The sequence below is a fragment of the Eucalyptus grandis genome, chromosome 5 (assembly GCF_016545825.1).
Source record: "Eucalyptus grandis isolate ANBG69807.140 chromosome 5, ASM1654582v1, whole genome shotgun sequence".
NCBI lineage: Eukaryota > Viridiplantae > Streptophyta > Magnoliopsida > Myrtales > Myrtaceae > Eucalyptus > Eucalyptus grandis.
Window position 1 is genome coordinate 61,511,230 of NC_052616.1, and position 279,063 is coordinate 61,790,292.

General features: G+C 39.9%; 34 protein-coding genes, 4 long non-coding RNA genes and 3 pseudogenes across 53 annotated transcripts; 21 read left to right on the forward strand and 20 right to left on the reverse strand.

Moving 5' to 3' along the window:
* Positions 1-4,690: 4,690 nt before the first annotated feature.
* Positions 4,691-7,678, forward strand: LOC104429459. Its single transcript, XR_722342.3, has 2 exons — positions 4,691-4,824; positions 7,103-7,678. It is a non-coding gene; the product is annotated as an uncharacterized LOC104429459 (long non-coding RNA).
* A 2,444-nt stretch (positions 7,679-10,122) lies between these two features.
* On the forward strand, positions 10,123-13,443 carry LOC104445775 (laccase-15). The gene is made up of 7 exons (XM_039312093.1): positions 10,123-10,327; positions 10,867-11,021; positions 11,122-11,363; positions 11,473-11,598; positions 11,826-12,417; positions 12,614-12,963; positions 13,072-13,443. The coding sequence occupies exons 1-7, from the start codon at positions 10,244-10,246 to the stop codon at positions 13,203-13,205; spliced, it is 1,683 nt and encodes a 560-aa protein (XP_039168027.1). The 5' UTR covers positions 10,123-10,243; the 3' UTR covers positions 13,206-13,443.
* A 5,874-nt stretch (positions 13,444-19,317) lies between these two features.
* Positions 19,318-21,064, reverse strand: LOC104447692. Its single transcript, XR_005550726.1, has 2 exons — positions 20,211-21,064; positions 19,318-20,093 (listed from the first exon to the last, which is right to left on the reverse strand). It is a non-coding gene; the product is annotated as an uncharacterized LOC104447692 (long non-coding RNA).
* Positions 21,065-27,094: 6,030 nt separating this feature from the next.
* On the reverse strand, positions 27,095-36,566 carry LOC104447693 (cyclin-D3-3). The gene is made up of 2 exons (XM_039314025.1): positions 36,036-36,566; positions 27,095-27,505 (listed from the first exon to the last, which is right to left on the reverse strand). The coding sequence occupies exons 1-2, from the start codon at positions 36,522-36,524 to the stop codon at positions 27,095-27,097; spliced, it is 900 nt and encodes a 299-aa protein (XP_039169959.1). The 5' UTR covers positions 36,525-36,566.
* Positions 36,567-40,971: 4,405 nt separating this feature from the next.
* LOC104447694 (subtilisin-like protease SBT5.4) lies at positions 40,972-44,545 on the forward strand. The gene is made up of 10 exons (XM_039314026.1): positions 40,972-41,055; positions 41,194-41,303; positions 41,387-41,484; positions 41,596-41,760; positions 41,822-41,930; positions 42,205-42,852; positions 42,958-43,203; positions 43,307-43,421; positions 43,530-43,743; positions 44,004-44,545. The coding sequence occupies exons 1-10, from the start codon at positions 40,972-40,974 to the stop codon at positions 44,543-44,545; spliced, it is 2,331 nt and encodes a 776-aa protein (XP_039169960.1).
* A 3,675-nt stretch (positions 44,546-48,220) lies between these two features.
* Positions 48,221-53,986, forward strand: LOC104445777 (probable galactinol--sucrose galactosyltransferase 2). Of its 3 annotated transcripts, none has more exons than XM_018875098.2 (15): positions 48,221-48,765; positions 48,915-49,156; positions 49,457-49,547; positions 49,748-49,796; positions 49,894-49,985; positions 50,266-50,373; positions 50,461-50,589; positions 50,824-51,234; positions 51,803-51,944; positions 52,036-52,103; positions 52,237-52,302; positions 52,542-52,676; positions 52,762-52,976; positions 53,092-53,180; positions 53,265-53,986. In XM_018875098.2, the coding sequence occupies exons 1-15, from the start codon at positions 48,440-48,442 to the stop codon at positions 53,541-53,543; spliced, it is 2,442 nt and encodes an 813-aa protein (XP_018730643.2). In that variant the 5' UTR covers positions 48,221-48,439; the 3' UTR covers positions 53,544-53,986. The 3 variants fall into 3 exon arrangements, with proteins under 3 accessions (XP_018730643.2, XP_018730644.2, XP_010058002.2); XM_018875099.2 differs by having other exon boundaries at positions 52,240-52,302; XM_010059700.3 differs by lacking the exon at positions 52,237-52,302 and having other exon boundaries at positions 48,225-48,765.
* A 4,791-nt stretch (positions 53,987-58,777) lies between these two features.
* LOC104445778 (ras-related protein RABB1c) lies at positions 58,778-61,402 on the forward strand. Its single transcript, XM_010059701.3, has 6 exons — positions 58,778-59,072; positions 59,455-59,594; positions 59,963-60,045; positions 60,497-60,701; positions 60,816-60,884; positions 61,105-61,402. The coding sequence occupies exons 1-6, from the start codon at positions 59,027-59,029 to the stop codon at positions 61,195-61,197; spliced, it is 636 nt and encodes a 211-aa protein (XP_010058003.1). The 5' UTR covers positions 58,778-59,026; the 3' UTR covers positions 61,198-61,402.
* Positions 61,403-61,923: 521 nt separating this feature from the next.
* LOC104447695 (enhancer of mRNA-decapping protein 4) lies at positions 61,924-73,712 on the forward strand. Its single transcript, XM_039314027.1, has 13 exons — positions 61,924-61,944; positions 64,207-65,115; positions 65,373-65,422; positions 65,503-65,659; positions 65,785-66,003; positions 66,973-67,101; positions 67,278-68,876; positions 70,229-70,588; positions 70,732-70,851; positions 71,693-71,863; positions 72,097-72,261; positions 72,405-72,530; positions 73,120-73,712. Exons 1-13 carry the CDS (start codon positions 61,924-61,926, stop codon positions 73,426-73,428), a joined length of 4,335 nt encoding a protein of 1,444 aa, XP_039169961.1. The 3' UTR covers positions 73,429-73,712.
* Positions 73,713-74,704: 992 nt separating this feature from the next.
* Positions 74,705-78,852, forward strand: LOC104445779 (APO protein 1, chloroplastic). 2 transcript variants are annotated; one of them, XM_010059702.3, is made up of 5 exons: positions 74,705-74,811; positions 75,134-75,227; positions 76,068-76,138; positions 77,027-77,391; positions 77,527-78,852. In XM_010059702.3, exons 2-5 carry the CDS (start codon positions 75,173-75,175, stop codon positions 78,359-78,361), a joined length of 1,326 nt encoding a protein of 441 aa, XP_010058004.1. In that variant the 5' UTR covers positions 74,705-74,811; positions 75,134-75,172; the 3' UTR covers positions 78,362-78,852. The 2 variants fall into 2 exon arrangements, with proteins under 2 accessions (XP_010058004.1, XP_010058005.1); XM_010059703.3 differs by having other exon boundaries at positions 74,805-74,946.
* A 968-nt stretch (positions 78,853-79,820) lies between these two features.
* LOC104445781 (pentatricopeptide repeat-containing protein At4g02750) lies at positions 79,821-82,225 on the forward strand. Its single transcript, XM_010059704.3, is given in 2 exon segments — positions 79,821-81,722; positions 81,725-82,225. Coding segments are annotated over 2 exon segments (1,998 nt in total). The 5' UTR covers positions 79,821-79,993; the 3' UTR covers positions 81,994-82,225.
* A 2,685-nt stretch (positions 82,226-84,910) lies between these two features.
* On the forward strand, positions 84,911-89,900 carry LOC120293510 (annotated as a pseudogene). The gene is made up of 6 exons (XR_005551464.1): positions 84,911-85,129; positions 88,386-88,462; positions 88,550-88,604; positions 88,771-88,840; positions 88,943-89,012; positions 89,250-89,900. The product of XR_005551464.1 is annotated as a protein PHR1-LIKE 2-like (transcript).
* Positions 89,901-91,855: 1,955 nt separating this feature from the next.
* Positions 91,856-97,818, forward strand: LOC104447696 (myb family transcription factor PHL7). Of its 2 annotated transcripts, none has more exons than XM_039313038.1 (7): positions 91,856-92,090; positions 94,090-94,320; positions 95,587-95,663; positions 95,746-95,788; positions 95,908-95,965; positions 96,313-96,382; positions 97,109-97,818. In XM_039313038.1, the coding sequence occupies exons 2-7, from the start codon at positions 94,101-94,103 to the stop codon at positions 97,631-97,633; spliced, it is 993 nt and encodes a 330-aa protein (XP_039168972.1). In that variant the 5' UTR covers positions 91,856-92,090; positions 94,090-94,100; the 3' UTR covers positions 97,634-97,818. The 2 variants fall into 2 exon arrangements, with proteins under 2 accessions (XP_039168972.1, XP_039168973.1); XM_039313039.1 differs by lacking the exon at positions 91,856-92,090 and adding an exon at positions 92,122-92,233.
* Positions 97,819-98,465: 647 nt separating this feature from the next.
* Positions 98,466-104,516, reverse strand: LOC104445782. The gene is made up of 14 exons (XM_039313037.1): positions 104,339-104,516; positions 104,228-104,308; positions 103,290-103,371; positions 103,069-103,172; positions 102,626-102,752; positions 102,381-102,475; positions 102,105-102,228; positions 101,443-101,523; positions 100,652-100,750; positions 100,392-100,577; positions 99,926-100,066; positions 99,801-99,854; positions 99,343-99,471; positions 98,466-98,987 (listed from the first exon to the last, which is right to left on the reverse strand). Exons 2-14 carry the CDS (start codon positions 104,266-104,268, stop codon positions 98,775-98,777), a joined length of 1,476 nt encoding a protein of 491 aa, XP_039168971.1. The 5' UTR covers positions 104,269-104,308; positions 104,339-104,516; the 3' UTR covers positions 98,466-98,774.
* Positions 104,517-112,801: 8,285 nt separating this feature from the next.
* LOC104445783 (uncharacterized WD repeat-containing protein C2A9.03) lies at positions 112,802-118,978 on the forward strand. The gene is made up of 10 exons (XM_010059706.3): positions 112,802-113,025; positions 114,019-114,171; positions 114,393-114,560; positions 114,658-114,744; positions 115,602-115,736; positions 115,843-115,953; positions 116,579-116,670; positions 116,877-116,982; positions 117,888-117,974; positions 118,163-118,978. Exons 2-10 carry the CDS (start codon positions 114,034-114,036, stop codon positions 118,571-118,573), a joined length of 1,335 nt encoding a protein of 444 aa, XP_010058008.1. The 5' UTR covers positions 112,802-113,025; positions 114,019-114,033; the 3' UTR covers positions 118,574-118,978.
* Positions 118,979-122,839: 3,861 nt separating this feature from the next.
* Positions 122,840-125,171, forward strand: LOC104445784 (ubiquitin-conjugating enzyme E2 11). Of its 4 annotated transcripts, none has more exons than XM_039313121.1 (3): positions 122,840-123,099; positions 123,593-123,822; positions 124,621-125,171. In XM_039313121.1, exons 2-3 carry the CDS (start codon positions 123,607-123,609, stop codon positions 124,849-124,851), a joined length of 447 nt encoding a protein of 148 aa, XP_039169055.1. In that variant the 5' UTR covers positions 122,840-123,099; positions 123,593-123,606; the 3' UTR covers positions 124,852-125,171. The 4 variants fall into 4 exon arrangements, with proteins under 4 accessions (XP_039169055.1, XP_039169056.1, XP_039169054.1 ...); XM_039313122.1 differs by having other exon boundaries at positions 123,600-123,822; XM_039313120.1 differs by having other exon boundaries at positions 122,842-123,086.
* Positions 125,172-125,484: 313 nt separating this feature from the next.
* On the reverse strand, positions 125,485-128,528 carry LOC108960154. Its single transcript, XM_018875072.2, has 2 exons — positions 128,286-128,528; positions 125,485-126,894 (listed from the first exon to the last, which is right to left on the reverse strand). Exon 2 carries the CDS (start codon positions 126,830-126,832, stop codon positions 125,648-125,650), a length of 1,185 nt encoding a protein of 394 aa, XP_018730617.2. The 5' UTR covers positions 126,833-126,894; positions 128,286-128,528; the 3' UTR covers positions 125,485-125,647.
* A 1,046-nt stretch (positions 128,529-129,574) lies between these two features.
* LOC104445786 (aspartyl protease family protein At5g10770) lies at positions 129,575-131,857 on the reverse strand. Its single transcript, XM_010059709.3, has 2 exons — positions 131,490-131,857; positions 129,575-131,097 (listed from the first exon to the last, which is right to left on the reverse strand). The coding sequence occupies exons 1-2, from the start codon at positions 131,563-131,565 to the stop codon at positions 129,806-129,808; spliced, it is 1,368 nt and encodes a 455-aa protein (XP_010058011.2). The 5' UTR covers positions 131,566-131,857; the 3' UTR covers positions 129,575-129,805.
* A 1,520-nt stretch (positions 131,858-133,377) lies between these two features.
* Positions 133,378-137,292, reverse strand: LOC104445787 (pre-mRNA-splicing factor CWC25 homolog). The gene is made up of 3 exons (XM_010059710.3): positions 136,956-137,292; positions 135,845-136,151; positions 133,378-134,375 (listed from the first exon to the last, which is right to left on the reverse strand). Exons 1-3 carry the CDS (start codon positions 137,141-137,143, stop codon positions 133,593-133,595), a joined length of 1,278 nt encoding a protein of 425 aa, XP_010058012.2. The 5' UTR covers positions 137,144-137,292; the 3' UTR covers positions 133,378-133,592.
* Positions 137,293-138,144: 852 nt separating this feature from the next.
* LOC104445788 (sodium/hydrogen exchanger 6) lies at positions 138,145-144,410 on the reverse strand. 2 transcript variants are annotated; one of them, XM_039313096.1, is made up of 22 exons: positions 143,994-144,410; positions 143,861-143,912; positions 143,723-143,782; positions 143,591-143,615; positions 143,408-143,493; positions 143,212-143,323; positions 142,704-142,766; positions 142,575-142,594; positions 142,399-142,496; positions 142,277-142,305; positions 142,139-142,170; positions 142,007-142,054; positions 141,848-141,908; positions 141,673-141,770; positions 141,500-141,575; positions 141,355-141,374; positions 141,113-141,210; positions 140,923-141,032; positions 139,898-139,996; positions 139,419-139,540; positions 139,236-139,318; positions 138,145-138,676 (listed from the first exon to the last, which is right to left on the reverse strand). In XM_039313096.1, exons 1-22 carry the CDS (start codon positions 144,208-144,210, stop codon positions 138,633-138,635), a joined length of 1,653 nt encoding a protein of 550 aa, XP_039169030.1. In that variant the 5' UTR covers positions 144,211-144,410; the 3' UTR covers positions 138,145-138,632. The 2 variants fall into 2 exon arrangements, with proteins under 2 accessions (XP_039169030.1, XP_010058013.1); XM_010059711.3 differs by having other exon boundaries at positions 139,913-139,996; positions 143,994-144,408.
* Positions 144,411-145,319: 909 nt separating this feature from the next.
* On the reverse strand, positions 145,320-150,273 carry LOC104445789 (ubiquitin carboxyl-terminal hydrolase 2). The gene is made up of 7 exons (XM_010059713.3): positions 150,126-150,273; positions 148,974-149,012; positions 148,345-148,391; positions 147,130-147,176; positions 146,905-147,007; positions 145,979-146,807; positions 145,320-145,750 (listed from the first exon to the last, which is right to left on the reverse strand). The coding sequence occupies exons 2-6, from the start codon at positions 149,002-149,004 to the stop codon at positions 146,040-146,042; spliced, it is 996 nt and encodes a 331-aa protein (XP_010058015.1). The 5' UTR covers positions 149,005-149,012; positions 150,126-150,273; the 3' UTR covers positions 145,320-145,750; positions 145,979-146,039.
* Positions 150,274-154,193: 3,920 nt separating this feature from the next.
* Positions 154,194-156,926, reverse strand: LOC104447697. The gene is made up of 5 exons (XM_039314028.1): positions 156,813-156,926; positions 156,616-156,702; positions 155,785-155,943; positions 154,854-154,994; positions 154,194-154,583 (listed from the first exon to the last, which is right to left on the reverse strand). The coding sequence occupies exons 1-5, from the start codon at positions 156,924-156,926 to the stop codon at positions 154,194-154,196; spliced, it is 891 nt and encodes a 296-aa protein (XP_039169962.1).
* A 16,614-nt stretch (positions 156,927-173,540) lies between these two features.
* LOC104447699 lies at positions 173,541-176,262 on the reverse strand. Its single transcript, XM_039314029.1, has 6 exons — positions 176,149-176,262; positions 175,951-176,037; positions 175,531-175,740; positions 175,120-175,278; positions 174,871-174,924; positions 173,541-173,927 (listed from the first exon to the last, which is right to left on the reverse strand). Exons 1-6 carry the CDS (start codon positions 176,260-176,262, stop codon positions 173,541-173,543), a joined length of 1,011 nt encoding a protein of 336 aa, XP_039169963.1.
* A 9,183-nt stretch (positions 176,263-185,445) lies between these two features.
* On the reverse strand, positions 185,446-188,456 carry LOC104447700 (cytochrome P450 81Q32). The gene is made up of 3 exons (XM_010061412.3): positions 187,974-188,456; positions 187,170-187,629; positions 185,446-186,367 (listed from the first exon to the last, which is right to left on the reverse strand). Exons 1-3 carry the CDS (start codon positions 188,432-188,434, stop codon positions 185,744-185,746), a joined length of 1,545 nt encoding a protein of 514 aa, XP_010059714.2. The 5' UTR covers positions 188,435-188,456; the 3' UTR covers positions 185,446-185,743.
* A 3,864-nt stretch (positions 188,457-192,320) lies between these two features.
* On the forward strand, positions 192,321-194,783 carry LOC120294102 (transcription factor bHLH91-like). The gene is made up of 3 exons (XM_039314030.1): positions 192,321-193,139; positions 194,134-194,583; positions 194,673-194,783. Exons 1-3 carry the CDS (start codon positions 192,321-192,323, stop codon positions 194,781-194,783), a joined length of 1,380 nt encoding a protein of 459 aa, XP_039169964.1.
* A 3,704-nt stretch (positions 194,784-198,487) lies between these two features.
* LOC104445790 (transcription factor bHLH91) lies at positions 198,488-201,326 on the forward strand. Of its 2 annotated transcripts, XM_039314121.1 has the most exons (4): positions 198,488-198,571; positions 198,728-199,743; positions 200,431-200,847; positions 200,996-201,326. In XM_039314121.1, the coding sequence occupies exons 2-4, from the start codon at positions 198,754-198,756 to the stop codon at positions 201,098-201,100; spliced, it is 1,512 nt and encodes a 503-aa protein (XP_039170055.1). In that variant the 5' UTR covers positions 198,488-198,571; positions 198,728-198,753; the 3' UTR covers positions 201,101-201,326. The 2 variants fall into 2 exon arrangements, with proteins under 2 accessions (XP_039170055.1, XP_010058017.3); XM_010059715.3 differs by lacking the exon at positions 198,488-198,571 and having other exon boundaries at positions 198,687-199,743.
* A 639-nt stretch (positions 201,327-201,965) lies between these two features.
* Positions 201,966-203,389, reverse strand: LOC104445791. The gene is given in 3 exon segments (XM_039312420.1): positions 201,966-202,274; positions 203,115-203,326; positions 203,329-203,389. Coding segments are annotated over 2 exon segments (270 nt in total). The 5' UTR covers positions 203,387-203,389; the 3' UTR covers positions 201,966-202,274.
* Positions 203,390-205,884: 2,495 nt separating this feature from the next.
* LOC104445792 (glycine cleavage system H protein 2, mitochondrial) lies at positions 205,885-208,239 on the forward strand. The gene is made up of 3 exons (XM_010059719.3): positions 205,885-206,145; positions 207,464-207,723; positions 207,957-208,239. The coding sequence occupies exons 1-3, from the start codon at positions 206,067-206,069 to the stop codon at positions 208,083-208,085; spliced, it is 468 nt and encodes a 155-aa protein (XP_010058021.2). The 5' UTR covers positions 205,885-206,066; the 3' UTR covers positions 208,086-208,239.
* A 580-nt stretch (positions 208,240-208,819) lies between these two features.
* Positions 208,820-210,181, reverse strand: LOC104445793 (sulfiredoxin, chloroplastic/mitochondrial). Its single transcript, XM_010059720.3, has 5 exons — positions 210,016-210,181; positions 209,735-209,904; positions 209,313-209,346; positions 209,114-209,207; positions 208,820-209,025 (listed from the first exon to the last, which is right to left on the reverse strand). The coding sequence occupies exons 1-5, from the start codon at positions 210,104-210,106 to the stop codon at positions 209,010-209,012; spliced, it is 405 nt and encodes a 134-aa protein (XP_010058022.2). The 5' UTR covers positions 210,107-210,181; the 3' UTR covers positions 208,820-209,009.
* An 878-nt stretch (positions 210,182-211,059) lies between these two features.
* On the forward strand, positions 211,060-213,754 carry LOC104445794 (14 kDa zinc-binding protein). Its single transcript, XM_018875081.2, has 6 exons — positions 211,060-211,149; positions 211,264-211,371; positions 211,818-211,901; positions 212,012-212,159; positions 213,203-213,320; positions 213,453-213,754. The coding sequence occupies exons 1-6, from the start codon at positions 211,118-211,120 to the stop codon at positions 213,518-213,520; spliced, it is 558 nt and encodes a 185-aa protein (XP_018730626.2). The 5' UTR covers positions 211,060-211,117; the 3' UTR covers positions 213,521-213,754.
* Positions 213,755-214,406: 652 nt separating this feature from the next.
* LOC104445795 (probable arabinosyltransferase ARAD1) lies at positions 214,407-218,145 on the reverse strand. Its single transcript, XM_010059724.3, is given in 3 exon segments — positions 214,407-215,042; positions 215,408-215,773; positions 217,114-218,145. Coding segments are annotated over 3 exon segments (1,464 nt in total). The 5' UTR covers positions 218,023-218,145; the 3' UTR covers positions 214,407-214,853.
* A 2,478-nt stretch (positions 218,146-220,623) lies between these two features.
* LOC108960156 lies at positions 220,624-223,259 on the reverse strand (annotated as a pseudogene).
* Positions 223,260-223,317: 58 nt separating this feature from the next.
* LOC120293269 lies at positions 223,318-225,264 on the reverse strand. The gene is made up of 3 exons (XR_005551016.1): positions 225,191-225,264; positions 223,737-223,874; positions 223,318-223,374 (listed from the first exon to the last, which is right to left on the reverse strand). It is a non-coding gene; the product is annotated as an uncharacterized LOC120293269 (long non-coding RNA).
* Positions 225,265-226,636: 1,372 nt separating this feature from the next.
* Positions 226,637-229,085, reverse strand: LOC104447703. Its single transcript, XM_039314031.1, has 4 exons — positions 228,947-229,085; positions 228,524-228,860; positions 226,883-227,519; positions 226,637-226,716 (listed from the first exon to the last, which is right to left on the reverse strand). The coding sequence occupies exons 1-3, from the start codon at positions 229,083-229,085 to the stop codon at positions 226,952-226,954; spliced, it is 1,044 nt and encodes a 347-aa protein (XP_039169965.1). The 3' UTR covers positions 226,637-226,716; positions 226,883-226,951.
* A 3,333-nt stretch (positions 229,086-232,418) lies between these two features.
* On the reverse strand, positions 232,419-236,767 carry LOC104445796 (protein ACCELERATED CELL DEATH 6). 2 transcript variants are annotated; one of them, XM_010059725.3, is made up of 7 exons: positions 236,238-236,766; positions 235,128-235,607; positions 234,894-235,043; positions 234,660-234,737; positions 234,477-234,524; positions 233,955-234,400; positions 232,419-233,647 (listed from the first exon to the last, which is right to left on the reverse strand). In XM_010059725.3, exons 1-7 carry the CDS (start codon positions 236,653-236,655, stop codon positions 233,030-233,032), a joined length of 2,238 nt encoding a protein of 745 aa, XP_010058027.2. In that variant the 5' UTR covers positions 236,656-236,766; the 3' UTR covers positions 232,419-233,029. The 2 variants fall into 2 exon arrangements, with proteins under 2 accessions (XP_010058027.2, XP_039167981.1); XM_039312047.1 differs by lacking the exon at positions 234,894-235,043 and having other exon boundaries at positions 236,238-236,767.
* Positions 236,768-245,349: 8,582 nt separating this feature from the next.
* On the forward strand, positions 245,350-246,267 carry LOC108958195. The gene has a single exon (XM_018870223.2). The coding sequence runs from the start codon at positions 245,350-245,352 to the stop codon at positions 246,265-246,267; it is 918 nt and encodes a 305-aa protein (XP_018725768.2).
* Positions 246,268-255,701: 9,434 nt separating this feature from the next.
* LOC104447704 (UPF0481 protein At3g47200) lies at positions 255,702-257,168 on the forward strand. Its single transcript, XM_010061415.2, has one exon. The coding sequence runs from the start codon at positions 255,702-255,704 to the stop codon at positions 257,166-257,168; it is 1,467 nt and encodes a 488-aa protein (XP_010059717.2).
* Positions 257,169-259,061: 1,893 nt separating this feature from the next.
* LOC104445798 (glucose-6-phosphate isomerase 1, chloroplastic-like) lies at positions 259,062-263,046 on the forward strand. 4 transcript variants are annotated; one of them, XR_005550843.1, is made up of 4 exons: positions 259,062-259,849; positions 261,290-261,428; positions 261,952-262,220; positions 262,323-263,046. XR_005550843.1 is itself a non-coding variant. In XM_039311960.1 (4 exons), the coding sequence occupies exons 1-4, from the start codon at positions 261,112-261,114 to the stop codon at positions 262,437-262,439; spliced, it is 399 nt and encodes a 132-aa protein (XP_039167894.1). In that variant the 5' UTR covers positions 261,058-261,111; the 3' UTR covers positions 262,440-263,046. The 4 variants fall into 4 exon arrangements, 2 of the variants coding, with proteins under 2 accessions (XP_039167894.1, XP_039167895.1); XR_005550844.1 differs by having other exon boundaries at positions 262,449-263,046; XM_039311960.1 differs by lacking the exon at positions 259,062-259,849 and adding an exon at positions 261,058-261,194 and having other exon boundaries at positions 262,161-262,220.
* A 471-nt stretch (positions 263,047-263,517) lies between these two features.
* On the reverse strand, positions 263,518-265,489 carry LOC120294103 (annotated as a pseudogene).
* Positions 265,490-267,482: 1,993 nt separating this feature from the next.
* Positions 267,483-268,416, forward strand: LOC108956848 (receptor-like protein 14). The gene is made up of 2 exons (XM_018866887.2): positions 267,483-267,880; positions 268,118-268,416. Exons 1-2 carry the CDS (start codon positions 267,529-267,531, stop codon positions 268,225-268,227), a joined length of 462 nt encoding a protein of 153 aa, XP_018722432.2. The 5' UTR covers positions 267,483-267,528; the 3' UTR covers positions 268,228-268,416.
* Positions 268,265-273,860, forward strand: LOC108957027 (receptor-like protein 15). Its single transcript, XM_039313035.1, has 5 exons — positions 268,265-268,276; positions 268,673-268,741; positions 269,461-269,613; positions 270,458-270,610; positions 270,735-273,860. Exons 2-5 carry the CDS (start codon positions 268,690-268,692, stop codon positions 272,969-272,971), a joined length of 2,595 nt encoding a protein of 864 aa, XP_039168969.1. The 5' UTR covers positions 268,265-268,276; positions 268,673-268,689; the 3' UTR covers positions 272,972-273,860.
* A 910-nt stretch (positions 273,861-274,770) lies between these two features.
* LOC104445808 lies at positions 274,771-277,246 on the reverse strand. Of its 2 annotated transcripts, XR_726086.3 has the most exons (3): positions 275,875-277,237; positions 275,291-275,414; positions 274,771-275,168 (listed from the first exon to the last, which is right to left on the reverse strand). It is a non-coding gene; the product is annotated as an uncharacterized LOC104445808 (long non-coding RNA). The 2 variants fall into 2 exon arrangements; XR_005551463.1 differs by having other exon boundaries at positions 274,771-275,414; positions 275,875-277,246.
* Positions 277,247-279,063: the final 1,817 nt, after the last annotated feature.

A 279,063-nucleotide genomic window follows, 5' to 3' on the forward strand; every position in this document is an offset into this window, starting at 1 on the left:
TATGTGAAATTCTAATGTAATCATTTTGGCCAATTTTGTTGAAAATCACTAATATGGTAGTATGCCACATCAGACAACCAACAATAAATAGATTGCCACTTCAGCGATTCATAGCGAAAATTGACTGATTAGACAATTCATCCCTTAATTGGGAATATTGAAAAATTTAGTATTGAATTGGCATATGTATGATAGGTTTAGGATTGATTGAACAAGTATTCGCATATGTTGTCTTGACTATTCCTCAACATTCTCGTCATCTAATGATAAGAAAGCCTACTTCACGTAAGTAAACCCATACAAGTAAAATGTTCCTCTGTCGTTGCACAAGATTAGAGTTCATAAAGAGTAGGAGTTCACAAGTAGAAGGAAGCTTGATTGCCCTATTCCAGTGCAGACTCTATGTAAGAGTCACGTGATATAACAAGTAAAGAAGCCCCAGTGCACAACCTGGTACTCGCAATAATGACTTTGTCTACGTGGGCAATGGTCAAGTGGCATTGATCGTGCATATGGATTATGTGTGTGCACGCTTCAACTAGGGATGTATTGGATACACTATACAAGATGAATTAAGTGAGATGAAGCCGCACAACAAATTGAACTGGTCGAAATCAAGACAAAAAAGCTTACTTGCCAGTCGATAGATATGTGTCAACTCGGGACCTCATATAAGTCAGAGTCGAAGGATATTGAGAACCACGATGTGTCATGATAAAAGCAAGAGTGGAAGAGTGAGAAGATCTTCAGACTTGATTGCATTTAATCATACTGGAAAACGAAGCAGTACATGTACATGCCTTCACAAAAATGGTACTAGAAAGTACTGTGTACTTCCCCTCACCTTCAAATTGGGTCCTCAAGATATTTAATTTAATTCATCTATCATAGTTAGCTTAATAGTCAACGGACCCCAAATTTAGGTTTGTCTTCTAGGTTAACTTAAAGCTGCTTGTTGTTTCAATTTTAGTTATTTCTTTTTCATATATATTCTATGTGAGAAACTATTTTCCCATGGCAATAATTTAGAGAGTGCACAAAACAATCAAATGGAAAGATTGTCAAGAAAGAATCCAAGTCTAAGCCAATCAACACATTTAGTCGGACCTACTTTCATTAGGAAACTTAAGCTAATAAGTTATGGGTCAATTAGGATTTAGTAATTACTCCACACTATTTCAATCCTTTGATGTGAAAGTCTTCTTGACATGATTCACATGTGCATTTCAACATTTAATTTCGTGCAGATTTGTTTTAAATGTGCTTTTCATTTTTCTTTTTGCGGATCTCAATAGTAAGTTAATTATCATTAGCTTATTCACAATGCAGGGAAGTTAAGCATTGTTTCTTGTTGTATGTGGGTGATCACACTCTGCATCATCTGATTAGGATGAGTATGAAGCAAACTAGGGTTCGAACGTGAAGATCTGTCCATCAAACTCAAATATGTAGAAACATTAATGGGCTTTCATCCATATCTACACACGAGAAGACCATACAAGCCCATGCTTATTATATAATTGTTTCACCTTTATCAGCAAGTACATTTATATCAACGCCCCCAGATCATTAGGTGGATCCCCATCAAATACAATCATGCTTATTATATTCTTCTGATCTTGAATTATTCGAAACTATCTCTTGCAATTAATGAGAAATATAGTTTATTTCAGATCTTTGCAATTTAAGATGGTTAACAAGATTTTCCACCCATCTTGTGTATATTGTTTAGAGAATTTTTATGGACCTTTGCCGTGACCTACTTTGTAAAAATAAATTATTGGAAGAACATTTTTCTTTAATTATATCTTTTGAAATAATTAGTCAATTAAAATATTTCAATCATGTCTAAATGTTTTTGTGGAAAATAAAAATCTTTTTCAATCATTTATTTTTGTGACTGAAAAATCATTATTTTTAGAGAAATAATTTTGAAATCATTTATTTGATGTAAAATAGACGTAATTTTTTGTTTAGCCTCATAACCACCGCTTTTGTGGCCTGTGGAGGATACAAATTATAAACAATTGCGATGCCAAAAATATGAAAGTTGAATTCTCACGAACCATATTCCTTGTTCAAACTTCGAACTGATTTATTAATTACGAGGACTTGTCCACTCTCACTTAAATATTACTCTGCAATATTCAATGAAACTCGTACCATTTTCCTGCCCCAGACTGTCCTTTTGCCATCAATTCGATATAATGTTACATCATGAGAATTGATAAATAATTGCTACTGAATTTTTATTAGTTTATACCACGTGCATTATTAAAAAAATATATCTAAAAATATCAGCTGTAGTACCACGCAACGTGGACACACCCAATTAATTGGGACCGCATCAATTTTTACAAAGAAACAAGAGGACTCCCTCGTAATGTATGCCGCTTCCGGAAATAATAAATTAGTTTCCTAACTTTATAAATGCAACGCACGTCATCAATCTAAAAAAAAGGGACCTTATTCTATTTAATTTGTCATCGTCCACGTATATATCCGTGACAGGTATTTAGTACAGTATAATCTGACTTAATTAATTGAGATATTCGCCTTTTACTAAAAAAGTCCACGTCATCTTACCCACGAAAAAAAAAATCTGTAGTAGTTCCATCCAACCATTTATTTAATCGTTGCTGACTAAACATCGCAATTTTGTTTTGGGCCATAAAACATAAACAATAAATTAGATATGGGTGTTTTAATAAACAGATATATGGGCATAAAAATTAGACAATGTTTGCTGACGTCAGTGGAATTAGAGCTAAACAGAGATCAAGGGAGAAATAAATCTAATTTGATTCAAAATCTCAATAAACATTACAGTTTACTAATTGTTAATAATAAGAAATATAATTATAAATTATATCTATGAGATTTTGTTGGACCATTACCAAAGTGATAAGTTTAAAAGGCCAACAATATTATGTTATTCCGCAAATTTCCTATAGATTCTAAGTTAAATCAACTTTCCAAAATTTGTTTCCGAATATAATTATCCAATTCCCATTTCTTTGTCAAAATCTCCTTTTTTATCTTATTTTATGCGCGCACAAACTAATTTGGTGGAACCAACCTCAAGTTCTGATTCTACACACAAAGTGAACTAGCAATAAAAATAACAACAACTAACGTATTTTTGGGAAAAAGAAATTGCAAGCAAGATTTATAAAGGTTCGGCATGAACGTGCATGCTCCTCTGTTCTGACCCTAATAGCCAGGCTGAATTCAAGTAGTACGCCAAGCGTATAAATGCCACCTTGTTACAAGTATAGAACTTGCTATCACAAAAAAAAAAAAAAAAAAAAAAAAACCTGTCCTTTTCGAGCAACCTCACTATAGATTAAGTAACTATTGGAGTCTTGAATAGTTGTTCTTACTACCCAGTACAAAAGATAGTAAATTCTCACTCTGAACCATAAACGACACTTTTAAGTGTTTACCAAGAGTCCATTGCACAATTTCTTATTCACCTAGACAACGGCCTTTTTATGTACAACTTCTCTCATGTCTTTGAAAAATGAGTTTCTCATTTTTACTAATCATAGGAGCAACAATTGAATGGAAATTACAAGCTTATAAAAGAGACAGACTAGAAAAACCTCTTTAAGGTACTCAAATTCTCTTGTTTTTTTGCTCTTGTCAACTATTTATCTTCTGGCCAATTCGGTCCTTTGTATAGAGCTCCAAATTTGAATGTTGTTGTTGAACCTTGTAGCAGTGATATTTGTCTCATCCACTTTGAAAATCTCAACAAAATTCCTTGGAAAACGCAACCCTGCTTTAATTTGGATTGTCAATCATGATCATACCATTTCACCAATCTCTTGAGTGAATTAGCTCATGAGTTTGGAAATGCCTTTTCACACATTCGAACTGTTTTGCAGAATCTAGTTTGGTTCTACACCCTTATACAATTTTTCCAAATATAACAAAATTGGACCCATAGGTTTGCAGAATCTAAACCTACCTTCTACATGGCATTTAAATAAACTCATAAACCATTATACAATTAATGAATTCCAACGTTAGTAATTTAATGTAAAAACTGATAAATTTAAAGCTTTAGTAAGTTATACAAATAAAATTTGATAAGTTAGTTCATAAATTGGTAATTTGAAAATGACATAGAAATTGGTGGTAATTTTCATAAATCTATGGATAAGTTAATGACGAGTTACCTAGAAAAAAAGAGAGTCAGCTATCATTTTTCAATCAACAGTTTGTTGACATTTATCAATACCGATTGAAATATACCAGCACCAAAAAAAAATCTTCTTTTTTTCGCAGGAACAACAAAAATCCATGTAGGAAATATGAGTACTTTTAATATCTCAGCAAATGCTCTACAAATCAGACTTCTCATAAACAAACCGCTCCTCAAGGAGGAAAAGATCTTATTTTCCATGGCAGAATAGTTTCATCTTCAAGAACATATAACAAAAAGAGAAAATTGCTAAAAAGGAAACAACCAGCGGAGGATTATTCTTAAAGTCAACCTAGAAGACGACCCCTAAATTTGAGGTATGTTGACCATTAAGCTAACCATGATCAGTGTACTAAAAGAAAAGATCTTGAGGACCCTTCTTGAAGGTGAGGAAAAAGTACAGTGTACTATCTAGTACGATGTTCCCAAAGGGATGTACATGTACTACTTTGTTTTTCTAATGTGATTAAATGCAATGAAGTGCAGATCTTCTTCAACTCCTCCTGCTTCTATCATGGCACATCATGCTTCTCAGTCACCTCGCACTCTCGTTTATATGAGGTCTCGGGTAGGCACATCTCCATCCACCATTTTGCATCTTATGGCACCAGAAGGTAAGCTCTTCGTCTTGTTTTCCACCGGTTCAATTTCTCGTGCTATCTTATCTCCACTTATCCATGTCGTGTGATTCAATTGATATGTCCTTAACTGATGCGCATCGCCCAAATAGACAAGCCGATAATGCATGTCTCGGAATGCGCACCATGGCTTCTCAACCACATAAGTCTCATATAGAGTCTGCAATGGATTGTGCCTTGGTTATAAATCAGATGCACCCGTACTCATAAATGTCTTATTGTTAAGATATTCATCTTCATCCAAATCGACACGCCAGCAGTATTATTCATTTCGGCATCATTCAAACGGGCTTGATCAATTAATTTATGATTCTCCATTCTTCATTTTCCCCAATTGGATCGACGTCTCGTGCATTTTGAGCAAGTATATTATTTATTCCATTTGCACTTACTTGATTTATAATTTCATATAAGATCACACTTCTTTTGTCAATCCATTATTTCATATCCTCAAACTTTCCTTTTGTCACTCTTCTTGGGCACACCCAAACCTTCATTTTGCTCTGCCCCCATGTATTAAGATCTTAATGCTGCAAACATGCAAAAACATAAGATCAGTAATTGCCCCATCCTTAGCAATCAGCAAGTGCCTTTTATTCCTTCTTCCTAGAGCCCCACGCAAGATATTTTTTTTTTCTTTTCCAAGTGCAATCCCTTTCGGCAGACAAGAAATCAATAATTCACCTCCTGGCTTTTCTGAATTAATAATCGTGCTACATATATACCACATGCGCACATAATAAAGTAGAGGCTGCTAAGCATTTGTCGTGATATCAGCACTTAGTGATTTGGAGGGAAGCAAAAGATGGTCCTTCACCCGCTGATAGCGATGAGATTCTTCTGGGTAGAAAAAAAGAGATTTTTCACAAATTATTTAATCCTTTTTTTTACTTAGTTATTTGTATAACTTTTGCTTTGATCTATACGGGTGGAATAAAGCTAGTTGATGCACGTTCCGAACGTGTTAGCAGTTCAAAGATGAGCAACTTCTAGACATTGGATAACCGTTTGATCTGATGATAAACACCAATGTTTAATGCTTATTTGAGTATTACGTCAGCATCATCATTAGTGATAATGCTAGAGAAGTCATTTCATGCACATTTTTACAAATCATGTAGACCAACATCATCTCAACCATCAATTGTGGAGCCTACATAATCAATGGTAGTGATGGAGTCGGTCTACATTGTCAATATAGAAATCATACAATATTTCACAATGTTAGAGTGTCAAGAGTGGGAATATTTGATCTCTACAGCTCAATTTGAGCAAAACCCTAGTTGTAACTAGAGAGCCGGCTCACCACCAAGTTCCTCCATTTCCTGAACCGGAAGGCTTTTGCTTCTACATTTGATCTGCCCTTCTAGGATTTAGTTCTTTCACGCACGGTTTCTTGTCAAAGTCATATTCTCTTTCACTAATTCACCAATACATTAAAAAAAAAATAATAATTAAACGATAATAAAAACTAGAACTGAAAATCATTGGTACCTCTTTCACCAGCATGATCTGATTTATTCCGGGGCCCGACCGCGTTGTCCAATACCCTAAGATGTGGTCGGGCCCGGAAAATTATAATAAGTTAAAGAACAAGGTCACTGCCATGCATGCGACAAGTTAATCTAGTCCACGATTATAATGATCAACAGGTTGGCCATGTGGCGCTTATCTTCTATTGCCCCCACATTACCTGCTTTAATGATTTAATTGGCGATTAGGCAACATAATTCTACCAAAACAAGATTGACTGATATGACAACGTAACCCCGATTTCAATCTTCTCCACTTTATTTTTGTCTTCGAATTCTTATCGTCATTTGATAGTGGTGTCGGTAAAGTAATTGAGGACGGTGACCCTCACAAAATGCGAGATTGCAACTAAGACAAAAATATAATTCCTCGCAAATGACATAGATACTCGTGGCATTTGCGTGAAAAATTCTATCTCAATCGAACCAATGGAGTGGGCTGCTATTTGAGTATTGGAAGTAAACTCCAGTCTAATAAAGATTTTTTTATAATTACATACACTGATAATAAGCTCCAGTATTTTCTTTTTCTTTTTTGCCATGATGATAAGTTCCACTGGTCTTACGCTACATTTCGAATTCTTTGTGGTAGTGCGTTGACAAATGAATAGCTACACCATCGTTTCCCATTTGTACACTCTAGAACATCGTATGTACCCGAGGAAAATATGAAGTTCTAATCATGGCACTTGAAGTTTGAAATGATGACTTGGGTGGCGCAGGGAACATGGCGATTGATTGGAAAAAAGATTGCTTAAGGAGTGGATTACAGGCCACTGAGATGGTGTCGAAGTACACTAGGAAACTTCCGTAGGGTAGGGATTTTCTCCGGTTGAGAAGGGACACCGTGGGAACAGCATCAGTTTAGGGAAAGTGTCTACACGTCTCAGACGAATTCATTCGGTTTCGTTCTTCCTGTGTTGTTTAGAAGTAGATCTCCAACGAGAGAGATAATTTAATATGTAAAGCAAGACGTTCCTGTCCTCCTAAATTGATAGTTATGTGTCAAAGTCAAGATTGGGAGAGAAAAAGAGAATATATGCAACATATGATGTCGGGCAATCGGGAGTGGAGAGGCCGTGATGACCGGTCTCTAAGAACCATCCTCTCAAGGGGAAAAAATATTTGTTTTCATTTTTGAAAGGCAAAAGAAACAACCCTTTGTTTTGCGTCAAATTTTGAAGTTCTATACATTGAATTTTGAATTTAGTGGTCCCTGTTGAAGCATCAATCATGCGAATCATACAATTTTCGTTTCCTTTCGTCTTTGATGTTAGGTCATGCAATTTTCAGAGTCAGTCGGTAACTGTCCCTTTATGGCCTTTCTTTCTCGGATTAATTTCCTTTAGGACTCTTCACAATTCGTTCATGGACCAAGATTCATACCGAAAATTCACATATCAGGAACAGTTTGTATCCGAGCATTTTAGTCGGAAATTACCACCCAATCGCCATAAAAACGTATTACTTTTTGCGACCGTTCAAAAAATTCATCGGGTACTACAAGTGGGCACCGATGTTCATGTCCTTGATCAACAATGCTCTCCATGTTTTTGGCATGTTTTGTTGAAAAATGTCTCGAGGGGGATCATCCCTTGCTGTAGAAGATCCACTGCCTGTCTTGGGGTCCACTTTCTTATTGTAAAGAAATTTGACCACGACTCTCATACCGGACATATTTTAAATGGGCTTTTCCTCAGTCTTTGATCTCGATCCAAATTCCCTTGCTTTTACGGCAAGAGTGAGATTTAAAAAAAAAAATGCGAAAAAAGAGAAAAAGCCACCAAAAATCCCAAATTTTACTCAATGTAACAAATTTATCTCGGACTTTTCTTTTTTATAACATAAAGAATTATAAATTTTGTCAACTGTGATATATTTACCCCAACTTCATTGTTGAAATGCATTTTCATCTTTAGTTTTTTTTCCTTTTTTATATTTTCCTTTCACCTTTTTTTCCTTTTTTCTTCTTCTCTCTTCCTTCAGCAAGCCAAACTCAAGCGAGGACCACCCTCGCTCCGTCGTCAAGCGAGGGTTGTCCTAGCTTGACCCAAGGGAGGGCCACCCTCGCTCGCCTAGGTGAGGGTGACTCTCGCCAACGTCAGTGAAGATGGCCATTTCCTAAGTCCAACTTCCCTCCACCAAGGTCGGCAAATGGAAGAGAGGAGAAGAAAATAAAGGAAAAGAAAAGCAAAAAGTAAAACATGAAAATGTCCTATAGTTTGGGGTAAATGTCATGCGGATATAAATTTGGAATTTTTTCTATTACAAAAAAAAAAAAAAAAAGCTTGAGGTAAATGCATCACAGTTGACAAAGTTTGGGGTTTTTAATATCACAAAAAAAAATGAGGTAAATTTATCACATTAAGTAAAGTTTGGGATTTTTGATGACTTTTTCCCATGAAAAAATTACTCGATGAATCTTAAACCTATTGCACGAGTGGCAATTCAGTCTAAAATCTTCATAATATTTGCGCAAAATTTCAATGTAGTCATTTTGATTAATTTTCATTAAAACTCGCTGACGTAGCAATCTAATCATCGCCAACCATTCTATATGACACATCATCACGTCAATGATCTCTGCTAAAAATTGTCTGAAAGAACTACTTTGAAATTTCACACAAATTTAAAATTAAATTAACAAAATTTAAAAATTTAAAATTGAAGTAGCATCTAAATAACAAGTTTATAACTTATTGGACATTTCACTTATATTTCGTACACGCTCTTTTTTTGCATAGTAACCAAGGTCGGTTGATCTTAGGTTATATCCTACTTTATAGACCTCACGGAAAGTAGCCACGAGTCCATGACTTTAAGCCATCATTTCATATTGGAAAAGTAACATACAAAATACCCAAATTGGGTTTTTCTTCCTATCTTTTGCATTTTGCATTATCTTCTTCTTTTGAAGAAATCGATTTTCTAATTTTCTTTCTGAGATTTTTATATACAGGAGGATGCTAATTTTTGTGCTTTATTGTTACTTCAATAATCTACACAATCTTTGTGGTAAAAAAAAAAAAAAAAAACATTGTGCTCTTTGAAAGATGGTCATACCAGAGGAGTTTCTTAAAAGGCGGTCACACATTTTGAGGAATGGTCTGACTTCTAAATTTTTTGTTTACACGTCAAAAGTAAACCTACTAAAAAGCTATAAAGTTTCCTTCTTTGATTGCCGGAGCTGACTAAATAGAGAAAAAATTAGCATGCATTAATTGTTTACGCCGCATTACGGGCGACGCCAATAAGATAATTCGCGTGAAATCCGATGATCATTCATTCAACTCAAGGCACAACTTGCCTCCTTTCGACTAGAGCACCTAGAACATTAGCTAAAATTCTGTAGTTATTCTCTTCTATTTCGCAATTGATAAACCATTATAAAGAAAAAAAAAACATTTTCCTCTTGTGCTTTCTTTCTAAATTCAGTTTTCACTGCCGAATATCTCTCGACTTCCAGTGAATTTGTTTACCATGAATTTCGGGGGTAACGTGGGACCAGTGGACTTGGTGTCCACCAGGAAAAAGAAAGAATATATGGCTGAGATCGGGTAACTTTTCTGACGAGCAATCCTTCAAGAAAACGTTAATGCCTATGGGAACACGGAGAAAATGAGCACGCGTTTTTGTGGACAATACGACGAAATTCGTTTTCATGTGGGGCAGACAGGTAGCGTCTAGAGTCTGTACAGAGATCACCGAAACATTGAAAGAATTCTCCTATAAGTAGCCCCCTTCGATGGAAGGTGAAGGTCACAAGAAGAAAGAGACAGAGAGTACAACACAAGTCTCCTTCTTTGTTCTGGATCAAGTGATTGTTACAAGTTCATTTTTCTCTTGTTGAGAGAGAGAGAGAGATGGGAACATTTCTAGGGTTTGTGGTCACCATGACCCTGCTCTTTTGCATGGCTCAAGGCGAAGTCCTCTACTATGATTTCGTGGTGAGTAGGAACATCCCCTTCTTGAGCACTTTAGTTTTGTCCTTTTTTGGGCCATGTAGAACATTTAGTGACTCCGGCACATTCATTACAAGTTTTAGACTCTTTTAGAAGTATTGCAGCTGACCCCGACCTCGTGATTTATAGATATTGTTATATATGGATATTTGATACAAGAATCTCCTTCACATCTAAATCTTCAGCTAGCTAAATCTCAGACTATGCTTGAGGCCGAGCATTACAGCTTTCAAATGCAAATCTACATGACTTTTTCTGAAAATTTGAGCTTCTTGATACTTTAGTAGTAATTCCGCAAAATCTACAGTTGTATGATTTGTTTAATTATTTCTTTGGGTGGTGGTTACCCACCCCATTTGGAGTCTTTATGCCAGAAGAAAGTGCAGGTGCAGGCCTTTGAATAAGTTAATGCCATTTGTAGACAATGACGCGCCAAAGCGGTTTAGCATCAATTTTTTTAAGAGAGATTATTTGAGATGTTTAACGGTCCAAAATTTATGGGATGATTTTTTTATTTGTTGCAGGTGAAGGAGACACCTATTCAGATGTTATGTGGGACAAATCAGACCGTATTGACTGTGAATGGTCTGTTTCCTGGGCCAGAGATTCATGCTCACAAAGGCGACACCATCTACGTTAATGTCACCAACACAGGACCTTATGGAGTCACTATTCATTGGTAAAAATAAAACCATTCCACATCCATCCTCTACACCCCCCACTTTCTTCTCTCCCTCCCTCCCTCCCTCCCTCCCTCCTAATATTATACACACATGCAGGCATGGAGTGAGACAAATAAGATATCCCTGGTCCGACGGCCCGGAGTACATCACACAATGCCCGATCCCTACAAACTCAAGTTTCCTTCAAAAAATCATACTCACTGAAGAAGAGGGCACACTATGGTGGCACGCTCATAGTGACTGGACACGTGCCACTATACACGGCCCTATAATCATTTTGCCTGTCAACGGCACCAACTACCCTTACAAGTTTGACGAACAACACACAATCGTGATATGTATGCTACTTTCAACTAACTTAAATGTCAAAAATAAGTTTTCACTCCTACATGCACAAATAATAGTTAGTATTGTTTTTTCTTAACAAAACTACAATTTGGCATGCAGCTGAATGGTATGCAAGAGATACAAAGGACATAATTGATGAGGCTCTCGCAACCGGAGGTGATCCAGATTTGTCTGTGGCCTATACCATCAATGGTCAACCAGGAGATAGTTATTCATGCTCAAATGGTACCAATTCTATTAAATACGTGAACCTGATATATGCTATTAATATAAAAAAGAAAAGGTCTTATTCATAGGTAATGAAATAAAACCTTACCACTCTACACTAAATGAAATGAGATCTATGCAAAATGATGATGCCTTAAAATTAATTAATGACGATTTTCATATAGGATGAGTAATTTCAGGATTTCCGTCATATACTATTTAATATGGTATTTTTTTTTTTGCAGATTCGACGTACAATTTAACAGCTGTGCAAGGAAAAACTTATCTCCTCCGCATCATCCATTCCGGGTTGAACGAAGAGATGTTTTTCGGCATAGCCGACCACAATATTACCGTGGTCGGAATGGACGGAGCTTATTTAAAGCCGCTTAATACTGAGTACCTCATGATAACTCCCGGTCAAACAATGGATGTTTTGGTCACTGCAAACCAAACCCCCGGTCGCTATTATATGGTTTTTAGTCCGTTCGTCGACACCAATGCCCCGTCCAATGACAATGTCACTAGGGGGATATTCCAATACACCGGCACTTATAACCAATCAGAGACTCCGGTATTACCCGAGCTTCCAGGTTTGACCAATAAGAGTGATGCCGGAAACTTCACCATTCGGTTGAGGAGTTTGAATAGTGCAGAACATCCGTCCACAATTCCGACCAACATCACTAGGAACATTACGATCACGGTGTCCGTGAATCAGCAGCCATGTCCTGCTAATCAAACATGTAACGGTCCAGATGGCTCAATGCATTCAGCAAGCTTGAACAACATTAGTTTTTCGGCTCCCTCAATCAGCATTCTCCAAGCATACTACAAGTAAGTGTTAGACCTAAAAAATTTGATCCTATTTGTTCAGATTGAATATCTTTCTCCAACCGATAAGAGTTCATTCGGGCTGAAACATTCTTCAAATCGAACAAATTTAACTGGTTAAAACCTTCATCGTCTTAAAGCGAAGGCATAATTCAACATCTAAATGTTCTATAACATTATGTTTGTGTGGTGCGTGCAGCAATCTCCAAGGAGTCTACAACAAAACTTTTCCGGATACACCACCTTTCGTGTTCGACTATACCGGGAATGTATCGGCCTTAGGGGAAGCTGCCAATGTGACTACCGAAGTGTTGATGATTAACCATAATGAGGAGGTCGAAATAAGATTCCAAGGGACCAATCTCGGAGCAGCGGAGAATCACCCCATGCATTTGCACGGCTATAGCTTTTATGTCGTCGGGATGGGCGACGGAAATTTCAGCGACTCCTATGTATCGCAGTATAATACAGTTGATCCGCCTTTCGTTAACACCGTCGGACTCCCCAAAAATGGGTGGACAGCAATCAGATTCAAAGCCGATAATCCAGGTACTATGATTTTATCGGTAGAAACGCATAGAAACATATACCTTGCACAGATTTATACTTGTACATAAACACATAATTGACAGACTATTCTGTTACGGGTGCTTGTAGGGGTGTGGTTCATGCACTGTCACTTAGAACGCCATGCGAGCTGGGGAATGGACACAGTCATCGTCGTCAAAGATGGGCCGAACGATGATCAGAAGGTGCTTCCACCGCCCGACGACGTGCCTCCTTGCTCGTAATCAGGATGTTGTTTGCTTCTAGTCCTTAGGACAAAAGCTATTGATATCACACTGGGAATAAACCATCTGAATGTTGTGTCGAAGTTTGCAATGCGGCATCATTCTAATAAGTTTCAATTGTAACACTTGTGTCGGCAAGTAAAAAGTTTTTGTTCGGTCCCACGAGTGACTTGAAATGTATTTTTCCGTTGCCGACAATGAATCCATAAAGTCGATTGATAGGGGTGAAGTTTTCAAAGATATTGACTAAAAGGATAATTTACTACAAGGTTGTCAAACAAAGTCAGCATAGTGAAATATATACAACATGTAAAATAATATATGTATGGAACAAATTCAGCCAAAAATGCGTGCCAACTTGCGATGTTGACATGAAAAGGTCGGTGCAAGCGGAACCATCAATGGCTAGATCTATTATTATATATTGAGAAAATATTATGTAGTCCCGCCCCAACACATCATCGTATTCTCGAGCCACTTAATGATTGATACATGTTTGTCGTGTGTCCAAGTGGGGCCTGACCTTTTACTTTTTTGTCTCTCTTCTTTTGCACCTTGCATTTCACTTCTTCCTTTCATACTCTTTTCTTCCTTTCTTCTTATTGGGGTTTGCTCGTTCTCGTTCTGAATTGGTGAGCAAAATCTTATTCTACTCGAGGGGTTTTAGATGGTTGTGGAATTAAAAGGCGGATTTTGATTCCTTTCTTCATTGGATAGTGATTTCCTCCTCAGCAACACCTCCGACTTGACGTAGTACAGTGTCTCCACCACGCCCTAGCCTCGCCAACAAGCTGATCGCTGACCCGAAGTCGGGGAGCTTTGGTTTGTTGCGCAGGTCGACCAGGACGTTGTCGTGATTCATGTCACGATGGACGACCCGAAGGCGATGGCAGACGGTGGAGAGGAGCTACATGACGAAATGGTAGGCCTCGGGCTGGGAAAGAGGGCATTGGGAGATGAATAAAGGTGGAAAATGGATGGGTTGGGTTAGGTTGGGTTGGATTTGGGTGCATCATAAATGGGTTCAATCGAAATCCACTCATTTAACTCACATTAGCTCATTTATTTACTAAATAATTTACATAGCTCATACCCAATCTAATCTAGACCCAAACCCAAATCTACCTACATAATTCACCCAAAAAGCAGGTGAAAAGGCCTAAGACATCTCTAAATAAAAATAGAAAGAAAAATATGCAAGACAGCTATTGATTTTTCTTTCGAAATCACGGGTCACTCATCATCTCGTCGACGGTGATCCGGGTCTCCGGGTTCATGTCCCGGAGGCATGAAAGGAACCGTCAGAGATCCGGAGATGTCCACTTTGGGCACCGGAACTCGCCTTTGTAGATCTTGCAATACATTGCCATGAGGTTGCGGTCGCTGTAGAAGAGGTAGCCAACGTTGAGGACAAAGATGATGACGCTTCATGACTAGACGTTGACCTCCGCACCGTCGTGAGCCCGCTCGGCGAAGGTCTCCGGCGCGACGGAGACCAGCGTCTTGTGGAGGGTGGAGAGGAGGCTGTCGGCATGGAGCCTGAAATCGGACGCAAAAGAAGGGCCTCTTGTGTTTGGGCCATTTTCTTTGCATTGGGCCATATGGCCTTCTATTCTTTAAATTGTTTAGCAAAAAAATGGGCCAGGGTCAAATTCGAGGTGACTTATATACTACCAATTTCAACAAGTTTGAGTGAATATATATGTTTAAGACTCATTTTAACAGGTCCAGCGATGATGTCGCAGGGGGTGCGACAGTCACGAAGCTCGAAGACAAGGGAGAGAGACCCAAATTTTGAAATATTAAAACAAGAAAGTGAATTTTTGAATATGTTCAATGGGTGCCATATGCCGACCACTGAGTGGACCGAGTGGTAGGACTGCCTAATTTGTATTTATTATCCGCTTCGTAACCCATTTATTATTTTCAAAAAATTCTGCTTTTGATTATTCGAAAATTTCCAAAAAGCCCCTAGAGTGGGACCTGTTTTGCAAAATAAGGTTCGGTATAGTTGGTACCGATTCATAAATTTTCACAACATTACTTCCGCTAATGTAGCCCAAAGATGCATGCGGCCCATCTATAATAAGTCCGGTCCAAACCAATTAACATACTGTATTTCCGACTAACGACATGGTCAAAAAATAAACATTTGGAGGGGAAATGGAGGAGCTGGTTCTAAGGTTTAAATTATAGGGTGACCAAGGTGTGGATAAAGTATTTATGCTCTTGTTTTATAAGAGGGTAGCAGAAAATATTTTGCGAATTGGAGTGGGAGTGGTAGAGTAGTTACTGAAATAGAACCCTTATCCCATCATTAGTTCATATGTACAAAATTCATGTTTTAGAGATGTCAGGGACCTTTGTCTCAACTATGCTGCCACTTCAATGATTTTCGATGAAAATTAACTGAACTAACTACATTGAATTTTCACGCAATGATTTAGGATAAAATTGATAAAATTGAAAAGTTCGAGACTAAATTTATATATATATTCTCCTTGATCTCTAACAACCTTTGGGTAATCCGCATGGACAAGGTCACTATGCTCAATAGCACTAGTGATATTTGTCTGGACACTGGCAATTTAATATGTCGGAAATATGGAGAATAATAAATTTCAAACAAACTTAGGTCCCTTTTTATTGTAGGACATGCGTTGCATTAAAAAAGTTAGGTAACTACTCTACTATTTCCGGAAGCGCATATATTCCAGGGATTCCTCTTTTTTCTTTGATGAACTCAACGCAGTCCAAAATAAATGGGTTTCACTTTGCATAGTACTGCAGCTTATATTTTAGATATATATTAATTAAAAGAATGCGCATGGCATCAACTAATAACTGATAATAACTGATCACTAGAATTAGTGTTCAATTTTCATGAATTGCATACATTCGAGACGCTTAGATGTGCCAAAAATAGTGTGAATATCATTGATTATTAGAGTAATGATAAAATTATAGTAAACAAATCCTTATAATTAGTAAATCGGTTGCTATTTGTTAAGTAGGTTATATTACGTGACACTATCATGAACCCTATTCAAATGTTTTTTTTTAACAAAGGTCCATATAATTTCTCTAAACATTTAGTAGAAGAAGGGTCGGAAATCTCAATAGCCATCTTAAGTTGTAAATACCAGAAATAAACTATAGTTCTTATTAATTGCGAGAGATGATTTGAATAAGTAATTATTTAATGAATATTAAAAGTCAAGTTCACTAATCCCCTCAATGATTTTGTTTTCAGTGGGAGTCCAGTTAACGATTTGTGGATGTTGATGTATATTTGCTAAGATTAGTGAAACAAACTAAGATTAAGCATGGGATTATATGGTCTCATGAGTAATCTATGGGCCAAAGCCCACAAAAGCTAGAGTGAAACCTCGACTAGAGGCCATTTGAGATTGATCGCCACTGTCGACCATGGATCTAGGTATTCAACCTTGATCCCCCCCGGCGCGCGCACGAGATGGTGGCAATCGGCGGTCAAATGGTACTATGATGACTTGGGCAACAATGTGATGGTGGTGGCCATAGGAAGATAGCCGGTGGCTTGATGTTTGCGACCGAGAGAGAGATATGACAACCGGTGCAAGCACGTGCAGGTTACAGTTTTGAATTAGTCTTGTGTGTATAGATAACAGTTATTCATGCGAGAAAACCCCAACAGTAGCATCATCTCTATCATTGTACAACATAACTACTAGGGGTGAGCATGGTCCGGGTTGGTCCGGGCCACCCCCTAACCCTGCACCAACTCCGCCGTGCAAAATGCAGGTGTCGGTCCTCAATTTTAGGGCCGAGGACCGACCCTATTGAGCTGGGACCAAGGACCGGACCGACCCAATGGGTTCGGTCCGGTTCGTGGTCAACCCGGGACCGATCAATAATTTTTTCGTCTTATTTTTTATACTTCCTAAAGCAAACCTACAAATTCAAATTACACATCTATCAACAATACGGTATTGTATAACTAAATTATAAAATACTAATACATATTTAGCAAATTTAAGATGACACAATAATAGGAATTTCATATCCGCTAACCGCTCATCGAGATATGTGACAAGATGTAAAGTTCTTGTAATCATCTATCTTTAATATTTATAACACCATATGCAAAAGCGTTTTCCTGATTATGTAGAGTTCACTCAACCAAAAAATGAGCTTCGCACCACTTGACTAGCATTTGATCATGTAGAATCTACTCAACCAAAAAATGAGCTTTACACCACTTGACTAGCAAATCACCGTAGCAACTGCTAACGATTACTACTCTACTCTTCAAAAACTTCTACCATTTGACACAAATTGAAAAGCAAAGTGCAGCTGAAATTCATTAGTAAAATACAATTAAATCATAAAAAGTTCAAAATACTTAATATAAACCATGAATATATAACTTCACATCTTGTTAATTCACTTGAACTTCTAAACACTTGAAAACAAAACAAACGGCACATAATTAATACTTAAAATTACTATTAGTGCTATTGATAGAACATCTCAATATAATATAATATAATAGACATTTTGTTTAGGTTTGAATATATAAAAGAATTATAAATAATATAATATAATATACGGGGTTGGTCGAGGTTGGACCGACCCAAACTCTTAGGGCCGAGGACCAACCCGCATGCACGGTGTTGGTCCTGGAATTTCGAGACCAAGGACCGACCCGGTCCCCTTGGGAACCGGACCGGGACCGGCGGGGTTGGGCGGTCAGGGGTCCAGGTCGGTCGACCCTAAACCGCTGCTCACCCCTAATAACTACGGGATTCACCCTAGTGACCACCATTCCAACATGGAAGGGGGAGGTAAGGGGTTCAAATCATCACCTTCTCAAGGGGGGATGGGGTGGAGACGCATAAGTTTTAGGAATAGATTTCGACTCCCACGCCCTACAAGAGACATGACAAAAGTCTGAGAGTGAGTATAGAGTAGGCATAGAGTAGGACTGACAAAAAAAATCATTGTACAACATTGTTTCAGATTTACATTTTACTAACAATATGTCTGAATTGCGTTGTTTTATAGAATCGTAGATATTTCAATTGATATTACTCTCCCTCGATTGAAACATGATAGTATTTTTTCCTACCCTTCTCCTTTCTCCAATCCTTCCAAATTTTTATCCGTCCACACAATGTAGGGTATGGATATGCCACCAAAACTAGCATTGTTGGCTTGTTTAACGATAAATAATCAATTCATCATATTATGCATGTTTCAGAAAGGAATGTTGCGTTTCATATGCTAGTAGTAAATTCTCAACTTAATTGAGCCATCAATGGAAGGCAATTCTTACTATAAAATAGTTGTTCTTTTGTCAATTACTCACAATGCTGTAGGAATGAAACTAGATAGACTTTTCTAATCACGCGTGCAAGCAATTAATCATATCGTATTTACATCTTAACCCTAAGACACAGTCAACCTATAAAAAGAAAACAAGCATGTAATCGTAGTCTTTTTAGATTCAATATGGCTAAACTAAGTTTTTTACGTAAGTCAAAACTTAAATATGTGAACTCATGCTAAACATGCTTTAGGGTTTTCAAAACACATGCTTTAGTCAAACTCGGCTGAGGCATTTTATCGAACATTCAGCGGGCGTTGATTGAGGGGATCCCGACAAGCAAACTTGGATTGAGAACAACAAACAAAGGACTGTCATAAGTCGGCTTCAGCATGGGACGACTCATTCGTTCCCAATATAAACATGAAGTTTAGCAAGTTTCGGCCACAAACGAAGAGTACGATCGCGTGTTTAACTCGGACATTTCATCGAGCAGTTAATATGCGCACACTGAGGAGAGAGAAACAGGGCATGAAAACAGGGGAGGTTCGGCTGAGGGTCCCTACCCGGCTCACGGCGTTGGACGGTGGACGAACCCGAAGATTGAGCTACGTCCACCTGCCTCGCGTGCCTCCGAGCCAAGGTCCTCGAGAAGCCGACCCTGAGTTGGCACGACCAACAAAAAAAATCGGAACACAACCTACCGTGGGTTTGGTTCGGGAAGTGGAGAATACTTGCTGGATTTTAAGCTTTTGTATTGGCTATAGTGGAAACGACAACTTATGAAATTGATAAGCTCCTGAATTTGCTCTATATGTAGAGCTAAGCAAGCAACCTAGGTTTGCAGATATATGAAATTTCGATATTACATTCCAATCACTCGGCATATAGATGTACTTGATTACTTAACGAGATGTCAGTATGCAATAAACACATCACGTAAAAATGTATTTACATCATGCAGTAGGATAAGAGGCGTTCATGGCTATGCCGCAGAGGCCTTCCCTTGCTCCAACATCGCACTGCATCCATATGTAACACCCTTCGCTCCATGCCTGGCCCCACGAGTTCTTCACCAGCCAAAATTTGGTGCCATCGTCGCTGGCCCCATATTCGATGGCGGTAACATCGTGGTCCAAATTGGTCCTGCTAGCTCTGGTGAAGACGCTGCTGGAGCAGAACTAGAACTCGAATCCTCCGGCTTCAATGGCCACAGAAACTGGCTGATTGGCGACCGCCTTTCGCAATGCCTTCTTGCTGTTGGCGTGAACGTCTTCATAGCCCTTTATGTTCGTGGTGGGTGCGATGCCGATTCGACATTGCATTCGCCATCCACGCCTGTGTAGGGATAGTTCGTCTTGGTTGTGAGTTCGTGCTTCTCGATGAACTGGAATGCGCTATCCATATAGCCGCCTTCGCATCCTTGGTCCTGGCCACCGACTGTCACAATTGACCAACTCTTGCTCGGAGAGAGAAATCAATTTCGCCATGGTTATTTGGTGAATTCCTTCCACAGCAGCCACCGCTGAAAATTCCCAGCAAGATCCTACGTTTTTGCAACGAAAACAGGAACGACAGTCCTGAATACGATTTTGTAGGACCATTAAGGGTTTTAACAACATATAGGCTCAAAGAGTGTTCAATTGATTAATGAAGGCAAATAATGCTCATTCATGAATTAAATCGCGTCAACTTACCACATTCGCCTTGGTTCTTAATCGGCATCACGGATCCCTTCCTTCTCCAATCCATGCTAGAAGGCGCTGTGGTGACGTTTCTGTACTTGAAAGATGCGGCCTCGTAGGAGCACAGTGGCTGTGGAGGGCATTCACAGAATAACCACTGGAAAATTGATTTCTCTCTCTGAGCAGGAGTTGGTCGACTGCGACATCGGTGGCCAGGACCAAGGATGCGAAGGCGGCTACATGGATAGCGCATTCCAGTTCATCAAGAAGCACAACCTCACAACCGATATGAACTATCCACGCGCAGGTATGGACAGTGAATGCGATGTCGATCGGCATCGCACCCCGCCGCAAACATAAAGAGCTGTGAAGTCAGTCCCGCCAATAGCGAGAAGGCATTGCAAAAGGCAGTCGCAAATCAACCAGTTTCCGTGGCCATCAACGCCGGGGGATTCGAGTTCCAGTTCTACTCCAGCAGCGTCTTCACCAGAGCTTGCGGGACCTATTTGGACCACGGTGTTACTGTCGTCGGATAGAGGGCCACTGGCGATGGCACCAAAACTTGCCCCGCGAGTTTTTTACCAGCCAAACTTTTGTGGCATCGTCGCTGGCCCCCTCTGTGACGAGGTAACACCGGGGTCCAAATCTTGCCCCAAGAGTTCTTCCCCGTCCTTGTAAACGCCCGTTTTGGGCTCGTGCACCTCGTACATGGGATTTTCTCGCTGGAGGGTGCAGCCCACAGCTTGTGAGCTCAAGCTCCCGAAAGGGAGATCACTCTCAGCAGAATGCAGAAACCATGACTTCACCAATGCCAATGTTTACAATGAAGGGTTAGATATAGCCCTCAAAGTGCACATCGAGTGTTTAATGAGAAACGATGCGTGTTGTAGATTTAGGCAGAATCCTTGCTGACCCTAAAACCTTGTCTTTATCACAAGGTTGTCTTCTCACATCCAAATATTCTCTCGATTTGCTTCTACCATCCAATTATTGAGCACAAAAGCGCCTTCCCTTACTTTCCTTTTCTGAACAAAGTTAAGTGCTGAGAAACTTCTCAAGTCTTTCTATTTGAACTCGCTTGGAAGTTTGCCCAGCATACACAACGCAGAGAAAACAAATTGGGTAGCTTCTCCAAGGTCAAATCTACGTGCTTACGAGATGGCGAGTAGTTACCACTAATTTCAATCAAAACACGCGCTCACATTGTCCTAAGAACACTGCTTGTTTCATTTATTAAAAGCATTCACATTCGATGGATTTTCATGCGGTTGTTTGAAATTGCAACGATGCTTAATCAGTAAGGAGCCAAAGAACTGACTGTGAAGCTTGATAGGCACCACCACATCAGATTCACTCACTATGCTGTTTCGAAAAATAGAGGCCTTGGCAGCTGTGATATCTATTCATGGTATCCTGGTCTTCTTTCCCCGTTCTGAATTTGCCCTATAATTGGCAAAGTTCATAAAGCCCCACTTCAGTCGTGGACAGAGGTTGAGAGACACGAAAATTCCGTGGTTAATAAATCTATACTAATAACATTAATAAATTTATTCATAAAAAATTGAAAAGACATTTTTTACTTTAACAAAAGTTATCGTCAAAATAAATTTATATTTTTCAGTAAATTTATCATTATTTAATATCTAGTGAAGTCTATTCATTTATTTTTTAGCTTTATCATGTATTAATAAAGAAAAGGATTTAAATGGGTCACTTTATTTCAGTTTTCTTCCCCAGAGTTGCAACCTATAATCATTTAAAAAACAGCCCAAAGGGCAAAAACCCTAGGCTCGGTTTGACGTCTCCACCTCTCTCGCCGCTGCCTCGCCTCCGTTCTTCCCTTTGCCGTCGAAATTGACTTTATAACCATAAAGTTCAAGGTTAAACTAGGTATGTATGCCTCTGAAATACATAAACAAAGAAAGAGTATTTTCTTATTAATATTGACTAAGCGTTTAAATTTAAAACGAATAAAACAATAAAGGTTTTGTCTGTTAAACAAAGAAAGAGTATTTTCTTATTAATATTGACTAAGGAAAAAAAAATTTTGGGAAATTTTTTTCTCATATTCCAGAATTTGGTTTTCTTAGAAATATGAGTTAATGAAAAATATTTTCCTTCTAACAAAAAACCTCTGTTTAAATTCATGAAAACGAATTCTTCTCTAAAAAATTGAAAATTATTTTCCAAAATATGACTATTTATCAATGTTTGGACCTGGAAACTTTGGGCTTGGTACAAAAATCCACGAGAACTAGCTATTTTTATCAATTTTTGAATGAAACAAAAGGAATGAATGTTTCATCAAGAATAGACAAATAAGAATAGACCCAGAACAAAAAATAGTTTGGTCCGGGAATATTTATAAAATTTTATTATTTTTTTTGTTTCTTTTAATTTTTTAAACAATTTTTATTTTTATTTTTCCTTTCTTTTTATTTTTCTTTTCTTCGGCCGGTCACCGGCCTCCGGCTCCGTGAACAAACGTGGTTGGGCCTCGGCCTCACCTTGGGCCGGGCGAATAGCTAGCCCAAGAAGAAACTTGGGCTCAAGGCTGAAAAAGAAGAAAAAAAGAAGAAAAAGAAGAAGAAGAAGAAGAGAGAGAAGAGTGATTTTGTTCTTTTGTTCCTTCCAAGAAGTGTTTCTTTCGGGAGAAACAACTTTTTTGTTTTAACTTTTTTCTGCTATTTCGTTCAAAAAAAAAAAAACAAAAAAAAGAATAAACATGCCAAACGCGTTTACGCCTTTTTTGGCTGGGCTCTTCACAAGTGTTGTCTCGCCTTTTGCTGTCTTCATGCTAGAAGAAGGGGGCAAATTTTAAATCCTCTTACAATAACAAGATGGGGATAGACTATTCATTCTATGTACTTAGACTCATTTGACCAAAAGTTAGACTCAACATTTTCCGGCAGTTAAAAATGAATACTGGATAGGCCAAGCCGAGTTGGACAAGAATTGCCAAAGCCCGCTAGTAGCAAAAAGCTTACATCTAGAAAGACCAGGCTAATTAAAGTTTTACATTTCAAGCTTGGGCGGGCATGGGTGGATTGAGCCAGCCTTCCACTCGCTGATCGTCTCGACCCGTGAGTGATTTATAATCTGCCAACGCTTGGAACTCTTTTCATGTTCAAATAAATAGGGACAAGTATGATATGGAGTTTCTAGAAAGTGGGCATTAAAATTTCATAGTTTGGTTTCATTGAGAATTTAAATAAAATAAAAAATTAATAAAACCCGAACTTTTTAACTGTACTAGTTGGCCTAGTTTGTAAAAGTAAATCTGAAAAAGTACCCGTCAATTTTAAAGAATGAACATAGCAATAATATGAACTTCAAAACCTCAAATAAAGATTTCATTCCTCTTTAATGTAGTCCTTTTCAACCGTGGATTCTAATGGCTCGAAGATTGAGCTACCTTGAGCCACTTGGACTCGAACCCTGTGTTTACTTTCGCTGAAGTTGTTCTTGATATTTCACGCTGTTTAGCTAGATATTCTGCATTATCGCTTTTATTTGATTTGGAGTTTCGACCGGCGAATCTCTTCCTGCAAAGGTTTGACTCGAGCACATCAAATGTCACCATACTTGCATCAACTCGGTGGATTACATTCAACTAATGCTGCAGCAAATCTGATAAAATCAAGTCATTGGACACTAATCTATGTACAATCAGTGCATCTCCTAGTACACACAGACATAGTTTGCCATTTACGCAGTCAAGACATGCCCAAATTAGCTTTCCGCAGCGATTTCATTCCATTTTGTGTTCTCCGAATCAAGACTCGTTCAGAGTCATCGAATACCTTCAGTTTTCGACTTGGTACAAGGAATGTCATTCCATCTTTTTAATGAATTTTGATACTATAAAAAGGGATTCGGACCGGGTCAAGAGACCCGGACCCTATCGGTCCAGGTTGGATTTTAAAAATGGGCCGCCCTAAAGCCCACTCTGAAATAATTAAATTGTGGCCCATGAAGAACTTTTTTTAAGCAAAGAAAGCCCATCCTAAAGTAAGTGAAGCCCAAGTATCCCCAAAATAGCCTTTCAAGCTCAAGTGTCACAAATGGCCCTAAAATGAATAGGCCTAATCAAGCTCAACGCTCATTCCTTGGTCCATCGCTCGGGGATGAACAGAGATGAGCAATCGTGAAGACGCTCGTCCCCGACCACACCCGATCGCCATACCGCACTGCCGCTCCGACGACCTTCCACGTCAAACCACAAAACCAACTCACCATCCTTTCTGGCGGTTTAACCACAAAAGTCGTCGATCACCGGAGCACCTGCGGACGACCATCAACAGCTAAACTCTCACAAGGCGACAAGCAAGGGGGCATGCAAAGGAAGTAACCGCCATGGCCAAGATCAACGAGAAAAAACCTCACACAAGATAAGCCCGGTGACTAACAGATTCGAATAACGATACACGAGCTTGAGGTAAGGCAAAAACAGTGGCTATCGTCTTTTTATCAAATGGGGTCGCCTAACGGAAGGTTTTATCAAACGTCTAGACCAGACCCACACTAACAAATCAGGAGCTCGGTGGTCACCCGGGCTCGAGAACTGGGATCCTCGGCTCTAAAAAAAAAAAAAAGGAAACGTGACCTGAGGCTCAGACCCACACTTGATACAAATCAGTAATGCAAATGTTGCTAGTGCCTATATAATTTAATGAGAATTTTTGCTAGGGTTTAAATTTAATCCATAATTTTTCATGCAATTAATAAATGATTAATTGGGTCCTCAAAATTTAGATATCAACATTAATTATGAAATTTTCTTATTTTTTACTAGCGTTTATTTGATTTTCTTAATTACACCTTAAAATAACTGATTTTTTTTGTGAAGCTACTTAATTTAGTTTAATTTGTGTATCAATTTGTCTCCAATAACTAACTTGCAATTAGTTGTGAGTTAGTAACTCCTATTTAATCAATTACCAACGTTTATTAGCTTTTCTGAATTTACCAATAAACCTTGTAAATTAATTCAAAATGTTATAAAACCTTAAATAGCACATTTTTAAATTCTTTTTATGGCATTCTACTAAGGGTTATGATGTTTCACGGTTAAAAAATGTCCTAAATAGATAAATATCACTGATAATTTATGACATAATCGTGACAAAATTCAAAACATCATATTTAACTGATATATTTTTGATATTTTACGATGTTTCTTTACAAAGGTTTATCATCTCCCCCCAAAACCCAATGCCAACTGTTGTAATGAAATATTTAAAATTTTATGAGGTTTTACAAAGGCTTATGACCTTTCCATTGTAATGCTCAGCTAAACATTGTGAATATTTATATGATGCGATCTTCAATATCTAAAGGTGCTTTGGAAAGGATTACGCAACATTTTATCATAATGCATTTCAAAATGCCACATTTTTTTAATACTTTGATTTTTATTGATTTACATCTTAAAACGGCGATGAGGATTCGTCATGACCTAATGCACAATGCCGTAAATGTTTAAATAATATGATTTAGAATATTGTCCTCATTTTACTAAGGCTTATGAGTTTTGTCGTAACTCTAAGCAAATTGTTTTGAATATTCTAAACGTCGTGATTATTAAAATACACGTACAATTTAAACATTTGATGACGTCTGTATAAAACTTATGACGTCAACTCTTAAGATATTGTAACGTGCCATAAATATTTAACTTTTTATTATTCTTTTATGATTTACCCATGAACGCAAGATCCTTTATAAGTGGATCCTTCTATGTTCTCTGTTCACCAGGCACAATTAATACGTGCAGTGCTCTCATATTTTGTAGTTTACATACACTTTTTTTTTTTTTGGTCTGTATAGTTTTCATACACTTAGTAAGTGTTTCTTTTTATTTTAGTATTTGCTTACATTTATGATATTTTTGCTAAAACAAATCGATCTGCTAATGTAATAAGCCGAAAATAGTTTACAGTTATCTACATAAGTTAATTTCGCAATTTCTTTTAATTGTGATGCGTAAATGAAAATTGTTTCAACTTGTTAGGGGAGAACACTTAAAGGAAATATATGTGTAAAAAGGAAAGTCAGAGAATCGGGACCCAAAAGTATTTTTAATATATATATTTAAATTAGTTTAAAATGCGAGCTATCATAAGTTTGAATTATAGTCAAAATAATATACCAATTAAACAATCATTCTTGATTATAAATTTCAATTGTCTTCTCGAAAACAACATGAGATTAATGTTTTGGGTTTAGGTTTTATAATATATTGTCACTAGCTGTATTCTCGAGCATCGCCAAACTTTTTCATTAAAAAAAACAGGTATATGAATCCAGAATCTAATGTTATATCTGAGACATTTTAAATTGAATATCTCAAGTGGAGTAATAGACGAAGTGATTAAATAACAAAGATGCTGAAAAGGAGGCAAAGGGAATAATGTGTTCATGAATGTCAACAAAGAGGAGCTGCAACATTGCCAATTAAGCAAGACGACTTAAAAGTGCCGTAAAACCCTAACATTGCTCAAATTTCAACGACTTTGTGTTGATTATGACTCGAAGTTTTGGTTCAATTCGGAATCAATACAAGTTTGTGATCATTAGAACAATCAGAATGTTTGTGAGAACATAAAGACAATGATGGACGACCAAATATGGGAAAGGATGGCCCTCCCAGTGCTTGGACGAACCCCGGCCACCTAGTGGGCGCCGGACAAAGAAGTGGCTGAGCTGCCGGCCAGGTCTGGGCGCCTAAAAATTTCCGGAAGCTAGAGCACTTTCTAGTTTCTAGCGCTTTGGCTGAGCGCCTAGGCCAATTTTGATTGATGCTTGGCTTCTATCGCCAACTCGATTCATATGACTTTTAAACCCTATTTTGAAATCAATGTTGTACACAACTCGTAATTCCATGCCTCTGTTGTCTAATGACAATTCACATGGGCACCTTTAAATTGCAATTCACCTACCAATTCATAACACTCCTCGAACGTCCTTCCAACCTCGCTCCACTTGAGACTATTGCTAAGAGCATTCAGGAAGCAACCGATCTGACTGCCATCATACTGCATCTTCTCCATTGACCGGCAAGTGATGGCTGCTGCGATCACTGAAGGCCGTTGATGGATAAACCTCGAATCGGAGACGAGAGCGAGGAGAGAGAGCTCGAACAAGGTCATGAATCGATCCATTTGCGAGCTGTGGAGCCTTCCAGTGATGTGATTTAGGAAGGAAAATGGAGCGACCGGGTTCATCCTCCACTCGAGCCTAGAGAGCACTAGGAGTTCCATTCTTTGGACCGTCTTAGGCTCAAACATATAGTTTGGTCCCTCAACCTGTAGAAATAACGCGTAGTCTTCAATTATAATCACCGAATCTACTTCTCTAGAATGCAAATTATTGAAAAAATGGAATTTTAGAGGAAGCAGAATGATAAGCAAAAATAAAATAAATTCATAAGATTTCAACTTACTTGAAAAGCAGAAAGAGTTGGAACATGGGTCTCATTAACTTTGGCAGCCAAAGAGAGACAAGCAACAGCCACCAACTGCACCATCCATGGCTTCATCTCCGCAATCCGAATGTTGGCGAAGCCGGTCGAAATAGTCGACCGACAGGATCTCCGTGATGCAAGAAAATGCATAGCGTTGACACACTCGATGCGTCCACTTGATCGCCTCTCGACGAGACCTGTCAAGGACCGAGTCCTCTTGAAGACGATCTCGGTAACTGCAAAATAGTGGATCCGAATGCGCTTGCTCTTCTCTGGACAAGAGGCTTTGAAGCTCAAGCTCATCATCTTCTTCTTCTTCTCCTCCTCCTTCTGCAAGCATCTCTTGTTTCATGAACTGGTAGTGCAGAAACGGTGACGATTCTTGGTCGCTTTGCTCTTTAGTCTGCTCTTCCATGAACCAATGTTGCTCATTGCAATGGAGATTCGGACTATCACACATGAGATTGGTTTCTTCTGATTCGGCTGTGTGTCTTTGGAACCCTTGTCTAGTAGATCTAGCTTTTCTAGTCACCCATGAGATTGGTTTGTTCTGATTCGGCTGTGGGTCTTTGGAACCCTTGTCTAGGAGATCTAGCTTTTCTAGTCAACACTTTCTATGGGTCTTTTTATTAGTAGATATCAATATGTAAACATAAATTAGATAATATTTTTGTAATTATTTGTGTACAGAGAAACTTGTACTTAAGATAACATTAATTAAAGAGTTCGTAATGGTACCGCACACTTGTCAAGAAGGTCCATCGATACACACAGAGATATATGTATCTAATTACTCAAGAATGAGTACTTGCAAATGCAATGTCAAGAATTCATACAATTTAGGACAACTGGTGATAATTAGATTATTATGTTAGCGATTTCCAACGAAAATTGATCCGAAATGAATATATTATAATTTCAATGCAAAGGTTTAGAACTAAAATTAACAAAATTAAAAAATTTAAGAATAAATTGATATTCATACAATAACTTTATGATATATTGGGTAGGGTTGAGCAATTTCAAGTTCAATATAGGTTTCACTTAGTACTTGGAATAAATTTTGTATTTTTAGAATCTAAAACATACCATGCAAATCTTGGAACTTAAAATCTATCATGTCACAAATTCCAAAGTCAGTTCCAGTTCTACCAAGTTCTACATGCATTATTAATTGAATTATTATAATGAATCATCACATGACAATCACTTGCTACTACAATTTATGACCTCAACTTATATTTAAACATATGAATAATATGACATATTAACAAAGTACAAGTCTTGATCATAAAATGAAAACTCGGACTTGTGGTTCTAAATTATACACTTATCATTAGATACCGTGGAATACTGCAGGATCATGTGAAAACATAAAACAAGAAAAGCACAAAAATTTGTTTCAAGTTTCATATTCCAAGTTCTTCCTATCTAGATCTTGGGACCTACCCATTGAAATAAATTCATCAATCTTTGGAACATAAAACCTACTATGCATGCCTTGAAAGTTGAAACCGGACAGTTCCTACCGATCTAGTTCTTTGATTCCTCCAGTTCTTCGGTTCTAGTATCTATATTATTAATTGAACAATCATAGTGAATCATCGCCTTTAATAACTATCACATGTTACTACAATTTGCTAACATCAATTTATATTTAGACACATAAAAAATATAAAACATTAATAAAGTAAAAGTCTCAATCATAAAATGAAAACTCAAACTTGTGATTCTAAATTGTACACTAATCATTGAATACTATGGAATATCGCAAGATTGCGTGAAAACATAAAACAAGAATAAAGAAAAAATTATTTCAGGTTTCAAGTTTTAGGTTCCACCTACCTAAAAGTTGGAACCTACTTGTCAAAACAAGTTCCTTAATTTTTGAAATATAGAATCTACTCTGCATACCTTAGAATTTGAAACCAAATAAGTTCCCACCAATTCGGTTCCTTGATTGTAGGTTCTACCCTAGAATCAAGTTCACCTCTATTATTGGGTAACTTTTCCTAGGAATGTTGAACCTTCAATTTCTATGATGAACTTAGTGTATTTATATAAGCAATCAAATAGGAAAAAAATTATAATTTTGATACACTTCAATTGACATGTCTAATTAAAAAAAAATTGACATGTATAATTAACAAGCACCCTTAAAAGACTCATTAGCATGAACATTATGAGTTTTATTATCGATGGTGTAATAATTCAAATCTGCATCCCTATAAGAAGACTTGATTATCATGAACTTTTGGGCTTTATTGTTGGTAGTGAATGATATATGTATTAAATATGTACGTATGCATGTATAGATTTATGTAATAAAAATTAAGAAAAAGACTATGAAAGGCCCAAAACTTGCGTTGATTGGTTCTTTTATTTATAGAATATTTTTATTGGTTATTTATGTTGGGGTATGTTTCATACTCCTCATCAACAAGAAAGAACAAAAATATTTATAGTTTGATCCCATAATTTATTGTCAATTTGGTTTTGAGTCCATGAATAGTTACTCGGTACATATAATTTCTTTCTCTTGTAATTGAGGATTGTAACAGAGATGTAAGGTGCTAATTATAGTGGAATCCTTTACTGGATGTAGCCCTTTATTAGAATTAGTTTTTCCATTAACTCGCCCAGCCCTCACATGGCGGTCAAAAAGGTCACCACTGCCACGAAGCGAAGGTGGCAAACCTGAGGGGGTGGCACTCCTACCCTCATCCTCCTAGAAAAAGTTGTGTAAAATCTGAAAAAATAATAAAAATTTTCCCCTAAATTTCCCGTTCATGAAAAGCGATGGAGTTGATGGAATGCCAAAAAAGATGTAGATAAATTTGAAAAAAAAAAAACAGAAGATAATTTTCCCCTAAATTTTTAGGACTAACGAGTCACACAAGTGTTCGGATTTCTAATTGCAATTGATCCTAAAAGGTGTGATCTCCTTGGGGAAGAGAGGGAGAAGACCAAGGCATTTAAACGCCAGACTCCGGAATTTGTCTTTTTGTTGCGGCGTCAGCTTCGTTTCCAGTGAAGATTTAAAGCTAAGTACTAAATACTTGTTAAATCACCGGACGGTAAAATTACAAATTTTCATATATTAAAATATAATTTTTTTTTTAAAATGTACTTGTTGAACAATAAATATTCTAAAAACCCTCTCATAAATTCTTTTTTCTTTTTTCCAATTATTGGTTCTTTAGTTCACATGGACGGAGATAAAGAAATAGATTTATTCTTGGGAATCGTGACATCACATTTCCCTTTTGTCTTTATAAATTTTGGGGCATTATTACGTCATATCCATGACGATTTCTCCCCCATTAAACTATGACCTCGGCGTTTACCTTATTTTGAAATCGAATATGTGAAAATTGTCAATGACTTGCTTTCCTTCTATCCAGTGGCAAATATGTGATTTAACGAATAGGATTATTATTATTACATTAATTATATGTTCATCGTATGTATAAAAAAAATTGCCTTGAGAATACATCTAATAAAAAAATCTTAAACAATAAGGGAGGCAAACATCCGGTGAATTTGTGTCGATTTTCTTTAAACGTGTCGATCCTCTTGGCTTCATTGGACCTACAAAAATATAATCCCCTCTCTCTCTCTCCTGCACAAGCACACAAAAATAAATTTACTCGCTAACAGCCCTTATTTATTCGAGGAGAAAATTAGCCTATTAATCTTTAAGTCTATTAATATATTGTAGGGATGCCAATTTAAGTCCTCAATTTTTTCAATTTTGTCAATTTAGTCCCAAATTTTTACATGACATTCCATTGTGATCATTTTGGTTAATTTTCATTAGAAATTGCTAACACGGCAAACCAATCATCATTAGCCATCTAATTTGACACACTGCCACATCATCAATTTCTTACGAAAGTTAGCCTGAATGATTACATTGAAAATCTCATAAAATTTTGAATCAAATTGACAAAATTTGAAAAGTTTAAACATTTAATTGACATCAATGCAATATGTTTAAAACTAATGGGACAATTTCTCCTTTATTTGGTAAACAGAATAAAAGTCACAATATAATAATTATCACGTCCTATGTTTTGTTTATTGTTAAGACAAGAGAATACCCAATAAGAGAGATATAACTTGGAAAATATAATCTCATGGAGGGGTGGGATAAAGTACACTCATCTCTCTTCTCTGTCCCATTTCTATGCACCCACGATCACCAACCGCAGCCTCCCCATCCATAGCCTTCGTCACCACCCATGGCCTTCCACTGAGTTCCATCTTCTTGCCACTAATGAGGCTCATCGTGACAAAGCTCAACTAGATATTGGCCACAAAGGAGTTCCATGGCCAGATCTTGAGCTCTTCCATGCCTAAGCTCGACTTGACCACAGTCACGGAGGAACTCCACGGCCAAATTTGGAGTACCAACCATTATGTCTACATTTAATCCATCTGAATGATCATTCAATCAAGTTTGTATATCCTTATGTTTACCATACATTTTAAAAGACATAATAAATCCCTTATTTATCCAATCTAACATATATCATATCCAATTTTCAATAAAATAATCTAAACAACCAAATGCAGTGTAAGGGTTATTTGTAAGGTAGATAACGAAATTTCCTAGGCTCTTATTTTGTTTAGTTATACATCTTACTTGCTTTGTAAAAAAAATAAAAATTACTTCATGGAAGAAATTTAAATTTATTATCTTAAGATAAAAATAAAATTAAGGTTTATGTTCTCTCTTAAAAAGAGTTATTTATTGAAAGATTGTTGCTACCTTGGGGTTAAGGTTCTTTCTAGACTTCATGGTTTATGGCATCTCTATCATATATCATCTCCTCTTTGATCAGCATATCAATAGCGGGAAAAGTCGTCCTATTTGTTTGTTTAATCATGTTAAGTTGTCCCATACATGCTACGTGCTTCCCAAAAACGAAAAGGAGTAAGAATGTGTTTATTTCACATAAAACGAATAATTTGAAAAAAAAATTAAATAATCACCTAATTTACTTAATAAATGCATGAAAAATGTTTTTATCTTCCATGAAATTATTTAGACATAAATTTTTATCAATAATGAAAACATTTTTCATTAGCTAATTATTTCAAATAATATAAGCAATCATTTTTCAGAAAAATATTTTTAAAATCATTCATATTCCATAAAACAAACTAAGCCTAGCTTCACAAAAAAATGAATGATCTATTTGTAACCGATCATCTGATCATTTTAAAAGATAGATTTTTCAAATCATTCATTTTTTGCAAAACAACACGCCCTAAATAGCATTTCTAGTGTTTTGAGGTAGTGATTTCATTCGAAGTAATTGCCATTTTAATGTGTAAATGATCATTGAAATCTTGAGAGTGTAAACTAGATCATTCATATTCCACAAAATAAATGGAGTCTAGCTTCACAAAAAATGAATGTTCTATTTGTAAGTGGTACAACCAATCATTTTAAGGAAAATATTTTTTCAAATAATTCATATTCTACAAAACAAACGCACACTAAATAACATTTCATGTGTTTTGAGGTAGTGATTTCTCTCGAAATAATCAACCTTTTAAATGCATAAATGATCATAGAAATCTTGAAAGTGTGCATTAGATCATTCATTTATCGCAAAACAAACATAGCCTAGTTTTGCAAAATATGAATGATCTACTTGTAAACGATACAACTAATCATTTTAAGGAAAATATTTTTCAAATCATTCATTTTTTATAAAACAAACACTTACGAGTGTTATTGAGATAGTGATTTCACTCAAAGTAATCACCCTTTAAAGTGCGTAAATGATCACAAAAATCTTGAGGGTGGAAATGGGAAACGAATTGAAGTGATTACAATTATCTTCTCTCTATCTTTTTCACCTACTAAAACCTAATGAGATTTAAACTCAAGCTAAAAAACATAAAAGCCCTTATGTTCTACTAAAAAGAAGAATAAAGCGTTGCCGTTTAACGAAATCGTAATTCAAGAAACTTGGAATTATGTGAGAATTACCATTTACTCCGAGAGTTTAAAATGTTAGAGCCTAATGTGAATAAATAGTATAGATTAAAAACCACGATTAGCGTGCTCCTAAATCCATATAATAAAGTCTATTTCCTAAAACTATTCTAGTTTTCTACAGTTCAACAAACAATAAGCTAAATATTTCTTCTTCTTCTTTTTGTGTACACATTTATTATTTGCTGAACCTGAACACAAGCTACAAGGTTGAGATCACGACCATATCAAAGTAGAGAAGTCAGCTATGTTGCCCCTCTAGATTGCAGAAAACGCGTCATAAGACTGAATTATGGTCAAAATAAATATAAATTTCAATTATCTTCTTGAAAATAACATGATATTAGTGTTTTGGGGTTCGAGGATTAAAATATATCGACGCTAGCTGTATTCTCGAGCATCGCCAAGCTTTTCTATAATAAATAATAAAAAAAGCCAACTATGTAAATCTAGATTTAATACGTAGTATTTGGAGAATCTAATGTATATATTAATATGAGATGATATTTTGGATTGAGTTACATCTTCTATGGAGTTATTTTAAAGGGTTAACACCACCCAAAAAAAAATAATCTCAAATCATGCTTGATGTGACACAAATAATCTGATTTTTTTTTTTTGTGCCAGTCAAAACCTTAGACTTTCCCATTATGATACTAATGCCCCCAAATTGTTTCTAATGTCATTTAAAAAAAAAAAAACTAAACTTATACCAATATGACAAACATATCCTGAATGGAATAAAATAGAGCATACATCACCCATGTATAAATTTGGGTTTTTTATGATATAAAAAAGTTGGGAGTATATGTATCACAATGAGCCAATTTAGTGTTTTTTGTAATAAAAAAAATTAGGTATTTATATCATATTGAGCATGGTTTTGGATTTCTTTTTTTGTGATATTTGTCCTTTATTAAATATTCTTTTGTGTATCTCAAGTAGAGTTACAGACAAACTGATCAAATAAGGAAGAAAAGAAAAGGAAGAAAGGAGAATAATGTGGTCGTGAATGTCAACAAAGAGAAGAGATGCAACATTGCCAATTAAACAAGATGACTAAAAAGTGGTGTGAAATTCTAATATTGCTCAAAGTACAATAATTTTATGTTGACTTTGACTCGAGATTTTCGGTCAATTCAGAATCAACACAAGTTTGTGATCATTGGAACAATCAGAATGTTCATGAGAACATAAAAGACAATAGTGGACGACGGAATATGCGAAATGATGGCCCACCTAGTGCTCGGACAAACTAGCCACCCGGGGGGCACCGGACAAAGAAGTGACCAGGCTGCCGGCCAGGTCCGGGTGCCTGAAAAAATTGCCCAGAAGCTAGAGTGCTTTTCTAGCGCTTTTGGCTGAGCACCCAAGCCTATTTTGATAGAGGCTTGTCTCTGCCCTCGACTCGATCGATTCCTATGACTTTTAAACCGTATTTTGCAAAATCAATGTTGTACACAACTCATAATTCTATGCCTCTATTGTCTAAGGACAATTCACATAGGCACCTTCACATTGCAATTCACCTACTAATTCATAACACTCCTCGAACATCCCCCCGGCCTCGCTCCACTTAAGAGTATCACGAAGAGCATCCCGGTAACATCCGATCTGACTGCCCTCATACCGCATCTTCTCCATCGAACGGCAAGTCATGGCTGCCGCGATCACCGAAGGCCGGTGATGGAGAAACCTCGAATCAGAGATGAGAGAGAGGAGAGAGAGCTCGAACAAGGTCGAGAACTGATCCATTTGTGAGCTGGTGCGAAAGTGAAGCCTTCCAATGATGTGATTTAGGAAGGAAAATGGAGTGATCGGATTCATCCTCCACTCGAGTGTAGAGAGCACCAGGAGTTCCATTCTTTGGACCGTCTTAGGCTCGAACATATAGTTTGGTCCCTCACCTGAGGGGATAACATGTAGTGTTCAATTTTTACCATCACCAAATCTACTTCTCTAGATTGCAAATTATTGAAAAGAAAAATTATTTTTGAGCATCTGGTGATTTCCTTTTTCTTTTTCTTTTTTCAAAATGACGCATCTGTATGTTTATACTTTCTCAACACTAAGATCATCTCTCTTTAAGTCGGATTTATAACATGAATCTTTTAATCACAATCTAGCTCAATTCTACTGCTATATCATGGGTTCAAAAGATTTAAGTCTTCTATGTCATTCTTTATTGTCCTTTTTCTATAGCTTTCCCTGGTTTTATTTTTTATGAGGATCACATCGATTATACACACAAAAACGGTTACATTTGTGGTTGAAACTCTGCTCACACACGCTTGCAAAAACATAAATGTTAAAGCAAGTAGAATGACAAGAAAAAAAAAAAAGCAAGATTTCAACTTACTTGAAGAGCTGAAAGAGTCGGAACATGGATCTCGTTAACTTTCGCAGCCAGAGATAGACAAGCAGTAGCCACCAACTGCACCATCCACGGCTTCATCTCCGCAACCTGAATGTTTGCATGAAGCCGGTCGAAATAGTCGACCGACAGGACCTCCGTGATGCAAGAAAATGCGTAGCGTCGACACACTCGGTGCGTCCACTTTATCGCCTCTCGACGAGCCTGGTCGAGGGCCGGGTCCTCTGGAAGACGATCTCGGTAGCTGCAAAATAGTGGCTCGGAATGCGCTCGCTCTTCTCTGGACAAGAGGCCTTGAAGCTCAAGCTCATCTTCTCCTCCTCCTCCTCCTCCTCCTCCTCCTCCTGCAAGCTTCTCTTGTATCATGAACTGGCAGTGCAGAAACGGTGACGATTCTGGGTCGCTTTGTTCTTTGGTTTGCTCTTCCATGATCCGATGCTGCTCATTGCAATGGAGATTCGGACTATCGCACATGAGATTGGTTGGTTCTGATTCGGCTGTGCGATTCTTTGGAGCTCCTTATCTCTTAGATCTAGCTTTTCAAGTCAACACCTTTTATGGGTCAGCCTTCATTAATAGATGTCAACATGTCAACAAGAAGTAGATAATCTATCTTTTTACTACGTGTATACAGAGAGACCTGGGGTTGAGATACCATTAATTGATGGGTAGATGATGGTACCACACACGTGAAACACAAATAAATTAAACACGTGATGGTCCAGCATCTTATCAAGAGGGGTTACATGTCATAATCACTAAAAATTCTTACATATAGATGAAGTATAATAAAATTTCTTTAACAGGAATGTTAAAGCCTTAAATTTATAAAGCTTTGGATGTCCTTAGTGTATCTACAATAAGCAATCAGATAGGAAAAAGAAATCGTAATTTTCAATACAAGGACCTTTCCATTATATACATATATAATTAACAAGCATCCTTAAAAGACTCAATAGCATGAACTTCCAATGATGTAACAATTGAAATCTATATATAGTAAGTATCGTTAAATTTGTATGTAAGTAAATATGTATGTATGTGTAAAGAGCTTAGAGAGACTCTGATCCACATATAGCTGAAAAAAAAAAAAAAAAAAGAGATTTATGTAATAAGAAAGTAGGATAATGATAGTGGAAGTCCTAAATCTTAGGTCGATCGATCCATCATCATAGCCCTAAAACCATCTTTCTTGGATCATTTAAATTCCAAGACTTATTATTGTCATTTAAATTGGTTTTTTTTTTTGGTCGGTGTCATTTTAATTAGTTAACATCACCTTTCGGTGGCTAAAAATTTGATATTCTTAAAATAAGTAAGAGAGAGAGAGAGAGAGGGGGCAAAGCATGTGGACTCTGGAATATGACCCACATCATATCTAACTACCTATTTTTTGTCTTTTTGTTGCAGCATCGCTTCTGTTCCAAATCACTATTTCATCACTGAAGGACTAACATACTTATTAAATCACCGGACCTTAAAAACTAAAAAAATTCATATAATTTATAATACAAGTAAAATCGAAATTTACTTGTGGAACAATAAATATTCTGAGAACCCTCTCATTAATTCGATCTCTGTCATTTTATATTATATTTTTTCCTGATGAACAAGACCCTTCCAACTATTAGTTCTTGGGTTCAAAAAGAGCGGGAATGGAGAAATAGATTTGTTCTTGGGGATCGCGACCTGACATTTCCCTCTGTCTTCTGAATTTCGAGGCATTATGACGTCATATACGTGACATCTGCGCCCCCATAAGCAATGACAATGACCTAACTTCTCTTCCACACGTGGAAGGGTGCCTTCTTCTCCTTCCGTCCGGTGGCAATCTTGGTAGTTTCACATAAAACAAATAAAATAATATTTTTCCTTACATGACTACTACATAAATATGGGTGTCTCTTAACTTATTCAAATGAAGATAATGAGATGTGAGCTAAACTCCACAATACTCATATATGTGGGTGAGCAATTACTACTTGGCACGCTTGGGCCCTCGCAGATTATAATTAACGTTAATCCTCATTTATTATTATAGTTTTTTTTGTATCAATGATTATTAAGCCTTATTGAATTTTTTTCTTTAAAAAAAAAACAATGCAACCATTTTTCTAATTATCTCTATTTAAGAGTTTCTAGAAATATATTAGAATTGCTATTTGATGTACTCAATCGAAATTGTGTCGTATTTTATTTGCCAGTAACTATTAGTAACATTGTGAGATAAATAATTCCTTGAAAATATGTTATCACGTTTCTAAGTGTAATTCCATTTCTACCCAATCCAAAGCAATTTTCCTAATAGTAAATGTGTAATTTAACTAATAGGATTATTATTAGATTAATTGTGAGTGTCAATGAACTTTTTTTACATGTTCCCCGTTGGAGGGATGAAGGAGGGACGATAGTAGTACAGTATGTGGGACGGAGTAAGGGTCCTTCTTACCTCCTAGGAGTCGTCCAGCACCCCACCCGGGAATGGTCCAACGGATTCATAATTAAGAGTGTTGTAATTGAACCTGAAAACTGAAATGAAATCGAAATAAAACAGAGTTTTCGTAATTTTTGATTTGGATAATGAAAAAATAACCATTTTTTTATGATTCAGATAGTTTCAATTTGGTTCAATAACCAAACCGAGCTGAAAATTACCCATCTTCTTGATATTACAATTTACACAATCTCTCTCCTTTTCAATTAAACCTCTTCTTAATATTTAAAAAAAGAGAACTGAAAAACTAAACCGAACCAAGTCTTCAGTTCCATATGTGAAAAGGTTAATAACTTGACTTATTCTTCTAATGTCCAATGGCAAATGTGTGATTTAAACTAATGGGTTTATTATTAGATTAATTGCGAGTATGAAAGAACTTTTTTACACGTTCATCGTCGGAGAGATGAAGTGGGGAAGATAGTAGTACATTGTGTGGAACAGAGTAAGCATCTCCTAGGAGTGGTCCAACGCCACCCTCGAGAATCGTCTACAGGATTCATAACTTCGTGTGTTAAAATCGAACCAAAAACCAAATTGAAATCATAATCAAGCTGAATTTTCATGCATCTTTGCTTCAGTTCAATTAACCAAACGAAACTAAAAACCTCCAATCTTCTTAATGTCATAATTTACACATCTTTCCTTTTTTTGCTAAACCTCTTCTTAATATTACAAAAAAGAGAACTGAAAAAATGGAACAAAATTGGCCTTCAAGAACTTTTTAGGAATTAAAAATCTCCCTATCATCCCTGATCTTGAATTAATGAAAATATAACATTGAACATTTTCATATAGTCTAAGAAATATACTGAACGTGTTCCAAAAGTTCATTAATCATATTGAACAAATTTAAGATTCATGGACCACATTATATATTGGGGTAAAGTTCATAAATCACATTGAATAATTTAAAAGTTCATGGACAATATCGCATATTGAGTCAAAGTTCAAAGACCATTTATGTTATTATCCCAAAAATTATTGCTATTTTGGGATAAGGTTCTTCTCAGACTTCATGGTTGATGAGATCTCTCTCATATATATAATCTTCCTAGGAAAATTATTTGATCAATCCAAACTTATTTTATGGATGTCAATTTATTTATAAACTTTTCTACTTTACAATTTAGTCATAAACCTCTAATGAAATTCCATGGTAGTCCTTTCGATCAATTTTCACTTTAAAATGGTTGACATAATGATCCAATCATCAACGGCCCTCCTACATGGCATATTGCCATGTCATTAACTCCAACAAATATAAACCTTACATAAAAAATTCATGAAAATATTTAAAATTAAATTAGTGAAATTGAAAATTTTAAAGTTGAATTGGCATGAAATAATAGGTTTAGAACTGACGATTTCCGTGATCTCCCTTTTCATTAGCATATCATTAGCAGGAAAAGACATCCTATTTATTTGTTTAATCATGCTAAGTTGTCCCACACGCTCTACGTGCTTCACCGAGAGAAAAAGATTTAATTAATACTTTTGAGTGTTTTTAGGTAGTGATCTCATTAGAGGTAATCACCCTTTAAAATGTCTAAAATGATCGTAGAAATCTTGAGGGTGTACATTAGGAACAAATTAAGTGATTACAATTATCTTCTCTCTAGCCTTTTCAACTATAGAAACGTAACGAGATATTCAAACTCAAACCACAGTTTATAGGAATCCTTATTTTCTATGGAAAAAGGATGATGAAGCGTTATTGTTGAACGAAATTGTAATTTGAGAAACTCGAAATTATGAGAAAATCTCATTTACTCCAAAGCTTAGAACGTTAGAGCCCGATGTGAAATATATTCTATAGCTTATAAACCATGATCAGCCTAACAATCACATAATCTCCAAAATCCATTTCATAACCTTCAAACTAAGCCTATTTCCGAAAACTATCCTTATCTTCTACATTTCAACAAAAATACACTGACTATGTTATTTTTTTCTACACATTTGTTATTTTTCTCCTCACACTCTCCTTATGACAAAAATAAATAAATATAATTGAGAAAAGCCTCTCGGAAAATCTTGAGTGAATACCAAAAACAATAACAAAAAAATTGTTAGGAAACACAAATTATTGGATAAGCGACAAATCTAAGGAGTGGTATCTCGGTTTTGGTTGCATATCTTGTTTTTGTTGCTCATCCAATTTGATTCTCAGGTGATTCAGAGATCTTTTCGGTGCGAACAAAATCTTGTAAAAGATAAGAGCTTTCGCTTTGAAATTTGCAGAACCTGAACCCAAGCTACAAGGCTGAGATCCTGACCATATCACAGCAGAGAAGTCAGCCATGTTGCTGCCCTAGACTGCAGAAAACCCATCATAGAAACGCCGAAAGAAAAAAGAAGAAAAAAGAAAATCAGGGTCAGATATCTTGCAGCAGAAATTCCTTCAGGCCGAAAAAGAAGATGGCCATGGGGATCCCTCAGCTACCAATTTTGATTTCTGCGTTTGTACTTGTTGCTGTGCTGCAAGCCCCAGTTTTTGCAGCTACGAAGGTACTGTATTGTTTGTTCCTTATGAATTATCAGTATTAGGATCATGTACTTGCTCGAAAGACCTTTTTTTTTTCTTTTTCTTTTTCCGGTTAATCTGATGGAGTTTGTGCTCTTTCTCCTTTGCTCGCGACAAGATAGTCTTATATAGTGTACCTGGGATCGCATGAGCACGGCGAAGAGCTCACGACAGAAGTTTTCGATCGCGTGACCCGGTCTCATCATGAGTTCCTCGGTTCGTTTTTGGGTAGGTAAGTACTCTGATCATACCACGAAACCTCTGTGGATCACATGTCTTTTGTCTCGTTGGCATTATTTTTCTCCTGTTATGCAGTCGTGAGAAGGCAAAGGAAGCCATATTCTACTCCTACACGAGACACATCAATGGTTTCGCGGCCATCCTCGAGGAAGAAGATGCTTTGGAAATTGCGAGTACGTAAATTGCTGAACACAGTGTGCTCGTCAACTTATGCATACAAACATCGAATGAACAGCAATGGATTGAACTGAAACGTGTGAACTAACACGATTGAATGAATGCAGAGCATCCAAGGGTTATTTCGGTGTTTCCGGACCAGGGAAGACATCTGCACACAACCCATTCATGGGACTTCATGTTGCTAGAGAAGGATGGCATGATTCCCCGTAGTTCTTTGTGGGGAAAGGCCAAGCTTGGCGAGAACGTCATCATTGGAAACCTCGACACCGGTACGACTGACTCGCTGTCTCTAGTTTATCTCTCCGGGCGCTAAGTTATGAATTGTTTCAGGTGTTTGGCCCGAATCGCAAAGCTTTAGCGACCATGGTTATGGACCACCCCCATTGAAATGGAAAGGGATTTGCGAGAACGACACTGCTGCCGGCGTGCCTTGCAACGGGTATGCTCTTGTACAAGCCTCGACTACTGATCAGTAATTAAAAGTAATCGAATGATCTGGCCGATAAAGAGAAGCTTCAATTATTCACTCAAAAACTAGTACAATGACATCAGTTTGATTGTGAGTGAATGTAGGCAAGTCTTCATTGTACAGCATCAACTGTTTATTAATGTTATCAGATCCTCAAACTTGCTAACTACTGACGATGAACACAAGATTGTATAGTTTTCCCCTTTTGATTGATTTTGATATGAAATTGTGTTCGTTTCTGCAGGAAGCTCATTGGAGCAAGATACTTCAACAAGGGCTTCGCGGCCTACTCTGGGATCAAAAAACTCAACGCTTCCTATGAGACGGCGCGAGACCTTGAGGGCCACGGGACGCACACCCTGTCGACCGCTGGTGGGAATTTTGTCTATGGAGCCAATATCTTTGGCGTCGCCAATGGGACTGCCAAAGGAGGATCGCCCAGAGCCCGCGTGGCCTCATACAAGGTGTGCTGGACGCCCGTCAACAACAGCGGCGAGTGCTACGACGCGGACATCCTTGCGGCCTTCGACATGGCGATCCACGATGGCGTGGACGTCCTATCCGTGTCCCTGGGAGGGTTCCCAGGTGAATACTTCAAGGATGGCCTCTCCATCGGCTCATTCCACGCGGTGAAGCAAGGGATTGCCGTGGTGTGCTCCGCCGGAAACAGTGGGCCTGTTGCTGGATCCGTCGCAAACGTTTCGCCATGGATCCTCACGGTGGGAGCGAGCACGCTGGACCGTGAGTTCGAAGCCTTTGTCGAGCTCCCGATTGGAGTGCACGGCACACGCCTCAAGGGCACGAGTCTTTCGAAGCCTTTGCCCGAGGACAAGTTCTATCCCCTGATCACTGGCGCACAGGCGAAAGCGGCTAACGCCTCTGTGAATGACTCGTAATAATTATGAAACTAAGTTTTAGAATTGTAATAGACTTGGCTCCCAGGTTTTTAGTGGTACTGACTAACTTTTGTTTGCTTCATTTTCTGCACAATGTCAAGTATGCTGTGTAAGCCTGGGACTTTGGATCCAAAGAAGGGGAAAGGCAAGATCATGGTGTGCCTCCGGGGCGACACGGCGAGAGTCGACAAGGGCCGACAGTCCTTGGAAGCCGGCGCAGTGGGAATGATTCTATGCAACGACGTGCTCAGCGGCAATGAGATCATCGCCGACCCGCATCTCCTTCCTGCATCTCAACTTACTTACAAAGATGGCCTCCAAGTCTTTGCCTACATCAATTCCACTGCGTACTCTCTCTATCGCCTTTATTATGGCTTACAACATGCTCAAAATCCGAATCAAAATCTTACCAATTGCTAGCTTACGCTTTTGTTAATGATTTCGGAACAGCAATCCGGTTGGATTCATCACTGCTCCGACGGCCAAACTGAACACAAAGCCTGCGCCATTCATGGCGGCGTTCTCATCAAGAGGGCCAAACTTGGTTACACCAGAGATCCTCAAGGTTCAGAAAAATACCGTCTCACCTTTAATGTTACAGTAGCATTTCTGATCAAATTTCGGCCGATACAATTCGCTGTTCATTCCTGAAACTTTCTGTTTCTTTGTTCAGCCTGATGTAACTGCTCCAGGCGTCAACATAATAGCTGCATTCAGCGAGGCCGTAAGCCCTACAGATTTGGACTTTGATAATCGCAGGGTTCCTTTTAACACCGAGTCCGGTACATCGATGTCTTGTCCTCACGTTGCGGGAGTCGTCGGCCTTCTCAGGGCGCTCCACCCTGATTGGAGTGTGTCTGCAATTCGATCGGCAATCATGACCACGGGTAATTTACTCATTCCTTCTGCAATTCGTACCGGCAAACTGACAATTACATGAAAAATGATAGAACACCAGTTCAATATATCCAATTCCTAGAACTTCCATACTTCATCAATCGGTACCCCATGCCCAATATTGCTGATTGTATGTGCGATCTCTTCTTGGAGAACTTTTGCTGTTCAAGTACGACCGAACTAACATGATTTCGCCGTTTTAGTAGTCTGAGGAAAGTTATTGCTTTCACATTCTTGTGGTCTTTAACAGCTAGGACAAGGGACAACACTAACGAAGCGATGCTGGACGGGTCAAGCTTCCTCGAGGCGACGCCATTCGACCATGGCTCGGGCCACATGCGCCCGAACCGTGCCATGGACCCCGGCCTAGTCTACGACCTGAGCACTGACAACTACTTCGACTTCCTCTGCGCCTTGGGCTACAACCGAACTCTGATGCGATCCTTTTCCAAGGACCCTTACGAGTGCCCGAAGTCGTTCAGCCTCCTGGACTTCAACTACCCCTCGATCATGGTCCCCAATCTTCACGGCTCAGCCACCATCACCCGCCGAGTGAAAAACGTTGGCTCGCCCGGCACGTATGCAGCACAGGTCATCGAGCCGCCTGGCATTTCGGTCTCGGTCGAGCCAAGGACGCTGACGTTCGACCGGGTCGGTGAGGAGAAGAGCTTCAAGGTGACCCTGAAAGCTAAATCTGCTCGGCATGCGACGGAGTACGTGTTTGGAGGACTGAGATGGTCCGATGGACGCCATTACGTGAGAAGCCCGATTGTCGTTGGTTTTCCTAGTTAAAAAAACATGATAGAATTAGCTCGAATTGTTTCTTAGTTAGGAATCAAATAAAAGTTATAAGGACATTATTTCGATTTTCTTAGCTTTAATTTGGTGCAAATATGCAATTTGAGATAATTCTCCGGGAGTTGCTTGTAATTTTTCATTTATTTCTTCTTAGTGTTGCTTAATCCACAAATTAGATGATTGATGGTTTTCTCTACTTAATCTAATCAGTTCAATCAAGTGATCGGAAGCATGCAGCATGCATTTGGTACGATCAACTTTCTCCACGGGCATCCTCCCCATCAGATACCTCGGTGTCCAACTTGTTATGCAAAAGCTTACAGAAAAGATATTCCAGACATGAATCATATCAGCTATGCAGGAAGACTTCCAATTGGCCAAATCGATATTTTTTTCCAGTTGTACTTACGGTGCGTTTGGTTAAGCCTTTTGGGGAAAATTTTTAGGAAAATGTAAAGGATTTTTAAGTGAAAGGGGTTTTTCAAAATGCAAATGGCGTTTGGAAAATCATAATATGAAAGTCCATTTCAAAATATCTTTGGACAAAATGGTGTTTGGAAGACTTATATTTACAAAGCACATTTATTAATAAAAAAAAAAAAAAAATATTTAGCCGGTAAGGATAGCGACTACCGGCAATATGGGATCACCGCAGCCTATCAAGTGGCCCCTGGAAACCACCGGCGAGGGTCGCCCGAGGTCGGGCAACCACCGACAAGGGTCACGCGACCCCCGGTGAGACCTCGCCTGAGGCCGGGGGACCGTGGTGAGGGCCACGACCTCACCGGCGTGCGACCCCGATCGGCCGTCACCGAGGCTATGCAACCCTCACTCGAGGTCGGGGACCTCGGCGAGGGTGCGCCCGGGTCACACGCAACCTCGGCGAGGATCGCCTGGTCACGCGACCTCGCCGGCGGTCGCGCGACCCCGATCGGCCGTCGCCGAGGCTACGCAACCCTCACCTGAGGTTGCGCGACCTTAGCGAGGGCCGCACCTTGGTCGCATGACCACCGCAACGTGGTCGAGGTCACACCACATCGCTGGGCCACGCGACCCTCACCTGAGGTCACGGCGACTTAGATTTGAGCCTTGAGGACCCAGATCTGGGCGCCACGACTCACCAGGGCGGCCCCTCACCATGGTCGTTGAGTCGCCACAACTCACGAAAGGTCATGCAACGCCACGACTTGCGGAGGTCGCCCGACTCTCCGACGACAATCACCTAGGTTGTTGCGACCACGCCGACATCCCTCTAGCCGTTGCCGGCCCCTCACAGTCAAGAAGAACCAAACCAGCCACCCTCAACCGAGAAGATGAACAATGTCTCCTCACAAGGGCAAAAACGGAAAAACAAAAAGTTCGTAAGGACAATTTCGAAAAAAAAAAAAAAAAAAAAGGAATGAACAGTATCCGCGTGGCATGCCAAGAGCCAAAAGCCCAAGGCAGGACCTGCCTTGGGCTTTCAACCTTCACAAGGATGGCATTCTCCAAATGGGGGTTGAAATTTTTTTGCCAAACACCCCTACATTAGCCCAAAGATCTTTAGGGGCTCAAAGATACTTGGCAAAGTTGTTGTCAAACGCAACCTTAGTGGGTGCAAATGTTTCTCCTCCCAAAGCAAACTATCTACAAGATAGAAAAAAAATTAGATAATTCTTATTGGCAAGAAACGCTTAAACACACAAATCCCATAAAGTTACATGAAAAGTGGTATGCTCACCAAAAAATGAGGGAGGACAAGGCCAGCTCAATCTAAAACTCTAGAATAAATTATTGATGGGCCAACTGCTTTGGAGCCTCATCAATCGTCCATTCTCACCCCTATTGAGTACTTGGGTTCATCACATTAAATGCAAAGGTATTCTCATTACACATCTCGACATAAAGAGCAGTATGACTTGGAGTTAGCGATGTATTCTCAAGCTAAGGCTTACTTAACACCTATTATCTCTAGCCAAACATATTATTGCAAAGAGATATACAAGGAATTCGGATAAGAGGGACCAACCGTAGACTAGTGTCAATTAATTTGGATCAATGGTATTAGCAAGCATAATTTTATCGGCTCGCTTTTTTATAGAGATAGGTTACCGACAGCTCTAACCATGTCACAATGGTTGTCTTTAGTAGATACTAAGTGTAACTTTTGTATGACTAGAATTGAAGATAGAAACCACTTATTCTCTAAGTGCACCTAGACAAATAGTGCGTGGTATAATATTTTGGCACAAAATGGAATTTGACATCCTCCAGAGGGTTACAACTTAGAAGTTCAATAGATGATTGGAGCCACCAAGGGCAAAAACTTGGAGGCGAGGCTCCTCAAGCTATCTTTCATAATGACTATCTATTGCATCTAGATGGAATGCAACCACAGTTTTAAAACAAGTCAATTGAGTCTCATCTTCTATTGGTTAGGATGTGAAAAGTTGTAAGAGATAGGGTGTCACTCTACCAATAATGTAGGCCTTCTCAGGCAAATGTTATTTGCTATCATATGGAGACTTCGCTCATCCATCTTCTCACATAATTAGTCTCTTTGAAATGCTAGGAGATTCACTTAAGCTTTAGTACATCATCTAAGTAATGATATTCACATATTTACATTTACATTTACACACACACAAAACAGAGAGAGAATTAAAGTGAATGAGATCAGGGCGCTTCCGGCCATCTTCCAAGTAGAACCGGTCGCTTTCCATCGAGTGATCGAAAGCACGCATCTGGTATAGTCAAATAGAGTTAGTATTGCGATTGGTGACTTTAAACAGGAAACGGGATCAAGCTGATTCTAACCATCTCTCGAGTAATCAGCTGGTTTTAATTAAAGTTTAGATCTTTTGAGTCTAATGCTTGATTTTAGGGTTTTTCGAGCTTGCAATTCTAACCATCTCCCTGTTATATATATTCATTTAGATGTTATCAATAAATCGAATATCATTGGGAGGTGAAATAGGTCCCAAAATCTGAAGTTAGAATCTGAAATTCTCTATCCTGACCTTTATCTGTTCATGGATTTTTACAAATTTTTGTATTCAAATTAGGAAAAACTTCACTCATGAAAGTTGTAGTTAAGATCTGAGAGTGATTGAAAGCACGCATTTGGTACGGTCAATAGAATTAGTGTCGCAAACTAGTAACTTTAGAAAGGCAACGGGATCAAACAGGTTCAGGGCATAGAATCAGGAGCCAAATTAGTAAAAGCCGGTTTTCAGTTTTCTTTATCCAAGCATTGGGGGTCAGAAAAAAGAGCCGATTCGATCCAGGTTCCGATGGAACCGGCCCGGCTGATTGCTGACATTTGCCAAGGTTATCGAATGCACCCGACCATCTGTCGACAAGTGTCAGCAGCAAAGTCCGCAAGTGTCAGCATCGCGCACGTCACTTTCATTGGAGCACAACCATGGATCCATTGAAAAGACTTCGAAGTTTGATGTCATGGTGATATTTTAGTACTTGTCGACATTCTCTCTCTCTCTGTTCTTGGAGATGGTTGGCGAACCTCGTCTTGGTGGCATCTGCCAGTGGCGGGGGACGAATCTATTTCGCTATCGATGCATGATCCGTCCTCCCTTGGTCCCCCTCCCCCCGTGGAGACTCCATTGAAAGTTCCGAAATTGACTTCTCGAGGTACAGTTTCCATAATGGTTTTTAGTTAATCTCGAGTTCAAAAGCTGTGGACATTAATCAATGGCGGGACGCGAGCGTCATCTCCTTCTTCATCGTCGTATAACAAGTCGCGGAACCACTGGGGTCACACGTTATTTTTTGTCTCTCTGCTTACGGCCCTCGAATGCTTTCGTGGATCGGAAGCAAAGCAACGGGCTGCGCGAGACGTTGTTTTAGCTTCGGCGAGGATAACTCGGGGCTGCGTGGACTGGATTTGTGATGGTTCAGGCAATCGCTGCCTCGTGTTCTCCGCTGAGTTCTCTGCCGCTCAATGCCCGGCTCTCCCCGTTTAGGTGCTCCCATCGTCGGAGCTGGCGGCCCGTCGAAGCTAGCCGGTCGACGTCCACCACGACATGGAAGCATTCGATGTTCATCGGCACGAGGCCTGTGTTGAAAGAGGGGGCTCTGAGCGTCGATGGCAAGGACGTGTTGACGGATGTGCCGGAGAACGTGGTGGTCACGCCGCTGACAAATTCGTCCGCATTCGTTGGAGCTACTTCGAATGTGGAGGGCTCGAGACATGTTTTTACGTTAGGAGTTATTCAGTAAGTGATTTTGCTTCTTTGCCTCTGACCGACATTCAGCTGCGGGTGAAGAAAATTGCTAAATAACTGCATCGGATTCGAGGGATTTCAAGAGAGAATGTAGTAGGGAAGTGATGTGAGTTCTTTTCATTTCATGATTGACGATGCAGGGACATTAGGCTACTGTGCCTTTTTAGATTCAAGATATGGTGGATGATACCTCGAGTTGGTGTTTCGGGAAGTGACATTCCAGTTGAAACTCAGATGTTGCTGCTGGAAGTAAGGGAGGGATCCGATTTGGAACCGTCTGATGAACCCAGTTACATCCTCTTCTTGCCGGTGTTGGACGGCAAGTTTAGAAGCAGCTTGCAGGGGAACATGGCGGATGAACTCGAGCTATGTATAGAAAGCGGTAATTTTTCATCCTCACCGATGAAAGCCATTGTTGCTTTCTGCTTGCAATCCAAAGTAAACTATATTTAGCAATCCATGAACATACTTATATGGATGTATGTATTAACCATTATCACTAAGAAAATACGGAAGAGAATAATGAGACCAGGGAGCAGCCAGTGGGAGCCTCATGTTTCTTCGGTGGTGTACATGCTTTTAAATGATGAACATGAAATGTTTTTCAAGTCGGCAGCTGTTTTAAATCTGAATGTTTGACTCTTTTCACTCTAATAATGTGGGTTGTTACAATTCTTGTTAGGTGACCCAGCAATAGTCACTTCAGAGTCCCGAAAAGCTGTTTTTGTCAATTATGGGGAAAATCCATTCGACCTGATGAAGGAATCAATGAAGTGGGGTTTGCCATCTGAGAAATTTTCTTGTTTGTACTGGGAATTCAAGATTACAATGAGTCTGAATCATAATCCATAAGTTGAACAGTGCATAAATCTTGTAAATGAGAGCCTTTAAGTACTAGGACAGCTAATTTTAATCTGAGTTAGTCATTGCAAATTGGTTCTTGTCGCCCTTACATTACTCACTGCATATTCAGGTTCTTGGAGAAGGAGTTAGGAACATTTGCAGTCCGAGAAAGGAAGCAGGTTGGTCTTTGTTGAGCAACTGCATAGCTATATCAAGCTTGGAAATGGGAAGAGGGTGATCAGCTAACATTGTCTTATGATGGTTTGTATGATGCAGATGCCTGCAATTTTGGATTGGTTTGGTTGGTGCACCTGGGATGCCTTTTACCAAGAGGTTAATCCTAAAGGAATCAGACAGGGGCTTAAAAGGTCAATGATGCAGATGCCTGCAAAATGGATGTTGATTTTTTAGGACTTTAGTTTGCCGCATCGTTTATCTATATGTATATAATTGCACAGGTCCCTCTTGGCTGTGCTTTCGAAATAGAGGCAAATAATGTTCCTTTTAATTTGCTTCTTTGAAAAGCACTTCTACAAAGTTGAATGGCTGTCCCTTTTTTGCCCTTGGGGAATTTAATTCCAGGCAACGAATTTAAGATTTTAACTTGATAAGTTTGAAGAGAACTGACCATTACAAATTTCCTCGCAGTTTATCTGATGGAGGCACCCCTGCAAAATTTATCATAATTGATGATGGGTGGCAAGATACAAGTAATGAGTTCCAAAAAGAAGGAGAGCCATTTGTTGAAGGGTCAGAGTAAGTAGTTGTCCTGTTGTAATGTTGTATGATTAACCGCAAATTAGGAAACTGCAACATGTCTTTCCACTGCTGGTTAATTTGCAGGTTTGGCGGCAGATTAGTCAGCATCAAAGAAAATCAAAAGTTTCGAAGAAGTGAAAATGGATCTCTTAGCGAGGCGCCTACAGATTTAAAGGAATTTGTTTCAGACATTAAGGGAACTTATGGTCTTAAGTATGACTCAAACTGCTTTTTCTGTTCTTTCTCTATATGTACTTAAGCAAACCACAATGGCTAGACTGAAAAATGAAAAGTGAGGAGGTGCCATAAATTGTTTCCGTAATTTAGTTGTTGTACATTTCGCAATTGTGACTTCTCTTTATGGTGACCTTTTCGGTGACAACATAATGTTTGTTGAAACCCGATTAATTGAGAGACTTTACTTGCATATCTTTCAATAAATTTCAGGTATGTCTATGTATGGCATGCTTTGATGGGATACTGGGGAGGCCTTCTTCCTGGAGCAGAAGCTACAAAAAAGTATAATCCAGTTTTAAAGTATCCCATGCAGTCACCAGGAAATTTAGCAAATATGAGGGACCTATCTTTGGATGCTATGGAGAATTATGGCGTAGGTGTAATTGATCCCGCTACAATATCTCAGTTCTATGACGATCTGCACAGCTACCTGGTTTCTCAGGGTGTGGATGGAGTGAAGGTAGATGTGCAGAACATTCTGGAAACAGTAGCAACAGATCTAGGAGGTCGTGTTTCCCTTACCAGACAATTTCAAGAAGCCCTTGAGAATTCCATCACTGTGAATTTCCAGGATAACAGCATCATCAGCTGTATGGGTCAGAGCACAGATTCCATTTACCAGTATATAACTTCATCACTGCTGATTTCCTGTCATATTTTGCTTCAAAATTTGAATACATTGGTTTATATTGGGGCAATGGCTAGGATGCTTATTACTGATTGAACTTTAAACTAAGTCCAGAGGTGTCCTGACTATGAGCTGTTGGATAATCTTTAAGTAAACTCATAGATATAGTCACTAAATCCAATAGGAAGTTTGTACTTTGTTCAAAAAGAAAAGGATTACTGACGTGACGTATGAGAGAAATTGGTTTTTTCTGTATATCGTTAGTAGTTCACTTTTGTTATGCCAGTAGTTCCATCTTTTAGTTAATAATAATGATGACATAATGCCTCATACTCACCATTTATGTCTCGGCAACGGAAGCAAGTGAATTAACAAACCCCTTGATGTCACTGTTTAATGTATACATTACCAGAATCTAGTGATATATGCTCTTGCTCAAATAGATCACTTGTCCAATTTTGTGGCATGGCATGTCTCGTACGCTAGTTTTGAAGTTAGAATAGAAATATAGGTATAAGAAACCTTTAATATCTTATTTCTGCTTCATATTTGTCCATGCAGTTGTCAACAAAGTGCTATAACACGAGCATCTGATGATTATTATCCTCAAAATCCGGCAACCCAGACTCTACACATAGCTGCTGTGGCGTATAATAGCTTATTTCTGGGAGAAGTAGTTGTTCCAGATTGGGACATGTTCTATGTATGATTATCCCATCCCACTTTGCTGCTATAGTACTGTCTAATGCTTTGCCAATATCAACAATATTTATCGACTATTTTTACATCTTCAGAGCCTCCATGATGCAGCTGAGTTCCACGCGGTAGCTCGAGCAGTGGGAGGATGTCCTGTCTATGTAAGGTGTGCCAATATTCTCTTGTAGAGACAGATGTACAAGGCATCAAATCATTGCAAACTCTCTGTTTAAGATGAGAAACTTGGCTCTTTCTGGTCATGCTTAGTACATATTCTGTCTCTTTCGAAATGTATTCAGCAGGAATCCTAGGACCTCTTATTCCATAATGGTTTTGCCCAAGAAGCCATGTCCACCGTATCCAGTGTAAGGAATGTGCATGGCTTTGTGACTCGATGATAGCCCTGATGACCATCCTCATGCATGTGCTAAAAGGTCATGCCCTTTTAATGTATGCATCATGTGTTCAGAAGCCCCCTACTCTCATTTTTTAGGAACTGAAAAGATTACAACTGTTGATATTTGATGGTGTTGCATACTTAACATTGCATGACCCATACTTTTTATAGGTTTTGCTTATTCATGTTGTCACCATTCTATGCCAGTGATAAACCTGGAAATCATGACTTCGAGATACTTAAAAAGCTTGTGCTTCCTGATGGGTCGGTGCTTAGAGCAAAATACCCTGGCAGGCCATCTCGGGATTGCCTATTTATTGACCCAGTTATGGATGGGAAAAGGTATCTTAACATTTTTACTAGTAAGATGGAGCTCATTCTCCATTCATTTTCCAACTGCTTGATGCCTCTTAACTCTGTTCTGCAGTCTTCTGAAGATTTGGAACATGAACAACTGTACTGGTGTTCTTGGCATTTTCAATTGCCAAGGAGCAGGAAGCTGGCCTTGCACAGACAAGAAGGTCATTGAGGATGCTGCTTCCGAGATATCTGCGTCAGTTTCTCCATCTGATGTAGAGTTTTTGGAAGAGGTTACCGGGGGTTCATGGACCGGAGATTGTGCAATCTTTTCCTTCAAGACTGGTATGTTTTGACTCTTATACGCATACAGTAAGAATAACAACTGCACAGATACGTTGATTGGCAATGTCCAATTGCTCATGCTTTGGCCTTATATCAACATGTACAACATGTATAGGCTCTGTACACCGATCGTCAGTGGAAGAGTCAATGAATGTCACCTTGAAGGTTTTAGAGTGCGACGTGTTAACCATTTCTCCTATCAAGGTATCAGTAGTTGCACCTAATTAAAAGTATTTTGGTGGGATCCTCCAGAAAATGCACAATCTAAGATGTGGTCTGATTATCCAGGTGCACAATCAGAAGGTGCAGTTTGCTCCGATCGGATTGATAGACCTGTACAATTCAGGTGGAGCCATTCAAGCAGTTGATATTCGCAGCAAATCTTCCACTTCTGGAATCCACATCAAAGGGAGAGGACCGGGCACATTTGGAGCGTATTCCAGCACAAGACCCAGGTCGTGCACTGTGAACTCAGAGGAGAGAGAGTTCGAATTCAGAGAAGACAAGTTACTGAAAATAAGTATCCCTGCAAGAACTAGCTCATGGGACATTGTCATCTCCTACTGAGGCCTTGCCTTTTGGTCTCACGGTCTAGGAAGCCTCAGAAGTACAGTCATCACAGATTCACACCCATCTCAAATTAGTATATACGGATTCGTGCCAGCAACTAGAAACTTTGAAACAGATGATCGGAATGACAGTCGTGGCGACGGTCCTAATTTACAAAATGAAACTCATGGTGATATGGAGGAGAGGGATTTTGTTTCAGTGAATCAGAAGAAAGTAGATATTGCATATGATGCATTAGTCTATACAGAAGTTAGTAATTTACCTGCTCATTGAATGGAAATGTCCATAGTGAGGTCATGCAAGCATACATCAGTGAGTGCCTTTTTCTTTTTTGGTTAAGATCATATGAATATAGTCATATTATAGTTAATCAAGATGTGATTTTCTCTAGACCCTTTTTATTGACCGATGATTAACTGATGCAAGACCGGATTCTATTATCTTTACCCTTTACTTTTAGTTGATTATTTTTCTAAAATAAATTTATTATTTGATGCTATCAAAAAGACAACTATAAAAGATCACATTTTTATGGGAAAATTCCAAATAAGGGCCCGAGATGCCATTATGTTCTCAAATAAGGACTTGAAATAGACCTTATTTGAAATAAGGGTCTAAAGTGATTATAGTTGTTACAAACAAGGGTTATTGTTGCTAGTTCACTGGCTCTGGCAAATAATTCCAGCCAATTGGGGATATTTTTGTCCATATTCATTTTAAATCTAAATTAAATTAGATTTTAAAAAAAACCAAAAAGGAGGTGGGAGGGTTCCCTCTCGCCTGTGGCCATTGCCCCATCCCTAGTAGGGTAGCGACGATGGCCAACATGGTTGCTGGCGCCTAGGTGAGAGCTGATGACCCTCGCTAACTAGAGTTAAGGGCCAATAGGCCCTCGCTATAGACAAGAGAAGGAGAGGGGCGAGGTCGCCTAGATATGGGCAAGGGTCACCCACCCTCGCCCCGGCTTTGGTGAGGGACATTAGCCTTTATGCAAGCCCGGTGGCCCTCGCCCAACACCCTTGGACCTCATTGCCCAAGTCAAGGGGCATTGGGCGAGGGCATGCAACCCTCACTCAAATCTTGAAAAGTGCTATCGCCCTTTCCCATCTCTCACCAAAGACCCTACTAGCCATCACCATCACCCCACTGGCGATGGAGCAGCGGCCACAAGCAGGAGGGAGCCTCCCTTCTGTGTGTGTTCATCTTTCTTTTTTTTTAATTGTAATTTTTTTGGAAGGAAAAAATTTAAAACAAAAAACAAAAAAAAAAACAAAATTGTCATTCACTAAACATTGAGTTCAAGCCTTTCTCTAAACTAATATGATTATTTCAAGTTTTTATTTGAAATAAGGTTTATTTCAAATATTTATATGAAAATAAAGTTCATTTAATGCTATTATTTGAGAAAATAATGACACTTTAAGCTCTTATTTGAAATAATATCTATTTTAGGCCCTTATTTGAGAAAATGAAGGCACTTTGAATCCTTATTTGAAAATTTTCCTTATCTTCACAATGCTAATTATCATAGTATAAGGAATATATTTCCTCCAAATTATATTCCAATTTTTATTTAATATCCTTTTCAAAATATCTTAAAAAAAAAAAGACAAATTAATCTCCAATTAATTTTTATTTTTTCATTAAACAAAAAAGATACTATTTGAGTGCTGCTAGAATGACTCTCAAGCTTAGATCGAGGCAACTAAGGCTTTGTTTGGCAACGTTTTTATTTTTCACTTTTTTTTTATAAAAATAATAAAAATATGTTTGGTAAAATCAACTGACTTTTCTATTCCTAGGAATAGAAAATTAGCTAGGTAATATATTTGGAACGAAAACAAAAGGTAGAAAAAGTTATTTCTTTTTTTTAAAATAATTTCTAAAATAAGTCTTTTTTTTTTCTTTTCTTCTTCTTCATCTTCTAACCAATCACCGCTCGCCACTTGCATCATAATTGCCGCTTGCTTTGGTACCACCAAATGAGAGATTCCGGTCAAAATGATTACGTGACTTAAGACTGTCTATTGTGGATGGCATAAAACGACGCCGAGATGAAAAGCTAGCCTTTAAGCATTAGACCATGTTATCTCCATCCATCCCCAGCTGTCTTTAGGCACGCCCCGGCCTCCCCTGCCCAGGATAGAAACCTCTATTCCCACCTGGACACTCACAAGCCGGTCTTCCACATCCATCATAGCACATCACCGGCCTCCGCTGCACACAATAGCATGGTCCCCCGCCGTTGGATACCCTGGCGGGTAGCCCATCACCAGCTTTGGCGCCTCTGGAGGTGGCGGCACGGGCACCTGCTGCGGAGCCTTCTGTGGAGCAGGTTTGGGGGCTTTCTGGGGCAGTGCTGGCATCGGCGCAGGAGCAGGCTGCTTGGCGGTTTCTTGCGGTGGCAAATCGAACCAAGAAGACAATGGTGCTGTTGGCAGTAAGTCGATTACTGTCATTGGTTTTAACCTAAAAATAAACTAATATCGGGCAGAAAGTCGATCATTTGCATTTTTCAAAATAAAACATTTGCAACCAAATAAGAAACAATTAGCTTCTTTCCTTTAAATAACTCATAAGGAGTTTTCTCTATAATAAGCCTCCATCAATTGCAGTCGCCACTTACCGCCAGCAATTTCCAATCGCTGCCTACTAATTGGGTAGAGGGGAAAGAAGAAGGGAAAAAAAAAAAAAAGAAAAAACCAAAAATTATTAAAAAATTAAAAGAAATTTTACGTCACAAAAAAAAAAAAAAAAAATTGTGAATCTTGCCAAATGAATTCTTGTTCTTTTTCTACCATAGGAATAGAAATTTTTATAGTTACCAAACATATCTTTTTATTCAAAAATAATTTCAGAAAGTAGAAATAAAAAAATTTATTTCTAAAAAGAAATTATTTCCCAAAACTAAAATATTACCAAACGCACGCTAGCTAGTTGTAATAAGTACAAAAGCATTTATTCATTTTTTTTTTCAAATTCAACCCATGAAAACCAAAGGAAATAGATTGAATTTAAATATTATATGCGTCGGTTAATTGTTCTTATCTAAATATTCGAAAGATCACGTCTTCTGATGCTCATTTTTTTTTTTTTATCTCAGCTGTTTTTTATATAAGGATATTACCATGATCAAATTCGCAATAAGTATTTGTACTTATCATTTGTAAGGAATTATTTTATAAATACTGTATATGAATTATTAATTATGGTAGATATCATGAATACTTTTAGATTTTGATAGTTCGGAGGTCTCACGAAGTCGATTTTATCCTTATGCACTCAATATGTTTTGCATATATTTTGAGAGACAATTACTTAAAAAGTCTTAAACATATTATAATTATACCAATTCAGTTCTAAGCTATTTAGTTTGATCAAATTTAGTTCTAAACTTATTATAATTATGTCAATTCAATTTTAAACCTAATTATAAATATTTTCAAAAATTACTAGAAATCACTATCATGAATGCTAACCGTTCTACATAACTCTGCCAACACTAATATGAACAATTTTTGTATTTTTTTTTTTTTAGATTTTTATTCTCTTTTTTCTCTTTATTTTTTTTTTCCCTTCTTCATTTGCAATCAACCAGCAGGCGAGGGCCAAGGCCAACCTCGCCAACCAAGCGAGGCTTGCCCTTGTAGGGATGAGGTTGCTAAGGCTAGTAAGGGTTGACCTCACCAGCCTCACTAACCTTGAATAAGGCTCGCCTTGCAAGAGGACAATGAGAGTAGCCCTCAAGAGGCTGGCAACTACTAGAGGTGTGCATGGTCCGGGCGGGCGGTTCCCAACCTAGAACCGGGAATCGCCTGCTAAGGACCGATTTGAAAAATTGGAACTAAGATCCACCCGTTTATTGTATGGATCCACCCGGAACCGAACCCCACGTCCGGTCCGGCTCCGGTGAATCCATGGAACCGATCTTGACGCGAAACAATTTTGGTTTTCAATATAGAATAACTATGTGACATCAAAGCAAGCCAAAAAAAGAAAAACCAAATTTAAGTACGTGAAGATGTGGACAACAGGAGAAGTAAACGCGGTGAATTTACAAATACGGTCCGGGCGGTTCCTTGGTATTTTGCACACCTCTAGAAGGGAGTGAGATGAGATCTATGGTTTCTTTTAGCAATTTTTTTTAATATTAAAAATATTCCGGTCCGGTCCGGGTGGGCGAGCGGATCCGCCCATGGAACCGAGAACCGACCGGTACCTACCGGGTTCCTCAAGAACCGCCGGTTCGGCGGTTCCGGTCCGGGCGGCATTCCGGTCCGATTCCGGCGATTCGGATGGTTCCCGGTATTTTGCACACCCCTAGCAACTATGGAGGACAAATGAAAACAAAAATATTATAAAATATCAACAAAATAAAAGTTACAAAAATTTTCCACATTAGCACTAGCAATATCACATAAAACTAATGATTACGTTAGCAATTTCCAATCAAAATTAGAAATTGTCAAATTTTCAAAATGTTTAAAATTAAAATGATCAAATTAAAAGGTTTTTGGTCATTTTTTTTTTTTTAAAGTTTAGGATAAATATGAATAAATTGACACATATTAGGCTAGCAACACGTCATCATAAATTTCCCTGTGTATTGAAGTAGATCGAATGTAGATAGCCTCGTGAAGTCAACCTAATTTCTATGCGCTTCTGTTGACCGTCCTTTTTTTTTCCTCTCGTCCCATTTTAATCTATAAGTAGTGACATAAATGATTCTTAATTATTTATCTAGTAAATAATGTGATTAATAAGTTGTTGAAGAGGTATTCGAGGTGGAGCAAGTACCTCTAGAAAGATCGATTCCTATTAATTGACCTTAACTTTTGGTACATATACAACATAATCTTTTGAACTATATAAAAATGTTTGATGTCAAATATTTTCATATAGTTCAGAGATTACCCTAAACAATTTAAAAGTTAGAGATCACATTACACAATAGATTAAAGTTTAAGAATCGCATTGCACATCAAGCCAAAATTCATGAATTATACGTCATTTCCCTCCTTTTGACCCTTCCCGTGGCCAATGGCGTGATAAATGTTGTTACGCATCATTGCACATGCACAAAAGGAATTAATTTATCAAAGTCAAGTACATAACATTAAATTAAATCCGAATAATCTAAAAAAGGATAGATTTCACGCTGAATTTTTTTTTTTTTTAAGATCTGGACGGTCCAGATCAAATTTAGCAACCGCATATGTTGTTTCCATTCTCTCTCTCTCTCTCTCTCTCTCTGCGCCTTGCCGGGGAAGAGGGGTGGCGGAGAAGCAGGAGACACGACAGCGAGGATCCTCGCTGGCTCCGAAACCTCGTCGAAACCGAAGCGCAGACGACTCTCCCTTGACTCTCTCTCTTCCTTCCTCTCTCTCTCTCTCTCTCTCTCTCTCTAGCTTCTGCTTCTCCGATCGCGCGCGCGGCGGCGTCGTCTCCGTGGAGTCGCGATCCGCTCGGGCTCCTCCGCCATGTCTTACGCTTACCTCTTCAAGTACATCATCATCGGCGACACCGGTAACGCATCGGTTTCAACCCCCCTGTTACATTGCCCGTCGTTTTGGTTAGATAGTCATCGGGTGGTCGCATTTCGCTTTGTCTCGTTTTGGGTTTTCGAGCTCGGCGATTTTCAGTCGTTCTGATTGATGGGTGCTTGCTCTGTGTGTTGTTCGATCGGAGTTTCTCGATACGTTGTGCTGGGGATGGTTTTGGGACTAACCCTTTTGAAAAATTTGAAGTCTTTTCGGCATCTCGGGCGTGTTTGTTTACTTTTTGTTGCCTTTTGTTCTCAATACGTTATGCCGTGGCCTGTTTGAGACTGCCCCTTTTGGAAATTTGAAGCCTTTTCGGCATGTCGCGCGTGTTTGGTCACTTTTCGTTGCCTTGTGTTCTCTGTCAGGAGTGGGGAAATCGTGCCTTCTCCTTCAGTTCACGGACAAACGTTTCCAGCCCGTGCATGACTTGACGATTGGGGTTGAATTCGGGGCCAGGATGATCACTATCGACAACAAGCCGATTAAGCTGCAGATCTGGGATACGGTCAGTTGTCTCTTCTCTATGTATTGTTGTATTTGCACGTGTACCGTGAATGAAACTTCAGATGTAAAAGATCATTTCGAAACTGTGTGGAGAATTTGACGTTTGTGTGGCTGAATGAAGCAACTTCTTCCACTTTAATACAAAGGAGGATGGGTTTGTGAGGAATTCTATTAAGATTTGAGAAATTGCTGGTGTCTTGTATCATTGTTGCTTTCATCAAGTTTCCCAAGTTTTTTGTTAATGGTGTCCCCATGACATAGCATTGATAACGAGATTAAAATGGGAATGCTGGTATTGTCATGATATATATTTCCAGTGTCTAATTCTCATCATGTTATCTCATATGAAAGTTTAAATACTTTTGCCAGGCAGGACAAGAATCATTTAGATCTATCACACGATCTTACTACAGGGGGGCTGCCGGTGCATTGCTAGTCTATGACATCACACGGTACCCTTTTCTTCCTGATCTTGTCTACTTGATTACTACTTCTGTGACCAAACAACTTCTCTGAGGAGAGAGTAATTCCGATTAGCATCTATTTCTAGCTTTAAAATCAAAAGATTGGGAGGGGCAATGGGAAGGAGCACGGAAGGGGTTGCATGATAACTATATCATTCTTTGCTAGTCTAGCTTTTTAGGAGCATTGCATTGATCTTTGAAAGGAATTGAGGGGAAAAGAGGCCCTCTCATCAGTGCTTTTATCTAGTAACTATAAGGAGTGGCGGTAGCTGGGGGGATGCACATCTCGATATATTCTTAGTATGCAAATGCAGTAGGGTAGCTCAGGTTTTTGGTGCTTTTAGTCATACAATGCCCTGTATTTGGTAGGTCATTCATCTTGACATATCATTCAGATCTAGTGTTTGGACTTGACAGTACTGATTATTGTACGGTTCAGGCGAGAGACTTTTAATCACTTGGCTAGTTGGCTGGAGGACGCAAGGCAGCATGCAAATGCTAACATGACGATTATGCTTATCGGTAATAAGTGCGATCTTGCTCACAGAAGAGCTGTAAGCACAGAGGAAGGTGAACAGTTTGCCAAAGAGCATGGTTTGATTTTCATGGAAGCCTCTGCCAAAACTGCTCAAAATGTGGAAGAAGTGAGAAATATCTTGATTTTACATTGTAGAAAGAGAATTTTGTATCCTCATATGTGTACATTCAGTTCAGATGCTTCTTTATGATGACAACTGATTTGAAGGAATTTTGTGTAGGCGTTTATCAAGACTGCCGCGGCAATTTACAAGAAAATCGAGGATGGTGCTTTGGATGTCTCAAATGAGGTAAACTGTCTCCCAAATTTGGGGAAACTTTGGAGGTCTAAGGCTGTGCCTGTGTTTAAAGTAAAACGTCAAAAGAAGTAACCGTGTGCGTTCAGTTCATAGGATGAAGATATCTGCGAGGACCTGGGATTCTTGCATTTACTCTGTCAAAGTGTCTTGAATTTCAATTCATATGCTTTGTTGGTTTGAGCTTATTTTGCTTGTTTGGTCCTTGTTGTAGTCTTATGGAATAAAAGTTGGATACGGTGGAGTCCAAGGACCTCCTGGCGGCAGAGATGGTGCACCAGCTCAAAGCGGAGGTTGTTGCAATTAAACACGTCAATCCGACTTGCACATTTTAGCCTCCTTTTAACTTCAATCTCTTATCTTGAAGTCCTTTGAGGTCATCTGTCATCTGAGAGCTTGACTTGTAAAGTTGCACTAGCTCATTTTCTAATGTCAACTGTAAGATAGTTGAATTAAATATAATAAACACTTCATCCACTGTCCATTCTGTGGCAAATGGATTTTTGGTAATATTTCACGAGGTGTTTTTTGCATTTACTGCAATTAGTTCGGATGGACTATGGCTTCTCTTTTTATTCTCAAAGGTCTATTTTGAGTGGTTTCGGCGGAAGGAGTTTTTAGGGTGTGGTTCTCTATTCAGCTGCCAAAACTGATAGAGCAAGGCCTGATCAATAAGCAAGACCAAGACCGGAACGGTGAGGCCCAGTATTCCTGATTTTAAAGCTCTTGTCCAATTCTATCCATGATTTCTGTAGTGGGCATGAATGGTTCTGTTCTGGTCTGAGTGGGAAGGCTAGGCGGAGAAGAAATTAGTTTGTCCAAATTTACCCATTTGTGTCTCATGTTAGCCGCTCATGATCATCGATTATCATCGCCAAGAACATTAAAATGAAATACATTCAAACCACTGGGATTCGCCCCAGTGGCCACCCTTTCATGGAGAGGTGAGGGGTTCAAATCCCTACATTCTTAGGAGGATAGGGTGGGGACGAGTAAGTTTCAAGAGTGGGTTTCGACTCTCACGCTCTGCAAGATGCAGGACAAAAGGCTGAGGGTAAGTGTAGAGTAGATATAGAGTAGGACTGACTAAAAAAAAAATACATTCAAGACATGCAATAACCCATTGCCATCTCTTGACAGGATTAAACAGGGGAAGTCAGCTCCGCTCCTTTCCAAACACGGTCTAGTCTAGAATAATTTTCTTTGTCTTGCTGGCGTTTCATCGTGTCATCGGAGATTATGACGCATTTGAAAAGCGAGTCCTTCGTTGAGAAGTCATTGAGATTGCCCTTGAACGGGTGTTATTTACTTCCACTTGGAAAGAGGGATGGGAGTTACAGCTAAGCTATTCATGATGATGTTTGCTCCCCGATGAGTTGACAGCATTCTCGTCGCTGTCAATGTGAAGATGTCCCATGTTGATTCGATGCAACAGCTCGAGGTCGTGTCCATATGCGTCGAAGTTCTTTGTGTGGCCTGTTCGTAGTGGTGTCTTGTTGAATCATTCTTTCATCATTCTTTCATCATTCTTTCACTCGTCTCTTGATTTGTCATCAGTCTTGTGATGTTTCAACCCAGCAGCTAATTCTGGCCGGGAACTAATTTACCTAGAGAGAGAAAAGACTAGGAGATTCATAGTTACGGAAAATATCGAAAACGCACAAACTTGAGAATTTTTTGAAGAATAAAAATATATCATTTCCATCGGAAGAAGAACATTATAAGTGTCAAAAGTTGTATATGGCATTTATTTTAATGCCAATTTTTTTTCAAATCATTTAAATGTCACTTTAAAAAAAAATGATTATTTAAATGGAAAGTACGATCTTGATTTTACTTTTTGATTATGTTTCAAATCTATTTTCATAAATAGAAAAACTATTTTTTGTTTCTAGAAACAAAAAAATTATCAGACATATTTTTGTTCTTTTTTTTGCTTTCGAGAACAAAAGAACATAATTAATTGTTCCTGGGAATGTTACTAAACGGGTTCTCTTTGTTCTTGAGAACAACTCTAGAATTAATTCAAAATCAATTTATTTTGTTTCTCTTCCTCTTTTTTTCCTCTAATCAGTTGCTTGCCATGATTATTGGCTAATGATCTCACCGAAGCCTCGCTATGATTGGGTAAGGCTAGGCCTTGCCTTGGCTAGGGGAGGCTCCCAAAGCTAGCAAGGTCGCTAGCCCTCATTTGGTTGATTGCTAGCCATAGCTAAGGCTGGTGGCTAGAAGAAGAAAGAATAATGTAATAAAATTATTAAAAAAAAAAATTAAAAATTCTAATGTAATAAAAATATAAAAAGATTTAAAAATTCTAAATCACAAAGAATTTTGAGGGTCATGTCAAACGCATTATTATTTTTTGAGAATGGAAATTTTATGCAATTACCAAATGCTTTCAAATGCTCAAAAACTTATTTAGGGAGCATAATAAAAAAATATATATATTTCTGAGTTGTAATTATTCTCGAGAATGGAATTTTTCGCCAAAATACTTTAATAATTTTTTTTTACTTTGGTACTTGAGTGAGTTGACGAAAAATTTTGACATTAAAGTTAATGCCATACACAATTTTTTACATTTATAATATTATTCTCTCCCTTTCTCTATCCTCTATAATTGCTCATATTTCATGATGCAAAACGTGCATTTTTCCATATTCAAATTCACAATTGTCAAGGACAACACATCACGAGAACACCAGCGCATATACCATAGAATAAGAAAGAACTCTAAACTCACAACAACATTATAAATACCCATTTTAAATTGCTCCTAAATACGTTCACGGATAATATTACCAAATTCGGCCAAAAAAATACATAACATCACCATCAGCTGATTATAAAAAAAAAAAAAAAGAAGAGAGAAAAGAAAATGATAATATCATAATTGGAACTAACTTCCACATATGATATTCCTATCTCCCTTCATACCTCCCATCCATGTCCCCACCCTCTCCTCCACGTGACATGGCTCCACTCAAACCTCTTACGTCGGCCGGTGCACTCCCCCTCTCCCAATTTCCCCCATTTTTCCACCTCCTCCTCTCCAAACTTCGATCCCAGATTACTCACTCCTCCCCCAATTTTTTTAATTCCCTCTCTCTATCTTAGTGCGTGGCAGATTGGTCACTGGGGTCTGCCCAGGACGAGACGAGAGTGAGTGCCCAAAAAAAAATAAAGAAGGCGTCTCCTCCTCCTCCGCCAATCCCCCCCGATCCCAATCGCCGGATCCATGTCCCCTCCTTGAATCTCACCCACCAGATAGACTACTCTCCTTCTCTTCTCTTTTTTTTTTTTTTTTTTCTCTCAGAGTCATTTCGTCGAACACCTTTCATGGCGTCCCCCGGGAACCCCAACACCGCCGCCACCGCCAACCCGCAGCAGCAATTCGAGCTCCAGAAGCTGTTCCGCCCCTCCTCCTCCGGGCCCATCCTCCCCTCCTCCTCCGCCCCCCTCCCCCTACCCCTCCTCCTCCTCCTCCTACCCTCCCCCCACCGGCCCCTCCCCTTCCACTACCTCCCCTACCCCCTCCCCCTCCCCCACCACCCCCACCACCACCTCCTCCAGCAGCAGCCCCCGCCCCCTCCTCCGCCGCAGCAGCAGCAGCAGCACGACCTCCACTTCTTCCACCACCACCAGCAGCAGCAACAGCAGCACCTCCACCAGCAGCAGCAGCTCCCGCCGCCCTCGCCGCGGGTCCCCATCTCCTCCTACCCGGCCCCGCCCTCCCCCTCCCCGTCCGCCGCCGATTCCAGCGGCGCCCGCCTCATGGCCCTCCTCGGGACCCAGAACCCTAACCCTACCCCCACGATTTCGCCCCCCGCAGCTGTCGTCGCCGCCCTCCTTCGCCCCGTCGCCCTCCCCCCCGCCCGATTTCGGTGTGCACGCCAACCTCGGCTTGACGCCCCTCTCGGCGCCGCCGGTGGGCTTCGGGGCCGTGCAGTGCGCGCCGGTCCGGATGCTCAGCAGTAAGCTGCCCAAAGGTCGGCATTTGATCGGCGATCATTTGGTCTACGACATCGACGTTAGGTTGCCGGGCGAAGTTCAGCCCCAGCTCGAGGTCACTCCGATTACTAAGTACGTGTCCGATCCGGGTTTGGTGTTGGGCCGCCAGATTGCGGTTAACCGGAATTATATATGCTACGGGTTGAAGATGGGCAATATTAGGGTTCTCAATATAAATACGGCGCTGCGGTCCTTGTTGCGAGGTCATACGCAGGTTCGATCTCCATGCTTCCTTGTGTTGGTGTTCAGCTTGTGTGCTCACCTTTATTGTTGAGAGTAGTTGTAAGTTGTCCGAGTTGGGTGATGCCATAAGTTCTGTAATTTTCTCACGGATTGTTTATGCAATGCATCACTCTCCCTCGTGGAATAATACAGGTGGAATGGAAAAGTCAAACTTTATAGTTGTCGCTTCATTTGTGGTCGGATATTGGGTTTTGATTAGGTTATTGTTGTTCTTTTTTTCCAATTCAGAGAGTAACAGATATGGCTTTCTTTGCCGAGGATGTTCACCTTTTGGCAAGGTAATTTTTTGCGACAATCATAATAAAAAAACCGCTTTATTGGGTACATGTTGAAAGGTGCTAAATTTCAATGTTTGCAGTGCGAGCATTGACGGTAGGATCTTCATATGGAAGATTAATGAAGGTGCAGATGAGGAGGAGAAGGCTCAAATCTCGGGGAAAATTGTCATTGCCATTCAGATTGTGGGAGAGGAAGAACCTGTGCATCCACGATTATGTTGGCATCCTCACAAGCAAGTAAGTATTTGGTTATAAGTTCTCCGAGTGTTACCTGCTATCCAGGTCCTGTTCTGTTGGTTTTTGTTTTTTAATCTGTTGACTTGCTAGTTTACTCATAATTTTTTGGTTACTTAAAACCGCAGGAAATTTTGATGGTTGCAATTGGAAACCGTGTGCTGAAGATCGATAGCACAAAAGTTGGTAAAGCAGAATCATTCACTGCTGAGGAACCTCTAAAGTGTCCCATCGACAAGCTAATTGATGGGATCCAGATTGTTGGTAAGCATGATGCAGTAGTAACAGATTTGTCAATGTGCCAATGGATGACTAGCAGACTGGCCTCAGCTTCAGTGGATGGAACGGTTCGTATATTTCTTTACCTCCGAATATGGTTGTGCATTTTGGTATTCTAGTTGTTCTTGTGGTGAGCCTGCTAGCTTTGCGCAGCTTCGGGGACCTTTGGATTTTGAAAGAGGAAGTTTTTGGTCAGGTTTAGAATAAAAAGTTACTTGCTTCATCTAGATTGCTCAGAGGGATTCAACCAAACGATTCTAGCAGTTACCCTGATAAAGTATAAAATATCTTTATGTTGAATGTCCGTTGCGTTTTGACTGATAATGCATCCCTGGTTAATGATGAGGGCTTTGTCCCTCTCTTGCTTATTCTTTAAGTTGTCAAGTTGAGTAATATTTGAAAAGAGTCTTGGGCTCTTGTCTCAACGGATGCTGGTTAGCTGAGGCAGCTAACCCAAAAAAATATAATATATTTGTCCGTCCTTACGTAAATGTATTATCTTGGGCAGGTTTAACCGACGCATATGACTACGAATTATCCTCCACCAATGCTGACACTCAAATTTTTATCCTTGAGAGTCTAGTGGTGATAAAAGTGATGATTTGTAACTATTGTGGTGTGACAGATCCCCATTGTTTCCAAAAGATTTGCAAAAACGATTTGGGATCGATAGAGATAGTAAGATTATCAAAACTTTTGGATCAGAAAGATCAATGTTTTGTGGTGATTGACGAATTGAAACACTCATTCACTTTTTTAGAGAGGGGAGAGGCATTTACATGCTACCTTCGCTGTCTCATAAAGAAAATGTTTTAACAGAATAGTCTTTCTTCAGTAATTTATTGACGGCGGCGCAGTTTGGTTGCATTACCACAGTGTTTTTCTAAGGCTAGAAGGTGATTAAATTGGGCAGGTATTCCATCAATTGAGCCTAATTAATGGGCTTGGCGTTTAGACCCTTATCTGTGGGTCATCAAATCACGTCACAGATTTTTCTTGCAATATGAGATTTGCTTACAGAATCTCTTGATTTACAGGTGAAAATTTGGGAAGACCGTAAGCCATCACCACTTGCAGTTCTGAGGCCTCATGATGGTCATGCTGTCAACTCTGTCACCTTTTTGACTGCACCCCACCGTCCAGATCACATCGTCCTTATCACAGGGGTGAGCTTCTCTTTTATTGATATTATGATCGCTGATTTCATTCTGCCCTCAATTGTTGGTTTCTTTAGATAAGTTCTAGTTTTGTCGGGGTGCGTGGCCCTTCTTAAATCAGAATTCCAAGTTAATGCATCTCCTAAGATTTAATTACATCTCACGCTGATTTATATCATTTGCAGGGCCCATTGAATCGAGAAGTCAAGATATGGACCTCTTCCCTCGAAGAGGGATGGTTGTTGCCTAGCGATTCCGAGTCTTGGCAATGTACTCAGACCCTGGAGTTAAAGGGTTCCAGTGAGGATGCATTCTTTAATCAAGTCGTGGCATTACCTCGTGCAGGGCTTCTTTTACTTGCAAATGCAAAGAAGAATGCTATATATGCAGTGCATATAGATTATGGGCCTCATCCAGCTGCAACCCGCATGGACTATATGGCTGAATTTACAGTTACAATGCCCATTTTGAGTATTACTGGAACTAGCGAGAGTTTACCAGATGGGGAACACATTGTGCAGGTGTATTGTGTTCAAACGCAAGCCATTCAGCAGTATGCATTGGCCTTGTCCCAATGTCTGCCACCACCCTTGGATAACACCGAGTTGGAGAAGACTGAATCTAATGTCTCTCGTGCATTTGATGCTGCCAATCCCGATGGTTTTGCTAACTTGGAAGTTTCTCATGGAATTAAGCATCCTGAGATAACATCAGGTAATGCCACTTTGGTTCCATCTGTGCTTTCGAGCAGTGCCGGTAGTGCCCCTGGAGCAGTGCCTCCTTTGAGAATGCCCTCTTCTCAAATTACTGCCTCGCCTGAGACTGTTTCTTCTGGCTTAGAGACAAAGCTAAGCGCTTTGTCATCTCCAAGAACTGTTGAACAAATCCATACCGCTTCTTCTCCTCTTCCTTTGAGTCCTAGGGTGTCGCGGATGTCCTCTGGCTTCAGAACTCCAGTAGGAAGCTTTGATCCTGGTCCTGCATTCCCCAATCATGCTGGCGATCAGCCAGTTGTTGAATATTCATCTGATAGGAGACCGGAGACCGGTGCTGATGGAGCAGCCCCATGTGATGATTTGAGGAAGGATGACAAAAGTGTCGTGTCAAATGATATCCCAGTGGTTCCAGATCCTCCAATGGTTTTTAAGCATCCAACTCATCTTGTGACTCCATCAGAAATTTTATCCAAGGCTCCATCCTCCTCCGAGACTCAAATTAGTCAAGGTATGAGTGTGGGAGAGGCAAAGGTTCAAGATGTGGTTGTCAATGATGACACGGCAAGCACAGAGGTTGAGGTTAAAGTTGTTGGGGAGACAGGAATTGATCAGAATGATGATTACACCTTCCATAGAGAATCTCAAATAACTATTGCTGAACAAAAAGAGAAGTCTTTCTATTCTCAGGCTTCTGATCTTGGCATTCAGATGGCACGAGACTGTCGTGTAGATAATTACAGCGTGGAAGGAGCTCATCAGACTAATGATGTTGGTGTTAGTGAGTCTCCAGATCAGTTTCCCTCCAACAGCAATGAAGGATTGACAAACAATGCTTTTATGAAGGTTGGCGAATCAGAAACTCCAGCAGCTGCTCCCCAGTCGTTAGCCCCAACCGCTAAAGGCAAAAGACAGAAAGGAAAAACTTCTCAAGTATCTGGCCCTTCTTCTCCATCCCCAAGTCCTTTTAATTCCACAGATTCATCAAATGACCCCGGCAGTAGTTCTGGTGTCCCATCAGCAGATGTTCCATTTTCACAGTTGTTAGCTATGCAGGAGTCCCTTGACCAGGTGATCAATTCTTGTTCTATCCACTTGACTATTCTGAGCTCATCACAATGGGTCCTATGCAACATGGATAGTTACTGCTCGTATGATAAGAACTTCCTGCATTTTTTTATCTCAGTCCTTCTGCTATATTAGTCCATGAAAGATTCATACATTACATTTTTCTGTGGTATTGCAGTGCTTCTCTATTTTTTTGCACTGGCTAGGTTTTGGGATTGATTTTGAATTAGTGCGTTGCTTCTGATGACTTAATATTTATTTTTAATTTGCGTGCTGCTTGTGATGACCTGATATTTATCTGTTGATGATTCTTTGTATCCTTGTAATTCTGTTACATGATTAAGATTGATTTACCTGCCGATGCCTTATGCTCTCTGATATTTCTGTCATCGGTGTGAGCTATCAGTTCCAATATTGTTATGGTGCTAAAAACTGGGATATATTTATTGCTTCAGCTGGAATCAGGCTGTAAGCAAATGCGAGCATATTCAATGGGTTTTCAGTGCCTCAAACATTGCTTCCATGGTTTTTAGTGTATCTTGATGTTGGTGGGACACCTCTGAGTTATTAAATGCCTTGCATTTAACTTCTACATTTCAGCAGAGGCTATTCGCGTTGCTAATACATCTGCCCATATGATATCATTGTGTAACCTTTAGTGATTAAACTTTTAGTAATTCCTTTTAAAGATATGTGCACAACAATTTACCGTCTGCTGTTTTCCACCATTCCTGTTGTAGTACATCATATCTACCCTCCTCTTTCTGGCTTACATCTAGTTGTACATATGATATATCTATGTATAGATCTCTATTTTCCTTTTTCCCAAGTATAAGTCAAAATATTGAGCAAAAGTTCGATGCTACCTCGAAAGCAGATAGAGGAATTCTGCTGATAGTGGAAACAATCTGTTAAAATTAAAATTGATGCATAAGGGAGTCTCTGACTTTGGTTCTAGTAATTGGTTTTCCCTTCAATTTTCCCTAAAGAAGAGTTAGGTGCAAGGGACAAGTTGGATATTAACAAAAAACAGACTTCAGTTGCCGAGCTTTAAAAGTTATGTTGGATCAAAGGGAGCAAGTCCGGACATCAACTAATAATAGACTGCAGTTGCGGAGCTGTACAAATCAGGAATACGAGGCAGAGGAGTCTACTTGATAGACGAATCTTTAGTAGTTTTTGGACTAGCTGAACACTACCAAATTAACATAGATGACATCTCGTCCATATGGATACTATTTTCCACTTTGCTGCTATGAGCATATAAAACCTTGCCAGAGCAACCACCCTTTTTCACACCTAGAAGGATATGTTATTCTAGATGGCTGATTCTGGCTGCTTTTCAATATGAACAGTTAGTAAGCATGCAAAAGGAAATGCAGAAGCAGATGGCATCGGCCGTGTCTGTCCCATTTAACAAAGAGAGTAGAAGACTGGAAACATCACTTGGACGAAATATGGAGAAAGTTGTTAAAGCAAATGCTGATGCTTTGTGGGCTCGTATCCAAGAAGAAAATGCTAAACATGAAAAATTAGAGCGCGACCGAACCCAACAGATTACAAATCTGATCACCAACTCTATGAACAAGGATTTGCCGGCGTTGCTGGAGAAAACTGTAAAGAAGGAAATAACTGCAATTGGATCATCTGTAGCTCGTGCACTCACTCCCATTATTGAGAAGAGCATATCGGTGGCCATAACAGAGTCATTCCAGGTATGAGCATTTTTTTATGTTGCCTGAGGTCATATAGCAAACCTTGCCTTACCTTATGATGTTTATTTTTGTGATGAAAGGTATGGATTTTCACGAAGCATTACTTAGGCCTCTAAATTTGCTTTCTTGTGCTTTTTATTCAGAAGGGAGTGGGAGATAAGACGGTTAACCAGCTGGAGAAGGCGGTCAACTCCAAATTAGAAGCTGTATTGGGGAGGCAAATTCAATCGCAATTTCAGACTTTTGGAAAGCAGGCTCTCCAGGTGATTGCAATTTAAAACTCTTTCAAGAATCTTTTGGCTTGCAAGAACTTTTTTGGCCGTTTATGATTTCTTCAATCTGTAGTTGGCTCTTGCCTATAATTTTCCTTTAAATAAGTCACAATCGGCATGATTTTCTTTTGCTTTAAGTTAAAAATTTATAGGCTAACCATCACTGCAAGAGTAAGGTTCTCAAATGCTGGGTCCAGTTGGGATTTCAACTACCCAAAAGTCATTTTTAACAGTTTGTGTGTGCCAGTGTTTGTAGAATTAGGCCAATATTTATGTTGATGTGAAAGCTGTTTATAATTTTTAGGAGGTTCTATGGGAACTAACTTGATCAATATAACCAAGGCTAGTACATCTCGGTAATGATTACATTTAGTTACCTGGCTTCTGGTGTTAAAAGAATGAGGAATGACCCATGTGGCCTAAAATTGATGGTAGTACTTCGAGTATGGAATATTTTAAGGAGAAATGATTGCTTTAAAAGAAATAATTTCACTGCTCTTTTCTCTCCCCCCAGATGCTGATATGGCTGCAATATATTGTGTGGATTTCTCTGTTGCCTGTTTCTAATGTACCAGAATAGTTTATTTATTTTAATAAATAAATACATTTTGTATGACCTAAAAAGGGTACAGTCTGGATTCAAGATCATATGGATGTTGTATGTGCATTAATTTTCTGAACTTTGATGGTAAATCATTTCTGGCACTGGTATCTATCAATCTGATATCATGGCTTCTGGCTTCGGTTTCTTCTAGAGCTTTGTAATTTATTCTGATTTCCATATTGTCTGCAATAGTATTCTAACTTTGCTAAATGAACTTTATTCTTTCAGGAGTCATTAAGATCCAGCTTGGAAGCATCCATAATACCTGCGTTTGAGTTTTCATGCAAAGCAATGTTTGAGCAAGTTGATGCCACTCTTCAAAAAGGGCTCATGAAACATGTCACTGCCACTCAGCAGCAACTTGAGTCTGCACACTCTCCCCTGGCCATTGCTTTAAGGGTGGGGTATTTTTGCATATTTAATTCGCCATGTTTTCTTTTTCGGTTGTGCATTATAGGAATAATTTTTACTTGTCTTTCTGAAAGTAGCATCATGGAACTTTTCATTGATGCGTAAAGAATTGGTAGGAAAGAAAACATGTTTTGTGGTGCTGTCTTCATGTGGCTAAATTTTTGTTAGTACTTTTATGTTGAATAGCATAACAGTTATAAGTGGTGGGTCTTGTACTGCAGGATGCCATCAGTTCAGCTTCATCGATTACTCAGACATTAAGTGGAGAATTGATTGAGGGCCAGCGCAAGCTCCTAGCTATTGCAACTGCTGGCGCAAGTTCTAATGTTGCAAATCCCTTGGTTTCTCAGCTGAGTAACGGGCCATTGCCCGGTCTGCATGATATTGTATGTTTCCAGAAACCATTCTCTTCTTAAATATGCTCCAAAATGGGTCTTTTGTTATCTGAAACTCATCTATAAAGCATGTGGTGCTTCCGTATCTAAAGTTCCTTTCCTTCCTGACAAATATTTAATCTGTTATGCAACAGGTTGAGGCACCAATTGATCCAACTAAAGAGTTATCCAGATTGATAGCTGAGAACAAGTATGAAGAAGCCTTTACTGCAGCCCTACACAAAAGTGACGTATCAATTGTATCCTGGCTATGTAGTCAGGTATGTTAGTCTCTGCTCTAGTGGGTTGTCTTCAAACTCGTCTTACTTTTTATGCTGTATGTACTCTCAAGAAAGGACTAAAAGCAGCAAACCAATTAGCAGTCACACTGCCACTTCTTTATGTCAATCTTTAATACAGGTGATATTTTATGGATCGTTTGACTCTTACTTCTTTTTCAAGTGATCCCCGTCAGCTTATACAATTTCTAGTATTTTTTATCTTTGCCCGTCAGCCTTTTCAATTACAAAGTCCTCCATGACAGGGCTCTCTTTGCCTGTTCTATAGTTGGTATATATACCTTTTCCTTATCAGTCAAATGTAGTAAGCAAAAGGACTATTGACAGGTTTACATGTTTGGCTTAGAGATACTTGGTTGTCTGGTTTCTGGTGCTCTTTTTGTAATTGGCGCTGGATGTAAAGGGTTTTATTGGGCGTGCCTCATATTTTTCTTATTCCATTGTCACATTATATCGATGGCCCCGAAATAAGGGGCAATGACTATAAATACCTGATTCATATGGTGTTGGTTTGCTAAGAAGATGAGTCAGAAGCTACATTCTATGTTTGACTCTACTTTGTCATTGCCAGGTCGATCTGCAGAAGATCCTGACCATCTCTCCGCTACCATTGAGCCAGGGAGTGCTTCTTGCTCTTCTCCAGCAATTGGCTTGTGATATGAGCAAGGAAACACCGAGGAAGGTGAGTTGGATGACGGAAGTTGCAGTCGTCATCAACCCGGCTGATCCAATGATCGCAATGCACGTGAGACCGATCTTTGAACAGGTGTACCAAATACTAGGACATCATCGGAATCTCCCCACCGTCTCTGCTTCTGAAGCCAACAGCATCCGCCTTCTTATGCACGTGATACACTCCGTGTTAACCAGCTGTAAATGATTTTCCACCTGTGCCGCCATATAGTTTGCCAGGAGGGAGCAATACTTGTAGTTTTGGTTGTATAGAATTAGAAAATTTGGACAGGAGAGACTAGATAGATTTATTTGCCCTTGTGTTCTTGTGCCTGCTTGGAATTATCAAATTTTGTATAACAACTTCAACCCCTTTCCCTTTAAGCCCTGTAATGTCAATTTTGTGCTGTGGATCTGGCCTTTGCCTTTTGGAACTTTGGATGTAAGATTTTTGTTAAATTGGAAGAAAAATCCCTCATACCCTTTTAAATATAACTAAGTGCAGAAACGAAAATAGCTTATATTCATTAAGTTGCATAATTTTCATTCCCTTTGGCCTCTACCAAAAGGGTGCCTATGCAACAAAACTTCTACGTCAACTGTACTTGGTAGGGTCTTTTATAAGGTGTTTGATAGACTCTTCACAGCTGCTGCTGGAAAGCTCTCCCTGTCATGATATTGCATTAATCCCGAGGAAATCCAGATGTGTCCAGGGGAGAACGACAAAGAGCTTAGGTCATTTCATGTCCTTTTGTTCAACAAAGAATGTGTTGCCGTTTCTCCATGGGCGGTTTCTCTATCTATCTTTCCACGATGGTACAGCTGTTCACATAGCTCTTGTCGGAATGTGATTGGTTGCCTCGAAAGTTTGAACTGCACATGAGCTCACAAAATATAGACACGTCGAAACGGGTATCATATTTGAGGGGCCTGAGTTGACGTAAGTTAGTTTTATTCAATAAATTGATTACAAATAGGTTTATAATAGTAAGGTCTAAAATAATATAAATGTTAAATAGGTTCATAACTTAGTTAAATTTAGTCCACCTCTATGACTCTCTTTTCACTCTCGATCTCCTACTCGTTCGCTCCATATTCTCATCTCAGTTTGCATATAAGTTTTTCTAAATTCGATTGTTTTTTGGGTGTGGATCGGTAAATTTGTATCATATGAAAATTACTCAAAACAGATCAAATGGATAAATATGTAGCACGATCATGATATGATTTGGGTCGAGCATAAATAATTAAAATTCGTATTGTATGTAAATTGATCAGAACGGGTTAAATAAATTGATTTGAATCGGACGATTTTCGAACTTGATTCCTCGAAGAATCTAGCAAAGTAGGACTACAAAAAGTCATGAAAAGATGGGCCTGGACTTGGGAATCGAAACGGGGGTTCGTTCGCTGTTCTTGATACTGGAATCATGGCCAGCAAAGACGGCCCTCAAGAGTGCAAGATTGCGAGTATCAAATTCGAGCCCATCAGCAGTCAGTACCGTCTTCTTCACTTCGCTGGTCTCCCATTCCCACCCACAAGAAACCAACGATATTTCTCTCCTGTCTGCTTCAGCTCCGCAAGCAATAGGTACCCTGAAACCTTGTTCTCAATTTCCATCTCCTTCTTTGTTCAGTGCTTCTTTCGTTTGTCTGCGAATTTTCCCGACTTGGGTCTGTCCCAATTTGTTTGGAATGATGGTCTTGCGTTGTCTTGTGGAAAAAGGTTCTTCCTTTAGACCTGTAGTTCGTGTTATGTTTTACGGTTGGGGTCAAAGCTTGATGGGTTTCTTGTGTTTTCTCCCTTTATTCTCACTTGTGCGTTCGTTGTGATCGTCACCCATGTCTTTGGCTCATTGGGTTTGCGGATATTGTGTGTTCTGTGCTTAAAAGTGCTTGATTTTTTTCTTCAGCATTTCAAGAATTGGAGATACTGAAGTTTTTGGATATAAATGCTCCAGCAGTGGGCCTTGACATCCTCGACTTTATGGACTCCATCTCAGGGTGGTGAGTTGCAAATTTAGAGTTCATTTTTCCATCAATGGAAAAGTAGAGCTCTTGTTTTGTTTTTCTTGTGTTTTCTTGCATTTATTCTGTTGGGCGCTCTTTGTCTATTGCTGTGGAATTTTGGAGGATCTCGAATGACCCTATTCCTTTTTTTTCTGCAATAGCAAAAGATTGTTTATAATGTGACTTCTTATTTACCAGCTTGTTGTTGCGTAATTATGCGTTGTTGGGTTTTGTTTTTGCTTATATGAATGAACTGACGCTAGTTTGTTGCTTAGTTTTGGATAAACGGTGCTGCTACTTCACTTCTTGTTGTCTTATAGGTAGTTCGTATAACGAAAATTGTGTGCATACAATCTGTTTGATGCAAATACTGCACTGACAAAAACTGTCCTCCATTTTTTGGTCCACTCCACTATAATTGTAGGGGAGCAATATTTAACGGTTGTTTTTGTTAGCTTCTTGAGTAAGTGAAACAATTATGTTATTTTTCAGACCACATGTGGTGAACGGCTTAGTGATCGCAAACTTCTGTTGTTTCTATTCTTTTTCTAAATGCAACTGTCCAGGGAAGTAAAATATGGAGTGGAAAAGGAATAAGTCTTCCATTTTATAGATGAAAGCTGTGGAATGGCTAATTTATATCCCATGCAGAAATATTTTCTTTGGAATTCATTCCTTCAGCAAAGCAGACATAACAGATGCCTGTCTCTGAAATTGTGCAGTAGGATTTACAAGCCAAGACTTGTGATTGAGCTCACCTGAACAAACATTCCTTTTGACATTGTATTGGTTTTTTATTTCAAACAATAACAAAGAGTAAATGGTTTTCTTATGTAGGTTCCTCGAGTCTGATGGAGCATAGGTGGCTTAATTTGTCAGTATTAAGGTCATATACTCTTGGGTTGAAGGTTTACATTCTTTCTTTGCCATTATTCCATGTTGTGTTTATTTTGCCAATAGTATCTCATCTATGTACTTAGTTTCAGAAAACTCCTTTCCTAATTGCTTAGCTGTTTGCTCTGACTCGAACTATCTATTCCCCATGTTTGGACAATTCCTCTACAAGGGATAGAAGTTTTAGATCTGCTGAATGTGTCTAGGTAAATCACCATGTGCTTGCTTGCTATGATCGGCCGCTGCTGTTACATGTCAATCCTGTGTGATTTAAGCATTTGGCATTTGAAGTGTTATGGCCGCCAGAATATGAGCTGCGTAAGGTCAATGTCATGTATGGAAGATATACTTTTATGCCCAAGTCTTATGACAGAGTATGTTTTAGACTTTAAAAGCTAGTTAACATGAGATAGTTATTCAAGTGTTAGGGAGCCTACCATCTGCATCATCTGTTACAGAAGGATTTCTGGCACTTGTATCATTAAGTTCATGTGGACTTTATAAGTTGAGTTAATATGAGACAGTTTCTGATGATTTTCTGTTCATGCTGAGTGTTGCGATGATGTATGCCAGACTCCCAGGTCTTCCTTAGATTTTTAAGGCCCTTTAGTCTCATTTAATGTGAAAGACAAAATGAGAAATAATATGAAAATGCATAATTGTATTACGAAACATAGGGAGTACCATAGAGATTATTTTGTTAAATCTTCCTTGATGAATGAGCAGTTTAATTCTTCAGTAGAGATAATTGGATTATGAAACATAGGGCTTACCATAGAGATTATTTCATGCTTATTAAGGATGTTTTACCCCGTTCATGAGTTTCAACAGTAACTCTCTTGAATAATCCAATGGAGGCTGACCTCTCATTCTCATATCTAAGTTTCCAACTTGATCTGCAGTTTGAAAATGAGCAACGCCGAGTTTTTGGTCGACGAATCAAGAGAACGTGCCTATGTGCCAGTCAGAGGCCCAGACAAGATTCATCAGCCAAGAAAAAATCGATTCCCCAAAACATCGATCTTCCACCCATACTGCCTAAGAAAAAGAAGAAACCCTTTCCAGTCCCTCTGAAAAAGATCCTGCGGGAATCGAGAATGAACAAAAAGCTTGCTCAAATGGGTATAGAGAAGCCCCTTGAACCTCCGAAAAATGGCTTGCTAGTACCTCGTCTGATTCCAGTGGCTTATGATGTCCTGGATGCCTGGAAAGTTCTAATCAAAGGAGTCGCACAGCTCTTGCATGTTATTCCTGTATATGGTTGCAGGTGGATTTTTTTCTCTTACCCTGTAATTATTATAAAGTTGATTGTCTTCCGGATAAACGATTCATTCACTAAGGAACTCCACTCAAGTAGGTCTTTTATCTTGTGAAACTAATTTTTTTTCCTGTGTTTCAACAGTAAATGCTCGGAAGTTCATGTGGCTGAGACCGGCCATAAAATTCAGGACTGCCTAGGTTCATCTAATGCACAGCGTAGAAGCTTCCATTCATGGGTGCGGGGCTCCATCAATGATGTTCTACTCCCTGTCGAGTCATATCACCTCTATGATCCTTTTGGAAAGCGTGTCAAGCACGAGACTCGTTTTGATTATGATAGAATTCCAGCTGTTGTTGAGCTGTGCATCCAAGCTGGCGTGGATATACCAGAATACCCTTCTCGTCGAAGAACCAAACCGATCAGAATGATTGGAAAGAAAGTTTTCAATCGAGGTGAATATGTGGAAGAGCCTAGGCCATGGCGTACTGCGGATTTGTCTGCACTTGTTGAATTCGACACCCATGGGGCTTGCGAGCGATTCCCTCCTCCTTTGTTGTCAGAGGTACCTAGTATAGCACAAGAGACGATGGATGCATACCGGACTGTCCGATCTGGTGTTAAGAGATTGATGAAGAGCTATACAGTCAAGGCTTGTGGGTACTGCTCAGAGGTTCACGTCGGGCCTTGGGGCCACAATGCGAAGCTCTGTGGGGAATTCAAACACCAATGGAGGGATGGTAAGCATGGCTGGCAAGATGCCACACCAGACGAAGTTTTCCCTCCTAACTACGTGTGGCACGTGCGAGACCCGAAGGGACCTCCACTGACGGGCGCGCTCAAGTCATATTACGGCAAGGCTCCCGCCATTGTAGAAATCTGCATGCAGGCAGGTGCACAGATACCTGAGATATACAAACCCATGATGAGGCTCGACATTATAATACCTGAATCCGATGAGGCTCGCTTAGTTGCATGAGCGAATCAGATGTTGGGAACTCCCGAAATTCAGAGCGAATAGACTCATATGATTGATTGCCGATGCTGTCCATTTCTCCAGTTGATCTCAAGAGGTAGGGAAAACATGATCGATTAAACATGTCGAGCCGTCGAGCCGAGATCCCTGCGTCCCCCTGGCTATGTCGTGAGGATCAATTTGGGACAAGAAGGTGGTGATAAGGATTAACCCAGATTGGAGTGGTGTTCTTTATGGCGACTTTTCAAGGATTTTTCTTCTGTAACTTTCGTGATCGTCGTTGGAAACTATTTGACTTGTAATTACTCTTGGAGGAAGACATCAGTCAAGAGGGCATTCCTTTAGATGTTCATCTCAGACAGCATTAGACTGTGCATGTTTATGTAAAGAAAAGTGCACATTTCTTCTTCCTGTATTCTCAAGCTCTTGGTATGTTGTGCTTCTCATCCTCTATTATAAAGAAAACGGAGCTCCTATTTTTAAGGGTTGCATAATCTCCTCCCAAAATTCCATTCACAATTTAATTACACATTTAGCTGAAGCAATTCATTTAACCCTTCATTGGGATAACATCACAAAAAGCTTCGGTATATCTATGATAAATTTACTTCGAATTAATTTTTTGACTATCAAAAACTCCAAATTGATATATTTATGACAAATTTACTTTCTATTAATTTCCTCTAAATTAGATTAATACTATGAAAATGCCACAAACCGATATACATGTAACAAACGGAAGGTAAAATCCCAAGTCGGTACACTTATCAATTAGTACTCTAACTCGGAAATTGACGCTAAAATTTAAGGGTAACTAACAAAGGGTAAATTTGATATGATTTTTTGTGAAAAAAAATTGGTTTAGGATAAATTTATCATAAATACACTAATTTAATATTTCCGTGGTATTGACTCTTCATTTAATTCATTTATTTATAAATACATAAATAAATTAAAACTAATCATCTCATTAATCACATTTTAAATAAATCATGTCCTTATGGAATGGTCCTAAAGGCTGAAATGGGCATTACATAAAACCGTTGGGAAAGCAGGGAAATAATAGTTACAGAACATAAAATATCCCTAAGAGGCTGGGATGGTAAGACATCCAATTGAAAGGGAGTTTTTGGTTCGACGTGCTTTTGCTATCCAATCGGCGGCTCCAAATTCTTCCCAGGGGCAACCTTCGTCACGTTCCAAGGTGCATCTTCTGGGCCCATTAAGCTCTCCACTACAGTCACGTTGTCACTCTCACAGACGTAAGCTATTGTTTCCTTCTGACTTCCCCACAAGTGAGCCTCTTGGATTTGCTTCAGAAACTCCAGACCTTTTACAGCAGCTAGGGTTTCATTTAATTCATTTATTTATAAATACATAAAAAAAAAAAAAACTAGTAATCTTATTAATCACATTTTAAAAATAAATAAATCATGTGTCCTAATGGACTGAAACGGGCATACATAAAACCGTTGGGAAAGCAGGGAAAAAATAGTTCAGAACCGAACTCCCACTCTGCAAGAAGCCATACGCCCTCTGGCCAGAGCGTCTCCACCGTGCAGAATTCAACACCCTCTCAGGATCGAAGCGGATGATTCAAAGCGTATATGGAACATCACCATCGCCGGCGTCGCCATGCATCCCGTCGGAGCCTGCCCTGTTCGCTGCCGGAGCTTTCTCAACCTTCTTGCCGCAAGTCATTGCATATGCAGGGGGCCCCTGCTTTCTTCCCCGGCGAGGCAGTTCGTCAGGAGGTACACGACCCGGATTCGGATTCCCAGGGCTCTGAGCTCGCTTCCGACACCGACCCGAGATCCCGACATCCGTGACCGCAACGTGATGATCAAGACGCTGGGTCGCGGGGGCAGAGTCCAGGAAGCGAGGAAGGTGTTCGACGATATGCCTCACCGGGACGCTTTCTCTTATTCGTCCATGATCAAGGCGTACCTCAAGGACAATGATCTTCCCAAGGCCGAGCGGCTCTTCCGGGAAATGCCCGGGAGAAATGTGGGAGTCGACTCGGCGATGATAGACGGGTACGCGAAGGCTGGCCGTCTGGGTGATGCCCAGAAGGTTTTCGACGAAATGACGGAGCGGAATGTGTACTCGTGGACTAGTTTGGTTTCCGGGTACTTTAGGAGCGGGCAGGTTGACAAGGGTCTCGCGCTTTTCGAACAAATGCCGGATAGGAATGTGGTCTCTTGGACTACTGTTGTTCAAGGCTATGCTTGCAATGGCTTGATCGATGAAGCTCGTAGAACTTTCGATCTGATGCCTGAGAAGAACGTTGTTGCTTGGACGGTGATGATCAAGTCTTACGTTGAGAATGGTCGATTGGATGATGCGGAGCAGCTCTTCAGGGAAATGCCGCAGAAGAATACATACTCTTGGAATGTCATGATTCAGGGTTTGATGGATGGCAATAGGGTTACTGAAGCCATCCAGATGTTTAATACGATGCCTCAGAGAAATGAGGTTTCTTGGACTATTATGGTCACTGGTCTAGCACGGAATGGAATGACTGAACATGCAAGGGAATATTTCGACAAAATGCCTAATAAAGATATTGCTTCATGGAATGCTATGGTCACGGCGTACATTGATGGAGGGCTTATGCTTGAAGCTAATGAAATTTTCAGCTCAATGCCGCAAAGGAATATAGTCACCTGGAATGCCATGATTGATGGTTACGCAAGACATGGCCCAGAAGGTGAAGCCTTACGCCTCCTCATTCACATGTGGCGGTCTGCATTTAGGCCAAATGAGACGACTATCAGTAGTGCCTTAACCTCATGTGAAGGCACATTAGAAGTCATGCAAGCTCATGCACTAGTTATAAATCTCGGGTTTGAGAATGAAACACCACTTGCTAACGCTCTTGTTACCATGTATTCAAGAAATGGGGATCTTTTCTCTGCTAGGTTAGTCTTCGAGAATCTTGAGTCTAAAGATGTTGTCTCATGGACTGCAATGATATTATCTTATGCAAATCATGGATATGGTCAGCATGCATTGCATGTGTTTGCACGCATGCTAAGGGCAGGAGCCACACCAGACAAGATCACATTTGTAGGGGTTTTATCAGCTTGTAGTCATGCCGGCATGGTCAAGAAAGGTCGGATGCTTTTTAACTCGATGGTCGCTGCATATGCTTTAGAACCAAAAGCGGAGCATTACTGTTGCCTTGTGGATATGCTAGGTCGGGCAGGACAAGTAGAAGAGGCTTTGGAGGTTTTCAGCAATATGCCTCAGTGCGAACAAGACGGTGCTGTCATGGGCGCACTCCTTGGCGCTTGCAGGTTTCATGGATACGATAGTCTAGCAAATCTCCTCGGGGAGAAGCTAATAGAGCTAGAGCCTGATGCCGCGGGGCTTATGTGCTATGGGCTAATGCATTTGCTGCAAGTGGCAAGTGGAGTGAATTCGCACGAGTGAGGAAGAAAATGAAGGAACAGAACGTGAGGAAAGTTCCGGGCTTCAGTCAAATAGAAGTGAATGGGAAAAGCCACGTTTTCTTTGCCGGGGACAGATCACATCCAGAGATGGAGAGAGTCTACAGATTGCTCCAGGATAAGCTCATGCCCCTAATGCTTGAAATGGCTTCCACGAAAGAGAACCGACCCGTGACAGTATAGCTCATAAAGAACCATATACAAGTTATCAATGCATCTGAGTGTGAGACGTTTTTTTGCACAGAGCTTCAGATTCAGTTCATTCGTGTAGGCTGTGGATATTCCGGAGAGCGAAAGGTTTCTCTGTACCCAAATTACAGTCTTTGCAGGGGTAATGTGCAGGTCGAGCGACATGCTTTGAACCCTTTGATTTTTCTGATCAAATCTTACTTGCTGACACCGTGTTTGTCCGGAAGGCTGCATTGCTGTTGATCGTGTACCCCCTTCAGATGAGCAAAAGACAGTGACTTTTTCTCTGGAGTCGGTTGCCTGGTGCAGGATGTGAAAGGGAGACTAGACTAGTCGAGCTCAAGCCACCACCTCGGTATTCGAATGGCTTTGAAAGATTAAGGGATAAGCACGTTAGAGGTCGTAAAACTTATTACAAAGTACAATTTAAACCATTTTTAAAAAGTGCAATTAAATTTTAAAACTTGTTATAAAAGTGCAATTGAGTCCTATAACTTTCAAAAAATGTAATCAATTTCTAAAACTTGTCAAATTGATCAAATCCAGTTTTTCTATTAATGATATTTTTGAAATTTTTAGGATTTAATTGCATTCTTATTACAAATTTTAACACTCAATTGCACTATTTAAAAGTTTTAAGATTAGATTTTATTTTCATAATAAGTTTTAAAACTTACATAGCACTTTTTGAAAAAGTTTTAGGGTACAATTATACTTTCATGATAAGTTTTAAAATTTCTTTTAAACTTTTTCCAAAGATTAACATTCCTCTAGCTGTGTCCGAACATAATCAACATCGTGTTCACAGTAGCTTGGGAATCCAATTCCTATCACATCAGTGGAGCCTTACCCGGTCGAGGCAATTGTGTTCATTCACGGGTTTTTATAGACTCAGGCCTCTTTGAATGATTGAGATAGATAATGTCTTTTAGGCTATAAATATTCCCCATATGAAGAGCAACCGAAAACTATAGTCTATTCAAAGTGGCCTCCCTTGGTCGGCGCACTTGCAATAAAAATCTACTCCAATAACAAGCAAAGCAACAACCTCCCCAATAATTTCAGTCTTAGTTTAGTCTTCAGCTCCAACTGCACCCCCACAAGAGAAAGCAAACAGTTAGTGCCAAAGAATTCATAAATATATCTATCTCTCCCTTTCCATCCCTTTACGTTCATGAATTTTCTAAGAAAGTCATTGACTCTCCCCTGTTCACAAATCTTTCGATCAATTGCATCCGGCATGAAATCCGGGCCAGCCTAGCTGGACATGTCATCATATTAGGACATCATTCGCATCGGTAAAAATTTCCTACGAGGGCATCAATAGACGCGTCCCTATTGATTAAATTTTATTCCACATCGAATCCCCCGAAAATTTAGGACGAACACGTTGGTCGAATTTGGCGGGAAGGACGAATTTAAAAACACATAGAATTGATTTAAAAGATACGTGAAAGTATAAAAGCACAAGGTAAAATCTTTTCCCTCGTAATTCATTATCTTCTTGATATTTCATCTCTATGCCCCGACTAGACGTGCTATATGCCATCATCAATCTTCTCTTCTTAAGATTCTTTTTCCTCACAATTCACTACCATCCTAATGACACGGTCCATGGATAGAGCATGATCTAAGATCGTCCGTGATAGACCGGGTCACACACAAAGGGCTGTTCATGAACAACCCACAACCGACCCACGATCAATCCATGAGTGGTACGAGCAAAGGCCCATGCACAGCCCATGGACGACCCATGAGCAACGTTCGACCAGCCCATGTGCAACCCGTGACTCGTGAGATGGAGTTGCAAATTTGGATCTTGCTTTTGACACACGCTCATAATCTTCCCAAGAGTCTGTCATGTGCAACCATCGAGCAACCTACTATGTAATCTTATAATGATGATACATATTCAAAATGCACCGTTGGATTGGAGGAACAATCAATGACTGACATGCAATCCGCATTTATATAAAGAGGGAATCCCTCTTCATTATTGTAACTAACTAGTTCATTTACAAGTGAATATATACTCTCTTTGCCTCATCCGACTTTTGTATTCGAGCGTGTATGTAAGATTGACTTGGAATTAATAATTCTAAAGCCGCATGATATTTTGATCGATTGAGATCGACCAACCCGTGACATTAACATCTCATACATATATATATATATATATGCCCCGACTAGACCAAAAGCTATCCATAGAAGAATTTCTTCTCCACGAAACTCAAGCAAATCGACGGTCCTATTCAAGGCTTTCCGACAATAACGACCGATTCATCATAGCACCTCATCGTATCGACACGTATCGATAGGGTCGTGCGATGTACATATGAAAGGTCTCTAATCAGAGATGCAGTACCCGATCATGGATTGGGACTCCTGATTGATACAAAGCACGTGAAGGAAGGTGAGCTTGCAAATCAAAAGGTACGAAACCGGGGCGAGAAAAACCAGGCCGTCGTCCTGGCACGAGGCGGAAAAAGCGCAGAAAGCGACGAAAATCTCGACAAAAAAAAAGCAGGGCCAGGCCAGCGCCGCGACCAGTCATCTCCGTACCGACCCCGCCCTCCGGCCCCTACTCCCCTCTCTCTCTCTCTAGACTTTCTCTCTCTAGCTTTGCGCCTTTTCCTTTTCCCATGTGTAAAAAACAAAGAAAATTTGAGGGGGAGAAAAAGGTATGATTTTTACGCCGCGTACAAAAAGCGGTTTCCCGTCATCGTCATATCATCATCATCATCATCATCATTTTCCATTTTCACTCTTTACTGCCCCCACCCCCCACCCACCTCCTCCTCCTCCTCCTCTTCCGCTCTTTCTGCTGCTAGTCCGCCGCGGTTCGCCGGCGGGTCCGAGGTGCTTCCGGTGGTCCGGTCCGGCGGCGGGCGGGTGGGTGGGGTTGGCTTTTTTCGCTTTAGGGTTGATGTTCCCGAGGCTGATCCAGCCCCACGAGGGGCTCATCGGCCACCCCGACGACTTCGTCGGCGGCGGTGGCGGCGGCGGCGGGCCCGGGCACCGGGGGACCCGTGCCTCGTGCTGACCTCCGATCCCAAGCCCCGGCTCCGCTGGACGACCGATCTCCACGAGCGCTTCGTCGACGCCGTCACCCAGCTCGGCGGAGCCAGCAGTGAGTCCCCCTCACCTTTTCTTTTGCCGTACGGTTCGTGCGTCGCGACGCGTGTCGCGTTTGATTGTGGTGTTCTCCGGTGTTACCCTGCTGGAAAGGTTTGACTTTGGTAGCTCGGCTGAGACTGAGAGTGTTTGGTTAGTTCGGTTGTTGTCCTGGGATCCACAATTTGGGCTGCTGTTTGGGGACTTTGCGCAGTGTGAAGTTAGTGAGAGAATGCATGTTGTGTTCGGTACTCCTTAGGGTAGGATTTGACGCGGCGGAATTTGGGTTTCGTCGAAAGACTTTGTTTGGGCTCGAATGAGGTGGCTTTTTTATGTGGATCGGTGAGTTTCCCATCCCGAGCTGCGAGAACTGCTGCAGGTTCCTCTACAAGAAACCGAGGAATTGGGGAAGTCGTGAAAGTCTAGAATTTTGCTTATTTAGGAGGGAATTTAATACTCGCTTAGAATGCCGGTCGCAGAACTGTTGAGGAAGCTCTCGACTGAAAGATGCGAGAAATTTTCTCCCAGCGCTCAACTTAGGCTAGTGTTTGCCTGATGCTGGAGTGATCTATTAGAGTCGAGAGAATGAGGTTGTAGAGCAAAGAGGAATTGTAAGGGCTTATGCTGGAAAGTAGTTGATCTTGGAATCTTGTTTCCATAAGAAATGACAGTCAATCTAACTTAGAAAATCTTAAGCAGTTTGTTCAGTAGGAGGTTCCAGTATGAGTCGGTTGTTTCATTTTATTTTTTCTTTATTTGGCCCAAAAGAATGTTTTGGGTCTACATCCAAGAAAAGATAGCGACCATGAGTATTTCCAAATCACTTGGCCTTGAAATCAGGTACTTTTAGTGATTGACAGGAAGCTTCCAGATCATTTTCCTGTTAAATGAAGTTTTGAAGGGCCAATTTGTGAATTGGTGCTTCTAATCCAATCATTTTTTTTTTTTAAATGGATGACATATGATAGGTAGTTTATGACCAGAAGTCAAGGCCTTGCCCCCTTCCTCATGCAGGAAGAGATCTAGAAATCAACAGGATTCCCTTTTTGGTAGGGCTCCAGCCAACTTGTGTAAGAGGCTTGCATGTTTTATTGCGTGTTAGCTTTGCATGGACTTGATTGATGACTTCCTCGCATTGGCGGACGCGCTTGTGTTTTGTGAGAAGATATGCCACTTGCATTGTTATATTGGTTGCTTCATGACATCAGTGCTCTTTTATCTGATTTGTAACTGAGAGGGATCAATGGAGACATGGCAGAAAATCTCTGGCTTTTGGTTGACTGCTTGAGTAGTTCTCCAATTTTGGTATTTATTTGAAATTTTCTGAGAATTTACTCTTCATTTAGTAACGTTCGAGTTTCGGAAGTGTGCTTCGTACATTAATTGATATTTGTAGCATATGTATTTTAAATGAAACTGAAGAAACAATTGCTTCTCTCTGAATGTTCATTTACATCCCTCATGCTTGAAATAACGGAAAAACACTTGACACTCAACTTCTGGAGAGCTAAAAGCTAGGGTGCTCATTTGTTGCTTTGAATGCAACTTATGTTCTGAATGTTTGTGCTATGGGTGTGAATCTGCAAAACTTGCACATGTGAAGTTTCTCAAGAAAAAAGAGGATAATTGAGCTGTAGGGGCTTTTTCACGCATGCAATCAGATAGAAAAACTGGATAAGACATGGTCTGAGAGTAGCATCTAGCAATGCTTGATACTAACATTGCTTAGTTGCTACCAGTTGAGGTATTGGCATAGATATTTCGTCCAAATGTCTGGTTTTTTTGCTTATTCTATACATGGTTGTGTTTATTGTATTTAATGGTTTTGGCTGATAGGAATTGGGTGTCATTTCGTGATTCCTTGGTAAAACTCATGAGTTGTAGGGGCCTTTTTACACATGCAATCAAATAGAAAAACTGGATAAGACATATTCTGAGAGTACATTGCTAAGTTACTACCAGTTGAGGTATTGCCATAGATATTTTGTCCAAGTGTTGGGTTTTTTTTTTTCTTATTCTATACATGGTTGTATTTATTGTATTTAATGGTTTTGACTGATAAGAATGGGTTATCATTTCATGATTCCTTGGTAAAAATCATGCATTTTTCCTTTTATTTTCTGAGATTTATTCAAATGCCAGCAGCTGACTGGGTTATACAAATATCCTAGCAGGATAAATATATTTTTCCATGGAAGAACCAGCTTTGAATGTTATGTAGAACTTACTTATACATAGAAAAAGGTCGTGAAGATCCTTTATTTACTCTTCATCTTCCACCTAGTAAATCATCCAGGCTCTATAAAGCAGTATAACTAAGAAGTTGGTCAACGCCCATACCAATACCGACAACCGAGCCTTTTACACGAATAACTATGCCATTTTATTTGTAATGGTCTGTAACTCCATACTTAAATAAATTGAAATCTTTCAATGAAAATCCACCTACATAAACAACAATAGTTGAGCCTTTTTTCACTGAGTGGAGTTGGCTACATTAATCTTTTACGTTGTTCCTCTTTATATAATCGTGAGTTTTTGAAGGATCTAGGTTATTCATAAACGTCTCATAAAAACGGTCCAACATTATTTGCGATTTGTTTGTCACCACTTTATATATCAACAAATGAAAGTGAGCTTTTGGCCTTCTCTTTTCAATTCTCCAGTGCTTTTGTTTTTGGTCCAAAAGGAGTTGAGGCTGCTATCATGGACTCTTATTTAGATGCATGTGTGTTGAATCTCACACTCCGGGGAATCACATATAAAATCCTTCTCAAAGTGTTGGAGTTATGAGAACTTTTGTCATCATTTGCATTCAATGCTGCAGATGGCAATCTTGATAGCAATTGTAGGAGAGACACAGATGGCAAAGCAGATGGTCATAGCTTTAGGTTTGCCATCTCTTGGCTTTGATAGTTATGTGACATAGTCCTGTTAACATTGACTTGGGTGAAGCCACATCTTATGGGTTGTATATGGCTTGGAAAGATTTTGACGCAGTGTGTTCTGCTTTTGGTTTGGCTTACCCAGTTTCTCCGCCCAGGCAACACCCTGAATGTACAATTTGGATGTACCGTGAAAATGATTAGGGACTAGAACTGCGGCTGAAGTCTCCCGTCTTTTCTAAATCAGTTTCAATGTTGGTTGTGTTTACTTTGTTTTGGTGCTTACCTGCATGTTTTGAGAGTCACCTAAATTTGATGTATCCTGTGAGTTGGGAGTTCTCCATTACTGTCCCATTAATTTTATGGAGGCATTGATCCAATTTGCAGAAGCTACTCCAAAGGCCATTATGCGGACAATGAATGTGAAAGGGTTGACTCTCTTCCATTTGAAGAGTCACCTCCAGGTTATAGCATGCTAAATCACTAAAATGCCTTATTGAAGATGGAGATCTGGTGATCAACAACTAATTATGGTGTTTCTTTTTATTCAGAAATACAGGCTAGGCAAGCAATCAGGGAAAGAGGGGGCTGATGCACCCAAAGACGGTATTCCATTGCCTTTCATTGATTGATTTATCCTTGACAGAAATATCTTGGGCTGATGAAGAAAAGTCAGATATTATCCTCTATTATAGGATATTTAGATTTTATCCACTCGCAGATTTTCTCTCTTACACATTTTGCTTTTGCCATTTTGTTGTTGGGTTGTCAGGTTCTTACCTTTTAGAAAACCCTGGTAGTGGTAATTCTACCCCAAGCTTACCATCATCTGATCTGAATGAGTAAGGCTGAGTTTGTCCAATCTTCCTTCTCCCTGTGGTTCTTCTTCTTCCAAGTGCTTGCATCTTGAAATTTTAATTTTTGACGATAACCGGCTTTGGCAGAAATTATGAAGTCAAAGAGGCATTAAGAGCACAAATGGAAATGCAAAGCAAATTACATCTTCAAGTTGAGGTGATTGGTTTCCCATATTAAATACATACTGTAGTTTCATTTCTTTTGGGATGTTCAAAGGAAGAGTCTGTGATCTCTTTTGTGATTTTTCTGGTCATCTTCAGAATGTTTGTGCTAATTCCACATTCCGAATTACTAACTGATCGCCGGCCAAGAACAACATAATGTATTCTCAGACTTGACAGGAGATTTAGATCTACTATTATTGAGTTATCTGATCCTCAGTATATTATGTAGGCTGAGAAGCACTTGCAAATACGCCAGGAGGCGGAGAGAAGATACATGGCAATGCTTGAGAGGGCCTGCAAGATGCTTGCCGACCAATTTATCACTAGCGCAATCATTGATAATGAAAACCAAAAATGCCAGGCATATGGGGTTAGGATGCCAAGAAACCCGTCCATTGATCCACTTGGCTTTTACACGCATGAGGTGGCTGCAGTACATGGCACGGAGGATGATTTGCCACCGAGCCTCCATTCCCAGAGGGGTGATTGCTCTACTGAAAGCTGCTTGACCTCACACGAGAGTCCCAGAATTTTAGCTTTGGAAGAATCTCCAGCTGGAGGAAAGAAACGACCGATGGGCATTGACTCAACAAGCGCCCCTCTTATTTGGAGTGAAGCTAAGTTGAAGATCCAGGATGTCGCTGTGCCCCAGGTAAGCCCTCATGGCCTCACTGGCTTTGGGATGTAGGGCTGAATATTCTGTATTCAATTCATCTGGCTAATTGGCCTAGCTCCTAGCCCGCCCTGCAATTTCAAGTGTAAAAAAACGCCAGTTCTCTTTTTGTCCTCTTCGTCATTGGCAGAAACAGTTGAAACAACTGCCTTAAAACCCTGTAAATTATCGACAATTGGAATGCTAAGACTCCTTAGTTTTTGACCTTGGGATCATTCTCCACCAACACGAGATGCTTGGCCAGTAGATTTGATTTCCTTTAGAGATTGTGCACATTAGAGGGATTTTCAAATGATGCATATGTGGCTGATGAAATAATTGTAATCTAGAAAAAAAAAAATAGCTGTAATCTAAGAGCTTTGCATTTATAGTTGCCATGTAAAATGTAATCACGGTGGAATTTAAAGAATGTTGCTTGCAAACTGTTCAAGAGGATAAATTTAGAGAAATAACGTTGTTTAAGTTGGCAATTGTGGATAACGAATTCATTTGTGCTGTTCCTGGAGCTAAAGGTTAGAATATTGCAGGAGGCAATGCTAAGGCTGAGAAACCAATTTACTCCATCTTTACACAGTCAATAGCTCGTAAATCATATATCTCAAGATTGAACTGCCGAATGAAATTGGACATGGTTCTTTGTATGGCTGACTCATGTCGATGCACTAATCACAATGGTTGTGAGTTCTTTGACGACGCTCGTCCATATCTCTTGTATCATGCATCTCATTAGACCATTCCATGAATGTAAATTTCATAGGATGTATCGACACCGATTCAGACAGCGACAGTTGATCGAATCGTGCCCCCTCGAATCTTGGAAATTCTGACTAGAGTCACAAAAGCAATATCTGTTAGCCGGTGGCAGCCGGCTCTGCTATATGGTTAGATAATTTCGATTGGTCGTTTCCGGAGTACAGTTAGGATGGTGGTCAGGACAGCACAGCATACTTTTCTCTAAGAAGCATGCCAATAAAAAACACCAGAAAGTCCAAAATGCATTGCTATCGGGCCAGCCAACAGGAAAGCGATCTCTTTGTTCTGATGGGTGCCGGAATCATATCGATGCTGGCCGGAATATGACCCGTAGATTCCCCCGCCAAAGTGGGGCCGCAGCTTCCAGCAAAACGACACGAGCTTCGGTTGCCCATGTTGTCTCCTTCCTCTTCCCTCAGCGTATCCCTAGTCAGATTTTTCCTCGTCTCTAGATAAATTCTCCATGAATTAGCATTCCTCTTCGGAACTGCCTATGCTTGATGTTCATATCATTTGCTTTTGGGGCTTAGACATGTTAGTCATGCTTGCTTTTGGCTCTGTCCTAACATTGCCGAGATGCGGTGGTCGCATATGGTAGATTTTCACGAGCACATCGAGTTTATTGCGGGTCACAGACAAGTTATTCCATGTCGAAACTAAAAGATTCGCACATAAATGTTCCTCTAAGGAGGTTGGTTTGAGTAAGAATTGAATACAAAATGCAATGCTTCTTAAGATGCTAGATCGCGTCATTTTACCAATTTCGTGAGAATAATATCGTCTATAATGTTTCTTACTTATGATTGAGAAATTTTGTCCTCAAGTAAATTTTATCATGGTGCAAAAAATTATGATTCACGAAATTATTTGTTTAAAAAGTGTTAGTTCATATACGAGTGGGGTTGAAAAATGTTTTTGATATCAGATTCCATAGAAATGGAGCTTGACAAATCGCCATTCATGTTGAGCTTAGAAATGGAGAGCAAAATACGGAAGAGAAAAATATTCTCTAAACACACTATCTTCTAAAGAAAATCATGCAAATGTAAATAAAGAGAAATTAACCTCCAAGGACTTCCCACTTCAAATTATGAAAATTATTACTGCCCATATGCACAATTTCTTTTCTATTTTGTTTTTACCATAACGCTGCATTACCCTTTCTTCTAATTTCGTAATCGAGCTAGAATCACCCAATACATGTCGTCGCTCAATTTGATGAAGCTAGTTTGGATTTTCACTAGTTCTTTCGAGCTATCTGTATCAGTAAGTGGGTGTCTGATTTAACTTTTAATCGTTAACCCTAAATCTTAAAACATTGAAAATGTTATATTCTAAATTTGAAACACAAAAATCATGTACATATTAATATATATACACACACACACAAATGTCGCCATATTAACGACACCCCAAGCAAGAGGACACAAAGCCACTGGAATCTGAACCCAGACATAGAGAGAGAGAGAGAGAGAGAGGGAGGGAGTCTCTTGCAGGCTTCCGACTTCGAAAAAGACGAGTTAAGAAAACGAAGTGCCCGAAAAGGAAAGGTCGGGAGTTTCAACGAAGTCCATCCATCTCCTTCCTCTCTCTCTCTCTCCATCTCCGGCTTTCCCGGGATTCTCTTCGTCGATCTGATTCCGGGTACGTATCATTTCGAGCTGACTCGTCCGTATGTTTCTTTTCTGTTGCTGTTGCTGTTGCTGCTGCTGCTGCTGCTGCTGTTGGTGTTGTTGCCAAATTGGGTCGATCGCAGTTTCCCACGAAGAAAGTTTGTGTTTTTTGAGGTGGGGAGTTTGGCATGTGTCCTAAAGCGCCGGCCTTTATAAAATAAGTCAGTCGCCTTTCGCGGGTCTTCGCGTTTGTTTAGGCTCGGAGGCGAGGGATTAGAGTGGCCATCTTCGGGATTGGCTGGCTTTATGGATTGGTTTATCTGTTATTGGGAACTTGATTGCGTGCTAGATGTGGGTTTTAATTGTTCCGCGGAGAGAGGGGCGAAAGTCAGTAGCTTTTCGCCGTTGTTCTGATTATGTCTGTTGCTTGATAATTCCGGCATTTGCCACTTTTGGAACCCAACATGATACTCTTCGACATATTTGAACGCTTAGATTTTCGAATGATGTTGTGGTAGGCGTTGGCAAATGTTGTGTGTGAATCTTTGGGAGAAGTGGGTGGGTCCTGGATGGAGTGGCTTGGGTGAGAATACTTCATGCAGTAAGAGCATGCTGAGGTTATAATGGGAATGGAGATATCGGTGCACTGGCCTGGGACCCTCCCTTGCACAACTAACTGTCCTTGCAATAGTGTCAATGTCAGTGCTACCTTCGAGTGCTGAATCTGTAAAGGAGCATGTTTTCTTGGTAAAATTTCCTGCAACAGCTATTTTGTCCTGCCTTAGAGACGTCTGTTATGGACTGCATCTAGCATGCTAGCCTAAAGAGTAGACATACAGAAAATCAATAACGCAACGTTGCATGAATAACATGGCAGGAGCAATTGGCCTCAAGAAACTATACCAACCCTACCACTCCTAATCCGACCCCACCCATTATGAAACAAATGGGAAGAGAAAAGCGAAAGAAAGACCCTTGTCCTTGCATTTGATGATTGATGCGATGGCTCTCCTAATTTGTTTAATGCCATGATGACCAAAAAGTAGTGAGAGGCAATCTAAAGGTTTTCTCCCTCAGTTATAAGTGTGAAGGCCATGAATGTATTCACTTACACTTGCCAACACTAGGAAGGCCTTATTAGTATCTGCAGTAACTGCCAAGAACCTCCCAGGAGGAAAACATTCTAGATCTGTTTTGGAAGCATTGACACTTCATTTGACGTGTAACTCCTACCAACTGTTTGATGTGTAGAAAGTTTCTCAACATGAATGTAATAGATTTGGAAATTGACATATGGTTCTTCTCATCAATACAAAAAGAATTGACACTTCGTTTCATGCACACTTTCACAGTTCAAAGGACAAATTTTAGGCGTATACCAATGTTACTTAGATCACGGTATGTTATTGGTCATGGTCATCAGGGGAGGGGGTTGTTGCTTGTTGAGAAAGCTATAGATAAGGGGTGGTCTCTATCATTGATTAATTTGGATCATGGTAAGCATTTGTTGAGATTATTTCTAATATGGGAAAGTTACAGTTTAGTTATTTTTGCTTTCTAATTAGAAGTAAGATGCGACATTGACTTATATTGATCCAATGAAGTACAACACTTCTTGTCTAACTTTGTTTCTGTGGATCCAAAAGCATGAGTTTATTTAAAGAATGCACAATATCATCTTCTAGAATGAGCTGGCACCATTAGTTTTATTTTGGTATCTTTCAATTAAGTGAGTTTTAGGTGGGGTGCCCCTCGGATTTGCCAATTTGGCCATTTGGAACAAAGCATGCCCAAATTTGGAATGTTGTTCCGTGATCATACCTTGCTAGGAGGTGTCACAATCCCAGTAACCATCGTTTACCCATGGTGGTGGGATTGCTAATTCTAGGAGAAGAGAAAGGACATTCCAGCTACAAATTTTCATAACAATTTCATCTAGTAATTTCCAACTGCTCTGCAGCTATACTATAACACATGATACCATTTTCATTTTCAAGGTAGTCTTTGATGAATTTGTCCTCTCTATACAGGTAAAGGGTAAATGTATCAACAGAGAAGTGTCCCTAGCTTGAGTCTAGTTCGCAACAACTCTTTTACTGAAGGTCAGCAGTTGGATTGTGGTGCCGATGCAATGGTACCTATGAATGGAGGAAACAGTCTCAGCAACAACTCTAATCTTGCATCAAAGCAGCGGCTTCGTTGGACTAATGAGCTTCATGAACAATTTGTTGATGCTGTGGCACAACTTGGGGGTCCTGACAGTGAGTTGGCTTATGCTTCTTTTTGTTGCAAAGCTTCATTTTAACACTTTTTCTGTATTTCCTCTTTGTGTAAGCATGAAAATCTATTTTCTTTACAGAATCTTCTGCACCAAAAATTTCCAACATGTGGAAAGTAGATTGCTGCATATAGTTAACTATTACAGTTTTTTCATGTTCCTTAAATGCTGACATTATTTTGTGGACCAACCACTTTTGCATAGAATGAGATGGGACATATGAAAGTGCATTTATGCATTTTCAGATGGGTTAATACATAATTTGAAACCCACCCTAAACAATAGGTGTGCATGTCAGGGCTGGTAAGCCACTAGGTCAGACCCAAGTCACTCCAAAGAAATGGAATACCACGCTAATTTCTTTGATTTTTCTTGATGCTTATAGAGCATAAATCCTGATGCATTAATTCTCAATCAGCACTGTGGAAAGAACTAAATACCATGATACTGCATACTTTTCCTCTCCGTTCCTTTGATGCACAATATTTTCCTGGGCTCTATTATGAGTCTTATGATGTAGTATTGTTCTTGAAGATATACTAGCAATGTGATTTAAGATAGCCAGTCTACAGGGATTGAGGTTATAAGTGTTACAAGTACAGGTTTATAAGTGCTTATCTTGGTGGTTCTCTTCCTCAAAATTTTGTTCGTTGAGGTTCACTGTAAATGATTCTCTCTGTGGATGTTACGTGCATAACCATGGTATGAGATCTACCAGATATTTATCATTAATGAAAATTGATTGTTCATTTTGACATGTTTTTTATCATGCCATGTCATTCTGAGAAATTCAGTAGACACCCTATTAATCTCTCGAATAAGTGGCTGTGTTGAATGCTCCTACTTCATTTTTGTCCCTTCAAGGAGATACTCCCTTATTTTATTTTTTTTGGTAAAAAAGATACTCCCTTATTTTATGTTTCTTGTTACCGCTAATTAATTAAAATTAATTAACTAGTAGTGTGATGTCAGGGAGGAGTTGCAGCAGCAATACCCCATTGATTGCCTGTTGTTTTATCCAAGATAAATGGGCTTCTAGATGCAGTATTTCATTAGTGATACTTTCAAGTCCTTGGCTTGTCACATGAGTCTGAAAGAATGTTTAGTCCTTGATAACTCCTATATAGTGGACATTACAGTTTAAGAGAGCTGGTGATGGAGTTTTTCCTTTTCAGACACTGTGTTGTTGGGTACCTCATATAATCAAATGGGGCTATTCATCGAGAAATTTCTGTTTGTTTCCTTACAGGGGCCACTCCTAAAGGCGTCCTTAGAGTGATGGGAGTTCCAGGTTTAACAATATACCATGTCAAAAGTCACTTGCAGGTTTGTGTAACTTAAGTTTTCTGGTTGATGCTGGTCTGTTCCTCTTGCTTACATTGTTTGGTCCCTTTTGCCCCTAATGCAGAAGTATCGACTAGCAAAATATTTGCCAGACTCTTCTTCTGATGGTAGGTGGTTTTCATATTCATCTTTTCATGTACATGAAATGTAATTAAGTTTATTTGAAAGTTAAACCATGGGAGAAGATACTGAGTAGCTCTTGTGCTTCCTTAATTTTTGTTTGAAGGAAAAAATGCCGAGAAGAAAGATTCAGCAGATATTGCTTCAAATACAGATGGTTCATCGTAAGTAGAATATGCCTAATTTGTCATTTGTGGATATAGTAGATGTTATTGGCGAGAATACAGAACACAGGCATTCGGTCATCTGTGAGACTTCCTTTTGTTTTCTCTCTCTTAGAATATTCAATTTTCTCTGACCTATAAAAAAAATTCATTCTTTGACATGTTTGAATTCATGATTATGCAGTTTTCCTTTCTAATCGACCCTTAGTGTGTCTTCCTCGTAATAAATTCATGTTAATGGATGAGATGAACTTTTAGTGCCACACGTTCCTCAAGTTTTATAATTTATTTCATTTGAGGTCTCCGTAATCATGAAACTGATGAAATTTCTATGTTCACATTTACAGTGGAATGCAAATTACAGAAGCTCTCAAGCTTCAGATGGAGGTGCAAAAAAGACTGCATGAGCAATTAGAGGCACGTTTTCTCTTCACAATGAATAACTAATTTTGTATGCAATTAGGGATTGTTGTTTGGCAAGTCTTGTACATTCTCGCGCATTCAATGAAGAACTTGCTTTAAATGAGGTGCAACTATAGTGACAGTCATACTTACCTTTTACCAAAAAAAAACTATAGTGACAGTCACCCACCCCGCTGTGGACGTGTTGGTTTGGGCATTCCCCCCTCTTCCGGTTGGGGAGAGGTTCAAGTCACCGCGGTTGCATTTGCGTGACTTAAGTGCGGCGCCGTGGGAGGTGGGTCCCTACGTTAGCGTCACCCCGGGTTTACGTCGCTAGTTGCCGGATGTACGGCAGTTCCCAAGTCATCAGGAAAAAAAAAAAAACTATAGTGACAGTCTTTAGAGTTAAGTAGATTGTTCCTTGAGGAAGTCCTGACTATCATGGCTGAAAGCTCTTATATAAGATTCACATGATGAAAGAAAGGCAACTTAATGGACTGAGGAAAGGTTAAGGTTCTGTAATAGCAATGCAAACCTGTGAGACTTTGGACCATGCTTTCTGCATTTGGGTACAGTATTGGTATCTTTCTCGGAAATAATGAATCAACTTTGATTAGTGAGTTCCAGAGACAATCATAGAAAGATTCAGATGAGACCCTAGTATTCCTGAGTCTATAAGCCATATGTAGTAGTATTGTTGGCCAATTACTTGCTGTTTAATTTCTGTGCTCGATTTAACAGGTTCAAAGACAGCTACAGTTACGGATAGAAGCGCAGGGGAAGTACCTGAAGAAGATCATTGAAGAGCAGCAGCGCCTCAGTGGGGTTCTTACAGATGGTTCTGGCTTGGGTGATGATTGCCTGGAATCTGATAAGAAGAGTGACCCAGCAACCCCTGCACCAACTTCCGAGTGCCCACTTCAGGAGAAGGCCTCTGAGGACCATGCCCCAGGAAAGAGCCACTCAATTGATGAATCGCTGTCTTCTCATCATGAACCACAGACCCCCGACTCCGGGTGCCATGTGCGACCTATTGCTGAGAGCCCTGAAGGAGAGAAGCAAGCGAAGAAGCAAAGGCTAACAGAGGATACGGCGTATGCTGCAGAAGAACTGTTTACCCCACATCCGATACTTGACTCAGGCTTGAACTCCTCCTACCAGCAATCGCATCCAGCTTTCCTGACCAGGGAGCAGTTTGATCCCTCGCTGGGGATCTCAATTGCGAATGGTGAACAACCGAGGAAAGTCTCCAGTGGTAGTCTATAATTCTTTTGACGCATGGAATATGCATTTGTAGACCTTTTCTTTCAGCCTTGTATGTGTAACTTATAGGAAGTCTTAAACTTCGTTGAAATAACAAGTTTAGAAGCTTGTCTCGTCTGAGTAGTTCTGGAAGGTGTCTTAATAACTGTTTTGGCAATGAATGACTTATGCTTACATTATCTAGACTATTTCTTTGAACCCATTCGAAGATAAATTAACAGCAGAGTGTAACCCATTGAATGAAAGTATCAGATGAGCTAGCATGCCCATGATTGTGTCTTTCCGATCACCTGTGCCAGAAACAAGTCTAATAACAAAATAGCATGACGATTGCCGTGTGTGAATTTTGCTTTACTCAACTCGATTGTTCTACACAGTAGATAATGCTTCAAGTTCTGAGATTTCTCTTGGGAGAGTAGGACGAGGGAACCTTCGATTCCTTTTGGCAGCATAACAAATGCTTCTCCTGCAAGGTCACGATGCATGAGCATGTGCTTTCTTCTCTCATAAACACATCATTGTCAGTTTCACGGTGGCCGATGCTTTGCACCGTTCCTCCCAGAAATAGATAGGGTAGGTTTACAGATGTCCCCTTGGAGAGTTCATCCCCAAACAAGCACGTAAACAAAACGCCGAACATGCCTTATATCCATCTCCAACGTCAGGACATGATTTGAGTAGCTCCATACGCCTAGCTAATTAACTAGGGTTCAAACATTGGAAAAATCATATGAACACTTCCAAAAGCTTTTAGTATTGTTCTAAGGGAAGCACAAAATGGCATTAACAGTCTTTGTTTCTGATGAAAGACTCAACTTGCACTTAACAGAGATGATTTTGGTTAACACAACAGTCCTGAACATATCACAGTTACATCCATTCTCGTCTGACACATAATGTTTGGTCAGCATAGATTTACCGCATTGTTACATATGCATGCGCCAAATGAAGAGTGGGAGAAAGGGAGAGAATGGCGATAATCGACCTCATTGGTGATGCTCTAAGTTGAAATGCCTACTAGAGGTTAATAAGGAAAAAGGGACAAAAGCTAGAGTACGAAAACCTGCAGACACAAAATTAAGGAACGATAACAATTACATTACTAACAACAACAGTCCAAATAATCTTTACAGCATGGAGGGTGTCACGATGATCGGTGTCTCTGATGGTTGACTCCTTTCAATATGCAAAGGCGCAATCGCTGGCTTAAGGCTTCAAGTTTCTCAAATTTCTCACGCTTAGGCTTTTTCGGAGCTGGCTCTGCTTTCTTTTTCTTCTTTTTCTTTTCGTCTTTCAGGTTCTCTGGAGATCTTCGTTGCGAGCTTCTAAGTGGGGTTGCAAGAGCATTTAGAGTCGTCTAAAAATTAAACAAGAAATTGCCTTAGATTTGTTGCACAAGCAAAGGAAAGAGATGATAGTGAAGTTGGTTAGAAAATGTATAAGAGTTTTTGACTTAGTAAGTCTTAAATTAAACTGTTCATGGTCCATTGACACAGCTACATTTGGCTTCTAATGCCCATTTTGGCTCTAAAGAGATGAAGTTTATTATAAGTCCCAATGAGATAGGTCAGTCATTATTCATCAACAAGGTCAGGGAGAGATTTTATCTGTTTTTTTCACCTGAGACATGAATAAATCCAGCAAAACAAGCTGAAATTGAGAGGTTGGTTTTTCACCAACCATCAGCAGGGGAGAGAGAAAGAGAGAGAGACCTGGTGCCTGTCATTAGCGCATGCAGAAGGTTCATCATCGCTGCCTCCTAGAGATGAGCATCTTCCCCAGCTCTCCCTGTTTGAACTTGTAAATGAACAACATTCTTCATTCTGGCCATTTTCCTTGTCCTGCAAACAGTCCAAAGAAGTCCACCAAATTACAAAAAGAACACTCCACCTTTGCAGAGTCCCACAGTACCCATTAAATACAAGGGTATGTCTAGTGCAAAACAAGGATGCTACCGGTCAAAATGATGAATCCAAAAAAAAAAAAAGATTTTCTAGTGTTCAAAACACAGGGCAGCAGGTGACGAGATGGGCAGCTGTATTACAACTTGCATGTAAAATCACCTATAACAAGTAACAATGAGGCACCCCATGGTCCCTAGTCTATTAGCTTTACAAAAGAGCAAATTTGTTCTTTGTGCTTTCAATTAAATTCAGAGTACTTGAAAGACCTGCACGTGGGCTGGCTCGTCGCTCCCAAATGCATTGCCTTGATGAGTGGAATCCTGCAATATGATACAAACGGAAGTCAAACAACAATTTAAAGGACTAAGCTACACCCAGGTAAGGAGGATACCTCGACCCCGTTAACTGTTGAATTTTCGGAAAGAAGCTCGTCAACAGATCTTGCGGCCGAATTGCTAGGAAGAACTGATGATGAACTCGCAGAATCAGTGCCCATGGAACGAAGACCAGCGATGATGTCGTATAAAAGATTCTAAATGCAAAGCAGGATAAAACATAGCATCAGCAACTTACAGCTAAATTTGAATAGCAATCTTTGTAAGGTCATTACTACACAGGGCAGTGAAAGCACCAAAGATCTCATGATGCATTTAAGAACATAATATGAGATCATCACTCAACTACTTTCGTTTGGCTAGCAAGCTGAACAAACTTAGAAACAAAGTAAATAATGTCAATTTTCTTTGGTTGCTTTTTCATGTTACACATTCATACACCCCTGATCCAAAATCCTAAGAAGGCGCCTATCACCTAGACAAAGCAATAGAGAATCCTCCAAAAGTTCACCCAAACATTACCTCGTCCATGCCTCCACTGATCCTCAGGTTCCCCAAGTCATAATACTTCTCTGCTTTATTTGTATAGGCAGAGGAAACTTGAGGAGGATGAAGTACATTGTAGAAGAAAATGGAAACTGAATCATAATAAAACTGTGGCCGAGAAGAATTGTGATCACCATCAAACTTTATGATGTTTTTGTCTCCCTGGAAAAATAAAAAATGAGTTTGATATGCCTAAGCAAGAATATAGAGGCAGAATTTTCAGGACTGCATCATACTGCATAGGATTTGAAAATGAGGTCAGAGTGGTGGCACTGGATGAATTTGTCCCCACTAGCGTGTCCAAATAAAGCAGGTATGAATGTTTTCGGTGCAACCTGTGCATTTTAAAGAATATCTGTATGTTAACAGTGACATAGAAATAGGACAGCAATAAAAAAATTGCTTAGAGTAAGAGCATATTCATGGTTCTGTGGTGCATGACCTTAAGAATTGTCAAATGACAACTGACTATCAAGTGAAAGAATGAATCCATTGATAATTTCATGATAACAAACCAACAACGGAAAATTTAAAGACATTAAAAAGTCCCCTTAGGAATTGTCGAATGACAACATATGAATGTGAGGAAGTGACCATCGATGACTTTGACAACTTATTAGGGGTATCCTCTTGTAAAAGATAAAGAGAGACAGCTATATTAGTTTACATTGTACGAGCAGATAGTAATTAGTTAATACACTTTGAACCAGGACAAAGACCTCATGAGGAAAGCAGTTCCATGAAACAGGACAAGCAGTGCATAAATATATCAACAAAAATGGTAGACCAACCAGAAAAATCAATTTGTTTGTCTCTGCCTCACTTACACATTTTGTTAGTGAAGTCAATGTCCTATAATGAGGTTTATAAAACAATAACAATCTCAATAGCCCAAGCCCTAATGCAGTGTGTTGACACTGCCAAAGTTATTGGGGCTTTTTTTTCAAATGAAAGATTAGACCATCATCTCACCAACATAATACATCAGAGAAATGGATTGCAAAAGCAGAAACCACATATGACAAACCTGCGAACAATTAAGATCCATGATATCAAACTTGGCCCTCTTTTGGATCACCCTCCTCATATACTGAACCGCCATCTTTACCTAATGAAGGAACAATCCCAACAAAGAATAAGAAAATGAGGATTCTAGTAACAAAACCACAGCCAGATGCCTTTTAAGTTTCTTTTAACCCCAACCGGGCAAGATTATATATCAAAGCACACCAATTGTCAATTAATGACAATACCCCTTCAAGAGTTCTATAAATTCAAACTAAAGTAGATTTGGAACACAATGAATATTCTATTTGTGAACAGTAATTTTCTTAAACTTAACCTTAGTGCCACTTCCTTTTTGTTTTTTTGTTTTACTCATGTCAACCCGATAGTAAAAGTTCACATGTTGCTTTGAAATGCTATTAGTAGGGTATGACCTGGGCATGATGTCAGGTTGCTTGAATCAAAAGTATACATCTGACTCCTTTTTGACTGCTAAAATTTTATTTCAGTGAGACAATATTATGGTATTATGTAATTGCAGAATTCCATTAACCATGTAATTCCTGTCACAGAATGTTTATGAAGAATGACATATACTGCATAAGTTTGTGGTGGCATGCATCTCTCATTCGGCATTCTTGTAGTTGCATTAGTATCTCGATAGTCATGGAAGCTGACACATACTGTAAATTTAGGAACACGAATTTTGTACACATCTGCTAGCTCCAACATGAGATCAAACAGATTTGAGAAGGCACTATCCAACACCATTCCAGCAATTGAGGGGTCTTCTGCTCCATAGAGGATGCTGCATCAAGTTCCAGAAAGAAGAAGTTTATGACTGTGTTCTCGTTCTACCAAATATAACCAGAGCAAATAACTCCTCTTACTAAACACAATAAAAAAATAACAGAAAAAGCTGATGATTAGAAAAGGCGTCAACAGAACAAAAACATGTACCTAGTTACTGCTCCCATGGACCGTCCCCAAAGACCTATTCTTGATATTTGCTTATTGCTTCTTAAATGTGATACCACAACCTGAAGGTCATTTTTCTGGAACAAAGGAGAAGAGAGACTTAAAGCTTAAGCATGCATAAAGTTCCTGCCTTTACTTTTAGAAAATGTCTTACTTGTTAAGCCAAAAATAGCTACTTCTTTCATGGTTTCTTTGTGAATATAACTTGCGATCCCATGTATACATACCTCGTGCCAACCCAGGCTGACAAATTCACCATCAGATAAGCCAGATCCCGAAAAATCAAGTGTGAAAACAGTGATATTTGATGGAAGCAGAATAACAACAGCTTCATTTGCATCAGCCCTACATCCACTGCATTATTTACTAGAGTAAGACAGCAAAATTTACAAACTATTTCTAAAACAGCTCATATGGATATCCAACTATTCCAAACAGCCATCAAGGTTATTTTCTTGGGAAAAGAATGAATCTTTATCTCCCTTAATGATTCCTCGTGAAAAATAATAATAATAATAAACCATGGCACAGGAGACAAGCCAATTTAAAGATATGCGAGAAAAGGGTGTATGCACAAGACATCTAAAAAAATCCTCCACAACTCAAGAGGCAAACGAGACACTCATGGTCCTCTTGAAATAAAGACTTCAAGTTTTAAGACATTCTCTACCTGTTTCCATGGCAGTAAATAACACAAGGAAGAGGTGTTTCCTCCGGCAAAGGTGCAGGAACATAATGACTACACTTCAGGGTATGGCCTCTTTTGTTGGTAAGCTGAAATGAAAGCATCATGACTTGAAAGATCAAAAACCGCTGAGAAAATATACATTAAATTGTATAGAAAGCAAAAGAAATAATTATTTAATTGTTGGTATTGTTGTCCATACTTGCCTCCAAATCTTGTCTTTTGTACGACCTGCCTGCTAGAGTAAAATCCTTTTCCCACAAGTATTGGTCAGGGTTGTACTCTGCCCTGTATGTAGAGCGGTATGTCAGGTAACAGAGAGAGGGCACATTAACTGTCAAGATGTTTTTCAAATTAACAAAGAACATCTGCATACAAGCTATTGATTCTAACAGAAAAACATCGATAAGAGCTTTTTTCTATTGAGACAAACCCGACAGATGCTACTCTGTTCAACTTGGCAACAAAGAGATGGAAACCGTAATGAGTATCTTAGACCACAGACTGCAAAATTTTGATGGGAGGGGTTCCATGAGGAGTAACCCAATGAAAGATAATGTAAAGATAAATCTAAAGCAAATGATAGGAGCAAAACAAAAGGATCTAGTATTCATTTAAGAATATACTTTCAGATGGGAAAAAACATGTGGACGTCCTCATTTTACTACATGTACCAGTCAATAAGCGAAGTAATCAGCATCAAAATCGAGCAATGTCCTCCTTCAGCAAAATCCAGTAATCAGAAGAAAGGCAGCGGCTATGACGATCAATTTAGAAACCGTGATACCCTTTAAGCCCTAGAGAGAAATTAAATGATCGTCTTCCAGAAAGATCGGACGTTCCTTTCTTCTATCGCCAAAAAAAACATTCTTTTGTCCTTTTTGAACTCCTTTCTCTTAACTCAACCCCTATTCAACGATAACAAAAGTCAATGAGGACAGACTTCAAGCAACAGCTGCCATATCGTAACAGTGGTCAATACAAATGAATCATATCTCCCCCACTTGGAACATTTGACAGAGCTAAATAACATTCAACGGAAGGTTTCCATAGCATCAAGAAAACAAAGCTACGAGCTAGAGTCCACGAAGTAACGACGATATTGACAAAGAACACGGCAGGGACAACAAGAATGACAAACTACCTGGGAGGCCGAATCACGAAATTGATGAACTGATCGATCATGACTCCGTTCCCTCCTCAACTCCCCTCCTAAAACCCAAACCCCCGTCTTCTACGAATTCAAAACTCCAACAACAACAGCACCACCACCACCACACAGAAAAGAACAAAAACGAAACGCCTCCTCCTCCTCCCCCTTCAGCCCCCACCACTTATTACACCCGACAAACCAGGAGAGAAGTCAACATCTCGAGAAAGACGCCAGCTCCAAATCAAGAACCGCCATCACTACTACTCCAACCACCCCCCATTCCCAGATCTCGAGACCCGATCACCCCCGCCCCCCAACGGGAAGCTCGGAACCCCACACCCCCGCCTCCAACCCGGCAACATCCTTCACCGCATTGCACCTCCCGGGCCCGAACAGAGCCACCGCCGGCCGACCCAAGAACCGATCACTCCCCGCCGCGAATCGCAGGCGAATCAGCTCGGCCCGAGCGAAACAAGCCGCGACCCACGATTCCCCTCCACCTTCCCCACGCGGGTTTCGCCCCCGGAATGCGAACCGCCACCTCCCTCCTCAACCTCGGCGCATCAAGAACCGTGCACGAGCAGCGAGAAATGGAAGGAAAGACAGACAAGAAAAAGCCGAGAAAGAGAAGAGAAAAAGCGAGCAAGAAAACTTTTTCGCGGTGGTTTCTCGTTTTACTAAAATTCCGTATTTTCTTATCTGTATTTTTTTGTAGTGACTTGTTTTCTTTTATTAGAAAAAAACCCACTTTTAATTTTCCATTCTTGCCCTTTTTTATTTATCCCTATTGATATTATTTATTTGAGTTTTGTCCTTTTCCTTTCGTCCTTTTCCATCCCATCTTTTTCATTTCATCCTGCGCTTGACGGCATATCCTCGTCATGGGGTACCTTATTTACACGCAAAAGTATAGCTCAATATCATGAAAAGTTTTTGAATTGATATATTATTAATTTTAGTGTGGTAGAAAATCCAACGCGATATGCTCGTGACGCATTTACTGAGATTAATTTTCGCCAGCACGAAAAAGGTCCCTTTCGTGCACTGTTGACAAGTCTACCAAAATATTATTGCAGAATTGGGGCCAAATTAGGGATTTTGAAAACAAGAGGGAGCTCCTAGGAAAAATTTAGTATACTCTGGCTAATCATAGGGCATTTTCTTCAAACTTGGCTTCTTAACATGACGTTGTTTAGGAGATTTATTTTATTGAATATTCCATAAGGAATCTCACAATGCATCATGAAATTTATTTATATTGAATTTTTCATAAAGAATCTCACAATGTATCATGAGATTTATTTATATTGAATTTTTTACAAGGAATTTTACATCACCCACCAATCATTTGAATTGCTTTTGTCACGAAGGTTAGCTTCGTTAGGGCACAATTTTGAAATTTTTGTAGGGGACCAACCCCAAAAAGAAAGAGGCCAACAAAAATAGATCTACATACCAATAGTATCTTTTCAAATTTAGAGAAAAACAAATTCCTACAAGAATTATCAATCGAAACACACACCATTTTTGAAATGAAGTGAAAAAACGTACTTTCTCTATTTATCACTTGACTTTTACACTTTTCTGGACATAATCAACTTATCAATAAAAAAAATTCAAGATATTTCGAAGTAGAAAAAAAAAATCGAAAACGCGTGATTCGTGAAATTCCAGAATTGAAAGAATTTTTCTTTTTCTTTTTCCATTCACACGCAAATCAAAAAGAAAAAACCACATCCAAAATTGGCAAAACCACTTTTTCCCCAAAGCAGGGGCCCTGCACGTGAAACCGGCCGTCCGAAAAGACGCTTACGCCCTTGCCGGGCCACCCGAATCACGAGCCGGGGATCGGCCCTTATTCAATCGCGTGGGGCCCACGCGCGGAGGGGATGGCGCGTGGGGCAGAGTACGGGGCTTCGATGGGCGAGCGTCGTTGTCAAGAAGCGCCCCCCCGGCTCGTTTGCCGTGCTCGTTTGCCGTGCTTCCCCGGGCAACAATTTTTTCCTCCCCAATTTCGTTCCATTTTTTTTTATTAATATTTTTTATGTTTTTCCATGCAAAATTTTTTTTTTACAAGTGGATCGGCCCATTTAATTTAATCACGCCAAAGACAAAATCCTTTTAGGCATCTCGAGGGATGAGTAATAATTCAATCGCGTGATCACGATTGGATTGATTTATTATATTGAAAAGGTACTCGGGCACCGAATTACAAATTGAAAATCAAAAGCGCTCGATCTGCACGCCTTTGGATGTTTTATCCCACTCGCCCCACATGGGTTTTTGTGAGCATGGAATTGCTCTCGGTAGTGACGTGTGCGTCGAGGAAGGGAAGGTCGAGTGGGGCAATTCGTGAGCTCTCCTTTAAGAGAATAATTCGATAAAGAAGGCGAAAGAAAAGCGAAATGGTGATCAAAATTTGGATGGTTTACTTCTAAAGAAAGACAAAAAAAGAGACATGACGTTTAACCAGCTCTTTATTTATCTGTTTTTCTAGCAAGCTTGTTGGAAGGTAGAGATGGAATGGGGTTGATGTTTCACCTCTCTCTTTTAGATTATCTGGTTGAAGAAGAGCATGACTTTTTGCCATAAGAGATAATTGCACTCGTAGAAAAGGAGGAGAAATTGGGTAAAAAAATAGAACAAAGTAGGTATGAGTCACATGGCATGTACTATTCAAGCTTGTCATGAGACCCTTTTCCTAGCCTATGGAAGCTCAAAAGGAATAGGTACCAGGTACCCCTAAAAAAAAAGGTGATTAGGAGCTTAAGATGCAAGTATGGAGTTACTTTTAGCTTTGTTAGAGTAAAGGTGTGATAGTTGTGGATCAACTAAGCACATAACCAATGTCTTGCTCTTCCAAACTCTACCGATCGCAATATTGATTTTCTCATTTGAATTATGTCATTTATTCATACTTTAGGAGCTACTATTAATCAATTATGGGCTGATTAGAGACCTAAAGACTCAAGATGCGAGATTTGATTGCGTTAGATGGTATTTAAAGTCCAAATTTGAGAAATGTTCGCTTTAATGCTCACCACGTGGCAATTCACTTTGCCTCTATGTTACCACGTGGCATGACATGTGTTACAGTTTTGCCACACAATGTACATTCGACCAAAATTTTTTTAGCTTAGTAAGTCGTCAGCTACCACTTTATATCTTGTATTAGATGGAGAAAGTTATACTATTTTTGGAAAATGGACAAAAAATGTTATAATCTTTTTACGACGCTCATTTTAGAGTTAAAACTTTTCTAACAATCAACTGAGTGCTTCATTGGCAAAGAATCAATTGCTTAATATATGTTTAGTAACGTTTCTATTTATCTCGATTTATGTTCTTTTGTGACCCAGAACAAAAAAAGAACATAAATTTGTTTGGTAATGTCAACTAAATTTTTTATTTCTTGAAATAGTAAAGTGATTGGGGAATAGATTTAAAACAAAAATAAGAAGTAAAAAAAAGAATAGTTTCTTATTCTCAAGAATAATATCTAGAAATAAGTTATTTTTCTTTTTCTTTTTCTTTCTTTTCTTTGTCCTTGGCCCCCATTGTCGCTCATTGTTGTCTAGCCACCATTGGCCATCATCACCGACTACTATTGTCCACCGCCCACCATCACCGCCACAACTAACGATGGTGGTTGGCAACGGCAAGCAGCCAAGGGTGGTGGTCGACGACAGCGACAGGTAGTGGCAGTCGCGGTGAGGATGAATAACAAAAACCTTAAAAAAATTAAACAAATCCTATGTTACAAAAAAATTTGTGAATCGTACCAAACACATTCCTATTCTTTTTCCATTTCATAAATAAAAATTTTGTATAGTTATCAAATGTATTCTTTTACTTAGAAATTATTTCAGGAAATAAAAAAAAATATTTCTAAAAAGAAATTGTTCTTTGAAATATAAACATCACCAAACAAATCCTTAAGTGGCTCATTTGGCAACTCGCCCTACATGGATTTTGAAATTAAATTTTGACTCTGACATGGCTTTTATAAAAAGAAACTTAGGTTCTTCATGGACAATCTTCAATTAACATGGCAAAAAAAGGCTTAAAATGATCTCGTTGTGGTTGTTTTGTTTCCCCAAATTGATTTGAAAATGAAGCTCAAATTTTGAGTCTTCTCTTTGAAACTTGACCGAAGAAGAAGAGAGACCGAGGGATCGTGGCTCAACCATTGGAGGAGAGGAGAGAGAAATGGAGGGTTGGAAGAGTAATATGTTCGGAAGATTGGATTCTCATCCTCTCATACTTGTGGATTTTTCATATATTCCCCCATTTCTTAAGTTACTTTTTGGTTCTTCTTTCTTAAATTTAACTATTTGAAAAATAGAGGGTAGAAACGAGAAAAGTAAAGAAAATAGGGTTTTTAGAAAATCAAGACAGCCTTCTCAAACTGTAGTGGCCAAGCAAATTCTAAATAAGCATGACTCGCATGCAATCAAGATGGCCTTCACCCAAAAGGAACTTCTTAAGTCGTCCCCATCAATTTCTTGACACAACTTGTATAACGACTTAGTCTAACGAGGGTGGGAATGGTCACTAGGGCCAAAGGACTTGGATAAAGAGCGGTTCCTAATAGGCATCTAGAATATGCGAAGGTGTAGGAAAGAACCAAAACGTACACCAAATAAGGGAGAGTGATTCTAAGTACGTATATAAAAAAATGGAATTAATTCATGAAAGCACATTTTGACATAACAACAATTTGATTCGAATTTCCATATTTAAGTGTGCTTACGTTAAAGCACTACCAGAATTGTTGACCTCTTGAAAAATTGCCTTTCTTATGCGAAAAGATAAAATTGTGAGGCTTAATATATGACGGGCTAAAGCTGACAATAGTTCGAGTAAGTCAATCTGAAGACGTTGCAATATAGCATTATGGCAAGATAGCCATGCAAAAATTGGTGGGCTTATAACAAACCATCTAAAGAGGGTGAGGTGTGATGTCCTATAACATCACGCACGGCATATGTCCAATCTGTTGTATAATTTATTTTTACTATTAGCATGTGGAAGTGCAATGAAATCCTCACAACACATTCTATAAGAAATTGCACGAGTTTGAATGATTTGTAGGCACAATTTTTCCATTTATAGCCATCTTCCAAGTATTAGTATAAGTACAAAAAAGAAACATGATACAACTCAATAACTTTGGGAAGAAGATCGGGTCTTATCGATACTACCCCATGCTCCTACATCCAAAACTTGCCTACACTGGGCCATGATTATACAATGGGTCGACAATTTTGTCCATCCAAAACTTGCCATCATCGTCGATACTAGGAGGACCACCGAAGCTCCTAAGTGGTCCAACCAACTCCTCATTAATGTTGAAGTATCGGGCAACATAATGATGAGGGACCCACCTCGATACAACTATATCGATCCATATCACCAAACTATACATAGTATATATGACGGCTAAATCAGGTACAAATATATTTATAGGAACTCCAAACTACAGCAGGGGAGGGTGATCTATTCTACAAATTTGAAAAATAAGAGGTAAGTTGAACTCTAGTAGATGAAATCTCTAAGTTTAAGGTAAGAAATCATTTTACCACTCAACTCGATATCTACAAAACAATGTTAAATTCAAAACAAATACATAATAGCCATGTATGATAAATGTAGAAGCAAATGCACCATCTTTCACATTAAAAACATTGCATAAGATGGTTTACTCAAATGCAAGTGGATGACATAACCTACTATATGATTACATGGCCATTACTACGTAGACATGATATTTGCATTTATACATGACCATAGGCATGTGTCATATTCATTAAGCATATCATCTTTTCTTGACTTGTGGAGCATCCCGACACAAACGGCATCTCTACTTTGAGACATCCTGAGGCATTCCGACTCACGAGACACCTTGACATACAAGGCATCTCAACTCCAAAGCATTCTTACAAATGGAGCATCTTGACTCCGAGGTATCTTGACACTCTCGGGGCATCTCAACTCCGAGATATTGTGTCCACTAATATATGGGCGATGTAAACATAACATAATATATATAGTGATCTGCCTTACATCAATAATGAAGTCAATAGTAATTTACCATTTCTTGCATAGCCATTTTCATAATCAACATTTGGTAGGCAACATCATCTTATGTAAATCATTAATGCCATGCCTATTCCATGAATTACTTATATATGTAAAAATAACACACTTACCTTTTTCTAGTTCTCATGCATGCAATGATAACATTCTTAGAGAATCGATAACGTGAACATTAACAACTAAAATGATTGGCAATGTGAACATTGACAACCAAAATGATCAATAATGTGAACATTGACAACTAAAGTAATCGTTAACGTGAATATCGACAACCAAAATAATTGATAATGTGAACATCAATAGCATAATTAATTGGCAACACTTAGCTTGTAAATTAGTAACTTAGTCGAATGACAGAAATATCACTTTCTAGTTTAATTTCTTCATTTTCATTAGTTATACTACCGAATCTCATAGAAGTCCATTAATCACAATATCGGCATGTAAAAACTCATTGAATTAGGTCAAACAAACACAACGATTCAACTCGCAATCACTATAACCTTCTCGCACTTAACATGTCAAAGTTCAAACTAAAATTAATAATCATCAAACAACCAAGTTAAGAGTACTAACTAGATCATTTTAGCTTAGTCCCTAGAATATTTACTTACCTTGAACAAAGACTTTTTTAACTCAAAATCTTAATCACCTTCAAGACAAAATAAACAAAAGTAAAGATTAACAACTTTCACTCTTTTTAATCAACAAAACTAGTATGATAAAATGAAGAGAAACCCAATAATTCACCTTCTAAACAGTTGAAAAAGTGAAATTAGAAGCTTTAACAACAAAAGAGCGGAACCCTTACTTTTATTCGGAAGATTGGAAAGCGAAATAGAAGAGGAAAGTGATAGAACATCTGTTTTCTTTATAAGAACAAGTTGAAGCTCTCTCTTGAAATCTGAGCACTTATAATAGCTTGTTCAGTTAAAGAAGGAATGTATATAATAAACTATATTAGAGTTATAAAGGGATAAGATATTTTGACCAAGGTTAAAAAGTAATGATGGCTTAGAAATACTTAGGAATGAAAGCACATGACCAAAGGGGATGTACCTGAAGACTACTTAAGAGTTAAATCATAAAAACAAATAACAATGGTTAAAAGTGATGATGACATAGATTAAAGTACTTGGTGGTTGTTGAGAGAGAGGTGTACAAATGAAAGGGTAACACTAGGCTTAGTTATATGGTTCTGGAGTAGATATCTTGACAATTTACTCAATTGTCTTGTCCTTTGGTAAATAAACAATGAAACTAGCGTCCGTTCTCTATACTAATGATTCCGAAAGACATTTTCAATCCACTAAAACATTCTGCAAAAACTACTGAACATCGGGAGAATTTACAACTTAGTAAAAATATGTAATTCGAAGCATATCGATCCCTATTTACAACTAATATGGCAGTAAATCAATTATCATCACTCTACATCATCAGTGTACATGTGATCATCTATCAATTTAATCTTAACACATTGAACTCCAAACAATTATTGTGACAAAAAATCAACGCTCGTACTTTCCATATGTCACGAAATTAATATCCAACCTGAGATTTCATATGTGCCTTCCACTATTCCAAGCTAATTTATACTTTACTTTACATCCTAAATATTATTACTGAAACTAGAAAATTTTGGATGTCGCATGATGAGTGGTCAATGGGATCAGAGGGCTTGAACAAGGAGCGGCTTCTGGTGGCTCTCATAGCTTGCTTCAGCGAAGCCGATGAGCAATCGAAATTGCACCAAGAAAGCTTTAAGATACCTTATAAAGAACAAAGAATTCACGGCTATTTGCTTTGACTGCAAAGAAGAGTTTTAGCCGCAAAATTGAGGGCTTACAACAAGCTCTAACTTTTTCTTTTCCATTCTAACCCTAATTTTGCTTTTATCCATAGGACAAAAAGACGTTGTTTCATATCGGTTTATTTTCCGAACGGATTTTTCTAATGAGCCACGTCAGCCGAGTTATAATGAATTTAATGTCACGTTGAGTTTCCTAATAACACAAATTGTCGATAACACTAAAAATAATCGATTTTTCACCAAAACGGCACTCAAGTGATCGCTCTAAAAAATCTTACAATTAAAGCGAGCGTTGACTCAAGTGATCGCTCTAAAAAAATCTTACCATTAAGGGAGCGTTGCAAGAGAGCCACGCCACTCTTCTTTATTTCTGAATCAAGCCCACACTACATGTGCAAACTTTAGAGAGGCCCGATAACCCGACCCGACCCGACCCGGAACGATCGCCCGACCCGGCCCGAAGATCGCGCCAAGCTTATCCTGAATCCTGAGAAGATCGGGGGGGCATAAACGTAAAAACGTGCCTTCGTCTTCCTCTCGACCCCATCTCCTCATCTCTTCCCCAAAAAAGAAAAGAAAATTGAAAAAAAAACAAAGAAAAGGAAAAGACAGCAAGAAAATCAAATATAAATTATTTTTTCTTTTGCAAGTATAAATATCAAGGGATAAACCGGGCGGAGATGGCTTTGAGGGGGGGTCCCAATCGACGAACAACGCATCGCCGATGCAGCGAAATCCTCTGGATCATTGATTCTCCCTCCCTTCCCCCACGAGTTAAAAGAAAAATCAATCAAGGAATTTCTACAGGGAACGAACAAAAATTCAACGAGCTCCCGGATTCGTTATTGCCTCGCCCCGCCCCGCCCGTCGATTTCGCGTAAGCCGCGCGGTTTTCTGGGGATTTTGTTATCTGGGTTTTTGTTCTGGGGCGGTAATGGTACCTGGGTCGGAGAGATCTAGCTCAATTTCGGATTCGATTGGGGGAATTGAGTTAGGGTTTCGATTTAGGGTTTCGATTTAGGGTTCCGATTCGCGCCCCCGACGCGGTCCCTTTTTTTCCGCGCGTCGATTGGTTTCTTGTTGTTGTGACGGGACGCGGTTTTAGGGTTTTTTTTTTTTTTTTATTTATTTTTCTTTTTTTTGGGGGTGGGCGGGTGTGGTTTCAATTGTTATTTTTGTTGATTTATCTTTTATGGCGTAATTCGGCGTGCGTTGTGTGTATCTCTTTTTCGACTTGGGTTCTGCTTCTTGTTTATTGTTGCCGGCGTATGTACTGGGTTGATTGATGGTCACAGGTGTAGAAATGGCCCGTGGGTTTTTTGTCATGTTGATATTGATGCATGCTGCTTTGTAAATTATGGGTTTTTGCCCCTGTTTCTTCGGGTTGTTAGTGGTTTCGAAGCTCGGCCGGGATTGCTTGGTTGAAATTTGGAGTCTTTTCGGTGCTCTGTCGATTGAATTTTGATGGGAGATTGTTGATTGTCATGGGAAAGTTCTTTTATCATCCGGTGTTTGGTCAATCTGAATGTTGTGCAGTAGGGATAGGATGCTAGAGTTCCAGAGTTTGCAAATTGTTCAAGGGTTGCGCTAGCATCTTGACGAGCCTGTGAATGATAATTGTTAAGTTGAAATAATAATAAACATCGATGGATTGACATTTTCGAGCTGTTTTGACTACAAGAACTGGTGTATGACTAGCAATTCGAGGTCTTGTGCTTGGTGGTTGACATTTCACTGTGAACTGAGTTACATATGTCGTGGTTTTCTTTTCTTTGCCATCTCTTTCTGGAAGGTGTCTGATTTATATGTTCAATGCCGCTCAGACTATCTGGGTGCAGACTAGCTGAAGCAATGTTGCTTTTGGTTTTAGGGTTGGTTGGGTTACATGTCTCAGCACCAAGAGTATCCGATGGAATACGCAGCAGATGATTACGATGTGGGAGAAGTAGAAGATGATATGTACTTCCATGAAAGAGTAATGGGCGATTCAGACACCGATGAGGATGAGGAATATGATCATCTGGTTCGAGTCGTTAACTCTTAGTGTTTCTCCTCCTCCTCCTACTCTCTGAATTTGTTGTGTTGTTGTTTTTTTTTTTTTTTTTCTTCTGCTTTTGTCTAGCTGCATGATGAGATCTCCTTGCAAAAGTTCGTTTATATCAGTCGGGGCTACTTCTGGATCATTGTAAATTCACCTATATCAATTGAGAACTGTAGTGAGACGGATTATGTTGGCTATGGCAGGATAATAAGATTACCGATACCTCTGCTGCTGATGCTCGGAGAGGTAAAGATATCCAGGGGATTCCTTGGGAAAGACTGAGCGTCACTCGTGAAAAATACAGAAGAACTAGAATAGAGCAGTACAAGAACTATGAAAATGTACCACAATCCGGAGAAAGTTCGGAAAAGGTATACATCTTCAAGTTCTACAGTACTGGGTAGCAATTCTTTTCTCGAAATTGGGCTTACTTGCATCATCCTTTTCTATTTTTATTCTACTAAACAGGATTGCAAACCCACAAGAAAAGGTGGAAACTATTATGAGTTTTGGCGAAACACAAGATCTGTGAAGTCCACAATCCTTCATTTTCAAGTATGTTTATACTTCCGTCTTGTGATCTTATCTTCTTGTTGTGAGGATGTTGAATTCTGCAAGTTGATTCTTGTTGGTTACTCCCCAAGTTGCATGTAGTGGAATTTCCTCTTCTTTGTTTTTTATTTTTTTGGTCTTTATCCTCTTCTCCTTAAGCAGGTGTACTCTGGTTGACCAGGAATTTCTTTGGAAACTTATGAATGTACATACGTTCTTGGATGAGAAATTGGCTGTAGGTTTAATGTCATGTCACCAAACTGATAGTGAGGGACATCCTATAAAAATGGGGAGACTGTAGAACTCGTGCTTTCCCTTAGCTGTGAGCTGCTACTTCTTTTTGGAGTCCTAACTTTGAATAGGTACAGTATGTGCATTAGGTGCTTAAACTTTAACAGGAGCTTGACAATGTTGCACGAAGTTCTGCATGCAATTGTTTTCAGGATAAGAGATAATTTAGGTTTGGACTAGTCATTAATGGCAATGTATTTTGTGGTGAAATGTATTTGTCCATGATTGAGTGAAACTTATTTTGGCTGTTGAGATTGTTGAGGATACAAAAGCATTAGGCTTCTTTTTTGTTTGTTTTTCAATTGTGATGTTTTGCTTGTGTGTTGTCTCCTGTTCTGTTCAGGGGGAACCAACTTTAAACTTGACAGTGTACATATATTTTAGCAACTGGAGCTTGTGTTTGCTTTAGAGTACACCTCAAATTTGGGGCTGTTATTGCCAATTGCTATTACGGACATGGCTACAAACTGTTTCTTTTCTCTTTCAGTTTCAGGAATTCCTGACACATATCTTGTCATCCTAAATTTTTGTTGTTAAAACCTCTCTTGAACCATTACCTGGAATTGCAGTTGAGAAACTTGGTTTGGTCCACAACAAAGCATGATGTTTACCTTATGTCGCACTTCTCGATCATTCACTGGTCGTCATTGACTTGCAAGAAGACTGAAGTGCTTGATGTTTATGGACATGTAGCTCCTCGTGAGGTACAGGAATATTATGTTGCATTACATGCAGGAACATAGTGATCTATGCTCTGGAAGTTCTTATTTAATGAGACAGTCTTGGGATTTTTATTGCTTTTCATTGTAGAAACACCCTGGAAGTCTCTTAGAGGGTTTTACACAGACACAAGTCAGTACTCTTGCAGTACGGGATAAATTACTGATTGCTGGTGGTTTCCAGGGGGAGCTTATCTGTAAGGTAATATCTGGGCCAAAGCACGGTTAAGGTCATCTTGATATTTGTGTTTCCTCTAGAATTGTCAATATTTAATAAACAAATGTTTATAAGCACATGATTTTAGGGCAATACTGAGTTTGCTTGTAGAACCTGACAGATGCAACTGCAAACACCATGTTTTATTTCTTTGTTTTGACTTATTAATTCAGTGTACTCTGTTGTCTTCTTGTGTGCTAGTGTGTAGTTAGAATTCTCACTCATGCTGAATTACTGACTGAGCAAATTACAACCCCAGTTGGATTCATTCATTTAAGTTCCTTATTTGAAGCTCGATTGTAGGTTTAGGTTCTCATGACATAATTATTCTTTGTAAAGCTATTGCAAGTCCAACATTTTTTGTTTTGACTTATTAATTCAGTGTACTCTGTTGTCTTCTTGTGTGCTAGTGTGTAGTTAGAATTCTCACTCATGCTGAATTACTGACTGAGCAAATTACAACCCCAGTTGGATTCATTCATTTAAGTTCCTTATTTGAAGCTCGATTGTAGGTTTAGGTTCTCATGACATAATTATTCTTTGTAAAGCTATTGCAAGTCCAACATTTTTTGTTTTGGTGACTGCTGATGATCCTCTTTTGTGGGTGCAGAACTTAGATCGTCCTGGTGTTAGCTACTGTTGCAGAACAACTTATGATGACAATGCTATCACTAATGCGGTTGAGATTTACGATTATCCCAGGTTGCCTTCCTGATGCATTCTGTTCTCATCTTGATGTACATTTACTAGTTTATTTTGTTTGTGGATGTTTGTGTCAGGTGTGCTGTCAGACAGCAAGTGTGTCTCAACAAGCTATTCTTTTGCAGTTTATTTGAATTTACGTAATGCGTAGTTAAGGTGGAGCCATCATTTTAACTCCTTAAATTTCCTTAATGTTTTATTGTCAGTGGCGCCGTACATTTCATGGCATCGAATAATGACTGTGGAGTCAGAGATTTCGACATGGAGAAATTTGAGCTCTCCAGACATTTCACCTTTCCTTGGCCGGTGAATGTAAGTATTTTTTCCGTGACTCCTTGCACAAAATAAGATATCTTAACCTTTAATTGGACATAGACTAAATATTTCAGCTGCCATAAAGTGAATATCTTGAATTAATCTCATGTTGCAATTGGTTTTATGAAATCATTATGCTTGCATTTGGAACTCATCCGTCTTCTGCTGCCTAGCCATTGTAGAAGGGCCTTTGTCTTCCAGTTTTTATCATCTTGTGTTGTTGTAAACTTTTGAGTTATTAGCAAGGATTGCCCTCATCATCTACCTTAAGTCATGCCATGGCTAAAATTGTGGGAACGCTGATGATTTGCATTTTTGGAATGAGAAACCATAAAGTGCTTGTGAGCTGTGTAAGTATTCATTTAAAAAATAACTTCAGGATATGGAGCTTCTAGTCTCTCTGCTATGCATCTAGACTCAGTGTTTATAGCACACGATGTTTGCCCATTTCTTTTCAGGTTTCTTAACCTCTATAACAGGAGTAGAACATGAAAAAAAACCTCTATAACAGGAGTAGAACATGTAGTGAAGTGAAAGGAGTGCCTGCCAGGCCATGAATTAGACATGTTTAGATCATTGGAATTCTGTATAGAGGTTTCTTGTAGATCTGCTCCACTGTGCAAAGCTTGGGATGGCTTATCAAGCAAGATTCTTTTGTATTGTAACTGAAATTTAACTTTTATCCGGTAGACATACAAAGTGAGGAGATAATGATGCATTAGTGTCTGTAGAAGACCATAGATCATCCATGTAATTCAGTGCTGGATATTGGGTGGAAGTTGAAGTTTGTAACTTGTTTTGTTGGCTAATGTTTCCTTTGTGCCCCCCTTTTTTTTCACAGAAGTCTACCTGCTAATGTTTACTTGCTAAGTTTTTGAGGTTTTTTGTTTTTCTATGAACAGCATACTTCTCTGAGTCCTGATGGTAAGCTCCTCGTCATTGTTGGTGACAACCCTGAGGGGATATTGGTGGATTCTCAAAGAGGAAAGGTAGTTACTTTCCTTCCCTTCTCTTTCTGTCCCTCCCTCTGCCCCCTTCCCTGAAAAGCAAACCTAAATGTAAACGAGAAACATGAAAATAATGCCTGTAAATCCTAAGCATGCTCTATTTGTACTTGAGGATTTTGGATAAGATTTTCCCTGATGAGATGTGTAACTTCAAGCTTTTGCAATTGTAGACTATTAGGCCACTACAAGGGCACTTGGATTTCTCATTTGCATCTGCATGGCATCCGGATGGTCACATATTTGCCACTGGAAACCAAGACAAGACTTGCCGTATCTGGGACATTCGCAACTTATCAAAGTCCGTTGCTGTACTCAAGGGCAACCTTGGAGCCATCCGGTCCATTCGGTTCACCTCCGATGGGCGATTTATGGCCATGGCAGAGCCTGCTGATTTTGTCCATGTCTATGATGTGAAGAGTGGGTATGAGAAGGAGCAGGAGATCGATTTTTTTGGCGAGATCTCTGGTGTGTCTTTCAGCCCTGACACTGAATCGCTATTCGTTGGGGTGTGGGATCGCACCTATGGCAGTCTCCTTCAGTATAACCGATGCAGGAATTATTCATATCTCGACTCCATGTAGTGAGGAGATGCCTGCACCGTTTCTTAACTAAATAACTGCAATTATATAGGATTCTTGAAATATGGCTAAAGTGGCTTCAGCGCATTGTGTAAATGTAGATAGGTGATATATTTCTCGTTGCAATGTAGGGTAAGAGAACAAGTATGGTGTTACTTGGTGGATCATTGTCTTCCTTCTTTAGGTCATAGAATGCTTGCTCTTCATTGGAAGGTTGAGCGAGAAGAGAGAGAGAGAGAGAGAGAGAGAGCTTTATGGTGATGAGTGTTCTGTCGTTTGCAGAATAATGGAGATGTATTTAGTAAAGGTTGGTGGTGTTTGGGTGAAGATTGAGGCAAACTCTTCTCATTGCCAATAAGAACCCTATTCACTTTCTCTGTCAAAATTGGTGGATATCTTTGGCTCTTTCCCTTTCTCCAAATTTTTATACTGTTCTCTTCGTATTAGCAATACTCTAATGTCTCATGAGGACGTAAATAGACTCAGCCAGCATTTTTGGCTCATCTATAAGCTGGTGCGGAACTCATGTGATTGCAATGGTCTCTGAAGTGATGATGGATGTGGGAGAACTCATGTCAACATGACTTAAGATCAACAGTTCTGGTTATGTAGGAGTAAGCAATGTTTCATGCCATTTTGGGCATTGTCAGCCTCGACGGCCGTTGTCATCACGACTCCAGATCTTCAATGGAAATTTTGCTTTTCTGGTCTAAGTAGATCTACGTCAGAAGAAAATGATCTATTCTTCTGTCAGAAAACTTGGCTTTGGATGACTTTCTCGTTCAACATGACTTCTTTGGTTTTGATTTAAGTTGTGGCTTCTGGCTTTTGATTTTGTTATTGAATGCTGTAGTCAACGAAACAATTTAATGCGTGTAGGAATGCTATGATATTGCTTTAAGCTATAACTAACAATTTCAATGTCTTGCTGTTGACATTTCACATATATCCGAAGTCAATAAGCCATGAGCTGACTAGGATAAAGGTTTTTGTTTAAACTCTTTTTACATAGCGAGTTTACTGCCCAAAAAGTACCGACACTTTTTGAGAGTTTTTTAATCGTGTCGGGTACTTCATGACACTTTGACACTTAATCAATAGGTGTTGGAAGATTCGATACTTGATAAACTCTTTCGATACTCCTCGACATGCGAGTTAGGAATTTCAACTAGGGGTGTGCATGGTCCGGGTGGGCAGTTCCCGACCTAGAACCGGGAATCGCCCGCTAAGGATCGGTTCCGAAAAATTGGAACCGGGATTCACCCGTTTGTTACATGGATCCACTCCGGAACCGGACCGCAGCGGTCCGGTTCCCGGGTTCTTGGGTGGATCCATGGAACCGATTTTGACGCGAAACAATTTTGATTTTCAACATAAAACCAAATTTAAGTATGTGGAACAAAAATTCATTTGTTGCAACTATAAATGCAACCAATGAAGGAATGGATGTACATAAGTTGATATAGAGGCAGAGAGAGTAGTAAGTGTTTAGGAAAATGGATCTTTCTTAAAGCTATGAACTGGACATATCCTCATTAGGTTCGGCAAAATATCACAAGTCGCACAAACAAATCAAAGGAGGTGAAATGAGGTACCATCCAAACACAAGAAAACAAAGGAAGTGCAACTAAACAAGACTTTATTGAATACATCACCTTCATAATTATATTAATAAATAAACTAAACAACGAAAAAGCATAAAAATTCCCAATATTTAGCTTTGTATTCATCCTGCAGGCAAAAACAATTGCCACAAAACAATTGCTTTGTATTCAATTTTAGTATTTTTTTAATATTAAAAGGGAACCGGTCCGGTCCGGGTGGGCGGATCCGCCCATGGAACCGGGAATTGGACCGGTTCCCAAAAATTGGAACCGGGAACCGGACCGGTTCCCTCAAGAACCATCGGTTTCGGGCGGTTTCGGTCCGGTTCTGGGCAGTTTCCGGGTATTTTGCACACCCCTAATTTCAACAAATGAGTTCGGCCGACACTCATGAGGTTCATTTTGAAATTTTTCAATAAATAACATATCAAAATAAAAATATATAATAAAACAAAATAAAAAGGATAAATATATAAATATATAAAAATAAAAATAAAGGATAAATAAAGAAAAATCTAGTCTTTTCTTCTCTTTTGACTCTCACTTTTGGTAACACACAATTAATCTCCTAGTTTGTTTTTTCTCTTTTCTTCTAACACGAATGTGGATTACTTGTTTTTTTTTTCTCAAGTTCTATGGATGATTGGAATTGAGTTGAATTTGTCAAATAATGATATTGATAAATTATGGATTAATATTTTTAGTATAAATTCATTATAAACTCTTATTTTATTTTATTTTATTATTTATTCATTCGTGAACTTGAATCAAATTAATCTAATTAAAATAATCATAAAAATGATAATTTATCATGTTCTGATGGAAATTGAGTCTAGCCTTTTAATGTGGTAGGATTAGGCTGTTTCTTCCTAATTGCCAAGATCTCTCAAGAATGATTCTAATAGTTCTTCCTAATTGCCAAGATCTCTCAAGAATGATTCTAATGGGTTGGACAACCTCATTTAGTCTGGCTTGCTAAAGTTTCTAGAAGAGAATTTCACAACAAGGTAAGTTCATCTTAGGGACTTTGTTCGCAACATTGCAAAATTGCCGATTTCACTACAATCAATATTGAAGAAAAATCCTCTACCTTGGGGAAAGTCCTAGACCAAAGTAATTGCCGAACCTAAGGAGATCATGTAGACTCCTCCCCCGTTGCAAATTCCATTTATAGGAAAGAGAATTTTATAACGTATCTTAATGTATCGGAATTCTCTATTTTTTGATAAATAACATGTCAGCGTATCGTGTAGTGTCGTATCGTATCAATGTCGGGTGTTGGTGTTGATGCTACTTAGTTTACTACCAAGAAAATGGACTATGATGGTGGCTTGAATAAATTAAAGATCTGATTTGAACCCTCAAGGCAACAATTAGGGCTCATTTATTCATTTTCTTTAGCAGCGAAATGCTTTGTAATTTGGGAATTCAAATATCTAAATATAATTACAATTTGGTGAAGACAATAATTGCAAGTATAGAATTTCTAGGACAAACTATAAAACGTGCTTTTTTTTGGGGTCGGAATAGAGCAGGAATTCATTTCACCATATAAAACATTAGTTGGAAGACTCGTGCTTTGTGAAGATCAGAAAAAATGACTCTTTGAATTTATTTTTCATAATATAATGAGTATATGACTATAGCCGTATTATATTAATTTAAGAGTTTCTCTCAAACCATATCTTGTTTATTTGCAATCTGCCCATTTTTAATTATTTAGTAATATCTATATCAAAACTTACTTATTTTTTTTGTCAGTCCTACTCTAATCCTACTCTAACACCCACTCTCAGACTTTTGCCCTACTCTAATCCTACTCTAACACTTACTTCAAATTATGTTTTCTTCTCAAAAGGAATATGTTGGTTAGTAATGTTTTTTTTTTCTCTTGCCTATTCTGAAGTAACAAGATCTTGCACGAGATTTTTCTGTGTAACACATCAAGTATTGAAATTTCCTTAACATTGAATTTCTTAAGTAACGATTAGATGCATAATATGGCTTATAGGTTGAAATGAGAACTAATAATTTAATCAAGTCGATTAACTACAACTTTATTACTTTAGAAAGCAAGGTACGATGTATATAAGACTAGCGGGACTGGTCCGATCATATTCCAACGTGGAATTGGGAATAAGACCAGCGGGACTGGGAATCGAATTGGACTATCGGATCTAATCCGATTTGGTCTGATCTATAAGGAACCAACAACTTTTTTTTGGTTCCATGAAAATTTTAGTTTAAATTTAATTTATATATATGTTTAAGAAATAAAATAATTTATTTTAGGATTTATTACTATTATGTATATGTTAAAAAGTCAGTCCTGGTTCGGTTTCCCCCAAAATCAGGAACTGGACTAAAAATCACCAGTTTCATTTTTATCGAACCAAAGACCGAACCGATGCCTCCGGGGATAGACCAAATCGGCCGGTCCAGTCAGGTCTCTGTCTAATATGCTCACCTCTAATCCGTGTGTATACCTTTAGAGATAAGTGATAACTCTTGTTAACTTTCCCACTAAAGCAAGAAAGACAAGGCTCCATCTTGTCAAGCTTCAATGGCAGCAACAAAACTTCACCATTCAATGCCAGCTACCCACCATATAATAAGTTTAAAAGGCGGAAGGCAACTGGCTGAGCAAGTTTCAAGTTTCTGGATGGATGAAATTCCTACGACAAAGACAAGTTGCTCTGCTCATCCGCTGGAAAATAAACAAGATGCCTATCGGATAAGACATTTTAATATTGACATGATGATGGTTTAGTCAACGCAATTACTCCATCCCTCATCCTGTGTGTTCCACAAACCTCGTTTGAATCTTTCATCTTCCTAAATCTCTCTTCCTCGAAGTCAAGACTCCAGCTCACCTCTTCTTGCTTCTTCCTGGAAGCTCTCTCTACTTCCTGGTATAATTTGTTTGTAATACTCTCTCTCTCTCTCTCTCTCTCTCTCTCGTTAGTTTAGCTTGATCTTCTTTGCTTCAGATCCGATTCTTGCTGGTTGCCACCTTAAACTTGCAGGGGCTGTGGTAGAATTTGTATTTATCTGTTTGGTGTTGGCTTGTTTCTTTTGTTGCTGGGTCAGATGGTAATCCCTCTTGCGTGTTGGCACTTTCAGTGCTCGGGCTCAGTTGGGTTTTAAATATTGTCTAAAAAAAAAAAAAAAAAAACCCATTATTTTGTGCTTGTTCAACTATTGTAGAGTTTGGACCTTTGTTACTATTTTTGCTTTCTACCTTTTCCCTGGTAAGGTGATTACTTCGCTTAGCTGAATCATTATGTCATTTAGTTATACTGGGCACTTGATTAGCATTTGAGCTCAACAACGGCGATGAAGTTTCTGAAATTTTATATAGGGATATGTTGAAATCCTATTTCAGTGCTGACATGTTTTGTGTTCTTTTGGGTTTTAGAACGAAGCCAATTGATGGCTAGCAAGAGAATTCAAAAGGAACTACAGGATTTGCAGAGAGACCCTCCAACCTCATGCAGTGCTGGGCCGGTGGGAGAAGACCTCTTCCATTGGCAAGCAACCATCATGGGGCCGCCTGATAGCCCGTATGCCGGTGGTGTTTTCTTCATAACGATCCATTTTCCACCTGATTACCCATTTAAACCTCCCAAAGTCAACTTCCAAACCAAGGTTATTTCATGACCTCTTCTTCCATGTAATGTTTGTTTTGTCTGCTATAATGTTGTCCTTTTATAATGCTGGTTTTTGTTTCTGCGCACATCTTCTCTTTAAATTGTTCAGTTGTGCTTATTTCTGAATTAGATTGCATGTTCTTATTCCCTTAAATTGCAGAACCAAGTCATTGTCCTAGCGACTTGGTACTTTGTGTAAGTGATTATAATGGAGAACTGGAAACTGCACATTTATTTGTTGGAAAACTGACAGGCTGTACCCTGCTGGTCAGAGAGCATCTCAGTCATTAGCACAATGTTTCATGTCCTCATGCTTGCTTCTATTGCATAAATTGTTGTTATTTTGTCAGAATTTCAGCTTAGACTTTCTATATTAACAAGCTTAAAATTATTCGATTGATGTGCTTGTATGTTATAAAACAAATTATGTCTTTGTTAAGAAGGTGCACCTACATTCCCTCCCAAACTGTTATCAATCAGTGCAGATCCTGCTTACTTGTACTTCTGTTTTTAGTCGCTGTCTTGATTACTTGGATAGGCTTTTTTGCTCAAGAGATGGACACCTCAAAGTAGCATCTTTTTTGGGGCTTGGCAAGAGAGTCTTGATTTTTGGCAAAAGAAATCAAATGCTGGGCAGGACAGTAATCTATATATGTCAATAAAGCTATTCTTCTTGATTTTGAAGCTGCTCTTACTATTTGTATGTAGGGGTGTTGTCTAGATTTGTTTTTGTTATAGTTTTATCAGTCTTAGCATCGTGACATTATTCTGTCCCTATTTCTTCTGTCTACTGTAGGTTTATCACCCCAACATCAACTCCAATGGCAGCATATGTCTTGACATTCTCAAGGAACAATGGAGCCCAGCATTGACCATTTCAAAAGTCCTCCTTTCCATCTGCTCTCTTCTCACTGACCCCAACCCAGACGACCCTCTAGTCCCTGAAATTGCTCATATATACAAACACCAGAGAAGCCGATATGAGGAAACAGCCAGGGCATGGACACAGAAGTATGCCATGGGTTAAAGATCAGGTCCTGCCATGTTAAGATGCTTGTTGGAAACTGAACCTACATGATGACTGAAAGACTTGTAGGCAATTAAAAATGCTGATAAGCATGTTTTAGAATCTAGATTATGGTGAATCAAGCCCATCATAAGTGTCTGGAGTTTTTCTCTGTATTTGCAGAACTATTTTGCTTTGATTATTGCTGTTTGTGTGTTTGTCACTTTTTGGCTCTTCAGTATGCTGGCAATCCACTAGAATGTCGGATTGGGTATTGTAGAAATTGTCTGTTGAGGGTCTTGTTGCAAATATTAACTTTGAAAAATCTTCTGATTCTCTAACATAGCGCAGTAGAACTCCTTTCCATGTTCTTTCAAAAATGGTGTGATTATAGCCCTCAGTGAACTGCTAGCTCTATGTGTAGTTGAGATAACCAGGTCCATGTCTACTACTGAAGGACTAATGTTATTTTCAGATCCTTATAGAAGTATGAGTAACTTTCTTTAGTGATGAGGTAGTCATCAATGAAACATGCTTTCAGAAAATCATGATTTTAGTTGCAGAGTGGAGTTGTGAGAGCATTGATTTTCATGGACTATAGCTGCAGTTGGATGAAGAAACAGTGCTTTTGATCAAGGCATGATGTGCTTACAGTCCTTTTTTTTTAGTTTTTCATTTCTGATATATTTTTCACTTCAATGTATCTTACAATCCGAGGGCATCAATTTCTAAGAGGATCCTGGATTATCCTCAGATTTGGACCATACACTTTAATATCCAAAGCCACACAAAAAAAAAAAAAAAAAAATCATCCTCTCTAGGTTGTAACAACTTCATCTAGATTTTCCTTGGCACCTTCCCGTTCCCATTTCTCTGCAATTTGTTTGAGAATAGTTTCTTCTTCTGCTTCTAGTTCTTGCATGTGCTCCTCAAAGGCCATCACCAATTCCTCGGTGAAGATGTTGTCCTCGGTCGCCTCACATGGATTCTCATACTGCGGCAAAGAATAGGTGCCGAACTTAGGAGTTGCGTAGGCTCCAGGAGAGTAGACTTGCCCTCTGGTGGGAATCCATTCTCTTAAGCTCGCAACTGCTGGGAATTCAATTGTGGTTGGGATTGCAAGTGATTCTAGCCCTCTTGCAATGGCCTTTCTCTTGAATCCTCCCTCTATCACGCATCTTTCTTCTTGAACAACATCATCTTTGGCAGTTAACTCATCGCTTGTGCGGGACTCCAGTGAACTTGGGATCACTTCTTTGCTTTCTGATCCTGAAGCTGATAGCGTGATTGAGTTATCTTTTACAGCTTCATCGTTTACAATGGTCTTGTCCACCAACACATCATCCTTTTGTGGTGTTGTATCCATTATCTTGATATTGCAGTTGTTCTGAGCGCTGTGCATTGAAGATTCAAGGGATGTTATATTTTCTTGGTTCTCTGCGACATTATCATCATGAGGAGAGCTTGCTGACAAAATCCTATCCAGCAATGCATCGTATTCCTCAACCGTATGAAAGCTTCTTGACCGCCTTACACCTTTGTACTCCCACTCGGTTCTATCTCTACTTTTGCCATCGTTCTTAGCATTGGCTGAAGGCATTTCTTCTTCAAAAAATGAATGCCAACTTCTGGACCGTTTAGGAGGTTCAACACTATAGGATTCTGAATCTTCATGGATGAGCTGTGAAATTCCAGGCTCTGTGTGATATCCGTCTGTTCCTTCTTCTGAAACTGCTGAGCAATCACAGTTCCTATCAATCTCGGAAGTAGCTTCAGTTGATCTGGGGCCCATTTTCAACTCTGAATTGATACTTCCGGACCGGAGCCGGTTGGCTACTGTGTTAGCAGTACAAACAAGTGTGAGGAATTGGTCGCTTCCCTTGTTAGAGCTGAATATATCTTCCAGCGCCATTAAGGATTTTCCTGTACTCCGTGAGCTCCGGTTCAGCTCTTCTCTGTAGCTAATTGACCGTGACACAACTTTTGAGGAAATGCAGCCCATTCTGATTGAGGTAAGTATCTGCAGAAGCGAAGTTCTTGAAGATTGCTATTGAGTTATTGCATCTGCACAAAGGATAAGACCTCAGGTTTAAATCCTTGAAATGGGGGGAAGTCTTGTGTTTTTGAATCCGCACTAACCCATTATTAAATTAGCAAGAAGAAGTGCGCATTGCCTCGCCCTAGAGCGATTATTCTTTTATTGTCACTTTTGAGTCTATTAACTACACGTCCTATGGACGTGAGCTTTCTGGCTAACAAGCAATTCTAGCCAAGTGTTTTATAGAAAAGAAAAAAAAAGGAATGGAACAAATGTTATAAAATTTTGGAAATGGGGTGACATAGATTCAAGATTTTAAAGAGAACATATTAAAATCCTCTGCACCATTATAGAAAGACAAACATTCAGTAAGAAAGTGCAGAAACCAACATGAAGTTTCGATTTTGGTTGTTGGGACTGTGGAGTTGGTATTGAATATGGAATAACATACAAATACGAGGCGGCGAATGTTGTGATCTTGTCAGTCCAATGTCGATGACAGTTTTTTGGCGGCATATTGCAGGCCATTGGATTTACTCTATACTTTATGCTATTTGGTTGAACAAGACCATTTGCCTCTTCTTTATTGCCGCTAATAGTGGGGATTGCTCATTGCTCAATGACATTGGAATCTGGAACAGGGCCCACTCCTTTTCCACCTTCTAAGTTTTCTAGACAATGGAAAGGAAACTCACAGCCCAGGAAACAAGGACTAGACAGAAAAACTCATCTTCAAATTGAATTTCCAAAGGTCTCTTTTCTTCAGCAGGGTATCTTTCAGGGAGAGAAACATATTTATGTTGTCTCTTTTTCCTTTAATAACAGAAGAACTTTTACTCTCCTTTATCAAAAAGAGAGAATTTGTTCCCATCCAATTTTCTAGCTGAGTGAAAAACGCAAAATCTTAATCTTAGGGGTTCCAAGGACCTTATATTCATGGTGCACCCACAAGTTAAAACTTCGATAGTCGAGAGGTCATTGCCTCGATGGCATCGGATCATACAATTGAACTTTAAACCTTAGAGTGGAAAGAAGAAGAAATTCTAGTCAAAGTTGTTGGACATTTATGTAGCAGAAAGAGAACTATCAGATCTTGCCTTGCAGCATTGGAAGTAGGATTTTTCACAACATTAATGCAGAAGTCTCAGAGAAGTTAGCTGTATTTTTCAATGTCTGAATGATGGATGAATATAGAAATAGATTGTCTTGAGACCAATTCTTTTTGCCAGCAAAGAGAAAGCTAGAATCCTAGGAAACAAGAAGCAGACAATCTTTTCGAATGAAACATTCAGGTCCATTTTCTGCAGTATACTGTCAGATGGGATGAGGGAGAGATCTCCATGGAAGTCAATACACTTGGCGGTGGAAAGAAAGAAGGAACAAAAGAAAGATGGATGAATCTTTCAAATAAACGTACCCCACACCCGTTAGTCGAAGCGGAAATTCTCCGGTTGCTGATGAGCCGGTCGTGGCCAACTTCGAATTGATCAGGACTCCCAACTCTCAGTTCACAGCAAAGACGTGGACATGGGGGCATAAGAGCGAGTGAAAGGTGCCAGGAAGAGAACTTTTAGCAGAGTGATAGATCCTGAAGAAATCATATGGTGTTGTAGCCGTGTGAAAGGTGGCAGAAAAGTCAAGTTCAGGCTGTTGGAGATGAATTGACTAATTTAATGACAGACAAGAAAGAATCAAAGTTCAAACTTTGAAATCTTCCAACCAAACACATAATGTATTAAAGTTAAGTGGGCCTGTTCTTATTTTATGTTATCACATTCACATATGGAAAAGCCTATGAGGACTTAAGGCTGTGTGCCCATCAATGGCCTGCACGTTCGCTGAGGCCCTTTATCCACATGAGGTCACTGCACATGCTATGATGTCCATAGCTAGCTCTTTGGCTCAAAGACATCATAGAGTAAGTTCAACTTTCTGATCTTTTGTGACTTGTTTTGAAATCTTTGAGCCAGGGCACTCCTATATTTTATTTTATTTTATTTTCGAGTGAGATAATTTTTTTTTTAACATTTGAAAATGTTCAGATTTTGACTTTATCCATTATTAATATTTGAAAATAAAATATAGGAGTGCCAGTAAGACATGTAAATAACCGACAAGGTTATTGGGCTACAGACAACACAATACCAAGTATCATCTTGAGTGACAAGCACAAACACAATACCAAGTATCATCCTGAGTGACAAGCACAAAGTTAAAGAGAAGTGTCACGTGGCGAGCACAAAAGCAACAGTCTCTTAGCTCTAACTTTACCTATACATAATAAATAGATTCTTAATTTTCTCTCGTGAGTCGTCGGATTTTAAATCAAACCAGTAGATGCGGCTAAGAAGCCGTCAGTACTACATGTTTAGCCTCTGTTTTGTTTTATCATTGATTTTCATCTGATGCAAGTTTAGTGATGGAAAGAATTCGCTGTCCATGCATTCGAATCAAGGTAATTATGTCGATTTAATGGTCAGAGTTTGCGCGGTGGTTTGTATCGCGCGCTAAACCCGTTTTCAGTGAATAATGTAAGCTCTTCTATTAAGTTCAGTTACATAAACAGCTCTTGTAAGGTAGCGATTCTAGAGACCTTGCCAATGTAGTACACCGAAATCCTACTTGCCATATTCAGAGGCTTCTATTTGCTTTCAAATGATTAAGAGTTGTTTCTTATGTATCTCCGAAGATATAGATACCGTCACGTCAAAGCAAATGAGGGATACTCAGACCGTAGATCAAAATGTAGTTACTGCAAATCTTCACTGATATGTACATGAAGAGACGTATGACATTGCGGGGAATGTTACTTTCCTGTAGTTCACAACTTCAAGAAAACAAACTTTATTTTGCCCCCGATCCCAGTATATTTCATTGGATCCTTATGTCTGAATAATTGTGCTCTTCATGACATTCGATAAGTGAAAGCGCTGCTGATCAATGGCAGCCGCCTGCAGCGAACCCAATCCTGGAATTGGTGACATCATAGGCGACCTTGAATGTCTTTTGCTGATGATTCCCAATGACAGCAATTTCATCGTTTCCAGAGCTGCTTGCGAAGGCCAAGCAAGTAGTGCCCTTCTCGACATCTAGGAGAATGTTTGCAGGTGTCAGAGTGAGATCAGCGCCGCCCTGGAATACAAGCCGCATCTGTGGAACGGACATAGTCTTCAAGCTTCCTTTGAAACAGGTGTCCAATATGGAATAGCTCGGCGCCTTAGCATACTTTCTTGACATGATGTTGATGAAAGCCTGTTTGAGTGCGACATAGACCGAACTAGGCAGGCGAGAGATGACTGTCCCTGAGTCGATGATGGTCGGGACCCTATACTGCGTAGCCGCGACTGATAAGGGCTTTCCCGCTAGTGAAATTGCACCCAATCGCAAGAAGTATAAGCTCTTTTCTCTGGATTCAGTTATCATGGGAGTGAACCTGAAGGCTGATGCCGTTAGTGAAGTGCTCCCAATAGAGAGGAAGCCGCTGCCAATGGAGGTTTCTGATGGAAGACAATAGGAGAACGCATTTCCATACTTGGGAGATAATTGAGAAATCAAGGAGAGCCTTTCGCGGGCCAGGCCTACAATACCGGCTGCCCTCCCAAACAGCCCTTCGTTGTCCTGGCCGCACCCATAAAGGAAACTAGGCGAAGTCTCGGATGGCGACAAGCTAAGCAAGTCTTGGCTCAAGTATCCAGTCGAGTAGGATGAGTCGCCATAGCTTGCTGTGTACACACACTTGCCCGTTTCCACCTCGCATAAGGGGTCGTTCAGAGTGGCCTCCTTGAGTGACGAGCACTGAGAGGTCGAGCACGGTATGGATTTGTATGTCCTGGAAGCGGAGGGGTTGTACAGAGGGTCGACTTGGGCATGGCAGGATATCACACATGGTTGGCACTGGAGCCACGAAAGAGAGCTGCCAGTGTCGAGGAGCATGGCATTGTACTTCGCAGGCATGCCAAGGCCTATCTTGACGTAATAATTGCCTGACCCAAGAGACAAGCCGGGGCTCGCTGGGATGCTTACAGATTCAGGGCCTAATATGTCTATGGATTGGTTCAAGATGACGCTAGGTTTGTGCTCCTTTGTGCGAGTAATTCGGTACCTGAGAGCCTTGATGCGATTTTCATCGCGAGCAAGAACATGGGTGAGAGGCTCTGGAGATTTGTTCCCAAGGGAAGAGTTAGAGCCATCAACATGGTACAGATCCAGATAAATGGCTGCCTCATCACCTGCAGTAAAAGAAATGTTAAAAACCAGATCACGTATATGCATAATAAACCACACTAAGTCTACGCATGCCTAAAAAGCCTCATATTTTGGAGATCCGGTGCATAAATTAACAGTCTCATGTCATTAATCCGTCCAAAAAACTCTTTACAAGACAATCATACTCATTGCACATAATGCTTTACAAGCTTTTGCCATGAGAAAGAACAGATTTTTCAGTTCTAATGTACTAGTTTTAACTAACACAATATTTACCGATCCCTTTGGATTTGAAGTACCAGAACTCTGATATAAGATCCAGTTGGGTGCTCTGATAAGAATTACAAACTTCTTTTTCATTGAAAGCTAATGGAATGAAAGAAAAAGAAAAGGAACCGCAAGAGAAAGGACATGCCTCTGAACTCTGCAAGTGAAGCAGCTCTTGCTAGCAGTAGACAGCAAATCAAGAACAGAAGATAACCCATCTTCATATTCCCCCGCAGAAATCCAAATTAACCACAAGCTTCCACTATCCCTTTGAAGAAGTCAAGATCAAAGTATCTGCAACACCCACATAAGCAAGCAAATTTTGTTGCCGGAAAAGGAGGTGCACAAATGCAAAGAAAATGATGGCAAGCCAATGAGCCCCTTCAAAGTTAGGTATCTATAAATGCAAATCACGGTCCTCCAACTCCAACCGATGCCGGCATTAAGTTGATGATGTCGATTTCACTTTTTGTGATGTCCTCAGACAAGCACATCTTTCTTGTTTGTTCCTTCGTTTTTCCTTTTCCCTTTTTCTAAATGACCACATGGACAATCACATCTTGACCGTCATTGGAGGGCAATAAAAATCTCAGTACATCAGCTCAATTATGAAGCGGTAAAATTTCGTTGTCTGTTCTTTTTCACAGTACTCATGCGACTCTACGTGCTTACCCCCATCCAAAAGATAAGGACGAAAAGACATTACTTCGTAAATCTCTAATTTCATGGAAAATTATCACCATACAACACAAACAGGTGAAGTACAAGATAATAGTCTTAAACCAGGCTAGCACATATAAAGTTCTTCCTCTAAGTCATAAGCATGATTAGATTCTGCATACTTTAAGTTATCGAATCTTGAAATATGGTATGCAAATGGGTTCGGTAAAGAAGCTGGCTTAGTTTTCCAGGAGATTAAAGATACTAGGGCCTACAATTAACAGCTATGAATATGACTTGAAAGCTTTAGCATGGTTGTTGATATTGGCTAAAAGATGGTATGGTGTCATCACCCGATAGGGTTTCAAACCATGCCTCAGAAAAAGGAACAAAAAAAACTGAAAAAGAAATGACAGAGAAATATGATAGTTGGCCGAATGATATTTGGCAATGAGATGGCAATGAATCAAAAGCAAGGTACGTGTCAATAACCAGGGCCGAATCCAAAATTATTCAAATGGGTGATCGAGGTTCCACTCATTCTTGGACCACAAAGATCACCGTCACAGGACAAAGCAAGAGAATGGCTGCTTACCATTTGTCTCTATACGATTATAGATATATAAATGTTGACATATGTTGATAAGCCCTCCAAAAATAGGAGAGAGAACAACAAATGAAACGTCTTTGTATAAAGCAAGTGTTCAACAAAAGAGGAAATCAAAACTATTAAACGTGCAGTTAGAAGCTTAGGACCAACTCTTAAAATGGTAGAGACGAATACTCTCGTGAAATGTCGTTGAGAAGTTGAAAGGGCGCTTATTGTCGGCAGAGACCGTGCCTGAACTAATTTGCCTTTATCGCCTCCCTTTGTATTGTTGCGTCGAATCGAAGGGTGACCCACAGCTTTGGCCGAGCATATTTCCGCTTTCATGACGCTATGGCCGTCGTCCGAATCCATTTGGGATTCCATGGAAATGGAAAGGATGCAAGGTGTCCAAGCATTCGAGCAGTATCTCCCATGTCACTACGTCCATGTGTCAGCTTCTTGTGGTGTGCCGGACTTAGAGTTGCAAGATGTTGATAGGTACCGACTGAGGTAAATACACCTAGTTTTTCTGTCATTCAATTCTGGATGAACAGCATCAAGGGACTCATCCAAACTCGCGATTGAGCCAATGCCCGAACGAAGTCTTGATTGGAATCCTTCACACAAATTATGCAGAGAAGCCGAGAAGGTGTGCATATTTTTTCAACGGAAAATGACAAGCATCGTGTGCCCGGTTCAAGATCTTTCGGGTTCCTGATTCCTTGCCTGAATGAAGTGTCGTACTTACCGGACAATGATGATAAGGCATGAATGGGGTGCATCCAAATTAAGTAGATCAGCGAATAAACATTGCACTTCAAGATTTACATCCAAGATACAATAACAAAAACCATAAATCTGATAACGATGATCCAGATCTCTGCTGATCAAATGATCCAAATAAAGCTACATCACAAGTTTGATTGGCACAGGGGAATTAAACCCATATGTTGATAATCAAATGCGAGAAATAGGAATTTTGATAAACATATGACCCTCAATTCACCGTCGGAAAGCATTTCCTTCGCCCGTTTCTGACCTACCCTGTGAGTAATATGTCCTGCGACGCACGCTTTCCTCAATGGTCAAGTTACCGCCCTTTTCGGCACCGTATACGCTTTTCTGAACAGCATGCAAGAAGTTCCTGCCACGAGAAGGCGCATCGCGCTTAGACTCCTGTGCATCTTCCGCATCAGCTCTCTTCAAACGCTTCCACCTCTGCTCTTCATGCAGCTCAGCATCCATTTGCATCTCTCGCAGCCTAGCAAGTCTCTCTTCTTCTGAAAGTTTAGGAGCTGTATTCCGCCGCCTATATTGCGATTCATTCCTACCTTCTCCTTGGAGCGTATCCCCACGGTGTCGGCTTGCATCGATGGAGCTTCTACTTTCCCTCCTATAAGCATCACAATTTGATCGGCTTTCAAGATCATCATTTTCATGGCGCGAGTTCCTGTTAGGATTGCGAGCATCATCCTTCCCACGTTTTACACCTAGAGAGCCATCTGATGACCGCTCGTGCTTAGAGTCGCCGTGTCGATGCTTCTTCCTAGATTCTCTCCCATGTAAATCATCTTCTGAATCTGATTGTGCTTTTCTGTGGTGCCCATTACGATCTGAGCTTTGCTTGGTACTCTGTCTCTTAGCCTTTCTGTCATCATGGGAAGCATCATCAGAATCCACTGGCTCAGATGACGATAAACGTTTCTCATGTTTTGAACTACGATGCCGATGTTTCTTCCGGGATTCCTTCTTGTCACGATCTTTATCGGGATTCTTCTCCATAACCTACAAATGAAGGCAAATACAGAAGGATGAGAATCAACAACATAAACAAAGACTCTGTGGTTGGCTACATAAATTACTCTTATTCACAGTGATCTAATTAGTGACAAGAAACTTCTTTTGAAGAGATGGTGAGACTTAGTAACAAGAACAAAAAATTTGTACAAAGAAGTATTGTTGGAAGAAAATATTAATCTCAAACTGGTATAAATAGTTTCCAATGGAAGTCAAAAGCACCTAAATATAGTAAACAACAAGTAGAATCTCTCATGCTCACATTAAATAATTGTAAATAGAAATGAATGCATAACTTCTCTTCTAAAGAGCATCATGTCAATGGAAATCTTAAAGTCAACATTTATGGTCATCTTCCAGATTCCAAGAGACAGAAGGCAACAATCACTCTGAGTTTCCACTACAAACATGAAGCACTGCTTCAAAATGTAGAACTCTTCCTCTGAAGGCCAACAATGAGAGACCATCCTCTGGACACTGATCTATTTACTATAAAAGGACATTGTGCATTAATCCAGAGTTGACACCTATGTGATCTACAAAAGACAACTATCTCAAAAATAGATTCTTGACTCTCATTACAAAACCATAGCCCTAGGCTATAACACACATAGGAAGCAGTCACAATTTTACTAAAACAACTTTTTAACCTGTCCTATCATTGCAACCAATTATAGATGTCTAGCCATAGAAACGTAGCTGAAATAACTAACAAAAGATCTCTCTCTCATTTCAAATAGAAACCAAGCTTTATTAGCATTTCAAAATAAGCAACTGCAAAATATTAAATCAAAACTCTTTTTCGAGAAAAATTGCACAGATACCACATCCAAACTTCAACTCTCTCTCAGATTCTGCTCTGACTCTAAAGAAAACTCCCAGATGTTTTCTTCCACAAAAACACCCTTAGAATACGACCAAGATATCAAAATTCTCTCTAATCCAGCATTTTCATCTTCCAGTACCATAATAGCGTCCACATCAGCTCTATCTCTAGAATCACACTTGAGCAAGCATGTGTGAAAAATTAACTCAAATGATCAGCACTATAACAAAGAATAACTAATCTGTTACTGCACAATAGTGAGAATTGTGAAGTTACTCTTCCAACATCTGCCTTTTCACACAATTACCTCTCAACCACCATCAGCAGCTGCAATGCTCTGATTCCTGTTATTTTATAAAGTATTAACTCAAGCGCTCAAGCAACTGTAGTCCACTGTTCCTCAAGTGGAACACTTGGCTCATCCATTAAAAACCAGATTCCAGGCGCATGCACTTTCTTCTGCACACCATAGTGCAAATATCTGTGTTTCATGAATTGCTATTACAATTCTATACACTTGAGAGAACGAAAGCATTTCTAGTGTTTAATACGTTCCACTTAATGAAAATAATGACGGCATCAATTTTAAAACAAAAAACTAAGAAGTAAAGACACAACGAGTAGGGCTCACCGATTTGCGAATCATGGCCATTTGCACGGGGTTATTCTTGATTCGAGCAAGCGCCTCCTGCTCTCGCTGCCGAATCATAAGCAGAGGATCCGAATGCAGCTTCCTCCACGTATCATTTGCTGAGTATGGCTTCTCCTCGAAAAGAGCCCCTGGTGTAGCCGACGCCGATCCTGATGCCGACGCAGCTGAAGATGATGCTGCTGCTTCATCAGGTTTATTATCAAGTGCTTTAAATGCAACTCCTTCAGAACTTCCCTTCCCGACGGCCAAGCCCGAATCATACAGAAACTCCAATCTCTCTTGCCTCCTATACACACACAAAGCAACCGCGAAAAAAATTTCAAGAACTTGGACAATTCACAGAATCCATGATTTCAACCAACCCAGCATCAGACAGAATATGCTAACAAATCTCATCTAGGGGTGAACAGCCTCACTTCCTACAGACAACCAAACATCGATCGACAGACTGAAACCCTAAAAAACGTAAAATTTAGGGCAAATGCACACTCGACACCCCCTCGCTCCCTAGAAGCACAAGAGGAATTCGAACGAAATTTCGAAACTTTCGTTCATATATCGAGACCCAATTGAGGTCAGTAGCCGAATCGATTGATCAATCGGAAAAAGGACGAGGGCAAAATCGCAACAACTGACTATAGGGGCGGCAAGAAATATGTAAAGTTTAGGGCAAATGCGCACTCGACTCCCCCTCGCTTCCTAGAAGCACAAGATGAATTCGAAGGAAATTTCGCCCCTTTCGTTCATATATCGAGACCCAATTGAAGCCGGGAGCGGAATCAATCGATCAATCGGAAAAAAGGACGATAGCAAAATCGCAATAACTGACTATAGGGGCGGCAAGAAAGATGTAAAATTTAAGGCAAACGCGCACTCCACACCCCCTTGCTCCCCAGAAGCACGAGAGGAATTCGAAGGAAAGCTCGCCCCTTTCGTTCATATATCGAGACCCAATTGAAGCCGGGGGCGGAATCGATCGTTCGATCAATCGGAAAAAAGGACGATGGCAAAATCGGGGACGACTTGACTATAAGGGCGGCGGCAAGAAGAGAAGAGAAGAGAAAAAGGAAGGAGGAGGGAGGGGGCGTACGGGAGGATGCCGGCCTGCTCCTGAAGGAGGCGGAACTCGTCGCGCTCGCGCTCCTCGTGGATTTGCTTGCGGAGCTCCTCGAGCTTCTTCTGCTCGGCGTCGTGCTTCTGCTCGGCCTTCCACACGTTCTCGATGTTGCGCAGGCTCCCCGTGTGCCATCCCTTCTTGTTCAAGAACTTCAGCGCCATCGTTGCTCTCTCTTGCGATTGTGATCGAAATCCGGAAGCTGCTGCGGATGATGAAGATGGAGATGGAGATGGTGGATTTGGGTTGCAGCGGCTTCTCTGACCTTCGAAGAAGCAGAGAGAGAGAGAGAGAGAGAGACTGCTCCTTTCAGAAGAGGCGGCCTGCTTTTCACTTCTAATTTTTTTTTTTTTTTTATAATTTTAATATCTTTGGCTTTTAGCTTATATATTTAGATAACTTTAATTTGGCTAAATTTCGTTATTTTTCCTGATCAAAATATTTATTTTCTTGGCGAGTTGGACATATTATTGAAAATCCCAAATTAATTTCATTGCTCAAAGTTAATTCCCGTTTCATCCGAAGTCCCAAATTGCTATCCCACAACACGTTCACACAAAACCAATTTTCAATTTATAAATACTTGAATTGGTAACCCCACATACATTTATCATCTTTTGACATTCCGTTTAGTAATTCGTTAAATTACATATTTATCAACATTCTCAACATACGCGGTGACGAGAGAGATTGCAAGATCTAATGTGAAAAATCTGAGTGTATTGTATTGACACACATAAATGTTAACGGATGATGAATTTGACTCCAAAATGTCAATTTGAGATTATACGACAGACCAATTTTGAATAAAACATATTGTATCGATTTAAGTGACATGGAAATTATTTCAGATAAATGCATCATGATGCACTAATTTTAAATTTTTAATGAAATTAATCCAATAGATCTCCTTTTTTCCTTTCTATAGGGGGTTTTCAATGAAATTAATCCGATAGATTTCCTTTTTTCCTTTTTATAGAGGAAAAAGGGTCTTTTGAATTAGAATTTTAATTGTCAGTTGATAAAGAAAACTCAACACTAGCCGTAACACAAAGTAACTTTTTAGAAAGTAAAATAACCGTTAACTATCAGTTCATGAGTTTGAATACGAGGGACAAATTCATTTGAGGCGGATATATACCCCTCAACCAGGGGCAGCGCAAGCTACACTGGAACACCTCAGAACCAATTCCATATAACCAGCAGTAATCTTCACATCTTGATTGAGATCAAGACAACAATGATCAAGAACAGAGTCTAACCACCTGAACATACTACAGGTCACTCTTATCCATGAATTTTGATTGAGATCCAGGAAGTTTGACAAAGCCAGAAATGAAATATGCACAAAATGATCTGTAAATTGGAGAAGGCCTACAGTAATAGATTCTATATATGATAAACTAAACGCATAGCGATGAATTTGGTGGGAACATATAGATGTGTTTCGTCATCAGCTATAGAAGCTTTCCACGAAACATTAGATGCTTCTACATCTTGATGACCACAATTGTGTAAGTGGGCATGTGCTGGATGTTAGGAAGTCGCGGAGGTAACGGTAATAGTCACGTAGCTGCCGTTCATCCTTCCGGCCACTATGGGGTGAGTGGTACTGCGAATCTAATTATTCACAAGCTTTTGTTCCAACTCATATCAATGTTGGAAATCCCCTCTCCGTGAACTGGGCATGGGTTCATCTGCACCAGGATCCAAAAATAGCAGAGCATGTAACATGGTGATTTGCAGCTTTTTTGATATTCAATAATAAGAATGACCAAGAACTGCATGTATATCAGAACTTAGAAGAAAGATTTCCAGGAAAGATCTATCGTGTTGGACCACATGCTAGTACATACACGTCAGTTTGTTTTTGTAAATTATTATAGCTAAAATTACAAGATTTCCAGGAAAGATCTATCGTGTTGGGCCAAGTGTAATGGCCCCAGTTTAAACCAAAACTATATATCAGGACCATGGTGGCGTTCATTCATCATTTTAAGCTACCTATCTTTTGCTTGCCTGGTCCATACGTGTTAGACAAGCGACTGCTATATACATACTCCAAAAGAACAAACTGTATGTTACTGTATGTTAGTATGAAATGGAAGACCCCACCAGTGGGAGAACCAGTCCAAGGAAAGGCAACATATTCTCATATACCTAGGCAGTTCTCATTACCTCTTTTACTTCTCAGACCACTCAAGACAACGGAAAGTAAAAATAACAATCGAAGAGGACTTTGCCAAGCTAACTAACCGAAATCGTCATCTTCATCCCCATTTTGACTCGTAAAGAATGGAGTGAGATAATTTTTGTCCAGTGCTGTAAATGATGCAGCGCTGCAAAGAAAGAAGCGGACACATGATAAGCCCAACTAGCGAGCAAAACCAAAACTTCGCATGATAAAATGATGGAAGACAAGTTTCTCAACATTATTACCTCCTATGAAACTCTTTAAGCTTCATTTTGAATTTGTTCCCAGATGATGAATCCTCCTCTTCATCATAACTAGGGGCAACATAGCCATGGCTGTGGTTGACTTCTAAGTTCTGGAAATTATGCTGGAATAAAATCAGAATTAGCTGCAGGCTCACTGTGCTATGATAATAAGCATCAAAGGGCATCCAAAAGTATTGTATTGAGACCCATCCAGAAATGATCATTAAATTCTATCTATTGTCCTCTATAGTAGAGAATCAAGCAGAAATTCTCCACCGTAGCATCAAAATATAGAAAATGGGTCAAATGATAATTCCAAGTGAAACATTGAATTTGCGGTGCAAGTGTAAGTGACACTGTCCAACAGGCAACAAAAGCTCCAGAAAAATCCTCAAAGAGGATCTTTCCCTAAACTCCTAGTCAAATTTCAGATGCTGTCGCACTCCACAAATTGGTGATACTTGGCAGGAATCATTCACTTTTGCAGAACTTACTTCACCCAAAGGGCCATCATGGGCGTCACCAACAACTTGTAGGGCTTCCAGCATTGTACCGGTTGAACCTCCAATTAGTAAGACCTGTGTGGCATCTCAAATACTGAGAAATAAATGACAAAAACATGCAAACCAGAACCAGAAGCAGCATATCTTCTGTAGGATGTGTATATTACCCCACATAAATGGCTCGAAAAACTCCACATGATGTCCCGAGGTTAATTCTAATTTCAACTTTTCTAAATTTCAACAATGTCTAACTTAATTAAAACGTCAAACAAAGTAGAAAACAACAAGAAAAAGAGGCTTGTAAAATGTTGAGGAAAATCATGTTAAGACTAGATTGTTACATTCTAAAATAAAGAGTGCCACTTTTAATTTTTTCTGAAACTTATAAATTTACAATCAGTAGGATGAAACAAGAAACAGATTCACTAGCATAAGAATTTCAAAGCTCAGTCTACATATTCCTCTTCGCATAACTCTGTGAATGTCATTTGTCTCAATTACTGAAAAGGCGGAAAATGTTAACAGCTAACCAGAAGATTACAACTATTTCCAGAGGAAAGAAGTCCGCAAAAGGTTTTTTGACCAACCACTATATGTTTAAGATTAAAATTCCAAAGTCCAGACCAATCAATCATTTCAATAAGGTACACTGACAAATAGACCTGCAAGTATCTCTAAATTGCCCCAATTCCATTTTAAGGCAATCGGTGAACAGAGATTTTCTTGGAAAATTGCCTCAAGACCTAGACTAATTGGCACTCTTAGAAAGCTAGAGTCAAAGACGAAATATGGAGATGCAAAAAATTTGGGGAATTAATAAAAAGATGTCAGATAGAAACAACACACAAGCTTATATCTAGTATTTTTTTCCTACAGAAAATTTGAGCAATGAAATTTGACAGAATATGAGCTGATATGATCTGCTGTTTTTGAAAAAAAAAAAATGGAGAAAGATCATATTAAAATGGTCTGACTGTGAAGAAAACTATTATTTAGCTTACTGTTAGGACAACAATGGCAGTGGTTGCGGTGAATATAGTCTGTCCATGCCCTTCAGGGAGATCATGAACTGATTGTAGAGCAAGAGCAAAAGCCATGGCACCTCGGAGACCTAATTAAACATAAATTCAGACAGCTTCAGCAATTTCAAAAATTTAAAGGATGTGAATCATTAGCAGTTCATTTCCTTACCACTGTACCAAAGTGCTTTTTGATGTTTTGCAGGTATTTTACGAGTTGCAGGTCGAGCCAAATTGACTAGATAGGCACAAGAAAAGACATTTGCTGCCCTACAGGACATAATGCATAACCTGGTTAATTGCATGAAACATACAAACATTCAAGCATGCAAATTGTCATCATACACTTCAGAGAAGCGATGGGTTCTTTTCAAATAGATAGCCTAGAGTCACTGACATAAGATGAAGGTTTACCTTGCGATTACAATGAATAACTGGCGCAGTAAAGGATTGAGTTCAGGATAAACAATTGGAAACCAGCTTATTAGAAAAATGAACCAAGCAATACATATAGCAAAGTGGAAGCAAAGAACCAAATAACAAAAGTTAGGGTGGATACAATTGAGAAGCAGATAAACCCAACATGAGACCAACTGTGCTGCTCCATTGCAATATCAAATCCCATGTATATGAATCTGGAAATCACACAACCACTTAGTTTTGGCCCATCATTCGAAAAAATGATTGCACAGCAAGTTGGAAATTAGAAAGCTAAAAGTCAATGTTCCTTACACGAAAGTCTCCGCCAGTGATGATATCAAATGAAAAAATGCCGACACAAATCGCTGGGAATTTTCTGATAAGTTTGAATATGCGTAATGCTTCATGAGCTACAGTAAAGTAGCAATTCTGTCAAACTATCCTTTCCATCAGAATGGAAGAAACAATAGAGGTGCATGTCGCTTACAATGCCTGTGAACAATATCGAGACAATACCAGAAAGACCAAGTCCTTCTGCAAGCATGTACCTAAAAGAATATGGTTCTAAGTTAATTAACTAAATTGCATCCTTAGGTACATGGAAGCTGTTCATAAGACATGCAGCACGTGGCAAGTAGATACTTACGAGAAATATGGAAATAGAACAAAGAGGCAGCACTCGAGGTTCTGAAGACTGAATATAAAAAAAAGACAGATGAGAAGGATAGGAATACATCATAAATCATGTAAAAAATTAATAATAGGGAGGAATGCATACTTGTCAATATCTAAGCCTGCATACTTGAAGAGGTACTGACAATTAAGGCTTCACAATAAACTCAACTATTAGGGGTCACCACAAATACATTATTGACTATTGACATGTAACGAACAGATAATTGACACGAAAGGATATCAAAGCAGAGATGAAACCAACTCCAACTCCTGCACAGCCATGATTATTCTTATCAGACATAATTCCCCAAAAGAGAAAGTACAAAACAGGAGACTACTAAGACACGAGATTGTAAACATTACCTGCTGACATTGACCCCACAAAGGTCTCGAGAAACCTGACAATCACCATAAGGAAGTTCTCTGTAGATGGTGCATTTTGTCTCACTAAAGACATCGTCCTGCATCATGAGATATCGTATATTCAGTTGCCATACAATAAGAGGTCAAATGCTCAGAAAAATTACAAATATTGATACCTGTACAAAGAAATGGCCATCTAGCAATTTGGCACCGCACACCAAAAGAACATTTCAGCCAGTAAATTCGGCATTATTAAACAAGAGACGTTCTCAGAAAAGCACTAGAATGCAGCTGTTAAAACTCACTGCGTCATTCAACACCGATTCTCCGAAAACCAGGGCATATAGATTCACATCTGTTCCAAGCTCCTACAAAAATATTGCAGTTCGGAATAATGAGGACGGGGTTTCAAAAGGATTCGGAAAAGGTTAATTAAATTGGAAACTGGATCCTACTATGGAGTAATTCAAACATCAGACAGACTCATGTTTTTCTTAAAATTGTCAAATTGCACAACCTCTTGGAATCCATGGAGTAGAAGAGGTTTCTGTGTGACAACAAATTATCAACTTGTAATCAATATACTTCACTAAACGCATCATTTGTAGAAACCTTTGTAAATATTTCAGTGGAAATGCAGATGACACCTTGTGGAAACAATGACCAGATTAGCAACGGCCAAATTACCAATATCTAGATTATAGAATGATTAGCAACAGCCAAATTACCAATGTCCAGACTATAGAATGATTTACATAGGGTCACATTCATGTCAATACTTCTTAGCTGAATAACTGGAAGAGCACAAAGTACCTGAAATATGGACAAAACCGTAACAGGATCGGTTGCCGATATAAGAGCACCAAACATGAGGCACTCAACAAAAGGGAGTTTGTACATGAGAAACATCACTCCACCAAGATATCTGCAACAGGCGAAGGCCGAATATTTAACTGCTCAAAACATTGAGTAGGCAGTTATCTAAATGTGACCGTAAATAGCTACTCACACTAGAACTCCCGTAACAACAGAAGATATGAAAGTGCCAAGTATTGCGAATGTCACAATAGCTCCGAAATTTGAGAAAAAGGGTTTCTGCAAAATCACCATAACAATTGTTAGGAATGGATAATCGGCCGGCACATTACCCAACAGGTACATAATAGGAGATGAAAAGGCAGGGATTACTTACAGGAGCTAAGCTAAACCCTGACTGAGTAAGCACAAAGATCTTAAGGAAACAACAAGAAGAACAAAAGCAATGAGAAAGCAAGCAGAAAATTCGACAATTACAGGGCAGAAAATAAACGCATTTCCAGGATATAATATTATCGGAGGCAGCAAGAACAGGAAGAAGAATTCCTCGTGGAAGTTGAACCACGTCCTGCAACAAAATCCAAAGTGTCAGAATCCAGAAACCAAACGAGCAGGACATTATCACTGATCCGGTCGCGTGAGAAACCTGATGCTAGTCTCAGTGTCCGAAACATTCGCGAGCCCTCCGACGAGCAGACCTGCGAAATCCACGGCCTCATCACGAAAATGCCCTTGATCTCCAAGCAAAACAAGCGCGAATCGGGGCATCGAAATTTCACCTATCAAGAGAGAAGCGCTGGCCTCGGGGAGATAATAGAACTTGCGACGCCGCAGCACGTGGCCGAGCACGAAGGAGAGGACGAGCATCATGATCTGGAGGAGGATCCCGACGCCGGCGGCCTGCTGCTCCTTCCCGGTCTGGCCGCCGCCGGGGGGGCTAACGCCGCTGCTGTTGCCGCCGTGATCGGGCGCCGGAACCTGAAGCAGCTGCTCCATCGAGCTCCCTCCGAGGGCTTCCCCGCGAACCCTAGGCCGAGGCGGTTCCTGGGTTTCTCGAAAGCTCCGATCTTGACGCGAAACAACTTCGGTTTTCCACCGAAATTGCTGGTTCGTCTTCTTCTTCTTCCCCTCCTCCTCCTGCTTCTTCGCGTGCTTGCTTTTTGCCCACTTACTTAACTGCTCGGCGTTTTGTCAAAGGTATGCGCTTTAGACTTTTCAACTTCAGAATAGGACCTCTTCGTCTGGTTTGACCGGCATGATTTTAGATTTACCCACTTTAATTAGCTTTTTTTAATTATTTGATTTGGGTTAATAGTTTAATTTGGGTGTATGATTTGTTTATTGATTGAGACTTTATGGCAGGCCCTAGAATTTGGGGATTTATTTTAACAAGATCAAGAATTCTTTTGGTCTGATCTGATGTGGGGCCAGGTGATTTCTGATGATGCAAAGCCCCAGAAAGTTTCTTTTTTATTTTTTTATTTTTTGTAAAAAGGGGGGTGTTTTCTGTTTAAACAATGATATGAGGAGCAAAGTACATAAAGGAAGGTGAAGAAAAAATGTGGGCCTAGGTGGTAATGTGCAAATTCAAGCCACTTTCCGGAGGCTTCTAAGATTGCATTATGGAATTGATTTATAGTGACAAGAAAAAAATAACTCGATATTTTATAAAGTAGCCGAATTAAATATCCAGCCGGATCCGTTGTGTCGGTGTGTAAACCAGTTCTTTTTAAATTTTTTTTGGTCTTTATGCGACATTTTTCCCGGTCTTTATGGGACATTAAATTTCTCGGTCTTTATGGAACATATTTCTCGGTCTTTATGGGACATTAATTTTTTGTCTTTATGGGACATTTTCAGCGCTTATCAAAGAATGTGTGTTATCATTAAGAAAATAAAGAATTATACGATGTTTTGATAATTTTCTAAAAATCGTTTTCTCTTTTCAGCATAAGAGGCTAGCGAGCATTGGAGATTTAAGAAAGAGCCACTAGACACGGTGAACTCTTGAATTTGAATAATCAATCAATTAAAAGTGCTTCCATTATCAATAACAATTCATCTAAATATGTTTGCACATAATAAAAACGTTTTTCGCTCATTCATTTTTGTGAAAATATATTTTTCAAACTGTTCAATTTTCAGCGAAATAAACAAGTCCTTTTCAGTATCGCACTTGTCCTTGAAAAAGGATTACATCATTCCGGCACAGTAGTGTTTTCTCGGTTAGAGGTCTCCAGGCACTGGGCACTAGCATCCACAGATTTTCAGTCCCCACACAACACAAAACAAAATTGGTGTCCAAACCGAAGTCCATCATCGTGGCGCACTCATCGCATCATCATGGAAGTCTACTGCCACCGGCAGAGTCTCATACCGAATATGAAAGACACTAAAAACAACATCATCATCATCAACATCATCACCAATTCACCATCAGTTTGGTCAAGAAAGAGGGGCAATGACTTCGCAATCAGGCATGTTTCTTTCGGTACAGTTGGTGGCTCTCCCCCTCAGTGCATTTTACTACTTGTTCCTACACCATAAAATCCAAGCATCATCAATAATCCTTCAGAAATCATGCAGAGTCAAAAAAAAAGAAGAGAAAGACCTATAAACGTTCTCTCTTGCTGACAGAAAAATCTCAGCATGAAGAGTACAATCAGGACTAAGGGTCGACATTAAATTACTTAACCAAAATCTCCCCCTAATGGATATGCCCCAAAAGATATCAAGGACAGAAAAAAAAAAAAAAAAATCTCACCTTCAAAGAGTGCTTTTCGTCAGATTTTTTTGGAGCTACTGGTTACCACAGAGAGCTCCCATCACCTAGAGTTGCTTGCTTTCTGCTTGGCCTTCTCGATGAGCGGCTTTAGCTGCTTCTTCTCGGCAAGAAGCTTGAGGAAGTTGAAGAGGAAAGGAATGTAATTGTGTTTTCTACGGATATTCTCGGTTCTCCACTTCTTGAACTTTTCCTCCTCCATCAAAATCTTCTCAGTAGCGGCCTCGATAGCAGCATTTGTCTCTGACAGTGATTCATTGAGGGCATCATTATCCACCAGCCTCTCCGCCTGCAAAGCACCTATCTGCTGCAATATACGCTCCCTTTTCTTCTGCAACTCCTTAACTTCAGCAGTATATATTTCTCTCCTATTCTTGATGACTGCCAGCAGGTTGAACCTTATTTCACTTCTCGAATACCTCTCAATCCGTTCCTGGATTACCGGTTGCACCATCTGAAGCCAATCCATGTCACCGGGCCCACCAGGACATTGACCAAGGCTGATGGGTCCCTCCTTTAATCCATCAAGCTCATATAATACTCCATCGACAGGCAAATAACTTATGAAATGGTACACATCATCATCTTTAGTGGCACCCTTCTGTTCCTCCGGAACAAAAGGCTCAGGCCTTGCAAAACTATTATGGGCAGTACGGATAGCTTCACTGTTATTTATTGCCAGACCTTTCAGCTCAGGCGGAAAATTTCTCGAGAAATCCTTCAGGCTTGACAATTCAGGACCAATATCTATGTCTGGACAATTCATCAGGATAGACAGTATCGCTTGTGTTGCACATGCATTATTAATAACCTACAGAAGAAATCATAAAAGTTGGGAAGAATGAGAAGAAGTATGAAGCTATAAAACCATTAATGTCTAGCAGATTGAATTAACCACTAAAAATCACCTGACTGGCAAAAAATAAATTAGGGTTTGGATCCTTTATGACAACACGGTCATCCTTTTCCCCAGGGCGCCATTTGAAAAGGAAAATCAATCCATATACAGGCCTATCATGTTGAAGAACACAAACATGCTTAAGAGCTTCACCAGATATTAATGGATAAGCCTATGAATTCCTTCCAAAACAGGTAGATAATATTATGGAACTGAAGCATTGAAGAACATGAACCTGAGACTGTTCAATGAGTCAAGGTCCAAGGAATACAACTCCTCAACCTGCATAATGATAGCAAGACGCATATCACACATTCTTGTTTTCTATATGATGGTGATGTTGTTAAGAGGGTGCTCCAAAAGATCTAATCGCTGTGTGCAAGCTTCATTTCTCAAATTACAACTATATGTGACCTAAAAGACTCAATCCTGAGTTGACATAAAAAAGAGACGCACTGAACTTGAATCATGCTTAGAACCAAAAAAACAACTTTTAGGATAAAGTAGTAACACTGGTAACCAAGCAAGTGGACCAAAATGAATGACTTGGACTTAAACTGAACATAACATCACCTATGCATGGTATGGCTAATGCATTTAAGTTCTGACACTTTTACTCCTCGAGTTTATAGGTTATACATTGATAGATAACATTTCAGATTATTCATGAATTCCCTGTAGAATTTATAAAGAGGTCGAGTTTATTCTGCCTTTCCCCAGATTTTAGCAAATAAGAATTTCTTTTCTGCAAAAACTTTCATGGTGCTATCTTTTCCCTTGTAAGACAAATTGATAAGAGCGTGACACTTCTCAGTCTGTAAAATGATAGCCTACAACTTCTGCGTAAAGATAGATACTTCAAGCATTTCTGCTTTGATGGGAAACAGCAACAGCATTCACTCCTATTGTCCAAACTTTTAGACACCCTTCTGGGTAATGCGATTATAAGAATTAAGCAGAAGGTGTTTATGTTTTGCCTGTAATTACAGCTGATATTCTAAATCAAGATTCAGACCTTCCAGTCGAATGACCACTTAAACCCTTGTACTTTGCCAAGTGGCACCTATGAACATTTCAGAGAGAAAAATCTCTGCTGCCACCTTACTCCATTCTGAGCCCCAGAACAACCACCCTAAATTTTCAACGACACTTGTTCATCTATCTTCCTGTCCTTTAGCATAACCATACTAAAACCAAAAACTAGATCCAAGTAATCTGTAAATTCAACTTCTTCTATCAACCAGATTCATTCACTTATCGGACAGTGATCTCCTTTTCTAATGCCCCAGAATGAGCATACTACAAGATTGGACTGTATTATTGGCGATACCTAATCTAGGGGAGCATGCACAAATTTACCACCGAAGATGTCCAAGGCCAGCCACTTCGTTATCCACCATAGGCAGTGCCTATATGCCAATCTAAATAGTTCATGATCCAAGACAATTACCTGGACCCCTTTCACCTGCATCTGCTGTATAAGTTCAGTAAACACACCTGCAATGCAAGTAGACATTAGGCTGTTATTTAAAATGCATAAGGGACATATATTTGTGCATAAAGATGAATATGCAAACTCAAAATTATAGTTCTGGCGATGTGTGGAATGACAGCATTCTCAAGGCTCACGCCCAACTGCCCTTCACCTTTCTAGCAACAATTAGTGACATCTAAAATTACAAATATCCCCAATCAATTTATCATAACACTGCAGTCTGAATTCCTCTATTGTGATTCTAGTATTCCAAATAAAGTGAATGACATTTCAACTTTTAACTCAAAAGGTTCACACAGGCATAGCGGAATGTGGACACAAGATTCAATCCCATAAGCAAAGCCACTATCTCTATGCATTGGCACCAACACCTGCAAATACATGACCGATATCTAGACAAGTTCAAGTAAAAAAAATTCCCCGTGCTCAATATACTTACAATCACATGATAGATTCTGCAAAATAGAGGGCTTTCAAAGTTCAAGCTATGTATGTGAATCAATAAAAAAGCTTCCACAAGCCAAAACACTCCTTGTCGACGTCCTAAAACAATTAAAAAGCAAGATCTTAAATGGAAAACTTACCCGGGTCAGACTCAATTGTACACCAAGACATTGTGGAACCTGCAAAGAAAAGAACTGAACTTTTCAATGATTGTGGCCATACGGTTGTCCCGGCATGTGTTTTAAAAACTACAATCGGAAGAAATTTAGATCCAAATCACAACAAAGGATACAGAAAAACACAACAATGATGACGGAATGCGAGACACAGGTTTCAAAGTCCAATAAGCGAAAACAACACTAATCTCAACTGGGAAGCATCAACACTCCACCAACCAAACCAATTTTTCTTTTCCCAAAGAACCCACAACGCAAAAAAAAGTTTCAGCTTTGAATAAGGAAAGCCCAAAAGGGGTCATGCAGCAAGTTCCATTACACACAGAAAAGGAAGCGCAAAACCAGCCTGGCGGAGGCAGACCCTTGAATTTCTGCAAGTACCTGAAGTGTTTCGGTAATCAGATAAACACGACAACGATGGAATGCGAGACACGGGTTTCAAAGTTCAATAAGGGAACGCATCATTAATCTCAACCCGGAAGCGTACAACTCTCACAGAGAAAGAGAAAGCTTCAACACTTCACCAACTAAACCAATTTCTCTTTTCCCGAAAAACGCACAACCCAAAACGAAGTTTCAGCTTCAAGTAAGGAAAAAAGCCCAAAAGGGGTCATGCAAACAAGCTCCATAACACGCAGAACGGGAAGCACGAACCAGCCCCGCAGAGGCAGACCCTCGAAATTTCTGCAACTATCCGAAGTGTTTCGGTAATCAGATAAACACCCCAGTTGAAATCAATTAGAAAATAATCGGTCCCACCAAGCAGTCAACCCGGAAGCGCGAGACCCTCACAGAGAAAGCATCAACACTTCACCAACTAAACCAATTTCTCTTTTCCAGAAGAACCCACAACGCAAAAACGGAGTTTCAGCTTCCAATAAGGAAAAAAGCCCAAAAGGGGTCATGCAACAAGCTCCATTACAAGGCGCAAACCCAGCCCCGCGGAGGTAGAACCCAGAAATTATGCAAGTACCCGAAGCGTTTCGGTAATCAGATAAACACCCAGTTGCAATCGATTACGACACAATCGGTCCCACCAAGCAGTGCGCGCTAGCCGGAACTGAAGCGCAATCACGAACGCATGCTCAGTTGCCCAGAGAGAGAGAGAGAGAGGACCTGGTGCCGAACGGGAATGGCGAAGCGAGCTCGATGCGCGGAGGGGGAAGACGTGCAGAACCAGAACCCTTCGAGACGAGAGCGACTAGAGAGAGAGAGAGAGAGAGAGAGGGAGGAGGTCGTTCGTGCTATGGAAGGAGAAATTGCAGAAGGAAGGTGGACGGGTTGGTGTTTGATGGGCCGTAAGGCCCAATGGGCCCATGAGGCCCAATACATGGCCCACTTCCCTTCTCTAGGCCCAATCTGATGATGCAGAAGTGAAGCAGCATAGCTAAGGTTCAGTGTTGTCCATTGATGCTTGTGTGTGTATGCACGTGCGGAAGGTTTTCAGCGTGGTCACTGTCTCTGCAAATATTGGTGCAAGTCCAATGCCGGCGTGACGAGGGAGCAGCGTTAGGATTTGGGGCCTGTGACATCCATCGTGTGAACCAGCTTCCCCATATTCTTCCCAAGGTTTGCCTTGACATAGGTTTAGTCTTGTAGCTAACATATCGAGTCGCGTTCAGTATAGTCGCGACTGAATTGGAAAGGCGATCTATCATGAAGGGGGAAATGGTCAAAATAGTCCTAAAGCTATCGTAAGGATGTCGATTCAAATCTAAACTTATTAAATTTACCCGTTTAGTCCTAAAGTTTTATACAAAATTGTCTATTTAGTCAATAATCCAATGTGAAGTGAGGTGAGTCATACAGTTGCTAACTTTCGTTTTTAACGTTGAGGTGCATCAGAATTAAGCAAGGCAGCTTTCTAAAAGTCACTGTAAATGTCATAGCTTTGGAGATATTAGAGCCATTGAGCGAAGCTGCCGGGTCATAAGTGGCCCAATTGATCAATCACCAGACTTGCAGACTTTTCGATGAGAATTAAGTTGGACTTTTTAAGCTGCCAGATCGTACAAATCTCACGTGAGGCCCATATTTTCTTATGTTTCACATTCATGGAGACGCATGCGATAACTTTTTTCAATTATACCATATTGTCTTTCGAATCATATACTCAGTATTTCATGTTTTACAAGTAACATCACTAGATCATTCATTAATTAACCTTTAGCCAAGTGGGAGAATCTTAAAAGAATCATGTGTTAGAATAAAATGATCTTTCAATCACATGAACATGATACAAAATTAATAAATATAGCATGCCCGAATCAAACATAGTCATTATTGATCCGACGAGTAAGAATCTCAAGTGCCCTTTCAATAGCTTCTCTTCCCACTGATTGAGCTGTGGATATGTCGTGAAATGGTTCTTGATTCTGTTCATGATGGCTCTTTTCCTTTCGTTAATATTGCATTTTACCACCAAGTGGATTCGCGTGTTCTTGATTCATCCTAGCCCATGCCTTCCTACGCGGCGATGGCATTGTTAGAAGCACTCCAGGAGTTTTAGTGACACCCATAAGAAATTAATAAATATAGCGTGCTTGAATCAAAGGTAGTCATTATTGATCCGACGAGTAAGAATCTCAAGTGCCCTTTCAATAGCTTCTCTTCCCACTGATTGAGCTGTGGATATGTTGTGAAATGGTTCTTGATTCTGTTCACGATGACTCTTTTCCTTCGCTAATATTGAATTTTACCACCAGGTGGATTCGCGTGTTCTTATGGGTGTCACTAAAACTCTAGGAGTGCTTCCAACAATGCCATCGCCGCGTAGGCAGGCATGGGCTAGGATGGACCTTACAGCTTTACACGACATACTGCTTAAGACAGGTTATAAGGATGAAGAAGGTGCAGCAAACGAGGTGAGTTAGAGCTGCAGCATTTCTGTCATGTGACACTGGTATACAACCAATTAGCACACAGAACTTAGATTAAATCACACTGATTATCCACCACTTGCATGCTGATCTAGCCAACTACGGCGAACTAGCTTTGAGCTGATAATTGTTTATTGTATGTTCCAAGTAATGTGAAGTAAGAACGTCAAAAGAAAATTCGTGAGAGGCGGGAGTTCTTTGGTAACCTAGAAGTTCACAAGTATGTCTAACTGCGTGATTCTAGCTTTAATTTGTGGTATTTTCATCTTGTTTGTATGTTTTGCATTTCAATATCTGTTCCTGATGATTGTGCCCTCGTGGTGCTCTAACTGCTTATTACGACTTGATTGATTCCTGAACTTGAGAGAACGACTCAATGATGTGTTTAAGATCAAGTGAGAATGATTGAGGGGTTTTAACAAGTGTGTGAAGGAATTTCACAAAAGGAAAGAATTAATACATCTTGAGAAGAATGATAGAAATCTCAAAATAATTCAGTATCTCATGAATTCCTTTACCGTCTTCTCATCGTTTAAACTACCGCCGATTTAAATTTAAATCCATAAAATTTAGTGTAACCTACCAATCATCATTGTAAGCGTATTAATCAACGATTTCTGGTCAAAACTGGCCGAATAGACTAATTTGGCTAAGTTGAAAGGTTTAATATTGACTTAGCACGAGTACAGCAAGTTTAAAACTTCTTTGGTAATTTTCTCGTTAATTATATGATGTATTGAGTGAACTTCAGCGCATCGGGTGAAATCCATATGTTTTTCTTTTCTCCCTTCATCTTCCTCTTAAGATAGAGCATCAATTGGTCTCAGTAAAAAGATCGGAGGCAAATAATGAATCAGGAGACCATCGATTATTAAGTGCTATGAAATTCTTTTTTGCCATCCCCATTATAGAATTATTCGAATTTTTGGTCAAGCCGACCCCAACAGAGCCTCGGAGGAATAATTTGTTTTAACCAACAAAACGATTATAAATAAATTTTAGAGTGTGGTTAACTGATCTTTTACATTGCGTCGTCCAATTTGGCCTTACACGAATGGGTTTTAGCTTGAGGAGGGCTCATATGTTATGAGAAGTTTTAAAGTTTGTAGTTGGCATTATCTTGGATCTTATTCCATTATGGGCGTGGATGGTTGTGTTTTTTTTTTTTTCTATTTATGAACAAAATTTTTGTTTTTTCGTTCTCGGGAACAAAAAAAAGAACAAAAACGCGTTTGTTTGTATTTTTGTTCCAAACCTGTTTTTTTGTTCCCGAGAATACATTTGGAACGAAACAAAAAACAAAAGAATTCAATTTAATCCTCGATTTTCTTTTCATTGGATGAATGCAATATTTTTATTTTATTTATTAATTATTAATTTCTAAATATTAGGAAGAAAAAAAGTTCTTTGTATTGAATCTACATTGCATCTTCAAGTAACTTGAGAGGATATATTCAACAATCTTAGACTTCTTCGAATATCAAATACTTATAAGAAATCATTCAATTCAAATAGTTATTGAATTGAAAAAAAAAAAAACCTACCTAGATATCACTATTTGAATAAAGTTTTCCTAAAGATTGCATTTATCAACATAAATAATTCATCTTTGAATTAAACCTCATTAATTGAAAAAATATAGATAGAAACAAAAAAAAAAAATTGTTTCTTGTTTCTGAAACAATTTTTAAGAACATTTTACAAAAAAAAAAAAACAATTTTTAAGAACAAATTTTCTCACTCCTATCTTTTTCTTCTTTTCTTCTTCTTTTTTTCTTTGGCCTAGGTCTTCGGCCTTGGCCATGGCCGGCGACCCATCGAGGGTGGCGACCTTGCAAGAGCGTCGCCGACCCTCGGCAAGGCCGAGTGTCGCCGGCCCTAGTAAGGCTCAGCCTTGCCTTGGTTGGGCGAGCTTGCCCAGATTTGGCAAGGCTGAGCTCGCCTTGCAACTAGCGAGGCTGAGCTCGCCCTACAACTGGCGAGGCTCGGCCCCGCCGGGCCACCGCCAGGCGACTAGTGGTTGGGCGAGGCCGCTGGCCCTCGTTGGCCGGTCGCCGACCATGGCTGAGGTTGGCGACCGACCAAAAGAAGAAAAAGAAAAAAGAAAATAAAAATATTAAAAAATTAAAAGAAACAAAAAAGAACATAAATTTAGGTTTTTTTTTTTTCGGAACAAGTTTACCAAATTCGTTTTTCTGGTAAAAATTATTCTTCGGAACAAAAATAATTTTTTCTATTTCTATTCCCTAAAACAATTTTTGAACAAAAACACAAACAAGCGCACCTTATATATATCTGTGTGTTTTTAAACACAACGATCTCCACCGGGTCCCCCGAACAACACGTTGAAGCCATAGTCTTTGAAGCTGTTGTCGACGGTGGCGCCATAGCAAGCATTCGAAGTCACGACTATGTTTTGCGGTGTAGTAAGCTCGGGCGCTTTCCAAGTTTGCGAACTCTGATCAAAGTACTGAATTTGTCTCACGTAGCACGCACGAGAGTACGACTGGGACGGAAACTGTCCGCTTCCCATCGGCGGGAAGAGCCTGCCGCTCTCCACGGACGTTACTCCGCCGAACCACTGTATTCCGGCGCCGCCCGCAAAAGCAGGTAATAACTTGGCCGGCCAATAGCCTATTTTAGCGTCCACGCCGTTCTTCTCGTTTAGCAACCACCAATCCTTTGTGTTGTTATCCTGTTGTGAAGTCAAACGTCAGATAACTCTTTTCTGTGTTCTCGAACACTGACATTTCGGTCGTGGGTAGATGAATCGATCCACGCACGATGCGAATTCGGACTAAGTTGGTAGATAAACCCTTTGTTTCGATAACTTTTTCTTGTTTTCACAAACCTGTTCATAAAATAACATGTTCACCATTTTTCGTTGCTGGTGCAACTTTCATACTACATGGAATTTTTTTTTTTTATTACTATTACAGAGGTCCGAAGGAAAAGAGTTAGTTACCTGTTGAACAAAGAAACGGATCTCAAATTGTGCCCCACCAATAACAGAAGGATATGGGAGAACTTGTCCGAGAGCAATGGACTTATCGACTTGCACAAAGCCTGGACACTCCAAATTATAGCATCCCGACAGATCCTCATCCTGTTCTTTGAACTTGTGTTAGAATGATTGTCCATTTTGAACTAGTTTCATTTTTGCTCTTTAAACAATAGACTGAACAATGATTGGACAATAATCATGCATAACCACCCATGCCAAGTACCATAATCATACCGACCAAAAAAAAAAACCATAATCATGTATGCAAATGACATAATTCTAAGAGTAATCGATACTCATCAAACACCGAATTTGATAAATTTTCTTTTATCAAAGGCTGCATTCCAATGAATTTAACATTTTATAGATAGAAATCAAGAGTTATTACGCAAATACTGATGAAAGACATATTTCATATACAAGCCGTGCTATCAACTTACAATCAAATGTGAAATAACTATGAAGCCGTGAATCCGTATGAGATGGGAAATGGAATTTCAGGAGGTAGTTGGAACGGGGACAAAGAAAAAAACTTGAATGGGCAAAATAGAAACAGCAGGAAAGGGAGGGGGCGGGGGAATCCCTGAAATTTCCCTGTTATACATGTAGATTTCAGCAAAACCTGTAGCAAGTTAGAACTTACTCTCCAGGAAATAAAGAGATGACTCTGATTATCCCCGTATAGATTTGGTTGCACCTATCATGACAAAATTCATTAAATCTAATATTCTATAGCAAGAAACAATAAGAAGAATGCCGCAAATGGAAAAATAACGCACCCTAGATCAAATGAAATATTAATGTCACTATGAATATATTCTTTCATTTTCTTTATTCCCGTTCAAAAAGGAGAAGAAAGATGCTAATTAATTTATATATCGGGAAAACGTACCCTCCATCCAACTTGTATGTTTGTGAACTTATATTTCTCGGCGATCCAAATCTGAGCTCCACTTGATTGTTGATCTTCACACTTTGGAATGTAATGATTAATGAATGCTCTTGCTCCGCCAAAAGGAATACCCAGGCTGTTCAGCTCCAAATAAGCATACTTCAAAAATTGAGAATCAAGTCATCAGTAAATACAATCCTTTTGGCCATTATCGATTGGCATACAAAATTCACTACAATACGACACATTGGGTTTTTAATAATAAGTCATATAATTACAAGAGAGATCAAGATATGTCAAAAGTCATTGAAACGAGCTAAGTTGAATGCAAAAATACATGAAATAAATTGTATGATACAAGAGACAACAATTCATTATTAATTGAATTCCGTCATTAAAGGAAGAACTGACATGAAAACCTGCAGAATTTTGAGTCGAAGGATGATACATCAGTGGACTTGTCTGCTCAAGCGATTTGGCTCTCATCCGATGTTCCTTTGTCCTTCTGAGAATTGGAATGGTCCCATCAGGACAGCTATCCAAAACACGTGGTCTCTCAAGTTGGTTAACTTGTGCTTTCTGTCTGTGCTTTTTTTCGTCTAGTGAAAAGCTTGGTTTTGTCTGTCCATTCATGCAACAATTAGGGATTGAACCAGTACTACAGAAATAGTGGCAGAATTTCACAGAAAATTGCATAATTAGTACGCAAGACGGTGTCTCTGTCGTCGAATGGAGGAGGAGAAGCTAGCAAAGGCTGCTTTGTTCATATGTGTGCGATAGACTAGGATCGATTGTGCAATTATCTCCACACTTTCGCCGATAAATTAATACCTGAAGCTTATGATCTTTCAGTAAAGGGTGGTCGAATGCTGGTTGTTTATACATGTCGATACAATCGATGGTCTCTCCATAGATTGTCTACAATAGTTACAGACAACAAAGGTTAATACTTCAATACAAGGGACAAAGAATAATAGTATATGAACACAAGCGTGCACCGGGACAAAAGTCAAAATCAATCAAAATACCTTAAAGGTCTTAATAGGCCGCCTCTCTTGCTTCGAATATTGTTCTTCAGCATTGGAACCAACAAGAAGGGCAAACCATACAAATGCAAGAAAGGAAAATTTTCTCAACCCCATTGTCCGAGCCTTTGTGCGATATGATTTGCTAAAGGGCTCTTCATATATATTACAATTTGTATTCTCAGATGGAGAAAGAATGCTCTAGAATAAAGAGGTAGGTCATCTCTTTCCACTTTTCATGGAAAGTGAATGGATAACTTTAGTTATGACATTACTCAATTGCCGTTATTCTTATCCAATTCTTTCCATTAATGCAAAAATATCATTTTCTATAAGAAGAATAAAATCACGCAAATTTTCCATTCTAGTGACTGTTGTAAAAACAATCGGGTAATTTTGATAAGAACGATCTTTGAAGATTGACTACTCAATTAAGAACCAACATTCGGATATTCAAGAGCATTTGAAATACACCATAATGAAATACATATGTAATGAGTATTTGAAGTTCAAGATTATAAATTAGATTTGGCATTTGAATTATCCTTGGCGTATTGATTCTAGGGTAAGAGTAATGCTAAGATGACAGTACTGCTATGTTCCAAAAATAACCGTGCCGTTTGCATCCCCGTTTTCATAAGGAAACTGGATAACTAGCTTGTCCGGTTTATTTGATAAATTAAAATGTTAATTTGAACAACGTTCAAATCAAGTTACTGTTCCAATATTTGAACAATAATTCTGATCGGTTTTAGCTTACTTAAAAATTTATTAATCAATTTTTTTTCCTTTTTTTTTTCTCCGTCCCTTCTTCCTCCTCAACTATGAATTGGACAAGCTAAGTCGAGCATGGTCCTCCTTTCATTCAATCAGGTGCGACATAGCTTTCGTATTCCCTTTCGTTGTAAAAGCTCTCGTGGATTGTTTGGAAGCGAGAAAGGGGATGACTAGTTTTAATCAAAAGATAGAGGGAAAATCTCAAATAAGGACCCAAAGTGAGCCTACTTTCTCAAATAATGACTCGAAGTGATCGTTGTTCCAAATAAGGATCCGAAGTAGCTAACAGGTCTCAAATAAGGACCTGAACCCGCCAGTCGACCAAAATGTTCATCGGCCGGTGAGGGTGTGACATTTCCGGTGGCCGGAATATGGGCAATTTATAGATAGAAATTAATAAACCTTAAAAACAAAACCCCCCAAACTCTTCACCTTCTTCTTCTTCCGCTCTTCATCTTTTACATTCTGTCCCCTCTCATTTGGAGAACCCAAATTCTCTGTTGACGGAGCAAGATCCTTGTCTCCCTGAGTTCTAAAGGTACATGCCCTCCCTCCTTCCCTCCCTCCCTCCCTCCCTCCCTCTCTCTCTCTCTCTCATTTTGAACGAAACCGACCTTGGTTGAATGGGAGTGTGAATCAAAGTGTATGGCGAACCTAGGAAAAGATAATGAAGAATCGAGGCCCTCGTGCTATATACGAGTGTCTCAATAACAAAAATGTGGCTTTACTCAAGATTTGTTTTCTTCGTTGAAAAGAAACGAAGATAGAAAACAAAAGAAGAAGATGTGAAAAAACGAAGGTAGGGGTTTCTTGTTGTGTTTCAATTCATGTTCCATTAACAGAAAATTTCCGTGCTCCAAGCGAGAGAGGACAAAAACGAGAGAAGCTGAAGAGCGGAAGAAGAAAACGCGAGAACATAAAGAGTTTTTCTTTTTAGGTCAAAAGAACATGAAGAGTTTGGGGAGTTGGTTTTAGGGTTTGTTAATTTTTATCTATATTTTTTTTGGGACAAAATTGCCCATATTCCGGCCACCGGAAATATCACACTCTCGCCGATCAGTGAACATTTTGGCCGGCTGGCAAGTGCAGGTCCTTATTTGAGATTTGTTAGCCACTTCGAGTCCTTATTTGGGACAACGGCTACTTTGGATCCTTATTTGAGAAAATATGCTCATTTTGGGTCCTTATTTGAGATTTTCCTAAAGATAAATGTAATGTGAAAATTACTTTGATTAAATGAATAATTGGCTTAAATACTTATCCGATGTTGCAATTTGCGGTTGAATTACTTGTCGGGAGGTCTAGTTCGATTACACATCAGAATTATTTTTTTCCCTTTTTCCTTTGTTTTCTCTCTCTGACGAGTGAACTTTTTCTTTTCTCTTTGTTCTTGTTCTTTCCGCCGCTTTATGCTTCAACATTACTAATCTAGAGAAAGAAAAATGAAGATGGGCTAAGCTTTGGGCTTTTCAAAGGGGAATGGCTGGGCTGGGTACATTGTTACAAAGAGAAGGATGAAAGAAAAAAAAAAAAGAGAGCTGGACTTCGAAACTTAACTCCTCCATGATGTATTTTGGAATGCTCTAATCCCAAAGCTTTATACTGCTCTCCGAACACAACCTCTTGTATGAAATTTGTCATACATTCGATTGTCGAGAAGCATTTTGGTTTGCAAGAGTATATTCGACCGGTTGATTTTGTATTTGCTTCCCTGCCAACATATATCGTCCTTAATCCTTATTATGGGTTGCCTTCAATCGACTGATTCTATTATTAGTAAAATCATACTGATGTTGAAAGAGTGTTATGTGGGGATAATGCCCTGCTCAACTTGTGTTTCCTTTTTGTTGTTCGTGTTCTTAGAACATGAATATTTCAAAGATTTAACCGTGGAAATATGCTAAGAATCACGTCATAGAAAAATCAAATCACGTACTCAGCATTTCATGTTTTACAATGCATAACATAACATCCCTAGATCATTCATTTGTTAACCCATCATGTCTCCATCATTTTCGAGAGGAGGTGGATCATGGACTTGTGCGCTTTATACAAAACCTCTAGAGGCTTCACTTTCGGCGTCGAAAGGACCGTCCCTTCAGTCATGTCGATAGCCTCTTCTCCATCCCTTTTCCTCTCGAAGCACTGAATCAACGCCCCTAGCCCTAGTTCAATCACTATTCTTCTCAAATTTGCCCCGGGACAAGCTCTCCTTCCAGCATCAAAAGGAAGAAACTTGAAATTATCACTCTTCTCTTCGCTTTGATCACCTCTATTTCCAAACCTCTCTGGGATAAATTTTGTTGGTTCCTCCCAGAGCTTAGGGTCCCTATGGATGCTCCATAAGTTCACTAACAACATGGTGCCTCTGGGCACATGATACCCAAGAACAGTGCAATCACTTGAAGATTCATGCGGTACTAAAAGTGGGGTTGGTGGAAACAACCTCAATGTCTCAGTGACAATTGCTTGGAGGTAAATCAGATTAGGTAGGTCGTGTTCGGTGATGAGCGGTCTTGCTCGATGTTGGCCTTGATCTCATTTTGAGCTTTCTTCAATGTATCTGGATTGTTCATGAGAAGAGACATTGCCCATTCTAGGGCAGTCGATGCAGTCTCCATGCCAGCACCAAGTAATGTCTATATAAACATGGATTGTTCATGAGAAGAGACATTGCCCATTCTAGGGCACTCGATGTAGTCTCTGTAATATATTAGCCCCATGAGGAGTGAGTACGACTACTCAACAGTCAAAATTCTACTAAACTATATTACGTAAGTCTATTGCCACCCGATTCCACACAATCCAAACCAAAGCACACAACTGTAGTAATGGATATGCATCATTTCAGAAGAAATCATAAAAAAAGGGCATATAAAAACATAATGAGAATTTAGAAACTCAGTAAATCTCAATTCACTACCACCATCTTCCGGAAGAACCAGTGTTTGCATCCCTCCAGGCTCTCGCACCCTACCTGGCATCACGAGGACCTCCGGTTCCATATTTCAATCATCGGGCGTCTGGAGCGTGTTACGTCACAGCTCCAGGCATCTCGCATCCCATCTGGCATCATGAGGAACCTCCATGGCTCACCACGTATGATGTCCCCAAGCATCCGATACGTGTTACGTCACACTCCCAAGCATCCCGACACCCGAGGCACCTCCGGGCTCACCATGTCATAATGTCCCCAAGCATCCAGAGGCATTGCCATCACGATCCTCCAGGCAACCCGACACCCGGGATATCGTTTTCCAAGGGTCCAACGGCATCAATAACGTTTCAACCATGGTGTAGTAGTCTAATAAATTTAATGCCAAAACATTTTCGTATCGCCAATATAGGGAGCTGCTTTGATTTCAGAATCCCAAATCATGATATAAGTCAAAATACAATGAAAATTTAAAGGTGTACTTAGTGCGTCACAACAAACCTTTCATGAAATCTAGTGTTCAAATATCAAGATGGATCAAGATTAAATTGTATTGTCCACTCCTATCATTTTCCGAAAATTCACAAGCATAAACTTTTCACGTTTCAAAACTTGAGATGTACCGGTGATAATTTTCATCAAAACCATAAGCATTTCTTGAAATATTAAAATCAACACGTCTGCGAGTAACGATCTCAGTATGAACCTCAAGATTTTCAAAAGAGTTTACAAGTAAAGTCCTGGGGCTTCGGAATTGGTCTCTTTTTTACGGAATTTCCACGCTTCGAATCCCAATTTACCTCTCGCTGAAGGCGAGCACCTCTCGCTGAAGGCGAGCACCCAATTGGTACCTAGCCAAAAAACTCTCGCTGAAGGCGAGCACCTCTCTGCCCGACGGCAGTCTCCCCTCTCGCTGAAGGTGAGCTTCCTTCAATCCCTTTCTGGTGATTTCTCCTCTCTCCCGCACCTCTCCTCGTGAGAAATGGCTGTGCCCAAAGCCCCTCCTCCCGATTAGTTCCTCCTTTCCCTTGTTCTGATCCCAAAAATCGCACATCAGCCGAAACCCTAACCTGTCTTTCCCAGATTTTTGCTAGTAAATAAATAACCTGCAGAGCTCCCTTCATTTCCAAATCATTCACAAAACCCATCCGAACCTACCTTTCTCGCCCATATCCCCTACACTGCATCTTTGTAACTTTAGGGTTACACTTCATTTAGCCATGGAGGATAACCAGGAAAATCATCTCAGAATACTGGCTCTTTGTAAACGGATGGGTGATTTATGGGCTGCTGATGATATCACAGAACTGAATGGATGCATCCTTGAGGTTCATAAATAGACTGGTGAGTATCTTTTATATGGAAAATTGTTCTCGAAACCCAATGTCAATTTCTCAGCATTCTGGGAGACAATGAAAAGGGCTTGGAAAGTAGAAGAGGTTAGGTGTGAGGTGATTGAACCAGGTTTCTTTGTCTTTATCTTTAACTCGGAGGAAGAACAGAAAAGAATTCTGCAGACAAGCCCTTGGTCTTTCTCAAGCCATCTGTTAGTCCTACAGGAAGGTGACCCGACCATTCCCGAGCACTGCTATGAGTTCAAACATTGTTCCTTTTGGGTGCATCGATTGGGCTTCCAAGAGCTGCTATGACGGAGGATTGTATACGAATGATTGCTGGAAAAATGGGAGAAGTAGAGGAAGTTAGAATTGATGCTCGGAATAACAACTCTAGAAGAATTGGAAAAGCAAGAGTTAGGCTTAATCTGTTTAATCCCCTGAAAACTGGAACAATAATTCATGTGGGTGATAGAAAGTGGTGGATTGACTTTAAATATGAAAGACTACCACACTATTATTACTCCTGTGGTTACATTGGCCATTATGCAAACTATTGCCCGACATTTCCCTATGAAGAATCTAGTCTTCCTCAAGACAAACCGGGACGTTATGGATCTTGGTTGAAAGCAGAGGTGAAGACATGCAGCCCTTGTTGGACTACCTTTTATGGGGAGATAGATCTTACCTTATCGAAGAGGAAGTGATTCCGAGACACCAGATTATTCCCTCCACGATGACTTGAACAACAAATCATCAACGATGGCAGCCAAGCCATTGTTCTTTATCATCCTACAATACAAACAACACGAAATTATCACTCTCTGGAACTTGCAGCACGAAAAAAAGGCAAACGCATCTAGCAGAATGTGGAACAACCGATGGAGCATCTAATGCATGATGCAGAGATGGGGATTACAGGAGCAGCCAAATCGGGGAAAAAAAACAGATATCAAAAAAGTTAAAACGATTCACCCCGTATGAGAGAAAGAGCAGCATGACAACCCTTGTGGACATGGACAAATTTCTGGAAACACCAATTCAACTATGGGAAGGCGAAACAGCATGGGCTTTGGTGGCTAGCCCTAATAAGCCACCAAGAAAGCCATGAAGGTGCTAAGCTGGAACTGTCAAGGTTTAGGTTCTCCCTTGACAGTCCAGCACCTACGAGCCCTTGTGGCTCGTGAGAGACCTAACCTGGTTTTCCTTATGGAAACCAAAAATCAGTACCATAGGGTGGAACATATCAAAAGAAGTCTAAAATTCTCTTCTATGCTTGTTGTTAATCCTATCGACACAGCGGGAGGCTTGGTGTTACTTTGGGATGACTTGGTACAACTTAATATTGAGCATAGCTGCCAAGAGTTCATTGATCTTTCATGTAAAGTGACTGGAAATGGATATAAAATGCAGATCTCCTTCTTACATGCATCTACTGACTTCCATGAAAGAGTATCTCTTTGGAACATACTTTATACTAGACATGGAGCGACAACAGCACCTTGGCTTTGTATTGGTGACTTTAATGAGGTGCTATATCATTGGGAGAAGATAGGCCGACGATTAACTGAAAGATTTCGAATGACGACATTTAGGCACTTTGTTGACTCATGTTCTCTGATAGATATTGAAAGTAAGGGGTGCGCATTCATGTGGACTAACAAGAGAGATGGGGATGATTTAGTCAAAAAAAGGCTTGATCGAGTATTTTGCAACCTTGAATGGAGGCTCCTATTTCCCAGTGCCGAAGCCTTTGCATTTCCAGCAATAGGGTCTGATCATAGTCCCCTCTTATTATGTTTAAAGGCAGGGGAACAGAAGAGACATAGATTATTTAGGTTTGAGGCTTTCTGGTTAGATCATCCAGAATGTGTAACTATAGTAGACAATGCTTGGAAGTCAGAGAATTGTCGGCAAGGAGATCTGTACGAAAAACAAAAGGGTAACCGAAGATTTGCGAAAATGGAGCGGGCATCTTTCAAAAATGCTTCTAAACAAATTGACCAGCTAAGCCATCAGCTCATTCGGATCACAAACGGGCAAACCCGGACAGCGGGCGAGAGGAATATAATTCTATCACGGAAAATCAGCTCTTTGTGGCGCCAAGAAGAAATGTATTAGGGCATTCGATCTAGAATTAACTGGTTAAAGTGGGGCGATCGGAACTCAAAATTTTTTCATGCTACCACAATTCAAAGGAGACAAAGAAATCAAATCAAGATGTTGAAGATTGAAGAGAATAGGTGGAGTCGAGAGCCTCATGTCATTAAACACCACATAACCACCTATTACCAAGAGTTGTATAGAACTGTGGGTCCTCGGCATTATCAACCAATTCTAGAGCATTGCCCAATTGCTGTTTCTGAGGAAATGAATAAGCAGTTAACAGCTCAGGTTACTATGGAGGAGGTGGAGCAAGTGGTTTTCCAAATGGGGCAGCCAAAGCCCCCTGGACCGGACGGATTAAGTGGTCTATTCTATCGAGTTAGTGGGCTACTATTCAAGAAGATATATTTCATCTAGTGGATTCCTTTTTCAAAGAAGGCGATTCGATCTGACCCTTAATGAGACCTTTATCACGCTTATCCCCAAGGTTGCTAATCCTGAAAGCATAACAGAATTCAGACCTATAAGCTTGTGCAACTTTAGTTACAAAGTTATTACAAATGTCATGGCACATAGACTCAAACCTTGGCTCCCATCTATTATATCCTCGGAACAAAGCGCATTTGTAGGGGGTAGGCAAATACAGGACAACATCTTTATTGTTCAAGAAGTCCTACATCAACTACGGGTTAGAAAGCGACGTCGAAAATTCCAAGCCGTGCTGAAGCTAGACATGCGAAGGCTTATGATAGAGTTGAGTGGGACTTTTTATGTGACTTGTATGAAGAAGATGGGATTTAATGTGCCTTTGGTGAATATGGTCAAATTTTGTATATCTTGACTCACTTCCGGGTGTTAATTAGTGGCCAACCAGGGGATTCTTTCACTCCAACTCGAGGTATTCGACAAGGGGACCCTCTCTCACCTTATTTATTCATTATTATGGCAAATGCTCTCTCCCATATGGTGACTAAGGCTATTACGGATGGGACCTTAAAGGGTATCAAATTAAACCCACACTGCCCTATCTTATCCCACCTATTTTTTGCAGACGACGCTATTTTCTTCTTGGATGGTACTCTTAGGGAAGCTCAGAATCTGGCTAATATTCTAAATTGTTACTGTTTTGCATCTGGTCAGTTGATCAACCTGAACAAATCTGGTGTTTTTCTTGGGGGCTAGCTGTCCACAGGTTTTAAAACACAATATTGCAGCTGAACTGAGGGTTCCTATCCTAGAAAAGACTGAGAAATATTTAGGGATACCATCTGATTGGGGCCAAACAAAAAAACAGATGCTAGATTGGATCATTGCACGGGTGGACAAAAAATTGGAGGGATGGAAAGAACAATTAATATCGAAGGCAGGGAAAGAGGTGTTAATTAAAATGGTTGTTCATGCATTACCCCAATATGCCATGAATATCTTTAAAATTCCTCTATCTATTTGTCGAGCAATCGAAAGGAAAATCTCAGCCTTCTGGTGGAGACAGAGTGCACAGCAAAAAGGTATTCACTGGAAGAGTTGGGAAGTGTTGAAGAAGAGGAAGGCACAAGGAGGAATGGGGTTTAAAGATTTAGTGGATTTCAATAAAGCCATGTTGGGAAAACAAGCTTGGAGATTAGAGAAAGCACCTGAAGCCTTGTGGAGCAGAATATTTAAAGGCCTCTATTTCCCTAACGGTAATCTATGGACTACTACAAGAGGAGCCAGACCATCTTGGGGTTGGCAGAGCCTTTTAATAGGCCGTGATGCCCTAAAACCTGATCTGAAATGGGAGGTCGGAGATGGAAAATCCATCAACTTGAGATATGACCGTTGGTTAATGTCAGGAAGTATTGGGGGACCGGTGAACCGTGATGATCCTAAGTTAGTGGCAGAGATCATTGACCCAACTACGCGCACATGGAAACATCAGATTATCACAAAGCTTTTTGACAGCCAAATCTCAGAGGAAATTCAAGCAACCACACTCAGCATATTTGCCAGACCTGACCGTCTAATTTGGACAGGGCATAATTCAGGGGAGTATAAAACCAAAAGCAGGTATCATAAATTACAAGCAGCCAACACAAGCAAAACAGAATGCCATGCATCCTCTTCATATCAGGTGCCGCAACAACTATGGACAAATCGGCATCTACGACGACACCCAGAATCAGACACTTCATGTGGAGTTTATGCAATGAAGGCCTTCCTACTAGAGCCAATCTATACCGGAGAAAGATTATACCTGAGCCGACATGCCCACTATGTTCCCAATTTCCGGAGTCCTCCGAACACCTTTTTGGACTTTGCCTATGGACAAGAAAGATTTGGCAGCATCATTATACTGACATGAATGTTTCTCCAACCTCTATAACAAGAACAGACCGATGGGTGAGTGAATACCTCAGATCTGGCATCACAGTAAGTCAAAAAGCGATTTTCGCGACCACCCTTTGGCTCATCTGGAAAGCCCGCAACGCTTTGATCTTCAACGGGAAGCGAAAAACACAAGAACAAATCGTTAATGAAGCCCTACTCTCTCACCAGCTCTACGAGAAATGGAACCCACAGACAAAAAAAAAGAGAGATCAGATCCGCGCACTTAGCAGCCTCCAGCTACCGGCTCCTTGAAGATCAACGTCGATTGCTCTTGGCTGGCCAAGAAATTAGAGGGATCCATTGCTGGTATATGCAGAGGAGAAGCGGGTGTGTGTATCGGAGGTTTTGCGCAGAAATTTCGAGCTCAATCGGCTCAAGAGGGAGAAACCCTAGCTGTCCAACAAGCTTTACTTTGGTTGAGAAGACAAAGAACAGCTCTGACAGGACTCCCATCTGCCGCACGAACTCATCTCATCTTCTCTTCCCCCGTGTGTATCTCCAACGACCGCACTTACGTCGTGGAAGCCATCTTGGGCCAAACAGAAGTGGCATGGGCCTCTCGTCCGATTGTCCTGGACTGCAGAGAATTGCTGGCCCAAATGCCGAATGTTATATTGCGGTATGAAGCTCGGGAATCCAACCGCGCGGCAGATTGGCTTGCGAAGTCTCACAATACCGACTCTTTACCAAGTAACTGGGTCTCCCATCCCCCGCTGGAACTTTATTTTATTTTATGTCTGGACTTTCAGTTAAGTTGTAATTCGGCATCCCCGGATTAATCAATGAAATATCTTTCCGACCAAAAAAAAAAAAAAGTCCTGGGGCTTCGCAAACACTAAGAATCAATACATACATAGATGCCAAAATCACACTTAACCATAAACGATATGAAACCCTCCATCACATAGCCCGAAATCAACTCAACAACTTCCGAATTCCCCATTTGGTGCAAGTATTCAAAATAATGTTGGTTAACAGGACGCGTTTCACCAAGCAGTGATTGTGACTGAGTTCATGCGATATATGTTAGTAGATATCGACTTGCCTCAAGTCCGGTGGCATCGGCGGTGAGGTAAACTGTAAGCTGCGGGCTGCGGGTGCGGTTGAGGCGAGCTGGACAGCAACGGCAGTGTGCAATGAGGCGCGAGCTGCGGGTCTCCTGGTCCAGCAGCAGCTGAGGGACGGCGGCGAAGGAGGCTGGTGGCTAGCTACGGAACGGTGAGGAGACCGGTGACGCGGTGGTGCGGCTGTCGGCAGCAAGGCTCGAGTGAGAGGGTGGGAGGATTTCTAGATTAATCTACTTAAGATATCGCTAGACAGAAGGAAATCCAGACTGCCGAGAGAGAGAGAGAGAGGAAGAAACGGCCTCCTGCCGGTTGACAATTTAAGTCAACAAAAGGGGTCTCGGTGGCAGCAAGGAACGGCAACAACTCAAGGGGCAGCTCACTCGTAAAACTTCATAATTTCGTTCCAACCAAACCGTACATCAAAATCGATTTTTGCCATACCTAACAGCCCCACAACATCCTAAATCACCATTTCCATGTATATTCACAGCTCGATAACTCCAAAATCGGACTTCATAATGTTATGAGAAGTATGAACTTAGTAGTTGGCATTATCCTAGATCTTATTCCATTATCTATCTTGTTGGAAGATACGCAAGATATCTCCAGATTGCATTAAATATTCCTCAGATCAATTAAGATCATATCAGGGATCAATTAATATCAAATATAGTCTGTACATTATTTAGTTTCCTTTTTCATATACATGTCTTGTAATATAAACATTGACATTGTACGTACAGAAATATACAGACAATACAGAAAGCTTTTCTCCCCAAATTCTCTCTATCACATTCTTACACATTCTTACATGGTATCAGAGCGCTTTCTGGTTCTGGCTTAGCTTCCGCACTTGTTCTTGAATTGCCTTCCGTGATCTTCTGTTCTTGGTTGTAGCCACACTTGCAAACCAAAACAGCATCCGGCAGGAATTCTTGATTCTTCGTTTTTTTGGCCAACTGCAAAATGAGTTCTTTGCAGGATTTTTTCCACTATGACAAATCCAGAAACACCTACCTCAGTCACCGAAGAGCAGCCGGCAATCAATGCAACGCCTCATGCTTCATCAACCCTGAATTCATCCGTTGTCAATCCAGTAGCTGATCAACAACCCAGTCAAACACAACACACGCCCTGGCAACCCAATCCGGCTCAGTTCAATCCAGGGTTACCTTTCTCTGGCTATCCTTATCAATGGATGCCGTACCCATGGATGCTTGGATCAAATCCAGATACATCACAGCCGGGCTACCAGAGCGTGCGGACCGATGGAGGTCTACCAACCAACGCTGGGGCAAACACAACCATAGGTCTTGAGCAGACGGGCGAATCTGGAAATTCGAATCAGGGACAGACTACAACCAATGCGGGGTTCCCAACAGGGTTCATACCTTTTCCTTTTGCGGCCGCCATGGGTCGCCCAGAACCCGGCGACGCGCTGTATGTTTCCACAGCCGACGGACCCGAGTTGAAGCTCATCAGTAACCATCTCACAGGATCCGAGAATTATTCGAGTTGGGCACGGGAATTCCGCCGAGCCCTCATCACAAAAGACAAAGAAGGGTTTGTCGACGGAACAGTTCCCGTCCCAGCTGATGAAAAATTAGGGTGACAATGGAAAAAATGCAATCAGCTCGTTAGAACATGGATAGGGAATTGTATCGGCCCGAAATAGCCGCGGGTTACCTCCGACGAGAGGACTCAAAATTTTTTTGGGACAGTATACGAGAGATGTACGGGAAATTGGATCGGGCAAGGATTTTTTCGTTGCATCAAGCCCTTTCCGAACTGAAGCAGGGAAACATGACCGTGACGGCCTGCTTCAACAAGCTTTCAACCCTCTGGAACGAGCTAGAGGCCGCCGAAGAAAAACTCGTCGGATCCGAAGAAACTCTCCAACAGTACAAGAGGATGAAGGACCGAGAGAAGGCAACCAGATTTTTGCTAATACTCAACGATTCTTACCTTACTTTCGGGTCGCAAATTCTGGCCATGGAGCCTCCGCCGCCGATTGGGCCATTTTCCAACTTCTTGTGCAAGAGGAGAGCCAGGCTTACCTCCACGGAGAACAGAGGCGGAACCCTAGCGACGAAGGGTTTGGCTCTCGCGGCAATAATTGAGAGAGGAGGGATGAAAACCCTAGAAAAGAGGAGGAATCCATCGCTAGGGTTCGCTGAACAGAGGCCTTTTAAAGGTTCTGCGATGGACGGCTCATATCGCACGCAGCGATCCGACGGCTCCAAAGGCGCGCGGTACACGGACGATCTGGACAGCGGAGATAGCTCCGGATCAAACAGATCCAACGGCCCCTTTTTTTCGAAGAATCTCGGGCAAAATTATGGGCCGAATAATGGGCCAAATTATGGGCCAACTTATGGATCGAATTTAAAGAATAAAGGAAAGTTTTTGCGACTATTGCAAGCGGCCTCACCACACAATTGACGGTTGTTGGAAATCGCATGGCCGACTGGAGAAAAAAGGAAGGAAATATCAACAGCGGCGGCTTATCAACTCACGGGATCAAGCTGGTCAATCCATCACACATGCTGAATATCAGCAATTGATGCAAGCATTGCAAAAATTGGATATTCCAAAAAGGGGGAGCAGTTTTACAGGTATTTCTCATTGCCTAATAAATACCATATCGAGGAATACTTGGATTATTGATTCTAGAGCTAGTGATCATATTGCCTGTGACAAGAAGCTATTTACTGTTATTAATAAAGATCTGGATAGTCCCATTATTGTGCAATTGCCGAATGGAAATATTGTTCGTGTATCTACCACGGGGACAGTCAATCTTAACTCTCGGCTTACACTCACAAATGTCCTTTACGTTCCAGTTTTCAATTTAATCTTATCTACGTGTCTAGAGCACATGTGAGGAAAATTCTTGTAAGGTCTCCTTCATTGCTTGATAGCTGTCTCTTTTAGGTCCTTTCGACTGGGAAACTGATGGGCTGGGGTAATCTGTCTGAAGGACTATATTTCTGGAAAAACTCAGCAAATCTTGATCAATTTCATTGTAATAAACAATCATTGTGTAATTTGACTACCAATGATAAATAATTCATTTTGCATTCCAGAATGGGTCATAGTTCTTTATTTCCTCATCAGCAATGTCATATTTGTCCACTTGCCAAACAGTCCCGCATACCCTTTCCATTAAGCACAAATCGTGCCGATGATTCGTTTTCCTTACTTCATATTGATGTCTGGGGTCCTTATCATACACAAAATCATGATGGGTCCCGGTTTTTCCTCACCATTGTGGATGACCATTCGAGGGCCACATGGATTTTTCTCATGCAATCTAAGGGTCAAGTCATATCTTATTTGAGGACCTTCCTTTCTCTATCAAAGACTCAATTTGGCAAGACAATCCGCCGAATACGAACGGACAATGGGAAGGAATTTTTTAACCATGAGTGTACTGGTCTACTCTCATCTCAAAGGATCTTACATGAGAGCTCCTGTACATATACTCCACAGCAAAATGGAGTAGTGGAACGCAAATATCGTCACCTATTGGAAGTTGCTCGCGCCCTGAAATTTCAAGCTTCCATCCCTGATAATTTTTGGGGAGATTGCGTTTTAACTGCAGCTTATCTAATCAATAGAATGCCGACCAAGATTCTCGATGGTCGAAGTCCTTTTGAATTACTTTTTTGGAAAAAGCCAAATATGAGTCATCTGAAGATTTTTGGCTGTCAATGTTATGCTACTATCGTGGGACCTAGAGATAAGATGGGTCCTCGTGCTCGCCGTTGCACATTCATGGGATATCCCACTCTGCAGAAAGGGTACAGGATTTATGATTCATCTACAGGGGACTTCTTTGTTAGTAGAGATGTTTCGTTCCAGGAGAATATTTTTCCTTTTGCTGCACAGGATCAAAGTACAGATAACAGAGGACATTACTCTTCGCCTCATATTGACGAAACAACAAATGATCCAGGATATATTCTATTTCCTGCATCAACAGACATAAGGGACTCCCCTGCATCAGCCATGGAATCAACACCTCCGTTGGAATCCACACACCAAATCTTAGATGATGAAGCAGTAATTGACTCCACTTCTGTTAATACTGGTACGAATCATTCATCCACCCCTATTGATACTGGCTCGGGCCAATTATCCCTTGCAAATACTCCACCAAGGCGTTCCCGGCGAGTAATGCATCCACCAACTTGGACGAAAGACTACGTATGTGGCGTCAGAAACTCGCTAGGTATTCTTTTTCCCATATCCTCTTATGTTTCCTTTGATCGGCTATCTGTGGAGCATCGATGTTGCATTTCTCGCATTTCTGAGGAGCGAGAACCATCAAATTATGATGAGGCGAGCATTGATCCGAAATGGCAGAAAGCTATGAAAGCAGAATTGCAGGCTTTAGTGGACAACCAGACATGGGAATTCGTCTCTATACCTCCAGATCGAAAGGCCATTGGGTGCAAATGGGTGTACAAGATCAAGTATCAAGCAGATGGATCAATTGAGAGGTACAAGGCTCGATTAGTGGCTAAAGGTTTCACACAACGGGAAGGTTTTGACTATCATGAAACCTTCTCTCCCGTCGCCAAAGATGTTATGGTACGCTCATTCCTCTTAGTAGCAGCTTTTCAGGATTGGTCACTGCATCAGATGGATGTCCACAATGCCTTCTTACATGGAGACTTAGACGAAGAGATTTATATGGATGTGCCACAAGGTTTACGGAGACAGGGGGAGAATAGAGTATGTCGTCTCCGCAAATCCTTATATGGACTTAAACAGGCTTCCAGACAGTGGTATGCCAAATTTGCTGAGTCCTTGATAGCTGCAGGTTTCCAACAGTCCAGATTTGATTATGCTGTTTTTACACGGACTAAAGGTACGTCATCTATATACTTAATGATATATGTAGATGATATACTTATTATGGGAAACGATGAGGTAGATATTCAAGTCTTCAAGGAATACTTGCATTCTACTTTTCACATAAAATATTTGGGTACGCCCAAATATTTCCTTGGAATAGAAATTGCACGATCGGATCAAGGAATATCTCTCAGCCAGAGAAAATTTGCTTTGGAAATCATATCAGAAGCAGGTTTGTCAGGATGTAAGCCAGCTGTGATTCCAATCGAGCAAAATGTTAAATTGACTACGGCAGATTATGATGCTGAAGTGTCTCAGCAAGCAGATCTAGTACTCAAAGATCCATTGAGTTATCAAAAACTTGTTGGGAAACTCATATATTTGACTATGACCAGACCAGACATTAGTTATGCTGTACAGACACTTAACCAATTCATGCACAAGCCAAAGCAGTCTCACATGAACGCTGCATTGAAAGTTGTGAAGTACTTGAAGAAATGTCCCGGACTTGGGATTCTTCTTTCCGAGAAGTGTGATATGAGAATGACAGCATATTGCGATGCAGACTATGCCACTTGTCCAATGAGTAGGAGATCCATAACCGGTTTCTGCATTAAGTTGGGAGATTCTTTACTTTCGTGGAAAACCAAGAAGCAGCCGACTGGTTCTTTATCCTCGGCGAAGCGAAATACCGAGCTATGGCGAAAACGACATGTGAGATAGTATGGCTACGGGGATTACTTCGGGACCTTGGAGTGCAAGTCAAGGGACCAACCAGATTATTTTGTGACAACGATGCAGCCCTCAAGCTAGCATCAAATCCCATTGTGCATGAGAGAACGAAACACATAGAAGTGGACTGCCATTTTACTCGAGAGAAAATTCAGGAAGGCATAATCGAGACACGGGGGATTGGAACAGAAGAACAACCTGCAGATGTATTCACCAAGCCTCTATGTCAAAGTCAGCATGCGTATCTCTTAAGCAAGCTTGGCGTCTTGGATATCTACAAGCCACCAGCTTGAGGGGGAGTGTTGGAAGATACGCAAGATATCTCCAGATTGCATTAAATATTCCTCAGATCAATTAAGATCATATCAGGGATCAATTAATATCAAATATAGTCTGTACATTATTTAGTTTCCTTTTTCATATACATGTCTTGTAATATAAACATTGACATTGTACGTACAGAAATATACAGACAATACAGAAAGCTTTTCTCCCCAAATTCTCTCTTTCACATTCTTACACATTCTTACATATCTGTCTGTCTTTAAACTCAACAATTATCTCCACCGGGTCCCCCGAACAACAGGGTATAGCCATAGTCTTTGAAGCTGTTGTCGACGGCGGCGCCATAGCAAGCTTTCGAAGTCGCGACTATGTTTTCCGGTGGAGTAGACTCGGGCGCCATCCAAGTTTGCGAACTCTGATCAAAGTATTGAATTTGTCTCACGTGGCAAGCACGAAGGTACGACTGGTCCGGAAACTGTCCGCTCCCCATCGCCGGGAAGCGCATGCCGTCGTCCGCGGACGCTATTCCGCCGAACTCCAGTGTTCTGGCGCCGCCCGCCAAAGTAGGCAATATCTTAGCCGGCCAATAGCCTAATTTAATGTCCCCGCCGTCCTTGGTAATTATCAACCACCAATCCTTGGTGTTGATATCCTGTCGTGAAGTCAGACGTTAGATAACTCTTTATGTGTTCTCGAACAACGACATTTCGCTCGTGGGCATGTGAATTGATCCACGCATGATGCAAAAATTCTGACTAAGTTGGCTACAATGTTCGAGAGAATGGTAGATAAATCTCTTCTTCTTTTTTTCGATAATTATTTCTTGTTTTCACAAACCTGTTCATAAAATAACATGTTCACCTATTTTCGTTGCTGGTGCAACTTTCACACTACATGGAAAATATCATTTTTTATTATTATTACAGAGGTCCAAAGGAAAAGAGTTGGTTACCTGTTGAACAAAGAAACGGAGCTCAAATTGTGGCCCACCAATAACAGAAGAATTTGGGAGAACTTGTCCGAGGCAATGGAACGATCGATTTGCACAAAGCCCTGACACCCGAAATCAGGGCATCCCGTCCCATTCTCATCCTGTTCTTTGAACTTGTATCAGAATGATTGTCCATTTTAAACTAGTTTCATTTTGCTCTTTAAACAATAGATTTAGTAATGATTGGATAATAATCATGCATAACCATCCATGCCAAGTACCATAATCATGTATGCAAATGACATAATTCTAAGAGTAATCGACACTCATCAAACACCGAATTTGATAGTTTTTCTCTTATCAAAGGCTGCATTCCAATGAATTAACATTTTATAGATAGAGATTGATAGTTATTACGCAAATAACTGATGAAAGACATATTTCATACACAAGCCGCGCTATCAAATTACAATCAAATGTGCAATAACTACGAAGCCGTGAATCCATATGAGATGGGAAATGGAATTTCAGGAGGTAGTTGAACGGGGACAAAGAAAAAACTTGAATGGGCAAAATAGAAATAGCATGAAAGAGAGGGGGCAATCCGTGAAATTTCAGTTATGCATGTAGATTTCAGCAAAACTTGTAGCAAGTTAGAACTTACTCGCCAGGAAGTAAGGAAATGATTCTGATTATCCCCGTATAGATCTGGATGCACCTATCATGACAAAATTCATTAAATCTAATATTCTATAGCAAGAAACAATAAGAAGAATACCGCAAACGGAAAAATAACGCACCCTAGATCAAATGAAATATTAATGTCACTGTGAATATATTCTTTCATTTTCTTTATTCCCGTTCAAAAAGGAAAAGAAAGATGCTAATTAATTTATATATCAGGAAAACGTACCCTCCATCCAACTTGTATGTTTGCTAACCTATTGTTGTCGAGGATCCAGATCTGACCTCCACTAAATTGTCCATAATCACACTTTGGAATGTAATAAGAAATGAATGCCCTTGCTCCGCTAAAAGCAATATCAGGGCTTTTCAGCGTCAGAAGAGCATACTTCAAAAATTGAGAATCAAGTCATCAGTAAATATAATCCTTTGGGCCATCATCGATTGGCATACGAAATTCACTACAATACGACACATTAGGTCTTTAATAATAAGTCATGTAATTACAAGAGAGATCAAGATATGTCGAAGGTCATTGAAACAAGCTAAGTTGAATGCAAAAATACATGAAATTAATTGTATGATACAAGATACAACAATTCATTATGAATTGAATTCCGTCATTAAAGGAAGAACTTACTTGAAAACTTGCAGAATTAGGAGTCGAAGGATGATATATCTGTGGACATGTCTGCTCAAGCAATTTGGCTCTCGTCCAATATTCCTTTGTCCTTCTGAGAATTGGAATGGTCTCATCAGGACAGCTATCCAAAACATGTGGTCTCTCAAGTTGGTTAACTTGTGCTTTCTGTCTCTGCTTTTTTTCGTTGAGTGAAAAGCTTGGTTTTGTCTGTCCATTCATGGAACAATTAGGGATTGAGCCAGTACCATAGAAATAGTGGCAGAATTTCACAGAAAATTGCATAATTAGTACGCAAGACGGTGTCTCTGCCGTCGAATGGAGGAGGAGAAGCTAGCAAAGGCTGCTTTGTTCATATGTGTGCGATAGACTAGGATCGATTGTGCAATTATCTCCTCACTTTCGCCGATAAATTAATACCTGAAGCTTATGATCTTTCAGTAAAGGGTGGTCGAATGCTGGTTGTTTATACATGTCGATACAATCGATGGTCTCTCCATAAATTGTCTACAATAGTTACAAGACAACAAAGGTTAATACTTCAATGCAAGGGACAAAGAATAATAGTATATGAACACAAGCGTGCACCGGGACAAAAGTCAAAATCAATCAAAATACCTTAAAGGTCTTAATAGGCCGCCTCTCTTGCTTCGAATATTGTTCTTCAGCATTGGAACCAACAAGAAGGGCAAACCATACAAATGCAAGAAAGGAAAATTTTCTCAACCCCATTGTCCGAGCCTTTGTGCGATATGATTTGCTAAAGGGCTCTTCATATATATTACAATTTGTATTCTCAGATGGAGAAAGAATGCTCTAGAATAAAGAGGTAGGTCATCTCTTTCCACTTTTCATGGAAAGTGAATGGATAACTTTAGTTATGACATTACTCAATTGGCGTTATTCTTATCCAATTCTTTCCATTAATGCAAAAATATCATTTTCTATAAGAAGAATAAAATCACGCTAATTTTCCATTCTAGCGACTGTTGTAAAAACATTCAGGTAATTTTGATAAGAACGATCTTTGAAGATTGACAACTCATTTAAGAACCAACATTCCGATATTCATGAGTATTTGAAATACACCATAATGAAATACATATTTAATGAGTATTTGAAGTTCAAGATTAGAAATTAGATTTGGCATTTGAATTATCCTTGGCGTATTGATTCTAGGGTAAGAGTAATGCTAAGATGACAATACTGCTATGTTCCAAAAATAACCGTGCCGTTTGCATCCCCCGTTTTCATAAGGAAATTGGATAACTAGCTTGTCCGGTTTATTTGATAAATTAAAATTTTAATTTGGACAATGTTCAAATCAAGTTACTGTTCCAATATTTGAACAATAATTCTGATCGGTTTTAGCTTACTTAAAAATTTATTAATCAATATATTTTTATTTTTTATTTTATTTTATTTTATTTATATTTCCTTCCTTCTTCCTCCTCAACTATGAATTGGACTAGCTAAGTCGAGCATGGTCCTCCTTTCATTCAATCAGGTGCGACATAGCTTTCGTATTCCCTTTCGTTGTAAAAGCACTCGTGGATTGTTTGGAAGCGAGAAAGGGGATGACTAGTTTTAATCAAAAGATAAATGTAATGTGAATGTTACTCTGATTAAATGAATAATTGGCTAAAATACTTATCCGATGTTGCAATTTGCGGTTGAATTACTTGTTGGGAGGTCTAGCTCGATTACACATCAGAATTTTTTTTTTCCCCTTTTTCCTTTGTTTTCTCTCGAAACGCAGACTGCCATAATTTTGCAAAAATGGACACTTAAATGCCATAACTTACTAAATGTACACTTAAGTGCCAAAGCAAGTGCAAAATGGCGTTTTGCACATTAACGTGGCCAAATAATGTAAAAATGACATCGTTTTGGGCTGACGTGGTAAAAAATAATATAAAAATTAATTAAATTTAATTTAAATTTAAATTTAGTTAAATTTTTAAAAATAATAATTAAAAAATAAAAAAAAAATGGGGGGCCTGAGGGCTCACCGCCACTACCTCCCGCCTCCCCACCGTCGTCGGGAAGGGCCGGCGATGGAAGGGGGAGGGTCGGCTATGGCATCCAAGAATTTCAACAATCCTCGGGTATATGACGGTCATGACCGATCAATGGAAGTATCATCGAACTGTGGCATTGATTTGTATTTGCTTATTTATTGGATTGATGTGATATGTTTAGCAATGGACCGATCAACCGTGCAACAAGAGAAAATCTTTGGACTTTGATTGACTGATATATATATATTTTATTTTATAGATATATATATATTTTTTTTTAAGAATTGAAGGGATGGAATTCGATCATACATGAGGAACACGCATGCTGAATTTAAGGATAAATTTTGAGGAGTTGGACCGAACATGAGGATCACGTACGTCTTTTCTTCGTGCGATTTGACAAGTAAGGAAATGAGATTTTGCCATCATGTCACTTGACCGAATCCTTTCTCCATGCAAGAACTTCAGTTATGCACTTGTACATGAAGCAAATTGATTATGGGAATATAAATTGATTCCTTTGGAAAACAAAATGCTTCATATTTGTGCATAAATTATGGACTTATATCTGAAGATTATGGGCCATTTAATTTGGATCTTTTGGCCACAATTTTAAGGCCCAAGCAGCCCATGAAGCCCTTGAGTGTCGACCAAAATGGGGGGAGGGGGGAGGAACCGGACAAGGGAGACACATCATTCTCCAATTGCCCATTGCTGCCTCAGCCACCCTCCATCTGTCTCTCTCCCTTGAAGCCACTTGTTAACCTACATGCAAAAGTTCACTAATCAATTAATCAAAGAAACAAAAGCATTTGGAATTGAACAAGTGAGAGAGAGAGAGAGAGAGAGCAGTGAGCAGTCCAAGCAAGTGAGGGCAGAGAAGGAAGGCCACCCTCCGCCCGTGCCCGTGATCGAGCTGCCGCCATTGATGCCGCCGGTCTTCGTCACCGTTGAGCCAAGCTGTGACCCCTCAAGCCCTTGTTTTTGTTTGCAACCAAGTAGAAGAGCTTGAGGCAAGTGAAAGTTCACTAATCCATGTCTTGCATGCTGCAATTATCTGGTGAAATGCTGGTAGATGTGAGAAAAATGCAGAATTGGGAGCTGCATGTTGATTTTGGATGAATGAAATGAAGTTGGACTAAGAAAACTAAGCAAAAAAAAACATAGTATGTTCTATGAGATTTTGGTTTTTGGGTTGAAATATGAACTTAAGGGTCTAACTATAGTGGATTTTTGGAAGTGAAGTAGCTGTAATGTAGTGCAATAGACTTGTTAACACTTGGCTGTGGACGTTGGATGCTGGATTCAAATGAGTAGAAGTAGTTCTCTTTGGATTAGTAAACTGTTTTCGCAGAAAACAGCATGACCTTCGGTGATTCCATGAATTTTCTGTAATTATCTAGCCAGAGTTTGACTTTGTACCCTAAATTAAAGTTGTAGGGCATATCTTTAGGAATAACATATCAAAAATTTAGAATAAATGAACAAGTTTTGATCGATAAAACGATTTTTCTATGATAATGTTAAATCTGGAAGTCATTACAGAGTGTTAGCAAAGAATACAGAAATTACTGCTCTCGATATATAAGGAATTTGACTTGGTGTTTTTCATGAAAAATTTTTCTTTAGGTTTTATTTATAACATGTCAAAATTTCATAATTTTCTGAGTTCATTTAGGGATTATTCTGAAATTTTTTACCAGAACTGTGCATTGTAAGAATTGAGTTGTTTAGTTCTGAATTTGTTCGAATTGTCCCAAAGGTGAATACATCTTGCATTGTCATTGATATGATGATACTGGCATTGGCATATTATGCAATATTGGGATTGGATGAAGAATTCATGGGACATCTTGTCATTGCATATGAAAGTATTTTTGAAAATTAAGAAGTTAATTGATACTGTTGGACCCTCGGGTCAACGATGCCCCGGGAGTCGGGATGCCCAAAGGATCGAATGAGTCGATGCCTTGTGGATGCTCGGTGGCCCTAGTGGCTGAATGCCGGAGGTTTTTCCCAGGGAGCTTCGGGATGCTCGATTGTATGCTAGTCGGTACGTAAATCTGGAGGGCTAGGGTAACCATTCTCATGGTGAGCCTCGGAGGGTTTCCTCGTGATGCCAAGTGGGGTACGAGATGCCTGGAGGTATGATACACTCCGGATGCCCGGTGGCCTTAGTGGCTGAATGCTGGAGGCTTTTGCGATGCTAAGGTGGATGCGAATGCCCGGAGGGACGCAAACATTGGTCCTTCGGGGGATGAAACCTTTTGAATGATAAAATGAATGATTCTACTAAGTGTATGTGTGGTCTGGTTATAGGACTAAATTGTATGGCATGGAATGGGACGTGTCACTACAATTTGGTCCTATGATCGGGACTTGGGTAACTGGACATGATGCATTTTGATTCTTTTAAAATTGCATTTTTGACATTGCATTAAAGAATTTCATGATATTGTTGCATATTTATCCTTGATTACTTGTTGTTGTCTATCCTACATGAGTCCAGATATTGACGGTATTGCTTGACATGGCTTGATGAACCTTTTACTGCTGAGTGGTTATACTCATCCCGTTTGGAAACTAACATTTCATATTAGAAGACATGTCTCTACTACTTGTCACCCCGGTACATTTTACGGTGTCCTAGTTGGCGTTGAGTGCGAGTGTTCGGAGCACCCTCATCCTAATATATGAGGGTTGGTCTTTGTTCGAGTGTGGGTTATGGTTATGTATGATATTGGTACATCTGATGGTCTAGTGGTTCAGGAGTTCCTGCCGGTGCACGTTCGTCATGATGGTTTCATGCTAAGGATGTTGCTACCACTACCAGCTGACGGACCAGGCTGGGTGTGACTGAGAGGGATGGGTAGCAGATGAATCATTTTTGAACTGCCGACACTAACTGATAGACTTTTTAGGACTGCATGGAAAGGAAAGTCAAAGGGAGGTCGGGTTATCTTTTGTTATGAAGCCGGGTATAGAAAACCACATCAAATTTTGATGTACTGTCGCGACCTAAATTTTTCAGGGCAATCCTAAAGTTTAAGTTAATGGATTACTAAGTCCGAAGACTTGGCGCGGACCCTCCCAAGTCCTACCAATCGCGACTTGATAGAAATTAATTCATTTAAACATGCAATTTCAATTTGGAGTCGCCACTAACCAATTAGGGCTGGTTAGAAACCCAAGTAAAGTATGGGAGAATACTTTACTATTGCGAACTCAGTAGATTCAATAGGTCCGGGGGACATGATTACGCTAGATTAATCTAACGCCCTTTCGGTACCTTTTATTTTAATTTCAAAAAATATTTTGCAGGCAATGTTGATTAATTTAAACCTAAGTTACTAACATGCAAATGGTGGTCATGCGGGTGCGCAATCAATAAAATAACATTCAAATAAAAAATGTTAATAAAAATGCATGTCATAAACATGATTTCTAAATGACATGACACCTAATTTTTCTTTTTTCTTTTAAAAAAAAATAATTATATGCAATCTTAATCTAAATTTAATATGCCTGGATTTTACTTTAATGATATGTGAGATGCAATTCATATGGTATGACTTAAACTTATTACTATATGTATGCAATCTAATTTTTATAATCCTAAATATGCATGTGCTTCATGACATGAGATGAATGACATAATAATTCTATATGCATGTTCTTTTTGTGATTTTTTTATGATTTTTTTATTACACATATGCAACCTATATTAAACAATGATGACATGACATTGGATTAATTATGAACTAACCTGTTAATTAACCGGGTAAAAGACTTTTGTGTTTTCTTTTTTTATTTGAAATGACCTAGTAATTTTCATTAAACAAAAAGGTGACATAATGATGCAATGCTAATTTTGGCATTTTTATTTTTATTATAAAAAAATACTATATGATGAGAATGTTAAAACATTAACCTATAACCTTCTAATTAAAACGCAACATGTAATATGTGCATTATAAAATCTATATAACCTAAATAACATTTTTTTTTTGTTTTTTAATATTCTTTTTGTGTTTTGGTTTTATTAAAGGAAAATCATCCTAATTCTACATGAATCTTAAAAAGAAACTAAAATACGTTGCTTCAAATGTGAAATGAGTATAAACCTAAATATCTAATGTGATACATGATATGTGATGAGCAAATAATAACACGCTAAAATAAAAATCCATCCATGTAAATCAATGGCATTTTAATATGAATCAATGATGCAAAGAAATTCATGAATTTTGCCATAAAAAGTTGAAATAATCAAAAATCTAACCCGACGTCTGGCGGGTCAATATTTTTATTATTATAACTTAATATGACAAATTTCTTAACGATAAAATAAATCAAAACAAATCAAGTTAGAATATAAAAAAAAAAAACATGAAATCAAATATCTAGAAAATCACCTAGTCCAACTCACGGTTGGCTTGAGGAATGGCGAGGAGCAGCTGGTTGAACTGCGATGGTGGCTCGCCGTTCGGAACAAGGCTATCCGTCGGAGCTCCGGCGAGGTTCGGAAGTAACCAGACCTGCAGCAAAACAGAGGAGGCAGCAAATGGTCCTGTTCGGGCGTGGAGCCGCAAGCAGAGGAGCAGCAACGTCGGGCTACTGGGACTGATTCGGGTTGAGGCAGAGCACCAGTGGAGAGCTCCCGGAGGTACGGTGATGGTCCGGCAGAGGTGGCGTCTCACGGGTGTGTGGCAGCTCGATTCCGACGTCGCGGGTCAGCAGTGGAACTCGGAGCAGGAGCGGCGGGCTTCGGAGCTGAAAGCGGTGATGGCGCGGTGGCGTCGGTTTCAATGGCGGAACTTGGGCGTCGTGCTCCGGCGAAGGGAAAAACCGGCGTTACAGCGGGTCCAAGTTCTGGCTCGCGGGCGGAGCAACTTGGATTGCAGCATCGGGTCGCTGGTCTTCGGCTCCGAACAACGTCAGCGCGGTGAACAGGGATGTCGGGGCGAGTTCACGGGTGCGGAGGCGCAGCGGCGGAGGCGCGGCAGCGTCGGTTGCTGCAGAGGCGGAGTCGCGGTGGCTGAGGCGCGGTAGCGGCTGGCAGAGGCTTTGGAGATGGAGGAGTGGTGGTCGGCAGCTTGTTGGGCGTCGCAGAGAGCAGCAGTGCCGTGTAGAGCAGAAGCAAATGGGGAAGAAAGTGAACAGTAGGGGTCTTGTCAACCTTTTTCTTTGTTTTCTTCTTTTTTTTCTTTCCCAATGACCGGTCACTTCCTCGCTTTCTCCCCTTTTCTTTTGACTTTTCTTCTTTTTCCCTCAAAACTGAAACTCTCTCACTTGTCTCTCTCACTCTCTTCCGAAAACCTCCCCGTTCACTTTCTGCGACTATACTTTTTCTCTCTTTCTCTTCCGTTTGCTATTTTTTTCTTGGACGAACCATGAAGAGAAGCCCCCTTCGCTCGGTTCTGAAGCCTCGCATTTTATAGCGAAAGTGCTCAAAGTTGTTGAAGATTTGCAAATATTTGCTCAACCATCCAACAGTAAAAAGGCTCCATCACACAATCGAAATTTTTTTTTTAAATTTTGAAATGAAGATATGTGTTCAACAAGAAAAACACTTCATTATTTCTTTTGAAATCTCCCTCCACAAACCCAAATGTTTTATTTCATTTATTATCCTCCATTTTATTATATAAAAAATAAAATAATAAAAATTCTAAATTAGGTGTCAACATGTACCAACCAATGTTGTCTATCAGACTTATGTAAATAAAAGTGTTCGGCTTGACTTATAAACCTGTCTAAGTAGGTGTGCATCATTTCTAATTTTAGGATGGGGATATGTGATTTTGCTTCCGCTATACATTTATAAATTGCGCAGGGACCGATCTAAAAGTTATAAACCCCAAGGATTTATAGACCTTCAGGTCAAGTAAGAGAGAGGTAAGCGAAACGTGGCGACTTAAATGAATTGGGGGTTGTTTTGAGGGTGCCACATTGGCTGGGGTCACCGGGCCTTGGCCCGGGGTTGGCGACCCCAATCGATCGGCGGCGGGCTCGCGAGCCCTCGCCCGCCGAGCCAAGGGCCGCCGCCCGCTAGGGGTGGGGGAAGGAGGAGGAGGAGGAGGAGGAGGAGTGGAAGTGGTCGGGCGGGCGAGGAGGAGGAAGAAAAAAAATGGGGGGGGAAGGAGGAGGAGGGAGGCAGTTGGCGACGAGGGCTGGGGCTGCCGGCCCTCGGCTGGGCTCGGTGGCCTTGACCGACCCTCCCCCACCTTCCGACGACGGCGGGGAGGCGGCAGCGACAAGGGCTCAACCCTCAGCCCGCCAACTACCTTCCTCCTCCTTTGTTTCCATTTTTTTTAATAAATAAATATAAATTATATTATTATTTTGTTTTAAATTTAATTTAATTAATTTTTATATTATATTAAAATTCAAATTATGCCACAATGACATCGTTTTGGCCAATTTAAGGGTTCTATTTTAGCCAACACCCGAAACGACGTCGTTTTGGTGAATTAGAGCTAACTCAGCTCTCCGGCGAGCCACCTTGGATAGAAATATTAATATTTAAATGCCATGTATGATTTTTAGCTGGCTTTGCCAAAGGTGGCACTTAGGTGTCCCACTTTTCTTCAAATGTGATACTTAAGTGTACATTTCGTAAGTTATGACACTTAAGTGTCCCTTTGGATAAAGTTATGGAAGTGTCCCTTTGGATAAAGTTATGGCATTTGTAGTGTACTTTTCTCGTTTTCTCTCTCTGACGAGTGAACTTTTTCTTCTCTTTGTTCTTGTTCTTTCTGCCGCTTTATGCTTCAACATTACTAATCTAGAAAAAGAAAAATGAAGATGAGCTAAGCTTTGGGCTTTTCAAAGGGGAATGGCTATGCTGGGTACATTGTTACAAAGAGAAGGATGAAAGAGAAGAAAAAAAAGAGCTCGACTTCGAAACTTAACTCCTCTGGGATGTATTTTAGAATGCTCTAACCCTAAAGATTTATATTGCTCTCTGAACACAACCTCTTGTATGAAATTTGTCATACATTCGATTGTCAAGAAGCATTCTGGTTTACAAGATTATATTCGACCGGTTGATTTTGTATTTGCTTCCCTGCCAACATATATTATCCTTAATACTTATTATAGGTTGCCTTCAATTGATTGATTCTATTATTAGTAAAATCAGACTGATGATGAAAGAGTTATGTGAGGATAATGATGTGCTCAACTTGTGTTTCCTTTATGTTATTCGTGCTCTTAAAACATGAATTTTTCAAAGATTAAACCTTGAAAATGTGCTAAGAATCACGTCATAGAAAAATCAAATCATATACTCAGCATTTCATATTTTGTTGGTGCCCATAAAACATGAACATTTCAAGGATTGAAGCGAACTCAGTTGGCAAAATGTAAAGGACTTTAAGTTAAAAAGATTTTTAAAATACAAATTGTGTTTGGTAAATTGTAATCTAAAAGTCCATTGTGAGATACCTTCAAATAAAATAGTGTTTGGAGAAGTTATATTTACAAAGGACCTTAATTATTACAAAAAAACCAAAAAAAAAACCTAACTAGTGAGGGGTAATGGTTGCCGGCAATCCAAATCTATAGCCGACGGTTGTCGTCTAAGCTTGCCGGACCTCGGCGGCCCCTGAAGACCACCGACAAGGGCCACCTAAGGTCGCCAACGACCGTTGACGGGGGTCGGGTGACCCCAGCAAAGGTCACATGACCCAAGCAAGACCTTCGCCTGAGGTCGCATGAACCACCGACAATAGTCACCTTGGTCGTCGTAACTATCGCCGACCTCTCTTTAGCCTATTGTCGACCCCCTTGCAACCTTGTGCAACTCGGACGGCCGCCCTCAACGGAGAAGATGAACAGTGAAGCAGTAAGGGCAAAATTGGAAAATAAAAAGTTAGTCGAGGATAGTTTAGGAAGAAAATTTCTCACTAAACCTATTCAAATTTGCATGCCAAGAAGGCTGTAAGCCCAAGGCACCCCAAGATCAGCCTTGGGCCTTCAACCTTCAGAAAGCTAACTTTCCCCTAGTGGGGTTTGTAAAATCTTTCCCAAATACTCAATATTTGGCAAGCACATGCCATGACAAAGAAGTCTTACAACCTTGTTTTTGTGGAGCGGATGAAGCTCCTACGCTCCTCACAGTGTTCCCGTTAGTGTGCAAGGCAGAGGTTCCACGTCCATTTGTCGACCGATCATGTATCCATCATTTTTTAGAGGAGGTGGATCATGGATTCACGCGGTTTATACAAAACCTCTAGAGGATCCATTTTCGGCATCAAAAGTCCCCGCCCTTCATTCATGTCGATCTCCTCTTCTCCATCCCTTTTCCACTCGAAGCACTGAATCAACGCCCCGAGCCCTAGTTCAATCACTCTTCTTGCCATATTAGCTCCGGGGCAAGCTCTCCTTCCAGCACCAAAAGGAAGGAACTTGAAATTATCAATCTTCTCTTCTCTTTGATCACCTCTGTTTCCAAACCTCTCTGGGATGAATCTTGTTGGTTCCTCCCAAAGCTTAGGGTCCCTATGGATGTTCCATAAGTTCACTAATAACATGGTGCCTCTGGGCACGTGATACCCAAGAACATTGCAATCACTTGATGATTCATGCGGTAATAAAAGTGGGGCTGGTGGAAACAACCTCAATGTCTCATTGACAATTGCTTGTAGGTAATTCAGGTTCGGTAGGTCGTGTTCGGTGATGAGGCGGTCTTGCTCGATGTTGGCCTCAATCTCGACTTGAGCTTTCTTCAATGTATCTGGATTGTTGATGAGAAGAGACATTGCCCACTCTAGGGTAGCTGATGTAGTGTCCGTGCCAGCACCAAATAATGCCTATATAAACAAAAATTGGACATAGTTATGTAAAATTCCAAAATGTAAAAGTAGAATAAAACACAATATGACGTTCACAAATAGTAAAAGCTTTGTACTATACTGAATCATTCACAATTTTTTTTAGAGTTGTAATTAGTGTCCCAATCTCTTGGTAAAACCTATGTAATCATCGGAAAGGTTACAAGCGGAAAGGTTACAAGTGAGATTAATCTTTATTAAGATTAGAATTCTGAAGAATTTCTCACTTGTTTTATGGGCAAATTAACCCCTTGATATTTGACTTTTAAGATAGTTTGTCACAACGATCAATTGGCATATAGAATCACGTGTTCAACACTCTCACCGTAATGTGAGTTACTCATGATTCTGAACCTATAAAAGGACTTTTAGAAGATCATATCCTTGTTTATTAGTCTGAAATGACCTAATTACATTAAGACATTTAGGCCCTTAGCTATAGCTAGAACTTGCTATCAATTTGTTCTGCTTGCCTGTAAATTGCCAGCCAACGATGAAATGCCTGCACCTTCCAAATGATATATATCAAAATTCCAAAATGAATCCCACGTCTGAACTGTCCTCGGCAGAAGTGAACAGTCAAAAGCTTCCGTCAATCGACTTCACGGTTAAAACTAAAGCTAAAATACACGCAATAGCTTGTCTTATTTAATATGCAGCATGCCTTATCTAGAACAGTCAAGCGATAGGTGACGTGAAGTAGCTAATCGAGGAAATGAAGATAAACTAGATAAACACTAATAAATTCCACGAATGAAAGGACAAAAGCAAGCATTGGTACCAAGATGACACCCTTGATAGTTTGGTCAGTATAAAATTCTGGTTCCTTCTCTTGCAAGGATAGCACAACATCAATCAATGTCCTCGTATTCCTTTCCTTCCCGGTCGACTCCTTTCTCATTCCTCTAATTTCATCAATCAAGTTCTGGCAAAACCCGTCCAATTTCCTCTTCAACCCTATCATCCTCTTCTCAACGCCCTGAAAATCAACCCACTGAAAGATTGGTAAATAATCACCTAAATTTGCACTCCCGTTAAGCTCCAAGGCCTCTTGCATGATGCCGCGGAATTCTGCAGCTTCTTCGCCGGTGGGGTCCTTGCCGTAGTACCTCTTTCCTACGATCGTTCTCATCACAATGTTAAACGCAAGCTCTCTGAATTTCGATCTCATTTCAACCTTCTTCCACCATTGGTTCGATTCATGAAATAGTCCTTTTAGCAGCAACCTCGCTTCATCGTGCCTGTCAACAGTGATGTACATTGTGAATATCCGTATATATCTGATAAGCCAACTACATAAACACCACCATGAATTGAACTCTTCAACCTTTGCATACAAACCGACAAAGCAAAAACAAATTATAACCATGTGGTTTAGTATGTGTCCAATTCTTCTCGTAATTAATTCGAAGAGAAACATCTAATAGTTTCATGCCATATGAAAAATAACAAAATGATCCCCTAAAAGCTTGCGTGGGTATCATATCTTAAACATTCCTGGATACAATAACGAAATTTGTATGTTTGATAGTCGGCGAGATGCTCTTTCTATTTGTTTTCCCAAAAGCCTTAAAGTTTGTCATACCTAACATCTGATAACATGGCTATGCGGGTTGAGGAGAGCATTTCCAATGTCATGAGACGCCGGAGATTGCGCCAGTGATCACCATACGAGATGAATCCTATGGTGGTGGAGTTGTAGTTGAGGTGTTTCCCGGCAAGAGTGTCTGGCCGGTTGGCGAAAATAATGTCGTTTCTCGTGAAACATTCCTCAGCCACGGATGGGTTGGAGGTCACAAGGACTTTACGCACGCCGAATTTAAGCAACAGGACATCGCCGTATCTCTCCGTGAGACTCTGTAGGGTTCGGTGAACCGGCTCTTTAAGCAGATGGAGATGACCTAAGATAGGAAGACCAGGAGGACTTGGTGGAAGCCGGTTCTTGTTTCTAGGGTTCGCCTGCTTTTGGATGATTACTTTCCAGATGACGAGAAGGGAAACAGGAAAGAAAACGAAGAGCACCACTTTGAAACTAAACTCCTCCATGATGTCCTTTGGATGCGCTCTATTACCACAACCTCATAAATAGAATTCGTCATACATTTGTGTTTATTGTAGCTGTTGCCGGGTAGCATTTTTGTGGAGTAAAATAGTCGACACTAATTGTACTATGAACACGTGTTATTACAAGAAAGAAACAACACCATATTCATTACACACTTAGGACACTCTCTGACCCACTCTCTCCACCAGCACCACACATGCACACATCACTCTGCACTCACCAATCACAACACATTACTCTACAAGCCAATCGTTCTTTTCTTCTCTTCAAGCGTGCAACGACAAACCAGACCACTCTTGCCTATTCGTCGGCTATTTCCCAGCGACTTAGCACAAAAGAAGTGCTCCATAAGAGATCAACATGGCCTTCTCCTCAATCACAAATGGTTGTTACTAGGATATCAGTTTTTGGGATACTATGAGAATATCAGTGTATTGTGAGCCATAAATTCTTGATAGAGTGGATCCCATAATAATTTATTATCATTTATGATTTATTTTTTATATTCTAGCATAGATGGTTATTTTCATAATACATTATAAACTGTTATGCAATCATTTCTCCCATTACAAATTTTGCCGACTTTTTCAAATGATTTTTATCCTCTCATTTTCCCTTGACACGAAGAAACTTTGAACACCACAAGCTACAGCTACCATTGTAGATATTAGTCATAGAAAAGTCAACATAAATGGCGAGAGAGGCTGTGCTTTCCACAATTTCGGCCAATTGATTTCACATTCGCTGGTGATAGTCATTGGCGCTCGTCAGGATATCCATATATATACGAACATTTCAAAGAGTCGAACCGAACTCAGCCGACTAGGTCAAAAGACATGAATGCTACAGAAGACATCATTCTAGTGTTTCACCAGACCATTGATTTGTTGTTCGAGACCAAACCCTTTGTGATGAAAGGTAGAACATGTATAGGTAAGAGGTAAAGTACTTTTCTAGTATTTTTTTTGTCCTCTAATTGTCCATGTCATGGTTATTTTTCTGGGAAAGGAGGACTTCAAATTTCTTTTATGAGCATATGCCATGACAAGAAAAGTCCTATAACCTTTTCATTTGGAGTCGATCGCAGCGTTCCCGTCGGTGTGTAAGTCAGAGGATCCACGTCTCCTTGTATAGTGAACTCTTTATAGCGTCGATACATCAAATAAAAGTCCATAAAAATCAAAAGGTAGAAAAATTCCTAACGATGTCAATGTGTTTTCATTCATGTTCTCCGGTAGCGAATAACCTGAGCGGATCGCAGCTCCGGTGCTTGATATGCATGTGACAGATCATGTATTCGAATCACAGTACTTATCATACAAAATGACATTAGGAATCCTGCCCGTCATTTTATAGATAGAGCCTTGACAACTTCCGCGCCTACGTAGGGATCAATACAAGTAGATGTTCGGGGATTCCTCATGTTGTAATAAAGAAAAAAGAATTTGTCAAGGGTACAACTACTCCACGCTTTATACATGGAAAGCTCAAGAACACCAGATGCACATCCTTTCATTCAACTGAACGGAATGGGCAAAAAAATATTGATTCGAGAATATATAGATTCAAAATTATTACAACAACAAATGTGCCCATATTTGGCGAGAAGAAATTGTCCAATCAATCCTCAACCTAATATAAGAATGCAAATTTAGTCATAAACTTTCAAATTTTGCCAATTTGTCATAAGCATTTGCCCAAAATTCCAATGTAATTTTTTAGGCCAATTTTCACTGGAATCTCTGATGTTGAGAAAGTGTCAACATAGAGGTGTGCCAAATAAGGCAATCAGCAATGACTAGACCGCTAGATCAGTGATTTTGATGAAAATTGACCTAAAGCACTACATTGAAATCTCAGATAAAGATTTAGGACTAAACTAACAAAATTGAAATGTCTATAAATAAATGTTCATCCGTACAATAGGTTTATGATTGATTAGTTAATTTTCCCTATTTGATGGCTTTCACAAAATAGAATAGTAAGTGAAATATTAGTAAAAACGTGATAAAAAATAAAAATGAGTTCATAAAAAAAATATTGAAATTAAGAAGAAATTGGGCATTAGAATAGTCGTAGTAAAGGATTAGATAGTCAATTATATGAGAGACCATTCCTTAAATCTCTCCCTCTCTATTGTCATACTTCGCAAAATCCTTTTATTAATGAGGGCAATTTTGCTATCTTCAAACTATGGAAGGACGTTTCTCACTAACTTTGCATGACTTGGTAAAATCTCTCTTCTTTTTTCATTTCTGTAATTGCATTTTGTTAAGATGGGGCATTTGATAAACAACTACATGGTGAAATATTACAATTTTGAATGCACTCACTGCTCTCATGATATGCACAATCAATACTTTGAAAATTGAATATTTTCTAATTTAGTATGCTTAACATGCACTTTGAGAAAACTCGTTAGCAAAATTCATTTATATTGAGAAGGGCAACAGAAATTAGTTAAGGTCAATCGAACAAATCTATTTTGATAATCAATCGCTTCATCATCGGTCATCAAATTTTCGAAGGGGAAAAAACATCATACAACACCTCTTTATCTCTCCATGTAACAAAAGAAACCCAAAAAGAAAAAAATTAGTTTTGACATCAAAAATACTCAGTAAAACTTTATAATATGACACCAGTCAAAAAATTAAATCATAATTTTAAAGTAAACTGAATTTCTAGCACTTCAAATCCAGCATAATTTCTTAAATGTTTAGTACCTTCCAAACTTTAACTTTTCTATTTCTTATTTCTGGTAAGTCAGTCTTTCTTGTTTTACCAAACAAAAAATCTAAATTCATTTTCCGAAGTAGACTAAAATTTAATAAATAAATAAACTAGACGAAAACGCTTAGACTACCTATTAGTTTGGCAACATTAAATGAAAATTTTTTTTTTTTTTTTTTAATGAAACTACATGTTAATTATTTTCTCCTTAAAATGTCATGAATTGGCATAGTTTTATCAGATCAAATTTACACGATTACACTTCTCTTGGTTAGGTGGGAGTGGGAGTTTCCATGGAGGGATTCAATGAAGAAGTGGGGCCCTCAGAGTACAAGAGAGAAAGTATGCATCTCCAACCTAATCTATGCACAGAAGCCTCGGATTGCATGAGTGCTTGAGACTCATCCCCCAAATCACACCTCAATGTCACTCCCATCTTGCATTTTGTTGAATTCTTGGTAAATTTGTGGAAGTAGGTAAAATCGGGATAACTTTACCATGTAAATTTACTACTATATTAAGAAGATCTTAACCCTTTCATTTTTACGCTAACAACAAACCATAAAGATGTATAAACTAAATAAGGTTCACATTCAATCTTTCTTTTTTCTATACTTGTAATTGGGATTATTATACGATACCTAATTTGTATTATCCATTTAATTTACATAAATCATTTTCATCACCACTGATTGGGTAATTATATTTTGAATAATTGATCGACTATTCATGTCTATTTGATATATGTAAGTTGTGTAAAAAGACAAGCTTAGTTAAAATTTTATTTTTCTTCTCCTCCCTAGGTTTTTGTCCTCCTTTCTCTCTCCTAACCTCCAACTACAAACTCTCTCTCTCTCTCTCTCTCTCTCTCTCTCTCTCTCTCTCTCTCTCATTGTTCAATCTGAAACAGTAAGTTCTCCATACATGGCTTAGGTAGATAGATCTTTCAAGATGTACAGTCTCATATGTGCATGCACATTACATGAGTCACCTGTCTTGTTGTCTTCTTAAATTGGAACTGGTTTGCAAATTTGCATGCTTTAGCCCTCCGTAATTATTTTTTTCATCATCTTGCTTCTCTTCTATTTTTTTTTTTTTTTGCATTACTTGATCAGGTTCGAAGGAGATCGAAGAATGATCATCGACTTGGATACCGCGTGCTTCGACCGGAGCGCCATCGCCGTACCAGAAGGTCCAGATGTCATGTTGCATCAAACCCGGGATCATCCTCATGGTTATCATTATCACCATCAAATGCGAGAGAATGTTCCAGCTGATTTCGCCGACGAAAATATCTTCACCTGCAACACCAACAACAATCACATGACGGTAGAAGAAGCCATTGATGGAGATCCCAGCAATACTGGTAATCAACCTGGACTACTGCAAGATATGTTCCAACAACTTGTCGCCGACCATGCACAAAACCAGAACGGCATCACCGCCCAAAATTCGAGCAATGAAGTCCCCCCGATGCCGCCTCCAGATCACCTAGGCTTCTTCCATCTCTTCCACTTGGCCAGATCCTCGTCATCCCCCTCGCCACCATCGCCTTCGTCCTCCTTGCTCCCGAAACCACCACTCTCATACGCAAACCCTAACGCATCCCCAACATCGTCGGTGCTGTATGACCCGCTCTTCCACCTGAGGAACTTGCAACCTCAGCCTCCGCTGATGGGAGAACTATCGTTCCCGTACGTGGGCTTGCCCAACGAGGCTGACAGAGGGGAAATCGTCATTGATGGAGAAGGAGGGACGACGGCGGCGATGATGATGATGTATGGGGAGGATGAAGGGGTGTTGGAGATGATGGAGGGTGGCAATAGGGTTAAGATTGGCAAGAGGAGGGGAGGGAATAAGTTGACCAAGCACTTTGCTGCTGAGAGAGACAGGAGGACTCAGTTGAATGAGAAGTATGTGGCTTTGAGGAACTTGATCCCCAACCCCACCAAGGTAATGCATCTACTGATCGCATATTTGCTTTTCAAAACCTTTTATTAATGATTGAAACTACATATGTAATTTACATATATGAGTATATGGCCAAAAAAATGAATTTAACTAGCTTAATCAAGCGTGCTGATTTTCATGGATGAACCCTCATTCCAAAAGCTTTAATTCATTGATGAATGGAGATGATCTTTTCTTCTACCAGTTTTATAGTCTTCTTTCTCTAGCCCCTGCCCTTTTTCATAAATCACAGAGTCTTATTCGTTTCGATTTTATAACTTATAGCTGCAAGAAATGCCTTTCCTTTTCTTCTTCTCTCTTCATAAATGAGAGCTTTGCGATATACATTCCTAGGCGTTAGTTAAGACCAAAGACATTGATTTCCCTTGTAGCAATCATCATCGAATCGTATTATCTCATCTTATTGTATAGCACTAATTGAGTGATCAGGAAGCTTAGACTTACTCTTACCCATAAATGCATGCGTAATCTTTGTTTCAGATGATTGCTGAGTAATGCTAGGTGTAGCTCCTTTAGGTCCTTCATAAACAGGACCTTCACGATATGCTTTAATCGCCAGTTAAAATCGACGATATTTGTTTTCTTGTCGTAGCTAGTAATTGTAATCAGCTGTATACACATACATATTCGTCATCTTTCTATGTAACACTGCTTATGGGGCTCAGCATTTTTCCTGGCGATACATATGCTTTGTTGCGAATGATCTTTGTTGACTAATTTCAGGCTTATTTAGACTGATTTACACATTTGGTATACGCCGGATACTGATGGAACAAGCTGCAAATTGGCATAATAAGACATTCAACACCTGCTAAGAGTCTATATAGCAGTTCTCAGTAAAACTGATTTATCTTAGGATACCCAACGTTATAGTCATTTGTACTAGAAAGGATGACATTTAGTACCATGACAGTATATGTTTATATTGACTATTTCTTGGTGGCCAAAACGAACTGTTTGTTCTGTGTATGTGAAGTTTGATCGGGCATCCATTGTGGGAGATGCCACTGAGTACATCAAGGAGCTCTTGATACTTGTGAAAGAGCTGAACCTAATCTTGGAGAGGAAAAGATGGGGAAGAGAAAGGAAATGCAAGAGACGGAGGGTCGCCATTGAGGAGGAGGAAGAGGAGGCAGAGGAGGCTGTAGACGGAGAGAGCTCCATAACCACGGTCACGCCACCGGGCGACCTGGCTGATTGGTCCTTCAACGGGACACTGAGGAGCTCTTGTATCCAGAGGAAGTCCAAGGTGACCGAGGTCGATGTGCGCATTGTCAACGACGAGGTCATGATCAAGCTCGTGCAGCGGAAGAAGATCAATTGCTTGCTGCACGTGACTCGGGTCCTCGACGAGCTTCAGTTGGACCTCCACCACGTTTCAGGCGGCCACATCGGCGAACACTACAGCTTCTTGCTCAACTCCAAGGTTGTGCGAACTTGATCTTGATGCCCTCCCTTAAATACGTCCTCAAAGCTCAGTAGACCTAACTAAACTTGATCGTTGCTGCATTTCAGATATGCGAAGGGTCGACAGTGTACGCGAGCATGATCGCAAGCAAGGTCATAGACATTGTCGACAGGCAGTACTATGCAGCCACACCACCACCAAGCAGCTGCAGCTACTAGGGTTTGAGGAGGAGACGATGATGAAGACCTTTTAGTCCCTTTATTTCTTGTCATTTAAATTTTCATTGCCAAACTATGGAAAATAATCGAAGTCTAGTAGGAATTAACTGAACCATATAACTATATTACGTCACCTTATTGCAGATGCAGACATATACTTCGGAATTGATTCTTTAATGCCTCTTGAGATGATTGCTTGATGCGTGCTTTCTAAGTCATTCAAGCAACGCAATGATGGCATAGAGAGATATTTGAGGACGTCTATGGAATGAAGTTCCACCCGCATTTTCTAAGTGCCTGAGTAATTTTTCGGAGTTCAAATACGCCATTCAAATTGTTGTAACATGTGAATGTTGCAACACATCTAGGTTAGCTCACTTGAGGGATTATCCGTTTTGGTTCGTTCCACACTAAATCCCACAAGGTCCCCATCCCAACAGTGCTTTCATGTAAGCAATCTTAACATCGAAATTCAAATGTTAAATGTTGTTATTATATCAAAAGGCATCTTTCTAGGAACATTTTCCTATGTCTAGTGCATAATTTCAGCTCATTCTTGCCCCATTCGTTGCTGTGGAAGTCTGTCGGATCCCGTTTCTTGTTCGGGTCCTCTCATCCTGATAATCATTCCCAACCCTCGTAGAACGGGTCGTTACAAACATTCCTACTAAAATTACAATGAACTTTGTCCTTATCTAAGTGCTCTTTCAGTATCGAGACTTGGTAAGCCGTCAAAGGTAAGCAAGTGAAGGGACCACATCTAGAGAGAGAGAGAGAGGTACGATTCCGAGAATAACAGCAGAAAATCTGCAGATATGCAAGCGCAACAAGATTGTCAGCCGTGCCAGCATTTGCTATTTCGGAGCAGGCACCCTTTAGGACTCTGCCTATCCCCCTTATGTTCTCTTCTTGTTCCTGTTAACTGTTGATGATTGTTTCGGACCGGCTCCTTATGCAGATACCATCATTAACTCCGAAAAGGATGTACTCGTTCGATTGGACGAGAGCACTGAATGTTCATTAATGGAACTTATACATGGTCGGTTTTCACTCATCCACATGTTGCATCCTGGAACCTCAGCATGCAGTGTTTGTCGCATTGTTTCTTTGGTATCGCCGGGCCGGTTCGACCCGGAATCATTCCGAGTTGAGCTATATTATGCAAACCAAAGGTTTATATATTCGGAATGGCAAAGTCTATAGTATAACTCAATTCTTACTTTTTTTTTTTTTTTTTTAGGAGTTACTTATCTATCTTATTGGTAACCTTGTAGCCCGTGACTCCATATGCTTTTCCCGGGATTTGAACCTTAAACCTCACTTGATCCCTTTCTTCCTTTTTATTTTTTTAATCAATCAGGTGTATTACTAAACTTTGGATCTCCTCTGTGAGGAGTTTGGTGGCCCCTAGTGGACTTACCTAGGAAACTCCATAAACCCATAAACCCCTCTATCCGTCCCATTTCCATGTAAAAATAGTGGCCACTCGGGTAAGCCCCCAGTAAGTTCTCTTTCTTCCTTTCTATTAGGCTGTTTGTGAATTATTCTTATTCCGAATAAACAATAATTGCCTTCATATTAAGTAACTTGTAGCTCAAAATTGGCGAAAGTGAACTTCTAATTTCATAATTCAATGGAAAGAAAGATCGACTATCAAATAAAGATTTCAATATAAAATACCAAATTTGGCCAATTATGTCGCGAGGGCTTTGCAAAATTCACCATATTAAATAATCTGTAACCGCTCATTAAATCATTCTAGGGCCTTGCTACGATGGAGTTGGATGGCAACCCACTTTGCGTGACCCCTTACATTAGTAAATCTCTTCCCACGAACTAACATTCAAAAAAAAAAAACTAATTCTCGACTTTTTAAATTATCATCGCATCGAACTATCTATCATTAGAAAATGAAATTAAATTAGAAATTAAAATCCCACAAAAGTATAATAACATCCCAAAAAACCAAATTCCATAGGTGTGAATTTCCAAAAAAAAAAAAAAAACGAAAATTCCAGCATTGTCAAATTTTTTTTTTTTTTTTTTTAACCTTTCCAGTTTTATGTACCATGATAATGTGAAATTGAAAGTGCGGGGGTGGTGTACGGTTTGCATGAGGTTCCGGGCAATTTGCATGGGAGAATATCGGTGGTGAAGTGGGGCCCACCGATTGACAGAGGAAGAGGAGGTCGTCTTCTTTAACTACTCAGGAATAATAAATAAATAAATAAATAAAAGTAAAGGTTAAAAAAGGGAATTCGCATCTCCGACCTAAACTACCGTTCTTGGAGAACCACCCCAATTCGCATGACTTCACCAAAGCTCCTCCCCATATTTACACATTTTGCCACTTTCCCAATTCTATCATTTTTTGAAAAATTTATTCTATACTTCTGGAAATCCATTTGGGTTTTGAGAACTATTTCCATTCCTTATATAACTAAATCGATCAGCTTTCTCATGCTAGAATTCATGATAAACATGAGTACAAGAGTGTAGTACTTATGTCGTGCTAAAAGATGGGAAGATTTTACTAGATTTGGGAAAATTAAAGTTTACGTGTCGACGCCGGCCGCTCGAGTTGGGGATTCTTCGCCTACCGATCAAGGGCCTTCTTTTTCTAAGGTGATGAGTCGAGAAGAAGTGTTGTTTGTATCTCTTGGTGAATACTACAAGTTATGTGTGCTGGTTGAGGCACAACAAACGTGCTTCGCATTTAAGATGAAATCTGAGTAGGCAGAGGGAGACGGTGCCAGAAAATAAAGATGAGCATATAGAGCTAGCTCATGATGACAACTTCAAAAGACTAGTCGAGTGACCAGAAGAAGTTGGCAAATGTAACCCATGCGATCGATTCTATCCAATGAAATGAAATGGTTCTTTCAAGAAGGAGAACTTAGAGGGGTGAAAGAATGGGTTTTGTTGCAATTCCACAAGCTTAAACACGATGTCGGTTGAACTATTGAGGCTTAATTACAAATCATCACTAATTGCTTAAACCTTTTAAGGAGGTAACTATATCTTCGACTCTAAACACATGATGAGCAATGCCAAGTATTCGAGTTCACAAAATTTCTATACAAAATCTTATAAATCATATAATGACTTAATCCTCACAACAGAAATTATTACTAAATAATTATTCGACTGATATATATGTGATTGCGTATACCAATCTTTATACATTATTAGAAAAGTTTCCTTACTTTTCCCCCTCAATGATTCTGTTGAAGGAGAAAAATAAAAAGGGGGGAAGGAGGGGGGGAGGTTTACGATCCAAATATGGAAAATATGAGTGGGGCCCAGATGATGGGAATCTCAGTAACAACCAACATCCTCTGCCAATTTGCAAACTTATCAAGGGAAAAAAAAAAAAGGCAAAAAAGTATCTTCTTTTCGAGGACCCAAAAAAAGAAAGCAAAAACGAAAAATAACAAGAATAATCTTAAATACGTCGAAATCAGCCTAACTAAATCGGAAAATAAAGAGATGTGAGCTTATAAAGATATTAAACCGATATTCAATAAAACCCAATAAAAAATACGTGGTGATTTTCCACATAATCATTTTAAATATCGACCTTAATATATGAGAAAATATTAACGATAAAATGAATTTCCATTTTCTTTTTGTTCACTCTGACTCTCTCTGCCTTTCTTTATCATTTCTTTTTTCTTACACACATATCTTCCTCTTGCAGCTTTTGTCCCTCCTAACCTCCCACTGCAACTCCCCTCCTCTCTCTCTCTCTCTCTCTCTCTCTCTAAAAGCTGATAAAGAAGATCGCGGTAAGCTTTTCCTAGCCATGGCGACGTAGCTTGACAGAACGCGAACATCACTTTCCAGTCTTATTCTTGTTCTTCTTCTTCTTTGGGTTGAGCTATTCATGTTGCGAGGTCAGGTCTAGTTCATTGACGTGCTGTTCTTGCTTCTGTTCATGGCAGCCGGCGAATACCCACCTGGGGAAACCATGGAGGAGACGGCCGAGTGCTTCGCCGTGGCCTTTCCGGAAACGGGTCCCCATCATCAGCGGGATAACGGCGTCGGCGATCTCCATTGCCATTATCAGCAGCAGGGGCTAATGGGGTTCGCGGCCGAGGACGGCGGCTGCGGCGGCGGCGGGGATCGCCGGGACGTCTCCCGCGTCGCGATGGAAGAAGGGTTCCACCGGGTCGGGCCGGGGGACGAGGATTATGGCGATGTGAATCAGGTGGTCCTGCCGCCGCCGCCGCCGCCGCCGCCTTACGGTGGTGGCCAGTGTTCTTCGGATTGGAACTACGCTGCTGCTCCGGGGACGGAGGGCTTGAGCCACGACATGATGGGCCAGCAGGTCGCCGATTCCTTGCAGTTTCTGCAGAGCCAGGCCCTGCAGAACTTCGGCGGCGACGGCCCTTCCGACGTCTTCGCTCCGGCCGGGCTGCCGCCGGACCTCCTCAATCTCTTCCGCCTGGCGCGATGCTCCTCGTCCTCATTGCTCCCCAGCTCGTCTCTGTCGTTTGCAAACCCTAACTCCCCCGCGCCGCCCGTCCTCTTCGACCCGCTCGTCCACCTGAGCAATTTGCAGCCGCAGCCCCCGTTCATGAGAGAGCTGTTCCAGTCTCTGCCGAACGGTGGAGCCTGTGGGTACAACGGCTTGCCACTCGCCGGCTCGTCGTCGTTGCTTGGCGGTGGCAATAACATCGAGAGAGGGGAAACCGAAGGGGACGAGGGAAACAATATGGGGATGACGATGATGTACTGCGAGGAGGATGGAGGCCATCAGTTTGTGGAGAACGATAATGGGGTTTTCAAGTTCGGGAGCGACATGATGGCGGACATGGAGGGCTGCCGTGTCAAGGTGAAGATGGGGAAGAGGAGGAGAGGGAAGGTGACCAAGCCTTACACCACCGAGAGGGACAGGAGGTCCCAGATCAATGTCAAGTACGACGCCTTGAAGAAGTTGATCCCCAGCCCTACCAAGGTACTGTACACACACATTCGCGCTTTGCTTCTTTGATTGATAGCCATTTATAGATGCTGGATCGAATTCGGGTTGTCACGCCACCGTCACTCTTATATTCTATGCCTGAAAATGGGGTGAAACTTGGGAGTTCAACATGTGGGTCGAAATGGGGAAAGTGATGGCTGATCATGGAAGAACTGGAATGGAGCTCTCGCTAGCTCCAGTTTCCTGTTCTATGGGCGGATCCCAACACTGAAATCTTCCTAAAGAAGGGAGAGAAGGGAATGACAAAACTTCTTTCTTGATTTTGGACTGTTGCTGGAGAAGATGGTTTTGGCCCTATCTTGCCATGCTCTTTTCCTCTTCCAGTTTTTTACCCCTATCATCTTCAGTCCATTTCCATACCAGGGCCACCAGCATATGTACTTGTTACCTTTTATGGCTTTCATATTGTACCCAGAATCATTTTCTCCCTGCTTTAAATGAGATATTTTTAGTACTCGTTACGCACTGTTTAGTTACATGTCCAACTTAATGCGTCGTATATCCCGTGTAGAGTATCGATCATGGTTATTTGGATTCTATACCATGACAGTGCTTATGGAAGTTTAGTTTTTTTCTTTTCTTTTCCCGATGCAAGATTGTATATGCCGGCTTTTTGGCAAATTTACTGTGTTGTGCAATTGCTTGTGTTTGTGTACGAAGGGTGATAGGGCATCCATAGTGGGAGATGCCATTGACTACATCAAGGAGCTCTTGAGAACCGTCAACGAGCTGAAACTGCTTGCGGAGAAGAAAAGATGGGGGATAGAGAGAAGCAAGAGGCAGAAGGTCGAGGAGGAGGGCTTTGATGGGGAGATCTCCATAACCCCGAACCCGGGCAACCCGGTGGATCAGTCCTTCAACAGGACTCTGAGGAGCTCTTGGCTCCAGAGGAAGTCGAAGGTCACTGAGGTCGATGTCCGCATAATTGAAGACGAGGTCACGATCAAGCTCGTGCAGCGGAAGAAGATCAATTGCTTGCTGCATGTGTCTAGGGTTCTTGATGAGCTCCAGTTGGATCTCCACCATGTTGCTGGTGGCCACATTGGTGAACACTACAGCTTCCTGCTCAATACCAAGGTCGTGGGGCTTTCATTTTGTCTGAACCAATTCTCAAAACTACTTTTTTCCTTTAATTTGACAAGAAAAAGTTAACTTTTCATGGATCTCCTCCAAGTTTAGCCGGTATAAGGAAAATATTCATCTTCTTCTTATGTTCAATTTTCAGATCTGTGAAGGTTCAACAGTGTATGCTAGCGCGATTGCGAGCAAGCTCATAGAGGTTGTTGACCAGCAGTATGCAGCCACACCACCACCGTGCAGCGGCTACTAGGGTTTGATGAGTTGGAGAGGAGAAGAAGACGGCGGTATTGGATGGATTATGCTGCCTTGTTATCAATAGATACTGACACTAATACTTAGTTACAGAATAAATATAGTAGGAATCAAGGGCTGCTGTTTGGCCATAAAAATCAAGTACTGCTGCAATACCCTTTCCCATTCTCTTGCGGTGACTTCTTTGATACTTGCTGGATGCTATGTCAAGTATTTTCTGAATCTTTTTTGGGTCCTTTTCATTTCGCTAGCATCTGCTGATCTTGGAGTTTACAGTTTACACAAGTTTTTTTTTTTTTTTTTGGTAAAATACAGTTTACACAAGTTGTGGCGGTCATATTCATAAAAACAAGTAGGTTTTGTGACTTTGCTCAGATTTAGATTCGCCTTTTTGCTATTCAATCCATCATCAAAATCAAATTTCATCCGCACAAACACTGAGATTTTTTCGTCCATATAAGCAGCTGCGTCTAAAGTACCAAAAATAAGACGGAAGACGGAAGTAATCTTATAAAACCCTAGACACTTAAGTTGGAAAATGTCGAATCTTTCCTCCTAGCTGCAGCCAAAATATTGTTGTTTACGCAACCATCTATATTTCTTCATCTATTAATATGGCAGATGGCAAGAGAGATTTACGCCGATAAAATTGTTGACAGAAGAAAGTTCAGTGAACCCCGATTCGTTTACAGTTGTGGTTTTGTTTTATGTCGGCCCTATCAGCATTTCGAACAATTACGCCTGCTCCATCATTTTCTTGACCGCAACTGGTTTCATCATATAGCCATCGCTCAAATGGAACGTGTTGTTTGCTGATCCACAGAGTCTTGAGTCTCAAGTGATCATCTTTAACGCCAACCGAATGTTAAAGAAAACAAAATTCCTTGATTTCCTATGTACAGATGAACCGAACAAAGACTCAGAAAAAGAAGGATAGCTACTGTATGCAAGCTGCATCAGGAACCTGATCGTGAAGAATCTTCTTTTCGTGCCAATCATAATGTTTAGAAGTAAGTAACAAGACGTCAATATGACCATCCTACTCCATCTGTTTCAAGAAAGCAGAACCAACTTCTCTTTTATCTAAATTGCCCTCTAACCACCCAGATACAACAACTTGACAAAGTTGCGTCACGGGCATTCGATACTTGTCGCATTTACTTGCAGCATGTCTTCTGCCAGAAAGGAGAAAGATATTAGAGAAACGTGTTTGGACAAGCAAAAGATAGCTAAATGAACTTAAATCAGAGACCCCAAAATGGCATTGCATATCCTTTTGTTTTATCTACTTTCAGTTCTATTCACAGCTTTAACCCTATTGACTGCTTATGGAGATGATGATCTATGTGAAATTCTAGTAGTATAAACTAACACAAGATGCATGGTTAAAGCAATCAAAGCAGTTTGAAACCCAGACCTTATCTATCAAAGCATCAGAAATCACTTGAAACTGCATCAAGGAATTTAAAAATTGGACAAAAGATTTTCTTCCAAAAAAAATCAAACTAATAATAATCAAGCATATCTTGTTTACCATAGTTTTCGAAGAGATGTTGGAATGCTCTGAGAAAGGTTAAAGCTCCCCTTGCATCAGCCTACAATGATATTTTCCTTTGCTATCTCCTATTATCTCATCTGATTAAATTGTAAGAAATTCTCAGGAAGGCAGAACTCCTTCATCTCTCTGCCCCTAAACATTTTGAATGCCCCTCCCTCCTATAGAACCAGTCTGTAATCATCAAACGACCACTGGAAACATTTCCTCAAGCAGTGCTTTCTAGGAATACCCATAATTAATCACTTCATTGAACATATGAAGTCACCCATTTATGCCCATGCAAGCAATTTCACTCACTATGAATTACCATCATCATGCTGATTTAGATGGGCAAGAGCAAAATTTAAGATGACCACAACGTGCATCCCATAAGAAAGACTTAAATGCATCAATCAAGAAAAAAGACAAGGATAAGAAAGAGCATTGAATCATAGCAGCTGGATAAGTAGCTCACCTATTGTATGTACTTGGGGATTTCGCCTTTTCGCAACAGGGAGAGAGAATACTCCCCAATATCCATGAGGTCTTCGATGTTGTGGAGGGATCTCTCTTCGGCAGCCAGCATGAAGATGGCTTTAGCCTCGGCCTTCTTAGATAGCCTAGCAGCTAAAGTAAGAGGCAAGTTTGGCGAATTCAGACTCCGCAAGATTTGGCGATAAAGAGAGAAACCCGTCCCCTGTTCCTTGCAAGATCCTCAGCCGTAGCCCATATTAGACCTTTCGCCATTTATCAGCACTGACCAACAAACAAAGAGAAATATGAATACTCGATGCTTGCGAGTGAGGCAACGAGTTCTTGCCATTATTAATTTTCTTCGCTCCCATCGAAACACCAACAGACTCTCAGTTACTAATCACTCGATGTGAACGACATGGCCATGCAACTGGGCACGCTCAAGTGGTCATTTCAGTGATGAAAGCTACAACCTTTCTAAAGAAAGCAATAAAGGTTACTCCTTCAACAATGAGCCAAGAATTCAAGTAAGAATTTTCTTATAGGACTTTCGTCGAACACTTGTCGGACAGCAAATTTATAACAGCATCTACATCTACAGCACAGCCACCCACGAAACCGAAGGGTACGAGGAAATGGGTAAAGAGAAAGCCGACGAGGAAAGATAACAACGAGCCTTCACAATCGAAATCACGTCGAATTCAGCAGAGAAAGAATGAGAAATTGCGAAACTATAAAGAGGCATTGGGTAAAGTGATTTACGCGAAAAGCAACGAAGGTGCCGGTTCGGGAGCAGTCGCCGGAGTTGAATCGCCGGCGAGCGAGGGGGTGCGCTGCTCGCGGCGGCCGGCGGCGGAGCTGCGACTGGGAGTTGGTGAACCGAAAATTCCAGAGCTGCCCGGTCCGGTCTAGGAGATCATAGGAGGAGGTTCCTGTAAAGTGTATATTACTTCAAAATTTTTGACAATATATAGTCCAATATATATAACATGTAATATTATTTTCTTCATGGCAGTTAATTATAATTGTACCCTTTTTAAACTTTAATTTCTGGCAATAAATTTTCCATTAATATATTCGACCAATATTGGCTTCATCCGCATTTTTACTGACTTTTTTTTTTTAATAATGGAAGATTAATCTAAATGTACATATTGTCATATGAGTTTGGTAAATAATGTCAATAAATATCATAATTTCTTTGAAAGGTTACAAAAAGTGAGATAATGGACTAGGATTGACAATACATATAAGGTAGGATATTAGGGAATATAGTATAAAATGAATACTTAATAGGCACATAAGAAATATAATTTGAGTTCATTTTCCGATTTTCATCTTTCATATAAAATACAAGTATCTTGTCATTACTTGTGAATTGATCGTATTTTCCACGGGAAGTAATTGTGCTAGCTTTTACTATTTTCATCTATTTGAAACTCGAAAGAAAAAAAAAAGGCACACTCCATTTTTTCAATAAATAACAATTAACTAAACATTGACATATATTTATAGAATGAAAATCTAAAGGTTTTGATTTTTACTTTCTGTGGACGAGAGATGGCATGTTTTAGATTTGGGAGATTTTATTCTTATTCAATTTCCATCTTTGCTCATTGACTACAGCACATACTTGACATTCACCTTAAGTAAATTGGCATGAACTCTGATGAATTTTTTTGAAGAAAAGATTGAATTTTAAACTAATGATGAGATTACCTTCTATGTAATAGATATTAAGTAGTGAAACCACTTCATCATTATCTAATTAGCAGCCATAACACTGTCACTGCTAATTAAAAAGCCATGTATACATGGATATATAATTTTGCAATTATAGATCATAAGGCCATTGTAGAGCAATATGGTGCCAATTGTCCTTAATAATGGCCATTTATCCATGTATTGCTAATTGTCACCCAAAGTCACCATCTGTGATCATGATCTGACAATACATTAACAAAATACACCTATGTCAAATAAAGGGCTAGTTCATGTAAGGGCTTGGATTTTCTATAATCCATATTAGAATTCTTTGTATTCTTTGTATCTTCCAATCACTAGCTTAAACATTGGAGGGCCAATCCAAATCCTAATCCTCTATGCCTTAACTTGGATTTTGTATTGCATATTAAGTTTTTGAGCCGAGCTATGGTTGGTAGGTGGTCCTTAAGTTTTCCTCCGTCCTCCTCGATTGATCTCGAACGCAATCCTTACCTCATACATCAAACATTAAATAAAATGAGTACACTTATTGCTCAATTCCTCAGAAAAATGGAATACTAGATAGAACGGATATGCAATTACGTGATTCGACTAATTTAAAAGACACAATATCCTAGTCAATCCAAAATGGAAGGCCAAACCAATGTTTTTTTTTTTGGGTGAAAGGTAAGAATTGGCCAAACCAATGTTCTTGTTTCCTCTTCTAGCAAAACTTTGGAAATTGAGTTCTTATCCTCCACACTTTGGATCAAAAATTGATGAAATATGAGAATTTCCATTGTAACCAATGGCTATGAATGATATAGGTCAAAAACATGGGACCAATTCCTTCTTTAATGCCTACTTGCTCCGACAATGATCGTAGGTTGGCCGATGTGGCCTCCAATAGCCACGTGACCTGCCTAGCACAAGCCACCACCATCTCTCCACCAACCCCAACACTGACAAATTGCGCAAGCACGAGCAAGCCCATCGAATTGACCCACCACCGCCACCTCCTCGCACCTTTCTTGAACCCTCTCTCTTCCTTTCCTTTTCTACACCCAACAAGCCCTGAATTGTCGTGGTGTTGGGGGGTATTTAACAAAGTGAGAACAAACCCACCAACCCTCGTCGCCACCCACTGGATCCTTGCACTTGGAAAGCACTAAAAAACTAGTAAAGGTGCGTCCTTTTGGCGACGGTGCACACCGCAAAGCTGCAGCCTTTGTTGGGTTCGCGAGTAATTATGGCGTCGAGGTTGTTGTGGGCTTCCAGGGCTGCTTCTTATCTCAGGGTCTCTGTTGCCCACAGGGGCTTCGCCACCGGTAAGATGGGGACGGGTTTGTCTTGTTTTGATCCTCTGTCGTTATGGTGTTCTTCTGATCATGAGCTGATTCGTAGATCCGAAAAGAGGGTGGTGGTTTTTGGTTGTGCGTGGCAGTCAAGATCTTGTTTTTTATTATATGGTATCGAGAATGATGGTGGTGCCTTTGTTTTTTTCTGTGGAAAAGGACCGATTTTGAGGAGGATTTCATGTCATGCTTGATTTGATTTGCTGTATTGCTGTTGGGTTTGTTCGCTGCAGAGACCTGTTAGATTCTGGGTTAAATTTTGTTTAGTTACCTGAAAAGAGATTCATAAAAGTCATATCATGCTTATTTGCAAGGTGTATGGACAAGCGAAACATTGGCAGATCTCGATATTGGAAAAGTGGTTTCCTTTCAAATGACATTTGATTTAGTATGTTGGAAATAACGTTTTTGGTGTTTATTAATTGGGCTTTGATTTTATCCTCTTTTCTCCAAGAAAAATGTATTGAGGAGCACTCTCATTAATTGTGATAGGCAATGCTTGATCCTGGAGGGAATGCTTAATTGTCAATGGAGCGTAGTTATCAAACAATAATTGGCATAAAAAGATGTTAATGGTATTATGTATAGCAGAATCAATCCAACTGATTGGCGATAAAATTTGAAAAAGGGTGATAGTGGGAGTGAACACATTAATTGATGTCAAGAAATGGGTCATGACACCGGTTTAGATCAGAATCATCATAAGGGTGATGATCCCCTGGTAGCCTACTTGATGTGGTTTCAGGTAAAGTAGTTTTTTTTTTTTTTTTTTTTTTTTTCAAATGATGAGGTTGTTCTAGAAACTGATTCATTCTAGAAGTGGCATAGTGCTTTGTGTAATTTAAGTTCAAGTGATTGACATACTATGAAGGCTATTCTGTTATTGTTACTCTAAAAATGCCCTTTCTTTGCCAGTCGTTTTTGCAATGGAGTGCAGGCTTTTCATACTACTACTGACTTGGCAGTAGATTTTTATTTGTCTTTTGGTGGACTATTAACGTGCACACTTGCCTTGACAAAGTTCAGTTCAAATGCTTTTGGTCTGAACTTTTAGGGTCTTTATGTGTATGCTGAGAGTGCTCGATCAAATTTGAATCAGTTTTTAGAACAAATTTGCTGCCTATTTTCCTGCTCGTTTTACAGTTTCACGAATAAAGATCTAAGGTCAAAAGTGAGAGAGTGCAATTCATGTTTTGATCAACTTGTGGCAACAGTGACAATCTTTGCTGGATTCTTCTGGTGGTTCTTAGCTTCCTAATTCTTTCACTCATGCCTTTTCCTTGTACCACAGTTCTGAAAGATCTGAAGTATTATGACTCCCATGAGTGGGTGAAAGTTGAAGGCAATTCTGCTACAGTTGGCATCACTGATCATGCTCAAGATCATTTGGGTGATGTCGTGTTTGTCGAATTACCAGAAGTTGGGGCACCTGTGACTCAAGGCGAAGGTTTTGGTGCAGTTGAAAGTGTCAAGGCCACCAGTGATGTAAACTCCCCGGTTACAGGGAAAGTTGTTGAAGTCAATGAAGAACTCAGCAATTCTCCTGGCTTAGTAAGTCTCCTAATGCTCTTCCTCTACTTATGACACTCTGGAGTTTCAAAACTCCCTCGTTCTTTTAAGATGGAATGCTAATTGGACATAAAGGTTGAACTTAATTTAATTTCTGTGTATATGTCTTGTGAGTCTACCTTTTGATTTCTGTTTGCACTCCATGGAAGTTCTGACCTTTCTCGTTAGTAATTCTGTTTCGATCTCTTCACTGATGCGAGTTTACTGATCTGTAGGTTAACTCGAGCCCATATGAGCAAGGATGGATCATTAAGGTTGAAATGAGTGATGCAGGCCAACTAAACAACCTGATGGATGCTGACAAGTACTCCAAGTTCTGTGAAGAGGAGGATGCGAAGCATTGAGCAAATTCTTGACCCGTGAAGGGTTCTGATGTCAAATTCCGCAATGACTTGTTTTTCATCCGATGTCTTTTCGTTTCTTTCCTGACATTTATATCCGAATGCCTTTTGGCTTGAGTTTCTTTAACGCATCTATCTGAGAGATTGATTGGTATAATTTGGATTTTGAGTCGGGCTAGGCAGGTAGAGTCCATTCACTTCATGCCAAAAGTCTCGCTAATAGGAGAGGAAAAAAAAAAAGTGAGATTTGACTTGTTTGAAAAGTTAAGAGCGTATAATGCCGCAAATGAGTACTGTTGATATGAATTAAGCTTGTCACTAACTTAATACTTAAAGTATAAAATGACTGACTGGGTTCGAGAAATGACCAAGAAAAGATTCTATCTCTGATAAAAAAAATCTTCAGCGTGTTCTTGCTGAGGAGAGGATTTGAGGTTTGATTTAGTACTGAGAGGTCCTGGGAGCGGAATTGGCATGTCCATTGCCTTCTTTTAAGGTGCATACTCAGTTGATTAAGTACAGAACACAGTAGGCTATCTACGAATGCAGTGTCATCATGTCGTGTTGGTTATGCCCACCAATCCCATAGCTCTGTCTCCAGTCATGTGATTTCTGGATCAATTGTACGTTTCCTCAAATTGTGTTCTCATGTTGTGTCAAGTATTAATGGCCCCGCGGAGCGATCATGGTATAAGCATTGTAATGTTGTAGTTAGGAGGAAAGGGAACTTCTGAAGATAAACATTATCAAGACCCCTTTCTTCATTACTCAAAAGCTTGTGATACAAGAGAGCTAAAAGCTAATTAACATCCAAGGGGACTTGCAGCAATCAGTATAAAGTGCAATATCTCGTATCCAATAACTTCAGCGCCACTCGTTGAGCTGAGAACTCATCTCTCCAACGCAGAGAACGTCTCTGTCACGAACTCAGCGAAGATGATGCCTGGCGACATATGAACAGGTCCTTCTGTGAGTGACAGGGAGATGCAGTTGAAGCAAATGATTGAGCATGAAGGATGACATGAATAAACCTTAGCGTTTCTTTCGTCGCTTTCCGGACTTTACAGCGGATCTTAGGGAGGCCAAGGCGCTGATGAGCTTCGTAGCGATGACAGCCAGAGAAGCCTGTGAAAATGCATACAGAGCAAAATAATCTTTTCCATACCGAAAGAACAGTCCATATTGTTTATGTATATGCCAAAGTGCGAGGATGATGAAATAATTACGCACCGTAGTAAACTCCATCGACCTCGAGCACATCAATCTGCAATAGAATTTTTAACAGAAACATCACAAAATTGTCAACGAAGGCACGAAAATCTTGCTAATGCAGCTACTTTCTTCTACAAACACATGAAAACTCCATGTCAATATAGAGAAGCATAAGAGCTTCTACTTCAGGCAGAATGCTTCTGTACTGGTTTGATTAGCTCAGAATCACATGCCAAAACAGAGAAGCATCAACTCCCCAACTCGACTCCATCCACATCATACGCAACACATGCATTCGATCAATGAAATTTCCCATCCTGTCTTCACCCCGGTCAATCTTTGCCGTCCACTGCAGAGCCTAATGCTGCAAACATCCTCCGCAAGAACACACGACATCTCAAAAGAACGGAAAACGTGGGGCCTGGGATCATTTTACGTACAGGGACTTGGAGCCCGATCTCTTGGATGCTGTCCATGAGGTCCTTCACCTTGACCGGATCGTTCGCCCTCGTCCGCATCAGCGGCCTCCTGATCTTGTCCAGCGGCAGCTCCACCACCACCGGCCCTCCTTTCCCTTGGCCGACGCTTTGGCTCCGACCCGGAACAGCCCCTTCAAGATCCCGACATACCCACAAGTCAAAAAAGCAACTTTAGCAAAACCCAACTCACGGGCTCGATCAATCAAGACTCGCACGCAAGAGGGCGGCGGTTGCGGACTCACCGTTCGATGAGGCGGTGGCGGAGACGGAGAAGCTTCTCCATCTGCTCGTCGCCGCCGTCGCCGCCGGGAGGTGCAGCACGAAGCTCGCCATCCTCGGAGTCCTCGAGCCTTTGCGTTCGTTCCGGTCAGCTCTGAATTGAATATGATGATGAGGGAGGCTGTTCGTGTTTGTACTTAAATATCTTGGAAGACGAGAGGACTAGGATTGTTGTCCCGTGCGCAACATGGACTTGCGACTTGCGGGGACTGTCGTGCTGGCGCACGTGAATGTTGTGGACGGTGATCTTTGTCCCGGGCGACGACTGTCGACATGGTTGGAGAGCACAATTTGGAAATGAAGTATGATTTATCGAGCGAAACAGCCTGAATTCTACTTGATACGATAAAGATAACTTCGAAATGGCCTCGAGTATGCACGCTTTTTACTGAGTTTTTGGCGAATGACATGTATATATATTTTTTGTTTCGCTAAACAACAATTTTGACCATGAGACAAAATGATACAATACAACTTGGCCTCTCGGAAAGAAAGGATATCAATATTGGTGCGTCACTTGGGGTTTGATGTGTTGAGCTAAGCTATTTGTCATTCGGGAGTAAAAAGCTATTTATGGGTGATTTTAGTTCCATTTTCATTTTATTGTGGTCGGTTCGAAGAACTTGCAATTTTAGTAGAGTTGCTGAAATTTTGTTTGTCTTCATTGTAGTTATGCATGTTTGTTTATAATCACTGGCATTTCTAGTTTGGCCTCACCTCCATGTTGTGTGAATTAGGTTACGACGGATCAAAATCAAGCTAATTGAGACCTTTATCGAGTTGAGTTCAAGCTAGGTGGGTATCGAGAAATCAAGCTCGATCAAGCACGAGCTTTCGCTCCTCCTTTCGTATGGGTTTGGGATGGATTGGGTAAGAAAAGAAGTCTCTTTTCAGCCTAGTTGAAAATTTGAGGGACTAAAGTGATACAAAATTGTCTTTAGGAAGCGAAAAATAAGAAGTAGAAAAAACTTCAGGGGGCTAAAAGTAAAATCGATGACGATATCGGCCATTGCTAGTGAAGATGCCACAGTTTAACACCTCCTCGGACTTGCGCAGGATCCATCAATGGCCGCTCTCTACTCCTCAGCTCTCCTTCGGTACTCTCTCTCTCTCTCTCTCTCTCTACCCTTCAATCTTGATTGCAATGGTGAGAGAGCTCAGTGTTCTCTGCTTCTGAATTCGATCGTTTCTCTGCAATCTGTGCGTTTCAGGAGCTGTGGAGCAGGTGGTGTCAAGGCATTCGCGTTTTCCAGAGGCTCCTCTCGAGCTCTCGCTTCTGCCAAGTTCGCTCCTCCGCTTCACTTTCAGTCCCGTCGCAGGTGCTTTCGTCGTTCTTGTATTGGGCGCTGCGAAATTTCTGCTGTCAGCGGCAAAGATGGCTTCTTTATTGAAAAGTCAGGGATTGAAGAATGATCGTCCTTAGAAACCCATTTGATTGGGTTGGTTTTCACGTTGTGATGATAATTGGATCTGGGTTTGCCAAGAAATCTTGATAAATGGAAAAAAAAAAAAAAAAAAGATGATCTTGTTGTGTCTGTAGAGCTTCACTGAGCTGAGACTTAAAGAAATGTATGTTATTTACTTTAGCATTTCAGTTGGCGAGGCGATTTTTCCCAATGCGGTCAATAGGATTTATCTTGTGGAAATCCTGTCTTTGTTCAAGCTGTGGATTGTATTCTCTTGCTTTTCTGGGTGTTGGAAAATTTGCTTCTTGCTACTGATGGAAATGCCCTTGATGTTCCTCTCAAATTGTTTGTATTCATAGATCTTTTTGCGTCAAAGCCACAAGCAGTGAAGAAGACGCTGCTAAAGCAGCTGCTGCAGTTGCCGACACAGGAGCTCCGACCATGTATGATGTGTTCTGTTCTGACTGGTTCAAACTGGTTCATTTTGATTTTTCTGATATTTCTTTCGTGATTAGTTTGGAATCTGATTGGAGTGTGCCTCTTTCTTTTTCAGATTTGACAAGATCATAGCTAAGGAGATACCATCAACCATTGTGTATGAGGATGAAAAGGTCCTAGCTTTTCGAGACATTACTCCACAGGCTCCGGTTCATGTTCTAGTCATTCCAAAACTCAGAGATGGCCTTACGCAGCTCGGAAAGGTTAGCTAGGGTTTTGTCGTTTACCAATGACTATCTCTGATGTTATCTGTGCACATTGAGAGGTGTGTGTACTTATCTTACATGGACTTGCAGTGTCCAACATAAGTTGTCTGGCAATTGCATCAATTCACTTTCCTTTCTAATAAATAACTCATCTATTTTCATAGCCTATGTGTACAACATAATAACAGCTGAGTGAAGTCATATGTGCTTGGGACTCTTGTCATCATAGGATTTCACTGAGAGTTATGAGGTAGATTCTGTCTCAAGGCGTTTTAATAGAGAAGGAGAGGGAGATGCTAGAAGGCACTTTATATCATTTGAGATGGGAGGGCTATTCTTGGGATGAATCATGATTCATATCAAAGGCATATCTACATTCTCTCAGCATGTTTCAATTATTGTGCTGAATGGTAATCATTTGTTTTTTTTTTTTGGTAAAGAATGGTAATCATTTGTTTATCAGTGGTTCTTACAGATATTATTAATCTGCATTAGTTTTTTCACACTGTCGGCCTAGTGATCTTTCAAGATAGGATAGATGAGGCAGCCTGCTGCTGAGATTGATTCTATTGGTATAGATTTTATAGAAGGTGAAAATACAAAGAAACAGGACCAGTTCAATCATGGCTTAATTACTCTCAATACTCCTAGGTAGCATGGGGTAGGGAGTTTAAAATAAGTCTAACCTAAAGTTTGATGGCTGATGAAGTTGCTTGACTCGATGAGAATCTCTCTCATATTCCTTCTGATTTTCTCATGAAGTGAATGATTGGTCTACTCACTCATACGGCAACTTCAAGAACATCCAAGATTTTAGATTTTCTCCTCGAAGAATCATCAAATTTCATGTTGAGAGGCTTTATTTTTCCTTTCTGTCCTCCTATAACCCATTTATGCATATAAAAGGCGACTTAATATATTCCAATAGTACAACCTCCTGCTTAATAGCTGCAAAATACATCCTACTTAGCTTTTCTTTTCTTTTCTTTTTTTTCCTTGGGGAGATTATGAAGTTCTGGTTTTCCATTGCTTCTCTACAGGCTGAAGAAAAGCATTCTGAGATACTGGGTGAACTTCTCTATGCTGCCAAAGTTGTGGCTGAAAAAGAAGGCATTCTTGATGGATTTCGTGTTGTCATCAACAGTGGACCAAGTGCCTGTAAGTTTTTCGTCATTCCTTTTTCTGCTGGATAGAACGTTTTCATCTTATGTTGATTATCTGCACAACCTCAAGTTGCTTAAGAAAGCATGTAAACCCTCTCTCTCTCTCTCTCTCTCTCTCTCTCTCCAGGTCAATCCGTTTATCATCTTCACCTGCATGTGCTGGGTGGTAGACAAATGAAGTGGCCTCCTGGTTGAAGTTGAAGCAAGCCATATTAATCATCACCATTTTGTGACCTATTGAGATGTATTCACGATAGTTCTGCTCTTTTTGGCTCACTGATCATGTAACTATGCTTTCGAGGTTTTCCTTTGATAATAAAAGTTGTTGCCAGATCCGTATGTGAATGTCGTTATGTTTATGTCTGTCTGAGCAACATGTGGCTCATACATGCTGCAAAAGTATTGACAGTACTACCATCTATTCGTTTCTATGGATATGACTAGCGGGCTCGTGTTAGGCTTTAGTTGTATCAGCTTAACAAAAGGCCACATGAATCATCAGCTCATTGTGCCATTCGAAGAATTATTGGAAGTGTGATGGAGGGGAAATGAGATGAGAGCATATGCAAAACTGGACGTGGACAAAACCCTTTCTATGGGTTTAGATCTAGGGTTGGTAATTCTTCTTAACGCGTTAAAATCATATCTATAATTCATGTCAATTTGTTGTGTCGGACTAAAACATCTCAATTTTTGTTTTGCACGTCAAATAATTTAGTTGTGATAAAAACTGTGTAAATTTCCACCAATTCGTGTCAACATATAAAGCTTATGCATCTCGAAAAATTTGAATCCTTTATAATTTGTGTTAACGAATCATGTCCAACATTGCCAGCCCCGTTTAAATCCAGTCAAATCATTATTGAATGAATGGGTGAAGCATATCTTCAAACAAAGGAAGGAGAAATTAGACCCTAGTCACTGCCTAAAACGCATGAAAGAATAGACTCCGAAACAATTGAAGGGCACTAGACAAATTATCATGGAAACATGTGCCAAGGTCTGTAGGCACATGGAGAGCTTTCCCATACAGCATATTTCACAGACGTGCGGACCTTAACTAGTATATGTAAGAGCAGCCTACAAAGAAGTCAACTCACCATTCCAACATAAGAAAAAGAATAAGGTATACGGTCAGATCTTCTTCTGTACAATGTACAATATGTGGAAAATACAGGCAGCAATCAATCTTTAATCTAATTTCCCTATTCTGCATCACCACAAGTACCAGAATCTCTAATGATCTACAACTGCTACCCTGCCTAACAAACCCTGAAAAATCCTCTGCCAAGGGCGTAATGTAAGGGGAGGGTGTCAATTGTAAACGGTGTACTAGCAAGAAATGAGGATAAATTAAATGCAGTGACAGCTCCTCGATATTTCTAAACTCAGCCTTGCAGGGTGTCCTGCAGATCGCGGTATAGTTGCTGAATCCAAACACGAGCGAATTCCAACACCAACTGGCCAGCACCCAAGCAGGCAGGTTTGCAAATAGTGGTCGGAGATCAAGGTACAAGTAGTGCTCGTGTCATAGAGTGGAAATGACCCCCGTCTGGTTCGAACAGATACAGGAACAGTCTGGTTCACTCATGTCCCTCTTGACAATCCTCTTGTCACGGTTAATCATCAGTTTAATAAGGGGTAGCTTCTGTGATATTTGCCGCCAAATTTCATTGACTGTTCCGTTTGGATCACCATACTCGAAAAATCGCTTCACCTGGATAAATATGAAACAAATTGGGAGAAAATCAGTGTTATCTGACTTTTCTCATCTTTAAGCATTTGATGCTCCATCACAAATTCAATTATCAATGTGACCAGAGCACATAGAACATGTTCTACACCACTAAATTTTCTAAATGCAAATTGAAGTGAGGGACATTAGCAACAAAGCACATAGATACAGCATAACCAGATCCAACAAAAGTGATGCCAAAAGTCACTGCTGACTATGAGGCATATTCTGTTTTGTTCAATAATGATTAAAATAACTAATTCACGATATAGCCTTGTCAAGGAAGCTAAGGCATAGCTACAACAGAAGAATGATGAAACTTATGAAATTGTGCAAGTGGAGCTTACCTCTTTTAGCTCTTTCTGATATTCCAGAATCTTTTCTGTCTGTACTTTTCTCAGAAGTTTCACCAAAAATCCTCGCTTCAGAGAAGTGGCAGTATCTACAAATATTGCAATTTTCCGGTAGTCTATGACATCTTCAAATGGCAACTCGATACTGTCACTGACGATAACTGGGATGCACAAGCTAACTATAGCATCAAAGAGACGGCAGGCCGATGGGGTATCGCCAGCAGGGTTGAGACAGAACTTGGATGTATGCATCCCCTGTGATGCTGCGCGTCAACTCTCTCTAGATTGTGCACCATGTTTCATTACGACATCCTCTTCATCTTCAAGTATTTGAAACAGCAAATCACGAATTTTTCCTCCCTAAAATTCATAAAGAAATCAACAAAGGGTCCATACATTTAAAAGAACATACAAAGCTGATCCCAGTTAGTGGGAAAAGGTTGGGTTCATTATAATGATTCAAATTGATTGTCATCAGGATGAATCTCAATATCCGAGTGATAAGATGAAAACCACCAAATTAAGTACACTTCGTGGATGCTAAATGAATTTGGTAGCACGTGTTTATGTATTGTTCATTGTAGTAGAGCAACAAAATATGTCTCCAAGATCAAGCTCCAAAAGCAAGTCATGGTAGCTTTTCAAAGGCTGCCATAGGGTGCTTGTATTTTGAGGTGATCTAAGATGCTTGCCAGGGAAGCTGAAGCACCTCTTTTGAAATCTGAAACAGCAGTTGTGCACTCTCAAACTCTCATCAAGTTTCTCTTAGAGGGCATCCAGGACTATTAAGAAACTATGAACCAGTCGTGAACAACGATCCTTGTGAGGAGGGTAAACTATAACAAGAGATAAGGTCGAACAGAATGGTTTTGAGAAGAAACAATTGATCTAAAGGACTCAGAAGCCTCTCTAAAAGAATCCCTCAACATGCAAATCCCACAAATCTACCAATTTGATGTGAAGGTGAAAGAGCCTTGACCTTAAACTCACAAAATGTCCTGTTTATGAACCTAAGAATAGAAACATTCATCAGATCAATCAATATCTACGAAATAAAATCAAGGCAGCCTTTGTGTTCATCTATATATTCACATAAAGGAAGTCCTGTAAGAAAAACCAACTCTTATTCCATTTTTAGTCATTGGAACAATAATGAGGGAAGGCAGAAGAAAACCTCACGCAGATGAATTTTTGTTCGGAAATCTTAAGTAAAGACTGAAACAATCCAGAGATGTGAAAAGCCGCCTATAGCTCGTGTTTTATGACAATCAATTCTTGTCAAGAGGAGAGTGGTGCTCCCTTACAGTGATTTAAGGCATTGCAGCATTCAAACATGAGAGATGCAAATGGACACAGATGTTTAAAACTGCAAACACACACACCACAAAAGGTTTGGCAAGATGTCCACAATGAATTGCACCCAATTAATTTAAGTACTGCAATGCTCACTGAAACAGAAGCTAAACTAACACTTACCATTCAACTAATAGCTCCAACATTTTGACAGTTAACTGAAAACTAAAATTCCCTGTATCTAATTTGCTAACAAATCTTTAACATGTACTTAGCTAGCTTTGCTAACATACACAACAACATCAGCACCAACAGATTCTCCTTCGTGAATGGACAACCTAATTTCCACGAAAATGACTAAACAACACATTCAATTGTGAAACTCATTGGCAAAACTTCAAATTTACCTCTTTCCGGAAACGGTTTCCCATAAAGAACAACAAAGTCTTGCGTTTCTCGATCCCGACATCACCATTGTAAGTGTTGATCCGATGTGAATATGGCAAGATCACATCTTTGACCAGTGAGGCCTGGTCCGGCTTCAACCGCCCGAAATCCGACACCAAGAGGATGGCATTCTTAAGGCGATCCACGACCCGGTACAGCGCATTCGGGTCCTGAGCAATGATTATGTGATCCCGCCCATTGTTCCTCTTCCAATACTCCTGACCCTCCAACCACTTCACCAGCTCCTCCTGCATCTCCTCGTCGCTGTACGTCGGATCCGTCCCGGGAGGCCGGCCCTGATTCACAATCAAGCTCAATGACGAGAACACCGGCACGTAGAAGAGATCGGCCTCCTCGGGATCGGTCACCCGAGCGACCGGCGAGCCGGCCTGGGCCCTCTCCAGCTCGGGCCGGTTCAAATCCGCAAAGAGGTACCACTCCGCCATGTGCTGGTGCCCGGGGTACTTGAGGGCCGACACGTCGGCAACGTGGGCTCCACCGCGCGCGGCCGAGTGCTCCCGGATGACGCCGTAGGTGAACCTCTCCGGAACCTCGTACATGAACACCTTGGTGAGCAAAGGCGGCGCCTTTACGGGAAATTCGCCATGGTCTTCGCCGGAAGGACGCTGAATTCGGAAGGAAGGATCGATTTTGGGATCTGGGTTGAGGAAGGAAGTGAAGAAGGCGTAGAGGGCGAGGAGGAGGAGGACCAAGATCAGGGCTTGCTTGAGGAGGGAGGATTTGCGGGCCATGGGGATCGGGAGGGATGGCTGCGGAGCGGGATTCGGGGAGGACGAGGAGGTCGGGATCGCATTGGATGGAGGGGAAGTGGGTTTGGGCTTTCTTGATTTGGCGGATCGCTCGCTCATCGGCTCAGCAGCTGGAGCGCATGGCGGGGTTGCAGAGGCGGTCGGACGGACAGACAAGACACCATACGAGGAAGAAGAAGAGGATGGAGTGTCATTGGCGTTTGCTCTGTCTTTTTATACGTTGGGAATTTTTTGGGAAAGTAGGCTGTGCCTTTTTCCTCTTTTATTTGTACAGGTAAAAATATATGGCATTTTCATCTTTTTTATGAATGTTGTTTTGGCACGGAGTTCGTTTATGGGAATCAATCAGCAGCTGAGGTTAGATTGTGTGATTAGAAAATTCATCAATGACCTAATGACTTAGTCAATTAAATTGAGAAATCGAGGCCGATTAAAATAGATGAATTTATTGTAAGTATAAATAGTTCCTAACTTTAGTGATGAAATTATCTTTGTATTATTACCTGCTTGTGTGCTTGATTAACTTACATTATATGCGAAAAGTTACTTACCAGGTAGAGAAGTTATAAACCACATTGGATAACTAACTAATCGAGGAAACTTACTGATTGTTTGAAAAACCCTTAATCGAGTACAAAATCATAGGGAGTTGACCATGGCATAGTAAACTAGAGAGGTTGATGATTGTGAAAGTTCAGTGGCAGATGTACTCGATGCCATTCTCTCATCTTGCCTCATTTATTGTCTATTTTTCTCCATTTTGATCCTTATGGCCAAAGCTGAAAAAATACAAACGAATCGATGGTCAGCCAAGAGAGATTTACAAAACCGTTTGCAAGAAAACATCATAGATCGTGTTCTTTTCAAGGAGCCATCTCTCAAGAAAGGACATGAAGTCAGCTCAAGAAACGCTGAGCACTTGCTGTCTCCATATCTCCCTCTCTCCCTCTCTCTGTGCTCAGCACTGAAACCATTTGCCGCCGCTATCCAGATTGATTGCAGAGCCTCAAAAGACCAAACAATTCCATCATCACAGACTGATGAACTGACAAGAGCTCCAGAAGGGAAGATCTGTCAGGGTGTTGGTTGTCTACTGGTAGTTAGGAATACTGTTGCGACAGTTAGATCAAATGCAAGATGGAAATTTGCTTGAATTCACTTGAGATTTCGATGTGGTTTCCTGTAGAAGAGCCCACCTCTCCCAATTCTTCTCCTCAATTCTTCCACTGTTGTGCCTCTGCTCCATTTTGAATCCTTCCTCTAATATTTCTTTCTGAATTCTGTTAGGATTGGCCACACATCACCTCTTTCTAAAGCTACACTTTCCCTCACTCTCTTGTAGCTTCTTGATATCTGCTTTGTTTGCCCTTTCTCATATATTACCATCGGAAACTGCAAAGTACTCTGCAAGAGGTATTGAGTCTGAATGGAAAAATTGAGGAGAAGCCATTAATACATGGTTTAAGACTGTGAAGGTGGTTGGTCAAGGACCAAACTTGGTTGAAAGAGGACAAGTATCGCCGAGTCACACCACGGCAGATATTACTACTTTAAGTAACGATGTTGAAAAGCTGGACCGCAGCAACTAAAACGATGGGAGTGTGCGCTGCAATCGTGCTTACTCTGGAGGACATCATTGGCAGTGGTGCCGCTACACCTCAAGCTAATGACAACACGTTTGAGAAGTGGAAAGTTGAAGCTGACAGATTTTGAGAACGAGTTCCTGCATCTCACCAAGACTGCAAAAGTACAGAACGATGGAACACCCCTCGCAGACCTCATTAGCTCGTTGCACACACGAATGATGCAAAGTTCCAGAGGTTAGAAGATGAGCACTTATCCATCCCTCAGCTGGATATGATGGCGAGCATTTGCAAAGCCTTAAAAAAAAAAGCCGTACTATGAAATTACAAAACTAGATCCTCCAAATCCTATAAGAGCACAAGTTGAGAGGATCATTGTTCATGGCCCAAGACTAGAATGTAACGGTCTTATCACCGTGATAGGAGGATGGGCCACTGAAAAAGAAAAACTCTTTCTGAAGCTCCTAGACTTCCCTTCAATTGCTCTCTCTCGCTAGTATTTCTATACCGTGAGATGTTCATCTTACTGTCGAAATGCCTGCTCCACGAGCGAAATAACTCACTGAAAATTGTGGAAGAATTGAAGGATTTTGAGGATTTAGGTTTGTAATTTTTCTGCAGAAAAGTCAGTACTACAGTGTTATGACCCTTACCTTTGCTCACTATGTTTGATGTTCGTTTTATGGTGGTAAATGCTGTCAATGCTTTGTGTTTCACGGCAATATTATCCAATACACGTGATAGTAGAAAACGGACTCTGGCCTTTTCTGCGACAATCCTTTAAACACTGGTCGATGAGAATTGCGCGAACACAAGCATTTCTTCAGCAAAACACTCTCTTTCTAAACTAGAGATTTAGGGGAATCAGCATTTCACCATGAGACCTCCATTTGGAGGGTGAACTGGAAAGGTCACCAATTTGTAACTTGAGCTATTTGCTTGACTAGACAAAAATTTGAACTTCATTAGCATTTGAAACTGTTAAGTACAATATAATAAACTGGCTCCATTAGATTCAATGCACAATGCAAGCAAAAATTCAGCTCAGTCATCCGTTTCCGGCTTGCAGAATGGTGTATGTGGATGCAATCATTCAAGATACAACAGGAGACTCCCTATCATGCATATCTTACTGATGACAATCAATTACATTGATTTATGACTCGTGTACTGGTCGTTAATGATCAGAACAATGGGCGGTCTTCTGGATGAGAGAGCTGCAGCTGTGTCTGATCATATCAGACAAAAGGGGAAATTGTAGCAAAGCAAACAAGGTCACCGTCCCAGAAGCAAAAGCAGCAATTGGAATAGCGATTTGAGCATAATCGTGACCAAGGAGGATGAAATGGGTGGCCCCAAAGGCCACCATCATGGTGGCTATGGAGACAAAGAGGCTTCCAAGTCCTAACACCAGCCTGTTTGGTAATGAATGCAGAAAATCTTCCTCCGCAAAGCGTGATGTCAAAATGAAAGGAACATCAAAACTGATGTTGCAGAGGAAAAGACAGCCAATGCAGTTGATAAGGTGAAAATCATAAACGACCTGTGATGTAGGAAGATAGGCTTGCCTGTGTCATTGTCATTGCCGCCTGGAATAGTAAAGGTAGCACTAAATGCCATGGTGCAAATGAGTGTAGCAACGACCATACATGAAGATGCAGTGTGCTTCATCCATTTTTCTGCTTCTTGTCTGAGTTCTTTGTGCTCCTCGGTAAAAAGAAGATAAGGTGTTTTCCCCTCAGAATTTTTCATTTCTCGATAAGAAGGCTGCACAATCTTTTCTACCTCCTATCCATTAAACAGATATTCTCATTCTGAAAATGGCATATCAAATTGACTTATTTAAGTTTTAATGCCGTACATTAATCGATTGTCTACATTTCCTTCTCTCTTAGACAGACCGGGATGCAACATGCATGGTTCATTCCTGATGATCCTCGTTTCTTTCTTTTTGGTCCATATAATATTTACTCCAGATTTTTGCACAAAAAACATGAAAGGTAAAGAGAAAAATTCAAGTTGGACAACCTAGGTATGCCTACAAGTTGTGAAGTGAGACCCCAATCTGCAAAACATTTGGATATTAATGTAAAAAAAGTTGTGTGGCCCATGCAAAAACTTTAAAAAAAAAATTGTGTAGCAAAAGATTTAAGATCCTTGAACCTTCAGTAGCTCTATCCACATTTGTAGAGCTGGCCCATAGTTGATTTTGAGTCGACTTGGAGGACCCATTTCCAGCCAAATGCAATATGTTATTGTCATTTTCATCTTTGTAAGCTGCAATCATTTCTTTATGAGCACCAATATCATATATTAGTCTAAAGATCTTCTCATGACGATGTGCAACTGCAACATGAAATATGCTTTGCTTCCAATCATTGAATTTCCGAACAGAAGTTCAGGATGGAGACGGATCGGCACAGTTAAGAAGCCATAGTTTCCTAACTCTGCAGCAGTAAACAACAGTCGCGATGGTTCCCTGAGAAGATCTCCGATGCCTCCATCATCGAGCAAAGAAACCTCTCTCCATATAAGCTCCAACAGCTTAACTGCTGGCAAATGCGCCCATTTCAGATCAGTGCATCTCCTGCATACCTGCAACTGTATTTTCTGTCAGCCCAAATTGTGAAAGAGCTGTGGATGAACTTATTCAGACTAACTACAAATTAAAATATTAGCGTTTCCCCAGAACATTCCCAAACGGACATCAACAGCATCTTGAACAGATGTCAATGCATCTTAACAAGTAAATGAATAATATCAACATAGTGAGCAAGCTGAGAACCTCAACAACCATTGCCAAAAGAAAATGGCTACGATAGATACCTACATGAAAAGAAGCACCTCAGCCGGATCAGTAGCTGACTCCCACTTGAGAATGCCAAGGGCATTCACGCTAGCACATGGAGAGCCGTTTCTCCATTTCCCATCTAAGCCAGAGCTAAATTGGGATGTTAACCAATCAGTCTCAAAGCCACATCTGGCAAAAGGGAATAACAATTAAAAATAATAATGAAAACACTTTGTCCTCAAGTAAACTAGCTACAGATTCTTTCCAGGGTGCGCGGGGAAAGAGAGCAGAAAACATATAGTTTTGTTTTGGGAAAGATACATATATTTGGTCTGGATTGAGCTGGCGATAAAAGTAGTATCCATGGTACATTCATATTAGAACTACAGTGGATTCACTAACCAAAGAGTTTGGAACTGATGGTGGCAACAAAGATGTCGATGCGATCCAAGTCAGTTAGATATCTGTCATCAGTGACTGACAACAGATACTGCACCATGTCTTGTTTTCCTGACAGGGCTGCAATGCACAAGGGCATTGCCTCATTGCTGCCCCGAATCAGTGGAAGCTGAGGATTCTTATCAACCATTGCCTTGGCTATCTCTCTAACTCCAGATGCAGCGGCAAAGCAGAGGGCAGTGTTCCCATCCTTGTTCTGCATTTCCAAGTCTTGGGCATCATCATCTTCACCAGCTCCTCAACGAATTCTCTATGTCCTGCGACTGCTGCGATATGGAGAGCAGTCTCCATTTCCCCGTGATCTTGGCACATACTGCTATTGGATTGTCAGATAGGAATTCCTTTCCTGCTTTCCAGTCGCCTCTCAGTGCCGCATTGATGCAATGGAATGTACCCTGTCAATTATATAGAATTTAGGATCAGCAGGAGAGGACAGAAGACTAGGTGACCAGGATGACGCTTCATATTTTTCAGATACCACCAATTGGCTGTTGATTATGCATGGTTCATGCATGGTAGTTTCTACGGCATAGTCTGGTGAGGAAACATGCTTCAGAAGAGGAGGCCGCCCATGGATGTAGGAGTAGAAATCTCGTCTCTGCTTACGTTCTCTGAATTCTACAATGTTCAAAACTTCTATAAGTAAAATTCATTCATTAACGAGAGTCATGCAATCCATTTGACAACATATTTCATGAGCCCGGGGCTTAATGTTTTCTGAGCATTAAAAGAAAGCAACATTGGTATAATTAGCTGGTGCATGAGTGAAAGTGTCAAAGTCCAAATCCATGCACTGAAAGATCAAAAAATTCCCATTCATTAATTAGAGGTGATATAATTAATGATTATGTAGGAATGAGAATAGTATTAAACAAAGGTACTGCATGATGTTTGAACTAATTCACCCCAATGCGGAATGGTTTCTTTGATCTGTCCGATATTAAAAACATTTAAGGAAAGGGTTCATTCTCATCGCAAACCTGCTCCAAAGAGAATCTGCGCCTGTATTCCTGAGAAATTCTTGATTAGGAAAGTGTTTTGAATCCTAATAAGTTTGTAGGTCGAGCTCTCCCCGAGTTCTGGTTCCGGATGCACAGATGAGGTTCACAGTTGTTCGTCTAGATTGTCACAGAAAAAAAACACATATAACGAGCGGATACTTGATTTTTACGAAGAAAAAGAGAACCGGCAGATGCCCTTTGAATCAAAACACTCATACTGAGAAAGAACTGAGTAAAATCCAACATTTATAGTACGATTAAATTGGCAAAATGCCAGAAAAGTCTTCAAAATCAAAACACTCAAAAACAACCCTCCACTCAATGTTGTCACATTGAGTGGTGTGGCCGAAACAGAAATAAATGAGAAACTGCTCAAGCGCACACAACAAAAATTGATAGGTCATTAGGACGACAGTGCCCGTTTAATTTGTCCACATGACTGCTTCAAAGAATTTGTACAAGCTTTGTTTATTTTATCATACAGAGCTGGTCTAGGATACAATCAGAACATAGATGGCGTAACAAATATGACAATATTCTCTGGTTTTGGAGGGACTTGCATTCATAGTAATTTGAAAAAGAGCTAATATGATTCAAGACATAATCTATATGGGATTTCCAAAGTTATTAATAGAAGGCGGGACGCGAAGGATCGAGGAATTGTCCAAGGACAACTTATTTGTGTGCAACAAACACTCCATAAAGCTATTGCAAGAAAACCTCGATATTCTTGTAGCATCTGTAGACGGACAATTAAATAACAGATTCTCATTTTGAGAAGTGATGGACAAGGTATCGAATTAATGGAATATGTAGATACAAAATGGATTTAAATGCACATTGCAGGCCGCATCAACAGAAAAAAGAAATTGCACATGTCGAAAGAATCAAAGAAGGTAGGATCCCTCTTCAAATCATTCAAGCTTAAATCGAATATTGTTCCTATAGAGTTCCAAGGGTCTATGGAACAATAGACATCAAAATTTGAGAATTAGGGGAATAAAGATATTTTCCTAATCTTTACTCTTTACACTAGATCTATTGTGACAGGTATCTCAAAAGGGACTTAGACCTGCAACTGCAACGTCGGGGGATCGACAGGTAAACCACAACATATAAAAGAAAAAGACTACGTAATCAGACAGCACATGAACGTACGTGCTTCGTGAGGGTCCTCTGCCCTGCACGGTGTTTCGATTGGTATCTCTACCAGTTCTCGACTGCCGATGCATACGAAAAGAAGGTAAGCATCGAAACGATTGGGTTATGTCGAGACGCGAGAGAGAACATCAACGGAGATAGAGGATCCGGATCCTTACAAGTTTCTCTCCAGATGCAAACCTGGGGACGTGCATGAATTGATACGAACAGTAATTTGGGGACAAAGCCATTCATCATCGCCAGCAGACTTATCATGCATGCATTTTGCTTACCTGCTTCAGTCGCGCTGCATATGCTCTCCAGTGCACCAAGCTTTTGCAATATGGGATGGTCGCGCAAAACGATTCTTACCAAGTCTGGAAATGAGAGAGAGAGACAGAAAAAGAGAAAAAGATGATGCATGCGATGACGAGTAAACATGCAGAAGTAGAAAAGAACGGCTACGTGATTATCAACCTCATGGCTTTTCGGTAATTGTCATACGTGGCATGGGCTTTAAAATATGATACAACCGGTGCCTTGAGATTTGGTTGGAATGCTTCTTACTGTTCCCTTGCGCTTTGCTGTCATGTAATCTAGTTTTGCCGTTTGTATTGCCCTCCGTGGCTATGTAGCACGGACACGCGACACGCGACACGCGACACAACACGACACGACACGCGACACGTCATTTCTTAAAAAGTAGAGAATTCCGACATGTTCCGACACGTTATATATTAAATAAATATTTTAATTTTTAATTAATTTGATTCAAATTCACAAATAAATAAATAAGAACTTACAATAAATTTACACTAATAATATTAATAAATCTATTCATAAAAAAATTTAAAAATATATTCATAATTAAAACGTGTGTATACTTAAAATTATATTTTTATTCTAACAAAAATTACTTCCCTCAAATCCTCTCTCCTCGTTTCTCTCTCCCCTCTCCCCCTCTTTTTCCCACGCCACCACCCCAAAATCCTCCCCCTCGATTTCTGCAGATCTGCCCCACTCTCTCTCTCCCCCTGCCCTTCCCCCTACGCCCACTTGCTCCCTGCGCCCCCATCATTCACCCCCAGCCCCCTCGATCTCTTCCCCTTCTCTCCCTCTCTCTCTCTCTCTCTCTCTCTCTCTCTCTCCCCTCCCTTCCCCCTACGCCACCACCTGCTCCCTGCGCCCCCATCAATCGCCCCCATCCCCTCGGTTTCTTCCCCTTCTCTCATCTCTCCCCTTCCCCTCCCTTTCCCCCACGCCACCACCTGCTCCCCTGCGAGGCTGCGCTCCCCATCAATCCCCTCCATCCCCGTTCTTCCCATGCTCTCTCTCCCCCCTCCCCTCCCCCACGCCACCACCTTCTCCCCGCCCCCTCAGTTTCTTCCTCACGATCTTCTCAACTCTTTCGGTCGCCTCATCGCTGTCGCCTCCGGCCTTCCTCCTTCGCAGCAGCTGCAGCCTCGCCGCCGGCCCTCCATCGCAGCGTCCGTCACGGCCTCACCTCCGCTTCCTCGGCCTCTTACTCGACCTCATCTCTCTACCCACCATCGTCTTCTTCAACAATCTCTCTCGGACACGCGTGTCGAAGCGTGTCGAGAAAAGTTGACCGCGTGTCGGATTTCTCGACACGCGTTGACCCGTGTCCGAACGTGTCCGAGCGTGTCCGAGCGTGTCGGACACGTCGACACGTGTCGGACACGACTCGGAAGGCTCGGCAACGTGTCCGTGCTTCATAGCTCCGTGGCTTCTCCTCGGCTCCCTTCCAGTATTTGCAGCTAGAGCGTAAGTTTTTGGGGCCTTTTGTGTACATTTGTTACTTTTACCAAAAAAAAAAAAAACTAATTATGTAATAATTTTTTGTCAACTAGGTCAACTAGCAGTCACAAGACAATGCGACTATCGCGTGTGGATTTCCAATTCTTGAATGGATGACTAAACGAGACATTCAATTGCCAAACTGATCGACAGAACTTCAAATTTACCTCTTTTCGGAAACGGTTTTCCATAAAGAACAACAAAGTCTTGCGTTTCTCGATCCCGATATCACCATTTTAAGTGTTAATCCGATGCGAATACGGCAACATCACATATTTCACCAGTGAGACCTGGTCCGGCTTCAACCGCCCGAATTCCGACACCAAGAGAACCGCATTCTTAATGCGATCCACAACCCGGCACAGCGCATTCGGGTCCTGAGCAATGATAACGTGATCCCGCCCATTGTTCCTCTTCCAATACTCCTGACCCTCCCACCACTTCACCACCTCCTCCTGCATCTCCTCGTCGCTGTACGCCGGATCCGTCCCCGGGGGCGGCCCCGATTCACAATCAAGCTCAGCGAGGAGAACACCGGCATGTAGAAGAGGGTGAGGAGGAGGAGGACCAAGATCAGGGCTTGCTTGAGGAGGGAAGATTTGCGGGCCATGAGGATCAGAAGGGATGGTTGCGGAGCGGGATTCGGGGACGAGATCGGGATCGCATTGGCCGGAGGGGAAGTGGGTTTGGGTTTTCTTGATTTTGGTGGATCGCTCGCTCACCGGCTTAGCAGCTGGAGCGCATGGCGGGGTTGCAGAGGCGGGCGGGCGGGCGGACGGACGGACAAGACACCATGCGTTGTCACTGGAATTTTTTTTGGGAAAGTAGGTTGGGCCCTTTTTCTTTCATTTGTACAGGTAAATATGGCATTTTGATCTTTCTTTATGAATGTTTTCTTTCGGCATGGAGTTCCTTTTTCTGCATCAATCACATATAGATATCATTACTTGCTAGCAATCATTGAAATTTCTTGGAAACGAGGAATCGAGACCGATTAAAATCGACAAATTTGTTTCAAGTATAAAAAGTTGCTGACTTCAGTGATTGTGTGAATAGTTACTTACCATGTAAAGAATTCATAAACCACTTTCGAATAACTAAATAATTGATTAAACTTCCTGATCGTTTGAAAACTTAATTAAGTGCAAAATCATAGGGAGTTGACTGTGGCAAAGTAAATCATAGAGGTTGATGATTGTGACAGTTCAGTGGCACATGTAATCGATGCCATTCTCTCATCTTGCCTTGGTTATCGTCTCCTTTTCTCCAATTTGTTCCTCATGGCCAAAGCAAAAAGACCAACGAGCTGATGGTCAGCCAAGAGATCTACAAAACCATTGCCAAGAAAAACATCATAATCCACTCCTGCATTGTGTTCTTTTCAAGGAGCCATCTCTCAAAAAGGCCGGAAGTGTCAGCTCAAGAAACTCTGAGCACTTGTGCGCGCTCTCTCTCTCTGTGCTCGCACTGAAACCATTTTCCACCGCTAGCTGGAGTGATTTCAGAGCCTCACAAGACCAAACAATGCCATCATCGCAGAATGACAAACTCAAAAGAGCTCCAGAAGGGTCGTTCTGTCAGGTTGTTGGTTGTCTACTGGTAGTTAGCAGGAGTACTCTTGTGACAGTTAGATCAAATGTAAGATGAAATTTGGGCTGACTATAATGTAGTATCCATGGTTCGTTCACATTAGAACTAGAGTGGTTGCACTTACCGAAGAGATTGGAACTGATGGTGGCAACAAAGATGTCGATGCAATCCAAGTCAGTTAGATATCTGTCATCAGTAACTGACAACAGATACTGCACCATGTCTTGTTCCCTGACAGGGCCGCAATGCACAAGGGCATTGACTCGTTGCTGTCCCGAATCAGTGGAAGCTGAGGATTCTTCTTGACCATTGCCATGGCTATCTCTCTAACTCCAGATGCAGTGGTGAACACGAGGGCAGTGTTCCCAACCTTGTTCTGCATTTCCAATTCATTGGGCATCATCATCTTCACCAGTTCCTCAACAAATTCCCTGTGTCCCCCGCCTGCCGCTATATGGAGAGCAGTCTCCAAATTTCCCGTGATCCTGCCATATAGGAATTCCTTTCCTGCTTTCCAGTCGCCTCTCAGTGCCGCAACAAGCAATGCAGTGCACCCTGTAAATTATTTGCAATCAAGGATCAGCAGGAGAGGAGGACAGAGGACTAAGTGACTAGGACGGTGCTTCATATTTTTTAGATACCGCTGCCAATTGGCTGTCTACGGAAAGCTCCGGTGCAGGGAAACATGCTTGATATGTTTCTACGGAAAGCTCTGGTGCAGGGAAACACGTTTCGAAGGGGAGGCTGCCCACGGATGGACAAGGAGAAATCTTGCCTCATTATGTTCTCTTTCGTCCACAATGTTCGAAACTTTTCTAAGTAGAATTCACTCATTGACAATAGTCATGCAATGCATTTGACAGCATGTTTCATGAGACCGGGGCTTGGCATTTCCTCAACATCAAGAAGAAGCAACACTAGCAGGCGCGGAAGTCCAAGTGTCAAAGTCCAAATCCTTGAACTGGAAGATTACAAAATGCCACCATTCCTTAGCAGAGGTGATATAACTAATGATCATGTAGGAATGAGAACAGTTTTAGTTTGGACTGTAGGTACCGCATGATGTATGTGAACTAATTCAAACTTCACCCGAACGCAGATTGTTTCTTTGATCGGTCTGATTTTAAAAACAATCGAGGAAAGGATTCGTTCTCTTCACAAACCAGCGCCAAAGTGGATGTTGGCTCACATTCCTGCAACATCCTCAATTAGAAAAGTGTTTGAATTCTAATACACTTGTGGGTCAAGCTCTCCAACAAGTTCTGGTTTCAGGCCATGAACGTCAGGATCAGAAAGATGAAGTTCCACAGTGCTTCAACTAGATCTTCACAGGAAGATAATACATATAACTAACGGAGACTTTATTTTAACGAAGAAAAAGAGAACCAGAAGCTGCCCTTCGAATCAAAACACTCATCTTGTGAAAGAACCACCAATCTTTCCCTTGTCAGCTGAATGTCCCAAAGGCGCACAAAGTTCTTACCATGTAGAACGATTAGCATTAAATTGGCAAAATGTTGAAATCAAAATGGACAAGAAAACCCCTCCAAGCAATGTTGTTGTATCGACTCGTATGCCTCGTAAACGAAGTTCATGAGAAACTGCCCAAGTACACAAACACAAATCGATGGCTCATTAATGGTGCTTTCGTTCTTTACTCCCAACCAAAAATTCTTAGTCTAATATTCCAGGTTACTCATGAACTGGTTTGATTGTCCACAAGATAGAATTGGAAAAACCATATAAGCTTTGTTTCTTTCATCATACACCTAGTCTAGGATACAATCAAAACATAGATATCGTGTCGAGAGTTATATTCAAACAAATATCAAAATATGCTCTGGTTTGGAGGGACTTGCACACATACTATTTTGAAAAAGAATTGACTTGATCAAAGTAATAATCTAAATGGGATTCCCAAAGTTATTAATCCAAGGCAGGATGCAGAGTATCGAGGAATTACATATGAATATAAAAGAACTTGTTTGTGTGAATTAAAAGCTCCATATTGCTATTATAAGAATCACAAACACTGATGGACACCTTGATTTTCTTGTAGCATCTACAGCTGGACAAATCAAGAATAGTCTCATTTTGAAAAGCAATGGAAAAAAGGCTATTGAATTAATGGAACATATAGATACAAAAAGGCATTTAAATGCACACCCATATGACCAAAAGGAAATTGCACGTGTTGTATGGATCAGAGAAGATAGGGTTCCAGATTGGGCTCTTATCATAGGTCTATTCAAAACAAAACTAAATGAAGCTCAATCTAACAAAATCTTATTAAGCCCAATATCTAAAACAAATCTGGCCAAAACTAACCTGGACCAAGTAAGTCAGAGTCCTCTAGAGCCAAAGCAAGCCAGCCTTATCGGACCAAATAAAACCTAAACTCACAAAACCTATTCAAGACCAAAATTCACCAAGCCTAAAAAAAGCCCAATTGAATTGAAGCCCAATATACTTAAACCACTCTTAACCATTTTCTAATATAACCATCAAAGTATGAACATATATACTCCATTAATCCACACATATTCATCACTATAATCACCACCGCCGTTTGCCTCCAGTCACCGGACTACACTGCCGTCGGCCACCACCTCGAATTGCTGGTTACAACCAACATTTCAAACATTCACAGCGCACCAGTAATTAAAATAGACAGAAGCAAACCAATGTCAGAATCGACGAAAAATAGAGGCGAAACGGATGAAATCGAGGGTGTACATTACGATTCGAAAGTGCGATGAAAATCAGAGCGTTTTGATTCAGGGAAGACATCTTTCAAACGTGAGTGCAGTTTTGCATTCAGACAGATTTACAAACACCTGGTGGCCAAATTCAAACACATGGCGCAGAAGCTTCAGCGAAGCATCGATTTCTTCATCCCATATGCTCGCATTAACATCCAGGTATACATATCCTCTGTTAACAGGTTCTGGGTCATCGTTTGATTCTCGTTTGAGCGTCACTCAAGACTTTCTTGTCTCTCGAACTTAAAGAACAGAGCAGGGCAGGCTCGTCCCTTGACAGAAGGGAGACCGTGGTCACGATCGGCCGTGGAGCGCGAGAACCCAAAACCTCGGAAACGTCGTTACCGTCGGCCGACAACGGTAAAGGAAGTTTCGAACGGGTCCGAGCGACCGAGACTCCTCGGACCAAGAAGCCGAGCCTCTAACAGAACCGTACTGTTACGGCGGCGGACGGAATCACGAACGCGAGCTCCGGCAGCGGCCGTCGTCGGTGCGGAACCGTCATCTGATCATGGCTGGAGACGGATACGCATCGGCATTTCCGGCGACCGAGAGTTCCGGCAACGGGGAGGCTCCTGGGATCTAGCTGACCGGGAAGGCTTTCTTTCTACTCTCTGTGATGCGCTTCTACTCTCTAATCCTCCATGAACGATCTTGACGGCTGTAAGTTTATGTGAGTCCAAGTAATTCTAATTTTACGGTGCCCTCTGAATAGTTAATCGACTTGACTTTATAAGTTGAAATTTCTTTGATCGGACCTCTAAATTTCACTTTCCCTGCATCAGATATCTATATAGAAAAAAGCTAGAAGCTAATGAAATTCTAATTTGTTCGTCAAAGGTCAAGTTCTTTGATTTGACCGAAAATCCAAGTCCTAACACCAGCCTGTATGGCAACGAATGCAGAAAATGTTCCTCTGCATAGTGGGATGTCAAAAATGGAAAGGAACATCAAAACTGAAGTAGCAGAGGAAAAGACAGCGGGTGTGGCTAGTATCCACAGGAGGCGGTAAATGGTCGTTTGACCGATCCATTAGCCCAGTAGATCTCATCAGCCTTTCCAGGCTGATCCATCAGACAGTCCTCTGGCTGAGCCTTCAGCCTGCAGGTCTTTCTACACGACACCAGTAACAGCTACCCAACATAAGATATGTAGTCCGACCAAGGCAATGTACCTTTTCAGGGTACCTGTCTAGATCACTTGCACTGGAAGGTTGCATCCAAGCAGTGGCAAGGATCCTGGACTAAGAATTCTACCAGACCAAAGATGATTCAAGCAATTTATAGAACACCCCACGTAAGATGATGTGGATAGCCGGCCTGGATGTAACAAGCTCAGACAATGGCCACAGGAACGAAGAAGCAATACAATCAGCTAGCATCTTTACATTACAATCTTGACGCTCAACAGCATTCGACCAAAAAACTAGAAATGCAGCATTCTATCCATTCCACAAATTCATTATACTCCTGCTGCTATCACTTTCTGACAGATTCAACAGGAAAATGGCATTGGTTTACTCATCAACACAAATGTAATGAACTTGATAACTGGTAAAAGAGTGCGTTCAGCAAGTTATTTTACAATCGTAACGATGCATTCCACTGAAGGAACTGCCAGTATATGGCACCATTGACCATAGATTCCCCACTCCCCACTCAGCGAGGCCGGATCTCACTAAATGTGCTGGGCCCTGATGAGAGAGGTGGAGCTGGGGCCGGTGGTTGTCACAGTGATTAGAGGTGGCAGTAGGGAGGTTGAAGTTTTTTCTTGGCCATGTGGTGGTTGAAGTTGAAGGTGGAGAGTTCAGAGAGATGGGGATAGCCAAACATTATGCTACAGATGTTCTGGACGATTCCCGTGGCTGACCTTTCAACAATAAAGGCTCGAATTGACTTGATCTCTAGACGGATTGTTCATGCTTCAATTTGATATAGTAATTTGCAGTTCTCAATGCAAACTTTATGAACAAAGGGTCATTGTGGCTTCTCTTGTGAAAATGCCATTTCCATAAGACGAACATAGCATATCGTTCAGAAGGGGAAAATGAAGAAAGGCAAATAAGGTAATTGGTATGCATGAAGCCAAGGCAACCGGTACAAGAATCCATGCCAAATGGGATCCAAATACTATGAAAATGGTGGCACTAAATGCAATAAGCATGGAGGCTATAGAAAGAAACAGCGTTGTAAGACCGATGATTAGTCTTTTTGGTAAGGATTCGAGAAAATCTTCCTCGGCGTAGCGTGAGGTGAGGATGGACAAGAACATTAGTATGGATGTGACTGAAGAGAACAGTGCAAATGCGTCCGCTATGGCGAAGGTTATGAAGGCAGTTGATTCCAATAAAATAGGAACACCACTATTATTATTTGTTCCTCCTGGAACAGTGAAGATCGCTGCGAACATCACAGTGGTGATTAGCGTAGCAACAAGCATGCAGGATGAAGCGGTGCTTTTCATCCAGTCCTCTCCTTCCTTGACCAGAGCCCTGTGCTCTTCCGTGAATAACATCCTCGGTGTTCGGCCACTTTTGTCCCTCATCTGTTTTGATAAAGTGTGTACAGTTTTCTCCACTTCCTAGAATGGAGGCACAAAAGAAAAAACCATCACATACCCAGTTAGGAACTGCTCCAATGTTATATTCCTGTTTGTTTATTAGATTGGATGGCTCCTTTTTCAATATTATTAATAAGAGAACCAACCAATACTAATCTAAAAGGAAATGTCGGAGCAATCACGACAACGATCTAATTGAAACAAATACTAGACATGTCCAGAACAGGACAGCATGGCTGCAACAAGATGACATGAGACAATCTGAATCCTAGAAATGACATTCTCTCAAGAAAATAGCCGAGAACTGAGATAGAGAGTGTGAAGATACCTTGAACCATAGGAATTCCCGCTGCATCTGAAGAGCTGCCCCAGACACGCTGTTAAGTTGGTCCAGAGGTGCCAGCTTTCCCGCCAAATGCAACAAGTTATGATTGTTGTCAGGGTCTTTGTAAGTAGTAATCATATCTTTATGCGCCCCGAGATCATGAATGAGGTCAAATATCTTTTCTCGGCGGTACATAACTGCCACATGAAAAATGTTATGGCTTTGCTCATCAACTGTCCATATCAAATCAGGATTAGAGCAAACGAGCTCAGTCACAAGCTCAACTATGCCGAACTCTGCTGCAATGAGCAATGGCTGTGAGGGATGCGTTAAAAGATCTGCAATTTTTGAGTCCTCCAGTGATGAAATTTGCTCGCATAACAATTTCACCAATTGTAGCACTTGCAAGTGCATTGTCTTTTTCTCATGAACTGCCCTGATTCCTGGCACTATAGATTGAATTCAATAAAAAAAAGTTGCGGCTTTCCAGGAAAATCAGCAAACGTTTTTTTTTGTGCCACCTACCTATTAACTTTGCCGCACTCCAAAGCTTCTCCAGCAAGTAGAGCGACACTGCACAAGTTTCTCAAAGAAATGGACTCAGTCATGACGTTGGCTGAACCTATTGCCTCTCATTAGATATTTGGCTAGGTATCATAAGTTTCACATGCGAATTAGCATGTCTAAAAGAGAAGGTGGAGAAAAGACCTCTTTTTGTTTGGCTAATGTCACTCATGACGAGTCCTGAAGGGAATCCCACCTCATATTTTTCTTTCACGCAAATCACTGAAAGGATATTCGAGCAAGATCATTTGAGGGAGGTGAAAAAATCAAAATTCTCCTAATAAAAAAATGCAAACATCGGACATACACACATAAAATTTGTATATTTTGGAAGGAGAATATTATATATGAATATTTTGACTAATGCGATATGCCTACATGCATAAAGTATCCTCTGCCAGGATTCTAATGAACTTGTGCTGGCAAATGCTGAAGGCTTCTGAGCTAAAATATGCAGTGCCGTCATTCCATCATGATCCCGAAGAGTAGCTAACTCTGGTTTTGTCCAGAGAATGGTAAGAGCTACGTCTGTGAGTATTAATAGGACAGATGTTATTCAAAAAAGTGAAATCCAGGCAATTCTCAAGCATAAATCAATTAATTGTTTCTGACCGAACATATCCGTATTGATTGTGGCAATGAGTAGTGTGACGTAGTCGTCTTCAGTTAGATGCTCAGGATCTGTCACTCTCAACAGATAGGAAACCATGTCCCTGTGACCAAACAATGCAGCAATGTAAAGAGGTGTCACTCCCTTATTGCCCCTCATTCCTGGTAGGTCCCTATTCTCGTTCACCATTGTCTCTGCGATTTTGGCAACACCAGATGCGGCAGCAAAACAAAGAGCCGTATGATTGCTCTTGTTCCGTAATGCTAAATCTGCAGGACTCATCATCTTCACCACTTCCTCTACAAACTTGGTGTGTTTGGCCCCGGCAGCAATGTGGAGAACCGTGTCCATTTTCTTTGTGATCCTGACATTTATAGCGCCTGGATGTGATCTTAAGAACTTCTCTGCACTTTCCCAATCGCCTTTCATTGCAGCATTATACAAAGGCGTGTATAATCTCGTGCTCGTTGCAGTATTTTTCCCTGCCATTAAGCACTTCAGAAGTTAAGAGACAATTTCTGAGAGTTCTAAAGAGCAAAAGACCGAATTTTTCCGGAGCCCAGAGAAAAGGCTGAAAATGAATGTGCCAAATTATCAATCCAAACAAGGTTCGAGTGGGCTTCTCTGATTCCTGAAGTATTCCAAGCTTCGAGATATCATTCACACTAGTCTCACATAAGTCTTCCAATTAATAATAGAAGGCATGACAACATTGACTAATCAGCGGCATAGCTCTACAAGACAACTAGACCTCTTAAAAAGTGTCAAGAAAGCTAACTCAAATAGGAGGACCAAGAGCAGAGTAAGGCCAGGATGGACAAGACTCAAAAATGTTTGAACCCTCTCCTTCAATTGCAACATTAATCTAGTGCTAGAATGAAAAAGTGATAGACTTTAACATTTTAGACATCATGTTAACAAAGTTAGTGCAGTTCCTAAATAGCCCAAAGTCCAGAAATATTGAACGATTTCCCGCCTCTAATAACTTAATTCTACTCGGATTTGTTAGCTATGGTCTAAATAAGAGAGATTTTTTCAAATCTTAGATCCTGTCTTCTCCCTCCACTTCCATCAGTTCAAACAAGACGAGTATCAGAGAAATTATGACTAACCATAGTTACCGAAGCAGGGAAACGAAGGAATTGGCGGAAGAGGAATTGAAGCAGGTTGACCAACAGGCTTTTCAGGCGCAGCTGCTCCATTTGGCCTGCTGCCAGCTGGCGGCACATGGTGATGAGGAGGAGAAGCAGAAGACGATGATGGTGGTGCATGGTGGGGTTGAATTGTCTCTTCCACGATGAGATGCTTATCAACTGGAGCTTTGAATGGTGGCGGGGGTTGAGGAAGGGGATAAAGAGGAGTAACACTGCCTTTCATGGGCCGCTGCTGATGGTGTTGTTGCTTCTCATGCTCATTCTCATGCTCGTGCTTGTGCTCGTGTTCATATCTCGGTGAAACACCGGAGAATCTCTCCGGGAAGCAAGACGAAATGGAAGGAGCTCTCTGCATCACCTTGTTTTGCTGATCCATTGCTTGGTGAAGTCACAAATTATCGTCTCTTCCTCTTCTTCCTGCTATCTGATATCTTCAACAAGAAGGAAGATGAAGATTGTGAAGATGCAGATGTTATTGCTTTTGGGACAGAGAGAGAGAGAGAGAGAGAGATGGACCCAAGAAGACTCTTTGGTTGCTGAAACGAAGGTCAATGGGATGGTGGCAGTTCGCCATGCTGCTAGGAAGTTTCTGAAACCGCGGTTAAAACTGGCCCACTCAAAAAAAAGATAAGGCCAAATATTGTATATAGTTCTGAGGTTCACACTGCTGGATGCTGTGGTGTGGCAATAATTGTATGAAGTTCTTAGCTCCACTTTGGCAAATCTGCCAAAAATTATTTGGGTGAATGTGACTATTCCTTTTCTAATCCATTGAATTCTCTTAAAGAGCACTGAATTTAGCTTGGATCCCAATTTTGTTCTGAAATTAACATAAAGCTCTTTTCGCACTTTTGTATAATGTGATTTATTATTTCCTGATTCGACAAATTTTGATTTCGTCATGACGTACTTATGGACATTGGCTTGTTTTCAACAGCAAGAGTTCAAGAAGCTCCCTATAGCTGGCAAAAACTGGGGGAAATTCACACGCAATTTAACTACTATAATTTCTCCTTTTCTAGAAAATAAAAGTCTGTTGTGATTGTCAAACAAGTTGAACTCTTTGAAATCCGAGAACTATTTTTTAGGCCCTTTTACCAACAAAAGAACACGTTTTGATGAAAAACTTATGCTGCAGGCCAAAAATTAGTTAGTTATGGAATCAATTTAGTAATTTTTGAATCCCAGATCTAGTCTCTGGACTTCTCGTTTAAAAGATCAAGCTCTCATTGACTTTGAGAAGTCTACGACCAGAAGTAACGACCAATTCATCTCTGCATTTCTCTCCTTCTCGTACTCGTGCTCATGCTCATATCTTGGTGAAACACCGGAAGATCTCTCTCGGAAGCAAGATGAAATTGAAGGAGCTCTCTGCATCATCTTGTTTTGCTGATCCATTGCTCAGTGAAGTCACAAATTATCGTCTCTTCTTCTTTTTCCTGCTATCTGATATCTTCAACGAGAAAGAAGATGGAGATCGTAAAGTTGCATTGCTTTTGGCAGAGAGAGAGAGAGAGAGAGAGACGAGAAAAAGAGTACCAATAAGATGGACCTAAGAACACTTCTTTGGTTGCTGAAACAAAGGTCAATGTGATAGTGGCAATTCGCCATGCTATTTAGAAGTTTCTGAAAGCGGGGTTAAAACTGGCCCACTCGAGAAAAAAGATGAGGCCAAATACTGTATATAGTTTTTGAGGTTCACACTACTGTATGCAGTGGTGCTGCAATAACTGTATAAAGTTCTCAGCTCCACTTTGGCAAATTTGCCAAAAATTGCTTAGGTGAATGTGACTTTTCTTTTTCTAATCAATCCAATTCTCTTAAAAAGCATTGAAATTAGCTTGAGTCCCAATTTTATTTCAAAATTAAAACAGAGCTCTTCTCGCACTATTATATGATGTGATTTCTCATTTCTTAACTTGACACATTTTGATTTTATTATGCCGTACTTATGGACATTCGCTGGGTTTCAACAGCAAGAGTTCAAGAAGCTCCTTGCAGCTGGACAAAAGTTAGGGGAAATTTCACACGCATTTTACCAACTATAATTTTTCCTTTTCTAGATAATAAAAGTCGATTGTCATACAACAAGTTCAACTCTTTGAAATCCGAGAACTATTTCTTAGACCCTTTTACCAACAAAAGAACACCTTTTGAAGTACTGAAAATCTTAGACAAAAAAAAAAAAAAGTACTGAAAATCCTCCCGACCACCCAAAAAACAGAAAAAGGGTAGTACGGAAAATCCTTGCAATCAGTTCATTTTTGTTACTTTTTGTTGGTCAACCTTGACGTGAGGCTCCCGTATGGCTCTAGTCCTAGTTGTACCGATACGGACCTTGCGAACACGCGACACGACAAGACGTGATACGTCGGCACGTCGTTTTTAAAAGTAAAAAATTTCGACACGTTCCGATCGTTATATATTAAATAAATATTTTTATTTTTAATTAATTTGATTCAAATTTATAATTAAAAAAACCTACAATGAATTTACACTAATAATTCAATATACAGTACTTTTATTTTCAAAATTATTTTTAATTTTATTTAACAATTTTCCGATTAAATAAAAAGTCCCCAAACCCCTTCCATTAAATAAAAAGCCTCCACACCCTCCTGCGCGCCCAAACTCCCTTTTCCCTCGTTTCTTTCCCACCCCCAATTTTTTTTCACTTTTTTTTTTTCCCTCCACCTGACATCGTCGCTTCCCCTCCCTCTCGTCACTTCCCCTCTCTCCAACACGCCAAATCCCTCTTTTTATTCTTTTATTCTCAAAACCCTAGCAACGCTTCTTCTCCTCCTCCTCGCTGCACGACGTGTTTCGTCTCCTCTTCCTTTCGATTTCTGCTTGCCAGGGATGGAACGCGTGGTCCTGTGCGCTGAGAGGCTGCACACCGCCGCGAACTCCTCCCCTCCTCCCCCTTGCCGCCGCTCAGCTCGACGACGCCGCCCTCCCCACGCGCGCCTTTCTCGTGAAGTTCCTCCTCACGGCCCTCGCCTCAGTCTCTACTCTCTCTCTGGCCGTCTCTCGCCGTCGCGGGCTCGCCTTCGCTCGGCTCGCGGCTTTGTCTCTCCTCCCTCACCTTCGGACACGCGTGTCAAAATGTGTCGACAAAAGTTGACCCCGTGTCGACAAATCCGACACTCGGTCAACGCGTGTCCGAGCGTGTCGGACACAACACGGAGGCACATATAACGTGTCCATGCAACCTAGGCTCTAGCTCATATTTGTTAGAGGTAGCACTGTGATTTATAGGGGGATGAATATGTGGTTTAGAAAATATTTGACAATTTAATACGGATATAAAAACAGCTAAGTTGAAAATTATTAAATTCAAGTGAAATTTGAGTTTGGATATCAATTTTCATCGGTGTATAAGATTCAGAGTCATGAATATTAATAGTAACATAATAATAGTTATTAGTGTGCAAAAATCGATAAAAAAAAAATAGTGAATAAGAGATTAGAGATGGAGGAAATTGCACATAAAATGTATAGTAGTTCGGTTTAGAGTAAGTCTATGTCTACTCTTCTCATACTGACAGTCCGGCTAAATTCATTAGTTAATCAATAAGATGTTATAAAAGTGAGTGATTAGTGTCACAACATTACACGATTACTTTTTCAATGCCTCTTAAAGTCTACAGTTCTTTACTCACAGAAAATTAGTAAGTTTGAAGCTCTCTTAAACAGCGGATATTTTTATTCTGGATCTATTTTTGCTTTTTGGTAATTTGGTCTCCTTTAATACCTATCCACTTTGAATCTATCCATTGGATAGTCTTTAAAGGATCATTCTTCAATCAGCCTGTTAGACGAAATGTGTACAAGAGTTTAAGTAGCCATTAAATGTCCCAACGTTTCCACATCTGTCAAGTGGTCACCACCTCCGAAGACACCATAGTGACCGAGACGTGAAATCCTAAATAAATCAAACCCAAAAAAATTCGCAGCAATTTAGAAACGATGGCTTGATCATAGTTTAATCTTGCAAATTCCCCAACGGACAACTGTCCCATCTAGTTATGGTTATCGAGTATCATTAGTCAATATTTATATATAGAACAACTCGTAAGGAGTTTGAATGCGATTCGCCCCTTTTTCCCATTACAAAAATAATAGACGTGACCAAATCGAACTGCTACTCCCATTTTTTCAATTATTTAAATTGGTCAACACGGATTGTTGAGTAGTCTGTAGATTAATAGTTTAATTACCCAATTTTGAACTCGATCTGATTCCATCTAAACATTAATGGTCTTTAATTTAATTTATCAAGTTCAGTTAAGTGTATCGAGTAAGTACCTATGCTTTTATTCCTTATAAGTCTATCGATCTTATTGTTATTTTTTATGTATTGATCACTCAACTGGAAAGAGCTCACTATGGCTACTTAAAAAGTGCTTGTGACTTCCATCAAAACAAGTCACCATTAGAAGTTTGGTTTCTTAATACACAATGGGTGCTTTAATTTTACTCACAAGACACATTTTTACGGAGCTTTCATTTGCTCGTTTCTATCGTGTATTATGCATTACAAGTTCTAAAGGTGCAAATAAGAAGCCAGAAGGTGAGTAGGAGATACGGTAATTTAACAAGATAATTGTCAAAAAAGTCATAAACCTATTGTACAATAGTCAATTCAATCATAAACTTCCCAATTATACCAATTTAGTCCTAAACCTTTTAAGAATTTGTCAATTTAGTCATTTCAATCAATTTTGACTCAAAATCACTAACATGAATGACAATTAAACATCTTACGTGGCCAATGAGGCCCGAATGTCCTCCCTTGTGGCCACCAAGGGTGCGCGGAGGCCTTTATCCATCATCGATGAAGATTGCAACGCCTTTGCTCATACCAAGTGAGGCTTGGTTGGCACCAACCCAGAGCTAGGTAAAAAAAAAAAAAGCAAAGAAAAGAAAAGAGCAAAAAGTAATAAAAAATAAAGAATAAAGAAATTGTTTATGTTAGTGCTAGTCATGCTATATAGGATAACTGACATCTACATCAGCAATTTTTAAACTAAAATTACTTGAAAGGATTACATTATCAAATTATAAAAATGCTTAGGACTAAACTGACATGATTAAAAAAGTTTATGATTAAATTGACCGGTGTAAATAGGTTTAGAACTTTTTTAGTAATATTTCTTGATTTTACATGTTGGCATTTAGATATATTAATGGATTTTAAATGTTTCGAGTTAAATAGAAGTCAATATAAATTTTACCAAATTCACAAAAAGTCAAAAAATATATAGAAATCACTCTCGACAATGAAGGATCTAAGAAAATTGATATCACTATATAAAAGGCAAAGTAACACGAAAATGTAACAACGTTTGGTAGATAGATATATTCAATTACAAATATTAACAAATTAAGGAAATAGTCTTTATTTTAGGCCTCTTAACATCTTTTTAAAATAAACAATGGTGGGAGCCACTTGACCACCCCAAATGGGTAACCAACTAAACATCCCTTTCAATAGAGCCAAGTTTAGGAACTGAGGAACTATGTTATAAGCCACTCCACATATTAAATGCAAGAATTCAGTTTTCCTCTATTCAGTATTCACCATATGGTAAAACTCACTTGCACCTTAATTCTCTCTTATCCTTACTTTATTTTGAAATTACCATGATAATGTGTGGAATGCGTCCAACCTTGTCAGATAAAAAAAAAGCGAAGAAGAGAGTTTAAGGACCGCGGGACCATATTATAAGCTGCTCGACATATTAAATGCAAGACTTCAATTTTCCTGGATCCACCATATATTTGTGCAGTAAACTCGCTTAAACCTCCTCCATCTCTCGTCTTTATTTTATTTCGAAATCACCATGATGCCGCGTGGAAGGCGTCCAACCTTGTCAGATAAAAAAAGGCATAGAAGAAGGGACAAATGGGGGAAACCGCCATGCGAGGGTAAACTTCATCGTCATTAATGCCCCATTTGCACGGTCCAGTTGGGTCCTTCCCCAAATAATTGTACTTCTGGCCCTCACCATCCAATCAATAAAGGTGAATGGATACTTCCTTAACTAATTACATTTACTCATTCCTGACATGTCTTCCCAGTCCCAGTCAATGACTTTCCAGTTTGAGACTTCCACTCCACTTTCTCATGAGGCTTGGATCTACCAAGAAAGATCATTACTTATTGGATTATCTCAAGATCTAGCCCAAAATTAGAAGAAAAGATGGATGTACCTGCATTGGACTGACGTAAATCGAGATTGGTCATCGGATCGTCTCGAACAAGCCCAAAATTAGAAGAAAAGATTGATGTACCTACATTGGGCTGAGCTTATTATTATTTATAAGTCAAGATTTTAATGCAATCACAAATAGAGAAGTGTCATTAATGACTAGAAATTTTGTTGATCTATTTCCAGTCTAAAGAATATATTAATTAACCTAAGTTATTGTCCGTAAAATTCTAAGCGCAACTGAACGTGTCGAATAAGTAATATAACGATAAGAAAGATAAAAAAGAGTATGGTTCCAGATGATTAATAAACCAATTAAATACGAAAAATAAATTAATTATAAAATTTATTTAACAAATCAAAATAGAATAAATTAAAACTAAAGATCTTAAAAGCAAAATTTGGAAACTAAATGCAGTAAATCAATCAGATAAATATGTTAGAGCATCCGATTTCACCGAACGATATCAAACATGTAATAGCGAAATTTCTAATCTATTTACTATCCTATCTCTATGTATAGCAAACACACTCAATTTATTAATCCACTATATCTATTTGTGATTTAAAATAAACATAAGTGCATTGAAACCTATGAATATTCCTAGCTTATGAGTTTTTTGGATTACTTGATTACCGAAAGCTACACAAATAATGTGATATATCTCTATATATGTTTAATTCATGATTATATATTATAAAAATGAATTGCATATTATCACTTCTCAATCTCAAATATACACATCAAATCATTCAAGCAGTGGCCATGTACAATAATATATAACTCACATGAATGAAATCACTTGTACACATAAAAATCATGAAATTCACGTCATCATGATTATGCTGCATCATAGTCCTAGCAAAAGAAAATTAGAACATAGCAGAAGAAGAAAAAATAAATAAATCAAATCCAGTATTTTGAATCAAAGAACAAGAATTTTGTCACCACTTTTGCCATATTTTCAAAATATTTAAAAAACTCTTAGAACAATGAAAAACAATCTAAAAAAAACTAGCTATCCCCTCAAGCTCTCAATGTTCTCCTATTTATAACATACATCCATGACCCTTATCCCCAAGCAATTGATTACTTTTTTGGATAAAATTAGAGAATAAATAAGGGAATCTTTGATTTGACTTCTATCTCTCAACGCTTGCAGATAAAATTAGGTAACAAAATCAAGAATTCCCTGATTTGATATCCATCTTCCAATGTTTTCGGATTTGAATACTTAATTTTTGTCATTCATTTCATTATCTTCTCCATATCCATTATTCTGCACAAATAAGGAGAATTCGAATAATCAAAAAGAAAATCCAAATATTTTTCATAAATATTACATTATTTATTATCTAAAATAGGTAAAATAACTCTATTTTTATAGAGTTATCGGTTATCGAGCGATGCCAACTTTTACCTATTCAATGACTATTTTTTATTTAATAGTGCTTCCTTTTTCGATTTGGGGTGAACTTCAATTTCGTTATTTCAATACTAATGTTTGCATTTTGGTTGAAAATATATTAGTGCTTACTGTTTAGGGTAAATTTGCGATGGGCAATTATTTCATTCATATCTTAGTGTCATAAAAGTTCAGGAGTCTTTATTGTGGCCGCATCCTCTTTACAATTGATGGTTTGAATTATATGCAATGTGAATGCTAAAAGATGGAAAAGGCTATGTAGTATCTCACTTGCTGTGGCACCAACACCATGAGTTCGACCATTTTTGTAGATAGTAGCCTGTATTTAGCTTTGGGAGGTAAGTATTAAACCTCTAGCATCTCTACTGAGCAATTATCTTGTGGTACTGTTTAATCCATGCTAGTGTGAGTTTGTCATGGGAGATGCCTAGAATGAGTAGCAGTGCTAATTGCACCTCTCGGGCCCTTCTCTCGACAAGCAATCTCTCAATTGACCAGTTGTAATGATTTTTTTTTTCTTTTGTAGTCTAATGACAAGTACTAATCTCAAGACTCAATTGTCAACCTAAGAAGTACTTAGATGTAGAGGTGTCAACAATTCGATTAAGTTCGGTTCATTTCAGGTTTTTTTAACCAAATTGCGCCTTGGACCGAATATAGCTTGAACCAAAGAATCAATTTGGTTCAGATCGGTTTTTCGATTTTCTTTTTTGAAACTATAAAGAGATTTAGTGGAAAATGAGAGAGATTTTATAAATTGCAATATTAAGAAGAGTGACAATTTGTAGTTTGATTCGATTAACCGAACTGAATTAATTATCCAAATCAAATTGAAAATGCACAAAAGTTTGGTTCAGTTTTGGTTTGATTTCCGGTTCGATTTTGACACCTCAACTTAGATGCATGGATAAGGCCTAATTGAGACACTTTTTTCTCTCCGCCATGGAGTTTCCTCTCTACCGAGTGTGTAGTCCCCCTCTACCAGCTGGGTAGTTCCTTGTAGCTTTTCTCAAATCCCACCTTGAAGCCACTGTTTGCTTCGATTCTTTGTCTCTATCCCTCGTCGATCCTCTGGCGTTGTGACATCTAACCAAACACCCCCTTGTGAAAGCTTCGAAACCCTAATTTCTGCCCTCTCCTCAGTAGTAAGGTAGCGCTCCATTTTTCACTCTTCTGAGCTCCCTTCAACCCTCAAATCCATGATCTATCAAGAAACCCATTCCCCTACAAACAAATATGGCAAATTAGAACAATGAAGATAGAAGACTCGCGGCTCTGTGTAAAAGCATGGGAAAACTCTGGAACGCAGTCGAAATCGTCGATATCCCAGGTGCTATCTCTCCCGAAAAATTAATTGAGTGTCGCAAAACACTATTTGGCCGATTCTACACAAACCCAGCCTTGAACTATAATGCTTTCTTAACCTTGATGAGGAAAGCTTGGAAGACGGAGAACTTTACCTGCGCAAGGCTGGAACCAGGTTTCTTCTCTTTCTCCTTCCATTCGGAAGCTGAGGCACGGAGAGTACTTCAATCGGGACCTTGGTCATTCTCCAGCCATCTCCTCATCCTTAGGCAGTGCGAACCTGATACACCAAAGTTCTGTTATGATTACAATCACTGTGATTTCTGGGTAAAGTTCTTTGGTTTACCCTATGGGAGAGTTACCTATGATGTGATTGAAGAAATAGCCTCCAAACTAGGAGCAGTTGTTGAAGTAAAGCTGGAGGAAAAGGGAAACAACACCTACAAAGTGGGTAAAGCCCGAGTGACACTGCCTTTAGCAAACCCGTTGAAAACTAGTGTAATTGTGAATCTAGATAATAAGAAGCTGTGGGTCGAATTTAAATACGAACGACTGCCCTACTATTGTTACTCTTGTGGCAGAATTGGCCATTATGTAACGGAATGTACCGAAATACCTTACAAGGAGTCAGGGTTGGAACATAACTTACCAGCCGGATGTGGGGATTGGCTGCGAGCTGAGGTGAGGGAACTAAGCCCCTATGGTAAGATATTCTATGGAAAGAAGGAACTTCCTCCTGACGAAGTGGATGTAGTGCTTGAAACCCCATTATCTCCTGCACCTGCAACAGAGCAGAATAGTTCACCATTATCCCAGCAAACCCAGGTATGTGATACTCGCCTAAAAGGAAAGGAAACTTACAAGCCTTCCTCAACTCAGGAACTAATTCTGGTTGAAGTGAAAAGCCCCCAGAAGAGGGAAAATTGCTGCATTGATGAGGAATCAATCTTGACACTCCACGAGGAACATATGAAGGAAGCTGAAGTTGGGCTGGAGATACCCCCCTGCAAAGTCGAAAGGGAAGTGTGTGAAGTCGACTAATTCAAAAAGAGTTAAACGTTTTTGTCCATATGGAGAACAACCATCAGCTCAACTTTCAGAGAACACTACTCAGCTAGTGGAAACACCTATTAGGGTGGCAAAAAAGTCAGATCAATGGGCTTTGGTGGCTAGCCCTAATAAGCCACCAAATTACCCATGAAACTCTTAAGCTGGAATTGCCAGGGGCTAGGCAATCCCCTGACATTCCAAGCACTGCGAGTCACTGTGACTCAAGAACGGCCCAACCTTGTTTTCATTATGGAAACTAAAAACTCAGAACAGAAAGTGCTCAAAATAAAAAGGAGACTCAAATTCCAAAACAGTTACATAGTTAATCTGAGGGTACAGCTGGGGGCTTAGCTTTATTCTGGGATGATCATCTCGGTTATCTATTGACTCCTCTTCAGCCACAACCATCTTCACCCAATGTCATATGAAAGACAATAATCAGGAAATGAAAATTATTTTTCTCCATGCTCCAACTGTTTTCAGGGAAAGAATCAAGTTATGGGAACATATCTCCTTAGTTAGTATGCATTACCGACTACCATGGCTTTGCTTGGGAGATTTTAACGAAATATTAAATCACTGGGAGAAAGTGGGCAAGTACAGAGCTGAAACTTACAGGTTAACTGCTTTAAGAGACTTTGTCAATCAGTGCTCCTTGATGGACCTGGAATGTAAATGGTGCTCCTTCACCTGGTTAAACAAACGTGAGGGAGAAAATATGGTGAAAAAGAGACTAGATAGGGCTTTTTGCTCACTTCAGTGGAGAATTTCCTACCCAGAGGCTGAATGCATTGCTCTCCCGGCGATAGGCTCAGATCATACTCCTCTCCTGTTATCCCTGGCTCAACCAAAGAGTAGGAAAATAAAGCAATTTAAGTATGAAGCATACTGGACTGACGATGTAGAAAGCAAAAACATAGTCACTGATACCTGGAATGACCCTGCCACAAAGGATCTTACCTTGGTGGACAAACTGAAGCAAGTACAACAGAAGTTGATACAGTGGAGCAAGAGCAAATTCAGCCATGCAAAGAAGAAGGTCACCTGGCTAAAAGGGGAACTCCAGAACCTAATGAACAACACTCAAATCACTGGAGAATCAGCTCAACAGAAAGAGATTACTAAAGAAACTGATAAGCTATGGCGTCAAGAGGAGATGTATTGGGGTATGCGGTCAAGAATTAGCTGGATAAAGTGGGGCGATAGAAATACACGATTTTTTCATACGACGACAATTCAGAGGAGAAGTATAAATCAGATAACAATACTGAAAAATGAGAGTGAAGTATGGGTTCGAGGGGAAAAACAGATACAGGGGATGACAGCACAGTTTTACAAAAATCTATATACATCAGTGGGCTTCCGCGATTGGCAACCTATCATACAACTCATCCCTACTTTAGTAGATGACTAGATGAATCATACCTTGATGGCTCCACTTACCGAGGAGGAAATCACCACAGCTATGCAGCAGCTGGGAGCTTCCAAGGCACCCGGTCCCGACGGGTTTCATGGCATCTTCTACAAAGAGAACTGGTCAGCAATCTCTAAGGAGATCTTCCAAGAAATACAGCTATTCTTCAACTCTGGTCATCTAGATCCTGCATTAAACAGAACACTCATTACACTGATTCCCAAAGTCCCACAACCTGAAAAAGCTTTGGAGCGAGATCGCCTATCGGACTCGCAACTTCCTATATAAAATCATTTCCAAAGTACTCACAAACAAGCTCAAACCAATTCTACCACACATCATTGCAGAGGAACATCGTGCTTTTGTGGGAGGTAGGCAGATTCAGGATAATATACTGATGGTTCAGGAGGTGCTACATAGACTACGAACCAGCAATAGGAAGAAAAAATTTCAAGCAGTTTTAAAACTAGACATGCAAAAGGCGTACGATCGCATCGAGCGGGATTTTCTTAAGGCCTGTCTAACAAAATTAGGTTTATGTGACCTATGGATATAGAGGATCATGTAATGTGTGAGCACAATATCTTTCAGCATAAATTTAAATGGAGAGCCTTTACCTTTCTTCAAACCTACCCGTGGCTTACGCCAAGGAGACCCTCTCTCACCTTACCGCTTTATCATCGTCGCCAATGTGCTATCCATCCTAATGAAGAAAGCTGTTCAGGAAGGTTCACTTACTGGAATCAAGTTGAACAACCACTGCCCTACTCTGTCCCATCTACTTTTTGCTGATGATTCTATCTTCTTCATGCACGGAACAATTGTTGAATGTCAGAACTTGGCTAGTATCTTAAATCAATATTGTTTTGCCTCTGGTCAGGCAATTAATCTCAACAAATCGGGTATCTACTTTAGTAAAGGATGTCCTACAGCTCTAAAGAGAAACATGGCATCAGCCCTTCGAGTACCAGAAATCACAAAGACATGCAAGTATTTGGGCATACCTTCAGACTGGGGGCAATCCAAGAAGGACATGTTCGCATGGATCTTAGCTCGGGTCAACTCCAAACTGGATAGCTGGAAGGAAAAACTGTTATCAAAAGTAGGAAAGGAAATACTTCCGAAAGCAGTAATACAAGCAATCCCTCGATATGCTATGTCAATATTCAAAATTCCTATATCGATTTGCAAAGCAATTGAGAGAAAGGTTGCATTGTTTTGGTGGAAAAGCAATGAGAAAAAGGCTGGCATTCACTGGAAGAAGTGGGATTTGTTAAAAACCAGGAAGAGTGAAGGGGGTTTGGGTTTTAAGGATTTACAGACTTTCAACACAACAATGCTAGCAAAACAGATGTGGCGCATAATTAAAAATCCAGACTCACTGGTAACTAAATTATTGAAAGGGCTGTATTACTCACATGGTGACTTTTGGCATGCTGGCAGAGGATCACGACCCTCGTGGGGTTGGCAGAGTATCATCAAGGCAAGGGATTCGGTTGCTCCTCAGGTGATGCACATGATAGGCAATGGAAAAAAAAAACATCAATTATAACAGAGAGATGGCTAAAAAGTGGCCCCATAGGAGGCCCAGCATCAAACCAAGAACCAGGCAAAGTCTCAGATCTTATAAATCCAGGTACAGGTAGATGGAACGAACCTCTTTTACACTCAATGTTTGACGAAAGAAGGGTACGAGAAATTTTAGCCACACCCATTGGCTTACCTAATGAAGAGGATCAACTGGTATGGATGCACACAAAATCAGGAAATTATTCAATAAAGAGCGATTATTTCATATTCAGAAACGCCTTTGATTTATCACAGAATACACAAGCAACCTCATCTTACACAGCCAATCTCAACCTTTGGAAATACATTTGGCAGTCCACAACCCCACCCAAAATAAAAAATTTCCTCTGGAATGCATGTAACAATGCCCTAGCAACAATGGAAAATTTGCACTACCGAAGGATCGTACCTTCTCCTTTATGCCCCCTCTGCAAACTGGAAGCAGAAACGCTTGAGCACACTTTTCTCCTCTGCCCATGGACAGCCAAGGCATGGAATTCAGCCCCTCTGCATCTACGGATATCCAGGTTTGGCCTTACCCGATTCGAAGACTGGATCTGCAGCATAAAACAGAATCTAGTTATCTCAGGAAATTTTAACCACATAGCGGTAGTACTATGGAGTATCTGGAAGGAAAGAAATTGGTCGATTTTTAGCCATCAAATCCCAAGACCGCAAGCAACAATAGCTAGAGCAGAGGCGTTCGCAGAAAGCTACAGAGGTCTAAACGACAAATCAAAAAGCAAGAAGAATATCGAAATCTTATATGAATCCTGGTGTCCACCTCCTCCAGGTTCGATTCGAATCAACATCGACGCATCTTTTGATCCCGATCTAGACATCAACGAAGCACCTAGCGAAGCGAGCGAACTTCCTCGACATAGAGCTGCCATCGCCTGTGTTTGTCGAGATCACAGAGGCTTCCTCATGGACGGATTTGCGAAGCCAGTCGAGGCTACTTCGGCTTCTCAGGTGGAGGCGATTGCGATGGAAGAAACCCTAAAATTTGTCGAAAGCCGCGGATTTCTCTCTCCTCAAGTACACTCTGACTGTTTGCCTTTAGTGCACGCTTTGAAGACTTCGACTGAACTGAGTTGGGAACTGCAACCGATCGTGAACCGGGCCCAAGCAAAACTTGGTCATCTCCCGGGCCTTTCACTGGCCCACTACAACAGGAGCACAAATCGATCTGCGGATTGGATAGCGAAGGCATGCCGAAACAACATCTTACCCTCGAACTGGATTTCTAACCCCCCCTACTTTATTTGATCTTCTATGCACTGATGTTCTAAGTGTTATTTTCCCTCATATGAAATAGTAAATCAAGCGATGATGTTTGCTGATAAAAAAAAAAAAAAAACTTAGATGCATGGATGCGTGGACATGCTAAGTACTAATACATTTTCCTAGAAATTTAGTCATGAAATCAGCATGTTGGTGGAATCAACAAGTATGTCTAGATGCCCAGAAAGTGAAGCAACGAGGAGCTTTGCAAATAGCTGAGGCTCATAAGTTTTGCTCGCGTTGTGAAGAATTGAATTGAGGTAGCTGCCGACATAGTTGTTGCTGCCGATCGAGAAGGCGAAGATCACCTTGGCTAAATAGCTTGAGAACTCATCAGAGCTCTTGACGAGTCTTAGTAAATCATTGAGGGTGGCACTATCAAACTACCTCACTTGGTCATTCAAATTAAGACATTTGCCCTAAAAAATAGTTCCCACGTCATGTGTTTTCAAGGTTCAAGTCAAGCCCGTTACAAGACGATATTTTTACTTTTCTTTGTAATGTCCATGCGAAATTTCACGCCTAGTTTATATGGTTAGAGTCCTTAGAGCTTGATATCGATTGATGGATATCATTTGTAATTTTCAATTTTGAGACTGGTTTATAATAGGGGTGAGCTGTTCCAGGTTCCGGTTCGGTTCCGTCTGGAACCTGGAACCTACCATCGGGTATAGGTTCCTCAAAATGAGGAACCTGGAACCTACCCGTGGGAACTAAGAACCTGGAACCTACCTTGTCATAGGTTCCAGGTTCCAACAGGTTCCTTTTTTTTTTTTTTTTTTTTTTTTTTTTTTTTTTTTTTTCAGATTTGAACTATAACATATGCGCACGTTACCAAAAACTATAACGTACGCGCACGTTATAAAAAAAACTATAACGTACACGCACGTTACCAAAAAAAAAAACTATAACATATGCGCATGTTACGAAAAAAAATATAACATATACGCACGTTACCAAAAAAAGCTATAACGTGCATGCACGTTACTAAAAAAAATATAACGTATGCGTACGTTACCAAAAAAAACTATAATGTACGTGTATACTACACGGTAACTTCCCATTGACATGTTATCTTGATACATTAACTTCGCATTGCACAACAATAATAGAATATAATTAGAAATTTCAAAACAAATAGCAAACTAGAAAGTAGAAATAAAACACCACTAGAACAAGAATGTCTAGAGGTACAAGTTTTGAAAACAATTTCGATTAAACCCTTAAATGAACTCAGAAAATTCTGAAATTTGGACACGTTGTATTTAAGACCTAGAGGTACAAGTTTCATGAGAAATCGTAGTCCAATTCATTCTGGATTAAAAGATAAAATCGATTTACTTTTCCTATTCTCTACTTGCACAGTTTTTGAAACATTTTTGGTTAAATAGGCAAATGAACTACAAAAATTACGAAATTTAAATATGTTGTAGGGAAGACATGAAGAGAGATATTTCATGCAGAACACATTTTCAAAAGAACCTCATACAAAAATGATATAGTCCACGCATTGCAACTTACAAGATCTGAACACATCAGATTGCACAGTTTTAGAAAAATTTCCGATTAAATGCCCAAATGACCTTCAGAAATTATGAAATTCGACTATGTGATATCCAAGACCATAAGGTAGATACGTCATGAAAACATCTAAGTCAAATTCGTCCTAGATAATTAAATATGGACGGTTAAAATCCCTGTTCGTAGTACCGTAATTCCAGATCTAACCATCTCTAAAGGACCACGATTTCACCTATCTATTCTTGTTTTTTTTCTCTACAATTTTGATATGTTGTACCTCAGGATGTCCTTTACAACTTTTGTTAAGAAACCGAAGTAAAATTTCGACAAAAAGGTTGCCTTACAGTCCATGAATTCATCAAGGGTCGGTCCCAAAATCTCCAGATCCAGTCTTTCCAAAGAATAACGATTTCACCTACTTATACTTGTTTGTTTTGTCCCAAATTTGAATATGTTATACTCCAAGAAGTCCTTTACAACTTTCATTTAGAGACCAAAGCCAAAATTCAACTAGAACATCACATACAAGTCACTAGAACATCCAAGGTCCCATTAGAGTTTTTCTGCCCTAAGTAACCGGTTCCGGTTCGGTTCGAAACAGGTTCCGGTTCGGTTCGGTTCCTAGAAAAAGGAACCGGTCCCCTTGGAACCGGGAACCGAACCGGACCCTCCTCGGTTGGTTCCGGTTCCGGGTAACTCAGGAACCGCTCAGCCCTAGTTTATAATTTGAATTTAGCGGCACTTTAAATGATAACTTTATAAAAATAGAATTATTTTACCTATTTTATACAACAAATAATATAATATCTGTGAGAAAATATTTGGTTATCTTTTTATTTATTCAAATTTTATTTGTTCATGCAGCATAATGAGATATTGAGAAAATAAGGAAAAAAATGACAAAAAGAAGGAAAGCAAGATTCTTTAATTCAAGAAGTCAAATTAAAAGCATTGGAAGATGGACAACGAATCAATGATTTTGCACAAGAGATTTTTTTTTATGAGACCACATGGGTGACCTTTTGGGAAATTAACTTTATGTATCGTAAATCTTAGTATGATATGAGTTAAAGAACACAAACTCAGCGGAGTTAGATTAATAAGTGCCACATTAATTGAATTAAAATGGGACTACGGCAAGAACTATAAAGAAAAGAGAGCAAACAGAAGATGAAGAAACTTCATGCTACAAGCCAAAAATGAGTTAGTTATGGAATCGATTTAGTAATTTGTGAATCCCAGATCTGGGCACTGGACATCTCGTTTAAAAGATCAAGCTCTCATTGACTTTGAGAAGTCTACTGCCGGAAGTAACGAACAATTCTTCTCTCCTTTTCTCTAATTCTCGTGCTCGTGCTCGTGCTCATATCTTGGTGAAACACTGGAAAACCTCTCCGGGAAGCAAGATGAAATTGAAGGAGCTCTCTGCATCGCCTTGTTTTGCTGATCCATTGCTCAGCGAAGTTGCAAATTATCGTCTCTTCTTCTTTTTCCTGCTATCTGATATCTTCAACGACAGAAAAGATGAAGATTGAAAAGTTGCATTGCTTTTGGCAGAGTGAGACAAGAGAAGAGCACCAATGAGATGGAGCCAAGAAGACTTCTTTGGTTACTGAAAAAATGGTCAATGGGATAGTGGCAATTGGCCATACTACTAGGAAGCTTCTGAAAGCGCGGTTACAACTGGCCCACTCGAGAAAAAAGATAAGGCCAATAATTGTATATGGTTATGAGGTTCACATTACTGTATGCTGTGGTGTGGCAATAATTGTATAAAGTTCTAAGCCCCACTTTGGCGAATTTGCCAAAAAATTGTTTAGGTGAATGTGACTCTTCTTTTTCTGATCTGCTGAATTCCTTTAAAAAAGCATTGAATTTAGCTCGGGTTTCAATTCTATGCCAAAATCATCACGGAGCTCTTTCTACTCTATTGTATACGGTGATATCTCATCTCCTGATCAGGCACATTTCAATTTTTTTATGCTGTACTTATGGATAGTGGCTAGGTTTCAACATCAAGAGTTCAAGAAGCTCCATGCAACTGGGCAAAAATTAGGGAAAATTTCACATGCAATTTACCAACTATAGTTCTTCCTTTTCTAGAAAATGATTTTTTTTTTTTAATGATTGTCATGCAACAAATTCTACTCTTGGGATTCCGAGAACTGGTACACGCCTCGTCAATGTTAGTTTCTCAGCCCTCTTGCCAACAAAAGAGTACCTTTCGAAGAACTGAAAACCTCCCGACCATAAAAAAAGAAAGTACTGAAAGTCCTTGCAATCAGTTCATTTTTGTTACATTTTGTTGGTCAACCTTGACGTGACACTCCCATATGATTCTAGCAATGGGATTTAGCTTATTTTCAAAGCACGAGAATATCACGAAAATCTCAAATCGATATATTTATAATAAATTTATTATAAATTAATTTTTTAATTATAATTTTTTTTTTTAAATTGATACATTTATGATAAATTTACTTTTTGTTCATTTTCATTAAATTTTACCATTAAAATGCTAAGTTGGATAATATGTAATAATTGATAGGTGTACCAATTTGTAGTTTTACTCTCTATTTGTCATAGCCTCATAGGTGTATCGGTTTTAGATTTTTTTGGACTAACGGAAATTAATATAGGGTAAATTTGTCATAAATACATTAGTTTAGATTTTTGAAAGTTAAAAAATTAATTTGAGATAAATTTATAATAAATGGATCAATTTAGAGTTTTATCATAGTTGCACTAATTTTTCTCTTGGTATTAACCTCTTATTAATTGTAACCAGAAACTCAAACAAGAGTGGGAAGTGAACGCTAGGTGAGAGGTTTTGCATAAAAAGCAACTCAATGAAGGCTTCCAGAATGGTGAAGGGGTAAGAACGAACTAAATTGCACACCGAATAAAATAAAAGCATTCATGGATAATATATCAAACTAGAATTAATTCACAAGATCAATTTAAAAAAAAAAATTGGGAACTACATTATTCCCCATGCTCCTCTTAGGAAAAGTGTATATCTGCTCACCAAAAGATGAAGCAGGATCAGTCGCCAGGGCAAGAGCACCCAAACAAAGAGAGACTCCCGGTAAATTTTTAGAATGGCGAACGAGGTATGCCCATCCAACAAGGGAAGATCATTCCTGGATTATATGCGCAGAGCAAGAACTTAATTTTCAAGAGACATTTTTTGACGTGACAGCATGAGTGACTTTCTTGAAAAGTGACTATTTGTATTGTAAATTTTGGTATGAAATGAGTCAAAGAACACTAACTCAAGTGAGTTAAATCCAAGGGTGCTGCATTAATTGAATTAAAATGGGACTAAAGCAAGAACTTTAAAAGAAAAGAGAGCAAACAGATGATGGAGAAACTTCCTGCTACAAGCCAAAAATGAGTTAGGTATGGGATCAATTTAGTAATTTGTGAATCCCAGATCTTGGGTTTGGTCTTCTTATTTAAAAGATCGTGCTTTCATTGGCTTTGAGAAGTCTAATGCAGGAAGTAACGAACAATTCATCTCTGCATTTCCCTCTGTTGCCCAGAAAGAAAAATAGAAATGAATTGACCTGTTGACTTCCTCCTGCTTAAAGAGTCTTTCCCACCTCCCTCCAAACCCAAGAACTCAATTTTGCAGATGGCAGGTAGAAACGTTTGGGGGTTGAAGCAGCTGTATCTGCAGATGTCATGCAAGAGAAGAAACTTTGAAGCTTTCTTCAGGAGATGTGCCTCAACCTCATCACAAGTGCATGAGAATTGCAAAGCCTCACTGCTAGAGAAATTGAATGCCAAGATTCCTGAAGAGAGCAACAATGTCTGCATCTACCGAGTCCCCACAAAACTGCGTCAAGTAGAGGCAAAGGCATATGATCCAAGCATTGTATCGATCGGCCCTTATCATCGTGGAGATCAACGCTTGAAAGAAATGGAGGAGGTAAAGCTAAAAATTTTCCATAGAGTTTTCAAGTCAAGACAAGAAGGTGGAGACGAACTAGACAGAGTGATTTCGGCAATGGAGAAACTAGAGCCGAGGGCTAGGAGTTGTTACGCAGACGATGTTAAGCTGAGCAGAGACGAGTTCACTGAGATGATGACCATCGATGGCTGCTTCATCCTGCAGCTCCTGAGGGAGGTCGGCGGCTGTTCTTCTTCATCCCTTCTTCAAAGGTGGATGTTGCCAACGCTGCACCGCGATTTAATCAAGCTTGAGAACCAGCTCCCAATGATAGTTCTACACAAATTACTCAAATTGGTCTATGCCAATTCTCAATGTGAATACTCGATTCTTTCCCTACAAGACCTCGCTTTGAAGTTCTTCAATCCGTTACTGCAGAGGGACTCCCATACGAATGCTGCCGGTGCCACCGCGATGAATGGGGCTTGTCACTTTCTTGATCTTTTCCGATCCAGCATTCTCCCGGAGATTCAGGATCAGGACCGGAAAAGGCAACCGCACATGATCCGATCTGTAACTGTGTTGAAGGAAGCAGGAGTAGTCCTTGAGAAATCACCCAATGACAGGGCATTTGACGTCCAATCCGAGGGAAGGTTCCTGAAGATTCCGCCACTCCACATCGACGATCACAGAGGCACCTTGTTCCGCAACATGGTGGCCTTAGAGCAATGCCACAAGAAATGCAAACCCGACGCGACGGCATATCTGTTCTTCTTTGACGGGCTTGTGAGCTCGGCGGACGATGTGGAAATCCTCCATTACAAAGGCATAGTCCACCACTCCCTCGGAAGTAACGAAGAGGCGGCGAATCTGGTGAACAAGCTGTGCAGAGAAGTGGACTGGAATGGCGAAGAGTCGTATCTGCACAAAGTGGTGTGCGAAGACATTGACGTCTACTTCATTAGCGCTCGCGCGAAGCTCAGAGGGCGCCTCGTTCATTACTACTTCAGCAACTGGACAGTCGGAATTTCGACTGTGGCAGGATTGTTCGCGCTATATCTGACGCTAATCCAAACAGGTTGCAGTGTCGCTGATGCACTAGAATATATGCAGGAGGAAAGCTTCTGGTCATACCTAAGTCTATCATTTTTTCTGCCCTTCTCTCGCCCCTTCATGCCGCTAGATCAAAAGGATTTGAACAAGGAATGAAGTTTGAGGATACGCAATTAGTTCTTGATAACAAATTTGCAGGCTCTTTTGGATGTATGATGGGCGGTCATCCCCATTTTCTTGAGTCTTATTCTAAGTCTTATTCCTTTGTTTCATGATGTCTTACCAATGATCTATCTTTAGAATTCTAATATGTTAGGAGACCTAAAAAAATTGTGGGAAATGCTTGGTTGGGTCGATGTGACCCCAACCAAGCTATCTATTCATAATAAAGCGAAGAGCCCAAAATTACAATATCTCTCTTATTACCATCATACATAAAATAATAAAGGACATAGGCAAATATATTCCATTGGCCAAATACTCTCAACACTTCCCCTCAAGTTGGAGCATAGATATCACTCATGCCCAACTTGACTAAAATAGTATGAAATGATTTAACCTTTGATCATTTAGTAACACATCGGCAAGTTGATCAGTAGACTGAACAAATGACATATAAATTAAATGACTCAAACTTCTCAGTGATAGAAGTGAAATTAAAAGTTAACTAAAATGTTGACTTTTAGTCAAATCTTTGACCAAAAAATTGAAAAAATAAAAAATTCTCAAATACATTTTTTTTTAATACAATTTGACTTTGATGTAGAAAATTTTGCAAAAATCGATTAAGAACCTTGTGTTTTCCAATTTTTTGGTTTTAGGTTCTAAATTAGCCAAAAATCAAATTACTTTTATTATAATCATAATTAGGTATAGTTCATTATTTAACATTTGGTTTAAGGACTATTTTAAATCTGCTCATGCATTTTGTTTCACGAAATGCTCAATCAAAATACAAATCGCTATTTTGAACCATAATTAGGGGCCAAAATCGATTATTTATGAATTGCGAACGGACGGTTGTTCTTCACTCATTTTCATAAGATAATTCCAAATCCAAAATCAATTTTAGGGAGATTTGCATCAGGATTTCTCGATTTGAAGAATTTTACTCTTTCAAGTATAAGAAAGTCAAGCAATTAGGCTTTAATTGGCAAAATTCAATTGATCCATTGAAGGTTATGATTTAATTTCATAAATCTAGGTCCAATTTTGATATTATACCTAAATTATTTTTTTACATAAGCTCGAGCACTCCAATTCGAGATTAATTTGAACATATTAGGTGATCTTACACATGGGTGATTAATTAGATAAGACAACTGTGATATTAATTTAAGTCAATTTCAATCAATTTACAATTTTATCCATTGAATTACAAATTTGATCATTTTAGCCATTTAGACTCGATTCAAAGAATATGGTTTTGACCTATTGCCTTTCATGACAATCATTCGATTAAGTCAATAAAAGATCTCTAAATCACATTCATAAAGTTTGATTGACCTAATTGAATCACAATGGGCCAGTTTCCTCTCAAATAAGGTAAATATTATTTTCAATGACCAAATTGCATAAATTTTGAACCCACGAGGGTCCCAAGCAAGCAAAATGGCCAAAATCAGACCAAAAAGGTCAAGAGCCACCAAATAGGAGTGAACCAGTCTACTAATCTGATTGATTGGCAGTGGTTCTAGCCGGTTGGTTGCTTGCCAGTCGATTTTGGACCTCCAGTGATTGATTCTGGGATCCTCATTGTGTCAATATCACTTATGCACCTTTAATTTCTTAAAATTTTGCAAATTAATCATCGAATCTCATAAAATTGCAATTTGACTCCTAAGTGGACATTTTGATGCAATCTCAATTTTAACTCGGGTTTTCGCAAATCAAACTCACTAGATTGATTACCCGACATCTCAAAATCGAATTTTGACTGTTGGATTACGATTTCGATTGTTAGATTGAATCGACGGTTGAAATTGCTTGATTTTGGAGAGGGTATATATCTACCCATTTTCCCTCCATTTTTAATGGGTCCTGATTTGCATGAAATTTCCTCTCTCTTCAAGTTTCTCTCTCATCTCTTTGTTGTTTCCCACCATTTCCTCCTTCCTCCCTTTTCTTGCCAACCAAACTGGTCGCACGTCGATTCTAGCTCGTTGGCCTCACGCCGGCGGCCCACCGGACGCCGCCTAGCCCCCGACGGTCCCTCTCATTCTCCTCCTTCATCCCCTGATGAAAAGCGCCATCTCCGGCGGTTGATTGATGGGCTTAAACCGATTTGTTATGGTCAGTTCACAGAACCGACGATCAAGTCGGTTTTCAAGTTTACCAGCTCGACTGCCGGTTCGGCTACTGAGATCGGCGAAGCAGACCCCGCCGATCTATCCCTGAGTTTGTTCCTGACCTTGCCGTGGTTGGGAACTAATAGATCAGCCATCGGAATACCTTCGGTGGCCCGATCTCGTCGGAGAGTCCAAAACCGGTCCAAGTAGGACCGATTCTGTTCCAGGCTAAACCGAAGGCCGCCAGTGCTCTGAGGAGCCTCCAACCGCTCTCGATCAGTAGCTCCAGAGGTCCCTGACCTCGCCGTAGTTATGGATCGGCGGATCGGCTGCTGGATCTCCTCCGACAGTCCAATCTCCATCGGTGAATCAAGACCGATCCAACTTTGAACCAATTCCGACGTTTGCTTCGAACCGGCAGTTCAACCGACCTCGATTCGGTTCCCTCGGTGGTCTGTGACTATCTGATCGTGATTCTGAAGATCCGTGTGCGTTCCGAAGAGCTTGATTCGATCGACGACGTCTACAATCAACGAAAACGCGTAAAAGGTAATGTACTTTATCTCGAACCACGTGAAGCGAGGCTGGATTAACCGGTCGGGGCTAAGGTTCAATCTTAGAGATATATGCTATGTTCATATGCTCATTGATGAGTTGCTCAAACTTGAACTTGATTGATTGTTCTTGATGAACTTGGATGATTAAACTTGTTTAGGCTTGAATCTACATTTTCGTATCTACTGGACTGATCAGATGTTTTGGCCAAAATGAGGTCTGAAATGACCTGATCTTAGTTCGAGTTCTCTTAGACTTTTAAAATGCACATCACTAGCTTTGAATTGATAGGTCGCAAACCCCAATTGAGCGATGTTTGGCCCTCGAAAAATACCTCTGAAAATGTGCGATTCTGCAGTAGTTTAGGTCAGTTTTTGGTTCTGTTTTAGTTCTGACTTCAACTTTTGCTATTTTTGCGCTGCTTTCTGTGTTGACTTCTGGAAAAACTTGTCTTCATGAAAGTTGTTTGTTATTGTCTTGAGTATGTCCTGTAATGTTTTTGGAATTTTTGGACATGTTAGCTAGGTCAAAACCCCTCAGATTTGAGATAGGGTCAATCTGCCTATCTTGATCTGAAATGGATTTAAGAAGAATTGGACATGTAATTGACCTTGTTCAACATCAAGTCCATCATGAAAGATGAAACGCATATTGTATGTTTTCAATTGATGCATGATTTGCAAAGTTTTGATATCGTTTAATGCATCGATTGCATGCATTAAGGTAAATGGGTGTTACAGAAAAATAAACCTTATATGTTGCATGTTTGTTTTACTATTTTTGTCACAACTCGCATGTTCTTAATTGAGTTTCAAACTCTTAACGAAAAATATTCATCATTGCATGTTCTGTATGTGAGATTTTTCGTTGGATTTTTGCATGTTCATAGGTGACTGAAATCATGCTTGTTTTGTAGCGTTAAGGTTAAGATGAAACCTCATCATGTATGCGCTTTATCATGCCCGTTTGAGTCTATTAGAGACTAAATCTTGTGTTGATGTCTTCTTGACTTTTAAAGTATATAACAAGGTTTGTGTGCATATGTGAATTGTCATTTACTTTATGAACACCATCCAGAATTTATTGCCGTTGGTACTTTTTAAATTGCTTCTGTCAAGACATGGTAATTCTTCCTTACAAAGACAGCCTTCTGTTATTCAGTCAGTATCTACAGCAATTTGACCCGGATGGCAATCAGTATGTGTTTATTTTTTGGGTGAAAATAGGGAGTTTCGTCTCCATCTCTAGTTTCCAAAATGTTAAATCTCAAATTGTTCATTTCACATTTCAATCAAGGGCATACTGTTTATGGAAATAAAGGAAGCACATATCAGCATACCTAAGTTATTTTTTGATAAAGTAATGGCACTACTACTTTTACATGCCAGTGACGTGATTATTCCTGATGTACGTTATTGTCTAATTTCCATATAGCTACATAAAACATCTGAGAGAGGGTGTGCACAACTTCTTCGGAACATTCATTGAAGTGCTTCGTGATAGACCACCTGGTCATGATTGGGAGCTTGAACCAGGTCTTTCCTGTAGTGACTATCTGTTTGGAATGCTTCAGGTTAGTTTGCAACAAGTGCTACTAAAATTTACCTTTAAGAAGATTCTAGCAATAGCTGAAGTTCCTATGTTTATTGTTTCTGAAGTTTAAGATCTCACACTTCTCTTGGAAAGGAGACATGAGTTCAGTGGGTGATTTACTTATAGTCACTCGGTTGTTTTCTACAATTGATCTCTTTTAGATATGGTGAACTTCTATAGGGGATAGGGTTTGCTCTGTATGCCAATGATCGTGAGTTTATAACAGTCACTGTCAAAGAAGTGACCCCTAAATCAGTGGGGGCTCTTATAGCATTGTATGAGCGAGCAGTTGGGATATACACCTCACTAGTTAATATTAATGCCTATCATCAACCTGATAAATAGTTTACCTTATAATTCTTATTTAAATTAGATTATTGCTATATGTTTTGTGCTTATTGCTATTGAGAATATGTCTGGCCTCTCTTTGAGTCAAGAAACCCAATCAATCATCCAACTGGCTGTCTTTTTTCTTGGCCCCCATGTGCGATTGAAATTCTTAGGTGTCGAAGCTGGGAAAAAGGCAGCAACAGAAGTATTAGCTCTTCAGAAATGGGTGTTGGCTGTACTCAACGAGACCAGATATCTTACTAGAACAAGCTCTACTAAGATGGAAACTATAAGCTCTTGAGAAATGGGTTTCTGGTTCATTTTCTTGAAATTCAGATAGCTTTGTTAATTTTGCCTTGGTGTTGCATTTTTCACTTACAAGGAGCTTGTCGAGCCTCTGACTCTTGAAGAAGTAGCTGAACATTGCCATGCTCCTGAAGAGGTAATCTGCCCAATCCTAGGCACAATTTAGCAATCCACAACTTTTGAATTTAGCTAATCCTTTTCTATGGCCTTGTGGATGCATATTTAAATGATCTACAAGATCATCGCTCACATGGCTGCCTACAACAGAGCAATGATTGCTGAGGGCAGTTGTGGATCGCCTAGAAGCATCAAAGTTTTCCTCGGGGAGTGTAATGTTGATGAATTATATGCTTGATTTTCGCAGAAGTTGGGTGTCTCGCTGCGCACCTCTTCGTAAATTTTCAATAAGCTGATTTTGATTGTGGTACTGAATCTTCTTCAGAACGGGGGATAATTTGGGAGATGGAATTCTTTTACTGGAAGATCTTTGTCTTTTTGGCAAAAATTTTGGAATTCTAGAGTCTGCATGTCACTTTACAATATGCTCCAGGTAAGATAATTGTGGATTCTATTGACGACCTTAATAGCTTCAGTAGCAATTGGCAATTCACTCTGCTAAATTAGCAGGTTCTTACCATGCCGCCATATGCATGGAAAAGCGTGAAGCTGTCAAAGTTAAGATACGAGTTTTCACTGTGCATTCTAAGGATAAAGCAGGTCTGTGCGCATTAGTTGGACCAAATAATTATTGTAGAGTTCAGAATGTTTAAGTGTTTGCTATTACTTGCCGGCAAAGGGCCCACTCCATTGAAGTTAACTATGAGGAAAACAATACCATATGTGAGAGATGAACTTTTTTCTGGACCCAGTGCTGTTGGAATCAGTGACTTGATTTGAGGATTTATTATTTGTGTTCTGTGGTAACATTTATGGCTATGCTATGTGGTAAAAGTTTCCAGCAAGAATCTCAGTAGTATGGATGTTAGCATCAAATCCATAGTCATTTGATGTTCTTGATCCACTTAAAAATAGGAAAAAAGAAAGTATTGGTTGATGGAAGATTTTATAGGAGTGGTATAATCTGCGCTCTTTGTGACCTTGAATGGTTAAGTGTGCTGTCTCTTATACAAGCACCATATCACAAATTAATTACTGAAATTTGAAACGATTATTGCATTAATCATGTAAAAGAAAAAAAATAACTTATCCAAGAACATCATACGGCTCAAGTGACCCATGCAATTGGGAGAAAATATTGGATACACCTAAATTGTCGTCTTTTTAGATCATCCTTATTTGCCATGAGCGTCTCTATCTTGAATGAGTTTTATGTTCAGGTTATCATTGGATAATATTAGGATGTACTCTTGCATTTCGTGTGCAATAATGCAATATCATAACCTAATGAAAAAACTAAAAATTGATACCCTTTTTTAAAAAGTACTTGTGAAGATTTCTCCTCCATTGAGTTCATAGCAATGGATGTTAAGGTGCAGTTTGCACCCAAAAATGTACTTAGTCAATTTGCAATAGCAATGGAAATCTCTCACAAATTCCTCCAATGTCTCCAACAACTTACTAGTAATCCTTTGCACTTTAGGATATTCGGACGATCTTGCCACCCTTGTATCTTTACACCAATTGTAAAATGCAATCAACTCATCAATTTGCTTAGCGGCACTAGCATAAACATCGAAAGCCTTGACGCAATCCTAGTACTCCATATTGAAAAACTTATCAAGCAAAACAGCCAAAACCTCACAGATATCAGCATATACCTAAAAACTCTCCTTCACAATAGTGTACAATACAACTAAGATCAAGCTGCTATTCTTTGTCAAACAAGTGGGCCTGCACACCAAGAACCAGTCCAATAGCCTTTGCAAGTGGCCCATTTTGCCAAAAATCCTTTCTTGCTTCATTTCCCTCAGTGGAGTCACTACCCTTCTATCTTCTTTCCCTTCTTTCACAGCCACACCATTGCTCATATCCCCGCATGACCTTGACCTTCTCATCCCCCCAAAATTACCATATTCTCCTCCATAATCACCATAATCACAATCATTCGCGTGGTGGGGACCGAAAATCATCTCGATTCCCATACCTATCCTCATTGTGAACACTACGACCACCATTAGCACTTCCACTAGGACCACTGCCACCGCTCTTTCTATCAAACAGAATCACCTCGAGTCTCTAATCCAAATACATAGATAGCATAAGTCCGCACAAAAGCCGAGTGGTCCCATGAACTAGAGTGAGCCTCATCTCTAAAATCAGACAAATTTAACAACCTAGCACCATGCCTGGTCGCATACGTTATCTCCTCGTGAAATTTGGGTCTCCATCATTCAACAAACGATGGATGACCACTACGGATTTGAGAGCCACAACGTAGTCGTGGGTCTTGCTCAGCCGCTTCGAAAGCGCAGAAACACATGCATGAACGTATCTGCTGGAGTATGAAGTCAAATTCAAGATCCGACGAATCTAATTCTCATCCACAGGATCATCATCGTCGCTCGTGGCTTTCACCATATTTACTTTGGCCTCTTGCGCCATGTTGCCCGCGATCTTCGCGAGGCCGATGCTTGTCTGGTTTTTGACAGCCCCCAGCAATTTGCGGATCGTGCTTTGAGACATCTTCACCGTCACCCTTACCTACCAAAACCGCAAAAGTCAATCTAAACTAGTCACGCTTGACTCAAAAGCATCACTTGAGGATGATCTAACCAGCTTTCCAGTGATTTCACAAAATCAACAGCACCAATAAGCTTAATCATTTTAGTGCCTGAAGTCACCATGCTTTTACTGCGATTAATCACGCGATCAACGAAGCATTCAGCTCGACCGATGGCTTCACTTTACTTAAACACCATAAATAGGTTGTAATCATTTCACAACTACAGCTCACCATGCTCCACTATGCTTAATAAAGCGATCAATGTAGTATCGAGCGCCGGGAAATTACCTTTAGAGAAAGTGTATCAGATCTGGAGAAATTAAGCTCTGGCGACGCGGACTTTGAACGCAGAATGGACTCGTCAATTACAATCGCTGATCGCCACTCTTCATCTTCTGCGTCTGAGAATGGCGAGAGATGAGGCGGAACAACCGGCGATTGTAATCAGCCGGACGGCCCACATCATGAAGTTCCCCTCCTCCCCTGTCTGCGCTCCCAATCGTCGCCTCCACTTCGAGGCGGCTGCGTTTCGCCATTGCGTTGACAGTGCAGGTCCCTCCCGCCGCTCTTGCGTCGCTCTTCGTGGGGATCTCTCTGGCTCCATTGCTCGTCGGACCGGTCACATTCGTGATCGGGCTCGTTTTGATGGTGTCCTCTGGAGTCATCCTTCTGGATTTATTCTTTTACGCGGTGGGGATGGTGTCCGCTCCGTTGGAGTTGGCTCGGGCGACCCGTAATCCATTGGATTCTAGTAATAGGTTTTTCTTAATCTGAGAAGTCAAAAGTATCTTTTCGATTCGAGTAATTTGTTGCCTTGATGTCTTGGCCAATTCCAATGAACCCGTTAGACATGATGACCAAATAGATGACCAAATAGGTTTCTTTGCCGAAACTTAAGCTTTACTTTAGCGCAATTATCATCTATAGAGAGTGAACATCTATCGAGCGTTGGGAGAACTAACATGGATGATGAACATTATGAGTTAGTTACAAATGTCAAAGCAAAGTAGAGAATTATTAAAATATGTCTTGATTTTGAGCCGCTATGCAATCTAACCTGATTGGATAAGAAAGAAATCCAAAAAATCTTTCTTTGAATGATGTATGTATTGGAGAGTTTTTTTATTTGGTTGGACGTGTCCACGATTACATCCAGACTTTGCAATGTAAAAGATTTGAGAGGATATTGCTTGGGCACCTGGGTAAGAAAAAGATTTAAGTTCAATTTAGGAGGTTCGGACGTGTAGACTCCGGCGCATTAAACATTGATGGAGAAATTTTCCTGTGGACAGCCGCCAAGGGCCCAGTAGCATATACAATGAACTCTCACGGTCAAATTTCCTATGGACTTTAATTGCCTACTTGGAATTTTCTTTTTGGTCATACAAAAGAGAGCGCGTGGGGTTAGGAAGTGGTTAGAGAAAAGAAAATAAATTAAAAGCAAAGTTTTGCTTTTTTGGGTTTCCTTTCCTCGAGAATCCTAATAGTGTAATTCCATTAGAAATTGGGCCACCGCACAAAGAGTAAAAGAAAAAACATATGAACGTTCTTGAATTAGCTGTGCGAAGGGTTTTGCTATGGGCTTAAACACTCGGTGATTTGCCCTATGAGTTTTACAAGCAATTAAGGTGTTTATTTATAAACATATTTGGATTTGGTCTTAATCTAGGTGTGGGAGACACTCAAATGTAAGCGATTGTAGTTCTAATTCTCAAATTATAGTGAATTATTGGTTGCCAGCTCTTTTTAGGAATAAATACCGACGCTTGGATCAAATCTCATAAATATTTGGTATCTTTGTCATTTCCCATTTATTTCTTCAATGTTCTTGCGTTGATTTAATAGCAAGATCTTCTCAATTTTCGCGTTAATTTTGCAACATGTCCACTTTTGAAATGCCTCTAGTCAAGATCACTTTCTCCTAAAAGCTCTAGTGCGAAGTAGATTAACAAATCTTCCATGTTTAGAACCATCCAATTCCAAACGTTGTCTAGTGCAATTTTTCGCTTATACGTACGGACTCATTGGGATAATTCACCGTCACCTTTGCAAAGGAAGCAATTTGAATAATGTTAAATGGGCACTCATTAAGTTAAACTAGCTGCTTTTTGTGAATCCGAAAGGCAATCTGTTATGCTTTTTCTCTAGTGTGAAATGTGTAAAAGCTACAAAATAGTAATTTTGAATATCTTGAAAATATAAGCATTCTAAGTTAGTTGTGCTAAACAATAAGAAGAGAGCATTTCAATTACCATATTTACATCCTATGTTAGTTTCCCAAGCAAGAAACCAATTCATTGTGAGTAATCCTTTAACATTTACTAATTTTCATGTTACCATCATTTAATTGCATTCTAACTATTCAATATGATCTTGCGTTCCAGCTAGGAACCAAGTAAATCACAAGGCCTGTGCTTTTCATTGGATAGAGATTGAATTAGTCATATAAATGACAATAGTGACTAGGCTAGACTAGACTTAACGTGTGGAACAAGTTATGCCAATAGAGACATTCGGAAAATTCCCCGCCAATGAAATCTAGTCATTGTGTAAGTTACATACCCCGCCCCGCGCGCTACTTAACCCATAAGGAGCTAACGTTCATTCATCACTGTAGATGACCATGACTTTGGCCATGACCACAACTTCTACACTCAAGTACAAGCATCGCTAAACTCCTATAAAGTTGCTCTAACTTGCAAAAAATAAGTTAACTCAAGAGTGTGATACATATAAAGTTTAGTCACTCAAATCTGTAGTTATGAAAAAGAGAGCATTGTGGGTGCTTGTGGTGATTTGGGGTATCGCATGTTTATGTGGCTCTCGTGGGTGTTGGGAGCAAGAAAGGGTTGCACTCTTAGCGCTCAATGCCACCTTGAACCTGAGATATTGGGTGGATGCCGGGGGATCATATTTCAATTGTTGCAGTTGGGAAGGTGTTGAGTGCAAACCCACCACAGGGCGAGTCACTCATTTAATGCTCTCCGATACGAGATGTTACCGTTTCAGTGTCAAAACTTGGTACCTAAACACTTCTCTACTTCTTCCCTTTGAAGAACTCAAGAGCCTTCACTTGTCCTACAACTATTTAGGAGGGTGGATTGCACCAGAAGGTATAAATTCACCGTTCGTTCATTTCCTATAAAAGAAGAGATACTCATTATCTAATGAACTCAAAACTTAACCATGTCCGGGTCCTTACTCACTTCCTGCATTATAGATGATTATGTCCATTTCATCATTAATCCACAAGTCTATGACATATTTCCCCCCAAAATGGTAATATCGGTTTACGCATGTACTTGAATAGATTTCCGCGAATTTTACTGATTTTCATTGTTTGTTTGCAGAACCAAACCTGCTATCTTCAAGGCTGAGCAAACTAGAGGAACTTGACTTGAGTGGTAACTCTCTAGATAATTCTATTCTATCCATTCTCAGTACAATTCCATCTCTCTGACGTCTGTTCCTCAGAGACAACAATTTGAACGGGACTTTACATGTGAATGGTAAATTTCTCCAACTTATTCTCTACTCATAATTCAGTACGAAATCGCCACCCTACAACATATTTCCCCTTCGAAATGGCAAAACTTGTTTACACGTGTACTTGAATAGATTTTTGCGATTTTCTATGCTTTTAGTTGTTTGTTTGCAGAACCAAACTTGCTATCTTCAAGGTTGAGCAAACTAGAGGAACTTGACTTGAGTGGTAACTCTTTGGATAATTCTATTCTATCCATTCTCGGTGCAATTCCATCTCTCCGAAGTCTGTTCCTCAGTGACAACAATTTGAGTGGGACTTTACATGTGAATGGTAAATTTCTCCAGCTTATTCTCTGCCCATAATTCAATACGAAATCGCCATCCTTGACTTGAGTTAACACTATTTGTGGATAAATTAGGTGGTTTCAGTAATTTGATGGAGCTGGACATAAGTGATAACGTAGTCAATGCGGTGGCTACTATTGAAGGTACTATTTCAGTTTGCACGAAGGAGCCTCATTTTTATTCATATATTAAACTAACTAGCCTACAAGTCGTGCAGACTCTTTAATACCTTTACATGAGCTTCACATAATGAATATAGAAGTCATATATTGCAACCCCCTTCTCTTTCCATATAGAAATGCTGTTGATTCAAAGATTCCTATCCCGAGGCATCTGCATGGGTGCTTTCCTTATTTACTTTGGATAATTCTTTTCTACCCATTTGTGGTACAATTCCGACTCTTAGGTGCCTATTCTCCAAACAACATTTGAATGGGACTTTACACGTGAATGATGGTTTCTCCAACTTATTCTCTATTCATAATTCCGTACAAAATGACCATCCTTGACTTGAGTTAGCAATATTTGTGGACAAATTAGGTAATCTTAGTAATTTAAAGGAGCTAGACATAAGTTATAATGCAGTCCATGTAGTGGCTATTGTTGAAGGTACTGTTTTAGTTTTGATGCAAAAACCTCGTTTTTATTCATAAATAAAATTGACTAGACTATGATTCGTGCATGCTCTTTCATATCTTTACATGTGCTTCATATTAAGAATACAGAAGTCATATATTACAATCCCTTCTCTTTTCGTATATAAATGTTGTTGATTGAAAAGATATCTAACCTGAAGCATCAGTGTGGGTGCTTTCACAACTTAATTGCCAAGCAAGTTAATTACTTGGAATTTTATTGCTAGGCATCAAAAACTTGAGCCACTTAGAGAACCTCCACCTAGATTATGTCCACTTGAAGCATGTGGGGACCGTTGTGCGAGCATTAGGGGCACTGTCATCTCTAAGGATCCTTTCTCTCCGGTATAATACAATAGAAGGAACAATTACTACTCAAGGTTAGTCAAACCTATGAGTGAATGTATATTCACAATAACACCTCATTCATTACACGGAAAATTACTTTCAAGAAAATGTTTTTCAGATTTTCCAGCATTCGAGTTATGGAAAATATATAAGTAAAGGAAAATATTTTCCTTCAATGGAAAAAGCATTTTCAAAAGTGAGGATAATGAGGAAATCATTTTCCATTCTCTTTCTTTCACCTAAACCTGTTTTCCTCTGTGCACTCTTTTTAGTTATTTTATTGTTTTTCTATTTTCTTTTTCTAAAAAAATTGAATTTTTAATTTTTAATTTCTTTCTTTCTTTCTTTCTTTCTTTTTTCCTTCTTCCTCAATTGATTGTTGGTTACGATGATGGCTGGCAACCAACCACAGGTGAGGAACAAGCTCACCAAGGGCCAAGGACTCGCCGATCTAATGAGGTTCGAGCTCATCGGCCTCGAGCAATCTTGACCTCAACTGTGATCGATGATCGGATGAACAAGAAGGAAAAAGAAAAAGAAAAAGAAAAAATAATTAAAGAATCTATGTTTTAAAATAAAAATACAAAATTATTGAAAGGAGTGCACGGATGAAAATTAAATTAGATTTTCATACTAAATGGTGGAAAATATTTTCTAGTTCATTTTCAGGTTTCAGCCGAGCACTAGAAAATATTGTCATTTTCCTATAAATGACTTCTCGAAAAACATTTTCCAGAAAAATCATATTTTCCACGAAACAAATGGAGCCTAAATTTTTATTAAAGAAGTTCCATTCACTCATGATATCTCTGTACCATTTCTTGATTATGACCGTGTAAGGATCTGATGTTCAATAATCTTTCGATTTCTGGGAAGATTTCCATAACTTCAGTAAGTTGGAACAACTCATCTTGGATGGTTCTTCGTTGAACACAAGCATAGGAATCCTTTCCAACCTTGGTCCGTTGACATCCCTTAGATTGTTGTCCTCATCCAACACCCATCTAAGTGGCAACCTATCAGATCATGGTAAGTTTTGATCTCTCAATGTAAGAGTTGGACATGAAATGGATCCTTGATGTACTTGAATGTCCTCATTGCATGTATTGATATATCTCATTGTAGTTTAATTGACTTGTGATATCAATAACAGGCTTGTGTAACCTAGTAAAACTAGAAGAGTTGGATCTTAGCTTTAACGGAATTACTGGCGAGCTTCCTACATGTTGGCGAAACATGTCCTCTATTCGGACTCTGAATCTTGAAGACAATGAACTTACAAATAGTGTCGTGTCATCTCCCCTCACTAGTCTTACATCTCTCGAATTTCTTTCCATTTCGAGTAACCATTTTGATATCCCCTCATCACTCGGCCCACTTGCAAACCATTCAAGACTTAAGGTGCTAATTCTTGATGACACCAAACTAACAATTGATACCAAAGTTGCATCTTTGATCCCGAGTTTCCAGTTGAAGGTTTTGAGTATGTCAAATAGTCCATCAAGAGGATTCGAATTGACTTCTCTGGGCTTTCTCAATCATCAATATGACCTAAGAATTTTGGATCTCTCCTTGAATGACATTCCGGGTCCCTTTCCAGCTTGGTTGTTGGAAAACAACACCAAGTTGAAAATGCTTTTTATGGCAAATAATTTATTTACGACACTTGAGGTTCCATCAATGACCCTTTTTTATCTTTGGAGCATGGACATATCCAACAACAGCATGAGAGGAGAGCTCACTACCGAATTTTGCACAAATGTCCCAAATCTGTCCCACCTTATTCTATCAGCCAATAGATTGGAAGGGAATATTCCATCTGAACTGGGTAGTATAAAATTCCTACATATCTTAGACCTATCTAGCAATAATTTCTCAGGGGGACTACCTATCCAGTTACTAGATAGTAAATTGGGTCACCTCAACGTAGCATATAACAAATTGCAAGGAGAAATTGTACTTTCCGACCACATCATGAATGCACGTTTGTCACATTTGCGGTTAGACCACAACTTGTTCATTGGAAGTCTCTCTTTTCTTTCATCACTCGTAGATTTGTGGGTATTGGACGTTAGCTACAACAATTTCACCGGCGAGCTTCCCAAATTGATTGCAAACATGTCATCGCTTATGGCCCTTGACTTGTCCAAAAATCAGTTGGATGGCCTCATCCCTCAAGAACTCTGCAATCTTGGTTGGCTTCAGTATTTGGATTTGTCTGACAACAATCTCTCTGGTCCATTACCATCATTTTTTGTCTCAGAGTGGATGCGCCACATCCATTTGAGTAGGAACAAATTGAATGGTACACTCGTGCATGCGCTCTCTAGTAGCTCCCATTTGGTGACCATGGATTTAAGTGAAAATGAGTTCTTCGGAAGCATACCCTATTGGCTAGGTAACCTCTCTCAATTGAGCATTCTTTCACTGAAAGGTAATAGCTTCTATGGAACATTTCCCGAGCAATTGTGCAAGTTGAAAAGCTTAAGTATGATGGATCTTTCTGAAAACAATCTGTTTGGTCCATTACCTAGTTGCTTGGGACCCATGAATTTTTCCAAAGATTACACCTATAAGGTAACTTCAGTATGGGACAGAGGAATTGAAATGCTAGGATGGCTTCCTTGGTCTTATGTGAGGACAATTAAAAGTCTACCTGAGTCCTTCCACGAAAAAATGATAGAAGAATTTCAAGCTCCACATATTGTTGGGTTCACAACAAAAAGAAGGTTTGATTCTTATAAAGGCTACTCACTTCTTAAAATGGTGGGACTACTTCTTTCTTGCAACCAATTCAGCGGCGAGATCCCACCGGAGATAGCAATCTTACAAGAAATGCTTGTGCTAAACTTGTCACATAACAAGCTTACAGGACGTATACCAATGTCATTGTCAAGCCTCACGAAGATAGAGAGCATTGACCTTTCCTACAACAACTTGATTGGTTCTATCTCTGAAGAGCTTACTCAGTTGAATTCCCTGGAAGTCTTCAATGTGTCTTACAATGACTTGTCAGGAACCATACCAAACAAATATCAATTTGGGGCGTTCGATGAAAGCAGTTACTATGGAAACCATCTTCTGTGTGGATTGCCATTGAGTAAGAAGTGTTCGACAATCATTAACGTTAATTGCTCAGCAACAAAATCATGCACAACAGCTAAAGAAGATGGTTTCATAGATGAACAGACATTCTATATCAGCTTTGGAGTGTCATACACGACAGTTGGACTGATAATTCCGGTTGTTCTGTTCATCAACCCCCAATGGCGACAGGGATGGTTTCACTATGTGGAACTAGTTATCACCACATGTCAGAGCTTGTTCATCACATGCTACTATTCTGTGAAGGACGGCTTTCAAAAATTGTCTAGAGGCCAAACATTTTAGGTTCTCGCACTCTGCATTTCCTAGTAATGGTTGGATTGGGTTTTTTTTTCCTATTGTTTGTTATTGTCATTGATCAGCTTTAGGCTCAATGTGGATCTATCGAGTCAATACCTTCACAACTGAATAAGGTCTTGTTCTACTTTCCTTGAAGACAATACAGGGTGTGATCCTTCCCTCTTTCGAAAAGGTGTTTTTACGTAATTGCTTGCTCGTCTCTATTTGGTTAGGTGATCATACTACTAGCAATGACAAACAACACTAGAAAAACACAGCTGTCTCTTCGCACCTTTTTTGTTTTTGCGGTAACAAATTTGCTTTCCTTTCCGAATAAAAATTTTCATCTCCATATATCACTTGGTCCATTCACAAACCGTTTGAGACATAAAACTCCTCTTGCTTGACAATATAGCACAAACAACTGAATGTTCTTCAAAGTCTTAGGCTCATGGCCAATCTGTTTTCGTCTAACTTTTATGAAGGCTTACTTGTTCTTAAGTGTCTCCTGAGATGGTTAAATTTACGGTCAAACTTGCATTTTTATGACTACTTTCGTTGTTCCTGTCTTTGTGGAATGATGTTCTAACATTTTGCTAGGAGCTTAGCTCTAGCTTGGAAAAGGAAGTACCGCACTGAGGCATGCCCTGTGCAGTATGAAAGAGACCTAATTTGTTGTCTTGATGTCTAAGCCAAATGCGAGCAAGAACCAACCCGGATCGAGGCCCAGATTGGTGCAAATGTATGAATTCTATTGTAAACATTCCATTCATACGAGAAGGTCAGCGCTGCTGCCATTTTTACAAATTGGTAAAACAAAGTTACAGGTGGTATGTCAATCAAAGTAATAGAAACAACCTCTTACCAAAAAAAAAAAAAAAAAACTATCAGATAATCATGAGCCTATACTCACGATCAAGAGAAAAAGAGAAGCCGGACTCCTTTTTTGTAGTAAGAAATTACTTCAACGCTTTCTGGCGGTTTCTACGAACATACAAAAAATGCAGCTTTGACAAGCAGTTTTGAGGACATTCATTCTGTTATAAGAACATTGGTCATGACAATATATATTAATAAAAAGTGATGGCTGAGATCCAAAAGTGGGCAAGACATGCAAAGTAGAATGTCCAGGCAATTATTCCCAGTTGATCTAGCATGCAGCACATGGTAGGTATGCTTAGTCATTCTAATATATAATTAATTTGTATTGAAAAATAATAATGGTGTTACCTTTGTAGGCTTAATCGTGTGCTAAATCATATTGGTGTCTGCTTTTGGGCCCGGATTTGGGTCATCTATTACAATGGATGCATTCTATACTTTTGTGATGGTATAATGTGTCATGAATCTAATAAAAAATCTTTTACAGTCAGACTTATGCACCGGCTAACTCAGAAATACGTTGCGTGGTTACTATATTATTTAATAATATCACTGGCAGAATACACTGATCATTCCGATCCACAATTTGAATCACATATCCTTCTTATGGTAAATTTACCACTCGAAATAGTAAATTAAGGTTCAAAATATTTTGGTGTGGAGCTATTCATCAGATTTTCTTGTGGAAAGTATATCATGTATAGTATTACCTCGTCCCAAATACATACCAAGTAAGAATTGGTCCTTCACCTATATAACTAGCATAATAGACCATCTGGAGCACATATAACTAATAATGAGTAATATTCCGACACAATGATCAAACAAGCTTACTTTCACAATATTACATTTTAGACAAGGAACAATTTTAGTTATGATTGACATTCCTTGTTTAAGAGTTGTCCTTGTTTCAGAAACCTTGGTTAGCATCGTGTAATATATTCCGATTATTAAACTCAATTGCAACAGGGCATCACATCAATTCAGTAGCAAGTTATGGCATTCTAATGGGAAAGGACAAGGTGGCACCACTTTTTTTTAGTATATGCAACCAACTATTGATCTGAACAGTTGGTAAACTCTTCTACAAAATGACATGCCTCACAATACATCTCAATTCCCACATTATGCATGTTACAGATTAAGAAGCATTGAAGCTTGGTACTGGATAAGGCCAAAAATGCTTAGATTATCATGAGTAACCACAGAGCACCAGTAACGGACCTCACCCATAGCAAGAACTTCCAATGCATCTTCATACTTTTGCCTCCTCGTAAGTTGTTTTGCATTTGAGTGAAGCATTAAGCCCATCATCACAGCACTGGAGAAAATACAAAAGGTTTTTTAAATGCCAATTCAAAACAATAGCAGCTAAACAGCAGATTGTGAGAAAAGACTGCTTGGGAATGGATTTCTTAAAAAACAAATTAGTCTACTGCCAACCCTCTGATAAGTTTCAGATCCCATATTTACTTTCTTTCCACTCTGATCTTCAAGTTCTATGTTGAAGTCTTCCAGTGGCAATTACCCATCTGCATGTCTCTTAGCCAGTGCAGTGGCAGCTGCTCTGTATTTAGAAGTATATACACATTTAATTATATGAGGGGATGTGCACATACACGCACAGTAGCCAGAAAGACTACTGTCTCTGAAAACAACAAACACGCTGGCCAATATCATCAAAAAAATAATACAGGAAAGTGAACCACAAGAGCAGATAAGCATGTCCATGTAAATGAACATCTGTAGGTATGTATATCCAAATTGCTAGGCTCATCAGTGCTTCTGGCCAAGCATAGAAATTTTATGGCATAACTATAAACAAGTCACTTTATCAAGATATGCAATCTTCTTTTGAATAATAATAAAGTTGCGTGCTCAGAGCCGAATGCCTCTTTAAGTATCAAGATGCACTGCCTCATGAGTTAAGTAACGTACGCCACACTAAGAATGTTGATTGGTCCCATGACCATATGCAAAGTTGATAAAAAGGGGTGAAAACCAAACTGAATATGCATGCGAAATACCTGATGAAGGATTGATTTGGAGGTGGCCGCTAAGAGTTAAAGTGAGCTTGGAATGAGGAGAAAGCATCTTCCCTCGCATCAAAGCTACTTAAAAACTTCTGCGCCACAGAAACGCCAAAAGCTTCAGACTGAGCATTATTAACCAGGGAAGGCATCTCTTGAACTCGGACAAGCTCATCCCAAGACCACAAATTGCATTGCTATTTGACTTGGACCTGTTCTAGAAAAGCTGAGGCATTTCGAGTTCCTTAACCTATAACAAGAATATGAAGCTCGCTGCAATCGGTAAAAGAGAAAGGGAGATGTAATTGATACACTGAATGTAGAGAATTCTTAGCCTCATCAAACATGAGCCCCCCTTTATCACTCCAAGCAAGATTTATCAAAACCATCAACCGATTAACAAAGAGAATGGAAAGAATAATAGAGATAGAGAGCAGCAGAAGCCTGCTTTCGAAAGGCAAGCTGCCATTCACCACATTATATTTTACAGGGCCAGTCCAACGAGGTGTATGATCCAATAACAAATACCCAACTTTTCAGAAAAATTCAGCAAAATAAACGTATTCCTCACAATGTACATAATATAAACCAAGAAACAGAAAACAAAGAGACAAGTTCCTGATAAATTCACCATGTATTCGATGCAACGAATCCAATAAGCAAGGAAAGTCAACAACTTTGGTCAACCAATCAATTAGTACAATCCGCAGCCGGGAACCCAAAAATCAACAGCACCAATAAGCTTAATCATTTTAGTGCTCGAAGCCACCATGTTTTTACTGCGATTAATCACGCGATCAACGAAGCATTCGGCTCGACCCATGGCTACAGCTCACCCTTCTCCACTATTCTTAATAAAGCGATCAATGTAGTATCGAGCTCCGGGAAATCAGCTTTAGAGAAAGTGCATCAGATCTGGAGAAATTAAGCTCCGGCGACGCGGACTTCGAACGCAGAATGGACCCGCCGATAACAATCGCCGATCGCCACTCTTCATCTTCTGCGTCTGAGAATGGCGAGAGATGAGGCGGAACAACCGGCGATCGTAATCGGCCGGACGGCCCACATCGTGAAGTTCCCTCCTCCCCTGTCTGCGCTCCCGATCGTCGCCTCCACTTCGAGGCGGCCGCATCTCGCCATCGCGTCGACGGCGCAGGTCCCTCCCGCCGCTCTCGCATCGCTCTTCGTGGGGATCTCTCTGGCTCCATTGCTCGTCGGACCGGTCACGTTCGTGATCGGGCCCGTTTTGATGCCCTTGGGTCGCCCTTCTGGTTTCATTCTTTTACGCGGCGGGAATGGTGTTGGCTCGGTCGACCCGTAATCCATTGGATTCTAGTAAATAGGTTTTTCTTAATCTGAGAAGTCGATGGTATCTTTTTTATTCTAGTAATTTGTTGTCTTGATGTCTTGGCCAAATTCAAGCGAGAACCAACCCGGATTGAGGCCCGAATTAGTGCAAATGTATGAAAATGGCTACTAGTCATTAATAGGGCTCCCAACCAAGCCTCGCCAGGTCATGTGGCCGAGCGCTTGGGTCGAAGGGAATAACCTCCCATATCGAATTTTAATTATTTTTAGAGTCATTTGATGTCTTACATGAATTTTCTTTACTTTGTGAGAGTACTTAAATTTTTTCTTCTTTTGAGAATTCTCTTTACGAATTCTCGCTCTCTCGAGGAGGAATTGTGAGAAAGCTACGGATCACGTAACGGCAACCTTATTGATTGTATCAAATATAAAGAAGCAAATTTAACATGCAAAAGAAAATTATTATATCAGATAGCACACAAGTAAGGTATCATGCCTTTTTTTTTTTTTTTTGCTCATAATAAGGAAAGAAAGGGGAAAAATGCCACAAAAAAAAATCTAAATTATGTCCATTGTGACATATTTACCTAAACTCTTTATTATGACACAAAAATTTCAAATTTGTACACATGTGACACATATACCCTAAACTTATATCCATGCGACACATTTATATGTTACCTAAATACAAATTTGGGGTTTTTGTATCATAAAAAAAAAAAGTTTGTGATAAATGCATTGCATGATAATGAGTTGGGTTTTTTTTTATCACAGAAAAATTTGATATAAACATGCCACATAGATATAAGTTCGGGGTTTTTTGTGTCACAAAAAAGGGAGTTTGGAATAAATTGTATCAAAGTGGACATCGCTTAAACTTTTTTGTGATTTTTTTTCAAAAAAGAAAATAGAGAACTTTTGAAAAATCGTCCTCACTTTTGGAAATACACAATTTGCATTTATAAACTACCCCTCCACCCCATTTTTTTAATCTCCGTCTCTCTACCTTCTGCCACACCAGTGTCGGCTTCTCTCTCCATGGCCACTAGAGCTCAAAAGTCGCACACAAGGCCATGGCCACAAGCTCAAAGGCAACATTAATGCCTGTGGCCTTCAAACTTGAAAGTCATGCGATTTGGCGAGCTCGCCATGTCCACTAGATTTGGCGTCGGGTTCAACAACGGAATTTGGGTAGCGACGGACATGAGCTCGAGACAAGAGAGAGGGAGATAGTTGAGGCGGTAGGGTGGTGGCTTGGTGACGCAGCAAGTATAGATGGTGCCGGGAGTTTCAAGTCGTGCCCTTGGGTTTGGGTAAGTATCTTGAAAAAGTGGGTTTTGTGGTAGGTTTTGAATGGTGAGTCGGGAGGGGCAAAGTTGGGGAAAAAAATGACAGATTTGTAATTATAATTAACATTATAACTAATGTCAAATGCAACTTGAAATGGAATTTGCTAAAGTGAGGATGGTTACTACAACCACGATAACAAACTTCCAACTAGAATACTACAGTCCCACATTCACCTTCTCAACACAAAGCTCTCTCTTCCACACTGAATCTTCCACTGCATGTTTGGGTTATGTGAGCCTAATGAGAACTGGAGAGCAAAATAAATTGAAGTGTAAAATGTTGTCATGCGAACTCAATAGTTCTTATGATTTCGCATCATGACGTGCTATCTTCTAAACGTAGAGCGAGGATCGTTGCAAGGACCTCTTCGGGCTCCCATACACGACAAACTCGAGCAGAAAGCTACTAGTAAAGTTGTCCAATTATATCGGTATGGGATCTCCACCAAGAAGGAATGAGCATCTAGGAAAGCAAATTTGTGTGCAATCCGACTTCCTAACTCAGTGGTCATTCTCTTATCTCACTTAT

Coding starts and splice junctions, on each gene's coding strand:
- LOC108956848 (XM_018866887.2), top strand. CDS start 267,529: ATGAAAAAGAGAGCATTGTGGGTGCTTGTGGTGATTTGGGGTATCGCA. Junction 267,881..268,117: donor AGGGTGGATTGCACCAGAAG/GTATAAATTCAC, acceptor GTTTGTTTGCAG/AACCAAACCTGCTATCTTCA.
- LOC104445798 (XM_039311960.1), top strand. CDS start 261,112: ATGTTAAATCTCAAATTGTTCATTTCACATTTCAATCAAGGGCATACT. Junction 261,195..261,289: donor GGAAGCACATATCAGCATAC/CTAAGTTATTTT, acceptor ATTTCCATATAG/CTACATAAAACATCTGAGAG. Junction 261,429..262,160: donor ATCTGTTTGGAATGCTTCAG/GTTAGTTTGCAA, acceptor TTCACTTACAAG/GAGCTTGTCGAGCCTCTGAC.
- LOC104445777 (XM_018875098.2), top strand. CDS start 48,440: ATGGTTCAGGCAATCGCTGCCTCGTGTTCTCCGCTGAGTTCTCTGCCG. Junction 49,548..49,747: donor CTGATGAAGGAATCAATGAA/GTGGGGTTTGCC, acceptor CTGCATATTCAG/GTTCTTGGAGAAGGAGTTAG. Junction 51,945..52,035: donor CAGATTGGGACATGTTCTAT/GTATGATTATCC, acceptor TTACATCTTCAG/AGCCTCCATGATGCAGCTGA.
- LOC104445782 (XM_039313037.1), bottom strand. CDS start 104,268: ATGATCGATCAGTTCATCAATTTCGTGATTCGGCCTCCCAG. Junction 99,855..99,925: donor CAACAGTTAACGGGGTCGAG/GTATCCTCCTTA, acceptor ATCATATTGCAG/GATTCCACTCATCAAGGCAA. Junction 98,988..99,342: donor GCGCTAATGACAGGCACCAG/GTCTCTCTCTCT, acceptor TTTAATTTTTAG/ACGACTCTAAATGCTCTTGC.
- LOC104445788 (XM_039313096.1), bottom strand. CDS start 144,210: ATGGAGCAGCTGCTTCAGGTTCCGGCGCCCGATCACGGCGGCAACAGC. Junction 143,913..143,993: donor CAGCGCTTCTCTCTTGATAG/GTGAAATTTCGA, acceptor TGGATTTCGCAG/GTCTGCTCGTCGGAGGGCTC. Junction 139,997..140,922: donor CTGCCATTGTTGTCCTAACA/GTAAGCTAAATA, acceptor GATGCCACACAG/GTCTTACTAATTGGAGGTTC.
- LOC104447703 (XM_039314031.1), bottom strand. CDS start 229,085: ATGAGGCAAGATTTCTCCTTGTCCATCCGTGGGCAGCCTCCCCTTCGA. Junction 228,861..228,946: donor TAGACAGCCAATTGGCAGCG/GTATCTAAAAAA, acceptor AATAATTTACAG/GGTGCACTGCATTGCTTGTT. Junction 227,520..228,523: donor CTGTCAGGGAACAAGACATG/GTGCAGTATCTG, acceptor AAAAAATTCCAG/TGACAACGCATGGTGTCTTG.
- LOC104445775 (XM_039312093.1), top strand. CDS start 10,244: ATGGGAACATTTCTAGGGTTTGTGGTCACCATGACCCTGCTCTTTTGC. Junction 12,418..12,613: donor ATTCTCCAAGCATACTACAA/GTAAGTGTTAGA, acceptor TGGTGCGTGCAG/CAATCTCCAAGGAGTCTACA. Junction 12,964..13,071: donor ATTCAAAGCCGATAATCCAG/GTACTATGATTT, acceptor GGGTGCTTGTAG/GGGTGTGGTTCATGCACTGT.
- LOC104445784 (XM_039313121.1), top strand. CDS start 123,607: ATGGCTAGCAAGAGAATTCAAAAGGAACTACAGGATTTGCAGAGAGAC. Junction 123,823..124,620: donor AAGTCAACTTCCAAACCAAG/GTTATTTCATGA, acceptor TGTCTACTGTAG/GTTTATCACCCCAACATCAA.
- LOC104447697 (XM_039314028.1), bottom strand. CDS start 156,926: ATGGGGTTGAGAAAATTTTCCTTTCTTGCATTTGTATGGTTTGCCCTT. Junction 155,944..156,615: donor TGAAAGATCATAAGCTTCAG/GTATTAATTTAT, acceptor CAATTTTTGAAG/TATGCTTATTTGGAGCTGAA. Junction 154,584..154,853: donor TCCGTTTCTTTGTTCAACAG/GTAACTAACTCT, acceptor ACTTCACAACAG/GATAACAACACAAAGGATTG.
- LOC104447700 (XM_010061412.3), bottom strand. CDS start 188,434: ATGGAGGAGTTTAGTTTCAAAGTGGTGCTCTTCGTTTTCTTTCCTGTT. Junction 187,630..187,973: donor GCCATGTTATCAGATGTTAG/GTATGACAAACT, acceptor CACTGTTGACAG/GCACGATGAAGCGAGGTTGC. Junction 186,368..187,169: donor CTATCAAGGGTGTCATCTTG/GTACCAATGCTT, acceptor TTGTTTATATAG/GCATTATTTGGTGCTGGCAC.
- LOC104447704 (XM_010061415.2), top strand. CDS start 255,702: ATGGCAGGTAGAAACGTTTGGGGGTTGAAGCAGCTGTATCTGCAGATG.
- LOC104447696 (XM_039313038.1), top strand. CDS start 94,101: ATGTATCAACAGAGAAGTGTCCCTAGCTTGAGTCTAGTTCGCAACAAC. Junction 95,966..96,312: donor TCAAATACAGATGGTTCATC/GTAAGTAGAATA, acceptor TCACATTTACAG/TGGAATGCAAATTACAGAAG. Junction 96,383..97,108: donor GACTGCATGAGCAATTAGAG/GCACGTTTTCTC, acceptor TCGATTTAACAG/GTTCAAAGACAGCTACAGTT.
- LOC104445779 (XM_010059702.3), top strand. CDS start 75,173: ATGCTCCAGCAGTGGGCCTTGACATCCTCGACTTTATGGACTCCATCT. Junction 75,228..76,067: donor ATGGACTCCATCTCAGGGTG/GTGAGTTGCAAA, acceptor TTTCTTATGTAG/GTTCCTCGAGTCTGATGGAG. Junction 76,139..77,026: donor CATATACTCTTGGGTTGAAG/GTTTACATTCTT, acceptor CTTGATCTGCAG/TTTGAAAATGAGCAACGCCG.
- LOC108960154 (XM_018875072.2), bottom strand. CDS start 126,832: ATGGGCTGCATTTCCTCAAAAGTTGTGTCACGGTCAATTAGCTACAGA.
- LOC104445796 (XM_010059725.3), bottom strand. CDS start 236,655: ATGGATCAGCAAAACAAGGTGATGCAGAGAGCTCCTTCCATTTCGTCT. Junction 235,608..236,237: donor TCCCTGCTTCGGTAACTATG/GTTAGTCATAAT, acceptor GCTTAATGGCAG/GGAAAAATACTGCAACGAGC. Junction 234,738..234,893: donor GCAGAGGATACTTTATGCAT/GTAGGCATATCG, acceptor ATATCCTTTCAG/TGATTTGCGTGAAAGAAAAA.
- LOC108958195 (XM_018870223.2), top strand. CDS start 245,350: ATGAGGAAAGCTTGGAAGACGGAGAACTTTACCTGCGCAAGGCTGGAA.
- LOC108957027 (XM_039313035.1), top strand. CDS start 268,690: ATGGAGCTGGACATAAGTGATAACGTAGTCAATGCGGTGGCTACTATT. Junction 268,742..269,460: donor TGCGGTGGCTACTATTGAAG/GTACTATTTCAG, acceptor TTTTATTGCTAG/GCATCAAAAACTTGAGCCAC. Junction 269,614..270,457: donor AGGAACAATTACTACTCAAG/GTTAGTCAAACC, acceptor ATTTCTGGGAAG/ATTTCCATAACTTCAGTAAG.
- LOC104445778 (XM_010059701.3), top strand. CDS start 59,027: ATGTCTTACGCTTACCTCTTCAAGTACATCATCATCGGCGACACCG. Junction 59,595..59,962: donor AGCTGCAGATCTGGGATACG/GTCAGTTGTCTC, acceptor TACTTTTGCCAG/GCAGGACAAGAATCATTTAG. Junction 60,046..60,496: donor CTAGTCTATGACATCACACG/GTACCCTTTTCT, acceptor TGTACGGTTCAG/GCGAGAGACTTTTAATCACT.
- LOC104445786 (XM_010059709.3), bottom strand. CDS start 131,565: ATGAAGATGGGTTATCTTCTGTTCTTGATTTGCTGTCTACTGCTAGCA. Junction 131,098..131,489: donor TTCACTTGCAGAGTTCAGAG/GCATGTCCTTTC, acceptor CTTTTACTGCAG/GTGATGAGGCAGCCATTTAT.
- LOC104445793 (XM_010059720.3), bottom strand. CDS start 210,106: ATGGCGAGCTTCGTGCTGCACCTCCCGGCGGCGACGGCGGCGACGAGC. Junction 209,347..209,734: donor AGATCGGGCTCCAAGTCCCT/GTACGTAAAATG, acceptor ATTCTATTGCAG/ATTGATGTGCTCGAGGTCGA. Junction 209,208..209,312: donor GGTCGATGGAGTTTACTACG/GTGCGTAATTAT, acceptor GCATTTTCACAG/GCTTCTCTGGCTGTCATCGC.
- LOC104445787 (XM_010059710.3), bottom strand. CDS start 137,143: ATGGCGCTGAAGTTCTTGAACAAGAAGGGATGGCACACGGGGAGCCTG. Junction 136,152..136,955: donor GAGCAGGCCGGCATCCTCCC/GTACGCCCCCTC, acceptor GTGTGTGTATAG/GAGGCAAGAGAGATTGGAGT. Junction 134,376..135,844: donor TGGCCATGATTCGCAAATCG/GTGAGCCCTACT, acceptor CTTCATTTGTAG/GTTATGGAGAAGAATCCCGA.
- LOC104445783 (XM_010059706.3), top strand. CDS start 114,034: ATGTCTCAGCACCAAGAGTATCCGATGGAATACGCAGCAGATGATTAC. Junction 114,172..114,392: donor ATGAGGAATATGATCATCTG/GTTCGAGTCGTT, acceptor TGGCTATGGCAG/GATAATAAGATTACCGATAC. Junction 114,745..115,601: donor CCACAATCCTTCATTTTCAA/GTATGTTTATAC, acceptor CTGGAATTGCAG/TTGAGAAACTTGGTTTGGTC.
- LOC104447694 (XM_039314026.1), top strand. CDS start 40,972: ATGGGGATCCCTCAGCTACCAATTTTGATTTCTGCGTTTGTACTTGTT. Junction 41,761..41,821: donor CATTGGAAACCTCGACACCG/GTACGACTGACT, acceptor GAATTGTTTCAG/GTGTTTGGCCCGAATCGCAA. Junction 42,853..42,957: donor AACGCCTCTGTGAATGACTC/GTAATAATTATG, acceptor CACAATGTCAAG/TATGCTGTGTAAGCCTGGGA.
- LOC104447699 (XM_039314029.1), bottom strand. CDS start 176,262: ATGGGGTTGAGAAAATTTTCCTTTCTTGCATTTGTATGGTTTGCCCTT. Junction 175,279..175,530: donor CTAATTCTGCAAGTTTTCAA/GTAAGTTCTTCC, acceptor CAATTTTTGAAG/TATGCTCTTCTGACGCTGAA. Junction 173,928..174,870: donor ATTTCCTTACTTCCTGGCGA/GTAAGTTCTAAC, acceptor ACTTCACGACAG/GATATCAACACCAAGGATTG.
- LOC104445792 (XM_010059719.3), top strand. CDS start 206,067: ATGGCGTCGAGGTTGTTGTGGGCTTCCAGGGCTGCTTCTTATCTCAGG. Junction 206,146..207,463: donor CCACAGGGGCTTCGCCACCG/GTAAGATGGGGA, acceptor CTTGTACCACAG/TTCTGAAAGATCTGAAGTAT. Junction 207,724..207,956: donor TCAGCAATTCTCCTGGCTTA/GTAAGTCTCCTA, acceptor ACTGATCTGTAG/GTTAACTCGAGCCCATATGA.
- LOC104445790 (XM_010059715.3), top strand. CDS start 198,721: ATGGCAGCCGGCGAATACCCACCTGGGGAAACCATGGAGGAGACGGCC. Junction 199,744..200,430: donor TGATCCCCAGCCCTACCAAG/GTACTGTACACA, acceptor TTGTGTACGAAG/GGTGATAGGGCATCCATAGT. Junction 200,848..200,995: donor GCTTCCTGCTCAATACCAAG/GTCGTGGGGCTT, acceptor TTCAATTTTCAG/ATCTGTGAAGGTTCAACAGT.
- LOC104447693 (XM_039314025.1), bottom strand. CDS start 36,524: ATGTGCGATAGTCCGAATCTCCATTGCAATGAGCAGCATCGGATCATG. Junction 27,506..36,035: donor CGACTCTTTCAGCTCTTCAA/GTAAGTTGAAAT, acceptor TTATTTCTACAG/GTTGAGGGACCAAACTATAT.
- LOC120294102 (XM_039314030.1), top strand. CDS start 192,321: ATGATCATCGACTTGGATACCGCGTGCTTCGACCGGAGCGCCATCGCC. Junction 193,140..194,133: donor TGATCCCCAACCCCACCAAG/GTAATGCATCTA, acceptor GTGTATGTGAAG/TTTGATCGGGCATCCATTGT. Junction 194,584..194,672: donor GCTTCTTGCTCAACTCCAAG/GTTGTGCGAACT, acceptor GCTGCATTTCAG/ATATGCGAAGGGTCGACAGT.
- LOC104445794 (XM_018875081.2), top strand. CDS start 211,118: ATGGCCGCTCTCTACTCCTCAGCTCTCCTTCG. Junction 211,372..211,817: donor CACTTTCAGTCCCGTCGCAG/GTGCTTTCGTCG, acceptor TTGTATTCATAG/ATCTTTTTGCGTCAAAGCCA. Junction 213,321..213,452: donor CAACAGTGGACCAAGTGCCT/GTAAGTTTTTCG, acceptor CTCTCTCTCCAG/GTCAATCCGTTTATCATCTT.
- LOC104447695 (XM_039314027.1), top strand. CDS start 61,924: ATGCAGGACAAAAGGCTGAGG. Junction 65,660..65,784: donor GTTGGCATCCTCACAAGCAA/GTAAGTATTTGG, acceptor TTAAAACCGCAG/GAAATTTTGATGGTTGCAAT. Junction 67,102..67,277: donor ACATCGTCCTTATCACAGGG/GTGAGCTTCTCT, acceptor TATCATTTGCAG/GGCCCATTGAATCGAGAAGT.
- LOC104445789 (XM_010059713.3), bottom strand. CDS start 149,004: ATGTCTTGGTGTACAATTGAGTCTGACCCGG. Junction 147,177..148,344: donor TGCAGGTGAAAGGGGTCCAG/GTAATTGTCTTG, acceptor ATCATTATGCAG/GTTGAGGAGTTGTATTCCTT. Junction 146,808..146,904: donor ATTTATTTTTTGCCAGTCAG/GTGATTTTTAGT, acceptor TTTCTTCTGTAG/GTTATTAATAATGCATGTGC.